Genomic DNA, 283808 nt, shown 5'->3' on the forward strand with positions numbered 1-283808 from the left:
CATAAACTCTACTAAACCAGATCACTTCCATTAGAAACCTGTTCAGCTCAATCTCTCTTCTATCATTTCTATCATTACCTGTGAGTATCAGATGTGTCCACAAGACTCTTTGAACGGCTCAAATATTCTGTTGTTTAAAGAGGTCGATCGTTTCAGGCGTCCATATTGTTGGTGATCAAGTTACTTTCACTTTCTCTGAATCTCTCTGAACTCCAGTGATGTCAGAGCTCCTCCTGTATTTACACATTTACATTTGTCTCTGTATTCAGTGTGTTGAGTTCATGTGTGTCTGTTTGTATTGGGCCTGATGTTTCTATCAGATTAATATCAGTGTTTGTATATATAGCCTATACAAGTAGACCAAAGAAGAAATATTTGTATTAATTCTAAATGTTTTTTGTGATCCACAGAAGAAAGTCACTCGGGTTCAGAACGACATGATGAGGAAATGATGACAGAATGCTGCTCTTCCTTTAAAACATCTTCAGTCTTTTCAAACATAATTGAGGTTGAATCCCTGTGTTTGTCAGAATGATTCCTCTGTGGATCTGTTGGGAGAAAATAGTTTGACACACTTGAACTGTTAGTATGTAGAAGCTCAAACTAATGTAAAGAAAAGGATGTCAGAGGGACAGATCAAAACAGAAAGCACAACCATGACGGATACTCACCATGACAGAACAGACAGTTCCAGTGACGAGGAGTTTAACTTGTGGGTTCAACACAGAGAACAGGAACAGATCTGGATCCACCTGTAGCAGAATTCCACCCTAGAAGAGATAAGAAAGAAACAGGAAACCTGAAAAGGAACCTGACATTGAAGAAATCATTGACGAATCTGTAAATCCACCGGATCTGGAGGAGCACCCAGAGGAGTCTGATGAAGAGGTGCTGGGAGAAAAAATGTGACTTGGCATCAGAACCTATGAGGAAAACTTCTGGCAGAAACAGGTGATCTAGGAATCACGCATGACACCCTGGGTGAGCCACACTTCAACCAGTGAACTGGAGTGTTTGTGGTGGAAACACTGATGTGGAGACCTGCTGTGTACGAGCCCAGCTGAGCATCCATCACTGAATCTGTGTCCTTCATACTGAGGAAGAGTAGAAGAGTTGAAACAGTAATATTTGTGTTCAGTGAGTTATAAACTGTTCAGGGTATTGTAAGGCTACAGTCGCAATAATGCTATACAGCAGAATTATAGTTTGTCAGTTTAAGGTATAGTTAGAAGGCTGGATGAAACATTAAGAGATTAATGCAGTGCTGAAGAGACATTTAAAATGTGTCAATACATTGTGGAGGTGTATGTGGTTGTGTTCACTTGTCACTACAGGATGATCTGGAGGTCCACCAGTGAGACAAAAGACAAGACACTCTCAACACACATCAAGACTGAAAGTTAGATGATGGTAGTGATGTCACTTTTGCACAGAAGTAGAAGATAATAATTGTATAGTTAAGCTGTGAGAAAGCATGTACATTACACTGTTATTAGAACTTGTGTTTTAAATATTTACCCAGAGATAGTAAAAAATGTTTTGTAAATTAAAAAAAAAAAAAAAAAAAAATGGGGGGAGGGTGTAATGACCTCAAAGGATTCCCAGGAGAAAAAGACATAATATTAAGTGAAGTTCACAAAGTAATTTCGGGAGGAGTGAATCCATTTAATCTTTCAATTAGTGAAATTCAAACATAATCTCAAGAGGAGTGAACCCTAATCTTTCAATTACGACCGGAGTATATAAGCAGCTACTCACCCTGCTCTGGCATCAGTTAATTTCGTACTCCTCTTCCAGGCACCATAGTCTCTATGGGTTATATCCAAGCTTGAGTTAAAGCTGCTTTCTTGAGCCCCTCCAGCAGGCCAAATATGCCTAACCTTATTATCTTAAAGATTTTTTGAGGAAACAAACTTGTGAAATGTATTAAAATATAGTTGAAATTGAAGTAGTATGTTTATAGTAAATTTGTATTCCCAACATGCTTATTTGAAGTGCATTAAAAATACATTGAATTACATTTTAATATATTTCTAAAAAGTGATCATTTTAAATGGACAAACATAAAATCAGTCTGCTGTGATTAAACCAATTGCTGAAGAAAGTGAGTGATCTTCATTCAAAACTCACTAACAGGATGCAAGTGCAGCTGCAATAGGATTTCTATGCTGTTGCCAAGGTGTTTAGAATGTTTTTAAGGCCGTTGCTATGTGGTTGCTGGGTGATAAAAATCTACCCTACCACTGGACAACAAACACTGCAGAAAGAGTTAAGACACTCACAACAAAAGCAAAGGTAGACAAATCCTGAATAGTATAATCATATCAAGAGTGAAAATGTGTACAAAAGTAAATTTACACTGGTAAAATAATGTAAATTAATTTTGTGCAAAAAAAAAAAAAAAAAGACAAACATATTATCACAGATAAAAACAGGGTAAAAGTGTGTGTTTGTGTAACATTTTATGCAAATAACTTGCATACCATGGGTTATTCCTAGTGTTCATGAACTTCAGACATTATATTCAAAGTATTTTTTGGTTTAATTTTGTATAATTCATACATAAAATTAAAGACTACCACAATTCTTGATGCCAGGCCTGGATTTTGTCCAAATTTGCTGAATAGACTGGATCGCTTCATGATGAACAGATTCAACTTTTCTTCAAGTATAAACACTAATCAGCAAACATAAGCTCAACCATTTGTTTTGACACTGGGAGAAAAAAATGGCATGAAATTATGAAACAAATACTTATGGGGAAAAAATCATTTAATGAACAAGCATTATATTTTTACATTTAAAATATGTAATTATAGCTTATAGATTTTAAAAATGAAAAACAAAAAATTAAGAAATAGCAGCACAAACATAATGTTTTCAGATTTAATTATTAAGATCATTACTTTCATCTCATATTTCATATTGGGGTGTAAATTCATTTATTGTATTTGACAGGTGTGATGATCAGTGGAGTTGAGTTTTTACCTCCATCATTATTACACGGGTTAAAAAATGGATAGAGTTTGTCAGTGAAAGACTGACCAGTGAAAGAGTAGATATGAGAGCTGGACTCCACATCATAAAAGGAGACCAGACCCTCCTCATAATCCACAAACACACCGACCCGCTGCGGCTTCAGACACAGAGAGACAGAGGGACCAGCACAGGCTTTATATTCATTCTCATTCCTCAGCTGCACAGTCCAGAATCCATTACTGGGTCTCGCTGTGATTTTTCCCTTCCTGTCAATGGATTCTCTGACCACTCCTAATTCCCATTTAGTCTTTCCCTTCACTTGCACCTCAAAATAAAATCTCCCTGAGGAGAATCCCTCCTTTCCCAGGACATCTGCATATTTATCAAATCTCTCTGGTTTGTCTGGGAGTTTCTGTCTAATGTCTCCACATCTCACTTGTTTTCCATCATCAGACAGGATGAGATATGGATTAGCTGTATCAGGATCCAGAGTCACATCCACTGAGGAAACAGAGAATATGAATCGCAAATTAATAGAGACATTTTGTGATGATGTTTTTAATATTTAATCAGTGTTTAATCATCCTGTAGGTCAGTAATGAAGCTGTGAGTATATGAATGTAATCTAGTGTAGTTCAGACACACACTGTACCTTCATACTGCTGCATCCTCTTCAGATCTGTAGAGACTAATGACAATAAAACATCATCAGATCTTTGACATGTTTATATGTGGAATTATAGACAAGAGCTCTTAATATTTCTCCTTTTTACAAACAGATATAACTTTGCAAATGTTTGCTAAAATGTTTTATGCAGGTTATTTTTGTGTCTAATGTTATTCATCTCAGTTTTGGAGTGGATTCGTGTTGTGGTTATTCAACAAATACAAATCTATAAACATTAAACTTGAATAAACTTCAAATTAAAGTCCAGCACTGCAAAACTGTTTGAGCAACAGGTCTGAAATTCTCCTCTGAAGAAGAACAAATGTGAATCTTAAACTATTCATGTCTTTCTTTAGCCAAACTGCATTTTATCTAAAACATATTCATTAAACTTAGGTGGTGTAGCCGAAAAGACCAACAGAAAATTACAGAAAATTAATGTTTCTTTCTGTAGTTTCTCATCTAAATGTGTTTGCAGATGAACTAAAGTCTCATGGTTGTAATTTCAGGAATGAAGCTTCTAGTACAAGTATTTTCTTGAAATTAGAGCTGAAAATGAGCTGCTCTCTTCAAGAAGAACTGTGAGCTGATGATAATGAGACACAAACACATGATCACAAACTTCTCTTATTTCAGCTTGATCGACTCATTCTTCATCACTATCAGTGTTGTGTGTATATTATCATACCAGTTAGTGTGAGTTTCTCCTGTAGAGTGTCCTGCAGTTGAGTCAGAGCTCTCCTCAGAGTCTCCAGACTCTCATCAGTCTTCACACTGATCTCAGACCAGTTCCTGGTGTTTCTAGAGCTGCACAGGGATGAGTAAATCTACAGCAGGAGAGAGGAGAAATCCTTCATCATGGGGAGTGTTATGGTGTCATATACTGCATTATCATTGATCAGAGAGATGTTGACTGACCTGTAGGAGGTGGAGGTGATCTTCAGTGTGTGAGAGCTGCTCCAGCTCAGTGTTTCTCATCTTTAGCTCAGTGATCTCCTGCTCCAGCTCTTCAATGAGCTCTTCCTCCTGTTTCTCTGCTGCTTTCTGCTGCTCCTCCATCATCTCCAGCATTTCAGTCTGACATCTCTCAATGGAGCGGATGAGATCAGTGAAGAGCTCGACACGGGCTGCTTTCTCCTCCTCTGTGTTTCTCTGCTCAACCAGGACAATCAACACATTATTAGTGGTGTTTGATCAGACAAGAAACAGTGTCATTATTGCTCATACTTCAGTGTTTTTCAAAATCCCTCAACTGAAGTATTAAACTTCATCCTGCACCATTTGCACTGAATGATTCAAATCATGTGTCTTGTTGAAGAGAGGTGTGCTATTGCCTTACCAAGTGATCAAGTAATCACAGCCTTGTTGATATTCAGATCAACGGTGTGGCTGTGAGTGTAATATTACTTTTATTCAACAATTCAATAATTTAATAAAGAAGTTAATATAAAGTAACTGACATTTTAGACAAATTATTGTCAGTTACTGCTGAAAAGAGGTTCAAATAACTCTTTTGGTGAATGAATCAACAAATTATTTGAGAGAATAAATCAAAATCCATGACTCATTCATAAAGACTATCACTTGTCGCCCACACCAATTACTGGTGTAAAAATGTAACCTGCACTGCTGATTGGCTATAAAGTGTGCTGTGGAACTCGATTCGTTCCACTTTAAATAGTGTTTGAACCTGGGCTTTGACTCAAGCTCCATAATGATAGAAGTATATGAGAGAAATAAAGGGAAGAAATGGGCAGACGGAGGGATGCTGCAGAATTGTTGCTGGGATGGCGCAATGACTTCTGCTTATATACATTCGCAATGATGACTGACAGGACTGGCTCCTCCTGAATCTATCTTTAGAACTTCACATAATTACATTATTTTAAACTCACTTTTCTGACTTCTGCTGAGTGTTTGACATCTTGAATCTTCTTGATTCTGTCCTGGATCATCTGCTGCACGTCTTTCTGTGTCTTCATCAGTTGAGTCTATAGACACAGAACAACACAATATATTTTCATAACTGATTCATTTATATGAAAGAGCATGTGATTCCTCATGATAAGAGCCCTTTAAAATCAGTTTTGTCAGTAACTTCTACCTTCTTCTCCTCAATCTCCTCTTCTATAGGAACAGTGTTGTGGTTCTTGTGGTCTTTCACAGCACACATCGGACACACACATGTCTGATCATCTCTACAGAACAGCTCCAGAGGTCTCTCATGTTTCTGACATATATAGTCCTCCAGATTCCTCACAGGATTGATCAGTTTGTGTTTCTTTAAACCTGCCACTCTCAAATGAGGCTCCAGGTGAGTTTCACAGTAAGAGCTCTGACACACCAGACACGACTTCAGGGCTTTCAGCTTTCTTTCCTCACAGAAGTCACACAGAATTTCACGTTTTTTCTCAGGACTTTTCTTTTTATAGTGATCTACGAGCTCTCTGAGTGTGGTATTAATCTTGAGATCAGGTCTGATCTTGAATGTTTCTTTACAATATGGACAGTTGCAGGTCCGGCTGTTGTCCCAGCACTTATTCAGACAGGTCTTGCAGAAGTTGTGTCCACATGGAGTGGTGACTGGATCAGTGAACACGTCCAGACATATTGAGCACTGAAGCTCCTCCGTCAGTGGACCGCTGGAGGATGACATCACTGGACAGAGAAAATGTAGAGCAACTTTGAAGAAATAAAACATGAATTCTCAAATATATAAGAGATCATGTACAAGCTGATCATTACTGCAAAATGAATTGAGACAAGCTGATCAGTACCCTAATGTGAAGTAGTGCTGAATTTTTTAAATATCACCATATGAGAATAGTTAGTCATTCATGCAATAATTCATTATTTTCTGGGTTATTGACTTAAGAGAATCAACACTCCGTCTCGTGGTTTTTCTTGCTTTTGTTGATGTTGGTGAAGATTCTGCCATTGTTCTTTTACTCTTCAAGGGTTTTCAAGAAATTAAAAAAAAACAAAAAACATTGTATTTCTCAATGTAAATTATGACCAATAGACTGATCTATGTCCATTTGCTCCTTGTAATACTGTATTTGTTTTACACACTATTTGGTCACTCAGGCTTAAATGAAATCTTGCTTCAAAAGTTAGATTTGAGGTTATTACAAATTCTCTAATGATCATTTAATAAATATTTATATTCAAGTTATCATTGATAGTGAGAGAAACACAATCACTCCTCATACAGTGAATGACTCAAACTCACTGAACAATCTGAACTTTGACCTGCTGTTTAGATCAGAAACAAGTAATGTGATTTTCAGCTGCAGTTTAGCAGGTTTGTGTTCAGTCTGTCTGCAGCTCATTTTACTTCCTGTTTCTTTAGTCTTTATATAATGTAACAAAATGACAGAAACACCAAACTTTGCTTTACAAGCAATCAAATGACACTTTTAATACAATTCTGATATCATTTCAGTGCAGTAAACAACTAAAGTAGTTGAGTATTTGACATGCTTAATCCTAATTCAGTTCAACTGATTCCAGTTCAACATAAACTCTACTAAACCAGATCATTTCCATTAGAAACCTGTGCAGCTCAATCTCTCTTATATTTCTATCATTATCTGTGAGGATCAGGGGCCGTATTCACAAAACATCTTAAGGCTAAAAGTAGCTCCTAACTTGCCGATTTAGGAGAAACTCTTAAAAATAATGGGCGTGTCAGTCCTAATTTTAGGACTCCTAAATTTTTGCTCTAAGAGTATTTCACAAAGCATTTTAGCGCTAAAACTAGCTCCTAAATCTGTGAAACGTTAGGAGTAGTCAAGAGGACTTCTAAGTCACTACCCCGCTAGAAATTTTACGTTCCCAGAACATTCTCAGGACGTCCCCACTGGTGTTGAGTAACGTTCCCATTATGTTCACAGACGGTCACGATGTGGAGTTCTTTTAAGGTTTGGGGGACGTTATTTGGTGGACCTTCAGGGAACATTCAAGACATTCTCTGAACGTTTAGGGAACCATACTTTATTTGGAAATGTTCTCAGAACGTCCCTGCTGCCCTTATCAAAAACTTGACTAATAAAAGTGGCTGTTCAAACAAAAACTATTTTCACTTAAAGCTCTTTACAGGTATTTCCTGGATTAATATTATGAAACCTTTTCTTTAAATTGCAAATCTCTTGCATTAAGTCATTAGCTGACAAAAACACACACATGAACTAATGTAACTGCTGTATCACTGCACCAGCAACTACACAGTTACTGTCTTTAAATAAAGCAACATGCAGCAGAACATCAGTGTTTCTGGATCATCACTGACTGAAGCACAGGAGCTACCCTTCAGCACAATGGTGACACATAAAAAACAGATAACACAAACAACATGAAACAATAACAGGGGCTGTATTCACAAAACATTTTATCTTACCACTAAGAGTTCTCCTAAATAGCAGTAAAAGTTCTTAGCTAAGAGTTTTCTCTTAAAACCTATTCACAAACCTGCTGAGACAAACTTTTACTAAGGAATAGACTGAAGTCTTAAGCTAAGAGTAAGGGCGGGGTTGACCTCGTTGCTATGGAGTAAACACACAGTGATTGGCTGATGCGGGAGGAGTCAGTGATTTAATCACAGAAATATTGTAGAATGAGGTGTCATGTTTCCATATTAAAATAAAGGTTTTAAAATACAAATGTTGCCCTATTCAAATAAATATTTTTAATAAAAATGTTCCCACAGTCAAAATAAAATGTTGACATATTGTTGCCATAGAGGTTTTAAAATGTAGGCTAAGTGTCACTAATTAAACTATACAGTTAACTGTCCACCTCTTGGATGTCTTCATCTCAAGAGAATGCAGAATTCAACCGACAAATTATGTTTTATAAACAAAGTTTGGGAGAAACACATTCAAACGGTCTTTCTAATCAGCACGAGAAGAGGAATAAATACACAGACGATATATATATAAATTATTTGTAAGTGTGAACCCATGAAAACCACTGCCACAGGTAATCAGACAATATTTATTTATTTGTTAAAGATTCATTTTTGGCATCTCATCATAGATTCAAATCTATAAATAAAATTTTTTTTATTGCATTGCATTTTATTGCATTTATGAAGAAAAGGTTCAGCACCTAAGGCTCTGTCGCTATTGTCTCAATGGTGTTGTGTCTTTGGGTGGATGAGGACTGTTTGTGATTTGGTCTTAGTGACTTAGGAGTCCTCTTGACTACTCCTAACGTTTCACAGGTTTAGGAGCTAGTTTTAGCGCTAAAATGCTTTGTGAAATACTCTTAGAGCAAAAATTTAGGAGTCCTAAAATTAGGACTGACACGCCCATTATTTTTAAGAGTTTCTCCTAAATCGGCAAGTTAGGAGCTACTTTTAGCCTTAAGATGTTTTGTGAATACGGCCCCAGATCTCTCTAGATATCTGCATCTTCACTTATTACAAACCACTCTGACTTTGTTTCTTTCATACAAATCTTCTTAATGAGGTGTTGATGTTTTATCAAAATTTAAAATGTCACCGTTACGGAGGTAAGCGCTTGCTTTAGTTGGGCTCCTGACCCTTGACAATTTGGCTTTATTTTTTCCCCAATTGTTGTAACTGTGTTTTTCTAAAGCATTTGTTATTACAAAATATTGTGAGAAAACAAATATGATTAATTGGTTTTGGATGCTTAGTCATTGTTGTTGATTTGATCATCATACAGTGGCTTTATTCACTGACCTTCGAATGTTGTGTTTTCCTTTATGTAGACATATGATGATGCATAAGATCCTGTCCTTCTTTGAATGTTTTTATTCTTATGCAGAAATTATTCAGATTCACACAGACATCAAGATTCTGCGTATGATCCTCAACAATGGTGACAAAATTTTCAGATAAACAGATTAACTCTGAACATCACAAAACAAGCTACTAAAGTCACAAAAAAAATATTTTTTTTTAGTGTCACCATTGTTGAGGATCATATGCTGATTCATGATGTCTGTGTGAGTCTAAAAGACACTGCTCCAAGCTCTGTATATAATATTTAAAAAAAATAATAATAATAAAAAGGAGAGAAAAAAAAGTTGATGCAAAACTGACATTTAACACACTCATAGCTTAGACTCTGGAGAAGACCAGCACTAAACAACCAAATTCATCCAACCAGACTTTCTCCTGCATTTTTTGCTATAACAAACATGTTTTGACAAGTTAAAGCAGCCAAAGAAAAACTAATAATTAAACTGCAAAAATCAAGAGCCCATCTAAAGCAAACGCTCTCCTCTATAACGGTGACTTCAAACTTTATTATTTTCTATAAAACACACACAGAAGGCGAAGTTCTTGTGCAACTTTGTCTAAAAGTGACGAAAATTCTGAAATTTTACAGAACATTTGGGACATAAAACTCTTTTGGTAATGAAAGTGCTGCAGTTCAAGGTTCATTATATGATTTTAGGGGGACATTCCAATTTGGTTTATTTTATGGTCACATAAGAACGTTACAATGAGGATATTTAGGAAATTAAACTGAACATTGCTACATAGTCTTCTGTTGGTCATCTAATAACGTTCCCGATATGAGTTTAGGGGAACGTTCTATTTTGGTTATTTTATGGTCGCGCAAGAACGTTACAAAGAGGACGTTTGGGAAGTTATCAGAACGTCCTATAGTGATAGTCCCCTAAACATTCCCAGAACGTCCTGAATGTTCCCTGAAGGTCCACCAAATAACATTCCCCAAACCTTCAAAGAACTCCACATCGTGACCGTCTCTGAATGTTCTGGGAACGTTACTAGACAACGTTCTTAATACCAGTGGACGTTCTGAGAATGTTCTGGGAACGTAAAATTTTTAGCAGGACAACCTGTCACCTAGTAACGTTCCCAGAACGTTCAGAGACGGTCACAATGTGGAGTTCTTTTAAGGTTTGGGGAACGTTATTTGGTGGACCTTCAGGGAACATTCAGGACGTTCTGGGAATGTTGAGGGTACTATTACTATAGGCAGAGGTGGAAAGTCCAGGGCTCAGAAAGTAAAAGTCCTGCCATATTTTTTTTCCACCCACTGAAGCAGTGTTAAAGTTAATGAGATAATTAAGTGATTAATTGAGTGATGATTGAGCATTATTGAAGACACCTGATGATAACAAGCAGAATCACCAAAGGAGAAAAATCACAATTTTTAAGACACCATCACAGAGGTCATGGTTTGCTTTAGTTGGGCTCTTGACCCTTGACTTTTTAATATTAGATCTTGTTTGGGCTGCTGTAACTGAGTTATAACAGCCAGATTATTATTTAATCTGAATCACTGAACTCATTTAGTGTCCAATCTCTGAGTTAGATTTACATTATTGATTACAGCAGAACTGTGATTCTACAGCACAAGATCCAGTTTTCTTCAAAATAATTCAAAGGTTTCATCAAAAGTTGTTCTTAGAAAAAAAGGCTCTTATTTAGACACACAGACATCAAGAATCAGTCTGTGAATCTCAACAATGGTGAGAATAATTAAGCAATGTTGCAGTGCATTCTGGGTGCCACCAATCAAAACTCATCCACAGCTCCCATCATGCATTGCTGCATGAATAAATTATGAGATGAATTGTCTTGATACAATTGTCTGTAATTTTCTTTATTCTCACTATTTAAATTTTGCTGTTTTTCTGTGACTTTTTAGTAGCTTGTTTTTTAATGTTCACAGTTGATCTGTTGATCAGAATATGTTGCTTGTCACCGTTGTTGAGATTCACAGGCTGATTCTTGATGTTTGTGTGTGCCTAAAAGACAGACTTTTCTTTTTTTGATCAGAACAACTTTTAAAAAAGTTTTTGGGCTCTAGATGAGTTCAGTGATTCAGATCAAATAATGATTATGTGATAACATAACCAACGTTACCTGACCATCTTTTCTCTTTGCTTGTCTGGCTGTTATAACTCAGTTACAGCAGCCCAAACAAGATCTCATATTAAAAAGTCAAGGATCAAGAGCCCAACTAAAGCAAACCAATGACCTCTGTGATGGTGTCTTAAAAATTGTGATTTTCTCCTTTGGTGATTCTGCTTGTTATCATCAGGTGTCTTCAATAATGGTCAATCATCACTCAATTAATCACTTATTTATCTCATTAACTTTAACACCGCTTCATTGGGTGGAAAAAAAAATATGGCAGGACTTTTACTTTCTGACCCCTGGACTTTCCACCTCTGACTATAGGTTCTGATAACTTCCCAAATGTCCTCTTTGTAACGTTCTTGTATGACCATAAAATAACCAAAATGGGAAGTTCCCCTAAACTCATATCGGGAACGTTATTAAATGATCAACAGAGGACCGTGTGGGAACGTTCTGTTAATGTCCCAAATGTCCTCTTTGTAACGTTCTTTTTTGACCATAAAATAACCAAAATGGAACGTCCTCCTAAAGTCATATAAGGAACCTTGAACTGCAGCACTTTCATTACCAAAAGAGGACGTTTTAGGAACGTCCCGAATGTTCTGTAAAGGTTCAGAAATTTCATCACCTTTTGAGAACTTTTAGGGAACATTGCGTAAGGTCCTGAGAACGTTGCCTTCTACGTGGGTAAGACCAAATCACAAACAGTCCTAATCCACCCAAAGACACTGAACACCATTGAGGCAATAGCGACAGAGCCTTAGGTGCTCAACCTTTTCTTCCTAAATGCAATACATTTTGATTTATAGATTTGAATCTACGATGAGACGCCAAAAAAATCTTTAACAAATAAATAAAGATTGTCTGATTACCTGTGCCAGTGGTTTTCATTAGTTCACACTTACAAATGATCGAATAGAGTAAAAAAAAAAACACACACACACACACATATATATATATATTAACTGTATATACTAGTTTAATTAGTGACACTTAGCCTATATTTTAAAACCTTTATGGCAACATTTTTTTTTGAATAGGGCAACATTTGTATTTTTAAACCTTTATTTTAATATGGAAACATGACAGCTCATTCTACAATATTTCTGTGATTAAATCACTGACTCCTCCCCCATCAGCCAATCACTGTGTGTATACTCCATAGCAACGAGGTCAACCCCGCCCTTACTCTTAGCTGAAGACTTCAAGTTGGTCTCAGCAGGTTTGTGAATAGGTGTTAAGAGAAAACTCTTAGCTAAGAACTTTTACTGCTATTTAGGAGAACTCTTAGTGGTAAGATAAAATGTTTTGTGAATACGGCCCCAGATGTGTCCACAAGACTCTTTGAACGGCTCAATAAATATTCTGTTGTTTAAAGAGGTTGATCGTTTCAGGCGTCCATATTGTTGTTGGTCAAGGTTCACTTTCTCTGAATCTCTCTGAACTCCAGTGATGTCAGAGCTCCTCCTGTATTTACACATTTACATTTGTCTCTGTATTCAGTGTGTTGAGTTCATGTATGTCTGTTTGTATTGGGCCTGATCTTTCTATCAGATTAATCTCAGTGTTTGTGTGAGCATACTGGGAAAAGCAAACGTATGTGGTGAAAGAAAGGAGAGGACGGGATGATCCAGTGTATGTAGTAGAACCATTGGATGGAGCTGGAAATGAAAGAGTGCTTCAACAGAACAGGAACAGATCTGGATCCACCTGCAGCAGAATTCCACCCTAGAAGAGAGGAGAGAAACAAGAAACCTGAAAAGGAACCTGACTGAGTAAATCATTGATGAATCTGTAAACCCACTGGATCTGGAGGAGCACCCAGAGGAGTCTGATGAAGAGGTGCTGGGAGATCTTCAAGAGGAGCGGGAGCTGGAGGAAGGATCTGTAAAGCTGAGCATGAAGAAGGTGACTTGGCATCAGAACCTATGAGGAGAACTTCTGACAGAAACAGGCGATCTAGGAATCCTGTATGACACCCTGGGTGAGCCACACTTCAACCAGTGAACTGGAGTGTTTGTGGTGGAAACACTGATGTGGAGACCTGCTGTGTACGAGCCCAGCTGAGCATCCATCACTGAATCTGTGTCCTTCATACTGAGGAAGAGTAGGAAGAGTTGAAGTAGTTCAGTTCAAAGTAATATTTTTTTTAGTATTGTAATATTATTTACAGCAGAATTATAGTTTCCAGTTTAAGGTATAGTTAGAAGGCTGGATGAAACACTAAAAGATCAATGCAGTGCTGAAGAGACATTTAAAATGTGTCAATACATTGTGGAGGTGTATGTGGTTGTGTCACTTGTCACTACAGGATGATCTGGAGGTCCACCAGCGAGACAAAAGACAAGACACTCTCAACACACATAAAGACTGAAAGTTAGATGATGGTAGTGATGTCACAGTTGTACAGAAGTAGAAGATATTGATTGTATTGTTAAGCTGTGAGAAAGTCAGCCGGTGAGCCCGCTTGCATAACATTTTATGCAAAAAACGTCTCGGGTTACGAGTGTAACCCCTGTTCCCTGAGTAAGGGAACGAGACGCTACGTCGGATGACGTGATGGGAACCTTCTGTCTTTTGTGATCGTGAAGCACCTCTGTATCCAACCAATGAAAAGACGTGACGTCAGAGGCGGGTGACGTCACGGATCAGGAAGCTATAAAGCACACCTGAACACAAAGCACGCCAGCTTCTGTAAAATGTCTGAAGCAAGCGCACCAGGTATGCAGGAGATACGGCCACGCGACGTAGCGTCTCGTTCCCTTACTCAGGGAACAGGGGTTACACTCGTAACCCGAGACGTTCCCTTTCGTGGGAACTATCGACGCTACGTTGGATGACGTGATGGGAACGCAATCCCAACTACGCCGTGTCTCCAAGTGCCTGGCAGCTATCTTGTAGCACCCTGGCCCCTGGAGTGATGTTAAGGTGAAGATTGTAAAATCTAATAAAAGTGTGCTGGGATGACCATCCAGCCGCACCACAGATGTCGTCCATAGAGACACCAGATAGGAGAGCTCTGGACGCGGCCATACCTCTCGTGGAGTGAGCACGCACCATCAGAGGACACGGGCACCCCACCGTCTCATACGCAAGTGAGATGGCCTCGACCACCCACTTGCTCATCCGCTGTTTAGATGCTGGGCCCCCCTCTTAGGGGACCCGTAACATACAAACAATTGTTCTGTTTTCCTCCACAGGGCAGCTCTGTGGACATAAGCATCTAATGCTATTACAGGGCAAAGCAGATTCTTCCTTTCCTGATCCAAACTCGCAAAAGGAGGCGGGCAGAAAGCCTCCAGTACAATGGGACCTGGGACCCTCGTTGGAACTTTTGGAACATAGCCAGGCCTGGTATGCAAAAAGGCTTTCACCATACCTGGCACAAACTCAAGACAAGATGGAGCGACTGACAGCGCTTGTAAATCACCGATTCTCTTCAGGGAAGAGACAGCCAGAAGAAAGATGGTTTTGAGTGTCAAGAACTTATCTGACACCTCCTCTATCGGCTCGAAGGGAGCCTCAGCCAGCCCTTGGAGCACAATAGCGAGGTCCCAGGTCGGGGTCTTCGTGCGCACCACAGGTCTCAACCTGAGTGCACCACGTAGGAAGCGTACTACTAGGGGGTCTCGACCCAGCGAGGAGCCCCCTACAGGGATATGATGAGCCGAAATAGCGGCCACATATACTTTCAGCGTGGAAGGGTTTAAACCTTCCGAGAACTTTTCCTGAAGGAACTGAAGCACGTCAGAGACAGAAGAATGGACCGGGTCCAAATTATGCTGTTCACACCACATAGAGAACAGTTTCCATTTATATAAGTACAACTTCCTCGTGGAGGGAGCTCTGGAGTGAAGGATGGTCTCCACAACCTCGTTTGAGAGACCAGTTCCTATGAGCCTTGCCCCCTCAGGGGCCAGGCCCACAGTTTCCACATTTCTGGGCGGGGATGGAGAATCGTGCCGCCCGCTTGAGACAGGAGATCCTGCCTGAGAGGAAGCTCTAAGGGAGAGCCGTGAAGTAGAGACATTATGTCCGAAAACCATACTCTGGTCGGCCAGTAAGGGGCCACCAATATTAGGTCGACCTTCTCCTGGCGAACCTTCTCCAGAACTCCCGGGAGCATTGAGACTGGGGGGAAAGCATACAGACGCAGCCTCGGCCACGTCTGTAGCATGGCATCCAGCCCTAGAGGTGCTGGGTGCTGAAGTGAATACCACAGAGGGCACTGAGCTGACTCCTCTGTGGCAAATAGATCGACTTGAGCTCGACCGAAAGTTTTCCATATCAACTCCACCACCTCGGTGTGGAGTTTCCATTCCCCCGGTCTCGCGCCCTGCCTCGACAGGGCGTCCGCTCCCACATTCAACCGCCAGGGGATATAAGCTGCTCTCAGCGAGAGGAGCTTTCCCTGGGACCAGAGGAGGATGCGACTGGTCAATTTTGATAATAGGCGAGACCGCAAGCCCCCCTGATGGTTGATGTACGAGACCACCGCAGTGTTGTCCGTACGGACCAACACATGGTGATCTCTCAGGTCTGGGAGGAAGTGTTTCAGTGCAAGAAACACCGCCATCATCTCCAGCCGATTTATGTGCCAGGAGAGCTGATGGTCCTCCCAAAGACCCTGAGCCGAGCGACCACTCATGATCGCCCCCATGAGGGAAGCATCTGTCGTAAGCATTACACGACGACCAGAAGTCCCCAGCACGGGTCCCTGGGTTAGGAACCAAGGCTTCTTCCACATGACCAGAGCACGAAGGCATCGCCGCGTGACTTTGATCATGCGAAAAGGATTTCCCCTCGGGGAAAACCCCTTGGTCCTGAGCCACCACTGTAAGGGTCTCATGTGCAGGAGGCCAAAAGTAATGACGTTGGACGCAGCTGCCATCAGACCCAACAGTCTCTGAAACTGTTTTACAGTGAGTGACTGGCCTAATTTCACCCCTTTTACGGCCCCGAGAATGGAACTCACACGAGCAGGGGACAACTGCGCCTGCAACGTGGTGGAATCCCAGATTACACCTAAGTAGTTTGCAACCTGACTCGGGACCAGCACACTCTTTTTGGCGTTGAGCCTCAGCCCAAGCCTTTTCATGTGCGACAGAACAACATCTCGATGTTGAACTGCCAATTGTTCTGTTTGAGCTAGTATCAACCAATCGTCGATATAGTTCAGCACGCGGATGCCCTGGAGTCTCAGCGGAGCCAGCGCTGCATCCACGCACTTCGTGAACGTGCGGGGTGAGAGGGATAGGCCGAACGGAAGAACCCTGTATTGGTAAGCTTCGCCCCCGAAAGCAAACCTGAGGAACTTCCTGTGTGAAGGATGGATGGATACATGAAAGTATGCGTCTTTCAGATCTATCGCTACAAACCAGTCCTCGGACCTGATCTGTGGGATGATCTGTCTGAGTGTAAGCATTTTGAACTTCAACTTCCTTACTGATCGATTTAACACACGTAAATCTATGATCGGACGCAACCCTCCATCCTTCTTTGGAACAATGAAGTAGCGGCTGTAAAAGCCCGACATTTTGCTGGGAGGGGAAACCCTTTCTATAGCCCCTTTTTGCAAAAGCGTCGTTACTTCTTGCTCCATCACCAGAGACTGCTCTGGGGTTACCACCGTAGGAAGCACCCCATTGAACTTGGGCGGTCGTGAACCGAACTGAATTCTGTAGCCCTGTTCTACCATGAGCAGCACCCACTTCGAAACATTCGGGAGATTTTTCCACTCTTCCAAATATTCTACTAAGGGAACCAGTCTCTCGAGACTGGTCTCTGGTGTTTTTTGAGCACTTGGCTCGTCCATCTGACGCGGCGCACCGGCAGACAGGCGAATCACGTGCTGGCCGACCCTCCTTGGAGGATCGGTGGAGACCGCTGTGCCCTGACGCACGCTGGGTGGCAGGGTTGACAGGACGGTCCCCTGAGGGCACCGGGAGGGACCCGATAATGACGGTCCTCAGATCCGTCCTACCTCCGGAAGGCTTCGCCTGTGCCACCCGCCCCTGTCCCCCAGATCTTTGTGGGGGAGCACGGGAGGCGACACTGGCTTTTTGTTGCACCCTGTGTGCTGAGGAGCTGGCTGTCGGCCGAGGCTGCTGGGCGGGAGCGGCGGATGAGAGCGGCGGGGAATAATTTTAGAGAATGCCGCTGTCTGCTTTCGTGTCTCCTGAAACCTGTCGACGACAGTTGACACTGCGTCGCCGAACAGGCCATCAGGAGACAGCGGCGCGTCCATGAGAACATTTTTATCTCTCTCCTTGATGTCTGAGAGGTTGAGCCAGAGATGCCTCTCCGTGGCCACCAGGGCTGCCATAGAGCGGCCGATGGATTTGGCCGTCTCCTTGGTGGCCCGGAGAGCTAAATCTGTTGCCTTTCTGAGCTCATGAATAGCCTCAAAGGACGCTTCCCCAGTGTCATCAATTTCCCCCAGCAGGTCGGCTTGGTATGCCTGTAAGATAGACATAGTGTGAAGGCATGCCGCCGCCTGACCTGCCGCCGAATAAGCCTTGCCCACCAAGCTGGAAGTTGTCTTTAGGGGCTTGGTGGGCAGCGTCGGGGTCTTAAGGGACGATGTGGACTCGGTGGAGAGATGGCTCGCGAGCGTCTCCTCGACCCGAGGCATCGCCCCATAGCCGTGACGTTTCAGCCCAACTATATTGCTATATAGTGATGTCTGTGGGCTGTACAGTCTGTATTGTACTGGCCGCTTCCACGACCTCGACCCCAGATAGCAACACTGTGTCGGCCCAGATCCGGCCCACATCTGGCACATGCGGGATGATGATCTGGCCCACATGTGGCAGGAATGATGGCACTTGGGCGGACCGCTCCTGTTTGCCAGATCTGGACCACAAGCAGGCCACAAAAATGCCAAATGTCAGCCAAGAGCAAAGAACTGGACCTTATCTGATCCACAAAATATTGATATATTATTTATAGAGTCATCTCAGCATTAACAATCCTGTTATCAAGCAGAATCACTGAAGGAAAGAGGGAAACAGAAAAAAAAGAGATGAGCAGAAACACAAGAACTACAACTGACTTCAGTCACAGCCTTAGAGGAAATCAACTAAAGATAAAAGACATTAAATCTCTGAAGATCTGATTAAACAACTCCACAAACAGCATTACCAGCTTCACTTATCACTAACCAGACTGACTTTATTTCTGTCACACGTCTACAGAAGCTCTTATTGAGTATTAACAGAAGTTTAACTCTCATGTTTGTTTCATTTCAGGTTACCATGATGGTGATTGATGTTTCCATTAGTTGGCCTCTTAACTTTTAACATATATATTTGTCTTCTCTGGCTGCTGTGGTAGTGTTTCTGTCAAACACATTAGCAGTAGCAAAGAAAACTGAAGCATGATCATGTGATCATTGTTAACTATTGATGATTTAGTAATCATCATATAGCCTGTGAACAACACTGTGTCCAACAATTAGCTATCAAATAGCCAGCTTCACTGAAGTCATAATAATTGAATATAAATGTTACTGCAAAATTTGATGATTTGCAGAAATCACTTAGAAGATGAAAATAAATAAAAACACATGAAGGGAAACTATGTTGACAAACACAGATATCAGTAATCAGCATATGTGTCTCAATGATGGTGACAATAAACAAAATATTTAGACAATCACATCAGCTGCATAATGCTCTGATGCATTCTGGGAGTTTTGTACTATAGTACCCAGCATGCATTGCGGCTACATGATGCTTTTGATTGTCACCATAGTTGAGAATCATGTGCTGATTCTTGATGTCTTAGTGTGTCATCTCAAAGTGCCTTTTTTAAAAAAAAATAATAATAATAATTATTTCTGCAATACAGCTCAAGCTCATGTCACAGAAACACAGGGTTTGTAATGTTAGTGTATTAATGGCGCAAAACATTTTTTTTCATCTAAACAACATCATTGATTAGTAAAATCATCAATGGCTAACAGCCAACACCTGATCTCATTTTAATTTTTATCGCTGCTGCTAATGTGTTTGATAAACACACTATCACAGCAGTCAGAAAAGACAGTTATATATGTATAAAGTTAAGAGGCCAACTAATGGAAACATCAATCACCATCATGGTAACCTGAAATGTAACAAACATGAGAGTTAAACTTCTGTTAATACTCAATAAGAGCTTCTGTAGACGTGTGACAGAAATAAAGTCAGTCTGGTTAGTGATAAGTGAAGCTGGTAATGCTGTTTGTGGAGTTGTTTAATCAGATCTTCAGAGATTTAATGTCTTTTATCTTTAGTTGATTTCCTCTAAGGCTGTGACTGAAGTCAGTTGTAGTTCTTGTGTTTCTGCTCATCTCTTTTTTTTCTGTTTCCCTCTTTCCCTCAGTGATTCTGCTTGATAACAGGATTGTTAATGCTGAGATGACTCTATAAATAATATATCAATATTTTGTGGATCAGATAAGGTCCAGTTCTTTGCTCTTGGCTGACATTTGGCATTTCTATGGCCTGCTTGTGGTCCAGATCTGGCAAACAGGAGCGGTCCGCCCAAGTGCCATCATTCCTGCCACATGTGGGCCAGATCATCATCCCGCATGTGCCAGATGTGGGCCGGATCTGGGCCGACACAGTGTTGCTATCTGGGACACCTCGGTGTGGAGGTCGGGAAAAAACGGCAGACCCCGGCGCTGAGGTAGTGACCGCGCGGGAAGAAACCTTTCATCAAGTTTACTTTTTGGTTTATTTTCAGCTTTCTCCGCGGGCTAGTCGATTTTTAACTTTTCTACTGCCCTGGTCACTACCTCTAATAGCTCCTCATAAGCAGGGGATGAGGATGGCGGTTCCTCATCGACGATCTCCACATCAACCTCCTCGGAGGAAGATATGTTAAGCATCGGTGCCTCTCTTCGGGGGGAAGAAACCGCTATGCGTGCTTCCGCCACCAAAGGAGAGACACTGGGTCTAGCAGGTAAGGGAAGCGATAGGGCAGCGCCCGTCTCTTCCCCCTCTGCTAGATCCATCTGTGAACCCCACGAGTGCAGCCTTCGCTGTGCCTCGGCAGCAGCGGGACCAGACCCGCGGGGAACACTTGCCTCGGCGCCCTCCTCAAAGAGCGCCCGGCGAGATCGCAGCACTCTGAGGGTGAGCCGATCGCAGTGTACACAGACGGCTCCCTCGAGAGCCGCCTGTGCATGCTCAACCCCCAGGCATTTCACACACATGTCGTGTGAATCTCCTGTCACTATGTAGCGTGGATAAGGAGGAGTACACTTTTTAAACTGTTGCTGCTTTTCCGCCATAATGTTTTTTGTCTTATTTTTGTGCTTTGAAACTCTTGTCCTCGGACGAAGAGATCACTGTGTGAATATATATATATATATATATATCAGACAGACAACAATAAATAAGACAGACAAGATACAGAGAGCGCTTGCTGAAGACAACAGAAGCTGGCGTGCTTTGTGTTCAGGTGTGTTTTATAGCTTCCTGATCCGTGACGTCACCCGCCTCTGACGTCACGTCTTTTCATTGGTTGATACAGAGGTGCTTCACGAACACAAAAGACAGAAGGTTCCCATCACGTCATCCGACGTAGCGTCGATAGTTCCCACGAAAGGGAACTTGCAAATTATTGGTTATTTCTGTAGTGTTCATGAACTGCAGACATTATATTCAGAGTAATTTTTTTAAAATTAATTTTTAATAAATCATACATAAAATTACACACTACCACAACTCAGAACAGCATTGTAATTATCACCTGCTGGAGTGCCCTTGACTGCCACCAGAGGGCACTCTACCCTGGACATTAATCACTCTTAGGACTCCAATTCCCATAACCCTTTGTTCTGGACTTTTAGTGTCAGTTGTTAGTGTCTGTCTATTTATACCCAGTTTGGTTCTGTCTGTGTTATGGAGTTTTTGCTGATTGTTACCCTGCACATCTGAGCACTCTGGCTTCTTGTTCCTCTGTTTAGTCTTTGTTGTCTTGTTTCTTGTTTGGACTGATTTGTATGGATTTTCACCCTTGCCTGGCTGTAACTACAATTTTGGATTTCCCTTAAATAAACTGCACTTGGATCTTTACCTGCAAGTGTCAGCACCGTGACAAAAAAACTCGATCACGCTAGATCCAGCAGTATGGTTATCCGGATCATTCCCCCAGCTTCTAAGCTTGAATGGAGGGCATGTCTCGAAAACCTGACAGCCCTACACCAGCAGGGCATGGAGGTGGATGGATTAGCTCAATCTTTTTGGACCTTAGCGGTGGGGTTGAAGTTGAAGGACTCCAGGCTTATCAAAATTTTTAATGACTATTTGGATAACAAACAGTTCATTGACGTTCTCCAATACCACAGTCGATTGCTCCTCCTGGCGAAGTGGTACCTTTTTACAGCGTTGCCACCGCCCCAGCCGGTGAGTCCGCTCCATCTTGTCACTACGGGATGATCTGGAGGTCCACCAGTGAGACAAAAGTCAAAACACTCAACACACATCAAGACTGAAAGTTAGATGATGGTAGAGATTTCACAGTTGTACAGAAGTAAGATATTGATTGTATTGTTAAGCTGTGAGAAAGTCAGCCGGTGAGCCCGCTTCAGAGCCCTCTCCAGCCCGTCAGTCCGCTCCAGAGCCCTCTCCAGCCTGTCAGTCTGCTCCAGAGCCTGCTCCAGCCCGTTAGTCTGCTCCAGAGTCTGCTCCAGCCGACTCTACTTCAGAGCCCACTCTAGCCAATGAGTCTGCTCAAGTCCATGAGTTCACTCCAGCCTTGTGATCTATGAACTTCCTGTCTGCCTTGATACAACCAAGGAGGTCGTCCCTGAGTTCCCTGTCTGCCCTGATACGACCACAAAGGTTGTCCCTGAGTTCCCGGTCGTCCCTGAGTGCTCTGTCTGCCCTGATGTGACCAAAGAGCTGGTTCCTGAGTTTCCTGTTTGCCTCGACACGGCTGCAGAGGTCGTTCCTGAACTGTCTGCCTTCCTCAACACAACCAGAGAGGACATACCAGTCAGAGCCCTGGAGGGCTTTTCTGAGCTCTCTGCCTGTCCAGTTATGGCCCTAGAGGCCAATGCTAACCTCTCTCAGCTTCATGTTTGTTTCTTCTGTTCAGCCATGTTGGTTCCCAGTGTTACCAGATCTGCTGTGGTGGTCATCTGCTCCACCATGGGGGTCTTCAAACCCATCTGCACTGATGTGGTGGTTGTCTTCGCCACCGTGGAGGTCTACAAGACCGTCTGCATGGCTCTGGTGGTCATCTGCTCAGCCGTGTGCATCTTCAAGCCCATCTGAACTGCTGTGGTGGTCATCTGTATTATGTACTGCATATAATTACTGTTGTTTGGTGAGTTTTCACAGGCGAAATCCAGCTTTTTCAATAGAAATGCACACAATTGGGAATTGCGTGTGTGGGGAAAAAAATTTCACCATGCAAATTCCCCTTGATGCTGGGCCTGGGTTTAGTCAAAATTTTCTGAAGAGTCTGGATCGGTTTATGATGAACAGATTGATTTTAGGCTTTTATTCACAATTTTTATGTTAAGATTTTACAAGCAGTTTCACTTTGTCAAGTAGAGATTGGAGAAAAAAATGGCATGAAATTATGGAACTAATATTTATGGGGGAAAAAGTCATTTATTGAACAAGCATTAGATTTTTACAAACTATGTAATTATAGCTTACACAGTTTAAAAACTGAAAAACAAAAAATAGCAGCACATACATAATGTTTTCAGATTTAATTATTAAAATCATTACTATCTTTTATTTCATATTAGGGGTGCAAGTTCATTCATTTATTGTAATTGACAGGTGTGATGATCAGTGGAGTTGAGTTTTTACCTCCATTATTATTACAAGGGTTAAAAAATGGATAGAGTTTGTCAGTGAAAGACTGACCAGTGAAAGAGTAGATATGAGAGCTGGACTCCACATCATAAAAGGAGACCAGACCCTCCTCATAATCCACAAACACACCGACCCGCTGCGGCTTCACTCTCAGACGCAGAGAGACAGGACAATCAGCAAAGGCCCAATATTTATTCCCATTCCTCAGAGCCACAGTCCAGAATCCAATACTGGAAGTCAGTGTGATCAATCCCTTCCTGTTAATGGATTCTCTGGCCACTCCTAAATCCCAGTCAGTCTTTCCCTTCACCTGCACCTCAAAATAAAATCTCCCTGAGGAGAATCCCTTCTTTCCCAGGACACATACACCAGTATCAAATCGCTCTGGGTTGTCTGGGAGTTTCTGCTCAATGTCTCCACATCTCACTTGTTTTCCATCATCAGACAGGATGAGGTTTGGATTAGCTGTATCAGGATCCAGAGTCACATCCACTGAGAAAACAGAGAATATGAATCACATCTTAATACAGACATTTTGTGATGATGTTTTTAATATTTAATCAGTGTTTAATCATCCTGTAGGTCAGTAATGAAGCTGTGAGTATATGAATGTAATCTAGTGTAGTTCAGACACACACTGTACCTTCATACTGCTGCATCCTCTTCAGATCTGTAGAAACTAATGACAATAAAACATCATCAGATCTTTGACATGTTTATATGTGGAATTAATAAACAAGATTTACGATTATATTTAAAGAATTGAGAACAATATCACCATGTTTTATCTGATCAATGTATGAGTCTCTGCTGATATTTAGAGAATCAAACAGAAACTCTTATTGCTTTGAGTTTGAGCTCTTAATATTTCTCCTTTTTACAAACAGATATAACTTTATAAATGTTTAGTGAAATGTTTTATGCAGATTATTTTTGTGTCCAGTTTTATTCATCTCAGTTTTGGAGTGGATTAGTGTTGTGGTTATTCAGCAAATACAAATCTATAAACGTTAAACTTAGAACTTATTTAAAAATAAATTTAAAATTAAAGCCCAGCACTGCAAAACTGTTTAAGGAACAGGTCTGAAATTCTCCTCTAAAGAACGAATGTGCATCTTAAACCCTTGATGTCTATCAGTTTGATTTTCTTATGCTAAACTGATTTTAATCTAAAACATTTTCACAAAACTTAAATGAAACAGCTGAAAAGACCTACAGAAAATTACAGAAAATTAATGTTTCTTTCTGTAGTTTCTCATCTAAATGTGTTTGCAGATGTACTAAAATCTCATGGTTGTGGTTTCAGGGATGAAGCTTAATTTATACTATACTATAGAACATGAATTTACTGCATGTTTTCTGAAATTAGAGCTGAAAATGAGCTGCTCTCTTCAAGAAGAACTGTGAGCTGATGATAATGAGACACAAACACACAATCACAAACTTCTCTTATTTCAGCTTGACCGACTCATTCTTCATTATTATCAGTGTTGGGGGACCCATTACAAGTAACACAAGTTACGTAATCTGATTACTTTTTCAATGAACTAGTAAAGTAACGCTTTACTTTTAAATTTACAATATCTGAGTTTCTTTTTCAAATAAGTAACACAAGTTACAGTGGCATGAAAAAGTATGTGAACCCCTTGCAGAGTCTGTGAAAATGAGAATTATTTTAATAAAATAAGAGGGATAATAAAAAATGCATGTTATTTTTTGTTTAGTACTGTCCTGAGTAAGCTATTTTACATAAAAGATGTTTGCATTTAGTTCACAAGACAAAACAATAGCTGAATTTATTAAAATAACCCCATTCATAAGTATGTGAACCATTGATTCTCAAAACTGTGTGATTACCTGATGATCCATTTTTTTTTTATTTTTTTTTTGTGATGGTTGTTCATGAGTCTCTTGTTTGTCCTGAGCAGTTAAACTGAGCTCTGTTCTTCAGAAAAATCCTCCAGGTCCTGCAGATTCAAAACCTTTGAATCTTTTTTAATAGTTGAGTTTGAGCCCCTCAATTGTCCTCAGTGTGAAAAGATGAATCTCAAAATCATACAGCCACTGCTGGAAAGGGTTCAAATATGCAAACATACTTGAAAACTGATGAATCTGCAGGATCTGGAGGATTTTTCTGAAGAACAGAGCTCAGTTTAACTGCTCAGGACAAACAAGAGACTCATGAACAACCATCACAAAAAAAAAAAAAAATGGATCATCAGGTAATCACACAGTTTTGAGAATCAATGGTTCACATACTTATGAATGGGGTTATTTTAATAAATTCAGCTATTGTTTTGTCTTGTGAACTAAATGCAAACATCTTTTATGTAAAATATCTTACTCAGGACAGTACTAAACAAAAAATAACATGCAGTTTTTATTATCCCTCTTATTTTATTAAAATAATTCTCATCTTCACAGATTCTGCAAGGGGTTCACATACTTTTTCATGACACTGTACTTTGTGTTCCCATTTATTGACAGAGCACTTCTGTCCTCATGTTGAGATAAAACAGAAGTAAGGTCAGAGGTGTTGTGTGCGCTGTGTAAACATGATTATTATTGTAGTTCTAGAAATGTGAACATGCATTTACTCTTCACACTAGCCCCAAAACAGCTTCAGTATCCCTCAAAATGAAAAACAGTGAAATGCAAAAAAATAAAAATAATATTACTCAAACCTGCAATAATTACATATGTTAAATAAGTGAGGTATTTAATCTCACTTTATTAAGCAATGTATTTACTGTTGACCTACGATGATCCATTTCAGCAATACTAATAAGCAAAATTACTTAAGATAAACATCACATTTCTTTCTTTTCTTTCTTTTTTTGTTGTTGAAGTAAAAGTCTTGAATTTTCTACTCCTGCATCCACTGCACAGCTGTAAGTTTAGTTTGAGCTGCACCGTCTACTGTACAGGCGTGAATTTGCATTTCCTTCAGCCTGAGGCTTTTTTCACTTTTGTTGTGAAAAGGCCTTTACATTTGCCAAAAATAGTTATATATATTTACATTTGCCAAAAATAGAACTTCTGTTTTTTTTTGTTACTAACACATTACTTCCATAAAAAAATGAACTATAATACAAATAGTTGCTTTTTTAGGGACTAATGCAATATTGTAACACATTACTTTTAAAAGTAACCTTTCCCAGCACTGCTGATATTTAAAGATGATAAATATATGTATCTGTACAGTGTATTTGATATAGATGTACCATTTAGAGTGAGTTTCTCAAGCAGAGTGTCCTGCAGTTGAGTCAGAGCTCTCCTCAGAGTCTTCAGACTCTCATCAGTCTTTACACTGATCTCAGACCAGTTCCTGGTGTTTCTAGAGCTGCACAGGGATGAGTAAATCTACAGCAGGAGAGAGGAGAAATCCTTCATCATGGGGAGTGTTATGGTGTCATATACTGCATTATCATTGATCAGAGAGATGTTGACTGACCTGTAGGAGGTGGAGGTGATCTTCAGTGTGTGAGAGCTGCTCCAGCTCAGTGTTTCTCATCTTTAGCTCAGTGATCTCCTGCTCCAGCTCTTCAATGAGCTCTTCCTCCTGTTTCTCTGCTGCTTTCTGCTGCTCCTCCATCATCTCCAGCACTTCAGTCTGACATCTCTCAATGGAGCGGATGAGATCAGTGAAGAGCTCGACACGTGCTGCTTTCTCCTTCTCTGTGTTTCTCTGCTCAACCAGGTCAATCAAGAAATTATTAGTGGTGTTTGATAAGACAAGAATCAGTGTTACTATTGTTCATACATCAATGTCAGTGTTTTTCAAAATCCCTCAACTGAAGTCTTAATCTTCATTACTTCACAAACTTCATGCATGATATTCCTCTGACCTTTTCTGGGATAGGGGGTGGCACAATGACTGCTGCTTATAGAGATTCGTAATGATGATTGACAGGACTGGCTCCTCCCAAATCTATGTTTAGAACTTCATATAATTACATTATTTTAAACTCACTTTTCTGACTTCTGCTGAGTGTTTGACATCTTGAATCTTCTTGATTCTGTCTTGGATCATCTGCTGCACGTCTTTCTGTGTCTTCATCAATTCAGTCTATAGACACAGAACAACACAATATATTTTCATAACTGATTAATTTATATTAAAAAGCATGGGTTCTCTTTCAGTCGATCATGTTCAACATACTTCAGAACTGGCCTACTTCGAGTGTAACTAAAATGAGCCAATGCACATTGACATACGATAATTGCATAAAGCTGCTCTGCCTTACAGCATGGGTATAAATGTGCAGCAGGTGCATCGCATATTTGCTTTTTGCTTCGGAGCCAAGTGTATGTTTTGTTCCTGCTCTGAAAATCTACTGATTCATTCTTCAGGAAGGAACCCTCTGCAAGCTGGTGTTGGTGTGATGGCACGGACAGTGTTGGCTGCAATCTCACAAGAGCAAAAACAGCTGTTTTCACATCTCTCCCCAAAAGTGCGCCTTCAATGCGTGTGCTGTCAAATCAGCTTATAGAGGTTGCGCCTTCAATGAGTGTGCGAGTGCACACAACAGGCTTGCACTATCGTCCTGTTTGTGTTGCTGCGGCCATTTCCCTGTGTTGCTTCAGCTAACACATTTTGACACTGGGTCTTTCAAACCGTGTGTTTCTGGATGCGGTTGTTACCTGGCTCCATCTGACTCTCATGATCACTGCCTCACATGCTTGGGCCATATGGATGGCTCATGTTCTCAATGCGGGAACATGACCATCACAGTGTTAAGGTCGAGACTCCAATACATCGAATGATGTGGAGCCCCTTTGCATATTCCCCGATCTAGTTCTTCTTCTGAGCCTCCTCAGAAGAAGCCTACTTCGGTTAATAGCCTTGGTGACCTGAGGTCACAGTGAGGAATACCCCGCTGAATCAACCTTCTCAGGCTCCTCACTCTCTTCTACACCACAAGCCATGGAGCTTCCAAGAGAGTGTGCTGGTCCGTCTCACATGGTACCGGCCGTTTCTTTTGGGGCTCCGGTGGATGACCAGATGTAAATCGCTGCATCAGAGGGTGAGCTTCTGTCCTCTGGGGATGAAGATTTGGCTGCGCTGCCCCCTTCAGGTGTGGCAGCGTTGCCCGAGTCAGACCCAGAGTTGACTGCTATGCTTTCCTGGGCCTCCGCGAGCAGACGATTGGTATCTCAGGGTGGCCCACGCTCATTCTCAGTGCCCTGTCCCAATGCCTTTCTTTCCAGAAGTGCATGATGAGGTGACTAGTTCGTGGACGGCACCTTTTTCTGACTGAAACCAGTCTGGTCTCTCTTCCGCCTGCACTACCCTTGACGGCAGGGCAACTAATGGGTACATGGAGCTCCCCCCAGTAGAGCGGTCTGTGGCAATGCAACTCTGTCTCAAGACCGCTACCTCTTGGCGGGGTAATCTGCGTCTCCCATCCCGGGCACTTAAGTTCTTGTCCTCTCTGGTGGGCAAGGATTACACAGCTTGCGGAGAAGCCACTTCCGCCCTGCATGCCATGGCGCTCCTGCAGGTCTACCAGGCCAAAGCGCTCAAGGAACTGCACGAGGGTAGTTCCAATGGTGCCCCCCTGTGGCTGCCTCTGCCCCTGCTCAACCTAAGCAGCAGCCTCCACCTAGGCAGCAGGCAGCCAGCCACAAGAGAGAGGAGCCCAGCCCTCCGCCAAACCAGGTGGCAGGTCTAAGGGCACCCAGAGATGTGTCCTTTTACTTTTCTTTCTGTACCCACATTTTCAATAAAAGAGCAAATTCCTCTGTCTCTGGGTCACAAGAGGGTGTGGTTGGCAGTGTGCAACATGGTACACACGCCTTGCCACTCCCTTCCCCCTCTTTCATTGCCAGCGGGCAGCAGTGTGTGGTTTGAGGACGCCACCAGGCCTTCTTACACACCCTCTGCCCCACCCTGGAACCAGGTAAGTGTTGCACAGCACACGTCTGTGGTCCGGATTGTCCCGCTTGCATGGTGTCTGGGAGCCTGGCTAGTGCTCCACAGCTCGTCTCGCTGGCTCATCCGTACTCATGTTGCAACTCGCCCGCCATCTCCTACTCTGGAGTCAGAAGCATCTGAGGATGAGCATCTTTCACGACAGCCTGCGCTTCTGGATGAGTGGCGACTCTATCACTATGTGGTCCAGCTGATATGGGACCTCCTTGGAGCTGCAAAGGTAGACCTGTTTGCCTCTCCGGAATTGACCCATTGCCAGTTGTTTTACTACCTGTCCGAGGGGACCCTCAGCATGGATGCACTGGCACACAGCTGGCCCCGGAGCCTACACAAGTATGTGTTTCCCCCAGTGAGCCTTCTTGCACAGACACTGTGCAAAGTCAGGGAGGATGAGGAGCAGGTCTTGTTAGTTGCGCCGTATTGATCCAACCGGACATAGTTCCCAGAACTCACGCTCCTCACCACAGCCTCTCCCTGGTCCATTCCTCTGAGGAAGGACCTGCCTTCTAAGAGATGACCATGTCTGGTCCCTGGACGGTATGCAGACGTTTAAGGTGACCTACCCCAAGCGGTGGTAGACACCATCACTTCCACTAGAGCCCCCTCTACAAGGCAACACTATGCGTTGGAGTAGAACCTGTTTGTTGAATGGTGTTCAGAATTGTGCTTTCCTTCCTGCAAGAAGGGTTGGAGCAAAGGCTGTCTCTCACCCTGAATGTGTATGTTGCCACAATCGCTGCACATCTTGATGCAGTTGATGGCAAGTCTCTTAGAAAGAATGACCTGATCATCAGGTTCCTCAGAGGTGTGAAGAGGTTGAACCCTCCTTGTCCTACCTCAGTACCCTCTTGGGACCTGTCTCTGGAGCTCAAAGCACTGCAGAGACCTCCCTTTGAACCTCTACAGTCAGTTGAGTTAAAAATTCTGTCATTAAAAACAGTACTCCTGACTGCATTGGCTTCCATCAAGAGTGTAGGGGACCTGCAAGCATTTTCTGTCAATGAATCATGCCTAGAATTCTGACGTTATGGATATGTGCCCAAGGTTCCTACCATTTCCTTCAGGGACCAGGTAGTGAACATGCAAGCGCTGCCCTCTGGAGGAGGCAGACGCAGCCCTAGCTTTTCTCTCTTCCATCCACGCTCTGCGGCTATACATAAACAGAACGGAAAGCTTCACGACCTCAGACAAGCTCTTCATCTGTTAAGGAGGCCAGCAGAAGGGAAAGGCTGTCTCCAAGCAGAGGTTAGCCCACTGCATAGTGGATGCTATTATCTTGCCATACCAATCCCAAGACATGCCTTGCACATTCGGGTTGCGAGCACACTCCACTAGAAGTGTTGATTCCACCTGGGTGCTGGCTCAAGTTCGCCTCGCTGACAGATATCTGTAGATATTGGTACCTTCCCGTGTACTCGCCCCCAGTGGCCAGTAGCCGAAGGACCCGCTCTAAGTGTCAGCTAGCAACTCAAATCCCACCCACTGGGCTGGATATGTGTGTCTATTTTGCTCCAGTAGTGTTCCCCAGAAACACCTGTTGAGTGACCCCTGCAGTCAGACGTGGTGGAGCGTCGGACACCAGGCCTACACTTGTATGCATTGTGGAACCTGTGTTAGGCTGGGTGTCCATATGTAGTGATCCCTGCGGTGATCCCATATGTGTATTCTTCCACGGTAAGGCTACCTAGTCTGGCTAGCCCGTATCTTTCCCTCGACAGAGTTCACTCTGTTGTCTCTGCTGGTGTTCTTCCCCTCTAGAACCATGCTTGAACCACCCCAGAGACATCCATATGTTGTACTACCTTGCTTGGCTAGTCCATATGTGTAACCGCCACATTTCACCTTCCTTCGGGCAGGATGTGGCTTCCGCAGCATTCCCTTTCCTTCAAGGGCACGTTTTCCCTGTGTTATCCAGTAGTCACACTGAATGGGTCTTGCGGAACAAAAGTGGCTGACCTTCTCTGCTTAGAGCCCTGACTTTCTGCTCCAACAGTTGGGGGTGGACCAGGAGTCTCAAGCAGAGCATTGTAAGGGCCAGCGACAGTGGCGTGTTGGTAGATATCCCCAATTCATTGGTCAGTTTCGACATGCATTGAACGTGACCGACTGAAAGGGAACGTCTCGGCTATATAAGTAACCCTTGTTCCCTGAAGGAGGGAACGGAGTCTGTGCTTGAATAATTGCATCCAGCAGCTGGATGCAATTATTGCATGCCAATGTGCATTGGCTTATTTTAGTTACACTTAAAGTAGATTGGTCTCTCAAAGCGATCCCCAATTCGTCGGTCAGTTCCAACATACATCTCCGTTCCCTCCTTCAGAGAATGAGGGTTACATATGTAACCAAGATGATTCCTCCCTTTTAAATCATTTTTGTCAGTAACTTCTACCTTCTTCTTCTCACTCTCCTCTTCTACAGGAACAGTACTGTGGTTCTTGTGGTCTGTTAAAGTGCAGATTGGACACACACATGTCTGATCATCTCTACAGAACTGCTCCAGAGGTCTCTCATGTTTCTGACATATATAGTCCTCCAGATTCCTCACAGGATTGATCAGTTTGTGTTTCTTTAAATCTGCCACTTTCAAATGAGGCTCCAGGTGAGTTTCACAGTAAGAGCTCTGACACACCAGACACGACTTCAGGGCTTTCTGCTTTCTTTCCTCACAGACGTCACACAGAACTTCAGGTTTTTTCAGAACTTCAGGTTTTTTCTCAGGACTTTTATTTTTATGGTGATCTACGAGCTCTCTGAGTGTGGTATTAATCTTGAGATCAGGTCTGATCTTGAATGTTTCTTTACAATATGGACAGTTGCAGGTCTGGCTGTTGTCCCAGCACTTATTCAGACAGGTCTTGCAGAAATTGTGTCCACATGGAGTGGTGACTGGATCAGTGAACATGTTCAGACATAGAGAGCACTGAAGCTCCTCCGTCAGTGGACCGCTGGAGGATGACATCACTGGAAAGAGAAATGAAGATAAATCACCAACACTGCTAGTCTAAAGTTTGAAGTTACTTGAAAAACACTAAATTCAAGTTTCTCATGATCATAGAGACATTTTGATTGAAGGGCTACTGTGTAAATTATTGAAATTATGATGATGAAGATGATTTATTATACGGATGAGTTGAATCATATAGAGAAGGAAAAGAATCAACAAGTTTAAAAAGAATCCCATGATTCACCTCATGAAGTTGGTTGAATGTAAAGAGCAACTTTGAAGAAATCAAATATGATTTCTCAAATATATGAGTTCATGTACAAGCTGGTCATTATTGCAAAATGAACCCAGACAAACCGATCAGTACCATAATGTGAAGTAGTACTGTACATTTTAAATTTCACCATATTAGAATATTTAAAGTCATTCATGCGCTAATTCACTCTTTTCTGGGTTATTGACTTACATGGAGGACAAGAGTCAATACTCTGTCTCTTGGCTTTTCTTGCCTTTGTTGATGTTGGTGAAGATTCTGCCATTGTTTTTTTCCTCTTCAAGCCTTTTCAAGAAATTAAAAATAAATAAATAAATAAATAAATAAATAAAACATATTGTATTTCACAATATAAATTATGACAAATAGACTGAGTCCATTTGCTCCTTGTAATACTATATTTGTTTTACACAGTATTTGGTCACCCAGGTTTGAATGAAATCTTGCCTCAAAAGTCAGATTTGGGGTTATTTCATTTTCTCTCATGACCATTTAATAAATATTTATATCAAAGTGTTAAAATCTCATTGATAGTGAGAGAAACACAATCACTCCTCATACAGTGAATGACTTATAAACTCATAAACCATAAACTGAATCTGAACTATGACCTGCTGTTTAGATCAGAAACAACAAGTACAAAGTAGGTCATATACTTACCTAGGAATAAATATATATTTCCACAAAATAAACGGTAACACTTTACAATAAGGTTCATTAGTTAAACATTAGTTTATGTATTAACTAACATGAACTAACCATGATCAGTACAATTGTTACTGTATTTACTAGTCTTTGTTAACATTAGTTAATGAAAATACAGTTGTTCATTGTTTGTTCATGTTAGTTCACATGCGGTGCATTTATGTTAACAAGATTTTAATAATGTATTAGTAAATGTTGAAAATTAACATATTTATATACAAGTTATTATATAAGTGCAGTTCATTATTAGTTCATGTTAACTAATGTAGATAACTAATGAACCTTATTGTAAAGTGTTACCACATAAATACTGTGCGACCAATTGTAGTTTGTATGACTAGGATAGTTTGAATCTTGTTTAATGTAAATGTAATTTTCAGTTAATTTTAAAATCTGCAGTTAATTGTACTTCCTGTTTCTTTAGTCTTTTTGTAATATGACAAAATGACAGAAGCACCAAACTTTGCTCTACAAGCAATGAAATGACATACTTTTACAATTATAATACATACATACCATTTCAGTGCAGTAAACTACTAAAGTAGTTCAGTATTTGACATGCTTAAACCTGGCTCTGTTCAACTTACTCCGGTTCAACATAAATCTACTAAACCCGATCACTTCTATTAGAAACCTGTTCAGCTCAATCTCTCTTATATTTCTATCATTACCTGTGAGGATCAGATGTGTCCACAAGACTCTTTGAACGGCTCAAATATTCTGTTGTTTAAAGAGGTTGATCGTTTCAGGCGTCCATATTGTTGTTGATCAAGGTTCACTTTCTCTGAATCTCTCTGAACTCCAGTGATGTCAGAGCTCCTCCTGTATTTACACATTTACATTTGTCTCTGTATTCAGTGTGTTGAGTTCATGTGTGTCTGTTTGTATTGGGCCTGATCAGATTAATCTCAGTGTTTATAATATAGCTCATACAAGTAGACCAAAGAAGAAATACTGTATTAATTTCTAAATGTCTTTTGTGATCCACAGAAGAAAGTCACTCGGGTTCAGAATGACATGATGAGTAAATGATGACAGAATGCTGCTCTTCCTTTAAAACATCTTCAGTCTTTTCAAACATAATTGAGGTTGAATCCCTGTGTTTGTCAAAATGATTCCTCTGTTGATCTGTTGAGAGAAAATAGTTTGACACACTTGAACTGTTAGTATGTAGAAGCTCAAACTAATGTAATGACCTCAGAGAATATTTATTTAATTTATTTTATGTCTTTGTTTATTGTAGGTAATTTGCAAAAATAATATAATGTAAAGGGGAAAATCATAGACTGAAAGAAAGGAAGGAGTGGAGTTCTGTTTTGGAGCAGGTGATCATGTGTTGGTGAGGAACCTGTCAGAAAGAGGCGGCCCAGGAAAACTGTGAGTGTACTGGGAAAAGTGTACTGGGAATAATGTGGTGAAAGAAAGGAGAGGAGGGGATGATCCAGTGTATGTAGTAGAACCATTGGATGGAGCTGGAAATGAAAGAGTGCTTCAACAGAACCTTCTATTACCTTGTTCATACCTGGTCAATAAGTGGGGACAATTGATGTTTGTATTGAAAGAAAAGGATGTCAGAGGGACAGATCAAAACAGGAACCACAACCATGACGGAATAATCAACATGACATCACAGACAGTTCCAGTGATGAGGGGTTTGATTTGTGGGTTCAACGCAGAGAACAGGAACAGATCTGCAGATCCACCTGCAGCAGAATTCCACCCTAGAAGAGAGGAGAGAAACAGGAAACCTAAAAAGGAACCTGACATTGAAGAAATCGTTGACGTATCTGTAAATCCACCGGATCTGGAGGAGCACCCAGAGGAGTCTGATGACCATTCGAGTCTCTGTGCAGTCATGACACATAACCTCTTGTTAGTATGCTGTTCTGAGTTGTGGTTGTCTTTAATTTTATGTATTGTTACGTCCCCCTTTTGTCTAGGGGTGGTGGGAGAGTAACATATAGAAATAAAAAGTAATAAAGATATGTCCCTTCAAAAACACAGGGCAAAAATGAGAGAGAGTTGGTTCAGTCTGCACTCCCAGAACTCACACGAACACAAAAATAACTCTTCAACAATCAAGGATAAGGCAAAAAAAAAAAAAAAAAAAAAAAAAAAAAGGATAACTAACAAGACGCTTCTAGCTTCGGGAGGGGGTTAAAGCCAAAATAACAAACAAAAGGAGTAAGCTAACTGGAGTAAGGGAGTCTAGATAACCTATCAAAACAAAACATCAAAATAAACAACAAATCTCTTACCTGACTGCCTCACTAACCAAAAACAGGGGAAAACAGGGGTTAGTAAAAACAAAAGGGCACCCACCTCCCTACTGCATCTGCAACATTGAAAATGGGGCATTTACACACTGCCACAACAGCAGATACAACAAATGTCTCTTCAAGGAGCTTTCACAACAGCAAATACAACAGGTTTCTCTTAAAGAAGCTTTCACAACAGCAAATACAACAGGTTCCTCTTAAAGAAGCTTTCACAACAGCCAAGACAACAAAAGTTCTGGGAGGCAAGACAGGCCACACTCTCTCTGGGGAACAGCCAGCTCCCTCAGTGTAAATGCAAGCTCCTCTCCATGCTCTAACGAGGAACAGGTGGCATCAATTGGGCTCCTGCAAGAGGACAGGGAGGAACAGAGGAAATAGGGAAAAAACTACACTTCCCAGCAGGCTGTTGAGCATCAGAGAGACAGTGTCACATACACAGTCACAGAATAACAAAACAATAAACAATATACGTCCTGGGACGTAACAGTATGAATTATTCGAAATGAATCTGAAAATTACTCTGAATATAATGTCTGCAGTTCATGAACACTACAGGAGTAACCAATGATTTGCAAGTTATTTGCATAAAATGTTATGCAAACACACTTTTCCTCTGTTTTTATCTGTAAAAATATGTTTGTCTTTATTTTGCACATATTTACAATTTATTTTACCAGTGTAAATTTACTTTTGGCACATTTTCACTCTCGTTATGATTAGACTATTCAGGATTTTTTTTTTTTATTTATTTTTTTTATTTTGTGAAAGTGGCTTAAAAACAAATAAAATGTTACAAAACATTTTTTTTTACTCTCGAGTAATATTTAAAATGCAAGTTCCAATAACAGTGTAATATACATGCTTTCTCACAGCTTAACAATAAAATCAATATCTTTTACTTCTATACAACTGTGTCATTACTACTGTAAGGCCCGCCCAATCGGCCTAACGGTGGTTTCCCACAGGACGGGGAAGGTTTCTTCCACGTTCAGTCTTTTCAGTGGCAAAGTAGTTTAATTCCAATTAAATCATTATCTGACTCCATTTTATTATGACCTCGAGGTTAGAATGCCAATTGATTATTGACTATTTATATGATAATTTATCTAGACATTTGATTATTTTATTTTTATTCTTTACTCTTATTGTACTTGTTCATCCAGTTCTGCACAAGGTTCTTGCACCAGCTGTTATGTGGGCCCACGATCACAAACTCGGCAGTCTGATCAACTTACAGTAGCGTCTGGAACACTGTCTGTATGAACTTGCAGCGAGTGTCAAGCCCGTATAGAGGGTATGCATCGACATCACTTTCCCGCTGAAAACACGCTCCCTCAGCTGGACTGAGTGGCAAAAGAACCTGCTGCATGACTGGATTTAATAGGGGAAACTGCGAAAACGCGAGTAAAACAAACCATGACTCTAAAGGTTGGACTCGAAAGTGTTCCTTACAACTTGTCAAATAAACCTAATCCATGGATATTGACATGCAGCCAGGAGTCGTGTTTAATGACATTTATGTGCCTGATTTCGACGCCGGGGAAATACATATACTACAATATCGGTAGGTTTAAATCCGCGTAATCACTTATATCAATGTTATATCGTCATATTGTCTAGCCCTAAAAGACATATAGTTTTATAGTATAGTTTTTGTCATTTGTTTATTTAAAAACACCCAATTATGCAGAATATAAGATGGAAAATATTTAATTGATGAGTTGTCAACATAATATATAACAATACAAAATATACGGTATGATTTTACCTCAAAATCCAACAATTTTCTCGATATAGTGGACTTCAATGGTCTCCAGATGGTTGAAAATTACAGTTTCAGTGCAGCTTCAAAGTGTTCTATGCGATCCCAGACAAGAAATAAGGGTCTTAACTAGAGAAACCATCACTCATTTTCTAAAAAAAACAAATTAAAAATTGTATACATTTTAATCATAAATACTCATCTTGAACTAGCTCTTTTCTTCTTCTCTATTAGAATTTCGGCAGTGTAGACACTGCTAAGTGTATTACTGCCCTCCTCAGGTCAAAGTTTGAACTAATTGTGATATACTTGCACAAGCATATTGTATATGACAATTTAGTTCAAACTTTGACCTGTGGAGGGCAGTAATACACTTAGCAGTGTCTACACTGCTGGAATTCTAATAGAGAAGAAGAAGAAGAGAGCTAGAAGATGAGCGTTTATGGTTAAAACGTATATAATTTAAAAAAAAATAGAAAATGAATGATGGTTTCTCTATAAGACCCTTATTTCTCATCTGGGATCGTGTAGAACTTTAAAGCTGCAATGAAACTGTAATTTTGACCTTTAACCGTCTGGAGGCCATTCGACCTTCAACCATTTGGGCTCCATTGAAGTCCACTATAAGGAGAAAAATCCTGGAATGTTTTCATCAAAAACCTTAATTTCTTTTCGACTGAAGAAAGAAGGACATGGACATCTTGGATGACATGGGGGTGAATAAATTATCAGGAAATTTTAATTTGAAAGTGAACTAATCCTTTAAGATGACACACAGCTCATATCTCTGTCACAGTAAGTTACTGAAAGTGAAACCACACACAAAACACTGTATGATGTGACAGACAACTAGTTGTCCAATATGGTTCCATTCACACAGTGCGAAAATTCAGAGAATGCGGTTGTGAGTCCTGAAAATGTAAAGGTGTGAGCTCGGTTATAAAATGTGGTTGTCACACCCGCAGAGTTGGGTAATCCAGGGGCCAAAGAGTAAAAGTCCTGCCATATTTTTATTCCACCCACTGAAGCATTAATGAGATAAATAAGTGATTAATTGAGTGATGATTGAGCATTATTGAAGACACCTGATGATAACAAGCAGAATCACCAAAGGAGAAAATCACAATTTTTAAGTTACCATCATCGAGGTCAGGGTTTGTTTTAGTTGGGCTCTTGACCCTTGACTTTTTAATATTAGGTTTTATTTGGGTAGTTTTAACTGCATTAAAACTAACCAGACAAGCAAAGTTAAAAGATGATCAGGTGATGTTGGTTATGTTTTCACATAATCATTATTTGTTCTGAATCACTGAACTCATCTAGAGCCCAATCTCTGAGTTAGATTTACATTATTGATTACAGCATCACTGTGATTCTACAGCACAAGCTCTGCTTTTACAATACAGATATTTTTTTTAAAAAGTTGTCCTTATCACAAAAAAATAAATATATATATTTATTTTAGGCACACACACACACAGACATCAAGAATCAGCCTGTGAATCTCAATGACGGTGACAAGCAACATATTCTGATCAACAGATCAACTCTGAACATTAGAAAACAAGCTACTAAAAAGTCACAGAAAAACAGCAAAATTTTAATAGTGAGAATAAAGAAAATTACTAAGACAATTCAGCTCATAATTTATTCATGCAGCAATGCATGATGGGAGCCATGGATGAATTTTGATTGGTGGCACCCAGAATGCATTGCAACATGCTTTACGATGGGCACCACTGTTGAGATTCATGGGCTGATTCTTGATGTCTGTGTGTTTAAATGAGCTCTGTTTTTTTTTTTTTTTTAAATCAGAACTCTAAAAAAAAAAATTGTATTGATAAAGCAGATCTTGTGCTGTAGAATCACAGTTTTGCTGTAATCAATAATGTGAATCTAACTCAGAGATTGGGCTCTAAATGAGTTCAGTGATTCAGATCAAATAAAGATTATGTAAAAACATAACCAACATCACCTGATCATCTTTTAACTTTGCTTGTCTGGTTGGTTTTAATGCAGTTAAAACTGCCCAAATAAAACCTAATATTAAAAAGTCAAGGGTCAAGAGCCCAACTAAAGCAAACCTTGACCTCGATGATGGTAACTTAAAAATTGTGATTTTCTCCTTTGGTGATTCTGCTTGTTATCATCAGGTGTCTTCAATAATGCTCAATCATCACTCAATTAATCACTTATTTATCTCATTAATGCTTCAGTGGGTGGAATAAAAATATGGCAGGACTTTTACTCTTTGGCCCCTGGATTACCCAACTCTGCACACCCGTAAATAACCGTACTGTGTGTGAACGCAATCGTATTAACGACTCAAATACAGGACTGACAACCTTATTCTGCTGTTGTGTGACCGTGGCCGTTGTTGCTTGAAAAGTCTAGGAGGAGTAGCATTTAGAAATTTTAGTCTAAGAAGAATAATAATAAGCTTAAGTAGTAGATCAGTAAGTTCGCTTTTTGAACTTAATGAATGCCGGACCTGGATTTAATCCAAATTTTCTGAAGAGACTGGATTGCTTTATGATGAACAGATTAAGCTTTAAATCACATATAAACAATGATCAGTGAACATAAACAGAAGATCAACCGTACTTGTTTTTGAGAACAATTAACTCATTGGTTCTCGTGGAAGTTCAAACGTGATGAGAAACACTGTTACTAATTTCATTTTTATGTCAAGATTTTACAGTTTCACTTTGTCAAGTAGAGATGGGAGAAAACATATTTATGGAAAAAAATAATTTATTGAACAAGCATTATATTTTTACATTAAAAATATGTAATCATAGCTTACATAATACATACATAATGTTTTCAGATTTAATTATTAAGATCATTACTTTCATCTCCTATTTCATATTAGGAGTGTAAATTCATTTATTGTGATTGACAGGTGTGGTGATCAGTGGAGTTGAGTTTTTACCTCCATAATTAAGTTCTGGACTAAAAAATGGATAGAGTTTCCCAGTGAAAGACTGACCAGTGAAAGAGTAGATATGAGAGCTGGACTCCACATCATAAAAGGAGACCAGACCCTCCTCATAATCCACAAACACACCGACCCTCTGCGGCTTCACTCTCAGAGACAGAGAGACAGGAGGATCAGCAAAGGCCCAATATTCATTCCTATTCATCAGACCCACAGTCCAGAATCCATTACTGGGTCTCAGTGTGATCTCTCCCTTCCTGTTAATGGATTCTCTGGCCACTCCTAAATCCCATTTAGTCTTTCCCTTCACCTGCACCTCAAAATAAAATCTCCCTGAGGAGAATCCCTCCTTTCCCAGGACATTTACACAGTAATCAAATCGCTCTGGTTTGTTTGAGAGTTTCTGTCTTTTGTCTCCATCTCTCACTTGTTTTCCATCATCAGACAGAATGAGATATGCATTAGCTGTATCAGGATTTCTCAGTCACATCCACTGAGAAAACAGAGAATATGAATCACAACGTAATACAGATATTTTGTGATGATGTTTTTAATATTAAATCAGTGTTTAATCATCCTGTAGGTCAGTAATGAAGCTGTGAGTATATGAATGTAATCTAGTGTAGTTCAGACACACACTGTACCTTCATACTGCTGCATCCTCTTCAGATCTGTAGAGACACATGACAATAAAACATCATCAGATCTTTGACATGTTTATGTGTGGAATTATTGACAAGATTTAAGATTATATTTAAAGAATTGAGTACAACATCATGTTTTATCTGATCAGTGTATGAGTCTCTGCTGATCTTTAGAGAATCAAACAGAAACTCTTATTGCTTTGAGTTTGAGCTCTTAATATTTCTCCTTTTTACAAACAGATATAACTTTGGAAATGATTAGTGAAATGTTTTATGCAAGTTATTTTTGTGTCTAACCTTATTCATCTCAGTTTTGGAGCAGATTATTGTTGTGGTTTTTCAGCAAATACAAATGTATAAACATTAAACTTAAACTTTAAATTAAAGCTCAGCACTCCAAAGCTGTTTGAGCAACAGGTCTGAAATTCTCCTCTAAAGAAGAATGTAACAACTGAGACAAATCAGACACAGTTATTTGTTATAGTTAACCAATAAAATTATTTGTTATAGTTAACCATTGTTTAAAACTCACTAAAGCTCACATTGTTTAAAGCTCCCCCGAGAAGTACTCAGTTACAAGTTTATTGCGCTAAAGAATGTGGTTGCCACATTGAGAGCAGAGAAGAGACACAGAAAATCTGCACCTTCCCTGCATGTTCCACACAGAACACAGACATTCCTGCATTAATTTATAGACAGACTGTTCTATAAATGAACATGCATATCCCCAGGAAATGGTATCCATTATTACTGTTGTTGTATTGCACTCATTGTATTCACGTTTTATGATTTTTAAGTTTTTTGACATTCAAGGTAACTTCAATTATGCCATGTTTAGTGTCTATGGGTTTGTATCAGGAAGATTTAAATGCTTGTGTATGCGGTATGTCCATATCTGCGCAACACATACGTTTTACAAGAATCTTTAATAGTTCTTCTTCCAAAACTCAGCCAGTTACTCTTCCTCGGTCGTAAAAGCCCTGACAAGAGGCGTGTTGTCACCCCGGAAATACAACATCTCCATTGGTCCGGTCAACATCTAAGAGGTGTGACTTTGACCAGAGGTTAAAAGCCAGTGAAAAATGCCACTCCCTCTCTTTCCTTGCTTCTTGGACGACTGAAGAGACCCCCTGCTTGCGGCAGGCCTGTAGGCCTAAGCCTGCAGGCCTCGGTCTACAACCCAGCCATGTGTTCATCTATAAGTTGTTTCATAGTACTTCATCCAACGCAGAAGATACTGGCAACAACTTTGGACAGAATCATCAAAATCTCTCCTTAGCCAAAAGGCATCTTGCAAGTATCATACATTTGAACACTAAACAGTGATTTAGTATCGATTTGTAAAACTTACCTTTGTCAGCAAAGGTGTTTTATTACTGAGGAAACTGATGATTCTTTTCCAGATTGTTTTTGACTTTTTCCTATAGCTCCATTAATGGTTCCCCTTTCGGTTCAACGCTATCGTTACTCATTCTTACCTATGTATGTATGTGACCTGTGTGTATGTTATGTGTCTGTTAGTTTAGTTATGTGTTTGTGAGTTAGTTAATAAAGAATTGTGCACAATAAATGTTTGGTTCTGACTCCGTCTGCTAAGAAATTGCCTCTTAAGTGATTTAGATCCTGACTACATGCTCTGAGTAGTACTGTACAATAAGAATGTTGCATTTCCATAACCTGGAAATGAACATTTCTTAGAATTAATAAACAATCAACACTGAGTGTACACTGGACGAACAGGTTAATTGATTGTAATATTAATCGTAATGTAACTACATCTAGTTAATCCTATCAACTGATTTATATATTCACAATTAATCATAATTAGTAATCATAATGAGTCATGAATAATTATTAATATTTCCCCTTTGAGTTAATTTGCTACAAGAACGAATGTGCATCTTAAACCCTTGGTGTCTATCAGTTTAATTTTCTTCTGCTAAACTGATTTTTATCTAAATCATATTCACAAAACTTAGATGAGACAGCTGAAAAGACCAATAGAAAATTGCAGAAAATTAATGTTTCTTTCTGTAGTTTCTCATCTAAACATGTTTGCAGATGTACTAAAGTCTTGTGGTTGAATCTTCTACAATAAATTATACTTAAAATGTTTTCTGAAATTAGAGCTGAAAATGAGCTGCTCTCTCTTTAAGAACTGTGAGGTGATGATGAGACACAAACACATGATCACAAACTTCTCTTACTTCAGCTTGACCAACTCATTCTTCATTACTATCAGTGTTGTGTGTATATTATCATACCAGTTAGTGTGAGTTTCTCCTGTAGAGTGTCCTGCAGTTGAGTCAGAGCTCTCCTCAGAGTCTCCAGACTCTCATCAGTCTTCACACTGATCTCAGACCAGTTCCTGGTGTTTCTAGAGCTGCACAGGGATGAGTAAATCTACAGCAGGAGAGAGGAGAAATCCTTCATCATGGGGAGTGTTATGGTGTCATATACTGCATTATCATTGATCTGAGAGATGTTGACTGACCTGTAGGAGGTGGAGGTGATCTTCAGTGTGTGAGAGCTGCTCCAGCTCAGTGTTTCTCATCTTTAGCTCAGTGATCTCCTGCTCCAGCTCTTCAATGAGCACTTCCTCCTGTTTCTCTGCTGCTTTCTGCTGCTCCTCCATCATCTCCAGCAGTTCAGTCTGACATCTCTCAATGGAGCGGATGAGATCAGTGAAGAGCTCGACACGGGCTGCTTTCTCCTCCTCTGTGTTTCTCTGCTCAACCAGGACAATCAACACGTTATTGGTGGTGTTGGATAAAACAAGAATCAGTGTTACTATTGATCATACTTCATACGTATTAATCTTCATCGTACACCGTTTGCACTGAATGATTCAAATTGTCTTGTTGAAGAGAGGTGTGCACTGTAAAAAATGACGTGATTTTACGAAGACTGTAAAAATTCTACGGTGAAAAACAATTGGTTTACAGAAAATTTCCATACTATATACGGTGAATAACTGTAATAGATCTAACCTTACATTTAATGTAATTTTACGGTAAAAAACATTCAATTTACAGTTTTTGGAAGTGAAAAATAACATTAAGTGAAAATAAGTGAAAATTGACATTCCCAAAATTCCCTGCATGACACTTCACATTTGATGTATTTTCATTTAAATAGCTGTTTCTTCTTAGTTTTTCTTAGGTTTTTCTAATCAGTTATGTACATTAGGGTTTTATGTTACATCTAATGTTGTTAAATTAATGTTTATTGCATTTTTTAAATTTCACGTGTGTTACCGTGATGGTATTTAAGGTTTGTGTGAATGACACTGGGTGAACCTTCTATATAGTAGTATTGTCCTTCTCAGTTTGTGGAAAAGCTGCTTGTGATGAACTTTGACTCTCATCACCACTGTGATTGATGGTTGTCAGTATATTACAAAGGTGCAAAACAAATATTAGTACTTCATTAGGCTGGTAAATTAACATTATATCAGTTAATGAAATATGGGTTTTTTACCGAAAATTTAAGACCCTTTTTTTATGTTGCTATTTTTTACAGTAAAGTTCTGGCAACCACAGCTGCTGTTTTTTGTACTGTTAATTTTACGGGATTTTTTTTTTTTTTTTTTTTTTTACAGTGTGCTATTGCCTTACCAAGTGATCAAGTAATCGCTGCCTTGTTGATATTGTGAGTGTAATATTGCTTTTATACAACAATTCAATAATTTAATAAAGAAGTTAAAGGATTAGTCCACTTTTAAATAAACTTTTCCTGATAATTTCCTCACCCCCATGTCATCCAAAATGTGTCTTATGTCTTTCTTTCTTCAGCTGAAAAGAAATTAAGGTTTTTGAGGAAAACATTCCAGGATTATTCTCCTTATAGTGGACTTCAATGGCCTCCAGACGGTTGAAGGTCAAAATGACAGTTTCAGTGCAGCTTCAAAGGGCTTTAAACGATACCAGATGAGGAATAAGGGTCTTATCTAGTGAAACGATACAGTTATTTTCAAAAAAAAATTGCCTCCGCCAAAACGCGTTTCTGTATTCTCCAAAGTTTACGCTCTATGTTCTATGCCTTCCCTGTTCTACTTTTCCATAAGTAGAATAGGGAAGGTGTGTAGGACATACAGCGTAAACTTTTAAATTATTTAAATTATTGTCAGTTACTGCTGAAAAGAGGTTCAAACAACTCTTGTGGTGAATGAATAAACAAATCATTTGAGCAAATCAAAATTCATGACTCATTCTTAAAGATTGTCACTTGCCCACATCAACTACTGGTGTAACAATGTAACCTGCCCTGCTGATTGGGTATAAAGTGTGCTGTGGTGCTCGATTTGTTCCACTTTAAATAGCGTTTGAACCTGAGGATAGGTTCGACAGGACTGGCTCCTCCCGAATCTATGTTTAGAACTTCATATAATTACATTATTTTAAACTCACTTTTCTGACTTCTGCTGAGTGTTTGACATCTTGAATCTTCTTGATTCTGTCCTGGATCATCTGCTGCACGTCTTTCTGTGTCTTCATCAGTTCAGTCTATAGACACAGAACAACACAATATATTTTCATAACTAAATCATATATATTAAAGAGCATGTGATTCCTTATGATAAGAGCCCTTTAAAATCAGTTTTGTCAGTAACTTCTACCTTCTCTTCACTCTCCTCTTCTATAGGAACAGTGTTGTGGTTCTTGTGGTCTGTCATGTCACACATCGTACACACACACGTCTGATCATCTCTACAGAACAGCTCCAGAGGTCTCTCATGTTTCTGACATATATAGTCCTCCAGATTCCTCACAGGATTGATCAGTTTGTGTTTCTTTAAACCTGCCACTCTCAAATGAGGCTCCAGGTGAGTTTCACAGTAAGAGCTCTGACACCTCATAGAGCTTCCAGCTTTCTTTCCTCACAGAAATCACACAGAACTTCAGGTTTTTCCAGAACTTCAGGTTTTTTCTCAGGACTTTTCTTTTTATAGTGATCTACGAGCTCTCTGAGTGTGGTATTAATCTTGAGATCAGGTCTGTGCTTGAATGTTTCTTTACAATATGGACAGTTGCAGGTCTGGCTGTTGTCCCAGCACTTATTCAGACAGGTCTTGCAGAAGTTGTGTCCACATGGAGTGGTGACTGGATCAGTGAACACGTCCAGACATATCGAGCACTGAAGCTCCTCAGTCAGTGGACCGCCGGAGGATGACATGACTGGACAGAGAAAATGTAGAGCAACTTTGAAGAAATCAAATATGATTTCCCAAATATATAAGAGATCATGTACAAGCTGATCATTACTGCAAAATTAACCCAGACAACCCTGATCTGTACCCAAACTCAATGAACAATCTGAACTATGACCTGCTAGGTCATATACTTACCTATGAATAAATATATATCTCCACAAAATAAACGTAAATATTGTGCGACCAAGTGTAGTTTGTATGAATAAGTATAGTTTCAATCTTGTTTAATATAAAATGTGATTTTCAGCTGCAGTTTAACAGGTTTGTGTTCAGTCTGCCTGCAGTTTGTTTTTCTTCCTGTTTCTTTAGTCTTTATATAATGTGACAAAATGACAGAAACACCAAACTTTACTTTACAACCAGTCAAATGACACTTTTAATACAATTCTGATATCATTTCAGTGGAGTAAACAACTAAAGTAGTTGAGTATTTTACATGCTTAATCCTGATTCAGTTCAACTCATTCCAGTTCAACATAAACTCTACTAAACCAGATCACTTCCATCAGAAACCTGTTCAGCTCAATCTCTCTTATATTTCTATCATTACCTGTGAGGATCAGATGTGTCCACAAGACTCTTTGAACGACTCAATAAATATTCTGTTGTTTAAAGAGGTTGATCGTTTCAGGCATCCATATTGTTGTTGATCAAGTTACTTTCACTTTCTCTGAATCTCTCTGAACTCCAGTGATGTCAGAGCTCCTCCTGTATTTACACATTTACATTTGTCTCTGTATTCAGTGTGTTGAGTTCATGTGTGTCTGTTTGTATCGGGACTGATCTTTCTATCAGATTAATCTCAGTGTTTGTAATATAGCCTATACAAGTGGAGCAAAGAAGAAATATTTGTATGAATTTCTAAAGGTCTTTTGTGATCCACTGAAGAAAGTCACTCGGGTTCAGAATGACATGAAGAGTAAATGATGACAGAATGCTGCTCTTCCTTTAAAACATCTTCAGTCTTTTCAAACATAATTGAGGTTGAATCCTTGTTTGTCAGAATGATTCCTCTGTTGATCTGTTGGGAGAAAATAGTTTGACACACTTGAACTGTTAGTATGTAGAAGCTCAAACTAATGTAATGACCTCAGAGAATATTTATTTAATTTGTTTCATGTCTTTGTTTATTGAAGGTAATTTGCACAAATAATATAATGTAAAGGGGATAATCATAGACTGTAAAGAAAGGAAGGTGTGGAGTTCTGTCTTGGAGCAGGTGATCATGTGTTGGTGAGGAACCTGTCAGAAAGAGGCGGCCCAGGAAAACTGTGAGCGTACTGGGAAAAGCAAACGTATGTGGTGAAAGAAAGGTGAGGAGGAGATGATCCAGTGTATGTAGTAGAACCATTGGATGGACCTGGAAACAAAAGAGTGCTGCAACAGAACCTTCCCATAAAGCCGAGCATGAAGAAGGTGATTTGGCATCAGAACCCATGAGGAGAACTTCTGACAGAAACAGGTGACCTAGGAATCACGTATGACACCCTGGGTGAGCCACACTTCAACCAGTGAACTGGAGTGTTTGTGGTGGATACACTGATGTGGAGACCTGCTGTGTACGAGCCCAGCTGAGCATCCATCACTGAATCTGTGTCCTTCATACTGAGGAAGAGTAGGAAGAGTTGAAACAGTAATATTTTTGTTAAGTGAGTGATGCAAAAACTTGAGAAAATGAGATCCAGGCAGTCCAGCAATTATTATGTCAGAGATTAAATTTGAATAAGGAATAACAAATGTATTAATTAAACATTATAGAGACAAACAAATTCATTAAGTAATTAATAGTTAATAATAAAATTTAGAGTATTGTAAAATCCAGAGTATTGTATCTAAAAGATGAAGATCCGAATATACAGAAAGAAGGAACAAAATTAAGACATTTACATTTACATTTATTCATTTGGAAGATGCTTTTATCCAAAGCGACTTACAAGTGAGGAATACAACAAGCGAGTCAACAAGCGAGACGCGGCAAATAGACACAAGTGCTCATAATACAAGATTTAGGCAGTGCTCAGAGTATCTAGAGAGGGATTAGAGGAAGTGAAAGGATAGGAATAATAAGTTTTTTTTTTGTTGCTGTTGTTTTTTTTTTTTTAAGGATGAGGTTAAGTGCTCAATTTCTCATTTGCAGAATGAGAGATAGAAGAGAAGAAGCAGAAAGGCAAAGGGAAGCAAAGCAAAGGAAAAAGCTAAACTATTAACGACTCAGTCCATTTTATACCATAAGCATAGGGAAATTTACATCCCACTCAAACTTATGTTTTGTTCTAATGAGAAAAGGTTAAATGGATTTACCCATTATGTCATAGACTGGTCAAGTGTCAAAAATAGATATAAATCTTACATTATTACATGTCAGCAGAAATAGAAACAGACATATTTTGATTGAATTCAAATGAGCAACTGATTCTGAAAACATCATCACTTCTGCAGTCCTTGGCAGACGTCCAATATCTAACACACAAACGTGTCAACATAACCTGTCACATTGAAACAAACTTTAAAGAACAATTGAATATAACAAGCATATATATTAAAGATAAAATAAGAATAACCACAAGGGTACAATAAAAAGTAAATACTTGAAAATATGATAAGAATTAATATATGGATTAGGAGTACATGAATATATGAAATCAAAAATAATATTGATAAATCATAAGCCATAAATGATTAACATAAAATATGAATACAATGCATGAATATGAATATTGACCATTTTGGATCCACCAGTGAGTTATAAACTGTTAAGTGTATTGTAAGGCTACAGTCATAATAATACTATACAGCAGAATTATAGTTGTAGGGGAATATTACTGAAGAATAGTTTGCAGTTTCATCAGCAGAAGCCAGCTTCAAGTCTCTCAAGGAGTTCGTACACTGTTAAAAAAAAACTGTCAAATTTACGGTAAAATACCGGCAGCTGTGGTTGCCAGGAATATACCGTGAAAAAAATGTGGAATCTGTAAAAGACAATACGGTATACTGGTTTTGTAACCCTAAATTTTACAGTAGACAACGTATTTTTTTTTACCAAAATCATGGTAGAAAAAAACAAATATATTTGTCAATTATACAGTAATTTTATGTAAAAAATGCAACTTTCCATAGCTTTTTACGGATATTTGCAGTAAAAAAAAAAGTTATAATATAATAATATATACAGTAATTTGTTGTTAATTTAACAGTAATACACTGTAAAAAAAATCCCAGTAAAATTTACGGTAAAAAACCGACAGCTGTGGTTGCCAGAATTTTACCGTAAAAAAAAATACAGTAGCAACGTAAAAAAAAATTGTTACATTTACGGTAAAATAACATATTTCATTAACTGATATAATGTTAATTTACTAACCTAATGAAGTACTAATATCTGTTTTGTACCTTTATAATACACTGACAGTCACCAAACACAGTGTTGATGAGAGTCACATGATGAATCAAAGTTCATCACAAGCAGCTTTTCCACAAGCTGAGGAGGACAACACTAACGTATAGAAGGTGCACAAAGTGTCATTCACACACACACTAAACACCATCAAGGTAACATGCATGAAATTTTAAAAATGCAATAAACATTAATTTAACAACATTAGATGTAACATAAAACCCTAATGTACATAACTGATTAGAAAAAAATGAGAAAAACTAAGAAGAAACAGTTATTTCAACGAAAATATATCAATTGTGAAGTGTCATGCAGGGAATTGTGGGAATGTCAATTTACGGATTTTCACTGTAAATTTTACAATGAATTGTTATTTTTCACTTCCAAAAACTGTGAATTTAACGGTATTTTACAAATGCTCGCCTTGCTCTGTTCTGTGATGCGCGTTCGTGACGTCACGTAATATACGCAATTACGTTGAAAAGGTCAAGTTGAAGTGTTTACAAATGTGCGGAAGGAGGACCATATACACCACATATTCAAATGTATTTGTGTCAGTTTATCGTTTAAAATGCCCATTTCGTGTGTGTATCCTGGGTGCTTTAAAGGCGCTCTAAGCCATTTGACGAGTTTTTAGGCCCAATTTTTTTTGTCACATACCGCAAACATCTCCTCACTATGCGCTAGCTGCCTGTCCCCTGAACACACTGTAAAAAAACGCGGTCTCTGTAGTCGTCACAAGCTCCGAAAAAACTGCAATAAAAACAAACGGGTGCAGCCTGGACCACGAAACATAATAAACATGCTCCAGCCAATAACTGACAAGCAGCGTCAATACGCAAGCTACTTACATTTTAAATGCGCGTTCATGACTGTTTCAGGAAGCACGGAGGGGAGGGCCAGGAGGAGGAGGAGGGAGGGTCTAGCTAGCCTCTGTTTTGTTTGACAACACTTCGAACGTCAACAGGAAGTTACTCCGCTCAGAATCGCTTAGAGCGCCTTTAATATTAAAAAGCCTAAAAGAAAATTTTCTTCAGGACAGAAATTTTTCAAGCGTGACCTTTTCAACGTAATTGCGTATTACGTGACGTCACGAACGCGCATCACAGAACAGAGCAAGGCGAGCATTTGTGCTTATAAAACTTAAACTTTTTTATTTATTTTGAAATGAGTGATCGTTTCGCTAGATAAGACCCTTATTCATCGTCTGGTATCGTTTAAAGTCCTTTGAAGCTGCACTGAAACTGTCATTTGGACCTTGAACCGTTTGGGTCCCATTGGAGACCATAATATAGGGAAAAATCCTGGAATGTTTTCATCAAAAACCTTAATTTCTTTTCGACTGAAGAAAGAAAGACATGGACATCTTGGATGACATGGGGGTGAGTAAATTATCAGCAAAAGTTTTTTTAAAAGTGAACTAATCCTTTAAGAACTGCATACTTTACACCTAAGAAATCATTTATCATTAGATCTGTTTTTGACAGCACGTTTTGTTCATTTCTGTGCAATTTGCTCAAGCACTGATCAAACTTTTGAAACTTTATCCATTTTTTTTGCTGCAGAGGGGATCCTGCCAGTCCAAAGTGAACTCCTCACTGTAAAAAATTACCATGATTTTAACAGTAAAAGACTGTAAAAATGCTGCAGTGAAAAACTGTCAATTGTTTTTTTGTTTAAAGTTTCTGTACTATATACGGTTTTTTGTTTAAAGTTTCTGTACTATATACGGTGAATAACTGTAATAGATCTAACGGTACATTTAATGTAATTTTACGGTAAAATACTGTTAAATTCACAGTTTTTGGAAGTGAAAAATAACAATTCATTGTAAAATTTACAGTGAAAATCCGTAAATTGACATTCCCACAATTCCCTGCGTGACACTTCACATTTGATATATTTTCGTTGAAATAACTGTTTCTTCTTAGTTTTTCTCATTTTTTTCTAATCAGTTATGTACATTAGGTTTTTATGTTACATCTAATGTTGTTAAATTAATGTTTATTGCAGTTTTAAAATTTCATGCATGTTACCTTGATGGTGTTTAGTGTGTGTGTGAATGACACTTTGTGCACCTTCTATACGTTAGTGTTGTCCTCCTCAGCTTGTGGGAAATCTGCTTGTGATGAACTTTGATTCATCATGTGACTCTTATCACCACTGTGTTTGGTGACTGTCAGTGTATTATAAAGGTACAAAACAGATATTAGTACTTCATTAGGTTAGTAAATTAACATTATATCAGTTAATGAAATACGTTATTTTACCGTAAATTTAACATTTTTTTTTTTTACGTTGCTACTGTATTTTTTTATGGTAAAGTTCTGGCAACCACAGCTGCCGTTTTTTTACCGTAAATTTTACTGGGATTTTTTTTTACAGTGTATTACTGTTAAATTAACAACAAATTACTGTATATATTATTATATTATAACTTTTTTTTTACTGCAAATATCCGTAAAAAGCTATGGAAAGTTGCATTTTTTACATAAAATTACTGTATAATTGACAAATATATTTGTTTTTTTCTACCATGATTTTGGTAAAAAAAATACGTTGTCTACTGTAAAATTTAGGGTTACAAAACCAGTATACCGTATTGTCTTTTACAGATTCCACATTTTTTTCACGGTATATTCCTGGCAACCACAGCTGCCGGTATTTTACCGTAAATTTGACAGTTTTTTTTTAACTGTGTAGTTTGGACGTCGAATAGATGTTCAGAAATGGTCATGGACCGACGGACCTAATATAGACATGATCTGCATGTCTATCTGACGCCCAGTGTTTAGTGGGATTTTTTAACATCTTACTTCTGTAAAAATGAATGTTTTTGTTTGCTTAAAAATCTACAGATTTATACTATGAATTCCAATGTGCACAACCTCAAAAGATGTAGTTTTACTCAAATAATACCATAAAATCTAAGGTTTTTAGACATTTTCAACATTACAATATTTAATTGTAAAATGTATGCATATTTATTTGTTTTCACAGAAAATATTTATAATTTCAACATTTTATTACAGTAAAAAACAAAGTTTTATCCAGTCTCACAATTAACGGTTATTCAATCTATTTAATACAGTAAAAGGAAGTTTTTGGTTTTACGCTCCATTACCGTTGGAATTTGACGGTGTTTTGCTGTATATTTTACTGACTTTTTTTACAGTGTATATGGACACATGCTGTATTCTCAAGATCTATGCTGTTTTGGTAGGAATAGAGAAAATGATATGTTTAGTCTGTTTTCAAATGGTATGTCAAATTTTCTCATTGTTTATCAGTAATATTCACTACCTTGGTTATATATGTGTCACGATCACAGTCTGTTCCTGTTCACTCCGGACTCCATTTCCCATAATCCTCCCTGTCAGTCACATGCACTCACTCCACCAATCACCTGTTGCCACATACAGCCATGCACACTCCACACTAATCACCACACCCAGCTGATAATCATTACCAGGACTATAAAGGACTCACACACACACCACTTCACCTCGAAGTCTTGATTACCCAGTGTATCATCTCCGAGCGTTTATATTCCTGTCTGCCTGTCTGTTACTGTTGCTGCCTGTTCCTGTTTCTTGACCCGTTGCTGCCTGTCCTGACCCTTGCCTGGTATACCGTTCTGTGTGTGATATCCGCCTGCCTCGATCTACTGCCTGTACCCTGACTACGATTCTGCCTGTTCCTTACTGTTCCTGTTTGTTCCTGTTTTGACCCTGCCTGTACGACCACTCTCACTTGTAAATAAATGCTGCACTTGGATCTCCCGCCTGAGTCTCCATTCGTTACAATATGAGCATCTTTAGATTTTTCTATATTTAGCGGTTGCAAATGTAAAATGTACGGTAAACTATTTATGTTCCTTATATTGTACTGTATTTTTAGCGGTAAAATACCGGCAGCTGTGGTTGCCAGGAATTTACCGTAAAATGTATCTGGTCAAAATAAAATGCTGTAATTTGTTATACAATTTCACTGTGTTTTTTACTGTCAAAGGTTTTAATAAGGTTTAACATATTTCTGTTATTTTTACAGTTATTTACCATAATAGGGTCTATCCTATTACTGTTAAATTAACAACAAATTACTGTATATATTATTATATTATAACTTTTTTTTTACTGCAAATAACCGTAAATAGCTATGGAAAGTTGCATTTTTTACATAAAATTACTGTATAATTGACAAATATATTTGTTTTTTTCTACCATGATTTTGGTAAAAAAAAATACGTTGTCTACTGTAAAATTTAGGGTTACAAAACCAGTATACCGTATTGTCTTTTACAGATTCCACATTTTTTTCACGGTATATTCCTGGCAACCACAGCTGCCGGTATTTTACCGTAAATTTGACAGTTTTTTTTTAACTGTGTAGTTTGGACGTCGAATAGATGTTCAGAAATGGTCATGGACCGACGGACCTAATATAGACATGATCTGCATGTCTATCCGACGTCCAGTGTTTAGTGGGATTTTTTAACATCTTGCTTCTGTAAAAATGAATGTTTTTGTTTGCTTAAAAATCTACAGATTTATACTGTGAATTCCAATGTGCACAACCCCAAAAGATGTAGTTTTACTCAAATAATACCCTAAAATCTAAGGTTTTTAGACATTTTCAACATTACAATATTTAATTGTAAAATGTATGCATATTTATTTGTTTTCACAGAAAATATTTATAATTTCAACATTTTATTACAGTAAAAAACAAAGTTTTATCCAGTCTCACAATTAACGGTTATTCAATCTATTTAATACAGTAAAAGGAAGTTTTTGGTTTTACGCTCCATTACCGTTGGAATTTGACGGTGTTTTGCTGTATATTTTACTGACTTTTTTTACAGTGTAGGCCGCTCTGCGTACATTCACATTTCCACAACAATTATACTCTGACAGAGTCAACTAACTACGTCATTACTTCAGGATGAATGAGTCTGATTGGCTAAGAAAAATAGACAAATTTGGTAATCTTCCACATGTGGACAGATAGTCAGAAGCATATCTCCATTCGTCACGATGTTGATGAGTGGACCCTGGATTTAGGAACTGAATGTCCTTATGGGTTCATGACATGGTATCTGCTGGTCTCAGAGTGTCAGTTGGCCACCGGTACAAAGGACCTCCACAGAACACTAGCGCACATACACGGATACACATGATTCACAGCTTTGTCAAGGCTGAAGTTGATCTGAGCACTGATCTGAGCAGGAAACTTTCACAAAACATACTGATAACATGTTCTTTTCTCTCAGTGAGAGCTACAGACAATATTCAAAATTATTTTCTATTGTTTGAAAAGGAAAATAAATGCTTTAACATACATTGAAGAAGTCATTCAAATAATTTAACAGAAAGATAAATGTTGATTAATAACTTAAAAGATATATATTGAAGCAGCAGTGGATTCCAGAATCCACCCCTTCATAGTTTTGTCAGTTTAAGGTATAGTTAGGCTGGATGAAACACTAAAAGATCAATGCAGTGCTGAAGAGACATTTAAAATGTGTCAATACATTGTGGAGGTGTATGTGGTTGTGTCACTTGTCACTACAGGAAGATCTGGAGGTCCACCAGCGAGACAAAAGACAAGACACTCTCAACACACATCAAGACTGAAAGTTAGATGATGGTAGTGTAAGACTGATGCTGGACCAAGAGAAGGCTACTCTATGAGAAAACAAAATTAACATTTGAACTCTCTCTTGCAAAATTAGCATCCCCATCTGAGACGCAATCACACGAGTCGATCACACCTAAGCAATGCCTTAATCTACATTTCCTTTCCTTCACCCCCTCTTCCTCCATCTCTTCTCAATACATGCAGAGATGACCTGAAATTCACCCAAAATCTATATGATTTAATGTGAACAATTATCATACAACACTATACATTTTTGGTATCATTTGAAATGTATCAGCGCGACTGGCACAAAGGTCTCATTCCTACAGATGTAAACCAGAAGCTAATAAGGTTTAAAGATTTTAGAGATATTTTGCTCTCTGTAATGGGTGTGTCCACCTTCACAGGGTCTTTCATGCAAATGGCCTTCTGTCCCCAAAGGGTGTAAACTACTCAGTCTAGCACCCTGATTAATGCAAATTCCCATTGTGAACTCATGTTTCCAGTTGAAAGAAGTTTCTGTCTTGGTCTGAGTACTTAAAGAGATATTGCAGGAGGCTCGGGGCGATTCTGTAATCAGATCAGCCCACATTGCTGAGTGTCCATGACAATAAGCAATGTGTATTTTTCTAAATGTCAGGTATGCATCTTTTTACTCTTTTTCTGAGGATTTGATGTTTTGTATTGATCATCTTTATTAAATTGATTATGTAATTGGAATAATACATTTACCTGACTAATAAATTTGGCTTTATTCTGACTTACTCTGAAATTATTGACTTCAGTAGATTACGATGCATCCGTTGTTACCGCAAATCTATGACCAGGGTTAAATACATAGATCTCGGATTGTATGGAGCATGGAGCACATCTGGCGAGAATCTAGATTTCTGACTAACTGCTTGACTTTAACTAATTTGTTATGCAATCACATTCACTATATGGGGCTAGACAAAGGTGTACTGGTCATAGATAACCTGTAAGCATTGCCTTTGCTTTAAATTGTTATATAGTTGTATTATTAACTATATGGGGCCAGATAAATTACTATCGAGGGGCAACATTACCTCATAGTTCTAGCCATTACCCCTGATTATTGTCAGAGCTTTAACTAAGTTGTTATATAGGCGATTGTATGGAGCTACATGGGTAACTTTTAACAATAGCAAGCATGGGCAGCATTGTTAAATTGCTTTAGCCATAACCTCTGGTTATTGATCAGACTGGCGAGTTTGTGAGTTTGTGGGCCCGCATAACAGTTGGTGCGAGGAGCTGCGACTCTGAGAACCAAATGAACGAGTACAATAAGAGGAAAGAGGTAAATAGAATAATCAAATGTCTAGATAAATTATCATATAAATAGTCAATAATCAATTGGCATTCTAACCTAAATTTGAGCTCATAATAAAATGGAGTCAGATAATAGTTTAATTAAGGAATTAAACTACTTTGCCCCTGTTATGAGCCCCTGCTGTTTTGTTTTGTTTTTTCCCTTGCTGAGTATAGTTGCCAATTGGATGGGGGTGGAGCCTGATTATCTCCAACACCTGTGGCTTCTGCCTATTTAAAGGGTTAGTTCACCCAAAAATGAAAATTCTGTCATTAATTACTCACCCTCGTGACGTTCCACACCCGTAAGACCTTCGTTAATCTTCAGAACACAAATTAAGATATTTTAGTTGAAATCCGATGGCTCCGTGAGGCCTGCATAGCCAGCAATGACATTTTCTCTATCAAGATCCATAAAGGTACTAAAACAAATTTAAATCTGTTTATGTGAATCAGTGGTTCAATATTAATATTATAAAGCGACGAGAATATTTATGGTGCGGCAAAAAAACTAAATAGCGACTAAATTAGTGATGGCCGATTTCAAAACACTGCTTCAGGAAGCATCGGAGCATGATGAATCAGTGTATCTAATCATGAATCGGATTGCATGTCAAACTGCGAAACTGCTGAAATCACGTGACTTTGGGAACTGCAGATTCACTGCTTCAGAAAGCATCGGAGCATTGTGAATCAGTGTTTAGATAGACATAGATAGATAGATAGATAGATCTAGATGGAGTCTAATGAGCCTCTACTGTCAAAATTTGAATTGTCAGTTGGAGTTTGAAGTCTTTGCTCATTTGAACATGCCAATAATGAAAGTCTATGGGATTTTTGCAAGATTTGATCAGCATTTTTAGGAAAACCGTAAGTTGGATCAGACTGAAAAGAGGGAGCACACTAACTCAGAACATTCTGAAGGTTGAGTCCGAGTTTGGTGGTTGTAGCTTGAAAGTCTATGAGGAGTAGCATTTAGAAATTTTAGTCTAAGAAGAATAATAATAAGATTAAGATCAGAAAGTTGTTTTTGTCAAGCCAATTTAATGAATGCCGGGCCTGGATTTAGTCCAAATTTTCTGGATTTAGTACAAACAGATTAAGCTTTAATTCACATATAGAAACACTGCTGAGAAACACTGTTACTAGTTTCATTTTTATGGTAAGATTTTACAGTTTCACTTTGTCAAGTAGAGATGGGAGAAAACATATTTATGGAAAAAAAATCATTTATTGAACAAGCATTATATTTTTACATTAAAATATGTAATTATAGCTTACAGATTTTAAAAACTGAAAAACAAAAAATGTAAATATAGCAGCACATACATAATGTTTTCATATTTCATTATTAAGATCATTACTTTAATCTATTTCATATTGGGGTGTAAATTCATTTATTGTATTTGACAGGTGTGATGATCAGTGGAGTTGAGTTTTTACCTCCAACATTAGGTTCTGGACTAAAATATGGATAGAGTTTCTCAGTGAAAGACTGACCAGTGTAAGAGTAGATATGAGAGCTGGACTCCACATCATAAAAGGAGACCAGACCCTCCTCATAATCCACAAACACACCGACCCGCTGCGGCTTCACTCTCAGACACAGAGAGACAGGAGAATCATTACAGGCACTATATTCATTCTCATTCCTCAGCCACACAGTCCATAATCCATTACTGGGACACAGTGTAAATTCTCCCTTCCTGTCAATGGATTCTCGGGCCACTCCTAAAGTCCAGTCAGTCTTTCCCTTCACCTGCACCTCAAAATAAAATCTCCCTGAGGAGAATCCCTCCTTTCCCAACAGAATTGCATATCTATCAAATCTCTCTAGTTTGTCTGGGAGTTTCTGCTCAATGTCTCCCTGACTCACTTGTTTTCCATCATCAGACAGGATGAGATATGGATTAGCTGTATCAGGATCCAGAGTCACATCCACTGAGGAAACAGAGAATATGAATCACATCTCAATACAGATATTCTGTGATGATGTTTTTAATATTTAATCAGTGTTTAATCATCCTGTAGGTCAGTAATGAAGCTGTGAGTATATGAATGTAATCTAGTGTAGTTCAGACACACACTGTACCTTCATACTGCTGCATCCTCTTCAGATCTGTAGAGTCACATGACAATAAAACATCATCAGATCTTTGACATGTTTATGTGTGGAATTATTGACAAGATTTAAGATTATATTTAAATGAGTAAAATATCATGTTTTATCTGATCAATGTTTGTGTCTCTGCTGATATTTAGAGAATCAAACAGAAACTCTTATTGCTTTGAGTTTGAGCTCTTAATATTTCTCCTTTATACAAACAGATATAACTTTGCAGATGTTTGGTGAAATGCACTGTTAGCAATTTCAGTATTTTACTGTAAAACAGTTATACAGTATGTTACTGTTTTTAAAAGTTGCATTATGGGAAATGTCCCATTGGCGTCAATAAAATACAGTATTTTTCATTTACTGTAAACTGAAATACAGTAAAAACAAATGAGCGTGAAAACTGACCAATCACAGAGAGGCTTATTTTTCCGCTTGGAGAAAGAAGAAAAGGAAGACACCGATGCAAGAACCAGGCAGCAGCAAAGGTGTGTACAAATATTCCTGCTTTTTATTAACATAATTTGTATTTTTGGTTTAACTAAAAGTGTACATATATGAGTCCATCTTGCCGGGTGTTAAAAAGTAACACTGAAGCAGTGTTAAAGTTAATGGGATAATTGATTGATGATTGAGTGATGATTGACAATTAGTGGAGACACCTGATGATAATAAGCAGAATCATTGAAGGAAAGAGAGAAAAAAGGTGTTAATTAATGATTTATGGAGTTTCATTTCAAATCACCATGAAAGAGGTCAGCGTTTGCTTTAGTTGGGCTCTTGATTCTTTACCTTTTATTATTAATTTTTCTCTGATTGCTCCAACTTTGTGTTTGTAAAGCACATTTGTTATGGTCAGAGAAAATAGAATCTGGTCACAATATGTTTTGGTGATGATATTGCCATCATGTGATGGTTTAAATCTCTGACTGTTTGCTTGATGTGTAGCTTTAGTATTAATGATTGTAGTCCTGTGATTTTACAGCTTGAGATCCAACAGTAGTAGAAACTTTTTTTTAAGATAAATTTATTACACACTGAAGCTTCAGTGTTTAAACACACAGACATCAAGAGTCAGCATATGATTCTCAAGAACGGTGACGATAAATAAATACAAAATACTGACAAACAGATCAACTCTGAACATCACAAAACAAGCTACTGTCACAACAAAACAACAGAAAAATAAAGCAAACATGAACAATCTACGAAAATTACAGGACAATTCAGCTGCATAATTTATTCATGCAGCAATGCATGATGGGAGCCATGGATGAGTTTTGATTGGTGGCTCCCATCATGCACTGCAACATGAAGCACTTTGTTTGATTGTCACCATTGTTGAGGGTCATATGCTGATTCTTGATGTCTGTGTGTGTTTCAAAAAAAATCTTTCAGATTATAAAAGCTCTGCTGGAACTCAAGCGGTAACAGTGATGTACTGTAAAGAAATATTATAAAAATCTATGTAATCGGGTAATACTGGATGTTACCAATGAATCTGGCCATTTCACAATGAGAATATCATCAAAACACAACCATTATGACTGTGCTTCCCAAAGCATTGTAAACCTAAATTGATCAATTTTGGCTAACAGCACTTTTGGGAAACGCAGTCCAGTTTTTCTGGCCATAACAAATGTGCTTTACAAACACAAAGTTGGAACAGCCAGATATAAACTAATGTTAATAAATAGAGTCAAGAGCCCAACTAAAGGAAATGCTTTTCACCATCATGGTGACTTCAAACTAAACTTTCATTAAATCATTAACATCTAAACATCTGTTCATTCTCAGTAAGAACTTTTGTTGATGTATGACAGAAATCAAATCAAACTGGTTAATAATAAGTGTAATAATGTTTAATGGCTGGAAGTCAGTTGTAGATGTTGTGTCTCTCTCTTTTTCTCTTGTTGTTTCTTCAGTGATTCTGCTTATTATCATCAGGTGTCTCCACTAATTGTCAATCACCACTCAATCATCAATCAATTATCTCATTAACTTTAACACTGCTTCAGTGTATGAGAGCAAACACATTCCACTGCGGAGAGTTATTTTAAATTTGTAAGTTTTTAAGATTGTTCTTATGATTGAATTTGTTCATTAATTGTTTTAAAATGCTGAAATGTTAAACATTTATGTATAAATGTTACTGCAGGCTTGGGAATATCAGATTTTGTGAAGAAAACTGAAAGTTCAATCTGCAAGAATATTAAAATGTTATTTCAAGTATTACAATTGAACAATTAAAAACAAAATTATAAACGTTATACAGTTGTCATTGTCTTTTTATTATTTACTGAGACCTGTTAAAATACAGTAATTTACAATTTGTACAGCTTTATAGTAAATAGAAACAGTGGACAATGAATTACAGGAAATTTTACAGTGTAAAGTTATATGTTTTTGATTAAAATATATTTCTAGAGAAAAGACCTTAAAATTATTGTATTTTTTACAGCAAAAAAATACTATACTGTAAATATGTTTACAGCAAGTTAAATGGTACTGTAAATACTGTATTAATACAGTATTTTTACTGTAAGTTCAATTTACAGTAAGTTACTGGCAAACTGCTGCCAGTAAGTTACTGTAATTTCTACAGGAAGTTTTTTACAGTGTACAGTGTTTTTGAAAGGGTCGATATCAGTTTGAGTTAATAATAGGCGATCTGGCGCTAGAATGTGTTGTTTTTTAAATCATGTTGAGTGCTCGTTGTCGCTGCTATCAGAGGCGCTACAGTGTTCTCTTGGCGCTCGTGCACACTGAGCCGTGTTCACACGGACGAGCGCTTCAATCTATCGCTCTGTTGCAGAGACTCTCTATTTGTTAGGTTGAAATCACAAAACAAAATAGCTACACATAAACGTATCCCTGTTCTTGATATACAATCACTGATGAACATCTTTGGTTTTAATGAGAAAAAAAAAATCATTCATGATTGGGTTAGAACCCAGAACCTCTTGCATGCTAAATGAAAATGCTGCCACGAGTCTATCAGGACAACCTTATAAGAATTGCGGATCCTCGTATTTATTAACTAATGTACATACTCTCGGGACTAATGGCATATTGTATTATAGCAGATGTAAGGAAGAAACAATCATATTAATTTACACCACTGCAAACAGCATCCCCAGCTTCACTTATTACTAACCAGATTGACTTGATTTATGTTAGACATCAACAAAGGTTGTTATTGAGAATTAGCAGAGGTTTTAACTGTTTCATTTGAAGTCACCATAATGGTGAATAGCTGTTCCATTAGTTGGGCTCTTCACTCTTAATGTTCACTCGTTTTTCTGACTGCTGTGACAGTGTGTTTGTTAAACACATTTGCAGTAGAAATGAAAACTAAACAAAATAACTTCAGGTGATGATGGTTGTCTGTTGATTGCTTTGTGGGCATCATGAAATGGACCGTCATTTGAAACTAACAACTGTGTTGTGCTATTGATTCATCTACATTATAAACTCTGCGTAGCAGGGGCACCCGAAAAATACTGAAATAACGGAAAATAAATGTTTTAAGATAACGGTTATTTTACATTATTTTTTGGCGCTCCTGCTGCCAGAAAAGTATGCTTATAAAAGTATACTATGCTTTTTTTCTGACAGTATTTTTCTGTTTTTAAACGGGCATTTTCTGGTGCCCCTGCGCCCCTGTGTACTGTAAATATGTTTACAGCAAGTTAAATGGTACTGTAAATATTAATACAGTATTTTTACTGTAAGTTCAATTTACAGTAAGTTACTAGCAAACTGCTGCCAGTAAGTTACTGTAATTTCTACAGGAAATTTTTTACAGTGTGTTTTATGTTCAAGTTATTTTTGTGTCTAATGTTATTCATCTCAGTTTTGGAGTTGATTAGTGTTGTGTTTATTCAGCAAATACAAATCTATAAGCATTAAACTTAAATAAACTTCAAATTTAAAGTCCAGCAGTCAGCATGTTTGAACGGCATGTTTTCTGAAATTAGAGCTGAAAATGAGCTGCTCTCTTCAAGAAGAACTGTGAGCTGATGATAATGAGACACAAACACATGATCACAAACTTCTCTTATTTCAGCTTGACCGACTCATTCTTCATTACTATCAGTGTTGTGTGTATATTATCATACCAGTTAGTGTGAGTTTCTCCTGTAGAGTGTCCTGCAGTTGAGTCAGAGCTCTCCTCACAGTCTCCAGACTCTCATCAGTCTTCACACTGATCTCAGACCAGTTCCTGGTGTTTCTAGAGCTGCACAGGGATGAGTAAATCTACAGCAGGAGAGAGGAGAAATCCTTCATCATGGGGAGTGTTATGGTGTCATATACTGCATTATCATTGATCAGAGAGATGTTGACTGACCTGTAGGAGGTGGAGGTGATCTTCAGTGTGTGAGAGCTGCTCCAGCTCAGTGTTTCTCATCTTTAGCTCAGTGATCTCCTGCTCCAGCTCTTCAATGAGCTCTTCCTCCTGTTTCTCTGCTGCTTTCTGCTGCTCCTCCATCATCTCCAGCAGTTCAGTCTGACATCTCTCAATGGAGCGGATGAGATCAGTGAAGAGCTCGACACGGGCTGCTTTCTCCTTCTCTGTGTTTCTCTGCTCAACCAGGACAATCAACACGTTATTAGTGGTGTTTGATAAGACAAGAATCAGTGTTACTATTGAACATACTTCAGTGTGTCAAAATCCCTCAACTGAAGAATTAAACTTTATCCTTCTTCATTACTTCATAAACTTCATTAAACTTCAAAATGCACAATCTTTTCTCTTTTGTAATGTCTCTCAGTCATCTCTCTTTCTACAGCAGGGATGGACAACTCCGGTCCTGGAGGGCCAGTGTCCAGCAGAGTTTAGCTCCAACCCTAATCAAACACACCTGAACCAGCTAATCAAGGTCTTTAGGATTAGTACACAGCAAAAACTGCAGTGTTAAATTAACTCTCCTGGGAGTACATGTGAGACCATACTCAAGAGTGTTAAAGTGTTAAAATAAGAGTGTTAAAAGAACACTGAAAAGTGTTAAAGTTAATTAGATAATTAAGTGATTAATTGAGTGATGATTGACCATTATTGAAGACACCTGATGATAACAAGCAGAATCACCAAAGGAGAAAATCACAATTTTTAAGCCACCATCGTGGAGATGAGGGTTTGCTTTAGTTGGGCTCTTGTCCCTTGACTTTTTAAAATAAAATTTTGTTTGGGCTGTTTTAACTGAGTTATAACATCCAGACAAACAAAGAGAAAAAACGATCAGGTGTTGGTTATGTTTTCACATAATCATTATTTGATTTGAATCACTGAACTCATTTAGAGCCCAATCTCTGAGTTAGATTTACATTATTGATTACAGCAGAGCTGTGATTCTACAGCAGAAAATAAGCTTTATCAATATAATCTGAAGGATTTCACAAGCAGTTGTTCTGAGCAAAAAAAAAAAAAAAAAATCTTTCCCTTAGGCACACACAGACATCAAGAATCAGCCTGTGAATCTCAACAACGGTGACAAGCAACATATTCTGATCAACAGATCAACTCTGAACATTAGAAAACAAGCTACTAAAAAGTCACATAAACGGAACAAAATAAAATATGAGAATAAAGGAAATTACTAAGACAATTCAGCTCATAATTTATTCATGCAGCAATGCATGATGGGAGCCATGGATGAATTTTGATTGGTGGCACCCAGAATGCACTGCAACATGGTTTATTATTCTCACCACTGTTGAGATTCACAGGCTGATTCTTGATGTCTGTGTGTGCCTAAGAGAAGGTTTTTTTTTTTTTTTGCTCAGAACAACTGTTTGTGAAATCCTTCAGATTATATTGATAAAGCTGATCTTCTGCTGTAGAATCACAGTTCTGCTGTAATCAATAATGTAAATCTAACTCAGAGATTGGGCTCTAAATGAGTTCAGTGATTCAAATCAAATAATGATTATGTGAAAACATAACCAACACCTGATAATTTTTTCTCTTTGTTTGTCTGGATGTTATAACTCAGTTAAAACAGCCCAAACAAAATTTTATTTTAAAAAGTCAAGGGACAAGAGCCCAACTAAAACAAACCCTCATCTCCACGATGGTGGCTTAAAAATTGTGATTTTCTCCTTTGGTGATTCTGCTTGTTATCATCAGGTGTCTTCAATTTTGGTCAATCATCACTCAATTAATCACTTAATTAACTCATTAACTTTAACACTTTTCAGTGTTCTTTTAACACTCTTATTTTAACACTTTAACACTCTTGAGTATGGTCTCACATGTACTCCCAGGAGAGTTAATTTAACACTGCAGTTTTTGCTGTGTACTAATCCTAAAGACCTTGATTAGCTGGTTCAGGTGTGTTTGATTAGGGTTGGAGCTAAACTCTGCTGGACACTGGCCCTCCAGGACCGGAGTTGTCCATCCCTGATGTAGAAGCTCAAACAAATGTAATGACCTCAAAGAATCGTTATTTAATTAGTTTCATGTCTTTGTTTATTGTAGGTCATTTGCACAAATAATATAATGTAAAGGGGATAATCATAGACTGTAAAGAAAGGAAGGTGTGGAGATCTGTCTTGGAGCAGGTGATCATGTGTTGGTGAGGAACCTGTCAGAAAGAGGCGGCCCAGGAAAACTGTAGGCATACTGGGAAAAGCAAATGTTTGTCTGGAAAGAAAAGGATGTCAGAGGGACAGATCAAAACAGGAAGCACAACCATGACGGATACTCACCATGACAGAACAGACAGTTCCAGTGATGAGGAGTTTGACTTGTGGATTCAACGCAGAGAACAGGAACAGATCTGGATCCACCTGCAGCAGAATTCCACCCTAGAAGAGAGGAGAGAAACAGGAAACCTGACAAGAAACCTGACATCGAAGAAATCATTGATGATTCTGTAAACCCACTGGATCTGGAGGAACACCCAGAGGAGTCTGATGAAGAGTGAAGAGGTGCTGGGAGATCTTCAAGAGGTGCAGGAGCTGGAGGAAGGATCCGTAAAGCCGAGCATGAAGAAGGTGACTTGGCATCAGAACCTATGAGGAGAACTTCTGGCAGAAACAGGTGACCTAGGAATCACGTATGACACCCTGGGTGAGCCACACTTCAACCAGTGAACTGGAGTGTTTGTGGTGGAAACACTGATGTGGAGACCTGCTGTGTACGAGCCCAGCTGAGCATCCATCACTGAATCTGTGTCCTTCATAATGAGGAAGAGTAGGAAGAGTTGAAACAGTAATATTTTTGTTGATTGAGTTATAAACTGTTAAGTGTATTGTAAGGCTACAGTCATAATAATGATATACAGCAGAATTATAGTTTTGTCAGTTTAAGGTATAGTTAGAAGGCTGGATGAAACACTAAGAGATTAATGCAGTGCTGAAGAGACATTTAACATGTGTCAATACATTGTGGAGGTGTATGTGGTGGTGTCCACTTGTCACTACAGCCCACTGAGCAAATTAGGTCCAGAAGACGTCTTTTTGAGGTCTTGTCTCAGGTTGAAAAGACGTCCACTGAGGGGCCAGAATGAAAGTTTTTATGACGTCTTTTTTTGACGTCTTCTGAACATCCGATATAGACGAACAAGCAGAATCCTTCCAAGGAGAAAATCACAATTTTTAAGCCACCATCGTGGAGATGAGTGTTTTCTTTAGTTGGGCTCTTGACCCTTGACTTTTTATATTAGATTTTGTTTGGGCTGTTAACTGAGTCATAACAGCCAGACAAGCAAAGAGAAAAGATGATCAGATGTTGGTTATGTTTACACATAATCATTAGTTGATCTGAATCACTGAACTCATCTAGAGCCCAATCTCTGAGTAAGATTCACATTATTGATTACAGCAGCACCGTGATTCTACAGCACAAGATCAGCTTTATCAATATAATCTGAAAGATTTCACATAAGGTGTTCTGATTAAAAAAAAATCTTTCTTTTAGGCACACACAGACATCAAGAATCAGCCTGTGAATCTCAATGACGGTGACAAAGGAAAGGAAATTACTAAGACAATTGAGCTCATAATTTATTCATGAAGCAGTGCATGATGGGAGCCATGTGTGAATTTTGATTGGTGGCTCCCAGAATGCACTGCAACATGCTTTTTGATGGTCACCACTGTTGAGATTCACAGGCTGATTCTTGATGTCTGTGTGTGCCTAAAATAAAAAAAAAAACCTTTTTTCTTATTTGTTCAACACACCTTTTCTGAATTTTTTTGAATCATATTGTAAAAGCAGATCCTCTGCTGTAGAATCACAGTGATGCTGTAATCAATAATGTAAATCCAACTCAGAGACTGGGCTCTAAATGTGCTCAGAGATTTAGATAAAATAATGATTATGTGAAACATAACCAACACCTGATAATCTTTTCTCTTTGCTTGACTAGCTGATACAACAGCCCAAACAAAATCTAATATTAAAAAGTCAAGGGTCAAGAGCCCAACTAAAGCAAACACTCATCTCCACGATGGTGGCTTAAAAATTGTGATTTTTCTCCTTTGGTGATTCTGCTTGTTCGTCTATATCGGATGTTCAGAAGACGTCAAAAAAAGACGTCATAAAAACTTTCATTCTGGCCCCTCAGTGGACGTCTTTTCAACCTGAGACAAGACCTCAAAAAGACGTCTTCTGGACCTAATTTGCTCAGTGGGAGGATGATCTGGAGGTCCACCAGTGAAACAAAAGACAAGACACTCTCAACACACATCAGGACTGAAAGTTAGATGATGGTAGTGATGTCACAGCTGTACAGAAGTAGAAGATATTGATTGTATTGTTAATCTGTGAGAAAGCATGTACATTACACTTTTATTAAGGCCCGAGCACCAATCGTGTGAGGACCCTATGTAATTGTTGCTTCGTCAATTCTTCTTCTTCTCCGAAATGAATCATATTTTTTGAGGGCCTAAACATGTTCGAAAACTCATGAAACTTTGCACACTCGTAAGAGGTGGTGAAAATGTACGTCTGATATGAGTTTCAAAATTAGGTGTGGCAAAATGGCTCGATAGCACCACCTACAAAATTTCAATTAAGTGCCCTTCACACTACGTTTCACGTACAGGCATGAAATTCAGCAGACAGATGTAATGGCACAACACCTACAAAAAAGTCCCTTGGTGCAAAATCTGTAAACCCAACAGGAAGTGAGATATTTTGAATTTTCTCTGCAAAATTTGTGCAATGTCCAATCTGTTTGAAACTTCACGTTTTATTAGTGTACTGGCCTGAAGACATCTACATGTCAATATTCAGTTACAGTCATAGTGCCACTTGCCGGCAACAGGAAAAGTCATGTTTTACACTGTGATTAACTCCTCATTGAGATTTAACCAGAACATCATCAAATTTGGTCAGTCTAATCTTAAGGCCTTAGTCCGGGCCTGAAGACATCCACATGCAAATATTCAGTTAGTCATAGTGCTACCTGTTGTGAACAGGAAATGGCATGCTTTACACTGTAATTCACTCCCAGAAACAAATTTAAATATGCCACAAAGTACCAAACATGCTAGAAACACGCTAAATCATGCAACACCTGGCTAAGTGCTAATGTATGTGATTAAAGACACAAAACAGGAAGTTGTTCTAACTCAGGTATGTCCAATCTACCCAAAACTTCACGTTTGAAAAGAGTCCTGCCCTGAACACATCTACATATCTACATGACAATATTCAGTTATAGTAATCGCGCCACCCACTGGCAACAGGAAGTGACATGTTTAACACTGTGATGCACTACTAGAAACATACTAAAATATGCAATTGAGTACTAAACATGCTAGGAACATTCTAAATCATGCTACCAACACACTGAGTGCTAAAGCATGTTCAATCTGCCTCAAACTTTACATGTTTGATAAGTGCCCTGGCTTGAAGACCTACACGCCAAAATTATCATAATAATCATAGCAACACCAGCTGGTAGCAGGAAGTGTGGCAAATGACTGACATTGTGCTTCTATTTTTATATACATAAATGCATATTGCCCACCGGGTGGCAGTGGCACGGGTGCGAGGGCCCTTTCTCACTGCTTGGAACTTGCAATTTAATTTTTTTTTTTTTTTTTTTTTTTTAGTGGGGGAGGGTGTAATAACCCAGTGTGGAATTCCCAGGTGAAAAATGTGTACTATTAAATCTTTTGTAAAATACATGAACTTAAAATGATTGTAATTCAAGAATTCTTTGGAATATAGACAAGTTTGGTCTCGTTTTAAAGAAGACAATCAGCAGGTTATTGCTCAAGTGAAAGCACTTCAGAAAATGAAAAGTAGGAAAACATTATGGAAGTTTAAATTTACTGTAAATCAAATTTACTGTACTACATATTTTATATAAAATATATAGTACAAAATTTCTCTAAAATTACTATCAAATCCAACCCATATTTATAACCAATTTGTGTTCCAAATTTTAAGTTGATATCACAAAAACTGAAGTTCCCATGAGATTTTGTTTAGGCGCTTTACCAAAAATAAATTTCTGTCCAAATATCACAAAAGTGTTGGCAGATATGGAACTGTGAGACTCAGACATGTAATACTCAAGCTGTTTGGAAATGCTATCAATGCCAAAATGAATCTACGGTAGACTTATTGTCTAGTTGAAGAATTATTAATTATTTTACTATAAACTGTATGACCTTTATATTAGTAAATATTCTATTTGATTGTATTATGGAGTGCATACATGTCACGGATTGCACAGAGATGAGAAGGTAAGATCCATGTGCAGCTTTCAATTGGGTAATCCAGAAACGTAATCCACAAACAGGCAAGGGTCAAAATCCATAGAGACAGTCCATACAAAAAAAACAACAAAAAAAAACAAGAAAAACACAAAGAAAACCAAAACATCCATGAAAACACCATAACAAAAGCAGAAACAAACCAGGTATAAATAGACAGACAATAATGAACAAACACAAAACAGCCGGGTGCAATGAATGGGATAATGAGTCCGGGAAGTGGGTTATGGGAATAGTAGTTCAAAAGTGTGGTGAGAAGTAGTCCGTGTTGGAGTGCCCTCAGGTGGCTAAATAGGGCACTCCAACTGGTGATCATGACAGTACCCCCTCCATACGGAGCGGCTACCAGACGCTCCACCTGACCAAACACAAAACAAAACTCTCAGGAGTGATGTGGACCAGAGGAGGACCAGGGGGAGGGACGGCGGGCCAGGTCCAGAGCCCCCGACCGAAGGCCAGGGGGGAGCCGGAGGAACAGACCACGGGGGCTCCAAGAAGGTCAGGGTCCTGGCCGAGTGCCAGGGTGGTGCTGGAGGAACTAACCAGGTAGACTTCAGCAGGGCAGACGGCCTGGGCAGCGGCGGCGACAGGGCAAGGCACTTGGGTGGCGCCGGCAGGGCAAGACGCTTGGGAAGCGCAAGAACAACCTCTGGGGTGGTCTCCGGGCCTACCGCAAGCTCTGGGAAGGCCTCTGGGCCTACAGCGGGCTCTGGGAAGGCCTCTGGACCTTGAGGGATGGAGGAAGCCTTCTTCCTCCTCCTCCTCTTTTTACGCGGCCGAGGCGGTAGCTTTGTGCCCATCTCTTCTGTAGGGGCTGGAGCGGACTCATGGGCTGGAGCGGACTCCTTCGCTTTCCTCTTTCTCCTTACCCTGTGCCTCCCAGTGGGATTTTGGAGACCAGGGTCTTGACTCAGAGAGGGAAAGTCTCTACGGTAGGGTTCTGGTTGACCAGGTGTTGCCCACTTGCTTCTATGGTGGAGATATTTGACAAAGCCCCAAAAATCCAGGATCTGAAGCCCCTCCAACTCCTATTGAAGCAGAGGGTCATCCAGGCATTTATTAAAAATCTCCTTAAGAGCGACATCATTATAATTTAACCCCACCATAGTCCAAAACGTCTGGGCGAAGCATCCTACCTCCCATCCCTCTTGATGTAGAGCCCTCAATGCCCGAAGTCGAGCCATTTGCTCCCTCATGGTGGCTAGAGGAAGAATCCGGAGACTCATGCTGCTGGATCTATCGGTGATGGTGTTTTCTGTCACGGATTGCACAGAGATGAGAAGGTAAGATCCATGTGCAGCTTTTAATGGGGTAATCCAGAAACGTAATCCAAAAACAGGCAAGTGTCAAAATCCACAGAGACAGTCCATACAAAAAACAAGAAAAACACAAAGAAAACCAAAACGGAGAAAACCAGAAACATCCATGAAAACACCATAACAAAAGCAGAAACAAACCAGGTATAAATAGACACTAATGAACAAACACAAAACAGCTGGGTGCAATGAACGGGATAATGAGTCCGGGAAGTGGGTCATTTGAATAGTAGTTCAAAAGTGTGGTGAGAAGTAGTCCGTGTTGGAGTGTCCTCAGGTGGCTAAATAGGGCACTCAAACTGGTGATCATGACAATACATTAACTGATGTTTGGTGAATTTTCACAGGCGAAATCCAGACAATTCAAATGGAATCCACATGATTGAGAAATTTAGTGTAAGGGCAAAAGATTTCCCCATGCAATTTCCCCTTGATGCCGAGCCTGGGTTTTCCTGGGTTGGCCTGGTCCAAATTTTCTGAAGACACTAGATCGCTTTATGATGAACAGACTGATTTAGGCTTATACTCAAAAATAAACATTGATCAGCGAACATAAACAGAAGCTTAACTGTACTTGCTTTGACGCTTGAGAACAATTACCTTGTTGGTTCTTGTGGAAGTTACTATAGTTTGGTTTTTATGATGCAGTTTCAATTTGTCAAGTAGAGATAAGAGAAAAAAATGGCATGAAATTATGAAACAAATATTTATGGGAAAAATCATTTATTGAACAAACATATTTTTGCATTAAAATGTGCAATTACAGCTTACAGATTTTAAAAACTGAAATGAAAAGAAATAGCAACAAATTAAGAAAAAAGAGCAGCAAATACATAATGTTTTCAGATTTAATTATTAAGATCATTACTTTAATATCCTAACTCCTATTTCATATTAGGGGTGCAAGTTCATTCATTTATTGTATTTGACAGGTGTGATGATCAGTGGAGTTGAGTTTTTACCTCCATTATTAAGGCCTGGACAAAAAAATGGATAGAGTTTGTCAGTGAAAGACTGACCAGTGAAAGAGTAGATATGAGAGCTGGACTCCACATCATAAAAGGAGACCAGACCCTCCTCATAATCCATAAACACACCGACCCGCTGCGGCTTCACTCTCAGAGACAGAGGGATAAGAGAATCATCACAGGCTTCATATTCATTCCCATTCCTCAGCTGTACAGTCCAGTATCCATCCTCAGGACACAGTGTGGACTCTCCCTTCCTGTCAATGGATTCTCTGGCCACTCCTAAACCCCATTCAGTCTTTCCCTTCACCTGCACCTCAAAATAAAATCTCCCTGAGGAGAATCCCTCCTTTCCCAGGACATTTACATATCTATCAAATCTCTCTGGTTTGTCTGGAAGGTCCTGCTCAGTGTCTCCAAGTCTCACTTGTTTTCCATCATCAGACAGGATGAGTTCAGAATTAGCTGTATCAGGATCCAGAGTCACATCCACTGAGAAAACAGAGAATATGAATCACAACTTAATACAGATATTTTGTGACGATGATTTTAATATTTAATCAGTGTTTAATCATCCTGTAGGTCAGTAATGAAGCTGTGAGTATATGAATGTAATCTAGTGTAGTTCAGACACACACTGTACCTTCATACTGCTGCATCCTCTTCAGATCTGTAGAGACACATGACAATAAAACGTCATCAAATCTTTGACATGTTTATGTGTGGAATTATAGACAAGATTTAAAGGTGCCCTAGATTATGTTTTTAAAAGATGTAATATAAGTCTAAGGTGTCCCCTGAATGTGTCTGTGAAGTTTCAGATCAAAATACCCCATAGTTTTTTTTTTATAAATTTTTTTAACTGCCTATTTTGGGGCATCATTATAAACGCGCCGATTTTATGCTGCGGCCCCTTTAAATCCTGTGGTCCACGCCCACAGAGCTTGCGCTTGCCTTGAACAGTGCCTTAACAAAGTTTACACAGCTAATATAACCCTCAAAATGGATCTTTGCAAAGTGTTCGTCATGCATGCGTCGGATTATGTGAGTATTGTATACTGTTATATTGTTTACTTCTGATTTTGAATGAGTTTGATGGTGCTCCGTAGCTAAAGCTAACATTACACACTGTTGGAGAGATTTATAAAGAATGAAGTTGTGTTTATGAATTATACAGACTGCAAGTGTTTAAAAATGAAAATAGCGACGGCTCTCTTGTCTCCGTGAATACAGTAATAACCGATGGTAACTTTAACCACATTTAACAGTACATTAGCAACATGCTAACGGAACTGACATTGATGAGCTGCGCTGTGTGTAAAAGTTGAAATTCTTTTAACTTGACACGGCCTCCTAAAAAACGCGGTGCTCATGTGTGAGGCGCTGCAAAAGACGTGAGACGCGAGCGTAACGGTCATGCACGTCCGTCAAACGTGTTTACATAGAAAAACAATGGGAAAGTAGCACATTGGAATAGAAAAACGCGTTCTGTGTGAACGGCCCCTTATTGTGGCTACGTTCAGCGCTCGTGACACGCATGCGTCGCCATGGAAACAATAAGGGCAAACGTTCTAAAATAAGGGTCGCCTGGCGGTCAGTTAGAATATTTTAAACTCACGCTTGAAAAGTGTGCGTATGCTGGGTGTTTTAATATTAGAAAGCCTAAAAGAAAATTTTTGTCAGGACAGAAATTTGTGACTTTTCAGAGATTTCCTATACACAATCCTGAGCGAATGAAACTGTGGTTGCTACGCCTACGTCAACCGTGACCTTTTCAATGTAATTGCGTATTACGTGACGTCACGAACACGCATCGGAGAAAAAAGCAAAGCCAGCATTTGTGCTTATAAAACTTAAACTTTTTAATTTTTTTTTTAAATTACCAGTCGTTTCGCTAGATAAAACCCTTATTCATCGTCTGGTATCGTCTGGTGTCGTTTAAAGCCCTTTGAAGCTGCACTGAAACTGCCATTTGGACCTTGAACCGTTTGGTGCCCATTGAAATGAATGATATGGAGAAAAATCCTAGAATGTTTACATCAAAAACCTTCATTTCTTTTCGACTGAAGAAAGAAAGACATGGACATCTTGGATGACATGGGGGTGAGTAAATTATCAGCAAAAGTTTATTTAAAAGTGAACTAATCCTTTAAAAGGGGTTTTCCCGTGACTGACAGCGCTAGTCAAAGCAATTGTCAGTTGCTTCTTGTTCCGTGTTCACAACAATTCAGTCTTTTCAATGTAAAAGTCTTCGCTACTGACTGACACACTCACACTCATAAAGTCTTTGCCGCCATCTAATGGTGTAATAATGTAACTTCTGTTGCTGTTCATTCTTTCTGGTGGAAGGAAGGCTTTTAGTGAAAGTTTAGGCTACTTCATGAAAGTTGATACATATTTTTGGCTTTAATATTTGTATCGTGTGGTAACCGTTTTATAAAAGCAATAAGGTACTCGTGGCTAGTGCTGTATAGTGAATAAATGAAACAAATTGTTGTGCCTAACAACACCCTTCAGCAGTGACTTAATTCATGATACAGCATACCACTCTCATACCTTATTGCTTACTTATATTATAGTAGAAGAATTTACTGCATGTTTTCTGAAATTAGAGCTGAAAATGAGCTGCTCTCTTCAAGAAGAACTGTGAGCTGATGATAATGAGCCACAAACATACGATCACATACTTCTCTTATTTCAGCTTGAACGACTCATTCTTCATCATTACTATCAGTGTTGGGGGGAACACATTACAAGTAATGTGAGTTATAACCAGATTACTTTTTTTTTCAATTAACTAATATAGCATTAACTTTTACATTTACAACAAAACATCTGTATTTCAAATAAGTAACACAAGTTACTTTGTGTTCCCATTTATTGACTGAGAGCTCTCCTGTCCTTGTGTTGAGAGAAATCAGCAGTAAGGTCAGAGGTGTTGTGTGCGCTGTGTGAACATGATGATTATTGTAGTTCTAGAAATGTGAACATCATTTACTCATCTCACTAGAAAACAGATTCAGTATCCTTCAAAATGAATAAAAACAGTGAAATGCAAACTCAGAATATTACACAAACCTGCATTAATTAAATGTTAATTAAGTGAGGTATTTAATCTCACTTTATTAAGCAATGTATTTGCTGTTGACCTTCAATGATCCATTTCAACCATACTAATAAGCAAAATTCCTTAAAGGTGCCCAAGAATGCTTTTTCACAAGATGTAATATAAGTCTAAGGTGTCTCCTGAATGTGTCTGTGAAGTTTCAGCTCAAAATACCCCATAGATTTTTTTTAATTAATTTTTTTAACTGCCTATTTTGGGGCATCATTAACAATGCACTGATTTACACTCGGCGTCGCCCCCTTAAATCGCGTGCTCCCTGCCACACGAGCTGTCGACTATATTATAGCGCACACTGTTAGCAATTTCTGTAAATTACACAGTATTTTACTGTAATATGAACTGTATTTTACTGTAAAACAGTTATACAGTATGTTACTGTATTTAAAAGTTGCATTATGGGAAATATCCCATTGGCGTCAATAAAATACAGTATTTTTCATTTACTGTAAACTGAAATACAGTAAAAACAAATGAGCGTGAAAACTGACCAATCACAGAGAGGCTTATTTTTCCGCTTGGAGAAAGAAGAAAAGGAAGACACCGATGCAAGAACCAGGCAGCTGCAAAGGTGTGTACAAATATTCCTGCTTTTTATTAACATAATTTGTATTTTTGGTTTAACACTAAAAGTGTACATATATGAGTCCATCTTGCCGGGTGTTAAAAATTAACACTGAAGCAGTGTTAAAGTTAATGGGATAATTGATTGATGATTGAGTGGTGATTGACAATTAGTGGAGACACCTGATGATAATAAGCAGAATCACTGAAGGAAAGAGAGAAAAAAGGTCTTAATTAATGTTTTATGGAGTTTCATTTCAAGTCACCATGAAAGAGGTCAGCGTTTGCTTTAGTTGGGCTCTTGACTCTTTACCTTTTATTATTAATTTTTCTCTGATCGCTCCAACTTTGTGTTTGTAAAGCACATTTGTTATGGTCACAATATGTTTTGGTGATATTGTCATCATGTGATGACCTGACGTTGTTTAGAGTCTCAATCTCTGACCGTTTGCTTGATGTGTAGCTTTAGTATTAATGATTGTAGTCCTGTGATTTTACAGCTTGAGATCCAACAGTAGTAGAAACATTTTTTTTAAGAAAAATACATTACACACTGAAGCTTCAGTGTTTAAACACACAGACATCAAGAGTCAGCATATGATTCTCAAGAACGGTGATGATAAATAAATACAAAATACTGACAAACAGATCAACTCTGAACATCACAAAACAAGCTACTGTCACAACAAAACAACAGAAAAATAAAGCAAACATGAACAATCTACGAAAATTACAGGACAATTCAGCTGCATAATTTATTCATGCAGCAATGCATGATGGGAGCCATGGATGAGTTTTGATTGGTGGCTCCCATCATGCACTGCAACATGAAGCACTTTGTTTGATTGTCACCATTGTTGAGGGTCATATGCTGATTCTTGATGTCTGTGTGTGTTTCAAAAAAAACCTTTCAGATTATAAAAGCTCTGCTGGAACTCAAGCGGTAACAGTGATGTACTGTAAAGAAATATTATAAAAATCTATGTAATCGGGTAATACTGGATGTTACCAATGAATCTGGCCATTTCACAATGAGAATATCATCAAAACACAACCATTATGACTGTGCTTCCCAAAGCATTGTAAACCTAAATTGATCAATTTTGGCTAACAGCACTTTTGGGAAACACAGTCTAGTTTCTCTGGCCATAACAAATGTGCTTTATAAACACAAAGTTGGAGCAGCCAGATATAAATTAAGGTTAATAAATAGAGTCAAGAGCCCAACTAAAGGAAATGCTTTTCACCATCATGGTGACTTCAAACTAAACTAAACATCTAAACATCTGTTAATTCTCAATAAGAACTTTTGTTGACAGAATGTATGACAGAAATCAAATCAAACTGGTTAATAATAAGTGTAATAATGTTGCTGGAAGTCAGTTGTAGATGTTGTGTCTCTCTCTTTTTCTCTTGTTGTTTCTTCAGTGATTCTGCTTATTATCATCAGGTGTCACCACTAATTGTCAATCATCACTCAATCATCAATCAATTATCTCATTAACTTTAACACCGCTTCAGTGTATGAGAGCAAACACATTCCACTGCGGAGAGTTATTTTAAATTTGTAAGTTTTTAAGATTGTTCTTATGACTGAATTTGTTCATTAATTGTTTTAAAATGCTGTAATGTTAAACGTTTATGTATAAATGTTACTGCAGGCTTGGGAATATCAGATTTTGTGAAGAAAACTGAAAGTTCAGTCTGCAAGAATATTAAAATGTTATTTCAAGTATTACAATTAAACAATTAAAAACAAAATTATAAACGTTATACAGTTGTCATTGTCTTTTTATTATTTACTGAGACCTGTTAAAATACAGTAATTTACAATTTGTACAGCTTTATAGTAAATAGAAACAGTGGACAATGAATTACAGGAAATTTTACAGTGTAAAGTTATATGTTTTTGATTGTATTAAAATATATTTCTAGAGAAAAGACCTTAAAATTATTGTATTTTTTACAGCAAAAAATACTATACTGTAAATATGTTTACAGCAAGTTAAATGGTACTGTAAATACTGTATTAATACAGTATTTTTACTGTAAGTTCAATTTACAGTAAGTTACTGGCAAACTGCTGCCAGTAAGTTACTGTAATTTCTACAGGAAGTTTTTTGCAGTGTACCACTTTTTGAAAGGGTCGATATTGTCCCGACCACGTTTTGAAACCTCTCGCAGCACGGATATATAATACAAAAGAAACAGCTCTAGTTGATTATCAATTTGAGTTAATAATAGGCGATCTGGCGCTAGAATGTGTTGTTTTTGAAATCATGTTGAGTGCTCGTTGTCGCTGCTATCAGAGGCGCTACAGCAGGGATGGACAACTCCGGTCCTGGAGGGCCAGTGTCCAGCAGAGTTTAGCTCCAACCCTAATCAAACACACCTGAACCAGCTAATCAAGGTCTTTAGGATTAGTACACAGCAAAAACTGCAGTGTTAAATTAACTCTCCTGGGAGTACATGTGAGACCATACTCAAGAGTGTTAAAGTGTTAAAATAAGAGTGTTAAAAGAACACTGAAAAGTGTTAAAGTTAATGAGTTAATTAAGTGATTAATTGAGTGATGATTGACCAAAATTGAAGACACCTGATGATAACAAGCAGAATCACCAAAGGAGAAAATCACAATTTTTAAGCCACCATCGTGGAGATGAGGGTTTGTTTTAGTTGGGCTCTTGTCCCTTGACTTTTTAAAATAAAATTTTGTTTGGGCTGTTTTAACTGAGTTATAACATCCAGACAAACAAAGAGAAAAAATGATCAGGTGTTGGTTATGTTTTCACATAATCATTATTTGATTTGAATCACTGAACTCATTTAGAGCCCAATCTCTGAGTTAGATTTACATTATTGCAGGGATGGACAACTCCGGTCCTGGAGGGCCGGTGTCCAGCAGAGTTTAGCTCCAACCCTAATCAAACACACCTGAACCAGCTAATCAAGGTCTTTAGGATTAGTACACAGCAAAAACTGCAGTGTTAAATTAACTCTCCTGGGAGTACATGTGAGACCATACTCAAGAGTGTTAAAGTGTTAAAATAAGAGTGTTAAAAGAACACTGAAAAGTGTTAAAGTTAATAAGATAATTAAGTGATTAATTGAGTAATGATTGACCATTATTGAAGACATCTGATGATAACAAGAAGAATCACCAAAGGAGAAAATCACAATTTTTAAGCCACCATCGTGGAGATGAGGGTTTGCTTTAGTTGGGCTCTTGTCCCTTGACTTTTTAAAATAATATTTAGTTTGGGCTGTTTTAACTGAGTTATGACATCCAGACAAACAAATGGAAAAAATGATCAGGTGGTGTTGGTTATGTTTTCACATAATCATTATTTGGTCTGAATATCTGAACTCTTTTAGAGCCCAATCTCTGAGTTAGATTCACATTATTGATTACAGCAGAACTGTGATTCTACAGCACAAGATCAGCTCTATCAATATAATCTGAAGGATTTCACAAACAGTTGTTCTGAGCAAAAAAAAAAAAGAATCTTTCTCTTAGGCACACACAGACATCAAGAATCAGCCTGTGAATCTCAATGACGGTGACAAGCAACATATTCTGATCAACAGATCAACTCTGAACATTAGAAAACAAGCTACTAAAAAGTCGCATAAACGGAACAAAATAAAATATGAGAATAAAGAAAAATAAGACAATTCAGCTCATAATTTATTCAGCTCATAATTTATTCATGCAGCAATGCATGATGGGAGCCATGGATGAATTTTGATTGGTGGCAACCAGAATACACTGCAACATGCTTTATTATTCTCACCACTGTTGAGATTCACAGGCTGATACTTGATGTCTGTGTGTGCCTAAGAGAAACATTTTTTTTTGCTCAGAACTGTTTGTGAAATCCTTCAGATTATATTGATAAAGCTGATCTGCTGTAGAATCACAGTGCTGCTGTAATCAATAATGTCAATCTAACTCAGAGATTGGGCTCTAAATGAGTTCAGTGATTCAGATCAAGCAATGATTATGTGAAAACATAACCAACACCACCTGATCATTTTTGCCATTTGTTTGTCTGGATGTCATAACTCAGTTAAAACAGCCCAAACTAAATATTATTTTAAAAAGTCAAGGGACAAGAGCCCAACTAAAGCAAACCCTCATCTCCACGATGGTGGCTTAAAAATTGTGATTTTCTCCTTTGGTGATTCTGCTTGTTATCATCAGGTGTCTTCAATAATGGTCAATCATTACTCAATTAATCACTTAATTATCTTATTAACTTTAACACTTTTCAGTGTTCTTTTAACACTCTTATTTTAACACTTTAACACTCTTGAGTATGGTCTCACATGTACTCCCAGGAGAATTAATTTAACACTGCAGTTTTTGCTGTGTACTAATCCTAAAGACCTTGATTAGCTGGTGTTTGATTAGGGTTGGAGCTAAACTCTGCTGGACACCGGCCCTCCAGGACCGGAGTTGTCCATCCCTGCATTATTGATTACAGCAGCACTGTGATTCTACAGCACAAGATCAGCTTTATCAATATAATCTGAAGGATTTCACAAACAGTTGTTCTGAGCAAAAAAAAAAAAAAATCCTTCTCTTAGGCACACACAGACATCAAGAATCAGCCTGTGAATCTCAACAGTGGTGCCCATCATAAAGCATGTTGCAATGCATTCTGGGTGCCACCAATCAAAATTCATCCATGGCTCCCATCATGCATTGCTGCATGAATAAATTATGAGCTGAATTGTCTTAGTAATTTTCTTTATTCTCACTATTAACATTTTGCTGTTTTTCTGTGACTTTTTAGTAGCTTGTTTTCTAATGTTCAGAGTTGATCTGTTGATCACAATATGTTGCTTGTCACCGTCATTGAGATTCACAGGCTAATTCTTGATGTCTGTGTGTGTGTGTGCCTAAAATATACATATATATTTTTTTTGTGATAAAGACAACTTTTTAAAAAAAAAAATATCTGTATTGTGAAAGCAGATCTTGTGCTGTAGAATCACAGTGCTGCTGTAATCAATAATGTAAATCTAACTCAGAGATTAGGCTCTAAATGAGTTCAGTGATTCAGATCAAATAATGATTATGTGAAAACATAACCAACACCACCTGATTATCTTTTAACTTTGCTTGTCTGGTTCGATTTAATGCAGTTAAAACTGCCCAAATAAAACCTAATATTAAAAAGTCAAGGGTCAAGAGCCCAACTAAAGCAAACCTTGACCTCGATGATGGTAACTTAAAAATTGTGATTTTCTCCTTTGGTGATTCTGCTTGTTATCATCAGGTGTCTTCAATGATGCTCAATCATCACTCAATTAATCACTTATTTATCTCATTAATGCTTCAGTGGGTAGAATAAAAATATGGCAGGACTTTTACTCTTTGGCCCCTGGATTACCCAACTCTGCATGGTTGGGTTAGAACCCAGAACCTCTTGCATGCTAAATGAAAATGCTGCCACGAGTCTATCAGGACAACCTTATAAGAATTGCAGATCCTCGTATTTATTAACTAATGTACATACTCTCGGGACTAATGACATATTGTATTATAGCAGATGTAAGGAAAAAACTATCATATTAATTTACGCCACTGCAAACAGCATCCCCAGCTTCACTTATTACTAACCAGATTGATGCTCCTGCTGCCAGAAAAGTACCGTCTTTTCACGGGATGTTTTTTACAGTTTATCTATGCTTTTTTTCTGACAGTATTTTTCTGTTTTTAAACAGACATTTTCTGGCGCCCCTGCGCCCCTGTGTACTGTAAATATGTTTACAGCAATTGAAATGGTACTGTAAATATTAATACAGTATTTTTACTGTAAGTTCAATTTACAGTAAGTTACTGGCAAACTGCTGCCAGTAAGTTACTGTAATTTCTACAGGAAATTTTTTACAGTGCATTTACAAAGTTCGCACAGCTAATATAACCCTCAAATGGATCTTTACAAGATGTTCGTCATGCATACTGTATGCATGCTTCGAATTATGTGAGTAAAGTATTTATTTGGATGTTAACGTTTTATTCTGAGTGAATTTGAGGCTGTCCTCCGTGGCTAACGGCTAATGCTACACTGTTGGAGAGATTTATAAAGAATGAAGTTGTGTTTATGCATTATACAGACTGCAAGTGTTTAAAAAATGAAAATAGCGACGGCTCTTGTCTCCGTGAATACAGTAAGAAACGATGGTAACTTTAACTTCATTTAACAGTACATTAGCAACATGCTAACGAAACATTTAGAAAGACAATTTACAAATATCACTAAAAATATCATGATATCATGGATCATGTCAGTTATTATTGCTCCATCTGCCATTTTTCGCTGTTATTCTTGCTTACCTAGTCTGATGATTCGGCTGTGTGCAGCTCCAGACGTTAATACTGGCTGCCCTTGTCTAATGCCTTTCATAATGTTGGGAACATGGGCTGGCATATGCAAATATTGGGGGCGTACACCCCGACTGTTAAGTAACAGTCGGTGTTATGTTGAGATTCGCCTGTTCTTCGGAGGTCGTTTAAACAAATTAGATTTATATAAGAAGGAGGAAACAATGGGGTTTGAGACTCACTGTATGTCATTTCCATGTACTGAACTCCTGTTATTCAACTATGCCAAGATAAATTAAATTTTTGAATCTAGGGCTCCTTTAAGAAAACATCACATTTCTGTTTCATTTTGTTGTTGTTGTTGTTTGTATTGTTGAAGTAAGAGTCTTGAATTTTCTTCTCCTGTGTCCTCCGCACAGCTGAAAGGTTAGTTTGAGCTGCGCCCTCTACTGTACAGGTGTGAATCTGCATTTCCACCAGCCTGAGGCTTATTTCAATTTCGATGTGAAAAGGCCTTTACATTTGCCAATAATAGAATTTATAGAATTTATAGTTTGTTATTAAAAAACAAACAAGCAAGAAAATGTAATGCAAAAGTAACGTAACACATAACTTTCCATAAAAATTAACTAAGTAACACAATTAGTTACTTTTTTAGGGATTAACACAATATTGTAACACATTACTTTTAAAAGTAACTTTCCCTAACACTGCTGATATTTAAAGATGATAAATATATGTATCTGTATATTGTATTTGATATTGTCGTACCAGTTAGTGTGAGTTTCTCCTGTACAGTGTCCTGCAGTTGAGTCAGAGCTCTCCTCAAAGTCTCCAGACTCTCATCAGTCTTCACACTGATCTCAGACCAGTTCCTGGTGTTTCTAGAGCTGCACAGGGATGAGTAAATCTACAGCAGGAGAGAGGAGAAATCCTTCAGCATGGGGAGTGTTATGGTGTCATATACTGCATTATCATTGATCAGAGAGATGTTGACTGACCTGTAGGAGGTGGAGGTGATCTTCAGTGTGTGAGAGCTGCTCCAGCTCAGTGTTTCTCATCTTTAGCTCAGTGATCTCCTGCTCCAGCTCTTCAATGAGCTCTTCCTCCTGTTTCTCTGCTGCTTTCTGCTGCTCCTCCATCATCTCCAGCAGTTCAGTCTGACATCTCTCAATGGAGCGGATGAGATCAGTGAAGAGCTCGACATGGGCTGCTTTCTCCTCCTCTGTGTTTCTCTGCTCAACCAGGTCAATCAAGAAATTATTAGTGGTGTTTGATAAGACAAGAAACAGTGTTACTATTGAACATACTTCAGTGTTTTTCAAAATCCCTCAACTGAAGTATTAAACTTCATCATTCTTCATTACTTCATAAACTTCATTAAACTTCAAAATGCATGATATTCCTCCAATCTTTTCTCTTTTGCAATGTCTCTCAGCCATCTCTCTTTCTACAGTCTTTCTTCAAATCTCCCTCTTGCTCTCTTTCTCCTCCCCCATCAAGAGTGGACACGCCCCCTGCTGCTGATTGGCTATAAAGTGTGCTGTGGAGCTCAGTTCATTCAACTTTAAACAGTGTTTGAACCTGAGGTTCGACTCAAGCTCCAACTCTTCCCCCTTATAATGGTACTATGTAGAGGAAGTATGAGAGAAATAGGGAAGAGATAGGGAGATGGAGGGATACCGGGGTTGGTGCAATGACTGCTTATATACATTTATAATGATGATCGACAGGACCGGCTCCTCCTGAATCTATGTTTAGAACTTCATATAATTGCTTTATTTTAAACTCACTTTTCTGACTTCTGCTGAGTGTTTGACGTCTTGAATCTTCTTGATTCTGTCCTGGATCATCTGCTGCACGTCTTTCTGTGTCTTCATCAGTTGAGTCTATAGACACAGAACAACACAATATATTTTCATAACTGATCCATTTATATGAAAGAGTATGTGATTCCTCATGATAAAAGCCCTTTAGTTTTGTCAGTAAATTCTACCTTCTTCTCTTCACTCTCCTCTTCTATAGGAACAGTGTTGTGGTTCTTGTGGTCTTTCACAGCACACATCGGACACACACATGTCTGATCATCTCTACAGAACAGCTCCAGAGGTCTCTCATGTTTCTGACATATATAGTCCTCCAGATTCCTCACAGGATTGATCAGTTTGTGTTTCTTTAAACCTGCCACTCTCAAATGAGGCTCCAGGTGAGTTTCACAGTAAGAGCTCTGACACCCCAGACACGACTTCAGGGCTTTCAGCTTTCTTTCCTCACAGAAATCACACAGAATTTCAGGTTTTTTCACAACTTCAGGTTTTTTCTCAGGACTTTTCTTTTTATAGTGATCTACGAGCTCTCTGAGTGTGGTATTGATCTTGAGATCAGGTCTGATCTTGAATGTTTCTTTACAATATGGACAGTTGCAGGTCTGGCTGTTGTCCCAGCACTTATTCAGACAGGTCTTGCAGAAGTTGTGTCCACATGGAGTGGTGACTGGATCAGTGAACACGTCCAGACATATCGAGCACTGAAGCTCCTCAGTCAGTGGACCGCTGGAGGATGACATATCTGGACAGAGAAATGAAGGAGTTAAATCAATTACTCTAAAGTCTGGAGACTCTTGAAAAACACTGAATTCAAGTTTCTCATGATCTCAGTCATCTTGTTTAAAGGGCTTCTGTGTAAATGATTAATATTATGATGATGATAATGATGATGATGATTATTTCATTACAAAGATGAGTTAAAGCAGATAAAGAAGGAATAGAATCATTAAGTTTAAAAAGAATCCCATGATTCACCTCATGAAGTTGGTTGAATGTAAAGAGCAACTTTGAAGAAATAAAATATGATTTCACAAATATATAAGAGATCATGTACAAGCTGGTCATTACTGCAAAATAAACCCAGACGAGCTGATCAGTATCCTAATGTGAAGTAGTGCTGTACATTTTAAATATCACCATATGAGAATAGTTAAAGTCATTCATGCACTAATTCATTCTTTTCTGGGTTATTGACTTACTTGGAGGATTATTGTCAATACTGTTTCTCCTGGTTTTTCTTGCTTTTGTTGATGTTGGTGAAGATTCTGCCAAAAAAAAAAAAAAAAACATTACGTATTTCACAATATAAATTATGATCAATAGACTGATCTAAGCCCATTTGCTGCTTGTAATACTGTATTTGTTTTACACACAGTATTTGGTCATATTTATTTTAAAGTGTTAAAATCTCATTGATAGAGAAACACAATCACTCCTCATACAGTGAATGACTCAAACTCACTGAACAATCTGAACTTTGACCTGCCCCACTGAGCAAATTAGGTCCAGAAGACGTCTTTTTCAGGTCTTGTCTCAGGTTGAAAAGACGTCCACTGAGGGGCCAGAATGAAAGTTTTTATGACGTCTTTTTTGGACGTCTTCTGGACATCCGATATAGACGAACACGCATAATCACCAAAGGAGAAAAATCACAATTTTTAAGCCACCATCGTGGAGATGAGTGTCTGCTTTAGTTGGGCTCTTGTCCTTTGCCTTATTAATATTAGAATTTGTTTGGGCTGTTAACTGAGTCATAACAGCCAGACAAGTAAAGAGAAATGATCATTATTAGACCTGAATCACTGAGCTCATTTAGAGCCCAATCTCTGAGTTAGATTTACATTATTGATTACAGCAGCACTGTGATTCTACAGCACAAGATCAGCTTTATCAATACGATTCACATGATTTCAGAAAAGGTGTGTTGAACCAAAAAAAAGCTTTTATTTTAGGCACACACAGACATCAAGAATCATCCTGTGAATCTCAACAGTGGTAACCATCAAAAAGCATGTTGCAGTGCATTCTGGGAGCAACCAATCAAAATTCATCCTTGGCTCCCATCATGCATTGCTGCATGAATAAATTATGAGCTTAAAATATGTTGCTTGTCACCGTCATTGAGATTCACAGGCTGATTCTTGATGTCTGTGTGGGCCTAAGAGAAAGATTTTTTTTTTGCTCAGAACAACTGTTTGTGAAATCCTTTATATTATATTGATAAAGCTGATCTTGTGCTGTAGAATCACAGTGCTGCTGTAATCAATAATGTAAATCTAACTCAGAGATTGGGCTCTAAATGAGTTCAGTGATTCAGGTCTAATAATGATTATTTGAAAACATAACCAACACCTGATCATTTCTCTTTACTTGTCTGGCTGTTATGACTGAGTTAACAGCCCAAACAAACTCTAATATTAATAAGGCAAGGGACAAGAGCCCAACTAAAGCAGACACTCATCTCCACGATGGTGGCTTAAAAATTGTGATTTTTCTCCTTTGGTGATTCTGTGTGTTCGTCTATATCGGATGTCCAGAAGACGTCCAAAAAAGACGTCATAAAAACTTTCATTCTGGCCCCTCAGTGGACGTCTTTTCAACCTGAGACAAGACCTGAAAAAGACGTCTTCTGGTCCTAATTTGCTCAGTGGGGCTGTTTAGATCACAGCAAGCAGGCCATGTACTTAACTACGAATAAATATATATCTCCACAAAATAAACATAAATATTGTGTGACCAAGTGTATGACTATAGTTTTGATGAATATAAATGTGATTTTCAGCTGCAGTTTAGCAGGTTTGTGTTCAGTCTCTCTGCAGCTCATTGTACTTCCTGTTTCTTTAGTCTTTATATAATGTGACAAAAATGACAGAAACACCAAACTTTGCTTTACAACCAATCAAATGACACTTTTAATACAATTCTGATATCATTTCAGTGCAGTAAACAGCTAAAGTAGTTCAGTATTTGACATGCTTAAACCTGATTCAGTTCAACTCATTCCAGTTCAACATAAACTCTACTAAACCAGATCACTTCCATTAGAAACCTGTTCAGCTCAATCTCTCTTATATTTCTATCATTACCTGTGAGGATCAGATGTGCCCACAAGACTCTTTGAACGGCTCAATAAATATTCTGTTGTTTAAAGAGGTTGATCGTTTCAGGCGTCCATATTGTTGTTGATCAAGTTACTTTCACTTTCTCTGAATCTCTCACTGAATCGCAGATATCTGGGATATGAGCGTCATCCGGAGGTCGCGTTTGAAGGCTGCATACGTCATCAAGGATGTCTTATTTAAGAAAAGTAACCATTATAAAATTGACTGTTCTTCCATGTGAGATGTAAAATACTGTAATTTCTTTCTTACTTTGCAATCTAAGGATGACTTTTCTTAAATGAAACCGCGTCGATGACCTATGCAGCCTTCAAATGCGACCTAATATAAAGCTCTAAAGAACTGCTTTGAACTTTTATATTTACTTCCCCCTGGCACCCTGTTTTATTTGTTGTAATTTGTTCTTTTCTTTTTTTTCTCTACTTCCTTTTGATATTGTTTCATGATATACTGTATGTTATTGTTCTTTGAATAAAAAATAAAAAATAAAAAAATGCAGACTCACTGAAAATGTCAAAAAATAAAAAATAAATAGAAAAAATAAAGCTCTAAATAAAGACTATTGGTATGTTTTACTGTTTTACAAGATAATTGCCTACTATTTCAGTCTTTCTACTTCAAAATGTCATGCTTAATTTTTTTGTGTTAATTGTCATTCCTTTGTAGGTTAATTAATTATGAAATTTAGCCTATAGCAATTGCTTTATACAACTCAATAAATAATTCAATAAAGAAGTTACTATAAAGTACATTTTAGACAAATTATTGTCAGTTACCACTGAAAAGAGTTTCTACACTAATGTTTTTATAGCTGGCTGGATTCACAGGGCACACTTCAGTTTCTCAAGCTTCAGCTTTTCCAGTTCTCCATGATCCATCTATGCTCTCATAATGTCGCAGGTACAAGGTACAGCTGTTTTTTGGAGCTGTCCTCGATGCTAAAGACTGGTTCTGAATTTCTGCAAGAAGTTCAACTTAATTAAAATAAAATAAAACTCACTTCCTAAATTTTATTGGGCAGACTTAAATGGGTTATTACTATTAGCTTACTATTCTAGTCCACTATTTTGATGAACTTGCATTTTATGTGGAAGAAAACTTGCATTCTCTTCAGCTTAACTTGCATTTCTTCCGTTAGAACAGTGTTACTACTGACACCATGTGTTGCCATTGGTCAGGGATTTTTGCAGATTGAACATCTTGGCTCCATCTAAAAACTGGAAAATGCTGCCTTCAGAGGACACATTTCAAGGTAGGAAGGCATCAAGGCACATCCGAATCCAATGTTAGCTTCACTTCCTGTCTCTTGAGATTCCTTCATCTAATCGATTTTTTGAAGGCAGTATAGATGTGTCCTTTGCTGCCTTTGACATCCCACAATCCTGTGCGCTCCATCCATTCTGTGACAGTTAAGCTAGAAAAATAAAGATGGCGTCCAAAAGTTGCTGATCAGTTTGTGTGTAAATTTATGTTTTTGACCACTTTTGATGTCATTTCTAACAAGAAATTACTACTGTAGTAATTAAATATTTGTTTAGTTCTCACCAAAGCCTGCGCTATTTTGCTGTAGATCATTAAACTGACACATTGCCTCAGAAGTCTGTCTGAAACTGTTTCGTGAGGTGCTGTTATGCACAAACGCTGCCTTTCAGCTATCTAGGTTTTCGGATGCAGCCCTTGAATCAGCATTTGTCAGGTCTTGGCATATCTGAGAATTGACGTAGGCCTACTGTAATAGTCACGATATCTTGCTGTATTTCTGCTCTCAGGTTTCATCAAAAGATTTTCATTTGTTTTCCGAAGATGAACGAAAGTCTTGCGGGTTTGGAACGACATGACGGTGAGTTTATTAATGACAAGAATTTTTACCCTTTAAAGAAATATAATGATATATTTCACAATATATGACCTTTTTGTTGGTAAACATTCTATTTGATTATTATTTAACACTGGTTGATTGTCTAAGGCAGTAGATCCCAACCATGATCCTGGAGGCCCCCCAACACTGCAAATTTTCCATGTCTCCTTTGTCTGACACAAGCATTTCTGTTCTCTGCTAATGAGCTGATGACCTGATTCAGGGGTGCTTGATTAAGGAGACATGCAAAATGTGCAGTGTTGGGGGGCTTCCAGGAATGTGGTTGGTAACCACTGGTCTAAGGTATCAATTATCTCCTTAAATAGTTGAGCTTAGTCTAGAACCGAGGCTTAAAGACCAACCCAACCCTGCAGTCCATAAGTTTTGCCTCTTTGTCGCCATCTCTGTTTGAAACCTGAAATTGCAGTTATTTGAGGAATTATCATCTTTACGTGGGTTGTGCTTCCGCATTGGCTCCTCAGTCGTTTGTGCTTCGACATGCTTGAATTTCCTGCGGAAACCCACCAGTAATGCTCTTGTTATAAAAAAAAAATATTACAAGCATACCGTTGTGAAACAGGCTAAGGTAAGGAGATAGTTTTGAACACTGGCTGGTCATGTACTTGCTCAAAAATTGATTTTGGATAATTTTTAACCAAAAAAGGTATGGACAGCAGCTTTACGTGTACTTAAGTAAAGTTCAAGAATACTTTTAAGTATACTTCATGTAATAAGTATACTAATATGACTACATTATACTTGAAAGTATGCTGTTTCAGTACTACTTGGGACTAAATTGGCCCACTTTTTAGTGTATAATAGTATACTTTTAATTATAAATGTAACAGTATGAAACGGCACAACCAGTTTACATCGAAGTTTTTCATTTGTACTGCAACTATACTACAAGTGAACTTAGGTATATGTTTAGTTAACTAGTCAAATACTTGTAGCACATTTTTTAGTTTATGAATAACACTTTGAAATATACTCTCAGTAATAGTATTATAATACAAGTATACTTTTAAGTGAAGTTAACATTATACTTATAGTAATAGTATACTTTAAGTATACTAATATGTTCCTATTTAGGTAATAATTTTTAATACTTGAAATATACCTTTAACTGTACTTTAACTTTCCATTTTAAAAACATTTTATTCTAGCTTCATGCATAATTTTTTATCAACACTTTATTGTTGGTAAGTTTCATTTAAAAAAGCAACATTTTAAACAAAATGCTGAGAAAATCACATTTTTTTGCAAATACTACATCCGGATGGGATTCAGAACGATAATCAAAACACAGATGGAGTAGATCACTTCAGTTTGGAACGACCTTTCAATATGGCGGCCATGATTGTTTTCACTCCAAAGTGCCCTTCAGAGGGCAATATATCCCATTTGGAACGCACTGAAAGGCCCTGTCCCAAATGGCGCACTTCATGTGGACTTTCGGTCTCGTGGACTTAAATTGCGCGTGCTCGCCGAGTCTATGAGTCCGTAGGCCGTCCCATTCAGCATTTTAACGCTCTGAAGTGTGCTCAGCAGCGCCCCCTTTGTACCCTTGAAGCGGTCTTCCGCGAAGCCCGCATAGATGCAGGCTCTGCACACTTAAACTACCCAGGAATCCTTGCGAAATGCCAATCAGACAAGGGATGGGAGGAGATTTCGCTCAAGAGCAATCGATCGCATTATGATTCATTAAATAAATAGAACCAAATGTCAGGAGTGTGAGTCATATGTAAACCTAGTATTTATATTTAAACCTGTAAATTCATCTGAAACTCACGCACAGACCAGACCGTTATTTCCGGAGTGACGATCGAGTCTGTCCCAAAAATACCTCTCAATGCGCCCTCGTGGACTCGCGCCAAGAGCCCTATAGGTCTGCACTACATGACGTCACCAAAGTGTGGACTCTAAGGAAGTCCACAAGTCCGGAGTGTGCCATTTGGGACAGGGCTAAAATCACTGGTTTCTGTTTCTTCTTCACCTGTGTTTTGATCAGGAGATTCTGTCCTCTTTCAGAAGAAGTGTAATAGCGCCCCCTACTGTATAACAGTGAAAACATGGATAGATTTGAAGTATAATCAGACGTACACAGTGGACTAGCCTACACAAAAAAAATCAGATAGGCCTAAACATACTAAACATATCTGTTTTCTATATAAATTCGTTTTCAAACAATGCAAGTTTATAAGACTAAAACTAGGTGAAAAAAGTAATTAATAGACTACTCAATCAAAAGATTAAATAACTACAAGCCAAGTATACTTAGAATACTTAATTACTTTGAAGTATATCTCAATCAAAAGACTGAATATAAGCATAGGCCAATTATACTTAGACTTAAAATTGCACTTGACTTATACTGACAGAAAAGTCTAAGTACATAAAAAGTAGACTGAAAGTACACTTTATTATTATTTTTTTTTTAGTTTAAAATGAGTATACTAATAGCACACTTGAATAAACTTTTCGTAAGAGAAGACATACACACACACACACACACACACACAGACCTTGTGACAGACAGACACGCTCGATTTCATAACAGTCCCTGCAGGCGGGCCGGCCGTCATAAGTGAAGCAGCAGGCTGACGAAGTAGAAAACAGGGTAACAGGAGCCGGGCCAGCGCTGGTCATCCGTCTGCTGCTTAACTCGCTCCCCACATCCTGTTTTCAGAGAGATGCCGATGTCAATTTACAGAAGAATTGGTGCCGAAACAGGCCACGCGAGCCAGGACGTGGGCACTGAGGTATTTTTATCGCCCACTGGCTTATACTTCAACATATCCCCTGACAAACCCGTACGGCAGAGTGTTTAAGGTACAATCTAAAAAAAAAAGAAAAAGAAAAAGAGTTATTAATCTGTACAACATCCTTAAACCTCCACATGAAAACTCCCAGAAGTGCTGTTTGGGAGAGAGTTCTGTGCCAGGGAATCATGGGATACATGTAATCTCAGCCAGAGCCACAAACGCTATTGTAAATTGTGTTAAACTACTGTATGACATTTCTGTATTTAAAACAGCACAGACACGGACGCAAACCCACGGGGCCGAATATGTGACTAAACGCTAATGATGTTCAATTACCGTGGATGGCCTTTCCATCATAATCTGAGTGGAGAATTTCACAAACCTCAAATTACAAGGCAAATTACCCAAGTGCACTCGAACACTACAGGTTATGTAAACAACAGACACCGCATAATATTATGCTCGCATAAAGGGACCATTCACCCAAAAATGAAAATTCTGCCATTATTTATTCATGTTGTTACAAACCTCTAAAAAACAACCCAAAGGCTGGGTAAATACCGGACAGAACACATGTTGGGTTCATTTTACACAGCAAATTGGGTTGTTTATTAAACCCAGCATAATTTGTTGATTCATTTTTACTAGCTTTTTTTCATACATGAATGTTTACGGATTAACTTAAATCCTCTAAACTTTTCTTAAATAGCCTACTCCACACAACACAACTACAAATTTGCATGATAATTCCTTTATTTTCAACTATATTTTATAGTAAAGAATGTTTTATATAGTTTTTAATACACATATTGCATACATTTAAGCTTGTTTAACAAATATTAGAAGTAAAAATTAAACATTGTGTAATCGACTGGTCTCTGTTGTCCTGTTTCCACTGCAATGGCGCAGGATCTCGTGCCGGAGATGACTCGCGTTCGGCAGCATAAAAACGGATAACTTTAGACCACAGCCATGCGTTTCACTCATGGCTGAAAAATGCTGTGACCGACTCCATAACCTGTCCAATAACAATCAATTCTGAGAAATACTTAACATCCTAAGTATTAATATTCTGTATCTTTTTTAATAAAATCATAACATTTTATGCAAGGCATCAGGCGTTATCGTCACGCGAAAAGACAGACACAACGCTCATTTAGTGCACTCACATTGCACCCCTGTATGTTGCTTTGCATAAAATTAAATGATATACAAAACAATAAGGAATTTTTAGATAAAATAACACATACACAAACCTGTATTTTACTGAAGACATGCACCAATTTGACAGAGCTGCACTCCTCTCTCCTCTAATATATAACTCAACCCCTGGGTCTGACCCAGGATCTGGGTAACACAGAAACTACCAAACACTGGACTATTATGTCTGACCCAGGATCTGGGTAACAAAAAACTACCCAAACACTGGAAAAATAACCCAAAAAAGGCTCAACCCAGGACTTGGGTAGAAAAATGACCCAAGATTTTTTAGAGTGTACTTACTTTCTTTTGTGGAACACAAACTAAGATATTTATTGTTTATTCAATGAACTCAGTGTTGTCTTTTTGTGCAACACAAAAGGAAAAATGTTTATTAATGTCACAGTACATGTTTACATGCACAAATTTTCCTCAATCTGAATGAATCCAATCTGATTTCAGATTCTGAAAGTTTTGTTTATATGACTAAACTATGAATTCTGATTCACAAAAAATGATGTAAAACAACATACATACATTTAGAAGACTTCAAATATATGTAAACATATGCATCACAGCACTGTTTGCAAATTATTTTTGAACCTGACTGAGAATGAAGTCAGATTCAAGCATCTACATGCCTAGTTTTTTCCCTTTTGATTAGATTATTGCAGTACAACACCTTTCAATCTGATTGAATCTGATTGAAATTGGATCATTTGAGGCATTTATCTGAAGGCTTTTCACTCTATCTGAGCTATAAAATTAATTTCAATCTGGTTACTCACAGATTATTTGGTTGCATGTAAAATCAGCTAGTGGCTTTTTTCCAATACAATATCAGTGACCTCAAGCATCTATAAGCATGCAAAATATTACAAAAGTCATCTACTCATGCCTTATATTCGAAGTCTTCTGAAGGTGATCATTTATGGTCAGAAACAAACAAAACAATACCAGAAGTGCCTTTTTCACAGCAAAACCTTACACCTGAAATTTAAGGCAGAAGTTATATGGATGGACTACTTTTATGATACTTTTTGCATCCTTTTTGAGTTTGAAAGTGAGTCACTGTCCACTGTGATCGACTTCTGGGAAGGTAAAATTTTCACCTTTTACATTCCGTGGAAGAAATAAAGTCATGGTTTGGATCAACATGAGGGTGAGGAAAAGATTTCTCGTTAAACTATTTATTAAAGACCAAACTTACAAAATGAGTTAATAAATGTCACAGGTTTTAAAACCACAAACCTTTGTTAGTTTGAAAGCTAATGTCTGTTGTGACTTGTATCTTTACAGTGAATATTTTGTTAGAAGAGGCTGTTAAAAGCCCAAAACTGCAACCAGATACTGAAAAACATCACAGAAAAACAAACTAACTCATGCAAGTGTAGGTGAGAAAGTCTCGTGGTGCTTCTGTTCAAACACACACACGCACACACACGCGCACACACACACACACACACACACGGGTCCGTGCGTGTCCAGATAATAAGAGACTGCCGCCGGCGGGCCTCTCCTTCAAAGCCTCCCCTTTCATATCAAATGTGCTGCTTAAAGTAACCAGAGAACAGCCTTTTACTTTTCTCTAAATTAGCTCAGGCAACTCAATTTCGGTGCGGTTTCGCTTCCACCACCGTCTGCACGGCTAGAGTGCCATGATGTCATCGCAGGGTTGTAAGCACATGTGTGGGGAAAATGAAAAAGGTTCCTCTATTTAGCGGTAATTTGTAACAGATCTGAATGAAGCCGGCTGCCAGCAGTTCACAGGGCTGTTTTCCCTCCAATTAAACGGCCGTAAACTCCCAGCGTTTTGCTTTCCGCAGGTGCGGCAAATTGGGGTCAAGGAGGATCAGATCTGGCTGCCCTCTTGTGATACTCTTTAGTGGTCTTTAACGTCAGAGACGTGGCCTAGCGGTTAGTGCACATTGGGCCTTGCTGCTTATTTGGGAAAGTCTGTCTAGAGATATTTCCGGATCTCTTCCTAAAATAATTTTCTGTGCTCTGTGTCAGGGGTTTTCAACCTTTTAGGACACTTGCTCCCCTATGTTTGTCTAATTTCCCTTCCCAACCCCAACCACTGTGAACAACATCAAGCCACCAGTCCATTTTGTTTTTAGTTGTTTTTGCTCAAATTCAGTTGCACCATACCTGCTTTAACCATAGCCAATGATTAGCTGGGAGAATAGTAAAATTGCTCCCTCTAGTGGATGAGTAAAGATTTGCTAGTAAAATCTTACATTTACAGCAGTTTGACTTGAGTGTATGCTTCTGAATTAACAAATTATGTACTATATCAGGAATTAAACAAATGTATTAATCATAAAATCAGTCATAGAATGGTTTGATGCCATTCATGTGCTTAGTGGCTTTCTGTGCTAAAATAAGTGCTGAAAACTTATTTTCAAGAAAAGAGGAATTAAATACAAACGTTTTTGTGTTTCATATGCTCCAAAAAGAAAAAAAAAAAAAAAATCAACAAATCATCAATAAATTCCAAACTTTTTGCTGGATCCCAGGAGGAAAAATAAAATCTGCAAAAAAAGGAAGGAAAAAACTTATGTATAATAATTTCTAACAGAATATTGAATATGCGGACACTTCCTTTTGGTTTTAGTAACCTAAAAAAAAGAAAAAAAGAAAAGAAAAGAACAGGAATGTGTTTCCTTTTTTTTTTGCAGCATCTGCCAAAGTCTTCAAAGCTGAAGAAGGGCTCCATTGTCAGTGTGGACAGACTGAAGATCTGTGAGACAACAGTCTGGCCCTGGATGGGATCTGGAGTTCAGCCTCTGCAGGATACGGTGCTGTAAATGAGCTCTGAGCATCCCAGCATCCCCTCCTCCTTCCTAAAGAAGACATACTGAAGAACAATCAATGGCTGCATCCTTTAAGAGCCAAATGTGTCACAGCGGTGCAACGAAGACTGTCCCATTTCAAAGGGTCCTTAAAACGTGGCCTATAAATGTGTCCTTCATTTCCTGGGCCAAACAAGTGGATCCTTCGTGACCTAGACTATCCCAATATTCATTTTGCGCCCATGACAACTGCATTTTTTTGAGAGAAAATGCTGGATTACACTTTAAAATAAAAGTATTGGGTTTCAACTTACTCAAATTTCTATTGCTGCATGTCAGCGGAAGCGGTCACAGTTGGTATGTGACATGAGCAATCCTCCGTTGGCTATAGACCGTCCCACTTAACACTCTGTCCGACCTTCTTGGCCTTCAAAGGTAGTTAAGTCAACACTGGAAGTTACTTCAAAGGAAATAATAAAATAATAGTAATAAAAATAATAAGAGAGAAATGAATAAAACAGCATAATACAATATAAATAATAATTAAAAAAATTAATTTATATTGAATATCCTGTTTCACCCAAAAAGGTCAGATTACAGAAGTACTATGGGTTGTGAAAACCATTTGAACTTTTAAGGGTCTTTGATTAAAGAAGCATTTCAAGTGTAATTCGAGCCATATATGGAAACAAGCATCTGTTAAAGGCTCACAACATAAAGAATTCAGTCTGAGTGCTGGCGTGTGGTTAAGAAGAGATTTACACCGGTTTATTTATACATTAACACCGAGCTAGTGACTGCATTGATTTCTGGAATAAACCAGGCTGTATTTCTGCGTCAGGACCAGACCCCTTTGAAAACCACTTGGCTTGGAGTCGCAGTCCTCCAGATTCCACTGAAAAGGCCTCATCTCTTAACTGTGGTCATGATGAGGCAGAGGAACTCCAAAAAAAGAATGACAAAGTCTCTCAAATGAGATGCTAGGAAAATATTAATGTGCCCTCACTGTGTCAATAATGTGTTTGGCCGCTACCGTTTGGAATGACTCAACGACTGAAACGCAAAAAGAACCGTCCATCCATCTTTGGCTTTGCACGCTGAATGTTCAGGCTCGGATTTCTCAGTCGCTCACGTAAAAGCTTCATCTCTCCTCCTGAAACCCCTGCAACAAAATAGCCTGTCATATTCACGACCGAAGCCTTACTGACGCGCCAAATGCACTCGCGTGGGTAAAAGTTTGACCCAGACACGACTGAAGCTCACCTGGTAAAGCATTTTATCACTGTTACAGACAATAAAAGCCAGAAGAAGTGATATTTTTCAACTGCTGGTGGGTTGCGGTGCAGTTTGTAGATAAGTATTACCTTAAAGTTTTTAAGAGCTGGACAGCTTAGAAAATGATTTCACAACCCATTTTACTTCACAATGTGGTGCATTTCTGTGTGTAACAGGATAATGAATGAGAAAAATGTAGGATGGGACTTGATTTCATCCGTCAGGGTTTCATTGGATGATGAAAAGTGCCAGAAAGTTGAAAAATAAGAGGAATTGTTGATGTTAGCCGAAATGTAAAGTCATTATTACATAGCACTATTATGCTTTTTGGAATATTAACTTTCATGCAGTGTGTAATATAGCTGTTTGTGAATGTAAAAGGTCTGCAAAGTTTAAAAATCAAATTGCACGATAAAAGTTATTGTCTCCTAAAAGAAAGAATCGATTCTGAACTGCTGAAATGAGTTGTCAGTAATTCCAGTCTCACTTCCTGTTACATACCTACGTAACAATGTAACAAATCTGCATAATGCCATTCTATGGTCTTCATTGGCTGCCCGCAAACAACATCTAGTTTGCCCCACCCTCAAACACTGTATTTGAGCCTGGAAGAGTTTGTTTTGTGTTGTTCACGTTGAGAAGATGCTGCAGTGTGAATCCACTTCGAAAGAATGAGACTCGCGCTGGAATTGATATGGAAAAACCAACGCCATTGTAACGCCTCGCATCACTGTCTATCAAGTGCTGAGGAAAATCCGGAGCCGAGATTCAGATATGGTAATTAGCGTTTGGTTTCCTGCACATCCTGTAAGCGGTCAACCAAGCGGTATACTATGTGTTCGGACATACTACTCTGTTGGCGTACTGTTTTTCATCAGACGCACTCGTGTTGCCATGATTACATATCTGGCTCGAAGTTAACTTCCAGTCTGTGTTTGTTGAACGGGTCAGTAGTAACTTTGTCGCATTTAAATTTGGCCAAGTAATTGTCCTTTTCTTCTACTGGGAACCCAAAATAATACTGGCTAGACATTGTTTTAACTTGCTAACTAATATAATTTACTTATTTATTTTGCATGTTATCAGAAATAATCTACTCTAGAAGGACTCTGTTGTCATTGATTCTTTGTAGAAGCCTACCGGAAGTTAAAGGTGCTAAAGAGGTTCTTTTTGTCGACTGAGAAACCAAAGACTGTTACAGAGTTTTTGAAATGAGCGCATGCGTAAGAACAACCCCCCTCCTTCGAAGGAACGCCTCCCAAAACTCGTAAACACTCGTATTGGAACACGGCATTCGCTGTGTCGTGTTAGTGGATTCATTATGTCGGACTCACCGCAGGTAACTCATAATCTGCAGTTGTTACTCCTGTCTCCGGACAAAAACATCGCATGTGGCGCCTGTGGAGTGTGGAAAGTTACTGGAGAGCGCAGCCGCGCTCGTCTCTCACAAGGAATGTCATGGCAGTGATTGACAAGCCAGAGGGCCAATCGTTTACGCAATGATCGCGTAAACGATTGGCTGATGTTTTTAAGGCCCTACCTCGTGCACAGATGATGTATATTAATATTATTCCTCTCAGTGCACCTAATAAATAGTCTTTTATCAGTTAGTAAAGACAGTTTCAAGTAATATTGCAAAAATGTATAAAACAAAACATCCTCTTTACCACCTTTAAGTTTGGGCCACAAAACGTTTGTTCATGTTGTTGCAGTTGAAACTGTCTATAGTAGTGAAGTATTCGAGCGTGAATCTTCGAAAGAACCGTTTTTTAGAATCTTTGAGAAATGAGATGTGCAATGTTATGAGAAAATCAACCTGTTTTTTGACCTTTTAGCAATTAAGTAAGTAATGATTGCACATTAGTGATGAACACCTGCTGTTAACAAGCAGAATCACTGAAGAAATAAGAAAAAAACAAGAACTACAACTGACTTCAGTCACAGCCTTATTAATTGCTTAATTATCTCATTAACTTTAACTCTGCTTCAGTGTTACTTTAACACTATTTAGAGAGGGACCATATGTACTCCAAGCAGAGTTGATTTAACTCTGGTGATTTTGCTGTGTTGGATGCATGTAAACCTATTGTAGGAGGCCTCCAAAACAAAATTAGGAACTTTTAGAAAAGCATAATAGGGCACTTTAAAGCACTTTCGGAGTAACATTCACTGATGAATCGTTTACAACGAGTGTTCAATTTTGGGCTTTGGGATCCAGCATTGGTATCATTTACATGCAAAAATTCACTAACATCGAAAGTGAATAATTAGGTTAGGAAGCCAGAGGATCAGATGTTTGACATGAGTCACAATGTTCAGCCAGTTTAATAAAACTGACAGACTGGTCTGCTGGTACACTCAATCCTTCTAGAATCCGTCTCCATCCGGGCAACAACTCCATGTAACAAACCTCACTCGCTCTGGGAGATATTCCCTTCACGTATAATTGAAGTGGGTTACTCTTTAGGTTCGATATCCACACTGTATTCCCAGCTGACAAAATCCACTCTGTTAGAGCTTGTGTAATGTGTCCAAATACATGTTGTGTTGTTTTTTGGAGTACCATGGCCGATGAGATCTTTCTCAAAACTTCTCGAGCCCCCAAAATTCAAGACAAAACTACAACTTGTACTCTTATTTTCCAGACCAATCAAAACCAGAACCTTCTAAATGAGTCAACTATTAAATCTGAAATGATTTATGAGCATTTAAACACTCTGTTTGGAGGTGTTTTTTAATAAATATGGTAACAGGACCCCGCAATAACCCCTTTTCCACAGACTGTGTTAGTTCTGCAACTCAATCTGGTCATGAACCAGAAAATGTTTTCTGGTAGCCAAGTGAAGATTTCAGCAACAACACCTCTTCCAAGACTAAACACAATTATATTGTTTGCATTACAATCAAAGCAGCTGTTTACAATAGAACCACGCTGTGCGGTAATGCAACATGTTTAGTTGATGGACATCCAGTTCCCATGCATGTCACTTTCTACAGCAGCTTGACTTCATTTTCACTGTCCATCTAACGAAAAATGATTTTGTTTACAAATATCATGTGCAAATTGATTGCAGTGCATTTTATTCATAATATATTTGAATATCTTGACCATTGCATCAAAAGCGGCTCATGAATCAAACTACTTTGGATGTTAAAATGTCCTCAAAACACTCACAAACAAAAGCGGTGATGTGGCATGATTATTTGAGCGCAAGTTGTGTCACCGTTTGGCTCTGAAGTCAGTGGAATTGCAGGATGTTTCTGTTAGAAGTGTACTGAGAACCAGCACATTTTCATCAGGTTAAGTTCGGTAAACATCTTCCTAACCTACTGGTAATCATTTTTTCCTCGACACTTCATTGTAATATTTAAAACATGCATTTACTGTAAAGCTGCTATGAAATGACTTGCACTGTAAAAAGCACGAATACAAATAAACGTGAATTGAATTAATAATGTTCGACATCAGTTCCAATATGTCTGAACTCATGGAAACATGGGCTGCGTTTAACAACTTTTAGACACACTCGCGAACTTCCCCAAACACTTCTCCTCGGAAGGATTCCTGCCGTCATTTTGAAGTGCGTTCAACTTCATCAAGTGGATGTGGGAAGTTTATTTGGACAGACACTCGACCCCTCGATTTTAACAGAGGAAGTGAATCTACTAATATGCACGCTTCAGGCAGATTCCAAGTGATCAAGGGCTCAGGACGTTCTATTTAAACCCATTACAAGGTTTCTGCCAGTAGTGGGCACTAAAGTAAGCAATGACATACATACGAGTGAACGAGATGGAGGGAAGTTAGTGAAGGAAGGGCATAAAAAGGAACTGGTTGTGTCTGAAATAGCCCTCATAACCTTAAATAGGGCACTACTTGAGGGGACAGCCACTTGTAGTGGTGTCCGAAACCATAGTGGACGACTGGACGTTATCAAGTGCACTACTTAAATCCCAGAATGCATCGCAAAAAACTAGTGTACAACCAATATACGCTCAACGGCTAGGGAATGACCATAATGCATTATGAGAGTCGCGCACTGAATAAATTACTGCGTCTGACCAGAAGATGGCGCCCGCTGCTGAATCAATCCATCCATTTTCCAAACCGCTGGTCCAATGTGGGTACTATCTATCTATCTATCTATCTATAATAATCTGACGGAAGTGATCTCAGGAGTACAATTTAAGTTGGCATTATTTCATGAAGTGAAAGGCTTCAGGCAGCGTTTAACTTGTGGGTTACTCGAGTTAAAAACCCATCGGTATATCTGGAAAACTGGCACAGCTGCTGTTCAGGTGGGATGCTGGGGTTTTCGGGTCAGAACGTTCTTGACGTGGGGGCATTCCGAAGAAAATTCCGCTGACAACATCGTTCCTCGCCAGCTCGAAATCCTACGGCTCTCAGCGGCTATCCCAAATTAACTTAGTGAATCAAAGCCTGCGGGAGCTTCAGGACTCCGGCAGGGACTCTAATTTTTTCCACTTATGCTGGAATGTGGCCTTCCAAATGCCCAAGTCTCTCAACACCAACTATTTGCTGTTTGTTTTGACTGTTTTCCCTGTGGGGAGGGTGAGCAGAGGAGGAAAACGGTTTAGGGAAAGCAATGGAAACACTCGCCGACTGCCAAGACTGCATCCATTTTCTTCTGAAACTATTCAAAATGATGCAATGGGACTGTTATTGGGTTTCACCGACAGGAAAACCACAGGTACACACACACACATACGCACAGGCTTGTGGGCGAGACACACCATGATAGACATCCAGAGCCTCCGAAGGTTTTTTTTTTTTTTTTTTTTTTTACCAGACAGCTTCAATGCCACTGTCTGAAGTCATACTCCAATTATGGAGCGTTGGGATGCAAAATATACGGAACACTTCATGAAACCTCTCTGTGCATAACCTGAATTTAACAAAACCCCATTCACTGTCCACTGTCTAGCAGAGCTTGTAAAAGATCAGGGTTTTTTTTTTTTTTTTCACTGTGGGACAGACGCTCTCTGATGTCTCGTCAATGTGGAGTGTCTGACAAGTCCGCTAAGAGGGGCCCGACCGGAGGAAGTCATTATGAGGTCACCCCCGGTCCTTCCGAACACTTATGATGTCATCTCGCAGACTGGAGGTTTTTCTTTTGGAATGCGTCTCGTGCCATTTTGGGGTCTGGAACGAGTGTCGTGTGTCTGGACGAGCGTTAACGGGGGCACCGTGTGCAGTCACGTCATTTTTATGCCCCAGAATCCTCGAGCCTCATGCAGGCCTTGTCAGTCAGACGCTTTATGGCCTCTGTGGTTGTAACTTGTATTGCAAATTTTGAGAAAATCCCTTTGCGTTGATTAAACGTAATTTTATGTTTCCTCCTCGTCCGTAACGATATTAATGACCTGGAGGAAAAAAAAAAAGCACGGACATTGACAGCTGCAATCAATTACGCAGTTTCCATGACTTCTGACGGTTTTAATTGATAAATGTGGTTTAGTTGACAGACCATCAGGTTTTTTCGGCAGTGGAAACATATAATGGAGAAGTGTGTTTTATGAGCCATGGCGTCCCCACTGCCGCATCATCACACGGCTTCCACATTATTAAAGGGACATTTGACCCAAAAATGGAAATTCTGTCATCATTCTTTCACCCTCATGTTGTTCCAAACCTGTATGACTTCTGTGGAATGTAAAAGAAGATATTTTGAATAATGTTACAGCTGTTTTTCTTCCACACAATGAAAGTCAGTGGAGTCCAAAACAACACATTTACTTTCACTGTATGGACAAAGACATTTTTTGGTGAACTATCCGGTTAACATTTTAGTCAGAGACATCAGATGCGACTGATTTGCAGTTTGAAGGATTATGCTGCACCTCTTTGTAGTAACTAGTTTGATTAACATGTTGAACGAAGCTAAAATTTGTCTCTTAGTCCATAAAAATTGAGTACAATATCAGTCAGACTAAAGGCCTGAACACACTAAGAACAATAAATCATTCTAACTACTTTTAAATGTGTGCTGCATTTATGTTCAACTTAAAGTTGCCATGAAATGGAAGTTGCGATAGTCTTTTCTTCCCTATTGTGACATATATCCAAATGAAACAGCTTCTCAAACAAGAACAAATGTAGGGCGGGGCTTGATTTTGTCAATGGGGAATTGATTGGATGGTGGTTTGCTATTGGTGGATCTCATGTGAGTGACAGGTTGCCCCGCATAGATATGCAAGGATAAATCACATAAATACTGCAATATTCCTTTAAAAATACGAATTGTTAATTTTGATTTCATGGTGACTGTAACTTTTAAAGGGCGTATAAATGTACTTATCCAGTCCGTTGACTCGTGCCGTCTCCTTTAGGACCCCAAGTGATCCCATTGGTTCAACTGACTTTTAATGGGTAGTATTTTAGTGCCTGATTATTATAATTACAGCAAAATCACATAATTTAAAATGCGTTATAATGACCATTTATGTATTTTTAATTACATAGATCATATACTAGTATATAACTGAAGCTATAGGTTGTGAAATCATAAATTTCTCTTTCTTAAGTACTAGCATAGCATACATCTACCCGATTAGCCTTCTAGCTTAGCTTATACAGTATTATAAGCTTTTTCAATATCTGTTTCCAGTTTGTTTTATTATGCAATACATAGGCATTCATTTTATATTTGAAGCATGTTGTTTGTGTATGTAATAAACATCATACAATAGTGAAATAGGTTATAATTAATTAAGACATCATGTTAACTTTTAATCAGGCATTACCGCCTTGGTCCTAAAGGAGACAATTCCTGGGGGGAACTCGATTTCTCATGACTCCAGGGTCCACATTAGGGGTCAATCTTTGGCTGGTTAGCGTGGTTCAGTTAACCCCTTCTGGTTAACTACACCATCAGAGAGCAAAGAGCATCTCTCTCCACTGATGGTCATGAAGTAACTATCTATTCTTACGAAAGACTTCCTTACTTCCAAAACCATCAGCCAGTTTTCCAAAGTTGCTTTACAAAAAGTGATCCGTGCTTCCTGTTTAGAAACATTAAAATATATATATTGCCAAGATAGGCATATTTTTCATGTATCAGGCTTCAGTCTCTTTCCATGAGCACAGGAGTCACGCTCCGCTGAATTACAGCTACCGCATTCATGTTTTTCTAGAGTTGAGGGAAAACCACTGGAGCGCTGACAATGACTATTTCTACAGTTATTTTTAGATATCTGACTTCCCCAAAACAGAATGTGCTTGGCGTAGTCGATGCTAATCACATAAATGATATAAAACTGTCCAGACAAACGGTCCATCAAGACGCACACGCTGCCCCCCACTGGCCTGGCACGGATAAACTCAGCACTGAGTGGTCATCGGCCTGGCAATCTGTCAGTCACCGCAAAACTAATGCTGAATCAGCATGGAAGAACAAATGCTTTTCTGAATAGGTATGTGTGGTATGACAAAATACCACGGTGGTTCATAAACGTTTATTGTCTGTCATGTGACGAATGAAAGACTTTTTCGAAAGATGTTTCTCATATAATCTTTGGCTGCGTTATAATGATTTCCCAGCTTACAGGAAGAACAAATGCTCTACCGGTAACGTTAAGAGAATGTTGTTTGTTCAATGTTATCTGGGGCCAGTTGCATAAGCGTAGCCACTATGTTGAGATTGTCTCAAGAAACTAGTTTGACTAATTAAAACAGTAAGATGTGAGGTGATTAGTCTTACTTTTCTGGTTCAAATTAGACCGTTCTACCTTTTTATGTTATTGACTTAGAACCATTCTTTCAGAATGTTTAGAAAACATTCTTAAGTAACATTCCCATAATGTTTGCAAAATTCTAAAATTAAATCTTCACTTTCGCATAACCAAGAAACGATTTTATACATTTAAAAAACTGGACATTTTGAATGTTCACAGAATATTCAAAAATAATGTTTTCGTAACTTAATGGGAACATTAGCAAAACGTTCTTAAAACGTTCTTATTTTAAAATATAAGTCTTTACTTAAGATTTGTTCATTTTGCTAATTGAGATCAAACAATTGAGTTGGTAAAATAATCTGATACTGTGGTAGATATACTGTATCTGACAGACTAACAAGGTTGGCAAGTCACTAAACTTGATGCATTCATATAAAATTCATGCAATATACGGTATTTCAACTATTTTGCAACAATGTTGAATTATAAAATTCATTCATTTTTTTCCTGTATTTTGTTTTCAACTCAGTTTTGCATGGATTTAAAGTTGGTTTTAGAGTGGTTTTGGGCACCTGATTAGACTGGGAGACCAGCTTAAACCATCTTAGGTTTTAGCAGAAGAATTCGATTTTTCGGTTTGTGTACAAGTTCAAATAAGAGATCACTGTATTTAAATCTCTGGATTTGAGAGACTCAGTATCCAGATTTTGGATCTGGATCTGAGATATTATGATAATGGTGTGGGATCTATCATTTCTTGAGAATAATGGAACCATGTCAACAAATACTACATATAAAATATTGAATGAAGCACTGCATTCATGCTTGGCAAGCAATTTTGTGTTGTAACCTGAGATCATATTATCTAATCTACACTCGTAAGTCTACAAACACGTCATTCCCTGGAGATACTGGCAAATTAACAAAGGCTCGCAACCTCCACACGGAGAAACTCACAGCCTTGAGACCGACGTCTGGAGTCGAGAGAAGGACCCGCAGGTGGACGGCCTCCACGAAATATGATCTATAACACACACTGCCGTCTGATCAACAGCGTCTGGGCCTCTCGGTGGAGGAAACGAAAACCTATTCCCAGACTCTCGCTGCATATAATTCAGGAGTCCTGAAAATCACCCTCGCTGACCTGTGGCGAGAAACCAGAAGAGAAAGAGAAAACAAACTCCAAACAGTCTTCAAGAAACACCCTGTTTAATTAAAAGGTAACTGGTCTCTGTAATACAACTGGTAAAGGTTTCACAAGTCAACAGGTTAAGGTAAAAAAAATAATCAAGACGTTGACAATGGTGGGTGGTGATGGCAGCAAAAAATTTGGATGAAACGCTTCAGAAAGGGGTTTAAAAAAACATCAGGAGGTGTAAGTGAAGGACAGACGTCTGCAGCTTTGTTTCATGTCTTGTTTCCTTTGGCACGGCCTAATGTCGGACATTTGTTTCATTTCAAATTCAGCTTCCTTGTCCAAGGATTAGCGGTCGGGCTTGATTTGCTGTGGGGCACCGACGGAGGCCGATACGGAAACGGGCCTTTCCGAGCGCTCACGGTTTTGGGTTTGAAACCAAACCTGTCTTTCTTTTTACAGCGTCAGTTACTCTGAACTCGAGTCCTGTGGGAATCAACAAGCGGCTGGATGTATTTTCTTCTAACATAAAAAAGGCAAAACATAGCTCAAACACATATTATAATGACATGTTCAATATCAGATCAGGCACTTGATTCCTGCCAGCAACATGTCAGTGTCCTCGGAGAGCAGCGAGTCGAAAAAACCTCATTGAGTCGTAACTGGTGTGTAATTTCTGGGTTAGGAAACTCGAGGTTGTGGCTCCCGACGAAGGGCTGTTTATGTTTCGTTCTCTAGGTGAAAAGACGGACTGTTCCGTCGGCCCCTGAGGAAAACACCCAGGGTTGAGTTGGGTGGAAGGTCACGTCGAGGACCCCGAGGTCATGAGTGATGGTGTGACCCTTCAGAACCTTCACTGGAACAATCAGAGGATTCTGCAGCAAGTCACTGTAGGATAAACACACACATTAGTATGGTTAATATCACTCAGAACAGGTTCTGAATAATGATTTTCATGATGTTTGGCTCAAATAACGGTTCTTGAATGTCTGAATTACTTTTCTGCCAATGGACATTTCTTCAACTACGAGCACTTTTATGAACCAGGGGTTGATTTTTATTAAAGCTAACAGATTTAAACTTGTTTTTGTTATATGAAGGTCATATTAAAACCCATCTTTGAAACATTTTATTTCATATCTGAAACATTTCATTTAGCTACTTTTTAAATGTATTTTATGTACACACTTTGTTTTAATTTTTGAAATAATTACATTTTAATACTAAAAACTTTATTAATGTCTCATGTACAGATTTTGTTTATTTTGCACTCATCAAGCCATTGAATTTTAACATGCACACATAACTCTTAAAATTTAAAGCTAAAATAAAAAAAGTAGAACTGAATATCTGGCACCTTAGTAAACTAGTCTAATTTTAGACCCGTCAACCATCCTAGTCAACCACCCGGCACCTTAGTAAACTAGTCTATTTTTAGACTAGTTAACATCCTAGGCAACCATCCTGTACCTTAGTAAACTGGTCTCTTTTTAGACTAGTCAACCATTCTGTACCTTAGTAAACTAGTCTCTTTTTAGACTAGTCAACAATCCTGTACCTTAGTAAACTAGTCTCTATTTAGACTAGTCAACCATTCTGTACCTTAGTAAACTAGTCTCTTTTTAGACTAGTCAACCATCCAGCACCTTAGTAAACTAGTCTATTTTTAGACTAGTCAACCATCCGGCACCTTAGTAAACTAGTCTCTTTTTAGACTAGTCAACCATCCCGCACCTTAGTAAACTAGTCTAATTTTAGACTAGTCAACCATCCTGTACCTTAGTAAACTGGTCTCTTTTTAGACTAGTCAACCATTCTGTACCTTAGTAAACTAGTCTCTTTTTAGACTAGTCAACCATCCAGCACCTTAGTAAACTAGTCTATTTTCAGGCTAGTCAACCATCCCGCACCTTAGTAAACTAGTCTCTTTTTAGACTAGTCAACCATCCCGCACCTTAGTAAACTGGTCTCTTTTTAGACTAGTCAACCATTCTGTACCTTAGTAAACTAGTCTCTTTTTAGACTAGTCAACCATCCTGTACCTTAGTAAACTGGTCTCTTTTTAGACTAGTCAACCATTCTGTACCTTAGTAAACTAGTCTCTTTTTAGACTAGTCAACCATCCAGCACCTTAGTAAACTAGTCTATTTTTAGGCTAGTCAACCATCCGGCACCTTAGTAAACTAGTCTCTTTTTAGACTAGTCAACCATCCCGCACCTTAGTAAACTGGTCTCTATTTAGACTAGTCAACCATTCTGTACCTTAGTAAACTAGTCTCTTTTTAGACTAGTCAACCATCCTGTACTTTAGTACACTAGTCTATTTTTAGACTAGACAACATCCTAGTCAACCATCCTGTACCTTAGTAAACTAGTCTATTTTTAGACTAGTCATCCATCCTGTACCTTAGTACACTAATCTCTTTTTAGACTAGTCAACCATCCTGTACCTTAGTAAACTAGTATCTTTTTAGACTAGTCAACCATCCTGTACCTTAGTACACTAGTCTCTTTTTAGACTAGTCAACCATTCTGTACCTTAGTACACTAGTCTATTTTTAGACTAGTCAACATCCTAGTCAACCATCCTGTACCTTAGTAAACTAGTCTATTTTTAGACCAGTCAACATCCTAGTCAACCATCTTGTACCTTAGTAAACTAGTCTCTTTTTAGACTAGTCAACCATCCTGTACCTTAGTACACTAGTCTATTTTTAGACTAGTCAACTATTCTGTACCTTAGTAAACTAGTCTCTTTTTAGACTAGTCAACCATTCTGTACCATAGTACACTATTCTCTTTTTAGACTAGTCAACAATCCTGTACCTTAGTACACTAGCCTATTTTAAGACTAGTCAACTATCCTAGTCAACCACCCGGCACCTTAGTAAACTAGTCTCTTTTTAGACTAGTCAACCATCCAGCACCTTAGTAAACTAGTCTCTTTTTAGACTAGTCAACAATCCAGCACCTTAGTAAACTAGTCTATTTTTAGACTAGTCAACCTTCCAGCACCTTAGTAAACTAGTCTCTTTTTAGACTAGTCAACCATCCAGCACCTTAGTAAACTAGTCTATTTTTAGACTAGTCATCCATCCTGTACCTTAGTAAACTAGTCTCTTTTTAGACTAGTCAACCATCCGGCACCTTAGTAAACTAGTCTATTTTTAGACTAGTCATCCATCCTGTACCTTAGTACACTAGTCTCTTTTTAGACTAGTCAACCATCCGGCACCTTAGTACACTAGTCTATTTTTAGACTAGTCAACTATCCTAGTCAACCACCCAGCACCTTAGTAAACTAGTCTCTTTTTAGACTAGTCAACCATCCGGCACCTTAGTACACTAGTCTATTTTTAGACTAGTCAACTATCCTAGTCAACCATCCAGCACCTTAGTAAACTAGTCTCTTTTTAGACTAGTCAACCATCCAGCACCTTAGTAAACTAGTCTATTTTTAGACTAGTCATCCATCCTGTACCTTAGTAAACTAGTCTCTTTTTAGACTAGTCAACCATCCGGCACCTTAGTAAACTAGTCTATTTTTAGACTAGTCATCCATCCTGTACCTTAGTACACTAGTCTCTTTTTAGACTAGTCAACCATCCGGCACCTTAGTACACTAGTCTATTTTTAGACTAGTCAACTATCCTAGTCAACCACCCAGCACCTTAGTAAACTAGTCTCTTTTTAGACTAGTCAACCATCCGGCACCTTAGTACACTAGTCTATTTTTAGACTAGTCAACTATCCTAGTCAACCATCCAGCACCTTAGTAAACTAGTCTCTTTTTAGACTAGTCAACAATCCAGTACCTTAGTAAACTAGTCTCTTTTTAGACTAGTCAACCATCCAGCACCTTAGTAAACTAGTCTATTTTTAGACTAGTCAACCTTCCAGCACCTTAGTAAACTAGTCTCTTTTTAGACTAGTCAACCATCCGGCACCTTAGTAAACTAGTCTCTTTTTAGACTAGTCAACCATCCTGTACCTTAGTAAACTAGTCTCTTTTTAGACTAGTCAACCATTCTGTACCTTAGTACACTAGTCTCTTTTTAGACTAGTCACCCATCATGTACCTTAGTACACTAGTCTATTTTTAGACTAGTCAACCATTCTGTACCTTAGTAAACTAGTCTATTTTTAGACTAGTCAACCATCCTGTCCCATCCCAACAGAAATAGTTTTTCCCTTACCAAAATGTGGTAAGAACTGCTGGCCAGTCTGAGGGCCATAAAGGCCATAAAACAGTGAATTCTGGAAATATGGTTTGCTGTATATGCATCAACAGTTTGACTGGGGAAAGTAAGAAGTGGAAAAATAACATGACATCCTGAGTTTGAGTTTAAAGAGATCTATTAAGGCCAGCTGATGAAGGGTTTTCATCCAGATCTGGCTTGCCCTCCACTGTACACGGATCATTAGCTCCGCTCAAAGAGCGTTCATGACCGTACTGCCGGAACGATAGTCTAACCCTGCAGAAACACTGGACACGTGCCCGACAGACAGACAGTGAAGAACAAAAACAAGAGAGAACTACACACAGTTAAGAGAGAGAACAGCAGATCACCATACTACTCACACTATTTATGCAGTATGTATACTGTAGACAGCATGCAAGGTTTCTATATGCATGGAATAGCTGGGAGACACTCAAATATACAGTATACAACCAGAGCACAGAATACAGTTTCCCACAATGCAATGCAACTGACACTCCTATTCCAATGTAAATCCACAATAAACCTGATTTCAATGATTTTCTTTCCTCATTATTTGAACTGTGTAAAGTTAAAACATGTTATACATAAAATTGGATAAAAGTGTCAAATAATTTAATAATATGATTTCATCTGCATCTCTACATACAATTTTAATTAAACTATCAATATTTATATATTTGAAGTAGTTAGCAGTACACATACTACACAGTATGCACTACACTAATATATAACATAGGTTATGTACAGAACAGAATACTAGCCTATGATTTAGTTTTTTTTTTTTTTTAAATAGTAAGTGAAACAATATGCATTATTACACAATGAACCTTTCAAACAATATTATGCTTGTCACATGACCTAATTTCTGAGTTTTGGCAGTCTACTAAAACAGTGAGCCACTAAATCACATCTGATATTAATTCCAGTTCATTTGACACACTGGAAATGGAAAGTCAAGTCAAGCGCATTGCATTGTGGGATACAGTATTCCTTGAAATATACTCTTTTGAATACTGCACATATTCAGGTTAATATGCATAAAGAATATTAGCTTACAACAGAGTATATACAGTATGCATACTATTTACTGCAGCGATAGTAAGAATAGTTTGGCAGTGTTATTTACAACACAGCCATAGAACAGAAAGAGAGTAGAAAATCAAAAAAGAAAGAACAACATTAGGAAAAAGTGAAATAAAACCCGGTGAGGAAGATGATCAGACTCACTTGTAGACCATCCCATGACAGACGATCACGCTGCCGTCATCAGAGCCGGACGCAAACAGAGGGTAGTGGTTGTGGTAGGCCACGCTCCTCAGAGCCTTCTTGTGATGCCTGTGTGGACAGAGACACAAGACAGACCCGTCAGCGTCCCGACAGCAGAGGGACGTTACGCAGAACCACTCCACGTCCCAAGAGGAGACATTCATTCTTCCGACAGCGCCAGCATTAGCAACAGTTTCCCTCGAGTCTGACCCAGACTGCCCAAATTATAAAAACCTGCTCGTGCTGACTCACCGGAGAACTTTGTACGGTTTCGTGGACAAGTCCAGATCGAACCAGGCCAGACGACAGTCGTAGCTACCGCATATCACGTTGTCGCCTGTGGAAAACGGGCAAGAGAGAAGAAACGAATCACATCTGACCTGCAGAGAGTGGTCACTGATGTCACATCACTTTGGGGACATTTTTGAGAAACCAAGACACAGATTAAGCCAGAACAACTTTCCTCTGGTCAACTCCAAATACTCACTTTTATATAATACACTGTAATTGACTGAAGAATGTGCCAGTTTTCATTTTGAAAGATTACCATAAAACGTTAATGTTCATAATCGTTCACCCAGAAATGAATTTCTTCTCATTTATTCACAGTCATCTCATTCCAGACCCATATATCTTACTTTCTTCACACAAAGTATTTTTAAAAATCTCCAAGCTGCTATTTTCCATTCATTCAAAGCCTATGCTGGACCTTTAAAGCTCCAAAAAGGACAAAAGAGCACCATTAAAAGAATCCACACGACTTGAGTCATCTGAAGTCATATGACAGCTTTGTGTGAGAGCAAAATTTAAATTAGCATCCACTCAAAATCTTCCCCTCTGCTGTAGCTCTCAAATCTCTAGCATCACATTTGGCAATGACACCAATGGCATTTGACATTAAGTTTCCCTCAACACAATTTTATGCTAATTTTGAACCTAAAAATGCGGAACAGAAGCACCAAGATATGAATAAAATGTCCAAAATGCAAACTTGAGCTAAGCAGAGATCTGAATAAGATGGTAAATTATTTGATGCACATCAGAAAAGTCAAGTTAAATGTTACATAGACATAAGGCATCTGCTACTAATCGTTTGCAAACATGATGTTCGTCATGAGCATGATTGCACACGCGCACATCAATATTACGTCATTTTTGCCATGATAAATAACATAAAATTACTGTATTTGCATTGTTGCAAGGGTAGGTTTAGGGTTAGGGTTGGTTTAGGTATAGACATTAATAAAGCACAATCTGATAGGGAGCATTTTTTGCTGTCCATCTGTACTTGTTCTAACGAATAATGCTAGTTCAGATTGTGCAACCACCACTGTACTTGCATTATTGTAAGTGTAGGTTTAGGGTTGGGGTGGTATTTTTTGGCTGGATTTTACTCACAAAATTTTGCCCTGCCATAATACATAAACTTTACTGTGCTCTTTTCATTTGACAGCCCCTGTGTGCTTTTCACTGCATGGAAAACCAAGCTCTGAGATTGTCCAAGACAACTACTTTTGTGTTTTACTGAAGACAGCAAACAATTCATACAGGTTTTGAATGAAATGAGGGCGAGCAAATGAGGGTGAATGTGTATGAATCCTTTGAGAAAGGTCCAGTTACGCACCTCCAGGGTGGATGGACATGCTTGAAATCCATTTGCAGTTGGCCATCAGCTTCTTGGTGAGCTCCTGTTTGATGAGGTTGTAGACTCGCACATAGCGCTGCGTGGCCACGAAGAAGTAAGGCCTGACGGGGTGGAAGGACACGCACTGCACCAGACCCTTGCTCTTGCGGAAGGGGTTCTGCGTCCGGCGTTTGCTCACCTGGTGGATGACCACCTGGAGGTTGCTGCTGTTGTCTGGCATGACGCATGCCAGGTAGTCGCCTTTCCCGTGCCACGTCACCTGCCTCACGGCCTTCAGAGAGAGAGAAGAGAGGAAGCGGGTGGCTGGAGGTCAAAGGTCAAAGTCATTCTGCGGTAAATCCGCAGACGATTAATCCAATTATAACCTCAAAGACACGCTGTGACTAAATTTACTGCCGTTATTAACGCCGGCTCGGCCTCTGCCAGTCTGCCAACGCGTGTCGCTGCTTTGCTTTTTCCAGTAGTTTTAATTGGACACTAGAGGCGTCTTAAATTTCTTTCCATTTCAGGAAAAAGACGACCACAGGCTTGTGGCTTCTGCCAATAGTTAAAAGCCTCTGGCTGCCGCTCACGTGAGGGACGGACGGACGCTCTCAGAGGGGATACATGAAAGAAAGACATTTTCATTTCTATTGTTAACTGGAAAATATTGAATTGAACTGAGGGGGAACTTGCCTGGCTAATGGTTATCGTGAAGATGTCATTCCCATGAATATAAGAATTAATGGCAACACTTTACAGTAAGGTTAATGTTTTGATTACCTTGGGGTGTTTGAGGATGAGGCGGTGACCCTGCTCGTGACCTTCGCCCTCTGAGACGGCCCACTGAACAGGCTGATCCTTCGCTTCCTCTGGCTCCTCATAGGAAGAGATCAGCTGATCCGTGGCGGAGCACAGCAGCCGGTCACCCAGACCAGGGTTCAGGAGGAGAACTGAGTCATCACTGTACACAAACATCATGTTATCTATTTATCCATCCATCTGACTGACCAAACCATCTAACCTCAATACCTAGCTAATCATCTAACCAACATCTATTTTTCTAAGATTAGAATGTTAATGTATAAATCCTATCTTTCTATTGATTTATCTAACCTACCTATCATCCATCTGACTAACTTAACCATTTACCTAACCTATATACCTATTCATCTAACATCTACTTACTAACCAACCAACATCAGAATGTTTATCTATTGATCATTTCTTCCATCTTAACTATTTACAGGGCTCCAGACTAACATTTGAGAGCACCGGTGCCACTAAGCTCTACAGAAGGTGGCGCTGGGCGGGGGTTTAATATTAAAGGTAATTTAATCATATTACTATTGAGTTCCATTAATAAGTGCAGTTACTAATAATATTACACATTTATTTATCAGAAATGGGACAGTAAAGCACTGAGCTTGAATTGAGATGTAGATAACGTTAACTTTTATTGACAACAGTAACATGCAAAAACCTCATTTTTATTACCATACTGAACTGACAGACAGCTTCAGTGATTATAAAATAAGTGCTCTTTACTTGCTTTTTGTGAAATTAATTCACAATTTGAAGAAAAGTTTTTGTTTTTCATGAGACTTTGTGACTTTTCCCCATATATTAGGGAGTGGAAATGGCTAATAAGCCATTAAGTGCTCTTCTGCCACCATCTACTGGTTATACTGGTAGTCTTTTTTAAATAAAAGTTTGTTTGCCACAAAGTGTTCCTTCATTTTTAAACTTTTAGTTTTACAAATCATCACATTAAAAATAACAATGAAATTGGATCATATTTAGAGATTTGAAGTGTTGGAAAAAGTCCCTGAAAAGTCCTTGAATTTCACTCACAAAAGTCCCATGAACCCTGAAATAAATGTTGTAAAAACATTTGACTATTTCATGGTTACAGTTAGCGTTACTCATTGGAGAGCCTTATAAAACTTGGGGACAATATTTCTCCTGATTTCTATGTCAGTGCTGTTTGATCTGATACCTGTTGTTTCGCCGCACAATTCTGTGGCGAATTCGAACAAAATTTAGTCACATCGCAGGAAAAAAGGTTGCAAAATCCATGCATTGATCAATTGTACTCTATATATTGAACTTATCTTCTAACTAACTTACTAACTAATGAATAAACAAAAGCTGGCTATGTAATAAATACTTCTTACATTTCTAGGAACATTCAGTTCTTGAAAAAGTTACTCACTTTTCTTGATGCTGACTAAACTGACACTAACTAATGAACCAGACTGAAGCTCTAAACCCACAAACTGTAAAATTAATCTTCTGTCAAATAATAAACAGCACATAATGAAGGTTACAAAACATACAGATGAACATCAAATAAACATTCAGATGGAGATTATAAGAGAAAAAGGAGGCGGGTCTTACTAGCTGACAGCGACCAGACATACGGAAGGATTGGGATTCCAGGCCACGCCCTTCACAGCTCCGCCCACCTCCACAGTCTTCAAGCAGCGCGCCGTACTGACCTCCCAGAAACGCACCGTACAGTCATCAGAGCCTGAGGACAAGGGGCAAAACAAAAACTTTGATTCATACATACGAATTTACATAAACTACTGATCTATTCAGCAATCTATAATGTTTTGGAATTAAATATATGTGTGGACACAGATGCTCAGGATGCTGACAGCTCTCAGACCCAGCGGACTCCAGCACAACAAAAGCACTCTGTCAGCTCGACGGCACTTCCTCTCTCATCGGCACACATGGAGGATAACTCATCCTCGCTCTAACACAACCACAATGACACACAGCAGCACTTTGGCATGAGCGCACAGTAATAATACTAGATTACTGAAGGTGACGGAGACAGAGAAGTCGGGTTTTTAAAAGTATATGTGTGCTACTGCTGTTAGACGGTCATTATTCAAAAGAAGATTCATTTATGTCCACAGTATACATAAAGTGTAAGTAAGAATTACTAATAATGAATAGCTGATGGTAACCTTTATTACGTGCTTAGAACGTACAGTAGGCATATAATTATAACATAATAAAATTTTTTGGATGACAATGCAATTTATCATCATCTGACGCATTATTTATCAATTAAAAATCATCTTATCAAACAGAAAACATTTCATTCAAAAGATGGGAAACCCTCTCCTCGTATCAGCCGCACATTGAAAGCAGCCGTAAAATCTCATTTTAACTTTTATACCTGCATGCTTCATAAAGGCAGGAAAAACAACACGGGGGAAACGGGCCTAGCCCGGAGGGTGGAGTGTAATAACTCCAAAAGCCATAATCACTTTTTAAGTATTGAGCTGTATGGCGACAGATATAGCAGGAGGGACGGGCTCTGCGGCGGACACCCGCTGGCGGTCAGAGAGGCCTGTCTGGAGCACACAGATGCCCGTGTGTGTGTGTGTGTGTGTGTGTGTGTGTGTGTGATGCAGGGGACACCAAGAGTTTCCTGTAGACGTTCAAGCATCGACTGTGACCATAAATAAAATGGGAATGACGGTAATATTTGCCTTTATGGAGGGAAAAAGCAGCAATAATGTTAAAAGTCCATTTTATAGGACAGTAATGGCACTTTGAGACTGTAATGTGTCCCAAAGGATTACAGAAATGAGAGGTTAAAGTCAACAAGAAACAGCATTTGCAACCCATTTTACTTCCACAACGTGACATTTCGGAGTGAAATAGGATATTCAAGAAGGAAAAAAATAAGTCTATTGTAAGACAGGGCTTGAATTTATTGGTAATTGCTCATCAAAAGTGGGGATTACAAACCCGAATGGAGCCCGCTAAAACTGCTAAAAGCTTGCTAAAACTGTTCACAATTGATCAAAATCAAACATAGAACGTGTATTATTTTGGTAAAATGGCATAATTTTGATTTCATGCAGACTTTTGTGCAACATTTGTATGGCTATTTTTAGTTTATAAATGGCTGAACAACTACAAACATAAATGGTCATGTTTAAATGTCATCTTTAAAAGAATCTACTTCCCATAGTTTGTAAATGGAAACACAACAGGATGACTAGAGTTTTTCACACGTGTCGTGTGTGTTGTCTAGTGTGTTTTTAGGAGCGTATGGATCTCAGGCACTTCCTGTGGTTGAACAGGGCTCCCGCCAACCACTCTGATCTCCTTTAGCTGCTCCGTTAATTTTTAGTTGTGTTTTTGGACAGACCCCAAGAGATTCCTTTTTATTTTAAACACCAGCTTTACAAAACAGTTGCATTTGTTCACGCTGACATTAAAATTACACCTCACTTAGTGCTGGGTGTTAATTACTGACAGGTGTTTTTTTTTTTAAATAAATAAACTTATATTCAGCAAGGTGACATTCAAAAATAACATTAAAAGACATAATGTTACAAATGATTTCTACTTCAAATAAATGAACTTTACATTAAATGAACATTAGCTGTTTCCATCCAAAGTAGCGAATTTAACTTGTGTGTAAAATTGGAATATCGCATTTCAACATTTGGGTCATTCCATGTCAAATCAACCAATTTCGGAAACATCCCCAACTCAAATTTTTGATTTTGTTAATATTTTTTCTGTAGAAAGACAAACATAAACAGTGATGAAAGCCAAAATATGAAATGTCAATTTCATATTTTGGGGTCAAAATGACAATTTTCACCTGAGATTTGGAGCCAATTTACAGGGGTGTAAAATGACTTTAGAAAGATGGCAGCATCATTATTTTATTTTTACACAGACATTGATAGGTCTATTTGTAAAATCAGTTGAGCAATCTTTTTTGCATTATACGCCAATGGTGACAGTTCAAAAATGGGAAAAAGCACTTCTTGAAGTATTAAAGATATCTTAATATCCTTTAGATTCTGGTTCTTAACAAACTTTCCTTTTGGTATCAGCATTTTAAAGGCCCTCGATGGTTCACTCAAAGAGATTTGGAGATCTTAATGCGGCTCCATGAGTAAATTGTACACATTTTCAGTTGTCAAAAACCAAGTGTGGATCACTTTGCATACAGCAGATACTTTTTTTCTTTCAAAGAGGAATATCTGAAATAATGTTGAAACTAGAAATGTATCTCGTGTTTTTCTATCAACTCAACTGCATAGATCATAGGCCTACCTGTCTGAATGCCATAAATATTCCTTTTGCATGCCTATAACTCAAAGTATTCAAGATATATTAATACCCATCTAGATTGTCATTCCTAATAAACTTTCCTTTTGACATCTTCATTTTCAAGGCCCTATTATAGTTGGTGAGCATTAGAGACTTTTTTCCAAATATCTTGACCCAAACTTTTTAACAGTATATAATATTATACAGCATCTAGCCACAAGTATTTTTGATTTTATTTTAGCTTTAAATAATAAAAATAATAATTAATTTAACATATTCATTAAGCAGACACATTCATCCTAAATAACTTCCTAATATTTGAGATCCATTAAACGTGGTAAAAAATCACTGGTGACCTCACTTCATTAATTAAATCGATCTCCCAAATAAATGAGTCTCTAGAAATAGAGGTCAGCATTGATTAAATCAGAACGCGCGGATCACAGTGAGTTCATGGTGTCCTGAGTGACAGAGTCCAGCTTCAGTTTATAATGTCACCGCTCGTCTTCATTTAGCCACATCATTAGTGAGGAATGCCCGTTTGAGGCCATGATCTAAGCTCCGTAAACGTAAATATGTACACAGTCGTGTAACCTCAGGCCGTCCTCACCGCATTCTCTCATGCAGTAGACTGCGAAATAACTGTAACTGTAGGTTTCACGTGCTGTAATTGCAGCGTTTTCGTTTTGCAAGACTGTAAACCAAATTCTTATAAGATTCTCATCATTGCTGCAGTTTTGAAGTCTGCAGAAAAAATGACAAATCCTCACATCTTCTAAAAATGTTCTCTTCAATGTGGAAATTTCCACTTGTCTTAAGGTCTATTGGGTAAACATTGTAAGACTGAACGCTTAAGTAAAGTACGAGCTATATGCCAAGTTATAAGTAAGTGTAATATTTACATTGACTTGCAAATGTTAGAGGTCAGTATGATTCTTTTTTCCAAAAGAAAGTATTAAATTTAAAGGTGCAGTGTGTAATATTTAAGAGGATCTATTGACAGAAATGCGATATAGTATACATAACTATGTTTTCAGTGGTGTATAAAGACCTCACATAATGAACTGTTATGTTTTTTATTACCTTAGAATGAGCCATTTCTATCTACATACACCACGGGTCCCCTTACATCGAATTCGCCATTTTACACTGCCATGTTTCTACAGTAGCCCTAAACGGACAAACTGCTCTACATAGTGTTTGCTTGACTGACTACTCCTGTGTTGGCCACCGTAGCTTCTCTATGTGCTTCGAAAGGGATGGGTGAGCAGTGGACTGAGCTGTTGGTTGCAATTCGCAACCTCACCGCTAGATGCCGCTAAAATTTACATACTGCGTTATTTCAAATAAATGCTGTACTTTTGAACTTTCAATTCATCAAAAAATTCTAAAAAAAATTAGGCATGCACAATATATCGGCCACCATATCGGTATTAGCCGATATATGTTCATCTTTAATGTTATCGTTATCGGCCCGATAAGAAAATTTGGTCGATATATTAAAGCTGCAGTAGGTAACTTTTGTAAAAATGTATTTTTTACATATTTGTTAAACCTGTCATTATGTCCTGACAGTAGAATATGAGACAGATAATCTGTGAAAAAAAAAAAAAAAATCAAGCTCCTCTGGCTCCTCCCAGTGGTCCTATTGCCATTTGCAGAAATACACCGCTCCCGGTAAGAAACAACCAATCAGAGCCAGGAGGAGTGTCTTAGCAGTGTCAATCAAGCTCGCGTGCGCGCTGATCTCACCCCTCTCATGCACAGCGCCAGCGCATACAGGCGTTCAAATTCAAGATTACCGGTGTGCCGCAGCTTTGCTTATGGCGGAAAAACAATCAAAACTGCCAATTCCTCGAGTGGCACCTGCTCACAAAATAAAGACGGGTAAACGGAAAAAGACAGATGACGATGATAAAAAAGCCAAAAAGAAAGAATTAGATAGAGTCCGAAATAAAACGAGGGTAAATATCGGAGCGGCTTTTCCGAGGTGGAGGGAGCTACGTGTCCTGAAAGGATTAAAAACTGATGCAGAGTTAGAGTTAATTCCTCGTCGGAGCCCATTGACTCGGTGTCAAAACTTTAGCCGCATAACATACAGATAAAATGTCACGCACTGTGCAAAGCAACTATTGAAACCTACTAATTCACTGGCTTGTCATGTTGCTGAAATAATGTACTAGCAAACCTTATTTAGCATTACATATCGATAGAATAATTACTTGCATACTGTAACGTTAGTTACCGTTATATTATCATACTAACTATTTATTACTTATAGAAATAGTGCAACGTCATATAGTTACATTACATGTATTGCAAAATACGTAATGTTTTGAGGACCAAGTTTGTACTCAAAGTATGGGCAGGCCATAGTCAATGTAAATCATATTGATGATGTTTTGTCTGTACCAGTGAATGTGCCATAACTGTTTATCCGCCTTACTAGCCTGCGCGTTCACGGCAGGCTCCGTTGTGATGGGGGAGGAGCTGTGGAGGGAGGGCTGTAGCGCAGCAGAGAGCAAGGGGGAGTGACCTGTGAGTTGTGCTTGTTCAAATTTTCAGGCTAAGTCAAGTTTTTCTAAAAACTCCCTACAGCAGCTTTAAAGCCAATAAATAATGGATTATTTCTTTCAGCTGAGACATTTCAGATGCAATTCAAAACCATGATGGTTATGAATAGCTTGAAATGGCAATGGCAATTTATTTATATAGCACAATTAAATACAATCTACATTGTCCAATGTGCTTTACAATTGCTGAAAAACACAATAAGACAAAAAATTATTAAGCAATAAAACACATACACAGAGAATTGTAAAAAACATATCATAAAATAGACTAAAATTGGTGCTTCAGCATTAAAATATAACAATAAAAGACAATGTAAGGGTGCTTCAACGTGTTATATGCCTTATCAAACAAATATGTTTTCAACTTAGATTTAAAAACAGATAGAGATGAAGCCTGTCTAATTGAAATGGGCAAATCATTCCAGAGTCTTGGACCTACTACAGAAAAGGCACGGTCCCCCCTACATTTTAACCTAGATTTAGGATAGACAGGAGTCTCTGATTAGATGACCGAAGTGATCTTGTTTGACGGTGTTCAGTCAAAAGGGTGGAAAGGTAAGGTGGAGCCATTCCATTTAGGGATTTATAAACGAGAAGTAAAATTTTAAAATCCACTCTGTAGTGTACTGGTAACCAGTGTAGGGAGCGTAAAATAGGAGTGATATGATCTACTGTATCAAAAACAGCAGTTAGATCTAAAAGCACAAGAACAGCAGTCACCTGAATCACAGCTCATTAGTAGGGCTGCACGATTAATCGCATGCTATTCTCACGCGCATTTCGTCAGTAAAGCCGGTTCCCTGATTACCGCTAAATCGCCATCACCTGCTTTCAAATGAAGCGGCATTTAATAGACAGAGCCGTAGATCACTGAAAAGCCACGCAATATCGCGTTCATATCGCAGAGGAATCGCCTGCGATAATGAACGCGATATTGCGTGGCTTGTCCGAAAACCAGATTGAAACAAAGACTTGTTTCAGGAAGAAAGGAGGGATAACTTCAGTACAGGAGCCTGAAGGCTTAAGGTGATCTACTATTTCTTGGAGCTGAGTGCCAGTAATAGGGTTAAACTGACTAAAAACAGCAGAACAACAAGGGGGAATTGAGGAAACAGGAGAAAAGTGAGAAATTCCCAGTCTTAGATCACTTATATTATTAACAAAATGTTTTAGAAAGTCCTCACACAAAGGGAAAAAGCAGACAGGAGGGTTGATAGTTGCATTGATAATTTCAGTAAAATACCTTGATTTGGCTGCTTTTACCGCTTTCTGATATTGAGCTAGAGAATCACTTAGCATTTCAAAAGAGAGCTCTTCTACAGATCTGCCTAAGAGAGTGAACAGTATCATCACGCCAGGGCTCAGATTTAGGTTTATGATGTATTGCCTTTAGAAGTGCGACTGAGTCTAAAACCTTTTCACAAACAAAATTAAACCTGGACAGAAGTTCTTCAGCACTCAGATCATTATGACAGTCTTTCATAGATAGAGTAGCATCATGGAAAGCTAAAGAGAAAGCATTTCTGGTGACAGAGGTAAAAAGCAGAGACCGGCGAGCATGAGTACTGGATTTAGAAGCACTGAATGCAGAAGGAACAGAAAACATAATGGACTTATGATCAGAAAAACCTCAAGATTACAGAGGGAAAAACCATGAGATAGTTCTAGATCTAGAGTATGTCAATGTTGATGAGTGGGAACATTGACGTGAAGAACCAAATCAAAGGCATTCAGTAAAGTTAAAAAATCCTTAGCTAACAGGTCGATTGGAGTCATACAGAAAGTTCGGTTAAGAGTAAAGTGCAGTGCAAGTCTGTCATATAGGCTACATTAAATTATAGAACATAATTGGGTGCTTGGGACATGGCTTATAATGGTGAAACTTTTGTTTTGTAATCAGGCTAGGGCTGGGCGATATGGCTGAAAACTGTATCACGATATCAGTGTTTCATATCGGTCGATATCGATAATTATTGCTATTTTTTATGACCCATTTAAAATAAGGACCAGGAGAAAAATATATTACAGTTAAACATTTTTATTTTAAACTTAACCTTCCTCTGATCATAATCCCCTCAGTTATTAAGACAGAAATGTCAACAACCATGGAAAACTCAAATAATTAAAATATAAGTCTACTTATAAGTGTACTTATATACTTAATGTAAATATAAGTCTACTCTAAAGTCACAATGAACACTTTTCCTCTTTTATTTACAATTTCCTCGCTCGCTGCGGCACTCATTTTCTGCTTATCAGTTGCAACTGAAGAGGAATCCAGCACGAGACAACGATATGGCGCAACCAAAATTGATACTGTTACATGATTGGCTGTTAGTGTGTCACTCCCTACGTTGCTAGGTTACCAGAGAACGAGTGCCTTTGTTAATGCAACCAAACTTGCTTAGCAAAGAATAAAAAATATCGAACGTTTTATCGAACACATTTTTTATTGATATCGATCACGTGTCTATCGCGATACATATCGTTATCGTTTTATCGCCCAGCCCTAAATCAGGCTCTCAAAAATTATATACAAATTTGGATTCAGATTTATTGGCCAATATATCAGTTATCGGCTTTCAAAGATAAAGAATTATCGGTTAACGGCATCGGCCAAATTTTTCATATCGGTGCATCCCTAAAAAACAATGTATCATGGTTTACACAAAAAATATGAACCAGCACAAGTGTTTACAAAATTGCTAATCAGAAATGTTTCTTAGGCAGCAAATCAGCATATTAGAATGAATTCTGAAGGATCATGTGACTTTGAAGACTGGAGTAATGATGCTGAAAATTCAGCTTTGATCACAGGAATGAATTATATTTAAAAATATATTCAAATAGAAAACTGTCCTTTTAAATTGAAATAATATTTCACAATATTACTATATTTACTGTATTTACTGTATTTTTAATAAAATAAATGCAGTTTTGGTCAGCAGAACTTAGTGACCCCAGACTTTTGAACGTTAGTGTATGGTTATGGATTTTGTCAAATCACTAACCCTAAAGTATAAGCACAAGTATTAGTGATGCTTGACCTAATAAACAGCACTAACATGAAGCAAAGAACAAAATCAACTCTGGACAGCAAATTGCTGGCGTTTCCTGAAATTTGCTGGCATTTAAAACAAATTAGTCCAGTTTTTACAACCATTGGCTGTACAATCTTTTCACAATAAGACTTTCCGACTTGCAAAACCCAAATCAGCAAATGCAAAATGGGAAAACCCAGAATGCAGTGAGCGAACAAAGTCCTGGGACAAAAGACTCACTAGTGCTTTGTCATCAGCACCCAACCCATTGATATGGAAGAAATTATCTCTATTAAACACACACACACCAAACAAACCAAAGGAAAGTTGGGCCGGCCCAGGGCGAGAAGAGTTGCGATGCTTGGGAGGTTGTCAACTGCCATTTTTTACTGTGGGAAAGGGCATTTTATTACTGCTTTAATATATTTTATAGCTAGACAAAAGAGCAACCCCTCACTGTAGTGGTTTTGCATATGCGCTTTATGAAGTTCTTTGTTATGGACGGCTGAGCAGATATTGCCACTAAACTGCAACCAGCCCCCATCTACACACTCTCTATCATTAGTTTTACACTCTTTCCCCTTAAACACCCCCTGCTTATCTACCTTATTTGAACACCAGCTGCAATGCACTTTGGGAAACCATTGCCATTCTGCATATGAAAGCACGGTATTGTTACCTGGATCACCTCATTCAAATCAGATGGGCAAATTCGACCACATTTTCATACTGTACGAATATGATTTGGTTTCTGTGGATTTGGCCGCACCGCTCCCATCGGTAACTCTGAGTGAAATTGACTGCTCGTGTTATTAAAATGATGCTTTCTACTCGCTTCGTTCGAGTAATTTATATCCCCCTCGAGTTAATAGCAATCAGATGGCGGCCCTACTGAGGGAATACTCGGATTATAGCGTGCATTTATGTATCTAAAGGACCTCAAACTTAAAATACGGATAATGATCAACAGACTGCACTCGAGAGAGGCCTTTCCTCCATTATGAATGAGATCTTTTTATACCGACACACATTATTCTCACAGAACTCGCATTTTCTCTTTATAATGGGGAAAATCGAGATTCAGAAAGTGTTTGTCCAGTGTTCAAAATGACAAATAACTCAAAACGGACACGACAACAAATCCCGAAGCAGCTAACAATAAAGCTGGGCTGCCAAGACCTATAAAAATACAAGTGAAATCCATCTAGAAGGGAGGAAAAAGAGACCTATCATGAGTAGCTAGTGATTGATTTATCCGCGTTGCGAAGCGCCAGTGAATATGGACATTTCAGGCGCGTCTGTGCTCATCCTGGCTCTGCCCAAACCCGCAGGCCTCCCCTAATCTCTCTCATCTCCGAACGGGTCGCTCGTCTCGTCGAGCCCCGTCTCCCTCCGCCAAGTGCTATGACATCATGGCGGGTGAGTGAGGAATGATTTCAGCAGCTTGTTAGCTACCGCTGAGGTAAGAGCGCTCAGACAGACTTCACCTCAACCCCTCAACAACACATTCAAAATGACCAAAATATTTCTCAATCTATCCAGCTTTAATCATAAATCGTTTTACAATCACACACACACAAAACACACTTATATTCACAATCTAGCCTGGCCTTGAGTGCCTTGATGCTTTTTTTTTTTTTTTAAAAAAAGAAAAAAAAGAAAAGAAAAAGGTAACTATATAATATAAAAAAAATAAATAAAACAATGCAATAAAAACTTTAAAAAATGTTTTTACATATACATGTATAATGTAATAGTAACATTTTTATAAATTATTAAATTACTATGGATATTATATATAGTAATTTAATAATAATAAAATAATAATATTATAAATTACTTATTAAATTGCAATAAATTATATATAAAATATATTTAAAATATTCATAGAAATATCTGTATTAAATACATCTGTATATATTATTTTAGAAATTACGTTATTACAAATTACTTATTGAATGAATATTTATTCATTGTAAGTGACATTTAATAAATTATTAAATTACTATGAATATTATATATAGTAATTTAATAATAATAATAATAATAATAATAATAATAATATAAATTACTTACTAAATTGCAATAAATTATATATGAATATATGTAACTGTAAAATTTAATACATTATGAATACTGTATATATATATATATATATATATATATATATATATATATATATATATATATATATATATATATATATATATATATATATATATAGTAATTTAATTAATAATAATAATAATAATAATAATAACTACAATAATATAAATTACTTACTAAATTGCAATTAATTATATATAAAATATATTAAAAAAAAATCATAAAAATAAAACACCTGTATTAAATACATCTGTATATATTAAATTGGAAATTAAGTTACTAAATATTAATTATTTAATATATTAAATATTGTAATTTAATAATATTTACAATAATATAAATCACTTGCTAAATTGCTATGAATAAATAAAATTAAAATATTAATAGAAATAAACTACATCTGTATTAAACTATATTATACATTACTTATTTTTATGATTAAAATGTAATATCTATCTATCTATCTATCTAATACACATATATATATATATATATATATATATATATATATATATATATATATATATATATGAAGAGCTCTTTTCCAAAACGCGATAAACGCCAAGGTAAAAAAAAATGAGTTTGTCATGCCATTTTGCTGTGTACTGAACCTATTCTCTGCTCCATCAATGTTTCATGCCAAATCGCTATATATTTCCTTGTTTAAAATGTACTGCAAGATGTAGTTTCTTTCCAAAACGCTATAAGCGCCGAACCTGTTTTTAGCCTAAATGCGATATGTCCTCTCGACCAATCAGAATTTGGCGAGCGTTCGATGCAATCTAACATTGCGGTTCTTTGAAGTGAGGGAGTTTGTTTGTGCTCAGTCTTCAAAATGAGTGTTTTAAACTCTATTAACACTTTTGATGGCCTGGATGAGCCAGTGAGACCTACACCCGGGGACCGGAGTCCAGAGTGCCAACTCGGCTCGTCTCGCCTCGTATGTGTGTGTGTGTGTGTGTGTGTGTGTGTGTGCAAGTGTGTGACATCGAATCAGGCGATCAAGCTGTTCCCCTTTCAATACTGAGATTCTAGATGTTTTTATATAAAAAGGCTAAAAAAAGGATGGATTTGTAGCGTTTTGAAACAAACAAACAAAAAAAAAACTTTGAATTTATAATCAACAAAATTGTTGTTTCATTTAACAATCATTGTTTAACATGTTCAGACTGAGCCAATAGACCATTTTAACAGGATAAATTGAATATTAACAAAATGTACAGGTCTAGGTAAAAAAAAAATGTAATTTTCATGAAAACTATTAAAATGGATTTATAGCGTTTTGGAAAAGAGCTCGAAATATATATATTTCGCACAGACACACAGCAGAGAGAGGACAGGGAGATTGATGGGAGAAGAGATGGAAATGAGACTAAGCAATGTTACAAGCCAAACTCCAACCTGAATCTCCCATTCAAGCACCATGGTGCAATGTGTTGGAGTACATGCAGTAACCACTGAGCCATGGCTGCAACAAGATCTTTTGATAATCACTGCAAGTTTCAGCAGGAATATCTGCCTAAAATCAGGGTGAGTGATGAACAGGAAAAGACGAGACTCACCGGATACAAGCCACTGTCCACTGGGAGATACGCTGATGCTTCTGACCAGACTGGAGTGTCCGCGGTACACCTGTCAGACACAAACACCACAGACCTCAACACAACATACAGACACAGCAGAGAAGAAAAGCAGACAGAGCGAGATCATTCGAGGACACATCCAGGACTCTATTATTTCACATTAGTCCATTACCACCAAACATATTTGGGTGATTTATTAAATTTTTTTTCTTCTATAATCCAGTCCAAAAGAATGACAGACAAACCCTGTTTCATGTCTGCAGTTTTACAGCCACGGCTGTCTGAAAACGCTTTCAACAACAAAAATATTCGTCTTCTGATCTTTTTCACCCACGCGGTACAGTAAGTAATACGGTTTCCTGTCTCAATAAAATCAAAGCTCACTGTCCTGCCATTGTAAAGTCTAGTCCAGAAATATCATGAGTTTCTGATCTACAAGCTGTTCCTCCGGCTGTCATCATCAGAATTAGGCTGTAAAAACTGATCCCAGTACAGCTCAAGACTAACGTACCAGAGACTGTGTGGTTGGGAAGGGCTGCAGGTCTTTGGGTTTGGGAAGTTTGGGAATCAGATCTTCTGGGTTCACATTCACCTGGACAGAGAAAGAAAAACAGGTCGGTATTGTTGTTAAAAAACAAATATGAACACAAGTGTACACAAGTATTGTAACAAAGTTATGAAAAAACTGTGTAAAAAAAGTGTAATTAATTTACATTTTTGCATTTAGCAGACATTAATTACACCAAGAGCTTGATTAGAAGACTAAAGAAATAAAGAAGTGCATTTCTCACATAAAATTACAAAACTTTTTATGATTATGAATTTGATTATAGAAATTATGAAATTGGACAATATTAAGAATGGAATAGAGTTACACATTTATCTTATTTCTTTAAATTTTTAAGCAAATGTTTTAAGTATAAATTAATGTATCATGCCATAATACTTCTTTACAATATCTATAAAAAATGATTTTTTTAGATAACTTATCTATAAAACTATACTACTGTTTAAATGTTTGGGGTCCGTAAGAAGTCTCTTCTGCTCAACAAGGCTGCATTTATTTGATTAAAAATACAGTAAAAACTGTAATATTGTGAAATATTATTACTATTTTAAAAAAAACAATTTTCCCCCAGATAATCTAAAACTCAATTCTACGGAAGAGGATTAGGGCCAAGCAATAATAAAAAAATAAATCCATCTCGAGATTAAAGTTGAGAAAAAAGTCGAGATAAAATGTTGAGAATAAACTCGTTAAATTACGAGAAAAAAACTTGAGTAATTCGTAATTTAACGAATTTGTTCTCGTAATTTAACGACTTTTTTTCTCATAATTTAATGACTTTATTCTCAACATTTTATCTCGACTTTTCTCGAAATTTAACGACATTTTTCTCATAATTTAAAGAATTTGTTCTCGTAATTTAACGACTTTTTTCTCGTAATTTAATGACTTTATTCTCAACATTTTATCTCGACCTTTTTCTCGAAATTTAATGAGTTTTTTTTCTCTAAATTTAAATGACATTTTTCTCATAATTTAACGAATTTGTTCTCGTAATTTAACGAGTTTTTTCTTGTAATTTAATGACTTTATTCTCAACATTTTATTTTGACTTTTTTCTCGAAATTTAACGATTTTTTTCTCAAAATTTAACAACTTTAATCTCGAGATGGTTTAATTTTTTTATTATTGCTTGGCCCTAATCCTCTTCTGTACAATTCAGACATAAATCTGAGGGAAAAATAAAACATCTGAGATAAATTATCATGAATGAATACAGATTATTTATTGTTTATAAAAATACAAAACTTTTTGTAACAAATTATGAAATTGGTCAAAATTAAGAATGAAACAGAGTTACATATTTATCTTATATATTTTTTTAAATTTATATGCAATTTATAAAATATAAACGATACTGATCATGCCATAATTCTTCTTTATATTATTTATAAAAAATAAAATTTATAGGTAACTTAAAAATATATAAAATCTACACTACTATTTAAATGTTTGGTGTCCAATAGATTTTTTTTGTTTTTGAAAGTGCATTTATTTGATCAAAAATAAAAACTAAAATAACTTTATTTAACTCTATGATGTGATGGAAAGCTGAATAAAAGTATTAATTTCTTAAAAAAAAAAAACCTTACTGACCCTAAACTTTTGAACAGTAGCACATGTAATTTATATATGTTTTTCAAATTTATTTATATGATTAATAATTCTTCTTCAGAGATGAATTATCATGACTGAATAAATTTTTTTTTGTGGTGATTTCATCAATCATAATTCAACGTTTGGTGACATGAATAGTTCTAAAACGGGACACATTTTCAAATAGGGACCGTAGAGTTTATTTGTACGGGACAGGATGTAGAGGCGTCTCACCCTCATCTTACGCTGACGGGGACACAGGTACAGGTCGAGGCAGCGCTCGAAGCGCTCGTGAATGAAGCGCGAGTATGCGGGAACGGCCCGCAGGCAGGCGAACTTCTGTGGCAGGAAACTCAACTTCCTGTCCTCGGGGTCCTGCTGCTCCCATGCCAGTCTCTGAACAAAACACACAGAACAAACGTTATGACAGCTTCAACAAAAGCCGGACTAAAGAACAGGTGCAGTCAAAATTGGGGTCAAAATTTGGTTGCATATAAAGATTAACTTGCAGAGGGGATGCACGTGTTCCCGTGGAGTTAAGTATAGCATGTAAAACATACGCAAATGACTTATAGGCAAATTGTACAGGCCTAATGGAGCCGGAGATGGAGGTGCAGGTGTGAAATGATCTGGGCATTTAGCCAGTGACATTTTAAAGGAAGAGTTCACTCAAAATGATTCTGTCTTTATTTACACTCATGTTGACCCAAACCTGTATGTATGCTAACAAGCTGCTCTTTTCCACTTCATAGTGAAGAAGCTCAACACAAAAGTATGACTTATTCCAAATCTCCTGACGTCATATAATAGTTTGTGTGAAGAAAAGACTGAAAGTTAAGTCTTTATTCATTTACTATCTTCTCTTTATGTGCTTAATAAGAGACGTCTTCCTCCAGTGCTTAATTTACATTTGACGGTTATATTTTTATATGCAAATATTACAAATGAAAGTATTTCCATTTTGCATAAAGTCTTGTCCTGAAAGCAAGTGAGTCTCAGTTAAACGTCTCAGACTTCATAAAGCAAGTTTATGCACATAAAACAGATAGAGTATTATTTTAATTAATTAATAAATATTACTATTAATTTTATTGATTTAATAATATTAATATTACTTATAAAATTATACATATAAATTTGACATGTTTTTTAAAAATATTTTTATCTATAAATATATTAAATCAAACTTACTAAAACTGAGCCTAAAAAGATGGGGAAAAAATAAATATAATAATAGATTAATAAATAACTTAATTTCAAAAATATTTTATTTCTAAAATGTAAAAATGTATACAATATAAATATTAAAAGTGTTTTTATTTATTTAGTTTTTTTAAAAAATATATATTTTTAATTAAATTTGTTCTTGTACGGTACATTTAGGTTCTTAATTTACCATATTTAAATGAAATCCTACATGTAATGCAAGTAAAATAATATTATATATACTATAAATACTATACCATGACTAAGAAAGGGATATAAAATATTATTACATTATTAATGTAATTGAAAAGATAATAGATTTAATGATTATAAAAACACTTGCACCAGGTTTGATGTCATTGGACGACTTTTATGATATGTTTTTTGAACAGTTGCAGTGTGAAAAAGTGTGTCATATTTAAGTGTACGACTGCTCAAAAATGCACCTCTTCCTCCGACAGCAGGTATTCTGGAGGAGGGTTGTATGACTCCTCGTGCCCAGGAAGTCTCATCTTGGGAGCTGGGATGTGCATTTTGTGGCGTCCCAGGATGCTGTTGGGGTCCTCCTTGGCCCACAGGTCATAGTACTGCGGGGTGGTTTCCTTGGGTCTGCGTGGCTTGATCCAACCCATCTTAATGGCATGAACCAATTTCCCGACCTAATAGAGAGAGAGAGAGATGGATGCAGTGACGGTACAGTAGAGAGAAAACACACACACAGTAACACATCATTGTGGTTATTGAGAGCACATGTGTATGATCATTACTCAAAACACTCATTGCACACGTCGCCGGTTTACAGCAGGAAACGCATTACATATAGTGACCGGAATCAGCCGGAATATCTAAAGAGGGAATCTTATTTTAACCGAAACGTTTGCAGGTTTGATTTCTTTCAGCGTTCAATTTCAGATCCCCATTATGCCGGCGTTTCAGACCTCTTTCCACTTTAAAAACTATGTGGGAATCATTATTCGTAACGCAGCACAGCTGGGAGCAGTTAGGAGACGAAACATGACTATTCTCATGCCGTTTCCCTTTCACAGTAAATATACGCTTTCACCATAAACGCAAAACGTGAGGTGTGACAACGACAGTCAAACTTGCCTTCTCTTTCTCGATAAGTGAAGGAATAAAGCTTCGTTTGTCCTGAGGCCTGTTGGTGACGGGGTGAATCATCACTTCGTTGGAGAAGAAGTCAACTGCAGGCTAGAAAAAACAAACACAACAAAGAGTCAGAAAGAGGAAAGCATTAAGTCAAAGTAAAAAAAAAACACATCCATATTATCCCAAGGGTGTTTAAAAGGAGTGGTAACAAATGTTTTACACGTTAAAAGAGGATATTAAAAGTAATTTAAAAAAGAAACACAGATGGAGCACAAGAACTCGTCCTGCGCAAACTGCACCTTTACACACTAAAACACTTAGGTTTTCTTTGGTCTTTAGACTTTTTGACATTTATAAGGATGCACAGAGTAATTTCTATGTATATGCATATCCAAATACATACACACATATGGAACAGTCATGGCCTAATGTTTAGAGTCTCAAACTGGTAACCCAAAGGTTGCGGGTTTGATTCTCAATACCGACAGGAAATGACTGAGATGCCCTTGAGCAAGGCACCTAACCCCCAATCGCTCCCACAGCAAAAATGGCTGCCCACCGCTCCGGGTGTGTGTGTACACAGATTAATTATGGTAAAAAAAATCTTAACACATTTAATGCACTTGCCCCGCCCCAGACCTACGTAGGTCATCGGACATTTCATACACTTGATTGATGAATATGGTGCAGGGCAACACATGGAGCCTATAGAATGCAGTGATAAGAGTTTTGACTCATATTCACATCACAGGATATAGTTAAGCTATATCACACGAGTAACGAGCACAATATCACATGAGTGCTGAATAGCACAACTGCAAATGTGATACTGTTTTTATACAACAGCTCAATAAATTAGTAAATATTGAGTTATTTTAGACACAATATTGTCTGTTTTGATCAATTTTGCCAATTAACAGCATTTCATTTCCGAATCAGTGTTTTGAACAAATCGGGTGAACTAATGATTCAATAAACCATTGATAAAGAGAACCATTTACTTCACTGCTGAATGAATCAGCCATTTGAATGAATCAAATGAATAAATTAATGAATGAATGACTCAATGACTTAATCAAGACATTTACCGCCACCTACTGGCAGTTTTACTTTATTCACGCAAAAATGAAAATTCAGTCATCACTTACTCAACCACAACTTCCAAAAGTTTGTGAGTAATATATTTTATGTTGAATCAAATAAAAACATTACTTTCTGAAGTTACTTTTTGTAATTTCTATTTGATGCTTTACACAACAATGATTTCTGACCATCTCGAGACTAAAGTTAAATTTCGAGAAAAAAGTTGAGATAAAATGTTGAGAATAAAGTCATTCAATTATGAGAATAAAGTCATTAAATTACGAGAAAAAAAAATTAAAATTAAAAATTAATTTAACGACTTTTTTTTTTTATTTAACAAATTAATTTAACGACTTTTTTCTCATAATTTAATGACTTTATTCTCAACATTTTATCTCAACTTTTTTCTTGAAATTTAACAATTTTTTTTCTCGTAATTTAAAGAGTTTATTCTCAACATTTTATCTCGACTTTTTTCTCGAAATTTAACGAGTTTTTTCTCATAATTTAATGACTTTATTCTCAACATTTTATCTCGACTTTTTTCTCGAAATTTAACGACATTTTTCTTATAATTTAATGACTTTATTCTCAACATTTTATCTCAACTTTTTTCTCGAAATTTAACAACATTTTTCTCATAATTTAACGAATTTGTTCTCGTAATTTAATGATTTTTTTCTCATAAATTAACAACTTTATTCTCAACATTTTATCTCGACTTTTTTCTTGAAATTTAACAAGTTTTTTTTCTCGTAATTTAACGAGTTTATTCTCAACATTTTATCTCGACTTTTTTCTCGAAATTTAACGACATTTTTCTCATAATTTAACAAATTTGTTCTCGTAATTTAACGTAATTTTTCTCATAAATTAACGACTTTATTCTCAACATTTTATCTCGACTTTTTTCTCGAGGGATCAAGAACGTTCCAATATACAAATAACATTTTTCGTTTTCTTTCCTTGCATCCTCCCCTTACATCCTACGGTGGTGGAGCTGAGATGCGAGGAAAAGAAATGAGGATGCACAAATAAGAATTGAGAAGCACCCATGGAGTAAATGACTCTCTTTATGAATGGGCCGTTGAATCATTTCTTTCACCCGATTGATTCACTCAAAACACGGATTCATTCAGAAACGAAACCCCGCTGTGTGTTGCTCAGAGACACACAACAGTTCTGCTCTGGCTTTATAGGTAATATTTACATTGGCAAAATTAAGCAAAAACAGACAATATTTTGTCTAAAAAAATATCAATATATTAACTTTTTATTTATTGAACTGGTGTATAAAATCAATATAACATTTGCACAATGTGTGTTCTGTTTAACATGGCAATGTGAAAATAGGAACATCTGGCCTATCAACCAGACGCAACAAGTCCCAGTCAGATGACAGGTGGCTTTTTCACGCTCATTCTTTAAAGCCTGTCTGAGGTCGACTAACTGATCACAGACAGACCCAACTGTGGAATGACTCACTTTCTGTTTGTGCCAGAAAAGACGGCGATGCACAATTAGCACTGATGTTTATAAAGCGCTAAACGACGGCCGTGACACCATCCAGACTCATTACCTCCTGTGCAGGTCAGACGGGCTGCGCTGTTTTTCTTAAGATGGCTAATTGTGCTTGTGTTAATGTTTCGTTACTTCATTTGTCGGTGGTGAGCGCAGACTCGGGTTGGGCTTCGTGTGGCTTCGTAAATGAGAGGAGTAATTCGACGAGCTTCATTTTTTCCCCATCGTGCGCTGGGGTTATTATCTAGAAGCCCGTTTTAAGAGGTTTTCACAGACCAGACTGCAGATGTTGAGGTGACAAATTCTGTTACTGTCGGATCTGTGTTGAATCCAACACCAACAGAGCGGAAAACCAGAGCAAAATACCTCGTATTCGTTGAAATTGACGTCACCGAACTTGCCCTGCTGCAGACGGTGCACGAGGTCCACCTGCTCATCCGACAGACGGATATCAGCGCCGGTCATCTTGTCATGGACGGTACGCCTAGTAATGACAGAAGAATGAGTGAATAACCAATTATAGAGGTTGAATTACTTTAAACGAACGTTCCAATCGCTCCTCACCAGTAATCAGGATTCTCCATCTTGTCGAGAAACTCATCCAGTTCATCTTTGTTCCTGATTGGTTTAAAGATCTTCTTGCCGTCCAGGTCATATCCAATGTGGGGATAGTCCTTGTACCACTCCATAGGGATGTTGCCGACCGTGTTGCGGATATCCTGTGAATGGATAAAGAAAGTGGTAAAGACCAAAATGGAAACTCTTAGAGCCACCAGATCAACTCCAGAGAATATTTTGCATCACTCTAATACCTGCAGAGAAAGACTGATTAGTATTAAAGCAAGTAAAAACTGCATCCATCTTGGTCATGCCCATATACAGCCATTTCCTGTAAAGCTCCAGTCTACTTCAATGGAGAAAGACTAAAATCTCAGAAAGGGTTTGACTATCACATATCAATATTACTATATTAAATCTTGGATTGTTTCATTTAAACCTGGAGAAAAGTTTGAGTTTGGAGAGAGAGAAAAAAAGAAGAAAATTTAAAAAAAGAAAAGAACATTTATTTATGATAATATTAATTTATTAAAATTAAATTAAAGAATATAAAATATAATAATAAAAAATCATATTTATATAATAGAGAAAAAAAAGAAAAGTTGAAAAACATATATAACATATAAAAACATATATAAAAAAAAACGCTATATTATATTAAATGCTATATAATATAGTATTATATAATATTTTTATAAAATATTAAGACTAAAGAAAAAAAATTATAATGTGTATAAATTTAATATAAATCTACATAAAAATATTTATTCAGGTTCAGAAATGCAAGCAAATATAACAAAAATTAATATATAAAATATTATATTAAACATCATACAATATTATATAATTTTCTTCTATCTATCTTAAATACTATATAACATTATATAATATATTGTGTTATTAACATTTGAAGAGAAAAGAAAAAAAAGTGTTTAGGTGTCCTTGAAATAGGGCAGAATTGTAAGCAAATATAAAACAACATTTGATCATTTTATGTAAAATATTAAATCTAATATAATCTAATATAATCTAATATAATATAATATAATATAATATAATCTAATCTAATCTAATCTAATATAATATAATATAATATAATATAATATAATATAATATAAAAAGTCAATACATTCAATTTATTATATTTAACCAAAATCCAAACTCAGAATGAGCTCAGAATATAATTGTGTAAAGCAGCAAAGTCTAATGCAGATGAATAAGAAACAAGCAGGTAAAAGTAGAGTTTTTAATAACTTTACAATAAAGAACTACAATATTACCATATTGGGAACCAGATATCAATACAACATTGTACCATCGGTTGATTCCCACCCCTAGCAGACTTGTTTTGCTAGTCTCCTCTTACACTAACCAGTTCTGCCATTCTCTCTACCTCCTTTACTAGCAGTCAGTGTCAGGGTAAAAACATGCGTCAGCAAGGCCTCAGTCCTGCAGGTGCAGAAAACCGCCCGCCCAATTTTAACTCACTCTGTATTCAAGCTCACTAACCCACCCACTTTACAGTACGCCACAAGAACGTTACGCAGATACGACTGCTAATAAACCAAACAGAGCTTTGGTCTGAAAATAGAGATTTCTTTGTCTGGGAACGACGCACACACACTCCCGCTCGCACAAACACACACTGGTAACAGCAGACAGCTGAAAGTTCTCAGAGGTTGCGAGCGCCACTTTAAAGCGAGGCCTACACCTGTGAGTGATTTCAATAAAAACACCCCTACCATATCCAATTAGGTCCGAGTGGGCAGCGCTGTCACGCTTTCACACACAGCCGACAGCAGCTGCGGAGGCCACACCCACACACCACTCATCTTCAAAGGCCCGCGTCTGATTGGCCGACATTCTGATCGTAATGTAATATAAGTGTCTACGAGACACATTCAATGTAATCTCAATGTCTGGCCGAATGAAGTGCTTGTATTGTCTGGCACGATTGACATCCTTGCCAACTCGAAGAAATCAGTGCCAAGACAGAGAAAGAACGGCAGAAGCAGTCTTGCAAATTTGATACTTCCTGTGTGGAGCTGTTACAGACTGTCACTAGATCTTCACACAGCTGAAAAATTAGAGACCCTTAAAGTGCTTCTAGCAATAAGACAACCAGTGTTTTGGTCATTTAAACAGTTAAAATCAACTAAAACCAACCAACTTTTAAAACATTTGTTTGAGCTGCCCATCTCGAATATATATTTATGCTTGTATACTATATATATATATATATATATATATATATATATATATATAAAATTTGAAACAATAAATAAATAAATAAATAAATATTCATGATTAGTGACCTGAAAGTCATAATTGTACAGTAGTGGCCAAAAGTGATGTCCGGAGGGGATATGTGTTTTTAATTGCCCTAAAGTTTGATTAAACCATCAATATTTTTAATATGATGGAAGAATAAAACACCAAACTTGGTTAAGGTATTTATCTGACAAAATTTTTTGGCAAAAAAAGGCAAACAATAGCTACAGGTTTTATTTTACTACGCAAAAAACAAACAAACAAAAAACAATAAAAATAGAGAAAAACCAAAAAGGCCTCATGAAAAAGCATAAATTGACTACAGCATAATCAGTTATTAATATTTTGTTGGTTCTCTCTCATTTTTGCATGTTGCATTATCAATAATAAAACAATCGCCTCCAAGCACCACTATGGAGCACGCTTACAAAATCTTTAACGCATTTTTAATCAATAAAGGGTGGAGATGTCAATTTTCATATGCCAGACATCACTTTTGGCCACTACTGTATAATTAATATAATCAAGAATAATACAATTTCCCATATATCCAGCAGGGAATAATGTAGGGTGGGACCTGAATGTATTAACTGGGATTTGATTTGACTGCAACATATTAGGCTGGGATATAATTATTTGTTATATTTATTTTCCCTGCATATATTGTCTCAGTTAATGTCAGCAGAAAATTTATGAAAAGCATTTTATTTAAACCTCGTTCACACAGACACCTGTCACCGGACAACATGTCTGCTCATTTGCATTGAACTTCTCAAGAGCTCGACTTTATGCAAATGAGCAGTGACGTGATCAAGATTTTCGACAGCTGTTCCACAATATCAGAAATCGGCTCGTCTTTGCCACAAAATGGTGGGTTAGAGTTATGAATCAGGCACAATAATTCAATAAAATGAATTCTGATTTCATGCCATCTTTGAATACTACAGATTGCAATACATTATTGAAAAAAGGGGTCAATCTGGGCTCTCTCAGTGGGACGGTCCAAGAGAACTGGACACGAAAAACATCAGAAGCCCAGCTCACCTGCTTTCAATTGAGCGGCTGAACGCTGCCGTTATTAAGTGTCAGTCAGTCAGAACGCTGAAAATCTGCCCCTTACCACACGCTCTTATCAACTTCCTGTTCAGACTGCGGTGGGGACGGCGATGGGAGATCGACTGCCGATTGTGTGTGCGCTCTTGACAGGAGCTTCCAGGGAAGACGGTCAGAAACCTCGCTGCTGGCAGCCTGCACCTCTACGCATGATATTTCCACACCACATCATTAAACTCTCAGAGACAAGTGGAAAAAATTCCCTCTTCGTAAACCACCTGAGAAATCAGACTGTCAATCCAGAAATATATGCGCAGAGCTTTAGAGGACAGTCTTCGTGACATTTATCAGCTTTGAAAAAAAGTCACTGGCTGAATCTCAATTCACATACTTCACCTACGCACTGAAACTACATACTTCACTGCTGATGGGAAGTACATACTTTAGAGGAGTCAGTACTGGGATTTAATGCTACGGCATAAAATTGCATCTTTATTTCATCAAACCCATATACATAAGTAATTGCTTCTATCTAATCATTAGCACCTGAGCTATTACCACAAACCCCATTAATACTCCACTTTTAAGGTTCATACACTTAATGTACCTCTTATGTACTTAAGGGGTTGTGGGAAATAATTCATATATAATATCAATATACATAAAAGCAGGCCAACAAAAAGGAGTTCTTAAGTAAAAAAGGAAGTGCAGATTGTGATGAGGTAATGTTCTACGCTTTACGACGTCTCTGCTAGGATGCCTCACCCATGAAACGGATTCTTTACAGGACAACATCAAACAGAGCAGGTCTGCCTCTCGCAGAGGTGCCCCTTGATTTCACACGTTTCACAGGCCACAGAGTGAACATGACCCCCCCAGATTTTCATGAGGGACACTCGTAAAGGGGCCTGAGAGACCCTGGAGAGCTGGAGAATTAGGCCACACCGAGAGCCACGAAACCTCGCTGAGAACCAGAGCTCACTAAACCGCCTGCAATGAGGGAAATACACCAATGTTTTGTGAAGAGCTGATGTAAACCGGAATAAAACTTAATAAAACTGCTCTGCTACTAAAGCCTGATGCTGGCAACAGATCATCAAGAAACATACTGATGGCTTTGGTGCGTTTGGTGATTAAACCTAACTTTACATTTCTCTTTTTTACTAATCTATAAAATACAAACTATGAGAGGCAGAACAATGGTTTAGCATGTCCCTTTCCTTCACAAAGACACACTTATTAATACAAAAATGAAAATTAATGAGACTTTAGAGCTTTGGTTTGATCGGAAGAACAAACTATATATAATAAGAAATTTCACATGAAACAATCATATGACTTCAGAATACCAGTGTTATCTTAATAATCTTAGTTGGTGTATATTTCAGCATTTACTAATACATTATTAAAATCAAAATTTGTATCTGTTAATATTAGCTAATGCACTGTGAACTAACATCAACAAAGATGTTTGTTCATGTTAGTTAATGCATTTATTAAAGGGGACCTATTATGCCACTTATACAAGATACAAAGTCTCTGTTGTCCCCAGAATGTGTCTGTGAAGTTTTAGCTCAAAATACCCCACAGATCATTTTTAGAGCATGTTAAAATTGCCTCTTTTTGGGGGTGAGAAAAAAAAACGTGCCCTTTTTTGTGTGTGTCCCTTTAAATGCAAATGAGCCCCCTTTCAAGAAGAGGGTGGAGCTTCAAGAGCTCATGCTCCGGCATACCGACAACAACAAAACAGGGCAATATCACGCACTGAAAATGTCAGAAACTGTCAGTAGCAGTGTTCAGTTCGAACCGGAGTCAGACAATGATTCCTACAGAGCCAGAGAATACAGTATATGCTGCAAAAGATAGAACAGGTATAGTTTAGTTTAATTACGGTTATAACTTATGTTGTCATCTTGCTTTTATCCACTATTAGTACAAGCCTGTTGTAGCGGACCCTGTCGGAATGATGGCCAAAACATTGCTGATGAGTTTTATGAAGTTTATTGTACCTCACAAGAAAGATGAAGTGTCCGTGTTCACTTCAGAAAAATCACAGTAAGGGCTGAATAAAATGCAGTACAAGAAGTGCCATTAACCCTTTTGAACGTAAGTTTAAAATATTCTGGCTGACACCCCAGCGTGAGTTTTTTAAGGTGACCGTTATTTAGAACGTATCACTTTATGGTTTCCATGGTGACGCGTCATTGCTTGTTACGTGACACACCGCAGCACTGTATGAATGATGATCTGCTTTCATTTAATTTTCCTTTTTTATTCAAAATATTCACAAATTTGTTAACTATAGCATGAAATATCTAATATTCCGATTGCCAAATATGTGCAAGTGGATGTGTTTTGCTGTTTAAACACCTTTATAACGATCATGTTAGTTGAGCCATATGCGCGATGGGCGCTGCCATGTTAGTTTGCGCCGCACAGAGAATCGGATCTGTTGGATTTACAACACATTAATTTATCCACTTCTCCCGAAATACATGAAAGTACTGTAAGTGAGTCGGTGAACTGGGAAAGAATAGAGTAAGCTTTAAAGTTACTTTCACTATGTGTATCTGATATGAATAAAATGTGTGGTCTAATTATAATGGAAAGGGTTGTTATTTCCACTTTTATAGACATCATTGTCTATTATACAAACTCTAAATATATTGTTTTGTTAGTACTCGTGAATTTAAATGTCTGAAACCTAAAATAAACATTATTTGGTTGAAAACACTGCATATATGTGATATATGAAAAGCGCTGCGTGCGTCCGTCTCTGGTTTAGCGCCAGCCAAAGCGCTAATCAATTTGGCAGTTGATCATGTGATGCACTGAACGTTCTAATCACACCGGTGTGAACGTACGCATCAAAGGGTAATCTGTAAAATAACTGTGTTACCAGTTTTTCTTAATACTTTGAATTCAATTTTATTTTTGTATTTACCATTTTCATTTAAATTTTAGTTAAAAGCTTTAGTGTTTTTGTCATTTTTTTTGTTTTTTTTATATTAGTTTTTATTTATTTTCTATTTCAGTTTAATTTATTTAAGTACATTAATTATGGGTTTAGTTTTAGTTTTACTATAGTACCTTGCAGAAGCCATGATATATTGCAGATGAGTCGTTTATGGTGCTTTTCTTGTTCTTTTGAAGCAACAGCACATTTTCATGAACTGTTCCTGTAAGAAGGCTCAGCAACAGTTTGAGTTTTGAGTTTGGTGCCAGTCAGCGTGCAGACACAGGTTGCTGAGAGCTCCAGCGGTGAATGATTGAACGCGTCTGACCATTAAACGGACGACTCAAGCAGGTGGCCTGCTTTTGGAAAGGACGCTGCTCTCTGCTGGGTTCCTGGGGTTCACAGGCCAAAGTGGCATCGGCCCGTCAAAACGCGTGGTAGCAGTTGCGTGACAGGTTCATCCATCAAAACAGGTCGGGAGCCCTCAAAAACCCCAATAATAACAGAGTAAAAGAGTCAGTTCTCTCCGTGATATCCGCAATCTGCTCGGCCAAAGCTGTGGGTAAAAATAAAGTTGGTGGTGCTGTCAGAAGAACTGAAGGAAAATCCGCAGGTCTGTCTTTCAGGAGTATCGCTCACATTTTCCGCTCCTCAACACCGTTGACCTTTGCCTCACGGTGGCGGAATTCCTTGGCTGCGGGAACATCCTTGGAATTGCAGCATGGAATTTGCGAAAGTTGTGACTTCATCTTTTGTAATGAGGTCAAATCAAGAGATCAAATAATATGGCAAAACAAACAGTATTCAAAATGATTCTACAAGTACTGTTTGTTTAAATAAAGGAGAATGTGTATTTAAACGAGTCTGGAGTTTACCTCATGCAGGGGTAAACCAGAACAGATATGCTGTTTTAGAACCTACTCAAAAGTGATGGTGTATTTTCCAAGACTTAGCAAAACAGATCCGTGTGGTCTAAGACGGTGTGATAGTGCATAAATGTGCAGTGGAATGAATGGAAATGAGGCTGAAGAGTTCCTGATACTTTTTTTGTTGATAGGAATAGTAAAAAGACAGGATATGGTGGGAACAAAAAGGCAAGAGGATCGGGAGGTGGAACAAAAGAGAATCATACTTGGGTCAACCAAATGAACATAGCGATTTTTAATTATATAAATAAGTACACATCATGTTAGTGAAGAACGGCTTTGTGATCAGTAGTAAATGACGCTCCATCTGAAAGCACCTCATATGAAAAAGCAACACGCGTCAGACATGAGAAGCGTTTATGAACCTCTTGACCAAAAAAAAATAAAAAAACAACATTTATTAATGTGTTTTTACTCCAAACTCACTTCATAACATCAGTCGAGTGTTTGAAAAAGCATTTTGATTAGCATTGCTTTCTAAATATACTTTATTATTATGGAAAATACCTGAGAAAGCTTTAAGAACACAGATAAACCATGTATTGTAGTAGTCGTCTGTTTATTATATTCATGTTCAATCAATCAAATCGTTTCCATCTTCTTTTTATTCAGTCACAGCTATAGTATGATGTACATAGAGGGTTCCCTGGAATATATAAATAATATTTTTTCTCTATATATTTTTTTTTCTACAAATCGTGCAGCCCTAATGTCTTCTAAATTTTACCACTGCATCCCCGACAGGTTCCCAAAATATCCTGTTGGTCTTTCTGACAGGTCATTACATCATGAGGGAACCCACCACTACTTCTGCTCAAATGAAAAAAGAAAAAAAAAGAGACTCAGTCACTTTTCACAACCTGAAGCTGTCTAGACAGAAGGAAAGAGCAGACAGCTCATTGCTACCAAATGCATCAAAGTGTTCAATGCCCATTTCCAGCAGACAGCTCCAAGCCGCAGAGAATTGCCTGCTGACACAAAACAGAAATCGCCGATCTCTAACAGGAGCAAAACACACGAAATAATGACACGGAACACAGCGTCTTTCCGCAGAATGGAAATTATACGCTTGCTGAGAATGCTACGTCATCGATCGGTCGCGCTGCCAAAGTGAGTCAGGCCTACGCTCGGATTGGTGTTTGAAGTCGAGCAGAATGGGCTCATGGGAGAAAGTTGCATCCTCCCAGTGTCAGTAAGAGTGATTCAGGTCAGGCTTGCGTGTGTGAGTCAGGATGAGCCGTAATCCATTGTGGCAGAAGACCGGGCTGCTTGATGAAGGTGCAGAGTCGCAGCTACAGCAACTCATTCATTTTTCTTCTCCTCTACTCTTCTTTCCGCATTTCTCCTTAGCTCAAAGCCAGAGCGCAAACCATCCCACCAGCGTGCTGTCATTTGGGAGCACTGAATGGAAGTTGTTTTTGGAGCGAGAACCGAATGCCTGGAAGTGAAGCATTCCCGCTCGGCTGCCTGACTGAATCCTGGAAGCGCGAGGGAAAAAATATATACGTATTCTCGAAAAGAGTTAAAAAAAAAAAAAAAAAAAAAGGAGTCTGCTTTCAATCGCAATACTATGTCACACTATGTGCCCTAAAACATCTGCAGCTCATCTTTCACGCAACTGTTTGGGGCCAGTCTGGCTGGCAAAAAATCTCAAGTTATCGCCCATGTTTTAGTCCTGGGTTATAATAAATATATCTAATAAATAAAATAAATTGAATAAATAAAAGAGTATGTACATAAATAAATAGAAAATAAAGCATTAATAAGAGTAAGTAAATGAATTATTTTTAAAAAAAGCAAATAAAAATATTTGATTTCTTTTGACAAAAATAATACATAATTGAATGAATAAAAGAATGGGTAAATGAAAAAATATAAAAGCATAAAGTTAATGAATGATTAAAAAGATAAGTAAATAAATAACGAATAAAAGAATATGTAAATAAAATAATGAATAAAAGTACGTAAATAAAACAAAAATGAATAATTGAATAATTTAAATAAATTAATATATAAAAATGTCAATAGATAAGAGTTAGGTAAATGACTAAAAAAGTAAATACAATAAATAAATGGATAAAAAATAAAAGTAAATCTAATGAATGAATAAATACTAAAAAAATACATTTAAATAGAATAAGAAAACAAATACACTGAATGAAATCAATCAATGAATAAGTAAATAACACTCTTAGTCTCTTTGCGCACCAAAAGTGTCCCCCACAGCAGGTTTTGTAATAACGAATATGCTGCGGTCAGATTCCGCTGGACGATTGTCTGTAGCAGCACACTTGGCCGCCCACGAGCAGACAGATCCAGACGAGTCCATCTGCTTTATTTCGCAAACCACTTCTCTTTCATGGAACTCATCTACGGAGACGCTCAGATAGGCCGACACGGCGAAAGTCAAAACGTCATGTCGCCATCTAAAAATGTTCCTGTCGACGGATACCTAACAAACAGCACATTTACAGCACAGCGATGACTCCGAAATTACTGATACAGTGGCAGCAAGGTTTTCCCATGATGGCTAGTGAAAGTAAACAGCCAGAGTGAATCAACACGTTAAAAGGGACGGTTATTAAAAACATATATATTAGATCCAGACTCTGATAATGCCTTAAACAGCTGAAGGTGGGTTTCGGATGTGGCGTATCGACTGCAGGGTTTGCGGTCAGAGTCCCTGGTCCCTGTACATGCAGAGAGGGTCTATTAGGAAAGTGTGTTTGATATTTCAGACGTTTATGGATGTGTCTGGTTGACCAGGCCGATCTCGGGTGATATAGCACCTGTACGTCTCCCACCAAAATCACGTTTGTCAGATCGATGGCAGTGAAAGTCTGAACGGATGACGAGCCCCTTGTTTTTACTAAGAGACTGACAGACCACCAACACTAACTGACACAATCCTGAAAAACAAGGAGAAGATTCGGAAAAACCTCAAAAGAAAAAGTATGGATTTCTATGAGATAATTCTCAAACTTTACGATTTCATACCCGAAAGCAGAAATTGCAAATTTGATTTTAACGTGGCACTAAAGTATTGCATGATCACCACTGATGATAACAGATGAACTGTGTAATTTCTGCACCATTAGCGGCACCAAACTGCAACAATTATGATCGTTTCAAACCATTTTCTGCTATTAGGAGTCAAAAACAACAAATAGTCCTGCTCCAAATTCATGCAACTGGTGACAAAACATAAAAAAATGACAGACAGCAGCATTAATGGGTTGCAATACCTTTAAAGGGGACATATAATGAAAATCAGACTTTTTCCATGTTAAAGTGCTAGAATTGGGTCTCCGGTGCATCTACCAACCCAGAAAAGGAGAAAAAGGACAACCCAGTAACTTTGTTTTGGTAAGACTTTCTCTGCAAGCATGTGACAAAACGAGCTGCTCAGATTTCACTCCTCGTAGGAAGGGGATCTAATTATAATATTGCCGCCCCTTAATCTGCACGTTTCCATCCACGGTACCGCCATTTTGTTTTCGCAAGCGACAACGGTGTACCAGTTCTAACGCCATGGCAAATGTTCTGGCTAACTGTTCTGTTGTTGGCTGCACAGATGAGCACAGAACACTATTTGCCATTATATGCCGTCATTTTACAGCAGACGGCTTCACAAACGAGGGTCAATTCAATAGTGGATTTGTCCAAAAGATTAACATGACGGCACATGCTAGTGGATGAGTTGAATCAACTCCACAGCAACTACATAAATTTATCCGCTAACCATCAGAAACGTCCAGTTTCATTCTAAAAGTTGTAACTTCTTCCTGAGTCTCTCCATCAGTGTCGACTCCAGTTTGAACAATGTAAGGCTGAGAACTGTTACTGACAATCCTCATTTTGGCTGCGTGAGATTCTCCAGCTTTGTTGTTGTTGCATTATTGCAACACACTTAGAGATATAAAGATGTAAAGAGTTTGGTGAGCACGTGGACACTAATCTGCTCAGGGGAATCCAATAAACAGAAATGTAAAAAAGAGCATTTTACTTCTTTTATGTACAGATATGACTCTCCTTTGCAAATCAGCAGGGTCTCGGTGGTGAAACATCTGAAAATTTCTGCTGTTTGCTTTGCTCTCCAGTGTCAAAACTGGTGCATTTATAACATCAATTAATCTGTAAGGTTCTCCAGGGGCAATTTAGAAAACCTAGCTTGAAATTGAAAAAGTGGCGTTTTCAAATTCAATAATGCGTTTAAGGTGCATTAAGTAACTTGATTTATGAATTCATGCTGGCACTGAATATTTTCCAGTGGCAGTGTTGATTTGACGGAGAGCGTTAAATGCAGGGAGACGCTCATTCTCGATGGGCAGGCACGGCATTGGGAAGGAGAACTGCTTAAGATCGGGATTTATGGAAGCGGTTCCACGGCTTACCCGCTCGGCACGGGCCACTGAGCGACAAGCCATTTGCAGACGGAGCAGCCTGCGTCTCCTCCCCACAAATGCAGGTTTGCATTTCCCTCTAATGGGATCATTTATAATCCCAGTAAACTCAAACTCCGCAGTGGAACGCTGCCACCTCCACACTTTCCATGAGGTCCATCCAAACAGGGCCATGCGTCTGCAGCAGGAATGCGTGCAGACGTGTTAGAGCACCGCATCCCTGTGCGCGTGAATGTGGGTGAGTGGCAGCTGCGTGCAGGCCATTAGGATGCCGCTAACATCCACCGCTAACAGCTCGCTGGAAAAATCAAAATTGGAAAATGATCATGGAATAATACCCAAACCCAAGCGTCCTGCGTAAGGAATATGAGAAAGTGAGCGAGGCCCAAAGAGCTCTCCAAAAACGCAGCACTTTTCACATTTGCTGCTCACTTCATTTTGAGTTGTAAAAAGAGCATATTAAATCGTCAATAAAAGCAAGCACCCTCGAAAATAAAAACAGAAAATGATGTGGAACAACTGATGAAGTACAAACACTCATTCAAAATGAAAAATGAACTAAAAAACGTGTAAAAATTCATTAGTGCACTGTACAGAGAAAGAGTTAGGGGTTTCTTTTGGTCCCAAAGTCCGTAAAAGTTTGGACTGCATTCTGCTACGTGATGCCCACTTTCAACCATCCAATCAGTTTTTTTTTTCCTCACTCAGAAATGGGTCAAAACACAGAATTAAGATGGATTACAAAGCCAATTCACATTGATTTTACTCTTGCCACTAGACAGGTCACAAATCTGGTTAAAAGCAAAATACAGCAGGTCTTGACAAATATAGCTTAGTCCAGAAACTTTGAGTCGGTGGACGTGTATAAAATGCACATGTGGATGGACTGCTCTCAATTAGGTCTTCCGGCCTTCATATTACAATGGAAGAAACAAACTCAGTCTCTGTAGTTTCGGCCTGTTTATATGCTTTACGCACTGTAAATGTACCCAAGAGAAAACACGTCATAAAAAAGAACAGGGCAGGAGCGCTTTAACAACGGAAAAGTCACAATAAGAGCAATTTCAACATTACTACAAAGGCCTCGGCTGGTCTAATTGCTTTTAGTTTTTTTTTTCCCCTTCACATAACCCCGCCTTCTCTTTTGAATAAATTAACTGAAGTTATTGCCGCGGTGACCTCAGCAGTTTCGTGAGCCGGATCACGTCTGTCTTAGATTAAGCGGCCTGTGCTGGTCTGAAAGCGATACAGGGGCTCTTTTCCAGGACGTGAACCCATCCAGACAAATCCGCCCACAAGCTTACAGATCCGAGCGGCCCATCGCAGTTTGGTGCACCTTGGGTGTTTAACCAAACACCAAAAACTCTGCAGCCTGAGAGGAGCGGAGCCCAGAAAGCGTTTTTCTCCAGACGGGGGGGCTGGATTAGATGTCGCAGAGCGCCAGAGGAGGTCAGTGGGAGCTAATGGCAGTCAGATGGGATGCCGTTCCTCGTCTTAAAGCATGCCGGGCCCCGCGTGACGGCGAGATAACGAGCGTTGTCATTCGTTACCCCAGAGGTCGATCTTTATGAGGTAGCGAGACATTCCATCTCTGCTGCGGTCTCGCTCGACCCTAATGAATGTCGTCACGTTATGACCCGGTTCCTGTAATGACTCGTCCCGGGATATACGGACTGCCATGGTGAGGTTTTCCTTTAATGACTGAAAGGTCGCAGCTGGGGAAAGAAATATCGCTATGTCATTGCAGTTTTGACTGTGACACTAAAATACATTCATATTTCATGCAATGAGCATCTTTCTCTATTGCAAACAATGACAAATGCACTTTTTTCCTGCTAAATACAAGCCTAAAAACCCTTGTCATCAGGTGCAAAGCAAAAACGAAGATATCGCAATATGATTATATTGGCACCGCTTTACAATATTAGCACCTGAGGAATATATCTAATCATTTAGATGGTATATTTCAATGATAAAACAATCAATCACAATCACTTCATTTTCATATAGTTGTATTGTGTTATATTTCCAATATATCACTCACTTCACAGTTTGACTCCTAAACAAATTTCTTAGAAGCAATTTATAAATACCATGCAAATGGGTTTGAACTAAATGAACGGATTAAAACCAACGATTCGTTTGCATCAGAAGCAAGCACAAGCATAACATCTGAGACTCCAAAATGGTGATGCTTTCATAGTGAAGCGCTTGCTCACCTCTTAACGAAGACACAATCTTTGCAGACGTGCAACTGATACTTTTCAGTCTGGGGAGAGAATACGTCTGACTAGTGACTGGTAAAGCCATTCTACTTCAAAATTGGTTTCAAGAAAGGAAAAAACATCTTTAAGTTTTTATTCCAATTGCCCTAAAAAAGAAGAGGAAAAGTCCATTCGGAACAGGATAATCGTACATGTTTCGACATGCGGAAAACATTATTTCAATACAATCGTGTTAAAAACTCAACTAGTGATTTACTGCTGCTAGTTAAACCAGGTCAAAATTCTCTTTTACAAGAATAAAATTAAAGAGTGCTCTCCCACTCAAAGGAATATAAATCTCTTCACTCGCAGCAGCCATTAACAAAACCGTTTTCATTAATGAAAACATGAAACACAAAGGCTCCATGTGCCCCTACAGACTGGGAACGTTTTCCATCTTAAATTTAAAGAGAAAGCAAGTTTCAGGTGTTAAGTGTTACGTTCCTGTTCTTCATGACGATGGGTTTCAAATGGCCGTTCGGGGAATAAATTCTGCTTAAAATGGAAAAGTGTGTATAGTCTAGCTTGAAATGTAGGTATCACTACTATTCATAATAAATAACGCATTAATACGTCCCAAAAATGAGACCTAAAAGTACAGAAACGAGCTTTTGAGAGGATCCGCCTCTCTTGTGGTTTTGACCACGAGCAAACGCCGGAAATCAGATATCCTGTCTGGCCTTTAACTCGCATCGCTTATTAATGAGGCTGCGGTTCAAAGAGACTAAACACGAGACGGCATTAATATGGATTTACCACGTCCTCAAAACGTCTTTTTCATCATCTCCATCTCAAGCCGTCATTTGCAAAGAAATGGTACGAAAGCCACATCATTACACCGCCAGACTAATGTCCGCTTGAGCTAATGTCAAAAATATGAAATCTAGAGAAAATGAACGGGGGAAAATGTCAAGCCGCCATTCATATCTTCATATTTTCCAGAGGGTAAATAGGAGTTGAAATTATAATGACATCAAGGAGTGCCCTTAAAATCCATCAAATGATTGCGTCGTACAGAAATGCATTTCATTTTTTACCTTGTGCCTCTTTTATTCACATTAGGATGAGAAACGACCTGCTTTCCCTACATGAACACAACTTGTCTAAACCAAGCACTTTCTTTTCTTTTCTGGGAGAACTAGCATGGTGTTCTTGTGTGATTGTCCTTCAATGAAACCCATAAGGATAGTAAAATCAAGTCAATATTTGAACATTTCAATAATGTTTTGGGAATTTTTTTTAATGACTACTGGCTATAAAGTAACAAAACCATAACAGAACATATAACAGGTTCAGACAACTTTTTCAAACAAAAGGCAAGGCCATATAACTTTCCTCAACATTATCCTCCAATATATCCTTTCCTCAAAAACAACATGACTAAAATCCATTTCTCAGAGGGCTTATCTTCATTTCATCATAAACTGATTACTGGTAATGTCTGAGAGAGGAACAGGTGCTACAATCTGAGTTATGGCCCCGCTGGATGATGTTATGTTGCTATTTCCCTCCCGTGACTAAACCGGTCCAGCCAGACAAAACGACAATGTGTTAAAAGTGTGAGACAACCAACTCATCTTCATGGACAACATGGTCCATCAAGCTACTGGACAGTCACTGACTCAGATAGGAAATAAAAACCATGGAAGTGCACACTCATCGCAAAAGACTGGCCCTGGTAAGGTCCTACTCTGACACACTGGTCCCTGTAAAACCACCACTGAGGTAAGTTGATGGCTAGAGAGTTCAAGGGGAGGAGGAAGAACGGGTAAAAGAATGACCCACACTTTATAGATCTCCAGTGGGAAGCCCTAGAGTGTGAGAGTCCCTCTAGGATGCAGTATAACTGTAAATGAAGTGTGGAAGAAAGAAGTGAGGGGAAAAATAAAGATAGAAGGTGTCAAAGGAAAGCTAGCAAGCAAATAAGAAGGCAAGACAGAAAAAGGAATGAAGAAAGAAACAAAGCAAGATAAATAAAAACAAAAGGAAAAGAGAAAAATGAAACGATCTCAGAAAGAAAGAAAGAAAGAAAGAAAGAAAGAAAGAAAGAAAGAAAGAGGGAAAGAAAGAAAGAAGTTAGATAGGAAGAAAGCAAAAGAGAATGAAAGCCAGGAAGAATGATTTCAAACCACTAAAGCTAGCAAGCAGGAAAAAAAGAAAGGCCATTATTAACTGGGAGTTAAAAAAAAAACTGATGTTGATAGCTGTATAGAACCACTTTGCTCCCTGCCTGAGCCGCCAGCTGGGATATTTGCATAAGCAGTAAAAGAGAAGGATGGACAGAGGGAGAGAGAGAGAGGGAGAGAGGGAGAGGGAGGAATCATACCAGACACTCCCACAACCTATAAAGCACAACCATACTGAAACACTCAGTGAAACCACACGTGGGTCTCTGTTCAGGGGGGAGAGCCAGCACTGCACAGGGACAGAGAGCCGGAGAAGGAGTGTGCATGTGTGTTTGAGGAAGCAAGACGCTGATTTCAGCTCATGTAGAGAAGTGCTGATGGGATGTGAGTGAGTACAAACAGCAAGTTCAACCCTTCAGGATCAATTCTCCAAGTCTGACTGTGAAGAAGAACTCGATTCAAAGGGTCTGTAGTGGCATAGCAATGTAATACCAGAGCGCAACTGTACCAGAGGACTATCCGGAGAGGGTTCCAAAGCTGAGAGCCTCATGCATTACGAACTCTAGAGTCTTGCAAGAAACATTCAAGATTACCGTGGAGAGGTTTGGAAGTCTCAGCACCTGCTGACAATGTCTTTCGCGATGGTGCGACCGGCTCCCAGCCGATACCTGTACTCGGAGATCTCAATGATGTCGGAGGACGATGAAAACGGCAGCGAGAGCTCGGGCTCAGACGACCGCTCATTTCGCTTGGATGCCTCTGGGTATGAAGTTAAAGTTGGAAGAAAGAGAAAACCTGGAGTAAGTGGTGGCGGACGGCTGATTCCGACGCCACCCAATTCCACCAACATAATTGGTCCGTTGCCAGAGGGACGTCAACGCAACGCAGCCAACGCACGGGAGCGGGACCGCACCAACAGCGTCAATACAGCCTTCACCGCATTGAGGACTCTCATTCCCACAGAGCCCGCCGACCGGAAGCTGTCAAAGATCGAGACCTTACGGTTGGCATCCAGTTACATATCTCACCTGGGAAACGTTCTCCTGGTGGGTGAAGCTTGCGGGGACGGCCAGCCGTGCCACAGCGGAGGGCCCTCAACCTCAAACTACTACCACCACCACGGCTCACCCAGCAGGGACTCGGAGAACTCGCAGCCCAAACAGATCTGCACGTTTTGCCTCAGCAACCAGAGGAAACTGGTGAGTAAGAAGCATGCAGGTGTTCTCCGTTAAGGTTGTGCAATGATCTGGACTTGTTCAAGTCCACAAACAAGCTGAAGAAATACTGACAGAGGTGTGAAATACAGCTGAACCTCAGGGAGGGACAAGAGCGGGTCTGATTTATTCTCTGCTAGTAAGGTCACCGAGGGCAATGACTCAAGGCAAGGTTAGTCAGGATACAGTTGAGATAATCCTTAATGTCCAATGTTAGAGAATAAAGGCTGTTTAACTAACAAGAGTACCAAGGTAAATAAACTTTTGACAGCCCCACAAAAATGCTTTTTAGGCCAAGTAGTTGCAAGGGGTTTTTTTCTTTCTACAAAGTATTTTTGTGAATCTAACTTTTAACCACAACAAAGCAGTTATAATACACAAATCATACTCCTTACTTCTAGAACTGGCACTGCAAAAACTTTTAAGACTACAGAAAGCTGATAAGGTATAATTTGGTACATGTTTTCCGAAGCATGAGCAACTAGTGGTTTTAAACAGTCTGTCATGAACGTTCCTACAACTACATCTTTTAGCGAATCTGCGTCGTAATTCCAGCCTCCCCAAGATAACGTTTTGACAGTGAAAACCGTCCTCGGCACTCTGAAGCTGAGTTATGACTTCATCCACTTGTCCTTTTCCATCAAGGGCGATATCTCTGTTACAGAGTGCGCTGCTACCATGACCTCATAGACAGATGCAGTGAAAGATCGGATTAAATGTACCCCAATGGAAAATATCCAATCAACAAAGAGACTGTCAGGTAATATACAAACACATCATCCATCTCTTTCCCCGGCGAGCGTGACTGCACTGACCTTGGCCCGTGGAGCCAGCACCGCAGCACATTAAAAATAAAACCGTAAATCACACTCTGGCTGTGAGGAATACAATGACACCAAACCAAAAACAGGGGGAAAACTGTAATTTAAACTTGCATGGCGAAGAACTGTCAGAAGTTGAAATATAACACACGCTCAAGACAATTACACTCCGCCATGACACAAGAGCATTTTTGGTCAGGGTATCTCACCACCGCAACGTGTGTTTAATCCTCAAAAACCTGAAGTGCTTCCAGAAGCCATTGAGTTAAATTTTCTTTTTCTGGATCTTTTAAAGTAAAGTCTGTAGCGAAGGAAATAAACAATAAAAGAATAGCAACAATAGCAGCAATCGATTCCACAGTGGATACTCGGCACCGCGCGGGTGAATTACAACGAACCTAGTTTGGGCCATTTATGACAAATGAGCAAGTGGGAGGCATAAATATGCAAATGTAAATGGTCCGTGATCTATATATCAGTCCACGAGAATCTAGGGAACATCTGCTGCGGGGTATTTTCCCCCAAGTAGCCGTGCACCAACCTCTGAGTTTCACTCACACATCCTGTGTTGTTCTTAGTCTCTTCCTTGTTGCCCAATTAATATCCTTGTCAAGCACGACACGCAACCTGCTTGAACCTTCATAAATCTTTCGGAAAAGGATTTTTACAGATTTCTGAAAGGGAAACAGTGGTCTTTGCACATTAATTCGAGCTGAGAGCATTAAGATCATTAAAATTAAGATTTAGATGGATTTATCTTGTAGCAAGAAAAACAATTTAACTAATAAATGTGAAGAAGAAAGTGCCCGTGAATCCCTAAAAACTAATAAGCAGTTCTGATGAAGCAATTGATATTAGCCAAAACGAAGCAATTAATATTAGCCAAAACTGATTTAATTGGACTGCTAATTGATCATTTCGTGCAACAAAATTCTCTCAGTTTTACTAAAGTATCAACTTAAATAAACAAGCCTGCGTGTCCAATTCATGTAGTCAGACAGCTAAATTGGCTAAATAAATACTGGCAATATATTGGACATTGGCCACTGTTGCTCTCTAGAAATCAGTCAACCACAAATTAGCAACTCAATGAGCATCTTTAAGTATCCGCATCTAATTCTTAAATGTTTGATATTGTACAAACCACACAGTATATAAAGAGACTGACACAAATGTACACAACATAGCCGGTCCTTTTACTTGCTAAACTGTTTGTGGTTAAACTGTTGTTGAAAATCCCATAGAAACCACACGGTTATGGACAACAACAGGCCAAAGGCCAACACTCCCATTTCAGGCAATAACCTTAATCCGTACAAAACGAAATGATAGATCTTTATAAGTCCAATCGAGAAATACGCCCATGTCTTCGGGATTCCAGTGGCAGGCAGATATTTGAAACAGACTGGGCCTTGCCTTTGTAGTGCACTTTCAGAAGTGGGTTTGTGTGCTCCAAAACCGCACTCGTCTCTTTTACCCCTACTTAGTGCTCATTACGCCGTGAAAGTATCACTCAGCCAAGACGCACGGCTTTATTGTTTCTAAAGAAAGAGAAAGACGAAATAAGGAACACACACACACCAGGGGAAAGACGTAGAGGTATAACTGAATTCAAATGTTAGGGTTTTCGCCAAAGTTAGGCGTCTGTAAGCTGACACAGAACAGACAGCTGCGTCGAGATTCTCCAGCGGACGGGTGAAACTGACTTTTAAATCAAACGCAGACAGTCGTACAGCAGAAAACTGCTACTTTTGCCTGCTAAGACGTTCAAGACTCAAACAGATTTGTGTCTATATAAAAATGATAGATTTTACCCTAAACATTTTCCAGGTTTTGATTCATCTGGCATTTTTATCTGCATTTATTTTCATCTTGGACCGCGTCTCAATATTTGCACATGCACACACTCACTCACGCAGTAACTAGTATTTTCAACATCACTCCACGCACAGGGCTGTACCAGAAATGTACCATTTTTGAGTTCTTTTGATACTACATCTAGCCCATTTGGCTAAACCACACTAGTCTTTAGTGGCAGATATTTGGTTTGTTGAAGGTGAGGACATAGGTTTGGATAGATTGCATAACCAGACTGTTCTACTACTCAGAAAATGACTTTTTTGGGGTAGGTGGGACAGCTTCCTCGCAGTTATGGCATCTGCTGAGATGGTAACCCAATAAGAAGTAACATGGGTAATATTTTCTGGATAATTATCAAGACTTCTCTCATTACGAGCATATGGAAGAGTTTAGATGCCTTCACTCTAACGGGAGCCTGAACATTTGACACAATATGAAATTATTAGAAGTATTAGCAGCGCACACTAAAGAGCCAACATTTTTTCCTCCGTAAACTGCCGTTTTATTCGAATGAATCCTGAAAGATTTGGCCAAAAGCGGGATCTTATAAAACTGCCAAATGTGAATACTTCAATACCTTCTGGAAAGTGAAGCCACATGAATTAAAGTTGGGCTGGAAATGGGTCATCCTTTACCACAGGTGGGGCGGTACGCTTCATACCCATAAACGAAGGGAAACTAGTGTTTTCGCTTGTGGGCAGCAGCAAAAAGGTCTGTGCAAATACTCCCGAACACTATAAAAACAATCAAAAGCATGTAAATGGTGCATTCAAAGGGCGCAAAACTCATATATTGGGATTAGCTCAAACAGAAGACTGGTTTTAATAATCTACCTGGTCCTGTCACCACTGAGAGGCTAGAATTACACGTCTAAACACATGCATGCACACACACCATCTCATTGTGATCTTTAGCAAGCTGTCAACGTTGCCCGTCAACCTAAGGTGAAACCAAATATTTGTGTTAAGAGCCCCGTAGACGCTTGAAGGGAAAAAAAAAAAAAAAATGGGTGAACACCAATATATTGATATGAAGATATTTGAGAATTTGCCGTGATTTGTTTCCTGCCTCAAAGTACTTGGAAATAATGTGTTTATAAAGGACTTCAGACCAAGGGGAGCGAACGATCAATCTGGGCATTTGGACGTAAGCTCCAGCAATAATAATTTCTTTATGGCGTGTTAGACAGGATATGAAAAGCAAATGTAGGCAAAATCCTATTAGTTTAGCCGTAAGTGATCCCTGGAGTCAGAGCGCTGGTGACTTTAAAGTGGCACTGAACTTAAAGGAGGGGCTGGTGAAAAAAAAAAAAAGGGAGCAAAAAAAAAAAAAAAAAAAAAAAAAGAGGAGGAAAGAAAGAAAGGAAAACGTTGAGAGGTCAGGGTTATTTTCAAATGGGATTCTGTCTGACTTCATCAGTTAAGGTTGAGTGTTTTGACTAGAAACTCCGCCTACATCAGATGGGGGCCGCAGGAACGATGGCATTCCATCTGCTCCTGTTCTAAGCAAAGCAAACTGGGAAATGTGAGCCAGGTGTGTGTGCGCGTGCTACCGCAAACGGAAAGGTGATAGGAGAAAAACAGCAGGCGCGTTAATGCCAAACCACCGGCCCACAGGGAGAATGATGACATGAACCCTCAAGAGCCAACAACCGAAAAACTGAAAATGAATATTAAGCATACACAAATTTTTAGATAAATAATTGACCTAAACATACATACATACATACATACATACATACATACATACATACATATATATATATATATATATATATATATATATATATATATATATATATATATATATATATATATATATATATATATATATATATATATGCACACACACATATATACACATATATATCTTACCTGCAAATATATATAAATATTTCTTAAAAAAATAAATATTTATATATTTATATATAAATATAAAATATATATTAATTTAACAATGAGAACAAAACGTTTTTGACCTGACATTCGTTACTAATGGATTGTTTTCTTCCATTGCAGAGCAAAGACAGAGAGAGGAAATCAGCCCTGAGGAGTTAAGCCACAACGTGAATGGATTTACAAAACATTAGCATTACCAGTGTACAAAAACTGTTGACTGCAATGCAATGTTATAGTGTATATATGCAAATATCAATTCATATTTAATTATTTGTAAATCGCCTTTGGACTGGAGCATTTTTATTGGAGAAAAAAAAAAAAAAAAAAAAAATGACTGGAAAAAGACCAGACTGCAGCAACTTGATTACGCAAGAGCTGAACATCCCGCCACAGACTTCATCCATTTCCACCTTTTCCATGCTTTTACACACCAAGCTACACCAAATGTTTATCTTTGACCACAGGGAGTTGAGGTAAAGCTATTCGCCAAAGACTATCCAAAGAAGAGGACAGCATTCACAAGGTTGCAAACAATCAAAGAAGACACAGCATACAGAGCCCAACTTTGCCAAGCAAAACAATGACGGAACATCCTGCTATATTAAAAATCTCTAGAGGACTCTAAAGGACATTATCAAGGACATTAATGGATGCAAATGGACGTGTGACACGTTATTTCTGACAAAAACACAAAAGACACTTAGCCTGACTATGAAAACACAATAAATTCAATAAATGCAGTATATACTGTATGTCTAATATGGCAAATTACATATATTCCTCATTGTTTAAATTAAAAATTACTGAACAAACAGAGTGAAAACCACCTGCGTTTCTTTCTAGCATGGTTCAACATGTCAAAGATGTTTGGATATCTTTGCCATCAAGCAGTTCTGTAATTAAGACCAGTCCCTCCAGATAAAGATCAACACTTTCATTTTGTCATCTCTGTAGATCATCTCTCATCACGCGTCCTCCAAGTCTAAATATTTAATTTCACATTCTCTTTCTGTTTTTAATCTGGACGTAGTTTATCCTTCCTAAAGTTAAGAAATACAAACACATCTAGAGTCACTTATATCGTCTTATATTTCACAGACTCAAGACATGATACTTCAGTTTTATATGATATTAGCAACTATAACTGGCAAGAACAGTTGTTTATAATCTATAGCAGTGGTTCTCAACTTTTTTTCAGTCTAGAACTCTCTATTGTAAACAACATGCAAATACCCCATGATATTTTCAGTTTTTCATGATTTAAGAATAAATCATTCTAATAATATTTTTTAACTCACAATTTCTATCTGATAAAATATTTTCTCTCATTCTACTGGGTAAAACATAGCTTGGCACAACTAGAAAAATGCTGCATTCATTATAAAATGCCTACAGAGTTGGTTTAAGAAGAATTTACATGACTTTCCCAGGTCTAGAAATCACACTTTAAAATGAAACATCTTGATTTTTTGTTTTAAATACTTGTTTTGTCTTATACTTCCAACATTTAATTGGCTGAGAACTCCTAGGCTGTGTCCGAAATCGCCCCCTATATCCTTAAATAGCACTATTTGAGGGGACAGGCATTTGTATTGGTGTCCAAAACCATAGTTATCGAGTGTGCCAGTAGATTGTGTCTGCAGCTGAATCAATCCATCCAGTTTCCAAACCGCTGGTCCAATGTGGGTACAACGTAATAGCACACAGGTATAAATTCCTTTTTAATTGATTATTAAATTGTTTTATTAAAGTTTATACATGCTAGTCCATGACAGAGTTCAAGATAAATGTTTTCATTTCTACTGGAGCTGCCAGTTTGCCAAGTTTCATTATTAAACAGCAAGCACAAACTATGCAAAAGTGGCAGTCTGAATTCACTCACTTGTTTTCATTCACTCCTTCAAGTGGACTATATTAGTGAAATAATGTAGGGAACAGTGAATAAGGGCATAGAGAACAGTCTATAATCACTGTGGTGTTTAAGAAGAACTAAGAAGCAGCACAATATAAACCTTATCAGATCATGAATATTAATCACATTACGTCATGCTGATTTGCTTAAAGGCAGAAGTTGTTAAATAGGTATTAGACGAAGTAACATCAATGCTTACATGCTAATTTAGTTCATTGCATGGTCCTAAAGTAGGCGCTTTACTTGGCTAACTTATTTCTTTGGATTTCAGCCAAATAAATGATGTAAAAATCAAACACAATGATGCAAAGTTGTTATAATAGTCACTACGCCACAGTTCTTAGTGGTGTTGGTTGGATCTTGTGTGTCAGAGGACAGGAGGAAGTGTGAGGCGAAACAGACGACCGAACCGAGGTGGACGGCACAGGAAGTGAGGCCTGTCAGACAGACAGCTGTTCCGTGTGGTGGCGCAGATGGGATTCGCAGGTAAAGCTTTTGGCAGCGGTCCTGGCAGCGTACACCCCTGACAGCGCCAAAAAAAAGGGTGAGCGGAAGTTCGGACAAATTTTGTCTTGAGAGTTTCGACTCACATATCACCTTCTACACCTTCCAAAACCGGCTCGGCAAACTAAAATCACTCCATCTCTCCTCTCGGGTGACTAAACCGACTCTCTGCTTTGTTAAACTAATCTAAAAAAAGAAGAGAGTTTTAAATCTTTTGACATTATGTTAATATTATAAAAATTGCATTCTTGTGATTGTTTTTGTAGTTAATGCCTAAAACATTCAGCTTCTTCTTAAGGAAAAAAAAATAAAATACATATACACAAAAGAGCAGCTCACGGGTGATATTTCATACTGAGCTTCAATGATATTTCACTTCGACCATTGCAAAAACAGCTAATTATTTAACTTTTGTTAAACGCCCCATCTGGATTTCATTTATAAATAAATCTGCCGTTAAGAAGTTTCTCCACGATTGGCGCAAGAACCGCAAAAACTCGCGATGAGACACACGAGCTCTGGAGTATCATTAATTGGAGAGCTGAGAGGAGATTGTTTTTCAACTATATTATCGATTGCTTTCAGTTTAAAAGTAAATCAAACTAGTTTGGTGTCAATGAAGCGGTATGTGATCCTTACTGATGAGGCTGTGGAGGTACGCAAGACGAAAAGAAAAGCACTGGGCGGCATCCCGCTGAGTCTTACCCCTCTGTTCACCCCGGTCTGTCATTCTGTCATCCCCTCATATCTCACCAGCGCACACAGAACAGCTCCATATCGACACACATGAACTCGGTTACCTGTGTGTCTGACGCAGGCCTCGCATCCAGCTACTATAGACATCAACACTCATGCAGAAGAATAACAACGACTAAGGGAAGTATTCAGCATTGACAATGCATTAAAATACACTGATTCTAAAAAAGAAAACAAGCCATTCTAGTCGCTCGTGGAAATTCAATTGCTCTTAATGTCAAAGACTACAAACTGCAAGCAGAGGACGGACTAAAGAATAAAACAAACTATGGCCACCTATATGGAAAAGATATTAAACTTGAACAATACTTGAGTTCTACCTGAAATGTGTAAAAATTATACCAAAGAAGGTAAAATAACTGAAATAAATAGTAGATTTCTAGTCGCAGTGGTCAACCGACATGCCCAATACTGATACACATTAAAAAATATCATATAATACATAATAATATTTAATATATTGAAATATAATAATAATATACATGTAAATGTATATCATAACATGTATATCACAAATGTATATCATAACATATCTTACATCATATGAGAGTGAAATTGGACGACTACAGGGACTCGTCTCAAGATCACTCATTTAACGGTTCATCTATTGACAAAATTATGAAAAAAAGATTAATCAAGAATAAAACCCGGCGTTTATTCTCTTTAGCATGCAGTGTGAAGTATTCTACTCAGTTCCCTGATCATTCTGATTTAATTTTGGCGAGAGAAGAACATATTTATACTTGTGCGTTATGTATTATGCACATTATCATCTCTGACAGACAGCATGTTGAAGCCGCTCAGGCCGCCATTTCCTCCCTCTTCTCGGTCAAAACATCCATCAGTGTGGGTTTTTCCAGTGAAGGCATATATACTTCCTGAACCTCTGCTTCTCGTAAATGCTCCATGTATTGTGCACATTATTTTTTGACAGATATCGATGTCATGATATTCAAATTATGTGGATTTGAAAACAGAGGGGTCATAAGTTAATAATTATTTCTTACCTGGCAAGTATTCAGTGAAGTGATGAATACCGATGAGTGTATGTCGATTTTTTTAGTTCTAATATTCCAAACGAGTTTTTTACTGACATGATAACGTGCGTGATCGTGAACTATGTTGATTTTTGGGTGATTATAAAATGTGCTTGCATAGTTCATTATACTTATTTTACAGAATTAAGTTTATTTTGTGGCTTAAATAAATGACGTTAATCAAAGACTGACATGTTTGGCTAGTCAAAAACGTTACATGCAGCTGTCGCAAATTTGTTGACTTGAAAATCAAGTTCATTTTTTTTTTACCAGAAAAGAAGAGGTTTTGATGCACAAATTCTTATGTCTCTGATTAAAATTTATATCCCAATTTTTTTTTTTTACTTTAAAGGTGCCCTAGAAATTAAAATTGAGTTTACCTTGGAATAGTTGAATAACAAGAGTTCAGTACATGGAAATGACATACAGTGAGTCCTAAACACCATTGTTTCCTCCTTCTTATATGAATCTCATTTGTTTAAAAGACCTCCGAAAAACAGGCGAATCTCAACATAACACCGACTGTTACGTAACAGTCGGGACCATTAATATGTATGACCCCAATATTTGCATATGCCAGCCCATGTTCAAGGCATTAGACAAGTGCTGGACGTCTGGAGCTGCACAGCTGAATCATCAGACTAGGTAAGCAAGCAAGGACAACAGTGAAAAATGGCAGATGGAGCAATAATAACTGACATGATCCATGATAACATGATATTTTTAGTGATATTTGTAAATTGTCTTTCTAAATGTTTCGTTAGCATGTTGCTAATGTACTGTTAAATGTGGTTAAAGTTACCATCGTTTATTACTGTATTCACAGAGACAAGACTGTCGTTATTTTCATTTTTAAACACTTGCAGTCTGTATAATTCATAAACAACTTCATTCTTTATAAATCTCTCCAACAGTGTGTAATGTTATCTTTAGCCATGGAGCATAGCTTCAAACTCATTCAGAATCAATGTAAACATCCAAATAAATACTTTACTCACATGATTTGATGCATGCATGCAGCATGCATGACAAACATTTGGTAAAGATCCATTTGAGGGTTATATTAGCTGTGTGAACTTTGTTTATGCACTGTTTTATAGTCGCGAGGAGGTAGGGAGCGCAAGATTTAAAGGGGCCACAGCCTGAATCGGTGCATATTTAATGATGCCCCAAAATAGGCAGTTAAAAAAATTAATCAAAAAACAAAATCTATGGGGTTTTTTTGAGCTGAAACTTCACAGACACATTCAGGGGACACCTTAGACTTATATTACATCTTGTGAAAAAAAGTTCTAGGGCACCTTTAATATACATGTAATTTGAGATGTGAAATATCTAATGGCAGCAAATGTGAATTACATAGAACTGTGAACAAGAAATAAACTCTTATTTTACACAATTTACTCAATTCACAGAAAAAAAAGATGTAAACCAAAACTGTTTATTCATTGGCGAGACTGTCTGTATATTTTGGAACGGACACAAGGGAAACTATGAACTCTGTTCTTCAACAGACACCATTATGAGCCAGTACAAATAATCACAAAATGATCAGTTATTGACTAATTAGTCACAGTCACTGCTGAGAATATCATCATTTAATATCATGAAATGGGTGACTTTTGCAAAGCAAGTTTATGATATGTTGAACTCTGTTCAGCATTGAATGTTTTTTCTCCACTACGGTCACCTGATTAAGTTTTGGTTCCTTGCCACTGTCACCTTTGTCTTGCTTAGTTGGGTAAAGACACTTATTCAGTAACATTATCAATTTGACTGTACCATCGAATAACTATTGAATAAGTACAACATTTGAGCTGGATAATGACACTATTGTTTTCAGTAGAGCTGCTTTATAGCTGAATCGATTGTGTTTCATAATCGATGAACTTTGCAACATTGACACTGAATTAAATTAATACTGAAACTAAACTGAAGTGAATAATGACAATATTGTCTTCTGTAGAGCTGCTTTATAGTTTTATAGAACTGAATTAGTTTCATAATTGTTAACAATGACACTTATATTGTGAATGTGAAACTTTTCAAAAACGCAAAGTGTTTATAATGTTGAATAACACTATTGTCTTCTGTAGAACTGCTTTATAACAAAAGTTGCTTTGAAACAATCTGTATTGTATAAAGCACTACATAAATAAATGTGACTTGATATGAGAATATTTAAACTCTACACTATACATTTATGCATTTAGCAGACACTTTTATCCAAAGCGACTTACAAAACAGGAACAAAAGATAGAGTTTCACCAATGTCAAAGTCACAAATTGGAAGCAACAGCAAATGAAACCTGAAAACACATTGTCCCCCTCATTACCGTCCTAAACAGTTTAAAAACAGAGCAGGCCGATGACCAGAGCAGACGCAGTTCTTTCCATGAAAGGCTGGACGTGGGGGTAATAATCCAGCCTCCCCCGGGTCCCGCGAGACCGTCTGGAGGATGGCTAACAGATGACAGCTGCACGGCCCGTCGTCCAGCCCGATTCTTGTCTGTTCAGCATCAGAGCGCTCCTGTCCTGTCCGCTTCACCCAGCGAGGACGGTGCCATGCTGTCGGGCGGAAGAATGGATTCACCTGACAGACCTGCAGCTGTAGAGCCCACTTTTAATTTCCCAACGTCTTATACAGAACCAAAGGCCATAAAAATAAATCCTGTCATTATTTCTAAAATAGTGAAACCGCAAAAGAGGTCATCAAAAGGTCAAACACTCATTATTTGCGGGGAAAAAATCCCCCAAAAAAACCACCATCCTGCACCACACCGCACCGCACCGATAAATAAATAATCTGCAGATCTTCGCACACGGGGCTTTAACCTTGGAGGACGCATGTGGAAAGTTTGCGTTCTGGCAACGTAGGTTTCAAATGGGTTTCCCACCTGGAGCATCCGGTACATCATTCAGAAAGTCATTATTTATTGAAAATTAAATATCTAATGAGGCCCTGAAGCTTTTCTGCACGACGACTCTGGTCGTATAACAGAAGAGAAAGCCATCGAATCAAAGCCACAAGAACGAAGCGCTTGACTTTTCCTTTATATCATTAAACGAAACATCCCAGTGAGTGTTTTTTCCTTCCACTGTCCTACAAGCCATGATGAGCAGTTTGCCTGTATGGTTGCAAAAGCATATTTTGGTTTTAAAATGAGGACAGGCCCAGAGAAACTCTGACTGAAGGCATCTACGTCAGAAGCAGAGGAGAGACGCTGAACAAGAAGGTGGTAACGGGCCATATTTCTTTTTTCCTTTAGTTAGTTTTCCACCTTCGTTGTACAAAAACATGCATCAAATCTCTCTAACACAATGCGGAAAAAATGTCTCTGCTAAAATAAGAGATACAAGCTCTGTTCCAAAACCTAGTGTGTTGTCTACATAGGGAGGCATCATTTACTGTAAAGGAACCGTTCAACCAAAAGTAAACATTCTGTCATCAGTCACTCATGCCCTCATGTCATTTTAATCATGTAGGATGTTCCTTCTTCTGCATAACACACACACACACACAAAGATTTTCTGAAGAATGCTGAGGTTCATACAACTTTAGACCCCATTGACTTTCAGTGTATGGAAAAAACACAAAGCAATTTTTCAAAAAAATCTTTGTCCCAAAGAAAAAAACTGTGATATCAATCTGACTACAAAATACTATTAAAAAAATAAACAAAATAAAAAAATAAAAATAAAAAACTAGTATTTTATAATAATAATAATTTTATTTTTTAAAGTACAACTGTAAAATTTCAATATAATATTTTAATATTTATGGATTCTTCATTTATTAATTTTCATCCATTTAGCTTTTATTTTGGTGGAAAACCACTTTGAGCCCTAAAAGCTTCTCTTTTGGTGCTAGATTATAAGCATAATTCATAATATAAATATAATTAAATTTATAATTTACAAAAAAAAGAAAAAGAAAAAAGGCAATTATTTTCAAAATATTTCCTTTTGTGTCACAAAAAAGGAACATGAGTAAATGATGACAGAATCAAGCAGTAGTAAATCGAAAGGAAAACTATAAGTTTTGCCTTGGCAACTAGCTTAAAAACAAGTTTAGGTTTCATTTTATATCAAGTAATGAAAATGTTTTAGTTTCAGTTGTAGTTAACAATAATAACCCTGCCATAGATGACTATAAAAAAACCTTTATTTTCAAGAGTGATTAGTGTACAGCACCATATGTTTTTTTGTGAATCACAAGGTTGCTGCCTACATAAAGCTTTCCAAATCAATCACTTGTGATGTTTCGTTTACGATGCTGTCAGTACGATGTAGGCAGCTAACTACGTTTTGAACAGTCGTGGGATTTTCGAATGAAGTCTAGCTCATCTCCTTCCTGTATCTGAGGTAAACATTCAGTGCATGCGTTCTCCATATCTCCATTCATGTCCTCACAGAGACTGAGGCAGCCCCCGCTGGCAGTTGGTTTCAATCAGGTCTTCTGGCAGGATGCATGCTGGCCCAACTGGGAGTTGTGCTGAAGACCGGATGAAAAGGAAGTCCTAAAAACTGTGGAACGACAGGTGGCTACTTTGGCTTCTCTCGAAGAAAAAAAAAAAAAAAAAGCCAGCTTTCCAACGCCTACCCCCCACCTCCACACACCTGCAAGAGACCGCAGCCTGGGGTCCCGTTTGCTCTGTCTGACCGGCACGCGATTTACCCAAGTGCCTCCTCCCCGTCTGACCCTCCACCCTCGGCCCTCTGGATCAACATTCCCCCCTGACTAAGAAAAACACATCCCCGGTTCTCCTTAAATAGACTATTAAAAAGAAATTTCCTGCTGACAGCGGCGTGTCAGGCCAAGATTCCACATAATTTACCAGCGATCTGTCAATTTTATCAGCCTATTGATTTCAGCGGAGCGCGCTGGGCTGAAAGAAGACCTTTGTGTCCTCGGACAAGAACACTTTGGAAAACACTTCATCCTCAGAAGACAACTGAGACGTTTCAATCCTTCCTGGAGTTTTTGGACAACAGCCCGGAGGAGTGCTGCGCGTTTGCTGATCGATATCATTTTCGTCTATTCTGCGACAACTTGCAATACTACGGCCAGAAATATATTCTACGCTAATGCCAATTTGAGTACTAAAGAGGGCGATGGAGTTACCTTCAGGTAGCTAGTTACTAACATTAAAAGGAATATTATGGGTTCAGTGCAAATTAAGCTCAATTGAGAATAGTGCCAGTCCACTCCACTTTTTAAGCAGTCAAGGAGTATTTCACTCATTCATTATTCTTTTTTCCATTAGAATTCTGAAAAAAGCCTTTGTTAAGAGTTACAAGCACCGAAACCAAACCAACCAACTACAAGGTGGATCGCAACATTACAACTTTCCAGAAGTTTGTAGCAAAAAAGTATTTGAAAATCAAAGAAAAAAGACAAAGTTCAAGACTGTGTATGCACTCTTTACACATAGGGTTGCAACGGTACACGTATTCGTACCGAAAACCGAGCTCTGGTGCTCACTTTAATCTTCTGTTGGACTCGCATCATCTTTTTCCTATCACTTCCAGTCCTATTTCTACTGTACATATAAATACAAGTGTCACAAAGGGCAAAAATAACTATAAATGTATAGAAATATAAATTAATCAATAATAAAATGGAGAAATATGATAAAACCTAAGATATGGCGCAATCCTCTGCTCTAGGCAGTGGATTTGAGCCGCTTCTCCCCTCTCAAACACACACAGGAATACATTCGTTGAGTTTACGGCTCCAAATAGCTTACACGTTTGCTTGACTCCTGCCAGAGGGAGGAATTATTGGCCTGACTCTGATCTGGAAGGTACGGCGTGGGTGTGAGGTCTGTGTGGGGACCAATGGCTCCCGGTGGGATACAGCCCTTAAATCCCCCCCTTTACCTTGCTGCATGTGCAACAGAACACCACCCACATTCACTCGAGTCTAATTTGATAAATCTAAAGAGCGGCTCGATCCAATGGATCCGGGAGAACAAAACCACTCTTTGTATTTTAATAGTGCAGACGTTTTTGTAAAAATCCATGCCCGTGTCTGCTGAAGCACAAAACATATTAATCATTCTCTTCCCTGAAACGCTGAACCGAATGGCGTGCTGGGGGAAAAGACAAAGAGAAGCATAGAAACTACATGAACAACAGACGCCGGCGGTGGTTTTAACAAGAGTTGAGAGCAGAATAGGAGCAGGGTGCGAGAAAACACCTCGGGCCAACAAGGTACGGATACTGGAAAAGGTCAAAGGTCTATGTGATGAGATAAATGCACCGTACTTCCAACACTTTAAACCCTTAAGTTGACTTCCAAAAGGAAGTTTTGGTGGAAATGTTACCTAGAAATTAGGACTGCACAATTTAATTAATTATACTATTATATCTTATATCTTGTTTTCTTCATTTTCAAACGTTAAACCATCACATTTTTATTTTGATGGAAAACCACAGGTAGCCCTTAAAGATTTTCTTTTCTTGATAAGTACTTCTCAGCACAAGTTCAGGAAGATGCTTGGTGTATGATGCGTTCCCAAATGCACACTAAATCGACCCAAAAAACTGCATTTTTACTGCAAAACGAGCTTCTCTGAGATGCATCAAATATTTTTGCTTTGTAGGTTAATTTTGAAAGCTGGTATGGTAGAAAGTAACAAAGCAAAGAGAGTGAACGATGGGATATAAACCAAGCAGGGTTATCATTTCACTTGCCGTATGGCAAGCAGACCAAGACAGAGAAGCAGTAAGAGATGCCGAAGGCTCTGCAGAATGCTGAGGGTCAAAGGTTGAGGTGAGTTCAGGCCTCAGATGGTGTTGGGCTGCAAAGGATGAATGGATACAACCCCTGGTTCCTGTTTCATAAATTGATGTGATTTTGCTGCTGGAACACAGAGCCAGGACCTTCCCCTATGTCTGCCTGGAATGGCAAACTTTGTGAAAAAAACGTCATACAAGAGAAGTGCGTTGACGGCTGTGATTAACTTCAGGCATCCAGGAGCTTTTCAACCACGTTTCAATATTGAAGCCCAGCAGACAGCGCCAATCTCCAAACATACATGCAAGCTGAGGATACGGTATTCGGAGACAAGGGGAAAGTGGTAATGATGGCCTCAGATGAAAATCTCTTCCTCCACCGAGAGTCTTGAAACCTTTCAGTACCCATCAAAGTGGGATTGGTAAGTTGACTGTGGTTCTAGCCTTCCTTTTTTTTAAAGACTTATTTTATAGGCGATTTTTGCCTTTATTGTAATAGGATAGTACAGAGTGGACAGGAAGCAAGGTGGGAGAGAGAAAGAGGGGGGCGGGATTGAGAAAGGTCCGCAAGCTGGGACTCAAACTCGGGTCGCCCAAAGCGCAACAACGCTATAAGTTGGCGCGCTGCCCACGAATCTATTGGTGCCAACTTCCTTGGCTATTTTCATGGTCAGCTTAAAAGAGCAATTTAAAAACTTATATATGGTTTTTAAAGTTTGCTTTGGATAAAAACTTATAACATTTATGATATAAAAAAAGAACTTAAACCCATCAAATTGGGAACCTCCAACGCAAAGAGAAAGGGAAAGAAAGTAACATCAGGAAAGGTAGGCTGTTTCACCCCAGCTGAGGTGCACTGGGTCGTAATCATGCTGCGCTGCAACTTATAGATCCAGCAATACATGGAAAGGCTGTCAATCCTAGTAAGGATGGGGTTGGGAAATGGGGTTTCTTCCCTAAATTACCCTCTAAGAGCCCAGAACTGCTAAAATTCAAGCTTTTTTCCCTGCCATCAGATTGACCGCAATCATTTGAGATCCCATCTGGAACTCATCAGGCAAGCGTTTGGAAATGGCCCAATCATGAAATTAAACTTTGGGATTACCAAAATTTAGAGAGCAAAGCAAATAAAATTCACCTCGAGATATGTGCGCCGAGTCTCGGTTTTCCGAGGAGTGGGTGGCACAGATCCCCGGAGGGGGAGCCTGGGTTCCCTCTTAACTCTGGAGCAATCTGGACACCTGACCAGTCGGCATTACAGGTTGTGTTTGTTTTACTTTGTACGGGAAAGCAAACAGGGCTCTTTTCTTCAGACAGCGTGGGCCGAAATCTTTCTTAAATCTCTGGGTGGAAATGACAAAGCCAGTCCTTACCTTCCTGAGTGAGATTTGACCACCTGAAGAAACTCTCTACACCACAAAACCTCCTGAACATGTAATTACTCTGACATCATTTTGGGCTGGAGGAAATCGCTAACTAGATCCATCAAATGCTCACCCATGTCCTTCAGCTACAGCAAGAGTCTCGCATTATAAATCCAACCACATATGCAAATATCCGGCCCTAGATAAAACCTCCCAATTAAAACAAAACCGTTGCCACGCAACCACCGAGGTCAGCGAAAGTTTTTAAACGTGCCTGATTCTACCAGGTTGCAAAGGATGTAAAGTTTCCTCCGCTCATGACAGCTCCTCAGTGGGTCACTGGACCGGAATCTGGAATCAGTCAGTCGATGTGATTAGCAGACGTGACCTCGATCCGCTACCTGTCACTAGAGCTTTACGTTAGAGCCCAGAGAGAGGGCCGTTCTGAAAAACCTCAAAAGAGAATCACTCATCCATGGCTTACCGCACACTGGAAATAAGATTTCAGCCATGTGCCTCTTGAGCAGACAGCAGAAACAGCGCCCTCTATGGAATGTGTGGGCACAGTGCAAAGTGCAAACATTCTAAAAAGGTAAATTTACCACTATGACATTATTAAAAGAAGGGTTGTACGACACTCAGAACTGAATTGAGAATTGCAATTTTAATGTAAAGTACTAGAGAGAAGATAGATAGATAGATGTCAAATCAAATTCAACTCCTATTAGTCAGGCTCAAAACTTAAACAGTCTCAAAAATTAAAATTGATTTAATGAAACTGCCAAGTTTGAATGTTAATCTTGAAGCTTCAAACTACTGCTGGACCTAATATGGTCATATGGTGATTCCAAACTTGCGAACCAATCCTGTTCATTCATGAGCAGCAAAATGAAAAGGACATCAGGTTAAATGACGTCACTATACAGGTCTATCTGGTTTTATTCACAGATCTCCCATCAAATTACCCACTTTACCGCCTGTTGCAAACTTAAAACACACACACACACACACACACATCTTTCTAGGCTACTGTGCAGGGTCTCAGTCTTTGAGAGCGGTAGCTGCTGGCCGGCAGGAAGCTGAAGTTGCGGCCGGGAGCCAGAGCCCCTTTTCCCCTTAATTCCACAATGTGTCTTCATTCATCTCGAAGAGCACATGGAAAAGCCATTGCGGGGGAAAAGCCCCTTCCTGCCGGCTCGCTCTCGGACAGACGCTGCACTCTCGCGTATTCCCTCTCCACTCGGCTAACAGGAAATAGCCCTTTATTACAAAGGGGGGACGTGAGGATGAAAAACAGGGGATTTAGAAGTCTGGAGTTTTATTTGTAGACAACTTGTGTTGAGAGCTGCGAAGGGACGGGGAGGCAACCCAATCTGCCGTCCCCAGACAAGGGGGGGCTAATTTAGCGTACGCCAAATGGCCGCGGGACCACCGCCGATATGTGAGGCGCACGCAGAGATGCCTGACAACACCGCCGAGATCAGGCCCATGAGCTCCTTCAAAGAGGGCTAAAAGACAAGACTGACAAGCTAATGAGATTCACACCTTCTCATCTTTATATGAGACTACCGAACTGAGTACAAAAAGAGAAAGTGAGTCCAAATTATAAGAGAGAGGCCACCATGTTTAAGACCACAAGAAACTGTTTTAGCAATGTATTTAATATCTGATGCAGTGCAGTGGGAAATAATGTCTGTTGTTTCTAGTGGGATAAGAGAAAGGTCCAGGATGATAGATTAGTCATTTAGTAAACTAAATGGACAACTAGTTGACTATTTCTATCAATTCTGGAGGTTGACTAGTATGTTCATCTAGATTTAGCTTTGATATTTTAAGCTTCATTGATTTAAAGATAATGAATATCTAGAACTTCTGTGGTTCTAGAACTACATTTAAAAGCCAACTTTACAGAGAAGATTTTATCATACAGACAGCGTGTTGTTTTAATGTGGTTATAGTCCAATGGCGACTGGTACCACACATCAAAATTAAAAACGATAGGCACATCATGATGCGACAGCGCTGCAATATTCCATTTAAGTTTATTTCCATAGCGATTTTCATAATGAATATCATTTTAAAGTAACTGTATGATATAATAGCTGTAAGATGACAGTCAGCATGACAGTAGCTATGTTTCTATCCATATTTGTGAATTTAACTTAAAGGGTTCGAGACCCAGAAAGGTAGTAAAAATATTGTTAAAACCCGGAAGCGCTGCACTGTGTTTACAACGTGAAATGTGTTGGAGACTGACACGGAAGAGAAGAAATTGTTGAAAAAAGTCATTATTTTTTGTTTTTTTTGGGAAAAGTATTTTCGTTGCTTCATAAAATTAAGGTTGAACCACTGTAGTCACATGGACTATTTTAATGATGTCTTTACTTTTCTGGACATAAGTGGTAATTGCGTTGCTTTCTATAGGGAATCAGAAAGCTCTCGGATATCATCAAAAATATCTTAAAGGTGCCCTCGAATGAAAAATTGAATTTATCTTGGCATAGTTAAATAACAAGAGTTCAGTACATGGAAATGACATACAGTGAGTCTCAAACTCCATTGTTTCCTCCTTCTTATATAAATCTCATTTGTTTAAAAGACCTCCGAAGAACAGGTGAATCTCAACATAACACCGACTGTTACGTAACAGTCGGGATCATTAATATGTATGACCCCAATATTTGCATATGCCAGCCCATGTTCAAGGCATTACACAAGGGCAGCCAGTATTAATGTCTGGAGCAGCACAGCCAAATCATCAGACTAGGTAAGCAAGCAAGAACAATAGCGAAAAATGGCAGATGGAGCAATAATAACTGACATGATCCATGATATCATGATATTTTTAGTGATATTTGTAAACTGTCTTTCTAAATATTTTGTTAGCATGTTGCTAATGTACTGTTAAATGTGTTTAAAGTTACCATCGTTTATTACTGTATTCACGGAGACAAGAGCCGTCACTATTTTCATTTTTAAACACTTGCAGTCTGTATAATTCATAAACACAACTTCATTCTTTACAAATCTCTCCAACAGTGTAGCATTAGCCGTTAGCCATGGAGCACAGCCTCAAATTCATTCAGAATCAATGTAAACAATATAACGGTATACAATACTCACATAATCCGACGCATGCATGCCGCATGCATGACGAACACTTTGTAAAGATCCATTTTGAAGGTTATATTAGCTGTGTAAACTTTGTTTAAGGCAAGCGCGAGCTCCGTGGATGGGGAGCGTGAGCATTTAAAGGGGCCGCACAGCATAAATCGGCTCATATTTAATGATGCCCCAAAATAGGCAGTTAAAAAAATTAATTAAAAAAAAATCTATGGGTTATTTTGAGCTGAAACTTCACAGACACATTCAGGGGACACCTTAGACTTATATTACATCTTGTAAAAAAAACGTTCGATGGCGCCTTTAACTTGTGTTCCGAAGATGAACAAAGGTCTTACAGGTGTGGAACGACATGAAGGGGAGTAATTAGTGACAGAATTTTCATTTTTGGGTGAACTAACCCTTTAAGCAGAAAATTGGAATATCCCAGAAAATATTTGCGAATAAAGCACGGTTTCCATCCCATATGTTTAAGAGAACAAAATCATCACTCTCAAAATATCAAGTCTGCTGCTACCAGAGAAGTCAATATGGGTCTTTTTTCCTACATTCCGTTGTTTGAGAACACAATTTATTTGGTAAATGTGCTTCCATTGAAGTTTCCATCAACTCAATTGTGCAAACGAGTTTTATGTGCATCTTGGTGTTTCCATCCAGTGTGTTTTTGTTTTTGTGATATGCCAAAATTCAAAAATATGTGGAAACTGACAGTGATGATAAATTTACAGATGAAAATGTTTGCTGAACATGCACACACACTGTTGAAAATTATTATAATTAAATATTTAATAATGCTTTTGAATCTTAATAATATTTCAATACTAGGCTGTAATTTGGCATGTTGCAGTTTGACAGCTTTTGTAAATTTGCAGATTATTGCTAACTAAAATGTTATTCTTCTTGACTAAAACTACAAAACAGCTAAAGGATAAATGGTCTAAAATAAGCAAATTTTGCATGACAATATGTTGACTTCATTCAAAGGACACTTTTGTCAAAATATGAAAACATATGAAAGCATAAAACTGTAAAAACTACCACTACAGCATGGTAAAACCCTCTCCAAGAAGTTGCATCTCTAAATTCATCCCCTGCTGCTAAATATGTAGATCTGAGCATGAACGTTTTTTTTTTTGTTCTTTACAATAACACTGATAAATGCTTCACAATAACATATGTACAAAGAAAGTAAATGAGATCAACTTTGATTTCACGTTGTCGTTAAACTCAAAGAACTAAGAGGAAGCCTCCAAAGACACAGAAATGTAAAAAATGCAAGTACATTTACAAACTAAATAATGACACTACTCATCCTTTCTGAACGACTATGAAGGGGCATTAAAAAGTCACTCTAAAATCGGGTATCAACCCAAGAACAATAACGCTTCTGCAAAACATTCCTGGTCGGTAGCAGATTGCCAAGAACAGTTTTGGATGGCTGCTGTGTTTAGGTTGTATGGCCTGGCAAATTATCCAGACCGCATCGTGCCAGGGTTCAACGGTTTTCAATGACGCGTGTAAATTAAAGAGCTGAAGAGGAATTCTTTAATGGTCCTAGATGTAAATATGAGACGTTACAGACCTCCTTACTACAGAGGTGCATCACGGGCTCCCTTCAAAAAAGCCAACAGAGACATTACAGAAATGCGGTAACGTCTGACAGGCGTAAGGGAACGGTATCAAATACTGCGGTTCAGACACTTCCAGCCCGAGGAACAGGACAAAAATCTTTTTCCTTTACATGAAACATTACACAACTGACCATATTCCCCCTCTACGGAACAATGAAGTAATCATGCCTGTGCAAACGTAGCACAAAAAGCCGCCGCTATATTTAGATTGAGATTTTTCTTACTGAAATCATCTTTAGTCTACTTGTCATTAAGAAGTTATTCAGTATCGTCATCAAGCAACGGATTTCCATTGTTTCTTCTTCAACTTTCGACTAAAGTTTACACTAAAGTATAACTTTGTCCTCAGCTGTCATTAACTAGACTGTAATACCTGAATAAAGCTCAATCTAATGTGACAGTACGCAAAAGGCAAAACTGGACATTTTCCCGCCATTTCGGTTTTTGGGAATATATGACGGTATTTTATACAGTGTGCTCAAAGAGTCCAAAATTCACTCAAGTAGTCAAATGATACATTTGTTATGCATCCAAATAAAAGTCAAAAGAGTTGAAAGTCAAATGGCCATCTGGAAACAAATGATAGGAGGACAGCATGCAAAGGACACATCGCAACAGATGCAGGTGCACCAACAACACCTGGACACAATGGTGATATTCAGACTTGCTGAACTGGAAACTGCAATTTAATGGAAATAAGAGTTGAGCGCAAAAACATTTCCATGGATTTTCAGTCACCTGAAAGGAGGATATGCATCCAATCCAACAGACTGAGACCACTAATGAAAATGCTTTAATTTTGCATTCTTTTTTATCTGAATACAACAATTTTGATAAATTATGTTATTAATTGCATAACAATGACTAAGAAGTTGCATTGAAACATTTAATTACTGCATCAGTGGAGCTGACGTGAAAAAAACCCGATGATCATGTTCTTCAGTATGATTTGAGAGGATCCAAAGAGCATCTTGTACTTCAATAGTGCAGAATTATAAACATTTCTCCTTTTAAAAGGTATTAAAATGTTTAAAAATCCAACACTTTGCTCAATTCCATGCCAAAAAAATAGTTTCAATAGGGTCTCACACACCATGGTTTCATAAAAATGGTTTAACTACTACTTAACATCCATAAAAATGGACGTAAGATCTCTTTCAAACAATGTAAGTAAATTTCAGCATATTCGTTTCATTTAAATGTTTATGGCTGTAATGGCCAATACCACATTACCACAGTTTTAAGGTTTTAACTTTGGTATTTTAGTGTAAACTACAGTTAACAGGGTACATTTTTATAGGGCAGTGTTTTCTTTAGATGTCTGCAGGCCATAGACAGATGTGGAAAAACAGCTATCAAACAAAATCAGAGTATTTTAGATGTTGGTTGTTCTTGTCCTGGCCTGCAGGCTGGACACTGGTCTGGATGATGGACAGATTCTTACCTCCTCATCGGACGTGTCGTGCTCGTATTCATCCACCTGTGAGGAAATCTTGAGGCCATCATCTCTGTTGGACACAACACTCTCTTCTCCACCCTCCTTCCTAGCGGCTTTCTTCTTTTTCTTCTTTTCTTTTGAATTTTGGCCAGCACTCTGTAAAAGGAAAAAGAAAAAAAATAACATTAGTTGTTACCGAAACCTCAGCTTATGCAAATATGATCAAATGTTTTCTATAAATAGGACTATAAATAAAAAAAAAATTAACAATTTATAAATATTTTCTATAAAATGGACTATGAAAACTAAGCATCTAATAATAATAATAATAATAATAATAATAATAATAAAACCTTTGAGCTTTTCTGAGAGAATCCCATATTTTTTATCACTCCAAGTTTTTTTTTCTTTTTCCATACTAATAAAATTCACATTTGTAATGTGAAAAAAATCATGACTGCTTCATTCCAATAAATAAATAAACATAATAAATGTTTACTAGTACTGTCAAATCGATTCATCACAATTAATCGCATCTAACAAAAGTTTGTTCATACATGTGTGTATGTATGTAATATATATATATATATATATATATATATATATACAGTACAGTCCAAAAGTTTGGAACCACTAAGATTTTTAATGTTTTTAAAAGAAGTTTCGTCTGCTCACCAAGGCTACATTTATTTAATTAAAAATACAGTAAAAAACAGTAATATTGTGAAATATTATTACAATTTAAAATAACTGTGTACTATTTAAATATATTTGACAAAGTAATTTATTCCTGTGATGCAAAGCTGAATTTTCAGCATCATTACTCCAGTCTTCAGTGTCACATGATCCTTCAGAAATCATTCTAATATGCTGATCTGCTGCTCAATAAACATTTATGATTATTTTCAATGTTGAAAACAGTTGTGTACTTTTTTTTCAGGATTCCTTGATGGATAGAAAGTTCAAAAGAACAAGCATTTATCTGAAATACAAAGCTTCTGTAGCATTATACACTACCGTTCAAAAGTTTGGGGTCAGTAAGAATTTTTATTTATATTTTTTTGAAAAGAAATTAAAGAAATGAATACTTTTATTCAGCAAGGATGCATTAAATCAATCAAAAGTGGCAGTAAAGACATTTATAATGTTACAAAAGATTCGATTTCAGATAAACACTGTTCTTTTGAACTTTCTATTCATCAAATAATCCTGGAAAAAAAATATTGTACACAAATATTTTGTATAATTGTACACATTAAATGTTTCTTAAGCAGCAGATCAGCATATTAGAATGATTTCTGAATATATTCAGATACATATTCATATAGGATCATGTGACACTGAAGACTGGAGTAATGATGCTGAAAATTCAGCTTTGCCATCACAGGAATAAATTACTTTGTGAAATATATTCAAATAGAAAACAGTTATTTTAAATTGCAATAATATTTCACAATATTACTGTTTTTACTGTATTTAATTAAATAAATGTAGCCTTGGTGAGCAGACGAAACTTCTTTTAAAAACATTAAAAATCTTAGTGGTTCCAAACTTTTGGACTGTACTGTACATACATACTAGGGCTGTCAAACGATTAATCGCGATTAATCGCATATAAACTAAAAGTTTGAGTTTGCCTAATATATGTGGGTGTGCTGTGTGTAATTTATGTACATATAAATACAAACACATTCATGTACATATTTGAGAAATATTTGCAAGTATATGTATTTATTTATATTTTTATATAATTTATATTATATATAAATACAAATATTTTGTACATAAATAACATTTCTCTTAAATATATACATTAACTTGTGTGTATTTATATAAGCATATTAATTACACACAGTACTCACACATATATTATGCAAACTTATACTTTTATTTTGTATGCGATTAATCGTGATTAATCGTTTGACAGCCCTAATACATACATACGTGTTACACAAATACATACATTATATACTTGCAAACTTAATGTTAAATGGTAGCATTTATTACTCTCTTCACTTTTGCAGATTGTAATTTAAAAAATGGTATTACACTAATTTACAAGAAATTTTCTTTAAATCAAGAAAATTTGCATTAAAACAAAAAAACTTAAAATTGTTATAAAAACAAAAAGCGAATAGTACAATGTAGTAAAAGTTACATTATTATTTACATTGTTCTGTAACTAGTAACAGTGCAAAGTAACACTTACAGTGTTCGTTACACATCTTACATGTACTTACTATAGTAGTAACATACATTATGCATAAATGGTTACACTTCATTTTAAGGTGTCTTTGTTACACTGTAACTATATATTTAAGTACTGAGTAATATTGCATAATTATGCGTAATTATGCATAATTTATAGTTATATTACTATAGTAACTGCATGTAACATATGTAACAATGACACTAAAATAAAGTGTTACCGCATAAACTAACCCTAAACCAAAACCTAATTCTAACCATAATTATATAGTAAGTATATATTGTTAATTAATATTACTCAATACTTATATGCATAATTACACTGTAAGGGCACCTTCAAATAAAGGGTAACACTTTTAGTGTCATTGTTACATGTTACATGTAGTTACTCTGGTAATAACTAATAATTATGCATAATTACATGCAATTAACTCTAAACCAAACCCTCTTCCTAACCCTATAGTAAGTTCATGTAGTTTATTATTATTACTCATGTCCTTAAATGTATAATTACACTGATACTGTAACATGGACACCTTAAAAGTGTAACCCAGTATGATATCACTTGAGTAAATCTAGGTAATTTATACTGTAACAAGCACTAGTTCTTAGGAATGGTATGCAACTAGCACAATGCATTGTGCTTAATTGACATTTAAATCATTAAAAATAATGCAAAAATTGACTTAATTGTATTTAAGCGAAACGGACAAGTTTTCAAAACGTTCTGTTGTAGAAAACCATACTTCAGAAGAGCATTTTCCAGAGACCCTCTTTTTATGGCAGCATGACAGTCTACAGGTTTCAGATACGCAGTTTATTTCATTTCGCGCACAAACTTCCTGTGGGTGATTTACATGTGTGCCGTTGAAAAGCAGTCACCAGAACCTCACATCCTGCCCGAGACGCCGGGATGAAAGCTCTCAGTACCGCCCGTTATTTACCACAGCCCATCAGTCACGAGAAGGCCAAACGGACTGAAAATCTCCTAACAGGGTCGAGAGGAAGAGCAGCTTTGAGCCACCGCGTCTCCCACGAGCCCGAGATGGGGCAGGTGAGCAACCTGCGCTGATTTACGGCTCCTTAACGTCCCGCTATCTCTTGGACTGCAGAGCTAAGTGAAACACTTCCTCCCTGAAGCCCAGTTAAATCCACATCAAGACGCTCGAGCCCCGCGTTCCTGAATGCCTCGTGCAGCCCGAGGGACGGCCAATTTTTCCGCTAGCGCTGAAGATCTAAAAACAAGCTGAAACAGAGTTTTGGAAAGGAAGAGTTGGGGGAATGACACCGGTTGTTCTGAGTCATTAAACCGCAGGCCAAATCAGGACGTGACCTGTTAGGATAAGCAGCCATATCGAATATTCACAATGAATTTGCTGCCAGTACAAAATTGTGAACATCATGAGGACTTTCGTCATGTTTCAGTTTCATTGTGCTAGTTTATTCTTCCTTGCACTGAGTATAAAAGCATTAAAACAGATGTTTGCTCCGATTTTAACAAATACCACTGAAGTTTGTTTGAATCATTTTCATGAATCGTTTCAAACCATGAACTACTTCAACGATTCACTTGCACCACCTGAAAGTGATCATGAAAGTAATTTTGCAATATATTTGAAAGTTTAGTAAGAATTTATGCAAGTAAAGACTGCCGTTTATGACTATGCTTTATTATATTGATGCATATGAAAATGATTAATGTTCACGTGAGTGTTCGTGTAATGAAAAACATTCTCAAAACATATTTTTCATATACTATTCAAAAGTTTGGGGTCAGTAAGATTTTTCTTTAAAAGAAATTAAGACTTTTATTCAGTAAAGATGCATTAAATTAATGAAAAGATACAGTAAAGACATTTATAATGTTGTTCCTTTTAAGTTTTTATTCATCAAAGAATCCTGAACAAACTTTTTTTCAACACTGATAATAATCAGAACAGTTTCTTGAGCGGCAAATCAGCATATCAGAATGATTTCTGAAGGATCATGTGACACTGAAGACTGGAGTAATGATGCTGAAAATTCAGCTTTGATCACTGAAATGAATTACATTTTAACATATATTCAAACAGAAAACGGTTATTTGAAACTGTCATAATATTTCACAATATTGCTGTTTTTAATGTATTTTCGATCAAATAAATGCAGCCTCTGTGAGCAGAAAAGTCTTTCAAAAGCAATGTTAGTGTTTATTTCTATACATATATTTTTACTGCGTACTATAATATTTGTGCATATAAATTAAACTCAAACATTCTTGCATGTGTTCATTCAGTTATTACTTTAGAAAAATAGTGTGGAAAAAATGCTTTAACAAGATTTTACTTTATTTGAATTCTGAATCTAATTTGCAATAACAGTTTAAATGAGTAAAAAAACAAAAAACAAAAAAATAAATCTTTTCAGGCCTTTTCAGAACTATCACAGGAAGAGATAAATCTGAAAATGATCACAATATAACAATATTTAGCTGTATATCGGCCAGGCTCAATTTGCCAAACATGCACACTGATACAATTTCACACGTGACACGAACACACTTGTTTCTGCTGCAATAGTTTGGTAATAAAAGAAGGATGTGGGGGCAGAGAAATGGGCTTTTGACAGATGATTTGGCCAGATGATGTTCGAGCGGCCAGAACAGAAGAGCTCACGGTGTGGATTCAGATTAAAAACAAGCTCTTCAGGACGTCTGGCGGCGTGTGGCCCAACGCCAGCATGACCACAAAACCCACGTGGGCTGAAGATGTTGCAAACCAAAATCATGACGATGAGAGTTTGAGTCTTGAAAGTTACAAATGACATATGATGGATGAATCAGACTGAGAAACAAATGCACAGATGCACACGCACACACATGCATATATGCAATGCTGTTCAAAAGTTTGGGATCGGTAAGATTTTGGTTTTTAAAATAAGTCTCTTCTGCCCACCAAGGCTGCATTCATTTGATTAAAAAAACAAAACAGTAATATTGTGAAATATTATTACAATTTAAAATAACGGTTTTCTATTTTAATATATTTAAAAATGTAATTTATTCCTGTGATCAAAGCTGAATTTTCAGCATCATTACTCCAGTCTTCAGTGTCACATGATCCTTCAGAAATCATTCTAATATGATGATTTGCAACTCCAGAAACATTTCTGATTATCATCAATGTTAAAAACAGTTTTTTCACATTTTTTTTCAGTATTGTTTGATGAATAGAAAGTTCAAAAGAACAACATTAATTTGAAATAGAATGTTTTTTGTAACATTTTAAATGTCTTTACTGTCAGTTTTGATCAAATTAACACATTCTTGATGAATAAAAGTATTAATTTCTCTCCTAAAACGGAAAAAAAAAAAAGTTTTAGAATGATTTCTGAAGGATCATGTGACACGGAAGACTGGAGTAATGATGCTGAAAATTCAGCTTTGATCACAGGAATAAATTACATCTTACTATATATTCACATTAGGGCTGTAACGATATGCGATATGAAACCGAAATCGCGATACGCAGGTCCACGAACCTGTATCGCGATGTGAGAAGGCAGAATCGCGACACACCCCTTCCAACTCCCAGAGTTATCCTTCCTGTCCAGATCCAATGCTACCACATTTTTAAATTACTATAAGTATTAGGGGTGTAACGATTTATCGTAGATGGTGTGTCTCAATCAGCTCTCTAGTTCAGTAAGTGTTTCGGGCACACATTGAATCTTGCAAGCAGGTTTAAACGTTTCTCATGTCAGTCTCTTGCATGGTCGCGTGAGAAAAGTCGTGGCTTTCTTTCACCGCAGTGCACAGCACCAGCTGTGCTCACAGAAAAGCAAAAGACGCTTGCGATGCTTTGCTTTAAGAAGTTCTGTGGGGCCGTTCACATATTGCGTCTTTTCCGCGTGCAAGTCAGTTATTATTTTCAAATGTAGCCGCGCGGCAGGCGCGCTCATAATGGGATCAACGCGGTCGCGACGCGCATGCAATTCTCAACTTCTCAGAATGCCGCAAGCGCACCGCAGGTCGTGTGACAAGAATCAACCGATCAGCTATGGCCTTTCCGTAACAAAACATCAAAAGCTCAGCCGAACAGCTGATCATAGCTGTACATGGTGGTTTTTATATCTTATCTCCATCAATATATCTCGTCGTAAAACTAATGCAAGGGCTAGAAATCATTTATCCTTTGCAGAAACATCCTGATCCTCTTGGAGAGCTCAGTTCATGGTTGCATAGCAACGACCGACGCCACGGGAGCGCAAGCGCTTTGGAAAGGAGAAGCGGTGCGGCCGCGCCTTCCACGCGTTTTTAGACGCGACATGTGAACGGCCCCTATTCATAATTCTAAGTTCATGTTAAATTTAACATTTTTTTTCAGTGACAGACAGCCCTATTCAACTGTTAATTTGAATACAGAAGGTTTTTATTAAAATTTTATATTTATTTATTTTATTGAAATGTGATCTTGTATGTACAACAAGGAAAATTATTGAAATTTGTTCATGTTTTTTTAATAAATCTTGTTTGAATTTCAGTTTCATTTTGTTCAAAATATCGTGATACGTATCGTATCGTGAACTCCGTATCGAGATACGTATCGTATCGTGACCTGAGCGTATCGTTACACCCCTAATTCACATAGAAAACAGTTATTTTACAATATAATAATATTTCACAATATTACTGTTTTTACTGTATTTTTGATCAAATAAATGAAGCCTTGGTGTGCAGAAGAGACTATATATATATATTTTACTATGGTAGAGCTAAAGCAATATATTACTGGTTACTAGAACATTTGTCCATTATTACAATATATTGCTTAAGCAACGTATTGTAATAATATTTCATATGAATGCAGGAATCAGACAAACACACTGACAGGCTTTTGGAGCACATCTCCTCACATCCGTTTCAAACCTCTTTAAATCGCACGCACACATTCGGTGTGTGCAACGAAACGTTTGCACAATAACGTGTTTTTAATGTCTGTTGGCGGACTGTCCCGGGTTCCGCTCCGAAGGCCTCGAGTCGCTCATTATTTCTTTCGCTTCCTCTGAACTGCGGTTGAGTTATTGAGTGAGCTGCGGATGGAACAATCCGACGGCACTCATCAACATTCACGCTGATACTTAATTAAGACCGTGGCTACTCAATTAAACGTGTCCCGTCTGGCCCGTCACGTGTGTCAGCGGTGGAAGCGGACCAGCCGTGTCTGCAACGCGTGCTGTGCGTGGGAGTGCCTCAGCGAAAAAGCAAGTTTCACGGTAAGATGAGCCCCTCTGGTCTTTTCCACCCCCGTTCCGATGTCATCTCCCACCCCCTCACGCGGCGTGAGCGAGGCCGTTGCTGGATCAGACACAAGGCTGCAGGGGTGGAGGGAAATCTCGCAGGAATCGTAACGTCTCCGGCAGCCGCATTAACTTCTGCCTGGTGTGCATCAGTCAGAGTCGTGATCCGTCTCTCAGAAGACCCTCAACAAAAGAGCGCAGGAAAAAAACACGCCGGGGGGCGGATTAAAAATTTGAGACAGGAACAATGCGTCCCACGGTCTCCGCTGCAACGCCAGACAGAGATTTCAAAGCTGTGAATTTGATAGTGTCCCGCGGTAAGTCAGACACATCCGCTTTGGCCCTGAACCTCGCACTGTAGGTGCTGTTGATCCTGACAAATGAGAGAAGAAAGATCTGCAGGAGCTCCATGAAGAAAATGCTGCTCGCATGTAAAGGGGGCCTAATACTACACCAGCGATGGACAATAAGAACAATATTACCAGCAGTGGCTGTTAACCATGAACACTTGGTCACCTTTAGCATTAGCTCTCCCTCGGGTCCGCACCAACAGTCTTGTCAATGGACAATGAACAGTTTTTGTAAATATTTTTCGAAAGTCAGCTGTGGGACAAGACATAAGAGCTGTTGGCTCACATAAATAAATATATGAATGAAACTTTACACACACACACACACATATATCAATATACACTGCCAGCCAAAGTTGCTGTTTGGATTTAAATAGGCAAATACTTCAAGGATTAGTTCACTTTCAAATGAAAATTAGCCCAAGCTTTACTCACCCTCAAGCCATCCTAGGTGTGTATGACTTTCTTGTTTCTGATGAAGCGTTACCAAACGAGTATGAGCTGAAGAAAGCATCTCCATCCACATCCATCCATCATAAACGTGTACTCCACACGGCTCCGGGGGTTAATAAATGCCTTCTGAAGTGAAGTGTTATATCTATATTTAACAAGTTATGAAGTAAAATATCTAGTTTCTGCCAGACCGCCTTAGTATTCAACTTACGAAGAAAGTGTAAAACTCTCGCAGTTCAAAAAGCTTACGCTACATCCTACGCCTTCCCCACTCAACTTACGGAAAAAGCTTAACTGACTGGATGCCAGTTTACACTTTCTCGTAACTTGAATATGGAAAGCGGTCTGGCGGAAGCTAGATATTTTATTTCATAGCTTGCTAAATCTGGATTTTTTGCTTCACTTCAGAAGGCCTTTATTAACCCCCCGGAGCCGTGTGGAGTATGTTTATGATGGATGGATGCACTTTCTTCAGCTCATACTCGTGGGTCCCATTCACTGCCATTATAAAGCTTGGATGCGTCAGGATATTTATTAAAATATCTCCGAGAGCGTTTATCAGAAACAAGAAAGTCATATACACCTAGGATGGCTTGATGGTGAGTAAAGCTTGGGCTAATTTTAATTTAAAAGTGAACAAATCTTTTAAGAGTCTATGACTGGATCATTATTGCGGTGATTATTATGTTTCTAGCATGTTATATGTTTGGCAACAGTTCATCTAACCCTAATTGATGAAGTGTGTTTTTTTTTTCTTTTCCATTTCTTAAACCACCATGTCAAGATTCATCAGGCACAAATTGATTGTGAAAGAATGGTTGGGAGGAAGCATGAAGAATCACTTTTACACATGAATTGGCACCTCTGAGTCCAGACCTTAAAGGGTTAGTTCACCCAAAAATGAAAATTATGTCATTAATGACTCACCCTCATGTCGTTCCAAACCCGTAAGACCTTCCGTTCATCTTCAGAACACAGTTTAAGATATTTTAGATTTAGTCCGAGAGCTTTCTGTCCCTCCATTGAAAATGGATGTACAGTATACTGTCCATGTCCAGAAAGGTAATAAAAACATCATCAAAGTAGTCCATGTGACATCAGTGGGTTAGTTAGAAGTTTTTGAAGCATCGAAAATACATTTTGGTCCAAAAATAACAAAAACTATGACTTTATTCAGCATTGTTTTCTCTTCCGGGTCTGTTGTCAATCTGGGTTCACGACTCCGCAGTGACGCTGCTGACGCCCGAGCTTCGTTTACAGTCTGAGGGAGACGCACGCTGTATTCAAGCTATTCTATATTGTTTGTATTTTGGTATTGCTATATTTTTTTAAATGGTGCATAAGTGTGCATGTCGCGGATGTCCTAATCGCCAAAAACAACGACGTAAAAGTGCATTACCAACGCCGACAGATGAAAGGATTCAATGGAATCAATTCAATGGAAAGGATACCGGAAGAGAATACAATGCTGAATAAAGTCGTAGTTTTTGTTATTTTTGGACCAAAATGTATTTTCGATGCTTCAAAAACTTCTAACTAACCCACTGATGTCACATGGACTACTTTGATGATGTTTTTATTACCTTTCTGGACATGGACAGTATACCGTACACACATTTTCAATGGAGGGACAGAAAGCTCTCAGACTAAATCTAAAATATCTTAAACTGTGTTCTGAAGATGAACGGAGGTCATACGGGTTTGGAACGACATGAGGGTGAGTCATTAATGACATAATTTTCATTTTTGGGTGAACTAACCCTTTAAAGTTTTTGGGATGTGCTGGAGGAGACTTTACAGAGTGCTCACCTCTGGCATTGTCAATACAAGATCTTGGACAAAAATTTATGCACCTCTTGATGGAAATAACATCAAAAAAAAATACAAACTTATTTCATTCTAGAACCACAATAATCACTGCAATAATGATCCAATTATAGACTCTTAAGCATTTGCTTATTTAAACCCAAACAGTGACTTTTTTTGACTGGGAAGTGTACATACATATATATATATGTTAAATATATATATATATATCATGTAAAACACTTATTGATATCTGATGCAGGTTTTGCAATGGTCAGTATCAATGAGATATCTAGAAGGCCTGATGCCAAATACAATGTCAGTGCTTCCTACACATAGACTTTACTTGGGCGGGCCGCCCACGTATAATAACGGCCGCCCAAGTATATTTGGAGACACATTTTTGCTTTTATTTATTTTTATCCTCTTATACTTTTAAATCCGCGCAAGATAATGAAACCATCCGCGATCGAATAACTAGTCGTTTCGTACCTGCATTTTGCAAAGTCACAAGGGGGCGCTGTTGCACGTTCTACAAGCTCGCGCAACATCGCTTCAGACTGCTTCGCTTCAAAGTGATTCTCAATCAATGAAAAGCGCAGATTTAAGCCAAGCGATTGCTAATGAACTCAAGTTGATGAATTATTACAATGTCTACTTTATGGAGTTTATATAAAATGTTTTAGATGATTGTAAGAATCTGAAGGATTAGCCTGCAATAGTACAGACATTTCAAAATAAGAGTCCAGGTGTATTTCGGGCTTGTTTAATTAAAAGTGAAACGTTTTTTTTTAAGTTTTTTTCTTATTGGTATTTTGGTTACACAATAAATTGTATTTAATTTGATTTCCATTTAATTCATAGTAAATTATTGTAGTCTCCCCCACAGAAAGAAAAGACTAAGAACATTATTTGACACATATATTATTTATTCATTATATAAATTTTACTAGTAAAATCTGCGTCCCATTCACTGAGAGAGACACATATGACAGCAAGGAGAACATAGGAAAAGGAGAACCATTTAAATGCTGTAATTTTGCATAATTTACAATGCATAATATTAGCATGTAATTAAATGTAATATGCTATGCAATTAAAATTAATTTCAATAAATAAAAATACTGTTAAAAATCACACATTATTTGTTTGTCACATGTAGTAGACCATTTTTGTGCCGTGGGTAATAGGAGGATTTTTCGCTCGGCTACCACCGCAAGTACACACACATATATATATATATATATATACACACACACACACACACACATACATACATATATATATATATATATATATTATATATATATACACACACACACACACACACACACAGAGATATATGAAAAGGGTCCATTCACCAAAAAAAAAAAAAAAAATTGAAGACAGAATATACTGTTGACAAGGCTGTTGGTAGATTTGTAACTGACATTTTGTAACTTTGAAGATTCTGAGCTTTGTAACTTTGTAAATGTAACAAAATGTGTTCTAGAACATGTCCTTTAACTGACAATGCACAGAAACAACAGGTTAACATTTTGAGATGCAAATTTCACAAAACTTGTTATAAAACATCTCAGTTCTGCAGTGGAGTGAGGCGATATTCTACTGCAGTGATGTCATCGTAGACCTGCAGAGGTGATTGACAGCTGCTGAGTTCTGAGCTCACCAGTGGACTGAAGCAGCATTCTCACAGCTAGAGATAAATATTGACTTTCTTCTGTGCCAGACACCTGCCATTTATCAAGATCACATGTTACTATGTCTATGAATCCAATTCAACTCACACAGAATGACAGTTTGACAATCTACTTCCTTCTCTCAGACGTCCACTAACACAGAAGCAGAGGGTTTGTGAAGCAGATAAATAGAGCAGGACGATGTGCATTCACACTATCAGTGATGCACCATTAGAGGGAGCTAGAGAGTGAAGATCAGAGGTAGACAGCGTCTTTCCTCACACACTCATGAGACTGAACTGAAAGATATACAGCAGCCCAAAAATATTTGGACAGTTAAGTCACAATTAAAAATGTCTCAATGTCATTGCATTAGATAAAGCATCAATTCAAGTGTCAGTATCTGTGCTCAAACGCAGCGAGATCTTTTCTTAAAGCTGACTTCACTTTTATCATCTCAGGTCTGACCGACATCTACAAAGTTGTAAAATAAATTTTTTTCTTCATTTTCACAACACTACATCTACGTTTTATCAAATCCAATAAAGTTCTTTTTATAAATAACTGACTTTTTAGAAATGTCTTCTGTGTGCACTTGACTGAATCCTGTTTATGTTAATTCTTTAAATAAAATAACTAAATAAAATAAAATAAAATAAATAAATAAATAAATACATCTCTATGCTTGAACTACTTATTTCCCTCATTGTCTAGCCTTGTAAATAGACAAAAACTATTTTTCAAATAACCTAAAACAGCTAAAAATCAACACATATTTCTTATTTTGGTTTGTTCACTCAGTCTTGAAATACCTGGATAGTGGATATAAAGTGTATGAATGAATTTTTAAAGTGGGATTTCATGACCTGGAAAGTCTTGGAAAATTTTTTAATGAATATGATATATATATTTTTTTAAATATGTATTTTATCCTACAGAAATAGCCATTTGTGGAAAAAAAAAAAATCATGGAACAATGGAAATGACATGTAAATTGATAGGTTATAAAAAGTGAGAATACATTCAGTCTGGAATTATGGAATTTAACTATTTTAATTTAAAATTCAGAATTACTTTATGCAGTTATTTAATATTGGCACTCCTTGCTTCTGAAAAGCAGCTTTGACGTTACAGCAGAAATATCTGTCTACATTGGGGTCTTTGAATATCGTCTTGGACAAAAAAGGCCTTGAAGTAAAAAAAAAAAACTGAGAACCAAAGTCCTAGACAATGTTTGAAACGTTGCATTTTTTTTTATCATTCTCGTGTTAAAAAAAAAAAAAAATACAATTAATCGCTTTTTAGATATTTAGATAAAAGTGCCTGCTAAATGAATAAATGCAAATGTCTTTACGCAAGCTGCTTTGATATCGCGTTACATAATGCAATGACACGCAGACATTTGTCTGGCTGAAGTGTCCAAATACTCTTTGGAGTCACTGTACTATAACCCAAAACACTGTCTGGAAATGTGACACTCCATATGACAGAACGGCAGCTGAATGCAATACATTTGGCAATAACAAACACAGTTCTAATGGAAATCACATCTGTATAAGAGCCGCAAACTCAGTATATAAAGTACAGAAAACCAGAGGATCTTAAACGTTCATGCCAAGCCAGAACATCCAACTACACCTATAGTCATGATAATATGCCTTCGGTTTTCAGCACTGAAATCTCTATGAAAACCAGATTCAAGATTACAAGCAGCACAAATACACATTAACAACATATTGTGATTTGATTTCTTGTCAGTGAGATTAATCATGCTGCGGCAAAGACTATCAGTCACTTTTCCAGGTCAAACATCAAGATCACCATTAGGAAATTGTGCATTAGTGTTGGGCAATCTTCTCCATTTTCAGATCGTCACGCCCACGGGCCGCTGGCTGAACGTCTGATGCATAAGGCGCACAAAATGGGAAACACTACGGTAGTTTTGAAGTCGGAGAAGTGTGTTGCGTTCTTTAATGGCCCATCTGGAAACAAAGCCGTCATGGATTCTATGCGTGTGTTGGCGAAGTACCGGCTATATGTGGTGATGTTGATGTGAAACTATGGCGAGCAATTTGATTATTATAATAATAATAGCCTATGATTATATGCACAAGCTTATAAATTATCTACAGAACAAGTATTCTGATTTTTATGGACCAATAATTAGTCTTTTAATTGATCCTTGATTCAAAACACCGTTTTATACTATCACACAGAGAGTACATCAGTAATGTGTCACGTACATCTGTCTAATATGGAAGCTTGTTTCCACCACTGATGATAAAAAAAAAATTAAAAAAAGGTAACTGAGAAAAAAAGGACAATTCTGACTTTATATATAACACGCAATTGCAAGTTTATATCACACAATTATGAGAAAAAAGTGAGAATTGTGAGATATAAACTCGCAATTGTGTGTTATAAAGTCAGAATTGCATCAATCAGTCCTTTTTTCCTTAGAATTGGACTTTATAACTCGCAATTGTGAGATAAAAAGTCGCGATTATCATTTTTAAACTTTTTTTTTCAGTGGCGGAAACAAGCTTCCTATAGTCTTCTGCACATTTTCAATAATGATCAGTACATTTTTTTTAGAGTTTAGTGTGGATTTCAGCCCTTAAAAAGGCCACAGAGATGCAACTTTAAATTGCAGGGCACCAGAAAAACACATCTGCAGCATCAACATGCTGGTTCATATTACCTGAGGTTTGGTCACATCTTTGGAAGACATCTGATCTTCTCCTTCAGCGCTGGCGGCTTTATCTTCCTCTACATCAGAGCTCTTTTTTTCAGAACCATCCTCTTCTTCCTCCTCCTCATCATCATCTTCATCCTCCTCATCATCACTGTCACTGCCTGATTCTTCAAGCCCGGAGAAGATGCTCTCCTCACTGTCTGACAGATCAGCCTGATCTTCATCATCATCATCATCTAGATGACCATCTTTACCGCCATCCTTGTCAAAGATGGGCAGCTGAGAAACAAACATGGAAATTTTCAGCAGACTATTACAAATGCACACTCATTACTGCATAAACACATACACATTGTAATGAAATTCATACATAGATCAAAAGGTTTTCAATGACATGAGAAATACATATTCAGTCAAGTGCTTCCATACAAATATAATCATATATTATGGTTATATAATACAATATAACACAGTAGAGAGTATAAACACTAAACAGAGTAGACAAATAAACAGAGTAGACAAACTAAAAAAGAAAGCGGTACACGTGCTCTGAGAAATGTCTATCGATAGTCATTATTAATTGTATTATTATTCTAAATTGCATTATTATTCTCTATTTCGTTGTAATTTAACCTCGCGCTATATAAACACACGTGCTATTATATAATGCGTCATATCTAACTACTGTCTGACTGCTTCAAAACAACGTTATATCAGCATAGTATCAAATCAAACCTGTTCGTCTTCATTCTCCTCTATATTTCTTTTTTTATTCTTTAATTTACTCATGGTGCCGCTGTGAGTTGGACGCATGCTGAAAATGGGACCATGTGGGTTTGAATCAGTGACGTCAAAGGTCAAACCACGACGCGTTCGGTTTATTTTTCATACTTTTTATATAAATGTTTTAAAATAACACCAGTTTTGCGTTTTCTTCAAACTTACCGATTTTTAAAAATAGAATGGTTTCGATTTGATTGCGTTTAATTATAACCGTGTCTGAGGCAAAAGGTTAAAGTTCAAAGTTGAACGTGTGCACGTTTAAAACCTTTAATTTGTGAAATTAATTATTTTAAATACATTAAAACAAATAAAAAAGTGAAGTAAATATGTTTTTATTTATGTGTTTACTGTTTAATTTGTTTTAAATTAGTGTGATATTTTTAAATACACGTCGCGATTGCGTCATCAGAAAGCGACGCTCCTCAGCTCTGCTTGTTTTCTACGCAGTTCGTCGCGATGTGGATTTAATGGAAATTTCCACTGCTTCTGAATCATCATAAACACATATTCAGATAAAATTATCTTAAATATCGCTCTTTAAACGGGATCCGGACACTCCGAGGGAGAAAGAGAATCAAATTCGTGTATTTGTAGAGCGCTATCTGTGTTCGTACAGCAACACTTTTAGTTTACTCTGCTCTTCGTCAGTGACTCATTACAGAGGTTTAATCGTCGTCAGAAATAATCACTAAACTATCTGTGATGGAGTATCACAGTGTGGGACCCGGAGGGGTGATAGTCTCGGGTAACAATGTACCTGCGTTTCTGACCAAACTCTGGACGCTGGTGGAGGATCCGGACACAGACCCGTTAATCTGCTGGAGCCCTGTGAGTTCTAGTTTTGGGTTTCAGATGGTTTGAGTGAGGTTTACATATCTGGATTATAGTTATATTCATTTGTAATGAGCAAATTTAGGCCTAATCCAGTACGTCCTAAAATAATCCTTAATTTACTGTGGTTTTGCTTTCTATTTATAAGTGGCCCTGCTGATACTTGGTTTAAAGGGGCCTGAGACAGTCTTGTAGTTTAGATTCAGTAGTCATGATCCAGATTAGACACAAAATAAACTCTTATTATTAGATGTGAAGTATTGAATTAATTGCATTTGTGTCATGTCTAAATCTGGAGTATTGTAAGTGGATTTGCCTGGTTCTTTTGTTTCTTCAGGCAGACTGACAGGACAGACTATCTGTAGATCACAGTTTTAATCTCAGACCTCTTGTAGATCTGTCATTGATATGTTTGTTCACTAAACCCTTAGTGTTTTAAAGAGGACCTATTATGCAAAATTCAGTTTTATAAGGTGTTTGAACACAGACATGTGTCCACAGTGTGTGTAAACAACCAACCTATAATGGTAAAAAACCCACCCCCTCTTTTTTTTTTTTTTTTTTATAATCCATTTTATAATACAAATCATAAACAGCTGTACACAGTCCACCATGTTTATCTCCTCGTCAAAGCATTTAACAGCAGCATTCAAGTAAGAAATGTATTCCTAAGGTTCTTTAATCAAGAGCAGTGAGATATTTTCTGTTTTTCTTTTGTTTGGTTCATATTAACAGCATATACAGCAGTAGGTACTGAATATTACACTGCCGTTGTCACAGATATAATATACATATGCAATTTCTTTCCCTGACATTTACATTCAAAGACACAACCCACTGTTTATGTGAACTTTGTGTGTTTTTGACATAACCTTGTGTAGGGCTGGACGATTATGACCTAAAATCAAAACCTCGATTAATTGAACATTTTACCTCGATTACGATTAATGAACGATTATTTTGTTTCTGTGTTTTTTTTGCCCTCATAGTTCACTTACATGGTTTGTACTGTAAATTTGCTTGACTATTAAAGGTGGGGTATTTTTTTCCTATTGAAACAGTGCTCTGACATATCAGCTCACTATCAGCAGTTATTTAATCTATGGTTCGTAACATTTCTTACAGATTTCTGCTCGTTGTAAATCAGATCAAGATAAATTAGTACAGTACCAGTACGAGTGACTGCGTGTGTCAATTAGTCATACCGTCTCTCTATTAATTGTCAAGCTGTGGGTTGTAAATAGTTACTTCAAAAGTAGAAAAATATATGCTATAATAAGTTGAGTTTCTAAGCTACTTTAGTGATAAATCACAGGACAGCGCTGAAAACCACTTTCTGCTCCGGTTGTATGTTTTTAAGTGGGAAGTATTAATAGGATTTAAAAAAAATGAAATAACCAAATGGGGAAAATTATGTCGGTTAGAGGTTCTGAATTTCAGTTTCGATTACTTTTTAATTAATCGTCCAGCCCTAACCTTGTGTGCATTTGACAGTTTAAGTGCAATGAGACATGTTAGAGAACTTAGTTTAATACTCACAGGATGTGTTGTCTGACAGCCAGCTTTCTGTGCACGTGCTTCGGATGTGTGCACTCCGAAAACTATATATAGCAGAAATTTAAGCTGTTATGGCTTTAAAATGAAATAATTAACTTTCATGAACTGCAATGTTACGTGAGTGTGGCCGCGGTAGAGATGAAAATCAAAACCAAACAGATGTTTTGTTAGTTTTTGGCAGAGTAGCCGAGGCACGAGTTGTACAGGCTCCGCCCTCTTCTGGAAAGGGGGTGGGGAGCAGCAGCTCATTTACATTTAAAGATACATGCACAAAAACAGCATGTTTTCCCTTCCACTCAAAAATGGGCATATACAACATGGTATCATAAATGATCTGTGGGGTATTTTGACCTGAAATTTCACAGACACATTTTGGGGACATCTGAGACATATTGCATCTTGTAAAAAGGGTCATAATAGGTCCCCTCTAATAATTTCTGATGTATTTTCAGAATGGCACCAGCTTCCATGTGTTCGACCAGGGACGGTTTTCCAAAGAGGTTCTGCCGAAATACTTTAAGCACAATAACATGGCCAGTTTTGTTCGCCAGCTCAATATGTGTAAGTATATGAGCAGCCCGACAACAAAATAAATCAGTTTAATCATTTGTACATTTTGACGACGTAATAGACCTAATCAGATTGATGTCATTATACATTGCACCATAGACAATATGTAAGATATTTTATGCATAATAATTTGTCCTAAATGTTTAAATAAATGTTTAGGTTAATATAAACACTCTTAATCTTTCTGTGCAGTCAATGTGGAAGGTTTTCAAAGTCAAGTCAATTTATTATACAATGCATGTGTCTAATTGTCCACATTTAGCAGTTTAGAGATTTGTATTATTATGTATAATATGTTTTATTCATAGAGAACTTTTCAAGACGCTCAAAGACACATTTTAGCTGTTTTATTCTCTGTATATCTCATTCATTTGGAAGCAGAAAGCATTTTACGTGACAGAATTTGTGCTTATAACACGTTAATGTCTGTCTTGTAGATGGTTTTCGGAAAGTTGTCCACATCGAGCAGGGTGGGCTGGTAAAACCGGAGAAAGACGACACAGAATTCCAGCATCCGTATTTCGTCCGCGGACAGGAGAATCTGCTGGAGAATATCAAGAGGAAGGTAACAACGGTAAGTAGAAACTCATCTTATTTATTCAGGGAAATCTACTCTTGCTGAAACATGTGAACCTCTTCATTATGAGAATATTTGAGCGGCGCGTTTGTGAGATACGGGGTGACCTTGAGTTTTGAATGGGCTCAAGGTTTTTATAATTAGTTGGTATTTCGGAGGGGCTTTTTTGATCCAAAGCAGCTTACAGTCAGGCCGAAGTTCATTTAGGACACTGTTATGATGTCAGACCAGTAATGCGGTCTCAGTTGATCTGGGTTTTTAGGGGATTCCCTGCTGCTCGTGTTTGGCTTTGAAACCTGCATCGTTTCACTTATAAATGAGAATTTAACAGAATTATATTCTCCCGCAGGGAAAAACTTCATAAAGTGGGATTATAAATAAACTTTTTTTTACTGGACTCTAGCAAGGCTTTCCAACATTACGTGTAGTTTGTAATGTAGATGTGTAGCTGGTAGTGAAGGCTTTCTTTCTTTCTTTCTTGTACACTTGATTGATTTGACTGATATATTTGTCTTTTTCTGTTTTTTAATAAATATGATCTTTTGACAAGGTTTTCAAACTAGGGTCCAAAATTATTTTTCAAAATATTTTAAATGTTTTTGACACCTGTCAAATTTAACATGTTATCTTTATACATTATGTGCAATATTTTTTTCATATTTACCAAATTTGATCCTATTCTTCTCATTCTTCTTTCTAAATACTGGTCAGAAATAATTGGATTACTCATAAGTCAGTTTATTGTATTCTGTTGACAACCCTAGCTTGTAACAGTCAGAACTAAAACACAAATCTGCATATAGTTGTCTTTATAATATCACAATATAGACTATATATTTAAATCATCATAACACATTTCTGATACTGTATAAATATGTCTTTGCACCTAAAACTACAGTGGTGGTCAGAATTATTGGCACCCTTGGTAAATATGATCAAAGATGGCTGTAAAAATAAATCTGCATTGTTTATCCTTTTGATCTTTAATTCATAAACTTAGCAAAAATCTAACCTTTCACTGAAGGAAAAGAACGTTGGCCACAATTATCGGCACCCTTTTATTCAATAGTTTTTGCAACCTCCTTTTGCCAAGATAACAGCTCTGAGTCTTCTTCTATAATGTCTGTTGAGTTTTGAGAACACCTGACAAGAGATCAGAGACCATTCCTTCATGCAGAATCTCTCCAGATCCTTCAGATTCCAGCTCCATGTTGGTGCTTCTTCTCTTCAGTTCACTCCACTCATTTTCTAGGGTTCAGGTCAGGGGACTGGGATGGCCATGGCAGAAGCTTCATTTTGTGCTCAGTGACACATTTTTGTTTTGGTTTTGATGTTTGTTTTGGATCATTGTCCTGATGGAAGATCCAACCATGGCTCATAATAGGATTTCTAGCAGAAGTGGTCAGATTTTGATTTTTTATATGTTGATATTTGGTAGAATCCATGATACGATATATCTGAACAAGATGTCCAGGACCTCCAGCAGAAAAATAGGCCCACAACATTAAAGATCCAGCAGCATATTTAACCGTGGGCATGGGGTACTTTTTATCCATGTGTGCACCAAAACCATCTGGTGGGTTTGCTGCCAAGAAGCTCTTTTTTTAGTTTCATCTGACCATAGAAGCCGGTCCCATTTGAAGTTACAGTCTTGTCTGACAACTTAATATACTGGAGATTGTTTCTGGATGAGAGCAGAGAAAACCTTGAAATCTTTCTTGAAAACCTCCTGAACATCTTGTGGGGATGTAGGTGCTGTTTGATCATTTTTTTAGGCTTTCTGAGACTCAAGACTCAACTAATCTCTGCAATTCTCCAGCTGTGATCCTTGGAGAGTCTTTGGCCACTCAAACTTTCCTCCTCACCACGCATTAGGACGATTTAGACACTCGTCCTCTTCCAGGCAGATTTGTAACATCTTTAGTTAATTTGAACTTCTTAATTATTGCCCTGATGGTGGAAATGGGGATTTTCAATGCTTTAGCTATTTTCTTACAGCCACTTTCTATATTGAGAAGCTCAACAATCATTTGCTACACATCAGAACTATATTCTTTGGTTTTACTCATTGTGATGAATGATTAAGGGAATTTGGCCTTTGTGTTTCCTCATGTTTATACTCCTGTGGAACAGGAAGTCATGGCTGGACAATTTCATGTTTATGATCACCCTGGTGTGCTAAAAAAATGTAAATATGACTGGGAATATACTTCAGAGATATTTTACTCATAAAAAATTCTAGGGATGCCAATAATTGTGGCCAACATGTTTTGGAGAAAAACATTTATTTCATAATGTGATTTTTTTCCCCCCACTTTCAATTCTTTTCCTTCAGTGGAAGGTTAGATTTTTACTCATTTTATGAATTAAAGATCAAAAGGATAAACAATGCAGATTTATTTTTACAGTCATCTTTGATCATATTTACCAAGGGTGCCAATAATTCTGACCACCACTGTATGTAGCTGCCTTTGCATTTCCATTGTTTTTTTTTTTTTTTCAGGGTCCTTGCCATTTAAAATTTTGAAAAATATGTAAATAATAAGCTGTAGATTATATAGTCACTGTATAGCTTGTACTAACTATATGGCCTATTTACTATAGATACTGTATATGTATATATACCATTACTATAGATAGATATAGATATATAGAATAAGCCATTATATCAAGTTTAGATGTGTTTAATTCATTTTTGTTTCATAAAATTTGGTTTTGTAAATTGTAGTCTGCAGATATTTTTTGCGTCTTCTGTGCTAATTTGGAAATGGAAAGCAGAGATTACCAAACCATTTAAGAAAAACTCAAATTCTGTTCGGAAATCTGCGGTTTGGATATGTCCAGTTCTCAGTGTCCAGAATCTGGTGATGGGTATCCAGATCAAGTAAAACCATTTTTTGTCTGCGATGGTTTCCATGTGCTCTGCCGGGTTTCTTCGGTGTCCCTCTTTCCCGTTGGCTCGGTGACAGATTGCGATAATCAGCAGGTCTGAGAGGAAGCCAGCTGGAGACGTGTGGATTAGAGGCCTGAGGTTCTGGGGCACTTAATCTGGCGTCACTCTGATGCTCGATCGCCGCCACTTTCCAACCCTCCCAATTTATTGTCTTTCCTAACCCCGCTCTGTCCAAATGTCCAGCTCAAGGCCGAAATCAAACCGTTAGCACATTCTTTCCACTACGTGAGGGTTCAGAAATGAGTCACGACAGACTCATCTCACCCCTTCAGTTCATATCTCCATCTTTGACATTTTCATTGTGTCCATCTGCAGGTGTCGAATATTAAACACGAGGACCTCAAGTTCAACACTGATGACGTGTCTAAAATGATCACAGATGTCCAGCTCATGAAGGGCAAGCAGGAGTCGATGGACTCCAAGATCAGCACCCTCAAACAGTAAGTCACGCTGCATGTACACGCAACGGTCAAAAGTTTGGAATAATTAAGGGTTTTTGAAAGAGTCTCTTCTGCTTATCAAGGCTCCATTTATTTGATCATATATACAGTGAAAACCGTAAGAATGTGAAATATTAATACAAATGATATATTCTGATCTATTTGAAAGAAATCGATGCATTAAATTGATCAAAAGTGACAGTAAAAGCATTTATAATGTTACAAAAGATTCTATTTCAAATAAATGCTGTTCTTTTGAACTTTCTATTCACTAAAGAACAGTTTCCGCAAAAATATGAAGCAGCACAACTGTTTTCAACATTGATAATAATCAGAAGTGTTTCTTGAGCAGCAAATCAGCATATTAGAATGATTTCTGAAGGATCATGTGACACTGAAGACCGGAGTAATGATGCTGAAAATTCAGCTTTGATCACAGGAATAAATTACATTTGACTATATATTCACATAGAAAACAATACTACTTTTTTTTATTGTATTTTTCATCAAATAAATGAAGCCTTGATGAGCATGAGAGAATTTTTTTATTTTTTTTTTTAAATCTAAATTATTCCAAACTTTTAACAGGTTGAGTAGGTTTGGCCAAAATGTATGATTTCCTCTTCCTCTTTCTGTTCTAGTTTAGTTTAGTGACTGTTGAGTAACTGACTTTAACGAAGTTCCTAAACCTACTGGGAAAAGTTTGACTGATGTAACAGTTGGCTTGTTGGCGGTCATGTGGTTAGTGCTTATCCAGTGTTACGCCGGGTTGATATCAATAGCTCTTCAATGTGTAACTCTTAAGACGTGAATGAGGGTTAATCTCTGCCGGGTTTGTGACCGCTCATTAATGCTTCACCTTTTCAACCCTGTTAGTCATCGCTCTAAAACGGACGGGCATCCTTAGGCCAGCGTGACGTGGCTCGGCAGCTGCTCTGAGCTTGTCCAAAGGCATTTTGTCCCTTTCCGCACTCACAGCTGGACGGGGCCCTAGGGTTTTGGTCAGGTGTTTGTGTGGTCAGCTGTTACACACAAGCTGAATGTTGCTGATGAGGTCAGCATGAAAGCGTCACACCCTGCAATGGGTCCTTGAATTTGTTACTGAATTTATTTCTGAAATCCGACAGATGTCTTAAAAAAATTCAATAAATTCACTTCAGTCAATCTCATGTTCCAGGACCTTATTGTTTATGTATCAAAAAATGTGTCAATGAATGTACGGCTGCTGAAGATGTTAACATGTAAAATTACAGTAATTTAAAGGAAAATAATATTTTAAAATAATTAAATGACTTGTTTATTTTTTATATTTATTTAAAATAATATTTTCTGTGTATTGTATTTGTGTAGATATGCCACATAGGCTTCCATAGTAAGTTCATAACTTATTTAGATGCATTTTTTTACTTTTACAATAGTATGAATATGCTATATTTGTTTTTGTTTTTTTAATTTGTTTTTATTTTTATATTTTAATTTTAAATATTTAGCAATTTTTTTTTAATAAGTGTAGTTTTTATTTTAGTTTTAGTTATTTTAATACATCAAGTTAAACTAAATAATGAGAAATGTTGCCTTACTTTTTATATTTTATTTTAATTCAATTAACATTTATTTCAAGTAATGATGATTGTTTTTATGGTTTTAGTTAACTATAATAATAATCGTGATTATTTTGGGGTAATCGACAACATGGCACAGATGTTGTAAACAGAGCTTGTGTTTAACACGGCATATTTAGTGTACTTAATGCTGTTAAATTTATTTAACAGTTTATACATTAGCATAGGTGTCCTTTTCTAATAACTAAACTCATGTTTATTAGAAAAATAATAGATAAACCCAATTTGTAAAGGCTAATTTATTTATAAAGCTGCACAATTCTGAATAAAAATATTGAGAAAATGTTAATTGCTGCAGTCTATTTAAAAATACTTAATTAATTTGAATTAATTACTGATTGAATGATTCAATGACTCATAAAGACTACACTTTTCATTACTGGATGAATCAGCGTTTTTAAACAGATCTCTTGAATGAATCATAAGGACTTCACTTTTGACAAATGACATCCATTTTTTTCGCCATCTACTGGTGTAACGATGTAATTGATAGTCTTTATTTAAAGCATCAAGTTACTTTTGAAAGATGATTCTGATCGCTTCTGTAGACATCAGTGTTTATATCTGAACTATAAACTTTTATCCCAGTACTTCTGTGATATGAATTTTTGTAATACTAAAATAAGTTAAAAATACTGTGGTTGAAAAGACTGTTTGTGAAGCTGTTTCATACTTATACATGACAACAGCTTTCTCTGGATCGCAGCATTTTAATTTTCTGGAGTAATTTTGTCAAAGGTTTAATAGACACAGACGAATCATTGTCATTTAGGAATATGATCACGTAATGATTAATCGTGCAGCTCTATTCATAAATCAAGTTGTTATTATTAAAGTTCATTGTGAAATATCATCAAACAGTGAAATATAGCATTCATAATGTGTTTATTGGTAAATTCACTGATTTCAGAATTTAAAAATGTACAGCTAATCACGATTAGGGTTAGGTTTTTATCTTTTTTTTTTTTTTTTTTTTTTTTTCTAACAGCCCTGTTTTTAAGCTGTATTTTTATTTGGATTTCTGTATGATTTTTGAAAATCTGTTTTGGCATGAAGGAGGTTTTGAAGGAAATTGCCTCCATTTTGTGTCTGAGTAAATGGAGAGAGGTCTAATCCTCCCGCTTACAGGAATCCACACCTGCCCCTATAAACCCCCGTCCCATCTGCTGAGGGGTGAGCGGGGGGGCAGGACACATGATCGGAGGAGGGGACTCTTAAAGATCTTCTTCCTGCACGCTGCTGTTTTACAGACGAGCAGCGCTGGGTTATATCGCAGCTGAGTCCTCTTATAATCTCCAGCTCTCACTCGATAAGAGACCCGTCTGCAGGGAGTCCTCGGACTTCCGATGACTGACATCATCTGCTCCTGATGTTCATAAGTCAGAATTTCCTGATATTTTACACAGACAAATTTGGATTTACTCTGGAACTATTTTCACTTATGAATTGCTCTTAAATTTCACAAATGAATAGAAAAACTAAAAGCAACACATTGAATTGAATGTGAAATTTTGAAGTAGAAAGACTTTTTTTTTTTGCTTCAAAATTTTTTTTTTACACTCAAACTGCTTTTTATATATTGTACCATTTACATAATATATCTACTTTTTTATATTTTTAAAATGTATAATTTACTTAATGAATTATATGCATTGTTTAATTTGTTTATAATAATATCTTTTATAGATGTATTATATCATGAAATGTTGAATCATATGTATACATATATATTTAGCTTTTATCATGTGTATATGTATATTTCTATTTGCACTATTCTTTTATAATTTATAATTTGTGCAATAACTGTTATTGGATGAAGTGAGGCCAGTTTTATTTATTTAATTTTTTATCAAACTTTAATTTTTTTTTTTTTTTTTTGATTTACTTTTTCTATTTTTCACTTATTGTTTGCCATGAATATAGCCATGGTATCTGGCATGATGCTAAATTATAAACCAACAAACTATATATATATATATATATATATATATATATATATATATATATATGGGTAAAGTTTTTAGGTGACGCAGCTGTGCTGATGGAAGGACCATACATAGACCTTAGATTTTTATTTTTAGCTTTTGTCTTTTAAAAAAAATCAAAAAATGTACCTTTTTTCATAGGAGTTCTCTGGCATTGTTGTGTTAATTTTCCGTTTACACTGGTGTGATGTACAGTATTGGCCTGTGCTTTTGTTCCTCTGTGCTGGTCTGTGTTCAGGCCGCGTGTCTGTGGCCATATTGGACTCGTGAGCGCACACTTAAAATGGCATTTTATCAGTGTCAGGGGAGCAGACTCAGAGTTTAAGAGAAGCAAGCCTTACTCAATCACCCTGAAAAACACACCAGCCCCAGAGAGCCGTCAGTGACAGTTACAAAGATTAGTGCCGTATATGTCTTGTTCGTTGTGATTGAAACAACATAACATGAATGAGAAATGTCACATTTTAAACGTAAAACTTTTGTTAAATGTCGTCTGTCTCTGTGCCGCAGTGAGAACGAGGCGCTCTGGAGGGAAGTTGCCACTCTCAGACAGAAACACGCTCAACAGCAGAAAGTCGTCAATAAGGTAAACTCGGGTTAACTTTTCCTGCTTTCAGTGACACATACCTTTGTTGCTCAAAAAGTATTTTGCAATAAAGTACTTGAACCTTCTGCTTTTGCAGTTCATTCCAGCCACACAGACAGCTTTTAGCAATAAAACATGAAATGTCATGAATCGTTTTAATTTCTTATTGACTTGGATTCTTTTTAAATAGTTTTGTAGTCTATTTGTGTGTCTTATAGTGTTTTATGTACAATATGAAAATAATTCAGTTAAATACATTTCAAGTTGTAATTCTTTCTTTGTTTTCACAGCTCATTCAGTTCCTGATCACACTTGCGCGGTCCAACAGAGTCCTGGGAGTGAAACGAAAGATGCAAGTCAACCTCAGATTAATATACTCAGACTGATCCACATTTATATCTGTCACTGTCTTCCTATTTAAAGAGGACCTATTATGCTTTTTTTACATTTTCAACCTTCTTTAGTGTGTAATGTTGCTGTTTGAACATTAAAAAGGTCTGCAATGTTCCAAAGCACAAAGTCACTCCAAAGGTAATTAATCTCTATATCGGCGCGCGCTGTTTCCGAGGTCCCTGAAACGTCTCCATTGTAGTCTTGAGATTTCGTCCGGGAATGAACATGTCACAATATTCCTAATTTAAATAGTTCCTGCCCAAGGCATAGGCTAAATAAAGGGGCAGGATCTGGTTGAGTTAATGTGTTGGAACTTAAGGTTATGGTAAGGGGCGGGACATTTCCAAGGTATATGTGAATTGGTTGACCAATCACAACGCACTGGTCCAGCCGACCAATCGGAGCACACTGTGCTTTTCTTAAGGAGGGGCTTCAAGAGAGGAGCTGCAAATATGTGTAAACTCTTCTAGTAGAGACCAAAAACAAAATCAAGACTTTTAAAAAGGGCATAATAGGTCCTCTTTAACTGTAGTATTGCAATATGTGAAGTGTTGTAAACTGATTGTTGTCTTTTTTGGTGTATTCACCCCTTTTCTCTTGCGTTTTTATTTTTTGGGGGGATTTTTCTCTCTTTCTTTCTTTCTTTCTTTCGTTCTGTTTGGTCACAGGCCCCTGATGTTGAACGATGGCAGCTCCACTCACTCTATGCCCAAATACTCTCGGCAGTACTCACTGGAGTCGTCTCCTGCCATCTCTGTGAGTACTGCATGCTTCTGTCTCAAACCGAGAGCTGAATTCACCAATGATTACCAGATTTGTTAAGTTTAATGTATTTTCTTGTGTGCAGCCCTCCAGCACAGCTTTCACAGGAACGGGTGTCTACACCTCAGAATCGCCTGTGAAGACGGGGCCAATCATCTCTGACATCACTGAACTGGCGCAGTCCAACCCTGTGGCCACGGAGGAGTGGATTGAAGATAGGCAAGTTTCACATCCTCTTAAAGGGGCAATGAGTTAATCTCGCAAAACTTGTCAAGATTGATATAAGAAATATTAGATATATTGTCAAGTGTGTGTGTGTGTGTGTGTGTGTGTATATATATATATATATATATATATATATATATATATATATATATATATATATATATATATATATATATATATATATATATATATATATATATATATATATATATATATATATATATATATATATATATATATATATATATACACACACACACACACACACACACACACACACACACACACACACACACACACACACACACACACACACACACACACACACACACACACACACACACACACACACACACACCCATTTATATATAAATGGGTTTTCAAGCTTTAAAACAATAAGTCTAATGCAGCTTTGGGTTGTTGTTGTTGTTTTTGTTTTTCAATACATCAGAATAGGTCCTGTTTAATTTGTTTGGTTTTTTTTCTGAGCAAAAATTAAATATAAATTTTTACCATGATTTACAGAAGACACCCACTAAAATGTCATTCAGCGTAACAATCTTGTCAGTGATATTTACAACAAAAAAATCCATTTATGCCATATTAAAGACTAATTACTTTTACCCCAAATGCTAATTACTTGTAATTTTACATTTTTAAACTATCCTAGGTTTTGCCCATTTGTCAGCAATAAAATAATAGTGTGCTCACTTATTCTTTTATATATTTAAATACGTACAGGTCAGAATAAGTATGTCATTTCAATTTTTACACAAATATAAGTGTTACACTGAATGACAATGGAACATTATTTCACCCACATTTTGACATTTTATTCTCCCAAAACTTATTTGAAACCTTAAAAGTAGACATTTTACTTGCGTTTAATGTGCTTTCTATGTATATAAAATCACTTTTGTAAATCTCTATTGATGCAGACATCTAAATGTTGTGACTAATGGAAATTAGGGCCATTAAAATGTTCAAAAATAATGTCACAATCCATAAAATCTGAATGGACCTTAAATAGACCTTTTCTTTATGCAAACTATAATATTAAATGACCCTTTTTTGCCTCTATATCTAAGTTTTAAATACAGTGCAGAATTTTTTTGTAACCTTGCCCAGGCAGTTCCTTTGACCTCATGATTCTCATTTGCTCTGACATGTACTGTGAGCTGTAAGGTCTTATATAGACAGGTGTGTGGCTTTCCTAATCAAGTCCAATCAGTATAATCAAACACAGCTGGACTCAAATGAAGGTGTAGAACCATCTCAAAGAAGAAATGGACAGCACCTGAGTTAAATATATGTGACCCGCTCTGGCGAAATGAGTCGGAAGTCGCAACGTTCTATTTTAAGATATGGGCCGATAATGTGGAAAAACAATGGAAAAAATAGATTTTTTTTTTTAAGCTAATTTCAAAGAACAGACTTTCAAAAATAATCTCCCAAAGTTTCGTAGTCCAGATAATTGAGTAAAGGTATTTAAATGGCTATTAAATTTGACAAGGTTTTACTAAATTCGCTGGAAATGAACTTCTCAACTCCCCTCGTCGGCGCTCCCATTTGCGTGTCTCTCTTTAAAAGCCAATAAAAATTGAATCCATATAGGTAGCACAAAAATTCTTTTTGCCTACAAAACCAGAGACTTTAAACTTTCATATAAAGCCTCCAACATGCTTCTGTTGCATTGTTTTCACCCTCTAATGAGTCTGAGTAATATGCGTTTACAACAAAAATAGCACAGCCGCTAACTGAATAAAAGTATGTATATTTCACGTGCTCATAACTTCATCAAAAATGCACAGATCATAAAAAATGATCATTATTTAAAGCAGATTCTCACAATTATAATCACAACATAATATATTGCGTTGATCACAAGATATTACTCACGGAATGATTTAACATACTTGGCTAAAAACATGTCTCTCATCTCTCCGGGATGCAGTGTGTATCCAATGATCCTGGACCCATCCATGTTCGTTTTCCAACGTGGAATAACACAAAATAGATATCATTTTAAAGCTTAGAATCTCATCTTTTTAATGCATCTAACCATTTTCAAAAACTCCTAACGAGTGCTGAGAAGCTCCTCTAAACCGGAGTTTACCGCCCGTTGGCGCCACCTGGCTGCGGAAAAAATGAACAACAATTTTTCAAATTATACTTTAAGCTATCACCATGAAATTTGAAATAGATGCAGCTTACATATAGGAGAGTATTATCAAAAAAAATTTTTTTAGCGATCTTATTGTGTTCCTGAGTTATTCCATGTCAAATAAAAAAAAAAGAAATTATTAAAAAAAATAATATATATATATATATATATATATATATATATATATATATATATATATATATATATAATATCATTTTTTTTTTTTTTGTATTTATCAGCTGTTTCTCAGCAAGAAAATGTCCAAATGTAATGTAATTTATATTTTCTTAAAATTTAAAATATTTTCTATCAAATGATACCTACCTTTTGACTCTCCTTGCTACAGTTTTGGAGTTATGAGTCTTTACTTTTGTGTGTGTCGCTCAGAAATAAAAAAAAAAAAAGCCTTCAGGTCTTAAAGGGTTAATTCAAATAAATACTTTAAAATAATTTGAGCTTCAGCCTGGTTTAATAGCATTTATATATAAAAAATGTCTTTGGTCAAATTAAGCTGTAAAATAAATAGTTTATCCCTTTAAATGCAATGGATTTTGAAAGATATCAACAAAAAAGGGGCAAAAAACTTTTAAAAGTGATTTTCTCAGGTTTTCAATTGGAAAAAGAGGGCAGACGACCATAATTCAAATGGGCATATCTTTAAAACCATTCAGGTTATGACTTTGACTAGGATATCATTTTAAAGCTTATTGTCTCATCTTTCCATTGATACCAACATCTCAATTTTGAAATTTGGGTCACTGTGACTCATTTTGCTGGATCAGGTCACATATGAGTGTCACAGCAAAGGGTCTGAATACTTAGGACCATGTGATATTTCAGTTTTTCTTTTTTAATAAATCTGCAAAAATGTCAACAATTCTGTGTTTTTCTGTCAATATGGGGTGCTGTGTGTACATTGAGGGAAAAAAAATGAACGTAAATGATTTTAGCAAATGGCTGCAATATAACAAAGAGTTAAAAATTTAAGGGGTTCTGAATACTTTCCGTACCCACTGTGTGTATATAATCTGTTACGATTACTTAACCTCATCAGAGTATGTTTCTATGGATTAAATGAAAGAAATTCATGAAAATGTACTAAGGTTTCGAAAGTCTTATTGCTGTTATTTATAACAAATTATCTTTTTTTTCCCATCACAGAACAAGCCCATTGGTCCACATCAAGGAGGAGCCGTCTAGCCCCGTCCACAGTCCTGAGGTGGAGGAGGTGTGTCCTGTTGAAGTGGAAGTGGGGGCGGGATTGGGTGTACCTACGGACACGCCCCTTTCCCCCACAACCTTCATCAACTCCATCCTTCAGGAGAACGAGCCCGTCAGCGCCCCGACCCCGCCTCCCAACGAGCAGAGGTGTTTGAGCGTGGCCTGCTTGGACAAGTGAGTTTTATCAACAGGTCTACATCTACTGCCTCTCTGCTCAGTTTAAGTTTATAGAGCTTATAGAGTTGGCTTTCTTAGTGTGATCCTATGATGGCTTCAGCTGGGATTTAACACTCAAAAATGAAAGTTCTGTCATCATTCACTCACCATCATGTTGCTAGATTCCATTTTCTGTGGCGCACAAGTTGCTGTCTTCAATAAAATAAAAGTGGATGTGACTAGTGTTGTCAAAAGTAGACTTCGGTACCAAGTTGAAATTTTAAAAATGTGACGATACCAGCATTTCCCACTAGCATTTTGAGCGCTGTTGAGCGGATTCGTAAACACCTCTGATTGGCCGTTGTGTTCACACACTCAACAGATATGTCTGTGGCAAAAACATGTTGTAAATAGACATCTGTGACTCTTTATCGAGCATTTAGATACACACAGGAATATTTGAAAGCAGGCGTCTATCAGTGAATCTGTTTCACAGAGGATATATGAGGGATCCGCTGAGACACCTGCTTTCAAATGTTCCCGTGTGTATCTGTATAAGCGCAAAGATGTCTATTTACAACATGTTTTTGAAGCGTTTATCATTTGTAGCCAATCACATGAACACATTGGCCAATCAGAGGTGTTTAAGAATCTGCTCAGAATGCTAGGGGAAAATGCTGGTATTGTCACATTTTTAAAATTGGTACCAAAGTCGGTACTTTTGACAACCCTGATGGTGATCACTTTTTCTGGCACGTTCATAATATATGTGAGAATCAAATGTTTGTTGGCAGTTTCTTCTTCTCTTCATTCTTCTACAGTGTCGAGTGTGTAGCATTTCTGACTGTTTGCAAACAAAAATTTCACATTTATCTCAAACAGCAGGTTTGAACATGTGAAACTGAAACCGAAGGCAAGGTTTTGTATAAAAAATACAATTATTGGTCTGTTCTCACGGAAAAATGGCTCCAAAAGATTTAGCCTAGAATATATTGAATTAATTGTATGGCCTACTTTATGACATTTTATGACGTTTTTTGTCATTTTTGGGCCTTGAAAACTGTGCTCATCCACTTTCATTGTATGGAAAAGGGCATCCCGTGCTTTCGGCCTTGTGTTAAAAAAAAATAATAATAAAAAAAATGGCTGCTTTAAATGACATGGGTGAGTATTTAATGACAGACTTTTCACTTCTAGGTAAACTCTCCCTTTCCACATCAAAAATGTATATTTAAATGGGCAAAATCAGAAAAGTTGAAAAACTAATGAGCGGCTGCTTTTTTTAAAGGGTCCTGCAGACCCTTTGCTCTTAACTAACTGTTCAGCTGGACTTATTTGTGGCATTTGGCTGCTCTGTTTAGTCTGGCAGACTGGCATAGTGACTAATACTAATACTTTTCCAGATATTCATGTGAGCCAGTGCATTTTTAAATGTCAATTCATCTTATGGCACAGAATTTGGCCCTTATTTATTTTATAAGTAATTCAAGTGCAAGCTAATGTGTACTTGATTGTTGTTTTGCAGATGAATGAAATCCATAACGTGAAAGTACAATCTAGCATGAACGAAATGCCAAAATGATGCTATTAAGCTGAACTTCAATTGGGTTCCCTTGAAGTCTAAACCTAAGAGGTTCATACGGCTTCACATGAACTGAATTTGATTTGCTTCAAGTCACTGTACAAATCTAATGTAATCAGTGTAATTGTCAAGTCATTATTTGAAAATTAGGACTAATATGGTTTTGGCAATTTTATTGGTACTGGTGTTTCTCCTTCACACAGATTGGCTTGAAGATCTAAGACTAGGGCTTATTATTTTTTTTTCAAAAGAATTTGAGCTTTGTCCAAGAACATAACAGATTTTCATTGAGGAAATATTTTTAATAATGCAGTTTTACAACCTTAGCCAACCTGTATAACCATTCGGCAATGTCTGGTGGCTTCACAACACCTGGACTCATAAAAACCCAATTCAGAACGGTCTGTAATTCATCTCCGCCTATATTGGCTCTAGTTCCCGCTCCACCTAAAACGGCCCCATTTTTGACTGTGGCAGAGGTCCGTTGATGTGTGTAGCGCCCCCTGCTGTCTCCAGTACCATGTTGTTCTTCTGTCTTTTCAGTTATCCTCAGATGTCTGAGATCTCTCGCCTTTTCTCCAGCTTCTCCACCTCAGCTCTCCACCTCAGGCCTCCTCCCGGGTCAGCATTACTGTCGGCCGAGCCGTCCCCAGAACGCCTGACTCTGTGCTTGATCAGATAGACGCTAACCGCACTTAGCTTGTATTCCCAGTCTCTCTGTGCTATCAGAGCTCTGGTTGCCATAAACATTTGCTAATTTCTGCCCCGGTATACCTGAGAATCTCTGAATGCTGATTGGTCGGTTGGTGGGCTCAGGAGTGTTGGAGGTCGTAGAGAGCGTAAATAGGGTGTTCAAGGGCTCCTGAGCTTAATTTGAGAAGCGTAACGGCATGATCTCACTATTTATTATGTTTAGCGGGACAAAAGTGTGGAGTGTGGCATGGCATTTGAACGTAGACGCATGTTTTGTGCTCCCATTGATCACCCTTTGACCCCTGTTCCCCTCCTACCTCTGATTGGATACTAATGTGATGAGGTCAGCAGTCCTGCCTCTCTCTATGACATCATCATCATCATCACAGTTTTGATCTTTCTGGGGACTGGCCTCTCTCCCGTTCTCATAGGAGTGTGTTCAAATGCTTCCTGTTATTGCTGAAATGAAATTGCTGATTTTTATCGGCTGCTTTTTTAAAAGTAAACATTAAATGAGATTGTTTTTTTGTGTGCATCATTTGAAAGATGATTTTCTTTCCTCTTTCTTTCAGGACAGAACTAAGTGATCATCTAGAGACCATTGACTATGGATTAGAGAACCTTCAGCAGATCCTCAATGCTCAGACCATTAACTTTGACACCTCACCTCTCTTTGATGTAAATATTGTTTGAATATAATTTTAAGAACTATCTAGAAGTGTGGGGTCAGTTAGATTTATATATATACACCAATCGGGCATAACATCATGAGCACTGACAGGTGAAGTGAGTAACTGATTATCTCTTCATCACGGCTCCTGTTAGTGGGTGGATATATTAGGCAGCAAGTGAACATTTTATCCTCAAAGTTGATGTGTTAGAAGCAGGAAAAATGGGCAAGTGTATGACTGGGTCAGAGCATCTCCAAAACTGCAGCTCTTGTGGGGTGTTCCTGGTCTGCAGTGGTCAATATCTATCAAAAGTGGTCCAAGGAAGGAACAGTGGTGAACCGGCGACAGGATCACGGGCGGCCAAGGCTCATTGATGCACGTGGGGAGCGAAGGCTGGTCCGTGTGGTCCGATCTGCATCGCAGTTTGTTGCGTATGGGGCAGCATAGCTGCAGACCAGTCATGCTGACCCCTGTCCACCACCGAAAGCGCCAACAGTGGACACGTGAGCATCAGAACTGAGCAATGGAAGAAGGTGATCTGATCTGATGAATCATGTTTTCTTTTACATCACGTGGATGGCCGGGTGCATGTGCATCGCTTACCTGGGGAACACATGGCACCAGGATGCACTATGGGAAGAAGGCAAGCCGGCGGAGGCAGTGTGATGCTTTGGGCAATGTTCTGCTGGGAAACCTTGGGTCCTGCCATCCATGTGGATGTTACTTTGACACGTACCACCTACATAGGCATTGTTGCAGGCCATGTACACAGGATAATTCACCCTGACACAAAGCAAAAATGGTCCAGGAATGGTTTGAGGAGCACAACAGTGAGTTTGAGGTGTTGACTTGGCCTCCAAATTCCCAGATCTCAATCCAATCGAGCATCTGTGGGATGTGCTGAACAAACAAGTCCGATCCATGGAGGCTCCACCTCACAACTTACAGGACTTAAAGGATCTGCTGCTAACATCTTGGTGTCAGATACCACAGCACACCTTCAGGGGTCTAGAGGAGTCCATGCCTCGACGGGTCAGGGCTGTTGGCAGCAAAAGGGGGACCAACACAATATTAGGAAGGTGGTCATAATGTTATGCCTGATTGGTGTATATACACCAATTAATTTTTATGAGCTACATATTACTGTATGTCAGCACTGCATTCTTGATGTTGTTCTTAAACACAGTTTGTTGTGTTTCACAGATTTTCACTTCATCATCCTCTTCTGATGTGGATCTGGACAGCCTGGCTAGTGTATGTTTGAATTTTGTGTGTGTGTGTGTAGGGGCTTACAGAATGTAAAGATTTTAACCAAACTCGTCTGATCTGTTTAACAGAAAATATTTGCTGTGGGTTCAAACAGTAGATGTATATCAGATAGCTAGAACTGCAGATTGCTCCAGGGTTCATGTCTTTCCGTGCAGTTTACTTTCACTTTAGAAAAAAATATATGCATTGTACATTGAGCATAACATACCATATGTTAATTTGCTTCTGAAGTCCCTAGAAAGACTTTTCTTTAAAAAACTACCAACCCTGCTTATCTTTGGTTAAAGGTGCCCTAGAATCAAAATTTGAATTTACCTCGGCATAGTTGAATAACAAGAGTTCAGTACATGGAAAAGACATACATTGAGTTTCAAACCCCATTGCTTCCTCCTTCTTATGTAAATCTCATTTGTTTAAAAGACTTCCAGAAAACATGCGGATCTCAACATGACACCGACTGTTACGTAACAGTCGGGATCATTAATATGTATGACCCCAATATTTGCATATATGCCAGCTCATGTTCAAGGCATTAGACAAGGAAAGGCAGTATTAACGTCTGGATCTGTGCACAGATAAGGTTAAGCCAGCAAGAACAACAGCGAAAAATGGCAGATGGAGCAATAATAACTGACATGATCCATGATAGCTTGATATTTTTAGTGATATTTGTACATTGTCTTTCTAAATGTTTCGTTAGCATGTTGTTAATGTACTGTTAAATGTGGTTAAAGTTACCATCATTTCTTACTGTATCCCATGGAGACTAGAGCCGTCGCTATTTTCATTTTTAAACATGTGCAGTCTGTATAATTCATAAACCCAACTTCATTCTTTATAAATCTCTCCAACAGTGTAGCATTAGCCGTTAGCCACAGAGCATAGCCTCAAACTCATACAGAATCAAACCTATACATCAAAATAAATACTTTGCTCACATAATTCGAAGCATGCATACAGCATGCATGACGAACATCTTGTAAAGATCCATTTGAGGGTTATATTAGCTGTGTGAACTTTGTAAATGCGCTGTAATATAGTCGACAGCTCATGTGGCAGGAAGAAGGCGATTTAAAGGGGCGGCGCTGCCAAAATCAGGGTATAGTTAATGATGCCCCAAAATAGGCAGTTAAAAAAATTAATTAAAAAAAATCTATGGGGTATTTTGAGCTGAAACTTCACAGACACATTCAGGAGACACCTTAGACTTATATTACATCTTGTGAAAAAGCATTCTTGGGCACCTTTAACATTTCATCTGCAGAAATCTGAATATTGCGAATCTTTTAATCGTGTATCTGCGGTCTCTATACAGATCCAGGATCTTCTGTCACCTGAACCAGTGAAAGAGCCCGAATCTAGTGCGGACACTGAAAATTCAGGTATTCTGGATGTATTGTGTTTTAAAGGGGTCATGAGATATCAAATTTGCCTTGATCTGATATATAACAGGTCTTGCAAAACATGCTGAAAGTTTCATAGCTTAAACCAACAGAGCTTTTATTTAATCAAGCTCCATAAACGGCTCATTTTGATATTGGGTGACCTGTGACATTACACAGGCAAACATATTTGCATATGACTGCCCCGCCCACTGGCAGTCATTCACTTAATGTCTGACATTTGCCTACACCGGATGAGAATCCATTATAATCACTGACGCTGTCTACACTGGATACAGTATACAGATGTGCGTATACTGGAGCTTCAGAAGGAACCCAGCATCAGAAACAAGTGGCGTCAGAGGATTATATGTTTGTTCAGAGCATTTGACTGCAAATTTGTTTGTTTTTTTTTAAATGAGGAACAGTGTAATGGAGTAACTTTTGTTGGCAGATGAAGCAGCCGACTGTTTTGGATCTGACAACTGCTGCTTAACAAATCATGAGTAAATAATCATAATGCTTTGTATGTAAACAACTTTTATACAGATAATGTTTTCAAAACACTTAATCATGTGCAATAGCGAGTGAGCGGTGATGCTGTTTCCTGTGGAAAAAATCCTTGGCGTTGAGCCCTTTTTAAGGCTTGCCAGTAAATGACCACTGTTACGATTGGCAAACGCCATTGTTGGATGGATCATTTCAGAAAGAGGGTCAGAATGCAAAATGAGAGTCGCAAATAATTACAATTACATTATAAACGAACTTCAAGGAACATGTAAACTAATTAAAAAATCCATGTCATGACCCCTTTAAACAAAAAGACAGTTATTTTGTGGTGTAATTTTTGTGCCACTAGCATGACCAAATGAAATTGTGAAAATGTCCTTTCAGGCAAGCAGCTGGTCCAGTACACGGCTCAGCCCGTGATTCTTCCCGACCCCGTCGCCACTGAGACCTGCGGCACCGACCTGCCCATCCTCCTGGAGCTGGAGGACGACTCGTATTTCGGCTCAGAACCAGCCGAAGACCCGACCATCTCCCTTCTGAACTTCCAGTCCCCCGTACCCGAAGACCCCAAACTATCATAGAGAGAGATGCTTTTATAAAGGGATTTATGTCTGTGTGGGTTTTTTAAATTTGATTCTCTGCATTTTATTTTATTTTTGGTCTTTTATTTAACACGTCAGGGCTAGCCATCTGAATATTACTCTGGTATTTCCCTTCACTTTTAGCCTGGGGAAAAAAAAAATCTCTAAAAGCAATAGAGAAAATTCAGTATTCCTTCCGTCATAGTCGAAACATCAAAATAAGGTTTCATTTGTTGGCTCGGTAGTTTCCTTGTTATTCCGGCAGCGAGAGAACCTCAAACTAAATGTGTAGTGCTACGTATAATGTATCGACCATGCTTCCTTCTTTTACTCGTCCAGATTGCAACAATACACGGAGATCTTTACTAAGCGACTCTCTTGCAGTCTGTCACCGCTGCGAAACTTCCAAGAACTCGTTATACATGTAGTTTCCTGCTTTTCTGGTGGAACGCTTGTCATCGTTTGATCTAGTGACCCCAGATTGATGTATTCGATGTCCGGGTCTCATCCCGCAAAGTACGCCAAATTTTCAATTTCCAGGAGATTTTCTTTGCTTTTTTTCATCTCGTGGATATTGAGGTTGAAACAACAAAAAATATATGTACATAAATATTAAGAAATGTCACTTCTGTAGCCAGAAAATGAGGGCGATCTATCAGACATACAAGCATCAAACATGAATGTTATGTAAACTTGTCCAGCATCCCACCAACTGCTTTCAAAACCATAGCTGTTGCTCATCATATAACGTCTGATCTTGGTTAGCGACGATGGGTATGTATTATGACTATGCCAGTTAAAGGTGCAGATTTAGTGTCGGAAGAGATTTTAATGAGATGAGAAGTTCTAATAAGACAGCCAATGATGCTGTATATAGGGCGTATGTTTGAATATATAAATAGTTTGGATTCTGTATTGATAATGTGTTTGTTCTGACGAAACCGATACGTTTCAAACACATTCAATAGGACTGAATTACACGATAGGTGTATTATATAATGACAGGTCATTTTTTGCATTGATAACATGTCTATTACCTGGGTCGGTATCTGATTTGAAGAATTTGTGCAATAATTCAACTCTTAACCAGCTTTGACAGCAACACACACTGCTTTCTTTTAATCTCTATTTTGTTTGCTTTGCTAAAGGAAGTAGAGAATATAATAGGAGAATCTTGTGAAGATCTTGTCTGGGCTTATTTCACCTCAAAATCTAAAAGAAAATACATAGTTTTTGCATTATGAAGTTATTTTTTTAATGACAATTAAGCTCATTTTCTCATTCATTCCAAAAAGTAACAAATCACTTACAATTCCATTTAATGCAATTATTTTTAAAATGACAAACACTGGCATATGATGTACACTTTTAAGTGTACTTTATCATTTAAACCGTTAATGGTCCTTAGAAAAAATAAGCTTTATTTTATTTAAGCAAAATATAAATTAAACTATCAAATTAAATATATATTTTCTTGTGATTTTGGGTGAAATTTATGGAAGCTTGTTTACGCCAAGAAATAAAATAAAAAAAACGGTAATTGCAACTTTTTCTCGCGCAATTCATACTTTTTTTTTTCTTGTAATTGAGTTTATATCTTGCAGTTCTGACTTTTTCTCTCATAATTGCGATATACACTCACAATTAGGAGTTATAGTCAGAATTGTGAGAAATAAACTCACAATTGCATGTTATGTATAATTGCATTATCCATCAATTCTGACTTTATAACTCAAAATTCCATGTTAAAGTGAGAATTCCAAGTTTATATCGTAATTCTGACTTTATAAGAAGCAATTGCAAGTTTATATCTCGCAATTCTGAGAAAAGTGACAATTGTCTGATTAAAAACTCCAAATTGTGAGGAAAAAAAGTCAGAATTACGAGATGTAAACTCTCAATTGTGAGGAAAAAAGTCAGAATTACGAGATGTAAACTCTCAATTGTGAGGAAAAAAGTCAGAATTACGAGATGTAAACTCTCAATTGTGAGAAAAAAAGCCAGAATTCTGAGATAAAGTGTCACAATTACTTTTTTTTTTTTTTAAAGTTTTTTTAGTGGTAGAAACAAGCTTCCATAGAAATGTTACCCAGACTGTTTTGTGAGATTCACCTGTGTAAATTGGAAACCAAAACTACAGATTTAAAATAGTATTTTTTGGTGTGATTTGTACACATGCTATGCCCTATAGACTTCTATCGTTGAACACTTGTTTATTTTTGGATGGTCAGCGCAGTAGAGGAACTGGGATGTCATTTGTTGGTGATTCTCATAATTTTTAGTCATTGGATGACTGTCATAGCCAGAGAGACATTAATATTAGGCATAAATTATTTTATTACGCATGTGAACAACACTTTGTGTATTGGTATGTTTCAAATAAAATGTTTTTGAAAGTATTTGGAAGTAGTTTGGGTTTTATTTGCCTTTTGATTTTAGCTGGTTTTTCATGGTTTCTAGTCTAGATATTTGATAGGCTTTTAGCTGCTAGACCACCTTGGTTAAACCTGGTGTGCTTCTCAGGTAAAATGACAAATATTTGAATTTGATGTTCAAAATAGATGTTCAATTTAATGTAAAGATTATCTTCAAATGACATACATTCAGCAATATACAATTTGTGACATTTGTAAAGAATATTGCTAGAACATCTAGGCAAGAAAATACAGTAGCGACATTATAGGGGGGAAAACAACCATTGAATTTACACAGCGCGTTTACGTTTCAAATCGTGACTTTTCTCATTCAAAGTTTGATTTTTGTTTCGGCACACCAATGAATAAAATACTTACAGGGCACTTTTATAAACAGGCACAATAAAAAGTTAAGTTACAGAATCCTCTGAATGTTTAAATAGTCAAAAAATAAAACAAACGGACACACACACAAAGGAGACCTAAAGTCTAGCGGGCGGGTTCACGGTTCCTCTGCCAGGCGTACTGGTCCGTACACTGAAATCTGTAGCGCAGAAACCTCACTCGCGGCTTCATGTGGAAGTCAGCAGGTATCTTCCAGTTCCACATTTTCTGCACCTTTCAGAAAGCGCAGAGATCAGTTCAGAAGTCAAACTAGCAGGACAGACATTTACATGCTGAAAACTGGCGTATTTGCACCGACATTCGTTCGGAGAGCGGTTTGCATCCTATTAGCGTGTATAATATGTGCTTTCTGTCCCATATACACTACTGTTCAAAAGTCTGGAGTTGAAGGGGTGGTTAATTATGATAACTTTAGTTAGTGTGTAATGTTGCTGTTTGAGCATAAACAACATCTGCTGAGTTACGACGCTCAAAGTTCAATGCAAAGGGAGATATTTTGCATTGCATATTTCTCTTTTTAAGGACTACAACGAGCTTCTTCCTGGCTTCCACAGCAACTACATAAATTTATCCACTAACCATTCAGAAACGTCCAGTTTCATTCTAAAAGTTGTAACTTCTTCCTGAGTCTCTCCATCAGTGTCGACTCCGGTTTGAACAATGTAAGGCTGAACACCGTTACTGACAATCCTCATTTTGGCTGCGTGAAATTCTCCAGCTTTGTTGTTGTTGAGCTGTTAAAGCTCCGCCCTCTTCTGGAAAGGGGGCGGGAGCAGCAGCTCATTTACATTTAAAGGGACACACACAAAAACGGCGTGTTTTTGCTCACACCCAAATAGGGGCAAATTTGACAAGCTATAATAAATGATCTGTGGGGTATTTTGAGCTGAAACTTCACAGACACTTTCTGATCAATTTAATATATGCTTGCTGAATAAAAGTATTAATTACTTTAAAATAAACAAGACACCAAACTTTTGAACAGTAGTGTATCTTAAAATAAATCCTAATTAACAAACGAATAGTGAAAGGTTTGAACATAATATTTCTGAGATGATTTGGACAGTCTGTTTTGTTCGTTTCTGCTGAATATGTGAAGTTCATAGATTTTTCAGCATGAATGGATCTGCGTGGAGAGTTTCAGACCCACCTTCAGGACCCTGACCAGATGTGTGGTACTGTTCACCTGCTGATACTGGACAGAACAAGCAAAACAGAGAAAAGAGAAGAGCTGTTGAGCATCTGTTTATCATCACAGCACCTCAATCAGAAATTAACATGAATTTATTCACAAGGTTATGGACGATATGTTTCCCTGACAGTTTTGAATGGCGGTGGAAGTGAAAGCAAGATACAGATCATCAGAATGAATCATTATTCATGTGACTGAAGTGAACTTCCATGAAGCTTACCAGCTGGCTGTGTCTGTTCCGTAGCACCAGGTTGGCCTGTTAGAGGAGAACAAACCATGTGACATATAAAGATCAGAACAACTGATTTGAGGAATTCACTCTGTTAACGTACAGGTTAGCAGATAAAACAGGTTTGGAGATGTAGTGCGATTTAACCCTCATAAAGGTCTTTAAATGACAAAACACATTCACTTCCACATATTTGAGAATTGGAGTATCAGATCGCAAGCTTGTGAATATTTTGAATAAAAAAGGAAATAACATCCATTCATATTATTCGCAGTCAAAACAGACCGGAGACCTTAAAAGTATAATCATTGCATGTTTTTTTTCTTTAATATTTGTTATTTTGATGAGATTTTGTGTTACTAAGCAATATTCATATCTAAACTATGGACTATTTATTTCTATAAAATATTTACAAAATTATAAAAACACATTTTATACAATTTTTCAATTACTGCAGTATTTAAGTTAAAAATGGTGCAAGCGCAGTTAAAATCCATTGAATGGAGGAAGATTAGTACGGAAGAGGATTAGGGTCAAGCAATAATAAAAAAATAAAACCATCTCGAGTTGTTAAATTTCGAGAAAAAACTCGTTAAATTTCAAGAAAAAACTCGTTAAATTTTGAGAAAAAAAGTCGAGATAAAATGTTGAGAAAAAAGTCATTAAATTATGAAAATAAACGTTAAATTTCGAGAAAAAAAGTCGAGATAAAATGTTGAGAATAAACTCATTAAATTACGAGAAAAAACTCGTTAAATTTAGAGAAAAAAGTCGGGATAAAATGTTGAGAATAAACTCGTTAAATTACGAGAAAAAACTTGTTAAATTTCGAGAATAAACTCGTTAAATTACGAGAAAAAAGTCGAGATAAAATGTTGAGAAAAAAGTCATTAAATTATGAGAATAAACTCGTTAAATTACGAGAAAAAAGTCATTAAATTACGAGAAAAAAGTCTAAATAAAATATTGAGAATAAACTCGTTAAATTATGAGAAAAAACTCGTTAAATTTCGAGAAAAAGTCGAGATAAAATGTTGAGAATAAACTCGTTAAATTACGAGAAAAAAGTCAAGATAAAATGTTGTGAAAAAAGTCATTAAATTATGAGAATAAACTCGTTAAATTACGAGAAAAAACTCGTTAAATTTCGAGAAAAAAGTCGAGATAAAATGTTGAGAATAAACTTGTTAAATTATGATAAAAAACTTGTTAAATTTCGAGAAAAAAGTCGAGATAAAATGTTGAGAATAAACTCGTTAAATTATGAGAAAAAAATTGTTAAATTTCGAGAAAAAAGTCGAGATAAAATGTTGAGAATAAACTTGTTAAATTACGAGAAAAAAGTCGAGATAAAATGTTGTGAAAAAAGTCATTAAATTATGAGAATAAACTTGTTAAATTATGATAAAAAACTTGTTAAATTTCGAGAAAAAAGTCGAGATAAATTGTTGACAATAAACTCGTTAAATTTCGAGAAAAAAGTCGAGATAAAATGTTGAGAATAAACTCGTTAAATTATGAAAAAAAACTTGTTAAATTTCGAGAAAAAAGTCGAGATAAAATGTTGAGAATAAACTCGTTAAATTACGAGAAAAAAGTTGAGATAAAATGTTGAGAAAAAAGTCATTAAATTATGAGAATAAACTCGTTAAATTTCGAGAAAAAAAGTCGAGATAAAATGTTGAGAATAAACTCGTTAAATTTCGAGAAAAAAGTCAAGATAAAATGTTGAGAATAAACTTGTTAAATTTCGAGAAAAAAGTTGAGATAAAATGTTGAGAAAAAAGTCATTAAATTATGAAAATAAACTCGTTAAATTATGAGAACAAATTCATTAAATTATGAGAAAAATGTTGTTAAATTTCGAGAAAAAAATTGAGATAAAATGTTGAGAATAAAGTCATTAAATTATGAGAATAAAGTCATTAAATTATGAGAAAAAAGTTGTTAAATTATGAGAACAAATTCATAATTTAACGAATTTGTTCTCGTAATTTAACGACTTTTTTCTCATAATTTAATGACTTTATTCTCAACATTTTTTCCTTGAAATTTAACAACTTTAATCTCGAGATGGTTTTATATTTTTATTATTGCTTGGCCCTAATCCTCTTCTGTAGATTAGTGCCACATGGTGGAAAAATAAAGAAAATCATCAGTAATACCATGGTGAATATATGAATATATACAGGACTACGTATTCCCTAGTTACTGAGAACAGTGTTTTTAGACATGATTACTTACTTTTATTAAGTTTTACATTTGGATATATATTTCGAGATTATCAAAAACTAGTTTTTGCCTAAGATTAGAATTTTTTTTTTTTGAAATGTTTGTTTGAAGTGCTAGTTTTTGCATCATGATCAGTCAAACCAGAAGACAGAGAAAGCCTTTTGTTACCCATAATCTAATTCGCACATGAAAACTGAACAGGAATACTTGATCAGCATTCTCCCGAGAGTCCCTTGAGGTTCAGATAAAAAAATTGCTTAAAAAACAAAATTGCCAAAAATAAAAAAATAAAAGCTTCTTTTTTGTGTCACTCACCTGTGCCCATGGCGTCTGTCTGTGAGGAAACCCCTGTGAATGGATCCCCTGTGACTGAAGTTGAGTTTAAGAAAGATTTGGTTCATTTTGAACTTTTAATAACGTTTTAAAAACAATATCTGCTTTGTAAGCGAACCCTTGCAAAAACTGACCTTGGTAATCATAGTTTCCACCAAAATACCATTCTTAATGTACTGCAAAATCATACAGAATCTCCTTCAAACAGGCTTTCAGTGTCTTTCTGCCATTCTCTACAGAAACTATGTTTACCATGGTATATTTTTATAAGGGCAGCTTACCTGGATAGTCAGTCCACCTGATGAGACAGATGTGTTCAAACGTAATTTACCTGGTAAGTCTGTCTGAACCATGCTACTATGTGTCTCTGAGGCATCTGAAAGTTTGACAGGAACATTGATATGCAAAAAAAATTATTCATTATAATTATACAGAGTTTGTTAATTAAGCTCATTATTACATATACCTATATTTATTTAACATACCCTTGTATATATTTAAGGGATAATCCATGACTAGCTGTTCATTAAATGATTTTAATGCAACGTGGAGGCAAAGAACCACTCGACGTGGAGTACATTCAAATCATTTAATGCACAGCTAGCCATGGATTATTCCGCTTATACCATGCTCATTTACCAGCATTGACAACTTAAAGCTGTTATTGATGTTTGCAGCACTAAATCTGACCGGAAGTACGGTTGTTTTCATCACTTACGGCTTGTCAGATCATTCTGCTTTTAAAATAAGTATTTATTTGAATGAATTACAGCATTTATTAGAAAAATGCGCGTGTGAATTACCTGCATCTGTGCAGGGTTTCTCTACTTACAATGAAGCTGTTAGTTTAATTACTTCAAAAACAGCCAAGTTACTCCCTCGTGTGTTCCAGCGCATTAATATAGAACGGTGATTCAACTACCTTGAACTACCTGTGCGTTACACTGTTTTAATGCACACCTTTCAGCCAAACAGATTTAAGCAGACAGACCATGGTGTATATATTAAACTAAATAGGTTCACTCACCTGTGAATCCAGTCCCAGTCGCATGAACAGAATCTGCTTTTCAGAAACACACACTACACATGAAACCCTGCCCAGAGTGATAGACTGACATGTGTCTCGATGTGCTGAGGAAACGTGGTTACCTGTGTAATTTGGCATGCCGTCAGTCACAGCTAAGTGTCCCTGCCCTGAATAACAGGAAATAGCGCGTTATCAATATTTACTACTCAAAGTGCTCATCTGCATGATGTGTTGTACTCACCTGTCATGTCTGTTTGAACCTGTCCTTCAGTCACCGGATCACCGGCCACACCTGATCACAGCGACAGCTCCGTTATTACAGACCAATGCTGCTTTTACAATCACTCATGATGGATTTGTTGAATATGTTTGGTAAAGTTTCAAAGGTAATACCTGCCATGTCTGTGACACCGGTGACACCATCACGTCCTTTGAGAAGACAAGACAAAGTTTATTTAGCACGTTTCATACACAAGGGTAATTCAAAGTGCTTTACATAAAAAGACTTTAGATCTGTGTGGAAGCCCATTTATGCAAGAATTAAAATTTTGCTTTAGTACAATTATGGCTAAGCCATATAAGATTCAATTTGAAATTATGACTTAAAAAGTTATAATTATTACATTAAAAAGTTGAAATTCTGACATCCTAAATTGAAATTCTGACTTCTGAAAAAGTTGTCATGGTTAATAATTTCACATTTTTATATCATAATTTTAACTTTAATCTCATATGACTTAGTCATAATTGACTTAGTATGTCATAAGTTTGACTTTTTCAAATAATTTTGACTTTTTCATCTCATAATTATAATTTAGTATGTCATAATTTTGATTTAGTATGTCATAATTATGTCTTAGTATGCCATAATTATTATTTAGTATGTCAATTTCGATTTGTCATAATTTTGACTTTTTAATATAATTATTATGTCCTTAAATTTTTACCTCATAATTATAGTATCATAATTTTGACTGTCAATTTTGACTTTTTATGTCATAATTTCAATTTTTAATCTTATAAATAACTTAGTATGCCATCATTTTGACTTTTTATTATGATTTGCATGATTTTTTATAGAAATGTAACATGTAAAATAGAAAAAAAAGGCAAGAAGCAAAAAGAGAGACGCATAAAATGAATAAATCAAGTTTATTATTATTATAGGCCTATTTATTATTATTTAACCTATTAAACTTATTAAGAAGAATGTTTGCTTACCAGTCGTGTCAGCGTAAGGGCTGAGGGTGTGATCAACTAGATCAAGCGCGCCAACTGAAAATAAGAAAAATAGTATTTCTAAAGATGCAAAATACATTAATATTTGCGCAAAGGTGATTAGGTGAAGCCACTGACCTGCATCTGGATGTGAGCTGACGGCATGCGGGTCTCCTGTACAGACAAGTAAGTTATTACTTATTAGTTATTTTCCAAAACCTAATGAGCTGCCTTGCTGTCTAGATAGATATAAAATACCGTTCTCAAGACTCAAAACACAATTCACGTATTGAGTTTGGTGTCAGTATGATGCTAAGCAATCACACAAGCCTAATGAGTATAAAATACTTAAACATTAGTCTGTTTTAATTAGATTTTACTATTTTATAAATACTTTTCAGTTCAAACATATATTTGAACTCCACCATTTTGGATGAGTTTTATTCATCTCAAGTGTCCTGGAATTCTCTTCTCCACAAATACCTTAGAACAATAATTTTAGTAAAAGCATAAAATAATGTTGCCTACTTTTTGGAACAACTTACTAGGTTTTGGAACAATTAATTTAGGCAAGACATCACAGGCGAGTAGGGTAAACACTTTAACTAATATACCACCATACTTCCCCAGTAACCACAGTTAAGACAATTGTTTTGTTTTCGGAAATGTTGTGTTTAAATATGCAAATGAGGCTTTATCTAAATAAATATGCACTAATTTGCATAAATTTCTAGAACAGAAATCTTAACTTTGGATAAAGCCAGTTTTAAAATTCTTGTTTCATTTTGACAACTTTACTTGACTTTTAAAAAAAATCACCATATTTTAGTAATACAATGTTAATAATAAACTAAAAGTCATGTCAGAAGCAAAATCTCAAAATTGACCAGTGCATGAAAAAACAATGGTTTTGCCTGTAGGGTCTGGACTTATTAACAAACTGCTAATTGCAGCTCAGTTGTATATAGATGAAATAATTTGTAACAAAATTGGTTGATATTAAATATTGGCTATGTTCAAGACATCATAAAGTGTCATAGCAGAGTTTTGTACTCAACATATCAAAAACCATGTCTTTTTTAATAGCTAATATGCTTTAGTTACATCAAATGATCAATGATTTATACATGTTAAATATGTATAAATACTAATTTTGTCAACTTTTAGGAGTACACTAGCATGCAGATGGCTTCAGCTAACAGACACGCATTAAAAGCCACAAAACTTCGATAGTGATTTCATGGCGGCTTTAAACCTGCCGTGAGAAATATTTTCCATGTCGAGCACATGCATTTGGTAAACCCGTACAACCCCGCTGGTTATAGACAGACTCGCCAAGAGAAGACGCATAAAAATTGAATTATGGCTAACAAATCAATTGAGTTTTGTTGATGTCATAGAACCGGGTGATATAGTACCAGCTGTGTGATGCATCTCCGTCGCAGCGTCCTGATGGCCTGTTCCGCCTGTTGGGAAAGACAGTTGGGAATATTCACATTGATTCCAGGATATTAATCTGTCAATACCATGATGTTGTGATTGTGTGTTGATAAGTTGTGTGTGTTTTATTGCTAGACACATACTGATGTCGAGATGAATGGCTGGAGGGTCACCTGTGAACGAATCCAGACACACACTGCAGTTCTCTCTCTTTTTATATATTTTATATGCTTTTAAAGCAATATGAACATACCTTTTTGTATGTCTACCACAGGTTTGTGCCGACCGTTTCCGTTTCCTGTAACACAATAATGAACGATGTGTCAAAATAATATCGTATGATTATAATCGGGTGGAAAGTCAGGGTGTCAAACAACTAAACCAGCTAGAAACCATGCAAAAGTTGCATTTATTTTCCAGAATGGAAAAGTGAGTTGACATGTTGACATGAGCTTACCGTTCGTATCAGGTGAATCTGCACCATTATCTGCCCCACCTTCTGAGGGGAACAAGAAGACAGATGAATATCATGTCTAATGTCGTATTATATTGAAAATACACTTTACGATAAGGAGCCATTCTTTAACATTAACTAAGACTATTAAAAACTGTAGAAGTATGTTTCATTGTTAGTTTAACCCTCTGGGGTCAGGCTAATTTGGGGCCCTGAAGTAGTTTTGACATTTCATTTCAACATTTGCTAATACATTTTTAAAAATCAAAGTTGTATCCGCTAACATTAGTTCATGCAACTAACATGAAGTATTGCATTTTTATTAACTAACATTGAAAAGGATTAATAAATGCTATAATATATTGCTTATAGTTTGTTTATATTATGTTAGTTAATACATTAACTAATGTAAACCAACGAGACCGTATTGTAAAGTGTTATCAAAATAGGTGTCGTACCTGAATAGTCTATGAAGGAATGACCCGGATGTGACATCGTGTCAAAGACTAAAGATGAATCTGTAAAAATTAGTCTGAATTAAGATTCAACACACTTTCTGTTTCAGTGTTTCAAGTTGCTTTCCCCCAGACCGTGCAATCTGTTGGTGAGTATGTTGTTCAACATGTTTACCTGTTGTATCAGCCGGTGATTTTGATTGTGCTCCATTATCAGATGTGCCTGAAGACATAAGTGATTATTTAACCACATATTAAACAGACATTTTCTGTGTCCGAAATATAATACTTCCCTACTATATAGTATGCGAAAACAGTACGCCAAAAGAGTAGAATGTCTGAATGCATAGTATTCGGAAAAAAGTGTGCGAAAAGTGACCTACTACTTTCACAGAGATTCTGAAGTGCGCATTTGATGTACACTTTACTATCCCATGAGGCCATGGAAGAGATTTATGAATGAAAGTGAAGAGGCGGAACTGATTCTAGTGGGTCACATGATAGTAACAACATGGTGAATGTAGTACATTTGAATTTCATTCATACTACCCATATTCATACTGTATAGAATGTACTTTTTTAATGGTCGCGAAGTAAATTCAAATGTAGTACCTACTCAGTATGTGATTTCAGATGCAGCGTCTGTTAAAGGGATAGTTCACCCAAAAATGAAAATTTGATGTTTATCTGCTTACCCCCAGGGCATCCAAGATGTAAGTGACTTTGTTTCTTTGGTAGAACACAAATTATGATTTTAAACTCCAATCGTTGCCTTCTGTCAGCCGTATAATGCATTGCAATTGTAACAAAATCTATGAGAGTAAAAAAACATGCACAGACAAATCCAAATTAAACCCTGCGGCTCGTGACGACACATTGATGTCCTAAGACACAAAACGATCGGTTTGTCAATGAGTGCGAGAGATCACTTCCGGCATCAGAGTGCATTCAGACCTCCCACACAGGATGCTCAAGGCAGTTGGACATAGTGGTGTATTAGAGATAAAAAAATGATATAAATACTGTTTGGTTTCTCGCACAAACCGATCGTTTCGTGTCTTAGGACATCAATGTGTTGTCACGAGCCGCAGGGTTTAATTTGGATTTGTCTGTGCATGTTTTTTTTACTCTTATAGATTTTGTTACCATTGCCATGCATTATACGACTGACAGACGGCAACGGTTGTAGTTAAAGATCATTATTTGTGTTCTACTGAAGAAACAAAGTCACCTACATCTTGGATGCCCTGGGGGTAAGCAGATCAAATTTTCATTTTTGGGTGAACTATCCCTTTAACAGGGCCATCGCTAACAGGGCAAAAGGTGGTGACGTTTCTGGGGGCCCCTGGCCTTCGATTTCAACCAAAGGGGGCCTCCCCCCAGAACGTGATTTCAAAGGGGCCCACTGCAACAACCTGCACTGGGGCCCCAGATACGCCAGCTATGGCCCTGTCTTATTATCATACTATTTATCTGATTCTAGTTAACAGACAAATAATTTACTTACTGATTGAGTGCGTATAATCACCATTCCCATTGTCAGCAGATACATAATCTGGTCCCAGAGAGTCTGATTTACAGAACAAGAGACAGCAAAATAAATTATAGGTTTACTAGACATGTTGTCATGACTATTTAAAGATGATTTTGCTTTTATTCACACTATAAGGTTTAATGATTTTATAGCATTTTCTAGAAAGTACACAGCTATCTATCTATCTATCTATCTATCTATCTATACTCATTCAGTAAGTAGAGTTATGGTTTCAGTGATCAGTCTATGTAATCCATACGGATGCATGAAACCCCAGTGACCTCTTGTGACACTAAAAACGTCTCTGAAAGTTGTCATTACACCCCCTTTGGAGCCCCTGTCAAGACTGTAAGTCTGACAGAGTTTATTAGACGTGTGCTGGGATAATCCCATGGCTACTGGGGTAAAAGCACTCTGAATTTACAGGACCTAAAGGAGAACAGAGCGGCAGCCAGCAGCCATTACCTGGAGGAGCGTCTAGAACCGGGCCGCCACTGGACGGGTGCCCTGGACTCAGGCCAGCGGCTGGAAAGGAGAACCAGTGAGAGAAAAAAGACAGCTTTGATTCACACCAGTCATCTTTCAGTAAATTATTAGGTAGAGAACAGAAACTGGCTGGTTTATTCTGTCAGCGCAGCCCATAATTAGTACAGCGTGACAGCTGGACGGATTGGAGGAAGGCTCTCAGCGCCGTATGTGAGCCGTTTCACAGCATGGGCATAAATGTAAATCAAGTCAATTTAACTAGTGCGGGACGTCCTGTTTGTTACAAGGCCAATGAGATCAGCAGAAAGCAATTTTGGTGTCCGCAGCCCAAAAGCCATAAACATCAAACTTCTCTGGTTAAGTGAAAAATGGCCTTGAAGTGGACGCTTACCTGCCGAATCCACCTGAAATGCGAGTCCCATGTGATCTGTTGAGACAGCGTCAGTTACTAGGCATGTGGGCGGAACGTCTGGAGGAGTGTCTAAGAGGTCTAAAAGCGTACCTAGACCGTCTGTTTGGGTGTCTGGACCAAAGCTCTCTCCTATTCCACCTGTAGAGGGAGACATTCTGAGTCCAAACTGAGAAACAACACACAATATTCCTTCTACTAATTAATGAGAATGAAGGAATGCTCACCCATTAAGCCGACAAGGAAGTCGTGGCTTGATTGGTCTATTATGCCTGCAATGAAAATTTGCAATGAAAGTTCCTACTATATTCGGTATGTTCTCATGCTCAGATTATTTACTGACTGATATCCACTACCATTCAAAATCTTGGGGTCAGTAAGATCCCAAAGCTGAATTTTCAGCATCATTACTCCAGTCTTCAGAGTCACATGATCCTTCAGAAATCATTCTAATATGCTGATTTGCTGCTCAAGAAACATTTCTGATTATAATCAATGTTAAAAACAGTTGTGCTGCTTCATGTTTTTGTGGAAATTATCTATTTTTTTCAAGATTCTTCATAGAATATGACATATGAATACATAGAATAACAGCATTTATTTGAAATAGAAATCATTTGTAACATAAATGTCTTTACTGTCACTTTTGATCAATTGAATGCATCATTGCTGCTGAATAATGTATCAAAAAAAAAAAAAACTGACTTCAAACTTTTGAATGGTAGTGTAGGTGTTTCAGATCAGTGTGGGTTCAACTCAGTAACTTAATTTTTATCAAAATATGGTTTGTTTTTGTAGAGCAGAAGAGTTGAACTGATGTTTACCTGTAATTTCCAGGTGGGGGCTTGTGCCAAATGAATCAAAACCACCTGAGATGTACACAAAACAAAACACACATATGATGAGAGCTGAAATCACAACTGAAAACTGTTTAAGTATCATGGGAATGAATGATTCTTCTATGTTCAGGTTTTAAATCATGTCTTATACCTGTTCCTTGTATCTGAGATGTGTCTGCCGTGAAATGATCCAAACCTGCATCACAAACAGCAAACATATTGTTATATTTATTATTATCCGTTTCATGTTGTATGCAATATCAGTCCTTAAAAAAACATATTCATTGCTTCCTCACCTGTGAATCCTGTTTCTCCTCCATTCAGTAGCTGTTTGTGCCCATTACCTGTGAGAGGAACCCGATTAATGTGACTAAATCTGATTAATACGAAGCACAATATTCTTTATTGTGAATTAACACACTATAATACTCACCGTTAGATTCTATCTCTGGGATTTCTGAATTTACAAGACAAAAATGACACAATTAGGACATCAGTTATTTGGTTTCCTCAGGTAAACGGTGTATGTAAATGTAACGTTTATCACCTGGAGACTCGATTTGAGATCCTTCATGAGCCATTTCCCCTGATACAAGAAGACAAGGTCTGTTCTCGTATAAGTGTGTACAGCATTTAAGAAGTAAGAAATGACCTCCATGATATACAATAGAGAGATCCTGTTACAGACATACCATTTTCATATTGTGTAGCAAATCCCTCTGACCCTGAAAACACACATGCACAGAGCATTATTATTAACTTTTGCATACATCATTTTAAAGAGGCCATATTATGCCCTTTTACAAAAGTTTGGGGGTCTATTAGAATAGGTTTTAATGCTACAATGTTCAAAAAAACAAAAAAGCTTCAACACACTACTAAGACCCTATCCCAAATGACACCCTAAACACTCGCGGTCTTCCTACAAGTCCGCACTTTCGTGACGTAATGCCACTTTGACTGTTGGGATGATGTCTCCTGCGGGCTCGGCGCGTATCGACCGCAAAGGGGGCGCTCGCAAGCACCCTTCTGAAACCTAAAATTGACAAATCGGACACCCTATGGTCTCGTGGACTTAACAGACACGCGTATGCGGCAGGAAATATTTGAATGAGGAATATTGTGAGAAAACTCAAGACTACAATGGAGGCGTTTCAGGTAGTTCAGAAACACTGATATAGAGAATAACTAAGTGACTGACCATTTTTCATTCCCAAACAGCAACATTACATGCTAAAGAAAGCTGAAAATGTAAAAAAAAAAAAAAAAAAGGAGGTCATCATGTAAGTCTTACATTTGATCTTTTTGATTTAAATACCTGCAGGCTGTGATTGGACCTCGGAGGAAACGACTGCCACATCACCTGACGTCTGCCCTGCTGAAGGGTGGCCAAACGTGTGGCTGGATGACATTGTTGACCCATGATCTGCTGCTATGTGGCCTGATGGCGCTTGACCTGATGACACTGTGAGATTGACAAGGATATCACATTATGTGGTACATGAAAGATTAAGATGCACTAGAATATTCAGTAACATTTTCCTTGAGGCCGTTATGTATAATACATCATAAGGGTATTCATATTCCTTGTTACATCTGAAATTGCACTTTCGAAGGGTGTAACAAAGAATACATAAGTATTATAATGTATTATAACTGTGGTTACAATTCATGAGATCATACAATGCATTATAAGATGCATTACAAGGATTATAATGCATTATATATAAAGGCTTCAAATAAAGTTTTACAGAATATTTCAATATTATTAGGCCTTTGGACATATTATGATTTGGTGTGAATAATATAAACACAGTATGAAGATATAATATGAACCCTGATTGCCTTAACATAAACAGAACAATCTCTTACCAACAGATATGGACACTGAATGGACGCCCCCATCTGTGCCTGAAATGTATTCAATTTATTAGGCTTCTCTACAGCTGTAAGTTTCTAAATTCTTTGAAATATCGTATTTTGAACAATAATTTACATGTTTCTGAATGTCATTACCAGGGACTTTTGATCCTGAACCTCCATTAGCACCCGCTCCTCCAGCTCCTACACCTGAGAACAGTTTCCTTTGTCACTCGACATGTTATAGACTACTGTTCAAAAGCTTGGGGTGAGTACGATTTAAGATTTTTTTTTAAAGAAATTAATACTTTTATTTAGAAAGTATGATAAAAGTGACAGTAAAGACCTTTATATATGTTACAAAAGATTTCAAATAAATGCTGTTCTTTTGAACCTTCTATTCATTTATCACAGTTTCCACAAAAAAATGAAGCAGCACAACTGTTTTCAACATTGATAATAATCAGAAATGTTTCTTGAGCAGCGAATCAGCATATTAGAATGATTTCTGAAGGATCATGTGACACTGAAGACTGGAGTAATGATGCTGAAAATTCAGCTTTGATCACAGGAATAAATTACATTTTAAAATGTATTCACATAGAAAACCATTTTTTTTTAAATTGTAATAATATTTCACAATATTACTGTTTTTATTGTATTTTCTATAAAATAAATGCAGTCTTAATGAGCAAAAAAGTCTTGATGAAAATAAATGTCTTTACCTCACACTTTTAAACGATATTATATTATATTATATTATATTATATACACTTTTATTATTTAAAATGTAGTATTAGTATTGAATATAGTGCATAATAATGTATTTAGTATTTTAGTATTGCTAGTATTTATGCAATGCCATATGAATGTGTAATTTTGACTTGCTCTATGTTTGTTTTTTAGGCTAAAATCTGTGATCAGGTACCTGAAGGAACTATCTCTGATTTGGACCCATCTTGTCCATCGTAACTTGCACCTGTAAGTGAAATAAATATAGCGGTTAGGCAGAAAACTCGTTAGGGTAAAAAGGAAAGCATGTTTACCGCAGGTGAATACAGTACCATGAGAACTTGATCCAGATGGGCGAGAGTAACCATCTCGACCGTTATTTCCTGTAACCCACACAGACGCATTACTGAGAGGCCTTTCTTTTGCCAGTAATAAAACACTGTCGTCCTTCTTAAAAATGCAGACGGTGGCTTAAATGAACAACAAAACATTCTTATTGATTATTATATTCTGATTGAAATGCTGGTTACCATTTGCTCCATCTGAAGCTGTTGATGTGCTGCTTGATGCTGCAATGACAAAAACACTATTTTAGCTTCTTATATTGGTCACACATTTTTTCTGGCTGTTGATAGTATTTTCTGATTTATGGAGTGATAAAAAGAGATATCCAAAATTCCCTCTGTAAAAACCTTTTAATTTAATATGTCCAAAAAATTAAATGAACCTGACTTCTGACTATTCAGATTTTTGTTCTAGAAATGTATGCAAATTAGCGCATATTTAATTAGACAATGCCTCATTTGCATATTTAAACATAACATTTTAGAAAACTTGTAATACAAAAAATGTTTGCAATTTTCAATGTAATCAACCAGCTGAGGAAGTATGGTGATATCTATTAGTTATTTTTTTACCCTATTCACCTGGGGTGTGTCGCCTGATTGCCTCAAATTTTTTGAGTTTTGCCAACTTATTCAGGTCTACGATGAAGAGAATGTATCAAAGTCAAAGTCAACTTTACTGTCATTTCTAGCACAGAACATTCTCAGAACGTTGGCTAACGTTCTGGCAAGGTTCTCTCAAAGTTATGAAAGAACTTTCTTCCAGTAACGTTAATAGAACATTTGTTTTAATTATCTGGCCTACATAATCTATACATCATTCATGGAACGTTTTTTTCTGGAACTGATATTCATCTGACATTTTTAAATGTAACTAGTTTCAGAATGTTCAGAATGTTCAGAATGGAACTTTCAAAAGTAACATTCCCACAATGTTTTCAAAATCAGAAATAAAGTTTTCATAACGTAATGAGAACATTAGCAAAGCGTTCTCAGAACATTTTTTGTTGGCTGGTGTATTTTCTACACAGGGTCAGTCGATGTTGCTTTTCTACAGTACGTCTTGTGTGAAAGTTTTGCCCCTGATAGATCAGGTTCACACTTACAGACTTGGCCAGTTTGAGTGCCACCATTAAGTTTCTGACCTGGGAAACAAGAGCAAAGGTTTTGTCAAAAGATGTATTGGACTTCAGAAGCAGAAAAGCCAGGCCTGAAAAGTGGCCATTGAACTTTCAACAAATTCACCTTTCACTAGAGGCCATGAGAGGCTAATGCACTCTGAACAGGAGGTTTTAAAGAACTTGTTTTTGCGTTATCGAGTAGACTTTCCTTACCGTTTGGGGATTCGCCCGCGACGCCGCTGCCAGGAGTCATACCTTGGAGAAAAACAGCCTTTCAGTCTAAACAAGGTCCCGAAACATTGGCCCCACAAACATGCCCTCTCACTGCGCTAGGCCCTGCGTTTTCCATGGGCCTGTGCACCTGATGTGGCTGCTGATGCTTCGTCTTTCCACATTTATTAATAAATCGAGCACTGCCGTTCAGCCACTGTGGCAAAATCCCCACATACCTGATCCCTAAACCAGATTAAGTACTGATTGACTTTGCTTACTGAGTAGGGTGCACCCAGTGAACTATTTTCCAGTGCTGAGAGGTTCAGTGTTCTCTGCCTCCAGCTCTAAAGAGGATTAGCTTCACCTTACCCAAGCCTTTGGGTGCTGCAGTGGCCTGCTGCGATCCGGCTCCTTTGGGAAAGAGGGAGAGGAACAAGAAACATATTCTTAAGATTCCCAGAGATCACTTCTCACAGGTCAATCAATCTGTTTCGACCAGCTGGCCTTCTGGAAGGACAAACACTCTTTTTACATGTGCTTAAGGGGTTTTGCATCTTGTATAAACCTGTTATGTACATTTTAAGTTGCTTTTATAGGATTTTATGAACATTTTAGATATGATTTTAGTTCTTTTTGTCGCTTCCAAAACAACATATTTATCTTTGTCACAAGTTAAATATTATGTAAAATATCAGTCCTTAGTCTTTACTTAAATCTGTAATTTTTACTACTTGAATATTTGGGGTCAGTAAGATTTTTTTGCATTAAATTGATCAAAAGTGACAGAAAAGACATTTGTAATGTTACAAAATATTTCTATTTCAAACAAAACATGTTCATCAAAGAAAATGTTTCACAGTTTCCACAAAAATATGAAGCACAACTGTTTTCAACATTGATGTTGAAATGTTTCAGCAAATCAGCATATTAGAATGATTTCTGAAGGATCATGTGACACTGAAGACTGGAGTAATGATGCTGAAAATTCAGCTTTGCATCACAGGAATAAATTACGTTTTAAATATTTTCAAATAGAAAGCATTCATTTTAAATTGTAAAAATATTTAACTGTTTTTACTGTCTTTTTGATCAAATAAATGCAAAAAAAAAAAAAAGACTCTTTCAAAAAATAAAAAAATCTTACAGACCCCAAACTTTTGAACGGTAGTGTATCTTAAATTAACTTACAAAAAGTACTGTGGTACCACCATGGTTGTATCAGATGGTAATACTATGGTGTTCCAATGAAATCCAAAAACGTTGTAAATTCTATGCAAATATGACATTGCATTAGTGGTATATATATATATATATATATATATATATATATATATATATATATATATATACACAACATGATACTTTAAAATCATAATGATCAAGGCCAAAAAATTAGGTATTACTAATGGTCTCTTTCCAAAAACTTATCATGCAAGAAATAATACCATGGTACTTTTTGTAAGTGTAATTTCTGATATGATTATGGCAGAACCCCAAATGTATCTAGCTCAGCCTCATTAAGAAAGACTGACTTTTAAAGCCAATTAAGACTCATTATGTGATTATTAAAGATGACTGAGGTTTTGCACAATGGTGGTAAGTTGTGAACTTGTCACCCACCCTTCATATGCTGACTTTTGGAGTCATCATCATCTGTAAAGAAAAGGGAAAATCGATACAGTTTATAACAACCGCTCCTTTGTTTTGCCCTTCTCCTCTTTCAGTCCTGAATCTCACAGATCTGCTGACTGTTATCAGAATATAACACGAGTCCACTGAGTTTAGGATCTGTTGTTAGTTAAAGGCTCTTTTATTTTCCCCTAGAAACTTTGGATTGTGTTGCTTTACCCACTTTAAGAGTGTTAAAAATCGGGTTTATGAAGCTTAACGGATTTAAAAAAGCTTTAAAAGAGATTCAAGTTAACTTTTAAAACTGTCTATCATAAACGGTATAGTATTAACTTCTTTATTTGTCCTTTTGCAGGATCATACGTCGTGGCACATTGCCCACAATATGAGCTTCTTGATGTGCATCACATCGGGACGTTGAAGAAGTAACGTCTAAAAGACCTTCATCCCCTACCCTCTTCCTCCTCAGACAGTTCTTCTTCACCCTCTTCAGCCTCAAAGTCATTTTCCTCGGGCTCCTTATCTGTCCGGAGAAATAATTCAGCAGTGGGCGATTGTGTAAATACGTGCGGGCGCTGTATGTTAAACACAAGAATGTGTCATTATGTGTCCAGCCCTCTGGGAGAAGAGCTCGTACCTTCAACAGGAGCCGTTGATACGGTGGACGCCAGAAACACAACAGCCACTGAAGCAATTACAAGATTTCTGTGAAAGCAAAACGATAAGAGTCCAGAATGAGCAAGTGTGATGCAAAATTACCCCCAAAACAAAGTTAGCTGCCGTTTATGATATATATCATGCTTTCTAGACAAGAAAAGAGCAATTTATCATGCATATTCTCAAAAACAGCTCTGAAAATGGCTATTCTCTTGAGAAATGCATGCTTTTAATATTATTTTAACTTAAATAGAATGGTTTGATGGTTGAGTTTTTTAAAAACAGCTTAAAAGCAATATTAGCAATGAGTTTACAAGATACAAATTTGTGTTTTAAAGTATTGTGATATTTAAAAACCACAGCTGTTATTGGACAATATATCACAAAATGAGACTCTCGACATCAAAAGATCAGAGTAGCACAGACTATATGTCATATGTGAATTGCGTTGAAATGCAAGATTATTAATTACAAATCCTTCACCAAACATGCTTTTTAGAGGTCAAGGTCATGGGTTTGATTCCCAAGTAATGCCAATATTGAGGCATATACCTTGAATGTAATGCAAGCTGCTTTGGATAAAAGCATCTGACAATCGCAAAAACATTAAAATCCTCATCCAAGCACCTATAATAAAGAAATCCACTGCTCTTTCGTAATATATATTGATTAATTAGCTATCAATTGTCAATTTAAGAGTAAGACTGGTTCTTATAAATCAAGCGTCATTGACTTACCGTGACAGCATCTTTAGCACAGGTCTATGTGGGAAACTGTGCAGCAGACATAAAGCAACCAGCAAACGTGCTTTTGACTTCCTTATGCTTGACTGGGCACCAAAATACATTTTATACCCTTCCAGCCCCCCATCTTGTTAAGGGGCAGGACTTGACGTCTAACCCCAGCCCATGCCATTCAAACTACTCCCTCTGAAGAATGAAAGAATGAAAACCCAGGTGAGCACTGTGATATTTTTGATTCATAATTCATATTCAGATCAGATCTGCAGTGTCTTCAAGCATCAAAATGCAGAAATACTGATGAATATCTACTGTATATTGACTGTTGACTGATGATGACTAAAGATAAAAAAGATAAAAAAAGTTTTAATTTATGGCATGTCCCATCATCCTTTTGGCCCAACAGGCAGCGGTGGGATCAGTAAGACGGCTCAGCCAGTGGAGGGCACAGCCAGCCTACAGAACATCACACAGACTCCAGAAACCACAGGAACTCAGGCAGGAAGTTACAGGTTTTTTCTCATCTGTGCACAACGACCAGAGATCAGAGGTTTCCAGGTGGTTCTTTCATGCTTATTTTGCGATTTAGCACTTACAAAAAAATATTAGTTTTTACACTCAAAAAATGGATGAGATAAGTGTTTACATTGGGTCAAAAGTTTGGAATAATTATGTTTTTTTTTTTTTTTTAAAGGTCACTTATGCTCACCAAAGTTGCACAGTAATAATGTGAAATATTTTTATAATTCAGAATAACTCTTTTCTATTTGAATATATTTTAAAATGTAATTTATTCCTGTGATCAAAGCTGAATTTTCAGCATAATTTCTCCAGTCTCCAGTGTCACATGATCATTGAAATCATTCTAATATGCTGATTTGCTGCTCAAGACACATTTCTGATTATTATCAGTGTTGAAAACAGTTGTGCTGGGGTAAGATTTATAAAAAAAATAAAATAAAAAAAAAATTCAACAAGGACACATTACATTTATCTTAAATGATAATAAAGCCATTTATAATGTTACAAAATATTTTATTTAAAATAAATGCTGTTCTTTTGAACCTTCTATTAATCAAAGAATCCTGACAAAACGTATCACGGTTTCTACAATATTATTATATTATATAACAAATAATATAATAATATAATGTTTTCAACATTGATAAAAATAAGAAATGTTTCTTGAGCAGCAAATCTATTATAATACAATGATTCGATTGAATTTTAAACTATAGGTTTCAGTCTGTCCAGAAACATACTTTTTATAACTTTTGGTTGGAAAAAGGCTGCATTTTTTGTCCTAATTTGATTGAATGCAATGTCCAAAAACAAGGTAATATCATGGTACTTTTTGTAAGGGAAAGGTGCTCACATTTTACCTGCTGAAAAGGCGCTTAATGCTGGTCTTTGCTAGTTTAGCTGGTCAGTTATTTGATCTTGACCAGCTGACAAGTGGCCAAATCCTCTCAAAAACCAATCAAACCTGACTGACCAGTTAACCAGCTAAGACTAGCAAACCATTTTAGGCTGGTTTTATTCATGCATTTATCCATAAATTTGAGTAAATGAAGACCACAAGTGGTTGCCGGTTCATTCAGGGAAAGAAAAGAATGGGAAAGCCAGTAAAATTAGAAATTGCTCATGATGCGTTGATGGATTAGCATGACTCGTTCAAGTACTGTTGTGTCCGTATGCTGCATAAGCTAATGCTCCTGTCCCATAGCAGTAACTGAATCGCTGGCAGCTCACAGGAAGATTGCATTCCTGTACAGCGTGCCAGTTCACATCAAGCCCGTTTTACAATGTAACAAACACCAGCAGGCCTTGAAGTGCATTTCTGTGATAAACTCGTCCTGATGAGCTAAATGGACGTGTGTCGTAACGAAGCTAATGAGCTCTTGAGCTAAACAAGCTTTCTTTGTTGTATTGTGAAATGTGATCTATGTGTGTGTATTTTGATTGATCTGTACTATTATGTTACAATGATACAGTGTTTTCATGATTAAACCCTGAATCCACATAACGTAAAACTACTATTTTATATTCTTGCTGGAATTGTAAACAACTTCTATATTATTATTCTTTTTATATGTTTTTTGTATGGTCCGAGTATTTCAGAAACTGCTGATCTACTGGGATTTTCACACACAACCATCTCTTGGGTTTACAGAGAATGGACAGAAAAAATATCCAGTGAGCGGCAGTTCTGTGGGTGAAAATGCCTTGTCGAGGTCAGAGGAGAATGACCAGACTGGTTCCAGCTGATAGAAAGGCAACAGTAACTCAAATAAGCACTTGTTACTTGAGGTCTGCAGAAGAGCATCTCTGAATGCACAACACGTCCAACCTTGAAGCAGATGGGCTACAGAAGCAGAAGAACCATTCCCGTCATCTGAGAACAGCAAACTGAGGCTACAGTTTACACAGGCTCACCAAAATTTGACAACAGAAAATTGGAAAAACATTGCTGGTCTGATGAGTCTCGATTCACATGAGATTCAGATGGTAGGGTCAGGATTTGGTATGAAAAAAGCATGGATCCTTCCTGCCTTGTATCAATGGTTCAGGCTGCTGTAATGGTGTGGAGGATATTTTCTTGACACACTTTGGGCCTCTTAGTACCAACTGAGCATCATTTAAACACCACAGCCTACCTGAGTAATGTTGTCGACCATGTCCATCCCTTTATGACCACACTGTACCAATCTTCTGATGGCTACTTCCAGCAGGATAACGCTCCAAGTCAAAAAGCTCAAAACATCTCAAACATGTTTCATGAACATGACAGTGAGTTCACTAAACTCAAATGGCCTCCACAGTCACCAGATCTCAATCCAATAGAGCACCTTTGGGATGTGGAGATTCACATCATGGATGTGCAGCCGACAAATCAGCAATATGGACCAAAATCTCTAAGGAATGTATCCAGACACCCGATACTAGCAAAGTGTCTCTAATAAAGTGGCCAGTGAGTGTGTATTTCCAGTGCTAAACTTGTATATTATTGGGCCGATGCATCATCACATGATGTGCAAAACCATTACAGCATCACTCTAAATGTTAGGAAATACTAGTAGAAATGTCCACCTGCTGGTACAGTATCTATCATAGTAGCAGTGTGGAATGAAAAGAAATTGAAAGCTGTATTATTACACATCAGCTGGTCTTGTTGGCATATGTGGCCAGATTTCTCTTCAGCAGTTTCATGTCCTGTGGCTTCCTTCATTCCTGCAGGCCTGCCTGCTCTCAGACAAAAGCCTTCTGTTAGGTGCTTGAAACCATAGCGCTCTTGGAGCCAACCTTGGGTGACGAGATTAGAAGTGCCAGTCCTGGATCTGTCCAGCTTGGCAGATGGGGTCAGGCAGTACAGCGGCTGCCGTCCACGGAGAGTGAGCTCGGACCATATGGAAAATGACGGACCGCCGCAGTTGTGTCCTATATGGCCTATATGAAATAAAAATGCATTTATTTCTTACCAAAGTATGTTCAAAACTTATTATAAATATTAGTGTAAATAGCATGGTTGAAATAAATATGTTTTTAAAACTGACATTATATTAGAAAATTTACTTCAGGGTCAAGAAGATTTGCATTAATTTATATTTTGACTTTGTGAATTGAGTAAAAGTGTAAATATTGTGGCAAAGTTTTTAATAATTTATTTTATATTATATTTTTTATTTTTATTTTAAAATATAAAAAATGATAAAATATTTCAGGAACAAATAGACTTAAAATAAATATAAATATATGAAATATATGTAAATTTATATATATATATATATATATATATATATATATATATATATATATATATATATACATTTTGATTATAATTAATATTAAAAAAGTGAGAATATATATTTTTTCATATTAATATATATATATATATATATATATATATATATATACACACACACATTTATATTTTATATTTATATTTTATTTATATTTTACATTTTTACTTTTTTATATTAAATATAATCAAAAAGTATATTTCTAGACCATGAGTATAACATGTTAAAATGTTATAAAATGTTAAATATACATATTTATATATAAATATATTAAAATATAAGTATATTTAAAATAAAAATATATTACATAAATATATTTTCCAGATAAATTTTTTGCATCAAATATAAAAATATTGTCCAAAAAACATGTTTAAAGTAGATTTCAGTAAGATTTAAAAAACAAAATGAAAACCAATTAACTTAGGCGAAACACAAAGATCCTCAGAGACCACAGGAGACCACAGGAGAGCATGTAGGAAGCAAGAGGTGAGTTCTGCTGTGGTCCAGCACAAACACACAGATTAAACCACACACACACATACACACACACATACAGACCTGCACGTTCTCTCATACAGATTCCTGTTCTTTTCTCAAATTTCAGCTTCATCCAGAGCTCTGTTAAGAGTTTTTGTCTCACTGGTCACGAGCCACCTCTGATCGTCCTGAAGGAGCCATTCTGTTTAGAAACCCGATCCGTCTGAAATTACTGCGGCACTGGAGTTTTGGGTCCCTGAACCGCTCTGTAATTAATCACCGTGGGCCAAATCTAATATGTCGTACAGCAGGACAGAGGAATAGTGTGGACAGGTGGATGTTAAACTTAATCAGAGGGTCAGACTAGTTTTCATTTCCTGCCCATGGTCTCGAATGAATGTTTGCAACCGATATTAAACAACCACAGAATTATTATTGCATTGCCAAAAGTGATATTATTTAACTTAATTTAGTTTTTGTCAGTGCCTGCACTATATTTGATATGAAAGCTTTGTGTGTGAAACAGACCCACATTTACATCTTCAAATAGTTCTTTCATTTACCATCCTACGCATTTGAACTGGCACATTATGTTGCATCAGTGACATTAAATCTTATGCAAAGCATTGATTACCTTAAATATATTGCACAAGTCCCACTACTACGTGCATGATACTTGTAAGGCAAGACTCACAAGTGAATATGTTTCCATATTTCCCCAGGTGATTAATCACAGTACATAAAGAGGCTGTAGAATTCCGAAACCCTTGTTATTAGCGACACCTGTGGCAGTTAAGTGAACTGCAGCCAGGAATTTATTGCTCGTTCTCGCACTCGTGCACACACATAACGTACAAAAGACTGAACGTGATTCAAGACCTGAAGTTATTTTTCATTCTTAGCTTATAAGTAAAAAGAAGTTGGAAATACCTTTACAGTTAATGAACATCCGAATGCCGTTCACACTGCTGAGAGCGACGGTTAGATGAATATGTAGGCCTAAATATGTTCTGCTTGGTTTCCTCTCAATAACTACATAAACAACAAAAATGACAGCGATGAGAAAGCAGCAGTTAAGAAAGTATCTGATCATTTTGATGTGGATATGTTTGCACCAGCTCTGCAACTCACCTGCATCATGTCGACAGATGAGGTAAATAAAATGACATTTTTATGATAGTTTGATAATAATGAGTATTTGAGACTGTACACTATAATTCTGGCTATGTGAGACTAGTTTGAATTATTCCGTTTTTTTTTTTTTTTTGCATGACAAACCGACATTGCTACATAACAGCTGAATTTAGCATTCGTGCTAAATGTCATTGAACGGAAGAGGCTCTCGGGAGCGTGCGTAACCGTCACATCCTTTTGGTTTTCCCGCTAAAATCGTCCCGAGTCGAATAATACATAAAATATTCTTATATATAGCCCCTTTAAGTCAATTGTTTTATATTATACGTTGAAATGTTTTTAAATATGAAAATTAACCTTTATAAATTTCGTTTCAAATTTCTTGTTTCATTCTGCTGCCATAGTCTCTTAAAAATAAAGGTTGTTTAGCGGAACCTTTAACATCCATATTATGCAATTCCACAAAAATGTTCTTTATAGTGAAAAAAAGGATTATTTTATTGAAATGTTCTTCACACTAAGAAAAAATGGTTCATCTATATGGCTTTGCTGCGAAAACCTCTCTATGGAAACTAAGAGTGTATAGGTTTTTGGATTTCTTTTTTTATCTCCATAAATCAGAAAATACTATTAATGACAATACAAAATGGTTTTAGAAATAAAATACTATATAAATCAAGCGAATGATAATGAACAAAGTCTTCTATAAAAACCTTCACAATAATATTAATCAAACTGGAATATATTAATTAAAGTTTGGCATAAGTGCTGCTGAAGATTTCAAAGATTTCATGAGGGAAAAAAGTCATTTTGACAAAACGACCTTTTAAGATATGTATTGTAATTGAAATATAGTCCTACAGATGCAATATAAAGTTAATAAAAAAAAAAAAAAAAAAAAAACACTTAATAAATGTGTATTTTTTCACTAGTCTGAAGAAGCAAAATCTCAAAATTGACCTGTGCATGAAAAAACTGGGTCTTACCTTAAGATGATTTAATGTTTGCAAAAGAATGTTTGCGTTCCATATAGCAGGATGTGGATTTGGAATGATAGAATTTTCATTTTTGGCGGAACTGTTCTTTTAAGAATGTTTCAAAACTATTTGAATGACTGACAAAGAAATGAATTGAATAAATGAAATGAAAGGCGTGTGTGTGGACAGAACTTCTCACACACGAGTCTTGACCCCAGTAAAACCAAACACAGTGTTGAAATCTTGAATTGGCACTCAATGGACTGTCAACAGATGCTGATAAATGAGTTCTCAGATAACAAACACTCTTATGAATGTGTCTTTTTGGAGTTTGAAAGGGTTTTCATATAGCTGCTAGTTTTGGATATTAGACAAACAGTAATGCGCTTGATTCTTATATTACATGCAAAAACCGTCAGCTGAGTGTGTCGCTGTTCAACAGGGCCTGTTTTTGAGTAAAAGGTAGGTCTTTTCTCACAGATATCAGCCACTAGATCAGAGTGGATGTTTAAACCCTCTTACGCCTTAAATTAAAGTATAATATTTCTAAAGGCTTCTCGCGTCCTTCCGCCCCCCTTCGAAGCTGTTGGGAAAGTGGGCCGCGGGGGAAACTAATGCACTGCTAGGGTCAAGCTTCACTGGCCGTCTCCATTTTGAAAGCCAGCCTTCGGTTTCAACGGCCTCCCGTAAGTTTGAGAAGACCCGTACGAGGGTGACGGGAACATTTGCACACAGAGACCAGTGAGTCACGCTCGGACAGGCGGGCCGCGAGCGCTTTGTTCGGAGCTGTTTGGTGGCTTTTGTCCGGGGTACACCTTCCTCTTCCTCCTCATCCTCGTGTTTGTTCACCCTCGGGCCAGGTTTAAACCGCCGAGATGTAATGCGAGATTGTGTCGTGCTCCAAAGAGCCTGTGGAGACACACGTGGAAACTTAACTCTTTCTCTGGGTAAGGGTCAAGGAATCTAGTCTGCTGGTTAAATCTTAAAAAAATTAAGACTTAGATAAGACTTTCTTTCTTTGACTAAAACCACTGAAATATGACACATTCAAAGGGCTATTCACACAATCTGATAATGTTTAACTCCGTGTGCAGCCGTGCTTGCTTTGCTGAAATATTTGAGATACATTTGTGTGTGTATGTATATATATATATATATATATATATATATATATATATATATATATGTCTGAAAATGAAGAAGCAAAGTCCTCAAAAAAAAATTTTAATCCAATGTAAATTGCTGTCCCAGTTACCCATTTACTTGATGTTGATACATTTTCCTTGTTAAATAAACATTACTTACACTAAAAAACAAAGAAATATAAACTCTGTTTTATATTTTTACATTAACAATGTAATTACTCTGTTCTGATTTTAAACTAACAAAACAAGTAAAAATCAGTATTTTTAAGCATTTTAAATTTATTCCAAATTAATAACTATAAGAATGCAATGAAGAGATTTCAGATTACATCTATGATTTATTTGTGATTAGGGCTGTCAAACGATTAATCGCGATTAATCGCATACAAAATAAAGGTTTTTAGTTTGCCTTAATATATGTGGGTGTACTGTGTGTAATTATTATGTAAATATAAATACAAACACATTCATGTATATATTTGAGAAATATTTACAAGTATATGTATTTATTTATATTTTTATATAATTTATATTATATATAAATAAAAATATTTTGTACATAAATAACATATTTCTCTTAAATATATACATTAATTTCTGTGTATTTATATATATATATACATAATAATTGCACACAGTACTCCCACATATATTATGCAAACTCAAACTTTTATTTTGTATACGATTAATCGCGATTAATCATTTGACAGCCTATTTGTGATCTGATGTTCAGCTGTTATTGTTAAAAGTCAACTTATTTTTGTATCATCCGTCACCAAAGCTCAGTAAACACAGGTCATAGACCAGGAGATACCTTTCATTTCACCAAACTTATTGCTTGCTAAAAACCCCCACAGATCATGTTTCAAGCCATCTTAAGTTTGATTTTGATATGACATAAAGTGGTGATATCTAATAAGTGAGTTGTTTACTTACTTTTTAATTAGTCATCCATTAAAGGGATAGTTCACCCAGAAATGAAAATTGTGTCATCATTTACTCACCCTCACGTTGTTCCAAACCTGTATGAATTTCTTTCTTCTGCTGAACACAAAAGAAGATATTTTGAAGAATATGGGTAATCAAACAGTTGATGGACCCCATTGACTTCCATAGTATGGAGAAAAAAAAATACTATGGAAGTCACTGGGGTCCATAAACTGTTTGTTTTCCGACATTCTTCAAAATATCTTTTGTGTTTAGCAGAAGACAAAATTATGTGGATTATTTTTTTGAGGATTTGTTTTAAGGAGGCTCTGCCTATCTATCTATCTATCTATCTATCTATCTATCTATCTATCTATCTATCTATCTATCTATCTATCTATCTATCTATCTATCTATCTATCTATCTATCTATCTATCTATCTATCTATCTATCTATCTATCTATCTGTCTATATATACTACCGCTCAAAAGTTTGGGATCAGTAAGATTTTTAATGATTTTAAAAGAAGTTTTGTCTGCTCACCAAGGCTTAATTTATTTAATTAAAAATATATTTAATGATTCATCTGTGTGAATTAATAAATCATTATATGTCTGTAGTAATTTGACATTTTAATAATTATCTGTTTTTATTTGCTCTTCAGGTAAAGAATTGGGTTGTGCTGGACTAAACATAATAAATTGACAAAAGTTTGAAATATGATAAAAAATAAGATAAAAATATTAAATATTAATCAAATAAAAAGATAAATGCTAAAATATTTTGCTATATTTATTGCATGTAGTAGCTTTAATTGGATTGTAACATGCACTGAAATTATTTATTTTTTTAATTATTTAAAATTGCATAATTAAAGGGTTAGTTCACCCAAAAATGACATTTCTGTCATTAAGTACTCATCCCAAACCTGTAAGACTTTCGTTTGTCTTCAGAACACAAATTAAGATATTTTTGATGAAATCCAAGGGTATCTGATACTCATATAGGCAACGATGCAACGACATTGCACCTTTTGAGGTCCGGAAAGGTACTAAACACATCGTTAAAACAGTCGACATGACTGCAGTGGTTCAACCTTAATGTTATGAAGTTTTGTGTTCCGAAGACGACGGTCTTATAGATTTGGGATGACATGATGAGAGTGAGTACTTAATAATAGAAATAGAAAACAACAAAAAAACAGAATAAGATGTGCAAGTGCTTGTGGTTTACACACACGCACACACACACACACACACACACACACACACACACACACACACACACACACACACACACACACACACACACACACACACACACACACACACAATACTCCATGGCCATTTGGTTTTCTGACAACCCAGTCTTTATTAGTTTTGCTCCCTGTGTACATATTAAAATGACTTTAAATCTATACAAAATTATTTTTTAACAGTTTTCAGAACAATCTGCTCTTACATTGCTAGTTTATTAGTATTCCTCCACAGAGACATAGACATCAGAGATTCTATCAGAAATTGTCTGTACAGTCTTAAATCATTTTTTGGGTGGGCAGAAAATATCTCATACTGTGACATCAGGTCGGCGTTTATCTGAGAGTCAAGAAAAGAAGTTTCTCTTTGTAGCAGCTGCAGTCTTTCAGTCAGTGTCAAGGATGGGGACACCATGTGGACAAACCAAAGGAACCAGGACAGGTTTGATGTTTTGGTCAACATTTCATCAGACCCGAATTGTTTGGTCTCGGGAGCTTTCTCAAAATTCCTTCAGTTAGTTCTACTCTCTAGGTTTAATGTGTCACTTTCAAACGAAATATATTTAGACTCTACGCAAACAGACAGATACATAAGGTTCGAAATTCCAGACCCTCATTGTGTATTTCCATCTAACATTGGTAAAATTAATATATCAAACGTTCTAGAATTAGGACAAAGTTAAAAAAAAATGGAATGTACACCAAACAGCCGAATAATTTAATCTGCATCCCAGAACCCTTAGAAAAGAACCTTCACCATATGAGAGAGAGAGAGAGAGAGAGAGAGAGAGAGGGACGTGTCAATGTGTTTTAATGGGATGTGAAACTCTGGTTATCTTGACTGTCTCAGTTGATTCTTTTTACGTCTCTCCAGGAAAAATCTGCAGTGAGAAAGAAAAGCAATCATAAACATTTTTTAATAGAATTAAAAGCATGCTGTGTCTTTTTTATTTGTTTAACAATAGCTCTGTTCCAAAACCTAGTGAACAGCCTATGTAGACAGCATTTTAAGGCATCATGTACTCTTTCAATGCACTATAAATTTTTGGGCCAAATTCTAAATTGTTTATACAAGTAAATAAATGACTTCATGAATGTTCTTGTTCTTGTGTTATTCTAGCAGTAACACCCCAAGACTCCAGGGGGCGATAGAGACTTCAAATCTGTGTTGGATACATTATAGGTCTACTTCAGGTAGTCATCATTCCTTTTTTTGAATGAAAGATGATAATGATGCAATTTAAAATAAGGTATATCATGAATTTACTCATTATAAATGAAAAATGCATTGAACCTGAACTCATCTCAATCTCTCAATTATGACTATACCTCAGTATGTGACTTTATATATTTAACTCCGACTTTATATCTCACAATATATCTTACAATGTGACATTAAATCTCAAAATTGTTGATTTTTATATTGCACAAATTGACTGTATATCATGCCATTAAGACTTTTTATCATTTTATCAGTCACTTGTGAGTTTAGTTTCATAACTTTTAAGAGAAGTTTATAAAGAAAGGCCTATGTAAACACTACATAGGTTTGAATAGAGCTTTTAATATGTCATCACATGATACCTGTTACAATGTTTTTGTAGAGTCCTGGTCGCTAGGAGCTTGGCATTGGGGTTTTGCTGCCATCATCTGATCCTTAAGAAAAGAAGGAGCGGACATTAGCATGTGCAAAGCGTAAGTGTTTTAAGCAAGATTCTTCACAGCATCGTTACCTTGTGTTGTGTCATCAAGATGATCTTGTTCGTCATTTGTTTTAGAAGCAGCATCTGTAAACACGATGAGACAAGTGTTATGCATTTGGCAGACTCTTTTATCCAAAGTAACTTATATTGCGTTGAAATCATACTGCGCAGGTTTCATATATTTTATTATTTCGTGCATTCTCTGTGACTCAAACCCATGTCCTTATGTTGTTTGCATCACGCTTGTCACATGTCCAGTAAGAGCTGTGCGTGTAAACCTCACTCCCTTGATCTCAAGAGGCACACTAAAGACTGATGTTAGCATCCTTGTTAGTTGGCCCACCTCCCATGCCTGAGACGCAGTTTGAATCCCACTTGGAGCGGGTCGAGTAGGACCGGTTACATTTGCTGCCATGACCCTTTGGGGTGAGTGTAACGTAGGCCATTAAGAGCTGTGCATGTAAACCTCACTCCCCTGGCCTTAAGAATCACTCTAGCGACTGACGCTAGAAACTTCGGTCTTTAGCATCATTATTACTGCCTGCAGTTTGAATCCTGCTCAGGGCGGGTGAGTAGGACCAGTTACACTTATAGATCTCTACTCCTACTGGATGTCAACATCTGTCTCATTTGTGTCTCCTAAGGAAATTTGGGAGAAAAGTCTCAAAACATAATTGACTTGCCTGTGCCATCTTCAACCACGATTTCATCATCGGAAATGTCATCATCACCTAAACAGAAACATGCAAAGGAATTGAGGCTTTCAAATCATGTTTTCCTAGAATTCTTTGAGAATTTGTCCCAATCAAAAAGTAGTGACCATCTTACAGGTAACAGCTACTTTTGCAATTTATCATTTATAAAATATTTGACATGATTTGGGGAATCATTCATGTCCTCAGCACAAATGGTGTAAGTTGCATGCTAAAGTTTAATACTTAGATTTAAAAGCAATGGTAATAATGTTAACCTTAATAAACAAGACAACTACACCCAAAATGAAGTGCTTTAGACCCATGAGACGTACCTAAAGTATCACGGCTGTCTGCATCAGTGTTTTCATCAGTGTGTTCCTCTAGAGTTGGCAAAAAAAATTTCAAACATACATTTGAGAAACTTTTTTAAATACTTTTTAAAATGATGAAGGCATCACTTGACTCTTGCATACTTAATTAATAAACATATTTACCGACTGATGTCGTAGCATCTGTTGAGTCATTGTCATGGTCATCTAGAAGAAGACAAAGATTATTACTGCCTCAGCTTCATCATGCCTTACGTATGTGGCTTTAGTGAGAAGTAATTTGTTTGTCCATGCTGAAATCAAAAATGCTGTGTGATGCAACTCTTTGACAGCCATTTAAAAGTAGCAGTGTATTCTGGCGAAATGCAATTTTAGCACGCAAGCAACGCACAGTAAAACTCACAAGTATTTACTGATTTTATATTGCTTAGACAGTGTCTGATTCTTTTTTGGAGGCTTTATATTTTTCCCTGTCTGCTGTTTTTCACATCACAGATCAGAATAGTCTAGTGAACTAGTGAAGAAAAGAAGAAAACACCTCAGATTTACATGGAGCAGATGGGATTGATCACTTGTGTTGTGCATCATATCTGGTTGTCAGTTAGCATTGAAATGGGAAGTTAATTTTCACTCTTCACAAAACATGTAAACAGTGAATGCTGTGGTTTGGCTTACCATTGGAATCATCATCAGAGTCATTTGTCTCTATTGATGCACCATCAGGAGAATCTGTAGGTTTAGACATTTATATGTTACACTTTCCCAACTTTGTCTGCAGTCAAGTTTATATCTATAGAACTTGACTATCTATATCTATTATCTATATCTAATTTATTTTCTTTTTATTTCAGTGTGACATTATATCTCACAATATGACTTTATATCTTCAATTATGACTTTATATCTCACAATATGACTTTGTATGTCAAAATTGTAACTTTATATATACAATTACGACATTTATATAACACAGTTGTGATTATATATTAATTTATGACTTTATATCTCACAATTATGTCTTTGTATCTCACAATGACTTTATATCTCATATTTATGACTATATCTCACAATATGTCTTTATATCTTCAATTATGACTTTATGGCCCGGTTTCACAGACATGGCTTAGGGTAAGCCAGGATTAGGCCTTAGTTCAATTAAGACATTTAAGTAGCTTTTATAAACGTACCCTAGCGGGGAAAAAAAACATTACTGGTGTGCATCTTTTGACAAAACAATGGCACTGACATATTTTAAAATCTGTCAGTACAAGTTTCTTTCAGTTAAAACAGCTCAAACATTCATTTTAGTCTAGGACTAGCTTAAGCCTTGTTTGTAAAACCGGGGGTATATATCATAATATGACTTTAAATCTCACAGTATGACTTTATTTCTTCAATTATGACTTTATATCTCACAATATGACTTTAAAGCTGACAATTAAGACTATATCTTACAAAATTACTTTATATATTCAATTATGACATTATATATTCAATTATGACTTTATATTTCACAATATGACTTTAAAGCTCACAGTATGACTTTATTTCTTCAATTATGACTTTATATCTCACAATATGACTTTAAAGCTGACAATTATGACTATATCTTACAAAATTACTTTATATATTCAATTATGACATTATATATTCAATTATGACTTTACATCTCACAATATGACTTTAAAGCTGACAATTATGACTATATCTTACAAAATTACTTTATATATTCAATTATGACATTATATATTCAATTATGACTTTATATCTCACAATATGACTTTAAAGCTCACAATTATGACTATATCTTACAAAATTACTTTATATATTCAATTATGACATTATATATTCAATTATGACTTTACATCTCACAATATGAATTTAAAGCTCACAGTATGACTTTATTTCTTCAATTATGACTTTTTATCTCACAATATGACTTTAAAGCTCACAATTATGACTATATCTTGCAAAATTATATATTCAATTATGACATTATATATTCAATTATGACTTTAAAGCTCACAGTATGACTTTATTTCTTCAATTATGACTTTATATCTCACAATATGACTTTAAAGCTGACAATTATGACTATATCTTACAAAATTACTTTATATATTCAATTATGACATTATATATTCAATTATGACTTTACATCTCACAATATGACTTTAAAGCTCACAGTATGACTTTATTTCTTCAATTATGACTTTTTATCTCACAATATGACTATATCTTACAAAATTGTATATTAAATTATGACGTTATATCTTGCAATTATGACTTTATATCTTGCAATTGTCTTTATATCTCACTGTGACTTTAAAAATTGTGATCTCACACATAATGATTGTATGCTATGCAATTAAGGTTATAACTTTAAATTCCTCAATTGTGTCTTCATACAGCACAATGTGACTTTATTTCTTATTTTAAACTTTGTCTCAGAATTACTTGATATAGCCTTTTTTGAAGTGGAGATGGGTCTGCATATATATATATATATATATATATATATATATATATATATATATATTATATTATATTAGTAAATACCTTGTGCTTTTTCCACACTGGAGTCATTGTCTTCATCAGTGTCTGTGGGCACAAAAACATGAATCAACCATTCGGTATTGTGGTTTGATGAATGCAAAACAGAAAGGATGTAACGTTTACCTTCCCCTCCTGTTTCTAAGCTGTCCGTGTCGCTCTTGCTGTCACTGTCAGAGCTTTCTGTGTCTGTGGACTCTGTGCTGCTCTTCACTTTGTCCTGGTCTTTATCTTTGCTGTCCGAGTCCGAGTCTGAGTTTGAGTCTAGGCTGGAGTTGTCAGAATCTGGCTTGTCTTCCTGCTTGTCTTCTGTCATTTCTTCCAGCGGACTCTCGTCAGACTGACTGGCTGTGGCGTCTTCTTTCGAGGTGGCGTCTTCCTTGTTCTGTTCATCTGGTTTGGATTCATCTTCTTTATCTTTTCCCTCGTCGCTGTCTTTGTCATTGGTCTCCTTCTCTTTGGAGTCCTTCTCGCTGTCTCCATCGTCTTCTGTGTCTTTCGGATCGCTGTTGTCCTTGTCTTTATCCTCAGCGCTGTCTTTGACGTCTGCTGCGTCAGGGGAATCTGCCGTGTCCTGGTCGCTGCTGGCGTCTGTGCCGCTGTCAGAGTCCTGGTCTTTCTCTTTCTTCTCTGTGCTGTCAGTGTCTGTCGAATCTGAATCCTGATCTTTGGAATCGTCTGAATCTTTCACCTCATCGGTATCTGAGCCGCTGTCTGCGTCGCTTTTGTCTGGCGTCTCAGAGGTTTCTCGACCCTCGTCTTCTGAGTCTTTGCTAGTGTCGTTGCTGGAGTCTTTCTCGTCTTTCTCATCGCTCTTTTCATCTGTGTCTCCATCCGTTTTGTCTTTGTCAGAATCTGTGTGTAAAAAGTTCATATTTTATTAATATAGATCATCATACTGACTTTAATCATTATAATTACAGACAAATTACTTCATGAACCATTGAAACCTAAACTTACAAAAAATACTTTGGTTTGTTGATTGTTTCAGAACACAATTACCATAGTACTACCTAAATAAATTGTTATACCACCAAAGTACTATTCATGCACTAGTTACATAGCAATCCAAGGAACATATTGAATGTCAAAAGACGTGGTATTACCATGGTACACACAAACAAATAAATCTTGTTCCCCATCTACATACTATGTACTTATTACAGTAGTTATAATAACTGGCTAATGTCTAGGTACTCACCCTGAACCTACACCTAAACCTAACCTTAAAGGTGCCCTAGATTCAAAAATTGAATTTACCTCGGCATAGTTAAATAACAAGAGTTCAGTACATGGAAAAGACATACAGTGAGTCTCAAACTCCATTGTTTCCTCCTTCTTATATAAATCTCATTTGTTTAAAAGACCTCTGAAGAACAGGCGAATCTCAACATAACACAGACTGTTATGTAACAGTCGGGATCATTAATATGTACGCCCCCAATATTTGCATATGCCAGCCCATGTTCCCAACATTATGAAAGGCATTAGACAAGGGCAGAACGTCTGGATCTGTGCACAGCTGAATCATCAGACTAGGTAAGCAAGCAAGAACAATAGCGAAAAATGGCAGATGGAGCAATAATAACTCACATGATCCATGATATCATGATATTTTTAGTGATATTTGTAAATTGTCTTTCTAAATGTTTCGTTAGCATGTTGCTAATGTACTGTTAAATGTGGTTAAAGTTACCATCGTTTCTTACTGTATTCACGGAGACAAGAGCCGTCACTATTTTCATTTTTAAACACTTGCAGTCTGTATAATTCATAAACACAACTTCATTCTTTATAAATCTCTCCAACAGTGTAGCATTAGCCGTTAGCCACGGAGCATAGCCTCAAATTCATTCAGAATCAATGTAAACATCACAATAAGCACTGTACTTATGCGATTAGACATGCTGCATGACGAACACTTTGTAAAGATCCATTTTGAGGGTTATATTAGCTGTGTGAACTTTTTTTATGTTGTTTAAGGCAAGCGCGAGCTCTTGGGGCGTGGAGCACGAGATTTAAAGGGGCACACACCCTGAATCGGCTCATTTCTAATTATGCCCCAAAATAGGCAGTTAAAAAAAAAATGTATTAAAACAAATCTATGGGGTATTTTGAGCTGAAACTTCACAGACACATTCAGGGGACACCTTAGACTTATATTACATCTTTTTAAAAAAAGTTCTAGGGCACCTTTAACCCCTGAAGTTATTTTATATTACCCTGTATTTTCTTAGTCAAGTACACTGTAAGTGCATGCAAGTATACATACTATAAAATAAAGTGCAACCATAAATGGATTTACCATGGTACAGGTACAAAAAAAAAAAAATGTTTCATTAACAAGGACTTTATTTACTGTAATATGCATCATATTTAAATAATAAAGTGATAAATCATATTACTTCCATGTTAATACATTTATAATGTTTATAAAAAATTATTTTTACAACTCATTTCAACTTATTTCAGCAACATTTCTCATTTTCATTTAGTTTAACTTAACCTAAAATAAATATTAATAAAAAAAATATTTTTTTTTTAAATGACAAAAACATACAATTACTAAAATTAAAATAATAATAAATACAATGAAAACAGAAAATATTAAAATACCAAACTATAATAATATTTCAATAATACTAAAATAATAAGAAAAATTGCTTGATACTGGAAACTTTTAAGGACTTTTAAGTGCAAGAATCATCTTTTTTGTTTGGTAATTAAGTATAGAAATGAGACACAGATGTTCTTTTGTGGTTAAGCTCACCGTCAGAGTCCTGCTGCTCATCTGTGTCTGAAGAATCCTTGTCAGATGTATCATCTGTAGCTTCTGCATCAGCAAATACACAACTGTTATTAGTCAAAACATCTCTAACTTCAGGCTCAATCACGTTCATTCTTTCAGTTCAATAAATCAAAATTATTTTAAAAGATCTTTCAAAGCCTAAGTAATTTGACGCAGTGTTGTTAACTTTTAAACTATTAAACATAGTTTTTGATCACTGAAATAAAGCTAAAATAAAAAAATAAATAGAAAATGTAAAAAAAATATATATATAGTGCTGTCGATTCGATTAATTGTGATTAATAGCATATATATATGCTAACTGTGTTCTATATATATATATAATATATATATAATTTCTGCAGTGATCTCTAATACCTGTAGAAGTTTTGTCGGCATCATCAGGCGAATCATCAGATTCGTTCTTTTCCACACTAGCAGAATCTCCGTCTGAAAGGACAGAGTATGCCAAGATTGTTTCAGTAAGAATGTATCATTTTGCTGTGAGAGAAGAGTGACTGTGCCAAGTAGGACGTGTTCCTGGAACATCTTTTGTTGGTGCTTGAACAATGTTCATGGCAACAAAACATAGTCCTGTATAACCATTAACTACCGCCAGAGGGGAACAGTGGCTTGATAAGAATGATGTTCAAGAATCAACTACAGGAAATGAGGAAATGTTCTGCATGAGAAAACTCTGTACCTGTTTCAACTGAACCAGTGTCTGCCTTCTCATCTGTGTCTGTGAAGCAGGAGAAGTTTAATAGTGAGACAGTAAATCATTGTTTTGTGTGACACACACTTTACTTTGGAATATAAGGAAGAGTTTTAATTCTTTGATGATTTGAAGTGCTCGTTTTCGGAACTGAAAGAGTAGTTCTTATAAAAATGTTATTATTTACTCACTTTGTTTTTTGTCATTTCAAACCTGTATGATATTATTTTTCCATGGAACAGAATTTCATTCATTTTTCAAGAAACTTTGCACAATTTTTCTTTTGTGTTGTTTTTGAAGTTTACGTTTTTCATTTAATATTTACATTTTATTTTATTTCAGATTTATTTCAATTACTGAAAACAATTTTTAAAAATAAAAGAAAAATGACATTTCTCAATCAATTATGGGTGAGTTATTAATGTAGCGTTTTATATTCGCATTTTAGCATTGAGTTGGACAGAAGTATAAATCTGTCTTTATTCTGTATGTTTGTTTACCTGCTGATTCCTTTTCCTTTGAATCTGCATCAACATGATCAGCATCTGAAATATTATACGACACATTTAAATTGACTTAACACTATATTATTATACGATGCAGTCTGTCTCGTTTCACGTTTGTTTCTGTGATCTCTCTCACCTGTGCTGTCCTCCGCTGATGGTTTCTCACTGTTCTCACCTGCAGCAGATAAAGGAAAAGTCCTTATTCATATTTTGCACGTGTGTATTCCGTATCTTATGGAAATTTGGCTTTCACCCACCTGAATCGGCTGTCTTCTGCTGCGATGAATCTGTTTCTGTATTAGTATTAGTATCTGTGTCTTTGTCCGTATCAATATCTGTTGTGTCTGATAAAAGCATTTAAATCAAGACATGCAGAAGTAAATAATTGCATAACAAATATATTGTGCATTTTACACCTGCTAATGTTTTGAATGGAAAATCTCTAGATCCTATGGATTTTAATCACATAACCTTTACTTATGGGAATGCCATGGTCCTTTTGTAAGGGAAACAATACAATGTTGTGTTTAAAGATGTTTTTTCTAAGAAAGTGAGGGATGCATTTTCATATTTGACCAAAACATCATATTGCATTGTTGTTGTGTGTTTAGCAAACTGATGCACAGGTTAGGTTGTACCTATTGAATCTGGGCCGCCGGTGGTTTCATCCAGGCTTGTGTCACCTGAAATTGATCAAGCTGTTAGTTTGGGCAATGCTTCATTCAAATGCATTTCAATCAGAGTAAAAGATTTTGGTTACATGCTACTCTCACAATGGCAGTAAATGATTCACAATTCATTGATTGTCTTGAATTATTTTTTATCGTAAACTTTCCTTTCTAACGCTCAGAAGGTCAGTTTTGTGGAATCGCACACACAGACTAGTCATGTGACTGTCACTGAAAACAGAGACCCACACTGCATTTGATCACTGGATTTACAGAAACCATTTCACTTTTAAGAAGTGCTTTCTACACATTGCAACATTGCATATTTACACTGTATAAAAGAATTGTTGGTTTAACTTAAAAAATTAAGTTACCTGGTTGCCTTAAAATTTTGACTTCGTTGAAATTAAGTTAATATAACAAAGGCGATTGGTTTAATCAGCAGAAACTCAAAATATTATGTTATCTAAACCACATTAATTATCCAAGTTGATTTAACAAAAGAAAAAGTGTTGTGATAACAAAACATGAAAATATTTTTTTACAATGTAATCAGCTCCTGACAAACACATCACTCAGAGTCACGTATTATTGTCTTTAGAAGGTTTTGTCTTTCAAACACATTAAAATATTTCATATTTCATCATTTTATGTTTACATACAATGCAGGGTTTCCTCAAATTGTTGGCATCTGAACCTCTTTGCCCTAATATATTTACTTGAAGTACACCCCTGAGATTTTAAGTTAACAAGTTAGGTCAATAATAAATTTAAGTCAATAATAATATTAATAATAATAAAATTAAGTTCACAGGTTTTTGATGGTTACATGGTATGCAGGTAAACAAAATATTTAATCTTTTTTAGTAAGTTCTATTTTGTTTTTTGATTTTAAAAATAGCCTTTTTTTTGTGTGTGTGTGTGTGTGTGTGTGTGTGTGTGTGTGTGTGTGTGTGTGTGTGTGTGTGTGTGTGTGTGTGTGTGTGTGTGTGTGATTTAATTAATGGCTTTTCATTAAACTCACGAACCCCAGTCTGGCAAACCCTGACATAGTGTAATATTTAATGCCATTCATGTTGTTGATAACAAAGAATGGAATATATTTTACAAGATTATCCTATTCAAATCATTTTGAAAATCGAGTTAGGTCATAAGTAATCTAAAAGTAGTCAGATTATATTACCTTAAACGTGTAATGTAATGGATTACGTTACTAACTACAATGTTTGTTGTGTAATTTGGAATCAGTAACTGACTACAATTTGTAAGTAATCTACTCTGCACTGGTAGTTAAACTTAAAAATCAAATGAATTGTAACTAAAGATTTCAGAAGTGAAGTCTTACTGTTTGTGTCTGGTGAGTCAGGAACACTGTCAGCCTCTTTATAAAGAAAAACAATTTGTTGAAAAGAAAATTATAAAAGCGTAAAGTTAATTTATTCATATCTGTGTCATTCCTAGTGTCATTGAAAGTTGTTTCCATTCCTTAAAATGATTGCTAATGTGTTAACATACAAGTATAGGCCTTATTTTCTTAAATCAACATCATATTGACTAAGAATTGAATCAATTAAAAGTGTTTATCCTGGTTCACAACATCAATCAATACCACACGTCTCCCTCCTTTTCAAAAATTAATTGATTTACATTCACTGATAATATGGGTCATAAATATTTGTTGTGCTTTCTGTCCTGTTGCCATGGCATTATTCAAGATGGAGTGTGACACATTTGGACGTGAATGATTGTTTTAATTCATTTAATCTTTTCCTGTTGACTGACTACATCCTGCTTTTCAAACTAATACCAATTCTTCTAGTTCACTGATGCTGAACACACAGCAGTTAAACATTAATCCGTGTGTATCGTGTTATCGCACTCATTCATATGGTATCTTGATATCAATGCTTTCTGTTGGCACTTTGAAAGCTGTGTGCTCTTATGTGCTCTTTCTTTGTTTTATGTGCTGCATGTCTAGACGCTCAAAACCAGAAACTGACCTGGCTTTTCAGTGGTGTCAGACGAGTCACTTGGACCTTGAAATCAAAGAGAAGTTCATGTGTCATTTTTTGTTTGTTCTCTGTTTAGTCCTGTTCCATGTTTTGTCTTTCGGCATTTTGGGTTCAATCTGTCTCAAAGAGCGTCTACAGAATGGGTGAAAAAGTGTTTCTTACCTCCTTGTTTCTCTGATGAATCTTTCCCGTCTGTAGTTCCTACAAAGGAAAGTTTTTCAAAGTTACGTTTGAGCATTTGTCTGTCTAGTTAAAGGATTAGTTTACTTCAGAATTCAGATTTCCTGATAATTTACTCACCCCCATGTCATCCAAGATGTTTGTCTTTCTTTCTTCAGTCGAAAAGAAATTAAGGTTTTTGAGGGAAAACATTCCAGGATTTTTCTCCATATAGTGGACTTCAACAGTTACCAACAGGTTGAAGGTCCAAATGTCAGTTTCAGTGCAGCTTCAAAGAGCTCTACACAATCCCAGATGAGGAATAGGAGTCTTATTTAGTAAAACGATCAGTCATTTTCTAAAAGAAATAAAAATCTATATACTTTTTAACCACAAATGCTCATCTTGCACTGCTCTGCGATGCGCCACGCATTACATGATCATGTTGGAAAGGTCACGCGTGACGTAGGTGGAAGTACCGATCCAGTGTTTACAAAGGGAACATGCAAAGACTAAGTAAAATAACGATGTCGGACGATTTTGAAGTTGGAGGAGAGTTTTTCACCCTACCGCAGTACTTCCGCCTATGTCATGCGTGACCTTTCCAATATGATTACATCATGCGTGGCAAATCGCAGAGATGAGCTTTTGTGGTTAAAAAGTATATAAATGTTTATTTTTTTTTTTTCAAAAAAAGGTAGATTGTTTCGCTAGATAAAACCCTTATTCCTCGTCTGGGATCATGTAGAGCTCTTTGAAGCTGCACTGAAACTGACATTTGGACCCTCAACCCGTTTAACCCCAGAAAAGTCCACTATATGGAGAAAAATCCTGGAATGTTTTCCTCATAATTTCTTTTTGACTGAAGAAAGAAAGACATAAACAGCTTGGATGACATGAGGGTGAGTAAATTATCAGGAAATTTTAACTAAATTGGTTAACTAATGTTAACAAAGATTAATAAATATAGTGCTGATCAATGTTAGTTGTTACATTAATGTTAACAAATGAGACCTTATTGTAAAGTGTTACCAATATGTTTAATAGTTTTAGTTAACAATGACAACAATGTCTAAATATCAATGTTCAAATTAAGTTCATGTTCATGTAATTGTTTATATACATTTTTTATAGCAAGACTTGATCTATATCAGCCAGACCAACCTGAGTCTCCATTTACAGGGACTTGAGTTGGAACAACTCCATTAAACTGAACTGAAAAGAGAGAAAAACATGTTTGTCAGATGATCTAGAAAACTTTCTGTGGTCTATTGATTTATGATTCATAGATCAAGTTCATTGCGTCCTACCACTGAAGATATGTAGCAGGGATGCAGTCGCCTCTGAGATAAAACATGAAAGTGAGAATGAAACACAATCAGTGACTTAAACCAGATCATATTCGCTTAGAACCAGATACTTATTGTCCCCTTTATAACTAGTCTGCCTGCCCAGAGGTTGTGTAGAGCTGTGAATGTGAATATAGCAACTCATTTGGTAGAATCTGATGATATTGAAATCTCTGACTTTTAATTGCAAGCTTTGGTATCTGAGGCATTGCTGAAATCTCTTCTGAAACTCTAAAGGACACAAATTATGTGAGATTCCTGGGGTCTTTTTCAAAGAATTGTAATTTCATCCCATTTCTATCTTGGAGTAACAACTGAGATCTTACTTGGGAGTTTTCCATCTGTAATGTCTTTCTTGAACAATTGCAATAGTACAATGCAGTTCATTGTTCTTACACAACTCATGCATTCAGGGGCATTAAGTAACTTAAAAAGTGAAATAAAAATTATGAAGGCCAGTGTGCATAAGAGAAACATTCTCACCATCATTATCAGTTCCATCTGTATCAAAACAAAAGACAAAACTGTTAGATAGTGGTCTGAATGTATTGAGCTATAGACTGCATCTCCTATAGAGGCCCAGGCTACATGTACCGGCACAGGTGAACAACACTCTTTTGTGTTCTGTGAAGGGCTCTGATTACAGTCTCATTATAGGGAGGCAGAAAATGCTTCATGTTACTTAGAAAGAAGAGCTGATGCTCATCACTAATAATAATTTAGGGATTCGGGGTTATCCGGAACGGTATATATGTGACAGATGTAATGATGTCAGATTCCTTACCATTTATTGGTGCAGAAATAGAGACACCCACTAATGCAAAGATCAACGGAACAACCAGCGTCCTTTATAACGAGAGAGAGAAAAATAGAACAATCATGTGAATGTTCACAAAAACATCTAATCCAAAAATAAATAATAAAATTTAAAGAATATCTATATAAATATGATGTGTATATACAATATAATATGTATATATAATGTAAAATTAAAAGAAAATGTATATTATATGTATTATATATAATAAAATAAATGTAAAATAATGTGTGTATATGTATGTATGTATATATATATATATATATATATATGTTGTGTAATATATAGTATAAAAGATAGTATATATAATATAAAAATTTCATTTATTTTATCTAAAATAAATAATAATTTAATATTAAAAGAAAACATATATAAATATGAAATGTGTGTGTGTGTATATATATAATATAACGTATATATAATGTAAAATTAAAAGAAAATGTGTATATATATATATATATATATATATATATATATGTATATATAAAATGTAATATATATATATATATATATATATATATATATATATATATATATATATATATATAAATCATTACTTTCAATAACCAAATTAACAAACAATTCAAAGCATACTGATTTAAATTGACCATTCTTGATGCACACATATTCTGTTTTCACTTCATTTTTATCACACAATTGAACATCTCAGTAAAACATGTATATTTGAAATCATATAAAGATAGATTCTGCCTTTTTCATTTATTCTGAACTTTTTAAAACATTTTAGCTGATAAACTGTTGATAAATGTTTAATTTTGGTCTAGATGTTTGCCGCAGTCTCTTTTGTTCATAGCCTGCGACTTAGTAAAGATCCGTGCAGATACAGACACTGGACTAGTTTGAAATCAGTGCACTACTTCCAGAGTTAGCCTTCATCAATTATTCCTGTTGATTTTGCGGAGTTTTGCGTGCACTTTTGCACCTCTGTAAATCTGTATATAATGATGCACTGAAAGGAAATACTTTGAAGCATTAAACCAGGCCAGGGCTGCGTTTCTCAAAAGTATTGTGGGCCAAGTTGATCGAAGAGACCATGGTGGCACACGATCGACTTAGGCTTACGACACTTTTTTGGGAAACGCAGCCGAGGCTGATAGAGTAAACGAGACACTTGTACTCACCGGGACAGCATTGCAATAGGACTGGATTGCAGTGTGAGATAGACGCAGGTGATGCAGGTCTAAAGCCTGAATGGAGCTGCTCTCAGATCTTTTATACCCTCTGAGGGGGTTGAGCTAAAGACAGAGGCGTTACATGAGAACCTCTAAAGCTCCTCTCATTAGAACAGGGTTATGAAGTCAGGCCGTCCTGCTATTGTTTGTGTTTTCAAACAGCCTTTGTAAATAGTGTAGCTTCTGTGTCCCAGTCCTGGTGTCTCTGTCTCGACGGGTCCCGCCGCTCCTTTGTGATTCGCTCCAGACATTTGATTTAGTTGATTTGAGGAGTTTTTCTCAGAAACGAAACAAAGAGCTGCTGGGCAGGACATGCTCATGGTGTTTGCGTCAGAATTTGTGTCTTTCTTCTATATGACACAGAATGATCTGTTCTGCCGGATAGACAGTGTTTTAATTTCTTTCTTTTTTTTCTTTCTTTTTTTTTTCCATTTAAACAACAATAGCTGATTTTCAGAGGTGATTAGGAAAGGCTAGACCAGGTGTATCAAACTCAGTTCCTGGAGGACCGCAGTCCAGGAACTGAGTTTGGGGTTTCTAGGGTTTATCTAGGTCAGGGATGGGCAACTTCGGTCCTGGAGGGCCACAGTTCTGCACATTTTAGCTCCACCCTAATCAAACACACCTGAACAATCTAATCTGTGTCTCCAGGATTACTAGAAAGCTTTGATCAGGGTTGGAGCTGAACTCTGCAGGACAGTGACCCTCCAGGACTGACTTTGCCCATCCCTGATCTTGGTTATCTTTTGGTTACTACTTCAAGTTACAAAACACTTAATCAACACATTATCATAGCCATGTAAGTTGTGTTTTTCATTGCAATTTCATTGCAGTTTTTATTCCAATATTTTTTGTATCATTTATTTATTTGCATAAATAGTCTGTAATGTTGATAATCTTAATTTAAGTAAAAAAAATGAAAAATATTTAACAAATATTTTAAAAATATTTTTTATAATGTATTGATTGCACAGTCTGTAAGGTTATCTAAATTTAAATAAAATGGTAATTTTATAAATTATTTGTATTTATTTATTAGGTTATTTATATATTTATTTGTTTGTTTAAATATCTGTAATGTAGGTAATCTTAATTTAGATTAAATAATTTAAATAACATTTAAATAAATAATTTTATTCTAACAAGTTAATTTTTTATTTATTTATTAAGCAATTTATTTATTCATTTATTTATTTATTTATTTATTTATGTATTAGGTTGCTTGCATAGCCTGTAAGGTAAAATTAATTTAAAATTAAATTAAATGTTTATTAAATAAATTATTTTTTATTTATTTGTTAAGATATTTATTTATTTATTTATTTATTTATTTATTTATTTATTTATTTATTTATTAGCTTGCTTGCATAGCCTGTAAGGTAATCTTAATTTAAATTAAAATTCAGTTTTAATTAAATAATTTATTTTTTATGTTTGTTAAGCTATTTATTTATTTATTTGATTGTTTACATAATATGTGAGGTAAACTTAATTTAAATTTAAAAAAAATTATAAATTATTTTTTATTATTATTATTTTATTATTATATCAAATTACTATTATTTATTTGCTTGCTTGCTTAGTCTGTTAGGCAGTCTTATTATTGTGGTATGTCTTATTTACATATTTGTATTGATTTATCTTGTGATTGATTTGTTTGCTTGCTTGTTTGTACTTTTATTTCTCCATTTATTTATTTTTCCATTTTTTACTGAGCTGAATGGTCTTGGATTACATGTAAATGTTCCTAATGTGGTTTTGTAAACAGAAATAACTTCACAAAAAGACAACAGGCAGTGAGCTTGAGCTGCTCCATTTGGCCTGGAAAAGCTTGAGTTTGTCCCTGATGGCTGCTGTTCTGAGAGCAGCTGTTCTTCACACAAAGCCTCTTTGTTTCTCCACTGAGTAATTTATTGAGCTTAAAAACATCCTTGATGAGTAATAAAGCACATGTTCCTGTTAAAAGTTAATTATTCTTTTTTTCCTCTTGCACATCCATTCATATTCAACAAGCCATTGATGCATCAAAGCAGCTTTAAGTATGATGTTATATGCAAACGATGTTCAGTTTTAGGATGTAAATGAGGTTTTGTTGAGGAAATGAGTCAATTGCACAGGCACTGAATGTTTCATCCGCTCTCTGTAGGATCCTGTGGCCTTTCTGAAGGATTGAGGGGTTTCCCTGCTGCCATTCTCAGATAAGCCGTGTTTCTGAAGTGAAAGTGTGGGAGCGTCACAGCCGTTACTGTGCCACTCCACACGGATTTATGATGATGTAGTTGTGACATCAATACTTGCTAAATTGGGAAGCTTGTCTTTTTGGAACAAACCACCCATTTGAACTGTTAACTTGAGCGTTTTTATCTGCTGGAATCGACTTAAACTCATGAAGTAAGATGGAAACTTCATCACACTGAAAGTCCAGCAGATCTTGAGGTCACACTCTCCCTGAACAGCATTACATTGAGTCATGTAGCGAGCGTCATCTTGCTGTCATTGATTGACTTCATTGTTTAAACAGTTAAAGAGTTCAGTTCTCATAGTTCATCTGACGTCCTCCTGTTTCCTTCCTTCAATTTTCCTTTTTTTATTTCTTCATTTTTCTTCCTTCTGTTTTTCTTGTTTGTTTTTTTCGACTTCATGTTTTATTTCTTTTCTCTTTTCTTCTTTCCTTTTTTCATCTTCTCTACCATTTTCCTTCCTTCCTTCCTTCCTTCCTTCCTTCCTGCCTGCCTTCCTGCCTGCTTCTGTTTTGCTTCTTACATTAATTTTATCTTCCTTCCTTCTTTCCTTTCTTCTTTCTTCTACCATTTTCCTTCATTCTTTCCCTCTTTAATTTTACCTACTTTCTTCCTTCCTTCTTTCCTTTCTTCTTTTCCTTCCTTCCTTTTTCCTGCTTCCTTCCTTCCTGCCTGCTTCTGTTTTACTTCATTTTACCTTCCTTCGTTCCTTTCTTCTTTTTATACTATTTCCTTCCTTCCTTCCTTCCTTCCTTCCTTCCTTCCTTCCTTCCTTCCTTCCTTCCTTCCTTCCTGTCTCTGTTACTCTTCTTTCATTCATTTTACCTTCCTTCCTTCTTTCCTTTCTCCTCTTTTTCTACAATTTTCCTTTTCCTTCATTCCTTCCTTTTTTAATTTTACCTACTTTCTTCCTTCCTTCTTTCCTTTCTTCTTTTTGTACCATTTTCCTTCCTTCCTTCCTTCCTTCCTGCCTGCTTCTGTTTTACTTCCTTCATTCATTGTACCTTCCTTCGTTCCTTTCTTCTTTTTATACAATTTCCTTCCTTCCTTCCTTCCTTTTTTCATCTTCTCTACCATTTTCCTTCCTTCCTTCCTTGCTTCCTTCCTTGCTTCCTTCCTTCCTTCCTTCCTTCCTTCCTTCCTTCCTTCCTTCCTTTTTTCATCTTCTCTACCATTTTCCTTCCTTCCTTGCTTCCTTCCTTCCTTGCTTCCTTCCTTCCTTCCTTCCTTCCTTCCTTCCTTCCTTCCTTCCTGTCTGTTACTCTTCTTTCATTCATTTTACCTTCCTTCGTTCCTTTCTTCTTTTTATACCTTTCCTTCCTTCCTTCCTTCCTTCCTTCCTTCCTTCCTTCCTTCCTTCCTTCCTTCCTTCCTTCCAGCTTGTTTTATTTCCTTCATTCATTTTACCTCTTTCTTCTTTTTCTTCTTTCTGTTCTTATTTTTTCTACTATTTTCCTTCATTTCCTTCTTTTCCTCACCCCCTTATTCAGTATTTTTCGCTTCCTTCAGTTTTTATTTCTTCCATTTTCCTTCCTTCATTGTTTCTTCCTTCAGATTTGCTCCCTTTCTTAATTTTTCTTCCTTCTGTTTTCCTTCCTTGTTTTCTTCCTTCTTTTTTCTTCTCCTTTTTTCTTCCAATCTGTTCCTCTTTTCTTTTTCCTTCCATTTTCCTTCCTTCTTTCATTCATTATTTGTCCTGTTTCCTTCCTTTGTCCTCCCATCCTTTCTTCCTTCTTTCTTATTCCCTTCCTTCCCTCTTTTCTCCTTTCCTTCCATTCTTTTTCCCATATTTCCGTCCTTCCATGTACAGTTGTTCAGTTGATGTATTGTAGATGTGGGTGCTGTATAGTCTCTCTCTAGATCTGGGCAGGTAATTGAAAGGTTTTAGGTTCAAACCTGAATTTATCTGAACCATTATGTCCTTGATCAAAGCACTTTAGTTCAGTTTGCTTCAAATGGATTTTCCCTGTCAATTTAGTTAAAAGCTTCAAGTAAATGATTTAGCAATTTTCTATCATTTAAATTTTTTAAACATGATTTTTTTTACTCGTCCTCGTCTCCATCTGTTCTCTCCCTCCATCTCGTTCAGATCTCATGACCAGTGATCCAGGACGAATGTGAGATCAGCACGTCTAAGCAAATGACCCGGTGACCTGTTAAACACTCTCACAGGGTCCTGTAAAACTCAAATGAGCTCATTGTGACCATCTCTGACTGAGCCTGCCTGTCACTTATGTGCTTGATTTTTGCCATTGCTCTAAATCTACATAAATCACATTGTTTTTCCATTTAAACCTGAGGGATGAGGAAATGTCTTTAGTTTGGTGCTTCTTGATCAATTACAGAAATACAATCTGAAAAGAGAGACGTATTGTACCATGAGGGCGGTTTGTTGCCTCAGCAGTTTTAGATGTTAAGTCACTTTCCAGAACCTTCCACTACGAAACACAGTTTCGTTGAAGATGCAGGGCTCAGTAAAGTCCCATGGCATTGTGTGAGCTCTAAATTTATTTGACATTTCTGTGGACAACGGCCGATGATCATTGAAATTCTGTGTTAGTCACCTAAAATCCAACCACTAGCTTTTAAATACTGCTGTTTTTACTCCGTAAACAACTAGAAGTTGATCCTAATTGCTTAATTTATTGACTTTAAGGTAAATCAAATGCTGAAGGAGTTTTGAAATCCTAAACGTTTTTTTTTTTTTTTTTTTTTTTGTGATCAACCTTTAAAATGTACACATTAGTTTTGTTATTTAGAAAAATAACAGGAATATTTATGCATATAATACAAAAAAACAACACAAATATACAATTGCCTAAGCCTTAGAGAACAAATGAAAATGAAAAATTCTATAACATAATTATGCATGAACATCACAGTTCTTGTTATATATTAAATCATGCAAATCTAGTTGTATATTTGCACATTCTCGTCTCATAGTTTCATCCATAGATTCTGTTTTAGGGTGTTGCTAAGGTCTTCTGGATAGTTGTTAGGTGTTTTCTTCCTGTCTTGAGTGATATAAGTCATGCACAAGTGATATTCATGTCATGTCTCTATATGACGACAGTCCTTCCTTCAGCGTGTGTCTGTGGGATTTTACACCTGTTTTATTGTCTAGTAGTTGAAAGTGGTGTGTCTGATATCTTAGTAAAGTAACAGAGCATCTCTCCATACAAGTTTTATTTCATTATGTGATTCATATGAGGTGGTTTAGGGTTTGTGTTATGTTCGATGTGTAAAGTGTCTGATTTTCAGGTCTTCTCGACCCACTCATCCGTTTGAGAGGGAGTCAATGGTAACAGCATCTGAAATGTAAGAATGTCTCTCAGCTTTGCTCAGTAAAAAGGCTGTTTGTGCTCAAGGTCTTTGACAAATCCATCTCTCCGTGACGTCCATTGAGTCTGCATCCCATGATGTGGAAGTTATCCAAGACTGTTCTGTAAAATGAGCCCTCTCAAAAACCCCTAAAGAAATCTCAGTGGAATTATAACCATAATTTGGAATCATTACTAGTGCGAATTCTCTTATAGAATTCTAAGATATCACAAAATAAACAATTGGAACATATAACTGACAAAAGAACTATTATGATTCCCAGTATGACATAAAAAAGAATTTAATGCACACTTTTTGTGATTATTCCTACTTTATTTGATTTATTTATTCATTCATTCATTTGGAATTAATAATTTGTTTATTTATGTTATGTTTTTGTATAATTTGTGTATGTTTTTTATGTATTTGTAATTTATGTAATATTGGCATAAACATGTATCTACTTAATAACAAAATTGATTATTTTAAAAATGAATATAAAATTGATCACAAAAAAAAATTAAAGGAAATCTTCAGGATTTTAAAACTCTTTCAGCATGTTTGTTTTAAATTAATTTGAATTCTGATGACGTTTACACAATATCAATATTATCTCAATATAATAGAACTCTAAGAATCAAGTGATATTTAAAGTAAATCCTCAGTTTGTTCAGTAGGACCTTATTAGGATTCCTATTTGATCCCATTATAGAATCCATTAAAAAATTCCAATAGGAATCCTGTACATTCCTGTAGTATTTTAAATTGGGGTTTTAATATTCGTAGTTTATCAGAAGAGCTCACTGAGTGATTTAACATACAATTTTTACCTTGTGATTTTTTTTTTTTTTTTTTTTTTTTTTTTCAGTAATACCTCACATTACCATAAGGAGGCAGTAGTCAGTTTCTTCTCATTTATTTTGAGAAATGAGCTCTCCCTGACCTGACAGAAAGTCTGCACTAATGCAGTATGTACTAAGCATGCTTTCCGCGCTTAACAAGTGTGACACGTTCCTCACAATTTCAAGTCAGTCATCTAAAGAGAGGCCGAAGTATTTTCATAGTTCGTACCAGTCGGATTGTGGTTCCAGTAAAGCCCAGAAGCTGATACCAGAGGAGACCTGGATTCACGGCGCTGCTGAACAGAAGGCCTTTGTTAGCAGCCACCAAATGAAACTCCTGCACGTCTGAGATAATGTCCCCTCCAAAACACTTAACAGCTTGTTTTTCATGTTCATTGAGTTCAAGTGATGTTTTTGTGATAGTAACTAATAGCTGCACTTGAAACAAGCTTTTGAAAGTGGATCATTTCAACTTTGATTTTTTGAAAGTGAAAACAGAACATGTTAAAACTAAACCTAAAATATTAACAAAAACTATATAGTTTATCAGTGATATACTCACTGTAAAAAAAAAAAAGAATTGTTGGTTTAACTTAAAAAGTAAGTTACCAGGTTGTCTTAAAATTTTGAGTTCATTGAAGTTAATACAATGAAGGCAGAAACTCAGAATATGATGTTATCTGAACCACAGTAATTATCCAAGTTGATTTGACAAAAGAAAAAATGTTGTGATAACAAATCATGAAAATATGTTTTTATATTAAAAAAATATATATATTTTGTATTTTTGTATGAGAATTTTTGTATTGGATTTTTGTATTGGATTAATACATTTACTGTTCCGTAAATTGAAAATTATTTAAAAATAATTATTATCAATAATAATAATAATAAATGACCACTAATGTAATTATTGGTTTTATTTTTGCATTTTATTGTGTTGTTTTTTTATTCGTTTGTGTTATTTTTAGTAGTTTTATTTATTTGTTTGATTTGTATGATTATGATTATTTCTTCTTTCTGCATTGTTATGTTTACTTTGTTATTCAGTGTTATTTTTTAATTCATGTTAAGGCATTTATTAAACATTTGTTATTAATTATATCTGCATTTAGTTATATTTTATTTGTTTATTCTTTGTTAATTTAAATTATTTAAAAATAATTAAAACAAAAGAAGAGAAGAAATTGCCTGTATTATACAATAAAAGTCTTTGATTTAAAGGGATAGTTCACCTAAATTTACTCGTCTGTGTCGTTCCAAATCTGTATGACTTTCATTGTTTACTTTTTGTCCCTGATCTGCACCTCTAGATCAGTGATTTGTGTGGGAATCACAGCAGTTTTCAGAAGAATCTCACTTCAGTGCTGTGAATGTGAGTGTTTGTGTTGATATTCTAGAAGGTAAATCCCGTCGATGTGACGTGTGAGATTACAAAAAAGCTCTCAATCTGACCTTGCGACCTTTTCCAGGCAAAAGGTTGTGTGCAGTTGTGGGAGCAGAGCTGTGGACGTCACAGGAGAAGCCCAGAAGCCCAGACGGGTATCAGCTTTAGCGTGAGAGAACAGCCCGACCTTTCAGCTCAGAGAGTCCCGGACACATACAGCGTGAGGTATAGGGTTCTGGAGAGAGCCTATAGATACCTACAGTGTCTCTTTACAGTCAGTCAACTTCTCAAGTTGATTTCAGGCCATGACGCTGCGTACAACACTTTACAAGTAAATGTTTCTTACTCTTTCTTGGAGAAAGTGGAAATCATTATGAAGGAATTTTGGTGAAAGAATCTGTTATACAACAGAGATTCTTCTACTTTCCCACTGAAATCATTCATTTAAATTGCTATAAAAAGTTTATTTTTATTTATCAATTTTTAAAATTTATTTTCTCATTACTTTATTTATATATATATATATATATATATATATATATATATATATATATATATATATATATATGTATATGTGTGTGTGTGTGTGTGTGTGTGTGTGTGTGTGCATCTATGCTTTTTAATTTATTTAAATGTTATTTTTTGTGTGTGTGTGTGTGTGTGTATATATATATATATATATATATATATATATATATATATTTATTTATTTTTTTTAAACATTTTGTTTGAACTTATGCATCATTTTTTCCATATTCATTTATTACTGCATGCTATTTTTAATTATTACAAGATTATTTTTATGATTAGAATTATTTTCTTTATGCTGTGTTGTGTTTATTTATTATTATCAAACATTATTATTATATCTATGCATCTGTGCTTTTTATATATATATATATATATATATATATATATATATATATATATTTTTTTAAAAACATTTTGTTCAAGTATGTTTAGTATGTTATTAATTCTTTGATGATATTTTTAATGATTACAAAATAATTATTTTCATGATTATAATTATTATTTTTATGCAGTGTTGTTTACTTTTTTTTTTTATTTATTAAACATTGTTATTTATATCTATGCATCTGTGCTTTATTTTTTCCATATTCTTTTATTCATTCATTTATTTATTAACTTATTACTGCATGATATTTTTAATTATTACAAGATTATTTTTATGATTAGAATTTTCTTTATGCAGTGTTGTTTACTTTTTATTTATTATTATTTAACATTATTATATCTATGCATCTGTCCTTTTAAATTTTATATATATATATATATAATTTTTGCATAATTTATTGTTATTTAACATTATTATATCTATGCATCTGTCCTTTTAAATTGTGTGTGTATATATATATATATATATATATATATATATATATATAATTTTTGCATAATTTTTCCATATTATGTTTTATTCTTTCATGCTATTTTTAAGTATTAAAAATTATTATTTTCACAATTAAATTATTATTTTTTTATGCAGTGTTGTGTTAATTTATTTCAAGTTACACTTTTTGTTTTATTTACTAAAGTAAAATGCAGTTTGTTTTTAAATTCTGCCTAGAAACAGAAAAAAAGAATATATGACTTTCTTTATTGCTTTTGTTTTAGATTATCTGTATTTAGATTTTCTGTATTAACCAAACACCAAAGCATAATGAAGAGACACTGTATTTCTATTTAGCATATTCATTGCTTTTATTTAGGGGTACAATAAAAAGAAAGAAATGTTTCAGAATCACATGTTATTGATTGTAATATTTGTAAATTCAATAATGTTAAATACTTTGTGTATAAAAAAGTAACTGAAAACAAAGAGAGAAACACTTTTGATTCAAACACTGACATTGTGAGGAGAGCGAAGGCTTCTGTGTCTGCTAGAATCACGGCACGTCTGAGCACGCCAGCACCAGTATCAAGTCTGAGATTTTTAGATTCAAATTTATACTGTAAATAATCAAGCAAAAAAAAATAAAAAAATGAACCGTCTATAAATTCTCAGCTTATCATTTTTGACTAGTCTGATCTAAAATGAAATCAGTGGTATAAAGTGTAAAGTGTCCACGTCAGCCTTGCCTCTGGGTAAAGTCTGAAGAATATTTGGCAAGCACAACCGTGTAGCTCACATTAACAGACACCTCACAGGAAAACTCCCATGAGGCCGCAGAACCATTCACACCAACACACACACACACACACAGTCAAACACACACACACAGATCAGGACATCACAGAGGATAAAGTCTAGTTCAAGATTCTCAAAACAAACAAAAATAAAAAAAAAATGCCACTGAAAACATAAACTGTATAGTTTGTTTTTTCCTTCTTCTGTCACTGCCTTGTCATTGCAGCTCTGCCCTGTTTCTCTCTATCCACAGTTCTCAGGGACGGAGGTTTCTTGATCTCTTTTTTGAGGCAGAGACGGGCTTGCTCCGCTTGCGTGCTGATGCATTATGGGATTTGTTTGCGCGTTGCTGCTGGACTGGGACTGGGGCGGGTTTGACAGCTGCCGCCGCCGCCGCTGCCGCCTCATCTGAGTCTGGGGCTTCATCTTCTGTACGGAGAGAGAGAGAGAGGTCAGACGACATACACTTTACACCGCTAATTCAAATGATATGAACTTATTAAGATTCACTGACTGCATGTGTGTGTTTATCATGTGATATTTACCATCGTTTTCTTCCATACTGGATTTAGCTGCATCTAAAGATAAAAAACATAATGCATAAGACAGATAACACTTGTGTTATCTGTGTCTGAATAATTTTTGGTCCCAAATATTTATTAATTTTACTAGTAGTCCAGTGTATGAAGAATTTTTGGATATAATATATCAATTTATTTTGCTATCCTCACTTACAGAAATGAACTATAGTGTCCTACACCCACTAGTAAAAATATATCAAAAATGATATCTAGTTTCTGAATAATTTTTGGTTTCACAGTATATATAAAGTGGATCTTAAGACCATTAAGATTTCTTTTAAAAAAATTACATAAATAAATAAAATGAAATAATAAAATGAACAATACAAATACAATTTATACATTAGTTGTATTCATATTTATTATGTTATTCATTTATACTTTCATGCAATTTAATTATTACAAAATGATTCTTTTTTTATTTATGCATTGGGATTTTAGGAGCAAAATATCTAGTCATATTTCAGCACAAAATGAAAATAATAATTGATCCTAGGATCATTAAGATTTCTTGTAGAAAATGAAATAATAAAATGAACAATAAAAATAAATAAGTACATTTAATACAACAATCCTGCTGTATGGGCACTTTTTAAAAAAAAAAATTGCATAAATTAAATTAAGTACAAGTAATACCATGGCTTATAAATACTTTAAAATTTACTTCTTTTTTTTTATTTTTTTTTTTTTTATAAATTAATATGCTTAAATGTCATGATAATAAGTCATGTAAGTGCAAAAATCTCAAGCCTCATTTTTTTGTGCTAAATATTTTTTCCTCTTTTTTTTTAGGGTGAAATGTGGCCTGGACATTCTGGATGTTCCTGGCTCTGGTTTCTCATGTGGCTTTAGTAAAAACCATACTATATATTTCAGACCATATTTTGGTAAGATATCACACGTAATAAAAAATGACTCACCAGCTTTGGGCACGTCATTTACTTGAGGTGCTGAAAAAATGAGACTCGTGTCAATTTTTGGACCGTATTCACTTTCAGTTTAATTATTTGGAACTATATTTTATTACACTTTTCATCATCTGATACTCACCACTATTTCCTGCCTCAGCACTGGTGCTGCTTGCATCTAAATGATACAAAACATATTTATTTTTAATTGTCTAATACGTTGTATTTTTGAACAGTTGACATGTTTCTTTCTTATACCTGCAGTTGCTCCGTTGTAATACAGAAACTCATCTGTAGCCATAAGAAAGAGAAATCACAAATGAGATCTCCTTGATATCTCCATTGTGACAACACTGAGATTAAATGGAGACTCTCTGAGCAACAAAATCTCCTCTGGGTAGATCAGAATACGGAAAATAGAGTTCTTTAAGTGCTTGTGGGTTTAGTCACCACTAGATGGCAGTCTTGTAAAGTCTAACTCAAATTGCCACCTTAAATTTCTTGTGATATGAGTCTTTAGATATTAAAAAAAGTCTTCTGCTGCATCCCAATTCTTATACTATCCATCCTAAATAGTATTCGAAATTAGAATTAACATGTCGCAAATCGTAGTTTTGACAAATCGTAGTCATGTTTATATGAATAATATACATCAAGTGTGTATATATGTGTCTATATATACTCTAACGGCTAATACACAACCCACGGCACATTGGACGAGGATTTGATTAGAACTAAAAACACAATAAAAAACTACTGTCAAAAAAACTACAAACATGGCGGATGTGCGAGACAGACTGTTAAGTATAGAGTGATTAGGGGTTTGAGTGATTAATAATCAGTGTCTAACCTGACAAAAGAATATTTATTCAGTGTTATATACATTGTATTTCATCTTTTACAAAGCTTTTTATAAAACTTTTATAAAGATACATTTGGTCATTAGCTTTTAAATCATCATAATGCAAACACAAGAGTTCTCCACAGGAAAGACCCACAACTGGCAGCTACACACTCAAATGTATGTACTTTTTCTTCACAAAAACGGTACTTTTAGGGCATAGTATAAGTAGGTTAATTGGGACGCAACATTGTTCTTTTACGTCTTTTGCAGTTCTTTAACATGCCAGAATCTGCTTTCCTAAAGAACATGAGGATAAAAAGTTCTTTGTGAAAACGGATCGTGAAAATCTTCTCTCATGTTCCTGAGCTGAGGTTCAAAAGCTCTTTCAGAGGCAGTATCCCTAAGGGCAACTTGTCAAATACTTTGTTTCTTCCTAAACTAACAATCATTCTGTTTTGTTTATAAGGAACATCAACCCGTCTGGTACACAAATCAAGGGTACGGCCAAATCATTCCACGTCCAAAATTCATAACAAACCATCTTTCATCTGCTTCTGTCCTACCATGTGAAGAAGTGATCACTCACCGTTGGGCAGGTCGGGTGAGACCAGGTTCATGCTTTCTGTGGATGAAAACACAAAACACTGCAGTGAAAGCTGTCCGGCTGACAGAACACAGACTGAGACTCCAAAACAGAGAAAGAGTGAGAAACTCACCAGTTGGAGCTTCATCTGAGGTTGAATCATGATCTGCGGGTTAATAGAGTGATGCATAGTTAAAGGGTTATTTGTGTTTGTGTTTTTTTTTTTTTTGCATGCAATATGTTTTAATGTTATTGGTTTTCTGATTACCTGTGGCAAACATGGCTTGGGACCCTCCTTCAGCTACAAAAGGAAACAAAGAGCATTTGTTAGTTTTAAATAATTCATATCTTGGTCACATTAAAACTTCTTTTAACAAAATTATATTTTAAAGATATTCTAAATATTTGTGGCTTCTTTTTGTTAACTCTCTTATATTACAGGATAAAAATATTTTCTCTTTCACCTGCTTCAAGGTCCGCTTCAACCAGTACCAGTGCCAATGAGCAGAGGATGAGAATGTTTCTGGGACAAAATACACAAATAAATACATTTCTTGACACTTATAAATAAGCAGGTAAGAACCAAGCTAACATTGAATGTTCTCAGAACTTTAGCTAATGTTCTGGCAAGGTTCTCTCAACGTTATGAACAAACATTATTCCAGTAACGTTGATAGAATGTTTGTTCAAAGTTATCTGGTATTTAATATTGTTCTCAAAACATTAGCACAAAAACTTTATCATCGAACGTTTTTTAAATGTTACTATTGTTTCAGAACGTTCAGAGAACATTCAAAAGCAACGTTCCCATAACGTTTGCAGAATGATAACACGGAACGTTTGCATCACCAAGAAAAGAAAACATTTAAAAACCTGGACATTTTGAATTGTCAGAGAACATTTAGACAAAGTTTTCATAACTTAATTAGCAAGATGTTCTTAGAACATATTTTTGTTTGTTAGGAAGCTGTTTTGCATCAATTCTAAATGTAGTGAAAGTGTTTGATTAATAATGTGTAATGCATGCATGCAGTTGAAGTCAAGGCATTATAATTGCATGCAATGATCACAGATGACACTTTGAAAACCACTGACATAATATTATTGCTCTGGATTTATGCTTATTTCTTTTCTTTTTTAAAAAATCTATATATTTGATTTTCAGCTCTAAAATGTATTTTATATTAAGAAAGCAAACAGTATTCTATATTAAATTTCATGTTATATTTACATAAATTTTCTAATTATATAAATATTAAAAATTATTATATAAATTAATTTGGTGGAACCATTTCAGACAATTCATATTTAATGTCTTTACAGAGTGGCATACACAATTTTCCTACACAATTTTTTAGACTGCAATGATCTCAATGCGTTCTAGTGATAATAAAAAGGAAAGAAAAGTTGTGGATGTGTTTGCATTGTGAAAGATGCTGAGATTTACCTGGTCAGCATGGCTGGAGGTCAGAGACAGGGTCCGGTGGTGTACAGTACACAATGTAGTATTGCACTTGAACTGGTCCTGTGGCGACAGCAGCCGTCAAGGCTTTTATACCTCCTCAAAGGCCATTGAGAATGTGGGAGGGGAGGGTCTCTTATTGTGAAAGAGGAGACGTGGAAAAAACGGCTTCATCTTGGATTACATTAATTGCGTGGCTTAATGTAAGGATTGATATGTCTCCTTCCCATGTACATTCCCACTCCATTAAAAGGGAAAATCTTTACCTCACAGTGAACCTTTTGTCACCTGCTGCTGGTTTAAAGGTTTCTCTCCCCCTCAAAACAAAAAAGAAGTCCTGCAAGTGGAAGGTTCAGGTAAAGCGGCACACCGATGCCAAGGTCATCATAATTGCCCCCCGTGACCTGGCGATCTGACGAGCGTGCCGTGTTGAAATGCGCTCAATGGTGGGGATTCCCTGGGTCACTGAGGCCAGTATTTGGGGAGAAATGCAAACCTAATTGCTCTGTAAAGCAATAGCGAGCTGGCAGGGCATAAATAGAATTTTTCCTCTTTAAAAGGTTGGTGTTGGGGAAATGGCGCTTGTTTTTTTGGCCTCTTGCTGTCCAGATGCCAGCGATAAGGTTGCTACTGATGGAGGTATTAGTGCTCACTGCTGCGGGAGAGACTCTGGGATCTGTGTTCAGGAAATTCCACTTTCCCCCCCAGCTTTCCTCAAGATTAATTTTGAGAGAAAGACAGTGTCGGGTAACATCCTGGGCCGAACGCATGACCTGTCGCTTTTTTAGGTACAGTGAGTTCCAGAAATGTTACAGAAAGGTCGGGAATTTACGCACAAAGGTTGGAAATCTACCCCAAGGTCAGGTTTAGACTCGGAAAGAGTCGAGATTCGAGGCGTATGATGTAACAAAGGGACTCCGTGATGACAAAAACGGCTGGTAATTTCGAGATACGTTTCCGAAACTATTCTTAATGTCAAATTGTGATACATAACAACAATCAGATTAATGTGCGTACCAAAAAAAAGTTCTAATAACGCTTTTATTAAGTTATGAAAATGTTGTTTTTGAATATTCTCATAACGTTCATAATGTTCAGTTTTAAAAATGTTTTTTTCATCCTTTTTATCATTTTGCAAACATTATGTGAATATTACTTCTGAATTTTCCCTGAATGTTATGAAACATCACGTCAAACTAAAAAGTTGCAGAAAAAGCATGAACTTTGTATAAATAATGTTTTTGTGGTAATGTTTTGAGAACAAAATTAAATACCAGATAACTTTGAACAAAGGTTTTATTAAAGTTACTGGAAGAATGTTTGTTTATAACTTTGAGAGAACCTTGCCAGAACATTCTAAGCTAGCTGGGTAAGCTGGGTCACATTATTGAAACTTTGCATGCAAAATATGTCCATTATCTATTGTCAATAGTAGGGGTGGGACAAAATATCGATATGGCGATATATCGTCATCCTTCTCTGTGCGATACGAGAATCGAATCGCTGCGCCAAATATCGATATTTTAATTAAAAAAAATAAAGCGCTATATATAGATTTCTTTGCTCAAAGCGTCCTACTTCAAGGCGGTGCTCGACACATGAATGAGGGAAACGTGAACTTAAGTTAACTAGCCTAAGAAAAAGAGGTTATTAACAGGATGGCGGACAGCAGTGTGAGTAAAATAGATGCCCCAGCCACGTTTAAGTTCAAAGTCTTGACGCACTTTTATACCATTGATGTGACAGTCGTAGACATCTTTGACGTTCTTCACCGAGCGCTTAGATATACACGGGAGCATTTGAAAGCATATATTAGGGATCCTCTGATAGACGCCTGCTTTCGAACGCTCCCGTGTATATCTAAGCGCTTGAAGAACGTCAAAGGGTCTGTTTGCACCTGGTGACTTCATGCATTTTCTCTGATCGGATAGCTATCCGATCGTGAAAAGACCAGGTCTAAATGCCTAAATGCCTAAATACGCATTTGAGACGGATTTAAATCCGATCGCTCAAACCACTTCAGGAGATGGTCTGGGACGCATTCCAGTCAAAACTGTCTATGCTCAGTCTAAATGCATCTGGTTGTTGAAACTATAAATTTTACTTCTCCCCAAAATACTAAAACTGAAACATGTGAGAGTCAGATATGACAACGCTACTGCATCACACATCGCCGCAGATCTCTTCAGCAAGCTGACGCGCAAACTGCCGCATATGAAAGTGAAAGTAAGTCGCAGACGCATAACACACAATTATCTTCATTAAAAGTAATGAGACCTTATACCAGTGCTGTTGCCGCTCTCTCCTATTGCAGTCTTTGATTTTGAAATTAACTGATGGTCAATAAAATGCACCTCATATTTCTTGCTTTCGGTGACGTGAATTCTATTAAATGTACATATAAGATCGGATTTATCCGTTAACCTGCACTTAACCTTTTCACGTGCATTTTGTTTTCATATTAAGACCAATATCGCGATGTATCATTATAGGATTGTCTAGCGATATATCGATTATCGCAGAATCGCTGACTCGCGATATTATCGTTATCGTGAGCCATTTATCGTGATCGTATCGTATCGTGAGGTACCCTCCGATTCCCACCCCTAGTCAATAGTGTTAGCGATATATGAAGCACTGTTCACACAGCACTCACTTTCAAATCAAGCAGTTTTCTGATGGTTAACACAGCAACTTTGCGTGACCAACTTGAGTATGAGCGAATGTAAAGGAAGCAAGCTAGTAAGACCTGTGTGTGTAAATCTCACTTCCCTGGCCTCAAGACACGCACTACTGACTGATGCTAGAGACTGCAGTCTGTAGTGTCCTTGTTAGCGCCCGCTTCTCATGAATCCGTTCGAATCCCGCTCTGAGAAAGTTGAGTAGGACCGGTTACATTTGGTGCCGTGACCCGGATAGGAGTGAGGTTTAAGGGGTGAGTAAGCAAGCTAGTAAGAGCTGTGCATGTAGACCTCACTCCCCTGGCCTCTTTAGTGTCCTTGTTAACACAGCGCTTCCCATGCTGGAGACACCGGTTTGAATCCCGCTCGGAGCGAGTTGAGTAGGACCGGTTACATTTGGTGCCGTGACCCAGATAGGAGTGAGGTTTAGCAGGTGAGTGTAACTGAAGCAAGCAAATAAGAGCTGTGCATGTAAACTTCACTCCCCTGGCTTCAAGAGGAGCAATACCGACTAAAGCTAGGGACTGCGGTCTTTAGCATCATTGTTAGTGCTCCTGCTTCCCATGCCGGAGACGGCAGTTCGGATCACGCTCGGAGAGGGTCAAGTAGGACCGGTTACATTTGGTGCCGTGACCCAGATAGGAGTGAGGTTTAGGAGGCTGAGTGTAACGGAAGCAAGCTAGTAAGAGCTGTACATGTTAACCTCACTCCCCTGGCTTCAAGAGGCACACTAGCGACTGATGTTAAGGGCTGCGGTCTTTAGCATCCTTGTTAGTGCACCCGCTTCCCATGCCTGAGACACCAGTTCAAATCCCACTTGGAGCAAGTAGGACCGGTTACATTTGGGGCCGTGACCCGGATAGGAGTGAGGTTTACCGGGTGAGTGTAATTGAAGCAAGCAAATAAGAGCTGTGCATGTAAACTTCACTCCCCTGGCTTCAAGAGGTGCATTAGCGACTGACGCTAGGGACTGCGGTCTTTAGCATCCTTGTTAGTGCTCCTGCTTCCCATGCCGGAGACGGCAGTTCGGATCACGCTCGAAGAGGGTCAAGTAGGACCGGTTACATTTGGTGCCGTGACCCGGATAGGAGTGAGGTTTAGGAGGCTGAGTGTAACGGAAGCAAGCTAGTAAGAGCTGTACATGTTAACCTCACTCCCCTGGCTTCAAGAGGCACACTAGCGACTGATGTTAAGGGCTACGGTCTTTAGCATCCTTGTTAGTGCACCCGCTTCCCATGCCTGAGACACCAGTTCAAATCCCACTAGGAGCAAGTAGGACCGGTTACATTTGGGGCCGTGACCCGGATAGGAGTGAGGTTTACCGGGTGAGTGTAACTGAAGCAAGCAAATAAGAGCTGTGCGTGTAAACTTCACTCCCCTGGCTTCAAGAGGAGCAATACCGACTAACGCTAGGGACTGCGGTCTTTAGCATCATTGTTAGTGCTCCTGCTTCCCATGCCGGAGACGGCAGTTCGGATCACGCTCGGAGAGGGTCAAGTAGGACCGGTTACATTTGGTGCCGTGACCCAGATAGGAGTGAGGTTTAGGAGGCTGAGTGTAACGGAAGCAAGCTAGTAAGAGCTGTACATGTTAACCTCACTCCCCTGGCTTCAAGAGGCACACTAGCGACTGATGTTAAGGGCTGCGGTCTTTAGCATCCTTGTTAGTGCACCCGCTTGCCATGCCTGAGACACCAGTTCAAATCCCACTTGGAGCAAGTAGGACCGGTTACATTTGGGGCCGTGACCCGGATAGGAGTGAGGTTTACCGGGTGAGTGTAATTGAAGCAAGCAAATAAGAGCTGTGCATGTAAACTTCACTCCCCTGGCTTCAAGAGGTGCATTAGCGACTGACGCTAGGGACTGCGGTCTTTAGCATCCTTGTTAGTGCTCCTGCTTCCCATGCCGGAGACGGCAGTTCGGATCACGCTCGAAGAGGGTCAAGTAGGACCGGTTACATTTGGTGCCGTGACCCGGATAGGAGTGAGGTTTAGGAGGCTGAGTGTAACGGAAGCAAGCTAGTAAGAGCTGTACATGTTAACCTCACTCCCCTGGCTTCAAGAGGCACACTAGCGACTGATGTTAAGGGCTACGGTCTTTAGCATCCTTGTTAGTGCACCCGCTTCCCATGCCTGAGACACCAGTTCAAATCCCACTTGGAGCAAGTAGGACCGGTTACATTTGGGGCCGTGACCCGGATAGGAGTGAGGTTTACCGGGTGAGTGTAACTGAAGCAAGCAAATAAGAGCTGTGCGTGTAAACTTCACTCCCCTGGCTTCAAGAGGTGCATTAGCGACTGACGCTAGGGACTGCGGTCTTTACCATCATTGTTATTGCTCCTGCTTCCCATGCCGGAGACGGCAGTTCGGATCACGCTCGGAGAGGGTCAAGTAGGACCGGTTACATTTGGTGCCGTGACCCGGATAGGAGTGAGGTTTAGGAGGCTGAGTGTAACGGAAGCAAGCTAGTAAGAGCTGTACATGTTAACCTCACTCCCCTGGCTTCAAGAGGCACACTAGCGACTGATGTTAAGGGCTGTGGTCTTTAGCATCCTTGTTAGTGCACCCGCTTCCCATGCCTGAGACACCAGTTCAAATCTCACTTGGAGCAAGTAGGACCGGTTACATTTGGGGCCGTGACCCGGATAGGAGTGAGGTTTACCGGGTGAGTGTAATTGAAGCAAGCAAATAAGAGCTGTGCATGTAAACTTCACTCCCCTGGCTTCAAGAGGTGCATTAGCGACTGACGCTAGGGACTGCAGTCTTTACCATCCTTGTTAGTGCTCCTGCTTCCCATGCCTGAGACGGCAGTTCGAATCCCGCTTGAAGAGGGTCAAGTAGGACCGGTTACATTTGGTGCCGTGACCCGCATAAGAGTGAGGTTTAGGGGCTGAGTGTAACGGAAGCAAGCTAGTAAGAGCTGTACATGTTAACCTCACTCCCCTGGCTTCAAGAGGCGCACTAGCAACTGACGCTAGGGACTGTAGCCTTAAGCATCCTTGTTAGTGCACCCGCTTCCCATGCCGGAGACGCCAGTTAGACGGTCGTGACCCGGATAGGAGTGAGGTTTAGGTGTCTGAGTGTAATGGAAGCAGGCTAGTAAGAGCTGTACATGTTAACTTCACTCCCCTGGCTTCAAGAGGCGCACTAGCGACTGACGCTAGGCTGCAGGCTTTAGTGTCCTTGTTAGCGCGACCACCTCCCAATGCTGGAGATACAGGTTCAAATCCCGTTTGAAGCCGGTTGAGTAGGACTGGTTACAAGAAATCGAAATTTTATATTAGAGTATTCCAGCCTTAAAGGGATAGTTCACCTAAAAATTAAAATTGTTTCATCATTGACTTACCCTCAAGTTTTCAAACCTGAGGAAAACACAAAACACAAAAGAAGATATTTTGAAGAATGTTGAAACCAAACAGTTGATGGGCCCCATTGACTTCCATAGAATTTTTTTTCTTCCATACTATGGAAGTCAGTGGGGTCCATGAACTGTTTAGTTACCCATATTCTTCAAAATATCTTCTTTTGTGTTCAGCAGAAAAAAAGAAATTCATACAGTTTTGGAACAACTTGAGATCGAGTAAATGATGAGAGAATTTTTATTTTTGTGTGTACTATCCCTTTAAATTTGGGGAAGTCGGAAATTCCATACGTGACCGATTTCACAAACTAAGACTAAATCCCTTGTACGTCCCAAGCAGAGACTCATCCGTCCGTGGATATTCGATCTGTTGGCCATTTTTCCCTTTTATCAGACGGAACTACTGCCAATGGAAATGAATGGGCCGTCGCTAGACAAGACAGGAAGTCTACCCATCTGGGTTTTACCTTTCCTGGATTTCTATGGGCGCCTGTGGTAAAATGGAACGGGCCGCTGTGGAGCAGAACAGGGGTTAGAGTTTTGATAATGGGAGAGAGTGGTCCTGTGTAATAGAGTTACATTTGACATGTCCTCCACTCTGGTATTTAGGAGGGCCTTGCCTACTATCAAAGAAGTCCTCTGTGTTCGCGCTAAAAGGATTTTTCTCTTTAAAAGCGTAAATGGATAATTAACCGTTGAGGATCCCTCACTAGGCCACATTATGGACGCTTAGCTGTCTTTTCAAGAAACACACTGTTGAGGGAAGTCTTTGAAAGCTGGTAAGGTCAGATTTACATGTGTATGTGAAAAAGGCCCAAGGGCACACGGGACCCCTGGATTTTCCTTTTAAACATGGAGGCTGAAAGGAAATTGCCGGAACTATGAGGTACAGAACGTACTCTCATGCTTGATGGAAAAAAAGAAACGCTCTACAGCACTTTACATTAGGGAGTACAAGATCGCTCGGGTTACAGGACCATCAGGACCAGCTTGAACTTAGAAACCTCTGTTTTTGTGGTTTGGGTCATGATTTAGAGAGTGAAGCAATTAAGAAACTAAATGTTTTAATTCAGGATGAAGTGTCTAATTTTTATTGCGTTTAAGTACTTTGATTAAAAACTTTTTAATATTTTAATATAATTGTTTTTAAAAATAGTTGTGTAAATGTAGTAGTTATGTATGTGCCGAATATCCGAGTGAAACGTCTTCTTGAACAAGAACGAATGTAGGGCGGGGCTGGATTTTGTCCATGGGGAATTGATTGGATGGTTGTGGTTTGCTATTCTCATGTGAGTGACAGGTTGCCCCGCCCTCACGCCAGTAAACACATCATCAGAGAAGAGATGTCACTATGAGAGGGAGGGGAAGTTATTTTGATGAAAGATTATGAGGACACATTAATAAAAATAAATAAAATGAATGATGTGCATGGATAAATCATTTATATAAAATACTGCAATATTCCAGGGATTGTTCATTTTGATATCATGGTTACTTTAATATCATCCAACCAAAGACATTTTTTTTTTTTTAATCTATCCCTTTAATAGTGTTTTGTAGGCCTATATCTGTTAATCTAACTATATTCTGATAAAACTGACTGAAAATATTAATAACTCATCTTGCACTCAAATGTACACTGCCCTCCAAAAGTTTGGAAATGCCCTAGAAAAGTGGGGTTTTGGACAATATTGGCATGAATCCTTTTTCATTTGTGATAATTTTGCACTGATAAGGGACAACACAAACATATTTTATTACATAAACAGTTTATACATAGAAAAAACTTACATTTTCGATTCCTCAAAATATCCACCATTAGCAGCTATCTGACCTAAACTGGGTTCTAATTGGTTCATTGTATTCTAAACTTAATTGGCAATCAATTGTTGAAGCTATTAAGGTGTGCTGACCCAAAAATCTTTTACAAACCTGGGCCAAATTTAAACCAGTAACCAGACATCACAGCTGGCAAAGGGGCATGACTGACTTTGACATGTATATATTGCATTATTATGTAATCAAAATGAAAATTATTATTGCTTCAATGATAATGTCAAGTTACTTTAATGTATTTGCACCAAAAAATGATAAGGATTTATGCTGATATCGTCCAAAACCACACTTTGCCAGGGGTGTTTCCAAACTTTTGGAGGGCAGTGTATATAGAATTTGTTGTCCAATGGAATGGACAAATTTTCTTCTTAGCATTAGTAAGTACTAGTAAATCATGGCTCACGATTCTGACATGAATTAAATCCGCTATTTAAGCCCCTGTGTCCTTATTCCAAAGGAAATACGTCAAAACAGTTGCCATTTACTGTTAACAACCCATAAACACATGGCATCATAAACATTATTTCAAACTGTAACCTTGCTAAAATCATGTTTGGCATCCCTCATCGAAACACGAATGCTAAACCCCGGGTTTGTGTGTTTGGTGAGTAACCAGCGTTGGTTTCTCCTGCTTTTACTCTCTGCCAACTTGGTAAATGAACTGTCATAATTTCAAGGCAGTTTCCATTGCCTTCCATCATCATGAAAAATTACACTCTTTGACCAGCACACATACCAGACAGGATTTATTCAGAGGCTGATGGGATTGAATAGCTTTTTAATATAGACAGAGTATCACATGAGACCTGTCTGATGCCCCTCACTGTGGGAAGAATAATCTGTGGACAATTACTCAGCATTGTAGCAAGTAGTTTGATGGAAGGTTTGCTTCTCAGGTATTAAACTACAAAGCCATCCTAATTAATATTTCAGCAATTTCCTAAATCAAATCACATAATGGTGTGATTAAGAGCAACAATAGCTTGAGCAAAATAACAGATTAAACAAGTGTAACACTTTGTGATGATGATGCACTCAATGTCATTTAAATAGCACACTGAATAAAACTAAATCTATGTCAAATTTATATGCTGTCATGTTTAGAGAGCCAGTGCTTTTTCATCAAGATTCTTCCATCACTTGCCTGTGGAGTCAAAGTGTCCATTACCTCGGATTACGAATTGTTAAATATGTACAAATGAGTTAGCTGTCATCAGGTAAATTAGCCCACAACACCAGTTCTCTTGACAGTTATCCATTAACTTGTCAGACAGGCATTCACAGCCTGCTAATATTCCCCGTGTGTCCCACTGCTGTAATTCTGTCATCTTAATTAATGCTGGAGAGGATGATGCCAGAAAAGACTGTTTCAAGAGGAAAGGTCATCTTGGAATCCCACATAATCTGTAGTCACATGATGCTCAGCGGAATGTATGATTGGCTGAAGCAACTTGCCATTCTGATTGCATCATGTTACTGTAAGTTATCTATCTCTGTCTGTCTGTTTATCTATATTCTTTTACTAAATAATCTTAAATCATCCATTAAAATAGATCAACTGAATTATCATTTTTTAATTTAATCCCACATTGGACTCTGCTACATTATTTTGCTGCTCCACAATTGTATATATATATATATATATATATATATATATATATATATATATATATATATATACTCAATGTTTTTCTTCTCCAAATGGAGTCATAATTCACAAAATAATGAATTGATGACAAAACAATAACATCTAATTACAATTAATTTAGAACAACATACACAATAATACCGAAA

The 283808-nt window shown here is 37.1% G+C and overlaps 10 protein-coding genes, 1 long non-coding RNA gene and 1 pseudogene across 34 annotated transcripts in view; 3 read left to right on the plus strand and 9 right to left on the minus strand.

The window, feature by feature from the left end:
* The window catches only part of LOC125276120 (E3 ubiquitin-protein ligase TRIM39-like), a 38242-nt gene extending 25303 nt beyond the window's left edge, over positions 1 to 12939 (minus strand). The window contains exons 1-2 of one of the 3 annotated variants that reach the window (XM_048203596.1): positions 12842 to 12939; positions 79 to 93 (exon numbers count right to left, since the gene is read on the minus strand). The gene's annotated coding sequence lies outside the window, so the exon portion shown is untranslated. Of the gene's footprint in view, positions 1 to 78; positions 387 to 12841 lie in introns of those variants that run through there. The other 2 variants (XM_048203599.1, XM_048203597.1) reach the window with 2 other exon arrangements.
* On the minus strand, positions 2910 to 6334 carry LOC125276129 (E3 ubiquitin-protein ligase TRIM39-like). Of its 2 annotated transcripts, none has more exons than XM_048203613.1 (6): positions 5751 to 6334; positions 5542 to 5637; positions 4565 to 4798; positions 4335 to 4473; positions 3632 to 3658; positions 2910 to 3480 (listed from the first exon to the last, which is right to left on the minus strand). In XM_048203613.1, the coding sequence occupies exons 1-6, from the start codon at positions 6300 to 6302 to the stop codon at positions 2939 to 2941; spliced, it is 1590 nt and encodes a 529-aa protein (XP_048059570.1). In that variant the 5' UTR covers positions 6303 to 6334; the 3' UTR covers positions 2910 to 2938. The 2 variants fall into 2 exon arrangements, with proteins under 2 accessions (XP_048059570.1, XP_048059569.1); XM_048203612.1 differs by having other exon boundaries at positions 3632 to 3667.
* A 10166-nt stretch (positions 12940 to 23105) lies between the features above and the next one.
* On the minus strand, positions 23106 to 34236 carry LOC125276112 (E3 ubiquitin-protein ligase TRIM21-like). The gene is made up of 8 exons (XM_048203585.1): positions 33868 to 34236; positions 32684 to 32776; positions 31663 to 32234; positions 27312 to 27407; positions 26793 to 27026; positions 26563 to 26701; positions 23982 to 24017; positions 23106 to 23830 (listed from the first exon to the last, which is right to left on the minus strand). Exons 2-8 carry the CDS (start codon positions 32754 to 32756, stop codon positions 23283 to 23285), a joined length of 1698 nt encoding a protein of 565 aa, XP_048059542.1. The 5' UTR covers positions 32757 to 32776; positions 33868 to 34236; the 3' UTR covers positions 23106 to 23282.
* Positions 34237 to 40058: 5822 nt separating this feature from the next.
* Positions 40059 to 46829, minus strand: LOC125276199 (annotated as a pseudogene).
* A 10913-nt stretch (positions 46830 to 57742) lies between these two features.
* On the minus strand, positions 57743 to 86622 carry LOC125276261. The gene is made up of 16 exons (XM_048203764.1): positions 86466 to 86622; positions 84579 to 84644; positions 83550 to 84121; positions 83347 to 83442; positions 82555 to 82788; positions 82325 to 82463; positions 72175 to 72201; positions 71481 to 72023; positions 70384 to 70502; positions 69697 to 70275; positions 65399 to 65527; positions 65222 to 65320; positions 62862 to 63095; positions 62632 to 62770; positions 58490 to 58516; positions 57743 to 58338 (listed from the first exon to the last, which is right to left on the minus strand). Exons 3-16 carry the CDS (start codon positions 84117 to 84119, stop codon positions 57791 to 57793), a joined length of 3483 nt encoding a protein of 1160 aa, XP_048059721.1. The 5' UTR covers positions 84120 to 84121; positions 84579 to 84644; positions 86466 to 86622; the 3' UTR covers positions 57743 to 57790.
* An 18659-nt stretch (positions 86623 to 105281) lies between these two features.
* Positions 105282 to 190023, minus strand: bop1 (BOP1 ribosomal biogenesis factor). The gene is made up of 16 exons (XM_048203524.1): positions 189881 to 190023; positions 189152 to 189424; positions 174684 to 174833; positions 134386 to 134540; positions 134188 to 134305; positions 131218 to 131319; positions 130557 to 130769; positions 129139 to 129300; positions 127252 to 127332; positions 126720 to 126789; positions 114738 to 114870; positions 113121 to 113301; positions 112338 to 112629; positions 110966 to 111050; positions 110675 to 110782; positions 105282 to 106112 (listed from the first exon to the last, which is right to left on the minus strand). The coding sequence occupies exons 1-16, from the start codon at positions 189956 to 189958 to the stop codon at positions 105959 to 105961; spliced, it is 2355 nt and encodes a 784-aa protein (XP_048059481.1). The 5' UTR covers positions 189959 to 190023; the 3' UTR covers positions 105282 to 105958.
* Positions 150598 to 156983, plus strand: scxa (scleraxis bHLH transcription factor a). Its single transcript, XM_048203713.1, has 2 exons — positions 150598 to 151577; positions 156292 to 156983. The coding sequence occupies exons 1-2, from the start codon at positions 151008 to 151010 to the stop codon at positions 156328 to 156330; spliced, it is 609 nt and encodes a 202-aa protein (XP_048059670.1). The 5' UTR covers positions 150598 to 151007; the 3' UTR covers positions 156331 to 156983.
* A 293-nt stretch (positions 190024 to 190316) lies between the features above and the next one.
* On the plus strand, positions 190317 to 215057 carry hsf1 (heat shock transcription factor 1). Of its 2 annotated transcripts, XM_048203614.1 has the most exons (14): positions 190317 to 190756; positions 192769 to 192877; positions 193324 to 193460; positions 196732 to 196856; positions 200974 to 201049; positions 201340 to 201401; positions 202111 to 202198; positions 202290 to 202423; positions 205755 to 205988; positions 208096 to 208173; positions 208818 to 208923; positions 210120 to 210170; positions 211501 to 211567; positions 212462 to 215057. In XM_048203614.1, exons 1-14 carry the CDS (start codon positions 190631 to 190633, stop codon positions 212656 to 212658), a joined length of 1590 nt encoding a protein of 529 aa, XP_048059571.1. In that variant the 5' UTR covers positions 190317 to 190630; the 3' UTR covers positions 212659 to 215057. The 2 variants fall into 2 exon arrangements, with proteins under 2 accessions (XP_048059571.1, XP_048059572.1); XM_048203615.1 differs by lacking the exon at positions 208096 to 208173.
* Positions 215058 to 215202: 145 nt separating this feature from the next.
* Positions 215203 to 240064, minus strand: si:ch211-80h18.1 (uncharacterized protein LOC555593 homolog). 18 transcript variants are annotated; one of them, XM_048203554.1, is made up of 41 exons: positions 240030 to 240057; positions 239829 to 239930; positions 237925 to 238068; positions 233862 to 233929; positions 233679 to 233747; positions 233216 to 233248; positions 231965 to 232006; positions 231596 to 231637; positions 231368 to 231406; positions 230448 to 230486; positions 230250 to 230300; positions 230114 to 230164; positions 229342 to 229395; positions 229198 to 229236; positions 228644 to 228790; positions 228018 to 228050; positions 227873 to 227911; positions 227759 to 227782; positions 227622 to 227669; positions 227477 to 227521; positions 227311 to 227355; positions 226714 to 226758; positions 226469 to 226627; positions 226057 to 226116; positions 225565 to 225627; positions 224233 to 224280; positions 224061 to 224120; positions 223606 to 223647; positions 223402 to 223446; positions 223292 to 223321; positions 223127 to 223174; positions 221847 to 221882; positions 221712 to 221765; positions 220884 to 220919; positions 220732 to 220782; positions 220491 to 220612; positions 219795 to 219839; positions 219446 to 219499; positions 216890 to 216925; positions 216628 to 216672; positions 215203 to 215690 (listed from the first exon to the last, which is right to left on the minus strand). In XM_048203554.1, the coding sequence occupies exons 6-41, from the start codon at positions 233220 to 233222 to the stop codon at positions 215562 to 215564; spliced, it is 1953 nt and encodes a 650-aa protein (XP_048059511.1). In that variant the 5' UTR covers positions 233223 to 233248; positions 233679 to 233747; positions 233862 to 233929; positions 237925 to 238068; positions 239829 to 239930; positions 240030 to 240057; the 3' UTR covers positions 215203 to 215561. The 18 variants fall into 18 exon arrangements, with proteins under 18 accessions (XP_048059511.1, XP_048059510.1, XP_048059507.1 ...); XM_048203553.1 differs by lacking the exon at positions 237925 to 238068 and having other exon boundaries at positions 240030 to 240064; XM_048203550.1 differs by lacking the exons at positions 237925 to 238068; positions 239829 to 239930; positions 240030 to 240057 and adding exons at positions 220613 to 220657; positions 234619 to 235320 and having other exon boundaries at positions 215203 to 215684; positions 220491 to 220526.
* Positions 240065 to 244428: 4364 nt separating this feature from the next.
* Positions 244429 to 259916, minus strand: stm (starmaker). Of its 2 annotated transcripts, XM_048203565.1 has the most exons (24): positions 259774 to 259915; positions 258599 to 258660; positions 258298 to 258315; positions 257776 to 257808; positions 257630 to 257680; positions 256469 to 256507; positions 256295 to 256330; positions 255640 to 255675; positions 254265 to 254309; positions 253884 to 253970; positions 253763 to 253801; positions 253621 to 253665; positions 253109 to 253147; positions 252784 to 252855; positions 252388 to 252450; positions 249744 to 250472; positions 249624 to 249665; positions 247740 to 247793; positions 247230 to 247271; positions 247068 to 247115; positions 246724 to 246771; positions 246071 to 246124; positions 245922 to 245993; positions 244429 to 245218 (listed from the first exon to the last, which is right to left on the minus strand). In XM_048203565.1, exons 1-23 carry the CDS (start codon positions 259782 to 259784, stop codon positions 245953 to 245955), a joined length of 1734 nt encoding a protein of 577 aa, XP_048059522.1. In that variant the 5' UTR covers positions 259785 to 259915; the 3' UTR covers positions 244429 to 245218; positions 245922 to 245952. The 2 variants fall into 2 exon arrangements, with proteins under 2 accessions (XP_048059522.1, XP_048059523.1); XM_048203566.1 differs by lacking the exon at positions 255640 to 255675 and having other exon boundaries at positions 259774 to 259916.
* LOC125276215 lies at positions 245976 to 268039 on the plus strand. Its single transcript, XR_007186600.1, has 3 exons — positions 245976 to 246032; positions 267541 to 267602; positions 267700 to 268039. It is a non-coding gene; the product is annotated as an uncharacterized LOC125276215 (long non-coding RNA).
* A 1271-nt stretch (positions 268040 to 269310) lies between these two features.
* Positions 269311 to 274395, minus strand: si:ch211-133n4.6 (uncharacterized protein LOC797776 homolog). 2 transcript variants are annotated; one of them, XM_048203719.1, is made up of 10 exons: positions 274124 to 274395; positions 273141 to 273199; positions 272945 to 272977; positions 272810 to 272842; positions 272680 to 272715; positions 271508 to 271540; positions 271392 to 271427; positions 271262 to 271291; positions 270306 to 270338; positions 269311 to 270189 (listed from the first exon to the last, which is right to left on the minus strand). In XM_048203719.1, exons 1-10 carry the CDS (start codon positions 274132 to 274134, stop codon positions 270017 to 270019), a joined length of 477 nt encoding a protein of 158 aa, XP_048059676.1. In that variant the 5' UTR covers positions 274135 to 274395; the 3' UTR covers positions 269311 to 270016. The 2 variants fall into 2 exon arrangements, with proteins under 2 accessions (XP_048059676.1, XP_048059677.1); XM_048203720.1 differs by lacking the exon at positions 271508 to 271540.
* Positions 274396 to 283808: the final 9413 nt, after the last annotated feature.

The sequence above is a fragment of the Megalobrama amblycephala genome, linkage group LG9 (assembly GCF_018812025.1).
Source record: "Megalobrama amblycephala isolate DHTTF-2021 linkage group LG9, ASM1881202v1, whole genome shotgun sequence".
Lineage (NCBI taxonomy): Eukaryota > Metazoa > Chordata > Actinopteri > Cypriniformes > Xenocyprididae > Megalobrama > Megalobrama amblycephala.

Excerpts from the sequence above, each read along its gene's own strand:
- LOC125276129 (XM_048203612.1), bottom strand. The coding sequence starts at position 6,302 with ATGTCATCCTCCAGCGGTCCACTGACGGAGGAGCTTCAGTGCTCAATA. Across the intron at positions 4,474-4,564 it reads ATCACCTCCACCTCCTACAG|ATTTACTCATCCCTGTGCAG; the intron begins GTCAGTCAACAT and ends CTCCTGCTGTAG. Across the intron at positions 3,668-4,334 it reads GGAGAAACTCACACTAACTG|TCTCTACAGATCTGAAGAGG; the intron begins GTATGATAATAT and ends TATTGTCATTAG.
- LOC125276112 (XM_048203585.1), bottom strand. The coding sequence starts at position 32,756 with ATGGCAGAATCTTCACCAACATCAACAAAGGCAAGAAAAGCCAAGAGA. Across the intron at positions 27,027-27,311 it reads ACTCAGCAGAAGTCAGAAAA|AGAAACACAGAGAAGGAGAA; the intron begins GTGAGTTTAAAA and ends CTGGTTGAGCAG. Across the intron at positions 26,702-26,792 it reads ATCACCTCCACCTCCTACAG|ATTTACTCATCCCTGTGCAG; the intron begins GTCAGTCAACAT and ends CTCCTGCTGTAG.
- LOC125276261 (XM_048203764.1), bottom strand. The coding sequence starts at position 84,119 with ATGTCATCCTCCAGCGGTCCACTGACTGAGGAGCTTCAGTGCTCGATA. Across the intron at positions 72,202-82,324 it reads GGAGAAACTCACACTAACTG|ATCTGAAGAGGATGCAGCAG; the intron begins GTACGACAATAT and ends GTGTCTCTACAG. Across the intron at positions 63,096-65,221 it reads GAACTGTCTGTTCTGTCATG|AGAAACACAGAGAAGGAGAA; the intron begins GTGAGTATCCGT and ends CTGGTTGAGCAG.
- scxa (XM_048203713.1), top strand. The coding sequence starts at position 151,008 with ATGTCTTTCGCGATGGTGCGACCGGCTCCCAGCCGATACCTGTACTCG. Across the intron at positions 151,578-156,291 it reads TCAGCAACCAGAGGAAACTG|AGCAAAGACAGAGAGAGGAA; the intron begins GTGAGTAAGAAG and ends CTTCCATTGCAG.
- bop1 (XM_048203524.1), bottom strand. The coding sequence starts at position 189,958 with ATGCGTCCAACTCACAGCGGCACCATGAGTAAATTAAAGAATAAAAAA. Across the intron at positions 134,306-134,385 it reads ATGGAGAATCCTGATTACTG|GCGTACCGTCCATGACAAGA; the intron begins GTGAGGAGCGAT and ends TGTCATTACTAG. Across the intron at positions 111,051-112,337 it reads CATGTCCATCCACCCTGGAG|GCGACAACGTGATATGCGGT; the intron begins GTGCGTAACTGG and ends CGTTTTCCACAG.
- hsf1 (XM_048203614.1), top strand. The coding sequence starts at position 190,631 with ATGGAGTATCACAGTGTGGGACCCGGAGGGGTGATAGTCTCGGGTAAC. Across the intron at positions 193,461-196,731 it reads TCAAGAGGAAGGTAACAACG|GTGTCGAATATTAAACACGA; the intron begins GTAAGTAGAAAC and ends GTCCATCTGCAG. Across the intron at positions 208,924-210,119 it reads ACACCTCACCTCTCTTTGAT|ATTTTCACTTCATCATCCTC; the intron begins GTAAATATTGTT and ends TGTGTTTCACAG.
- si:ch211-80h18.1 (XM_048203539.1), bottom strand. The coding sequence starts at position 234,728 with ATGTATTTTGGTGCCCAGTCAAGCATAAGGAAGTCAAAAGCACGTTTG. Across the intron at positions 229,237-229,341 it reads TTCAGGATCAAAAGTCCCTG|GCACAGATGGGGGCGTCCAT; the intron begins GTAATGACATTC and ends AATACATTTCAG. Across the intron at positions 219,840-220,490 it reads GACTGGGACTGGATTCACAG|ATGCCTCAGAGACACATAGT; the intron begins GTGAGTGAACCT and ends TCAAACTTTCAG.
- stm (XM_048203565.1), bottom strand. Across the intron at positions 256,331-256,468 it reads TTCATCAGAGAAACAAGGAG|GTCCAAGTGACTCGTCTGAC; the intron begins GTAAGAAACACT and ends TTTGATTTCAAG. Across the intron at positions 246,125-246,723 it reads CGTGGTTGAAGATGGCACAG|ATGCTGCTTCTAAAACAAAT; the intron begins GCAAGTCAATTA and ends TCGTGTTTACAG.
- si:ch211-133n4.6 (XM_048203719.1), bottom strand. Across the intron at positions 272,843-272,944 it reads CCAAGCCATGTTTGCCACAG|ATCATGATTCAACCTCAGAT; the intron begins GTAATCAGAAAA and ends ATTAACCCGCAG. Across the intron at positions 272,716-272,809 it reads CTCAGATGAAGCTCCAACTG|AAAGCATGAACCTGGTCTCA; the intron begins GTGAGTTTCTCA and ends TTTCATCCACAG.